This window comes from Ylistrum balloti, unplaced genomic scaffold, assembly GCF_031769215.1.
Source record: "Ylistrum balloti isolate Yb309-2 unplaced genomic scaffold, AGI_CSIRO_Ybal_v1 Utg369636, whole genome shotgun sequence".
NCBI classification, from domain to species: Eukaryota; Metazoa; Mollusca; class Bivalvia; order Pectinida; family Pectinidae; genus Ylistrum; species Ylistrum balloti.
The window spans coordinates 558,526-846,883 of record NW_026781899.1 but is presented as its reverse complement, the minus strand read 5'-3'; the positions used below and the strand labels follow the sequence as shown (position 1 = coordinate 846,883).

General features: G+C 35.1%; 13 protein-coding genes across 15 annotated transcripts in view; 6 read left to right on the top strand and 7 right to left on the bottom strand.

Annotated features, from left to right (window-relative positions):
• Positions 1 to 28,103, bottom strand: part of LOC132553531 (uncharacterized) — a 29,027-nt gene extending 924 nt beyond the window's left edge. Inside the window, exons 1-16 of the mRNA XM_060217782.1 lie at positions 27,900 to 28,103; positions 27,387 to 27,494; positions 26,371 to 26,469; positions 25,914 to 26,018; positions 23,777 to 23,875; positions 23,290 to 23,388; positions 22,068 to 22,172; positions 18,608 to 21,921; positions 16,478 to 16,625; positions 13,232 to 13,423; positions 13,028 to 13,139; positions 8,672 to 8,745; positions 6,326 to 6,519; positions 5,246 to 5,329; positions 4,040 to 4,121; positions 2,787 to 2,902 (exon numbers count right to left, since the gene is read on the bottom strand). Coding sequence (XP_060073765.1) covers positions 2,787 to 2,902; positions 4,040 to 4,121; positions 5,246 to 5,329; positions 6,326 to 6,519; positions 8,672 to 8,745; positions 13,028 to 13,139; positions 13,232 to 13,423; positions 16,478 to 16,625; positions 18,608 to 21,921; positions 22,068 to 22,172; positions 23,290 to 23,388; positions 23,777 to 23,875; positions 25,914 to 26,018; positions 26,371 to 26,469; positions 27,387 to 27,494; positions 27,900 to 28,103 — 5,135 coding nt within the window. The remainder of the gene's footprint in view (positions 1 to 2,786; positions 2,903 to 4,039; positions 4,122 to 5,245; positions 5,330 to 6,325; positions 6,520 to 8,671; positions 8,746 to 13,027; positions 13,140 to 13,231; positions 13,424 to 16,477; positions 16,626 to 18,607; positions 21,922 to 22,067; positions 22,173 to 23,289; positions 23,389 to 23,776; positions 23,876 to 25,913; positions 26,019 to 26,370; positions 26,470 to 27,386; positions 27,495 to 27,899) is intronic.
• Positions 28,104 to 43,846: 15,743 nt separating this feature from the next.
• Positions 43,847 to 64,727, bottom strand: LOC132553183 (engulfment and cell motility protein 1-like). Its single transcript, XM_060217413.1, has 21 exons — positions 64,459 to 64,727; positions 63,567 to 63,607; positions 62,924 to 62,999; positions 61,812 to 61,862; positions 61,372 to 61,541; positions 60,827 to 60,926; positions 60,295 to 60,380; positions 59,791 to 59,868; positions 59,268 to 59,340; positions 58,872 to 58,922; positions 56,790 to 56,912; positions 56,258 to 56,368; positions 55,573 to 55,680; positions 55,095 to 55,203; positions 54,064 to 54,200; positions 53,458 to 53,627; positions 50,696 to 50,811; positions 50,416 to 50,517; positions 49,127 to 49,203; positions 45,270 to 45,410; positions 43,847 to 44,325 (listed from the first exon to the last, which is right to left on the bottom strand). Exons 1-21 carry the CDS (start codon positions 64,579 to 64,581, stop codon positions 44,170 to 44,172), a joined length of 2,199 nt encoding a protein of 732 aa, XP_060073396.1. The 5' UTR covers positions 64,582 to 64,727; the 3' UTR covers positions 43,847 to 44,169.
• A 2,381-nt stretch (positions 64,728 to 67,108) lies between these two features.
• On the bottom strand, positions 67,109 to 75,041 carry LOC132553218 (uncharacterized). Of its 2 annotated transcripts, none has more exons than XM_060217459.1 (6): positions 75,015 to 75,041; positions 72,191 to 73,086; positions 70,730 to 70,831; positions 69,870 to 70,058; positions 68,193 to 68,379; positions 67,109 to 67,880 (listed from the first exon to the last, which is right to left on the bottom strand). In XM_060217459.1, exons 2-6 carry the CDS (start codon positions 73,062 to 73,064, stop codon positions 67,868 to 67,870), a joined length of 1,365 nt encoding a protein of 454 aa, XP_060073442.1. In that variant the 5' UTR covers positions 73,065 to 73,086; positions 75,015 to 75,041; the 3' UTR covers positions 67,109 to 67,867. The 2 variants fall into 2 exon arrangements, with proteins under 2 accessions (XP_060073442.1, XP_060073434.1); XM_060217451.1 differs by lacking the exon at positions 75,015 to 75,041 and adding an exon at positions 74,149 to 74,167.
• Positions 75,042 to 75,168: 127 nt separating this feature from the next.
• LOC132552945 (aspartate aminotransferase, mitochondrial-like) lies at positions 75,169 to 86,386 on the top strand. Its single transcript, XM_060217147.1, has 11 exons — positions 75,169 to 75,273; positions 76,577 to 76,733; positions 77,128 to 77,256; positions 79,452 to 79,511; positions 79,720 to 79,793; positions 79,982 to 80,069; positions 81,849 to 81,917; positions 82,333 to 82,519; positions 83,273 to 83,438; positions 84,552 to 84,702; positions 85,018 to 86,386. The coding sequence occupies exons 1-11, from the start codon at positions 75,197 to 75,199 to the stop codon at positions 85,138 to 85,140; spliced, it is 1,281 nt and encodes a 426-aa protein (XP_060073130.1). The 5' UTR covers positions 75,169 to 75,196; the 3' UTR covers positions 85,141 to 86,386.
• A 6,673-nt stretch (positions 86,387 to 93,059) lies between these two features.
• Positions 93,060 to 129,373, top strand: LOC132553201 (hepatocyte nuclear factor 4-gamma-like). Of its 2 annotated transcripts, none has more exons than XM_060217441.1 (7): positions 93,060 to 93,175; positions 125,276 to 125,569; positions 125,814 to 125,929; positions 126,227 to 126,376; positions 126,661 to 126,901; positions 127,524 to 127,760; positions 128,272 to 129,373. In XM_060217441.1, exons 1-7 carry the CDS (start codon positions 93,133 to 93,135, stop codon positions 128,667 to 128,669), a joined length of 1,479 nt encoding a protein of 492 aa, XP_060073424.1. In that variant the 5' UTR covers positions 93,060 to 93,132; the 3' UTR covers positions 128,670 to 129,373. The 2 variants fall into 2 exon arrangements, with proteins under 2 accessions (XP_060073424.1, XP_060073416.1); XM_060217433.1 differs by lacking the exon at positions 93,060 to 93,175 and adding an exon at positions 109,021 to 109,417.
• Positions 129,374 to 137,641: 8,268 nt separating this feature from the next.
• LOC132552993 (DDB1- and CUL4-associated factor 11-like) lies at positions 137,642 to 158,070 on the bottom strand. Its single transcript, XM_060217202.1, has 17 exons — positions 157,658 to 158,070; positions 155,756 to 155,853; positions 152,975 to 153,006; positions 152,628 to 152,723; positions 151,998 to 152,062; positions 151,386 to 151,486; positions 150,698 to 150,800; positions 148,956 to 148,999; positions 148,482 to 148,605; positions 147,945 to 148,002; positions 147,069 to 147,161; positions 146,608 to 146,700; positions 146,057 to 146,146; positions 144,383 to 144,446; positions 144,008 to 144,160; positions 143,277 to 143,383; positions 137,642 to 142,184 (listed from the first exon to the last, which is right to left on the bottom strand). The coding sequence occupies exons 1-17, from the start codon at positions 157,798 to 157,800 to the stop codon at positions 141,972 to 141,974; spliced, it is 1,677 nt and encodes a 558-aa protein (XP_060073185.1). The 5' UTR covers positions 157,801 to 158,070; the 3' UTR covers positions 137,642 to 141,971.
• Positions 158,071 to 162,022: 3,952 nt separating this feature from the next.
• LOC132553498 (N-acetylglucosamine-1-phosphodiester alpha-N-acetylglucosaminidase-like) lies at positions 162,023 to 172,349 on the top strand. The gene is made up of 11 exons (XM_060217752.1): positions 162,023 to 162,103; positions 164,263 to 164,732; positions 165,793 to 165,886; positions 166,772 to 166,905; positions 167,200 to 167,308; positions 167,895 to 168,023; positions 168,922 to 169,124; positions 170,414 to 170,590; positions 170,756 to 170,878; positions 171,586 to 171,655; positions 172,031 to 172,349. The coding sequence occupies exons 1-11, from the start codon at positions 162,051 to 162,053 to the stop codon at positions 172,320 to 172,322; spliced, it is 1,854 nt and encodes a 617-aa protein (XP_060073735.1). The 5' UTR covers positions 162,023 to 162,050; the 3' UTR covers positions 172,323 to 172,349.
• A 5,224-nt stretch (positions 172,350 to 177,573) lies between these two features.
• On the bottom strand, positions 177,574 to 206,946 carry LOC132553356 (uncharacterized). The gene is made up of 30 exons (XM_060217595.1): positions 206,866 to 206,946; positions 204,761 to 204,904; positions 203,966 to 204,121; positions 203,289 to 203,411; positions 201,897 to 202,076; positions 200,859 to 200,993; positions 200,486 to 200,632; positions 199,931 to 200,004; positions 199,489 to 199,645; positions 199,039 to 199,150; positions 198,375 to 198,584; positions 197,789 to 197,986; positions 197,327 to 197,524; positions 195,791 to 196,012; positions 194,716 to 194,881; positions 194,426 to 194,558; positions 193,369 to 193,479; positions 192,050 to 192,230; positions 191,460 to 191,691; positions 190,980 to 191,139; positions 190,464 to 190,566; positions 189,770 to 189,970; positions 189,532 to 189,651; positions 188,513 to 188,789; positions 188,108 to 188,198; positions 187,691 to 187,825; positions 186,833 to 186,933; positions 185,789 to 185,891; positions 180,805 to 180,891; positions 177,574 to 179,615 (listed from the first exon to the last, which is right to left on the bottom strand). The coding sequence occupies exons 1-30, from the start codon at positions 206,944 to 206,946 to the stop codon at positions 179,427 to 179,429; spliced, it is 4,527 nt and encodes a 1,508-aa protein (XP_060073578.1). The 3' UTR covers positions 177,574 to 179,426.
• Positions 206,947 to 207,713: 767 nt separating this feature from the next.
• On the top strand, positions 207,714 to 215,832 carry LOC132553174 (syntaxin-16-like). The gene is made up of 8 exons (XM_060217401.1): positions 207,714 to 207,796; positions 209,851 to 209,945; positions 210,664 to 210,716; positions 211,072 to 211,178; positions 212,061 to 212,226; positions 213,040 to 213,152; positions 213,556 to 213,699; positions 215,650 to 215,832. Exons 1-8 carry the CDS (start codon positions 207,716 to 207,718, stop codon positions 215,830 to 215,832), a joined length of 942 nt encoding a protein of 313 aa, XP_060073384.1. The 5' UTR covers positions 207,714 to 207,715.
• A 33,100-nt stretch (positions 215,833 to 248,932) lies between these two features.
• LOC132552983 (uncharacterized) lies at positions 248,933 to 250,343 on the top strand. The gene is made up of 3 exons (XM_060217192.1): positions 248,933 to 248,974; positions 249,262 to 249,332; positions 250,127 to 250,343. The coding sequence occupies exons 1-3, from the start codon at positions 248,933 to 248,935 to the stop codon at positions 250,341 to 250,343; spliced, it is 330 nt and encodes a 109-aa protein (XP_060073175.1).
• A 3,489-nt stretch (positions 250,344 to 253,832) lies between these two features.
• Positions 253,833 to 260,298, bottom strand: LOC132553164 (craniofacial development protein 1-like). The gene is made up of 8 exons (XM_060217392.1): positions 260,184 to 260,298; positions 259,363 to 259,507; positions 257,891 to 258,131; positions 256,982 to 257,091; positions 256,285 to 256,413; positions 255,892 to 255,973; positions 255,286 to 255,371; positions 253,833 to 254,844 (listed from the first exon to the last, which is right to left on the bottom strand). The coding sequence occupies exons 1-8, from the start codon at positions 260,236 to 260,238 to the stop codon at positions 254,754 to 254,756; spliced, it is 939 nt and encodes a 312-aa protein (XP_060073375.1). The 5' UTR covers positions 260,239 to 260,298; the 3' UTR covers positions 253,833 to 254,753.
• A 303-nt stretch (positions 260,299 to 260,601) lies between these two features.
• On the top strand, positions 260,602 to 265,825 carry LOC132553468 (transmembrane protein 170B-like). Its single transcript, XM_060217720.1, has 5 exons — positions 260,602 to 260,689; positions 261,468 to 261,574; positions 262,675 to 262,787; positions 263,518 to 263,688; positions 264,316 to 265,825. The coding sequence occupies exons 3-5, from the start codon at positions 262,688 to 262,690 to the stop codon at positions 264,444 to 264,446; spliced, it is 402 nt and encodes a 133-aa protein (XP_060073703.1). The 5' UTR covers positions 260,602 to 260,689; positions 261,468 to 261,574; positions 262,675 to 262,687; the 3' UTR covers positions 264,447 to 265,825.
• A 9,398-nt stretch (positions 265,826 to 275,223) lies between these two features.
• On the bottom strand, positions 275,224 to 284,896 carry LOC132553346 (N-acetylglucosamine-1-phosphodiester alpha-N-acetylglucosaminidase-like). Its single transcript, XM_060217583.1, has 11 exons — positions 284,892 to 284,896; positions 284,046 to 284,419; positions 283,626 to 283,719; positions 283,354 to 283,484; positions 282,667 to 282,781; positions 281,419 to 281,547; positions 280,599 to 280,801; positions 280,186 to 280,362; positions 279,847 to 279,969; positions 276,678 to 276,747; positions 275,224 to 275,356 (listed from the first exon to the last, which is right to left on the bottom strand). Exons 1-11 carry the CDS (start codon positions 284,894 to 284,896, stop codon positions 275,224 to 275,226), a joined length of 1,554 nt encoding a protein of 517 aa, XP_060073566.1.
• Between the last annotated feature and the right edge of the window lie 3,462 nt (positions 284,897 to 288,358).

Genomic DNA, 288,358 nt, shown 5'->3' with positions numbered 1-288,358 from the left:
AACGTTCTCCAAGATATTTAAATGCTTATAGTTCCAGTCATAGTATCAGAGACTTGTTCTTATACGAATAAATATAGCAACATCTAAGATCGATATAATGGAAAGTATTTCAGCAATAGAACGGTACTGTACTCTTTGACAACACACATCAGTGCACATTACACAACAATGAGATATTTCGTTTTGAAAACTGTCCCAAAATTACTTATACGACAAACATTGAAGGCTACAAAATACACCATGACTACAACGATTTCAATTGTTTATTAACGGAAAGGGGTCCGCAGAACACACTTAAACGCGAGAGGCTGTTTTTCCTAAACATGATAATTGCGTGTTCTCCAATTAAAGAAATTACAGAATGACATGTTGGTAATGAGATAATGTTCCAAGTATGTATCAAGATATTGCAATTTTCACTTTAGAATACACTCGGATACCAATACAACGTTGAAAAAATCAATTCTAATTTGAATCAAAGTACGTAGTTAAAGAATGATGCCTGTTCGTAATGATCAGTGTGTAGGGATCTGGTTTAACCATTTGTGGCACAGTTAGGTATCAAACATTGTTTAATTTACGGTTCTCAGTCACCGCAAATCGGGTTTAAAGACTAAACTCGGCCAATATGTGTATTTTAATTTATATTGATAATAGGCCGCAAACACTGCTGAGCACGGCCCCGCGAGGCAGTGGGCACAGTCATCGAGCTGTGTCATTATCTTGTCAAGATGTGTATTGTACTTGATTAAATTTGAAAGTTGAATTTCCATCGTTCATGCAAATCACGTGATAGAACATGGTATTATGGCAAAAAGTAAAATTTAGATCGCGTTTGGCTCTTCAGGTAATTACGAGGACATTCACAGGAAGAAACCTCAAACATACAATCTTTATAAATGAGATTGCCAACAGATATAAATTTGAAATTTGAATATTTTTAACAAATGATTGCCTCGTTAATTACACAATGTCACCAATTGTGACGTCTTGTTTAGATTATAAAATGACGTCACACATTCATATTATTGCAAATGACGTAACAATGGAGACGATAGATATACAGCCGAAATTGCCTCACGTGTGACTTTGCAATGTCCTTTTTCTGCAATATTTTCCTGAATTATCGATCAGGTGAAGTGAAGGATTTACTATCCGTTCCATCTGATGCGATTTATGAAGCGCGTCTGAGAATTTTTCATTTCAGATCGCCTTTGAAATGAACATTCTTGTACTCGCTTCATAAATCATATTCCTAATGGAACTCATCATATAGAATCCCATATTTATTAATTAGATTTTTTAAACAATCCAGTTGTTAAGACTGGTTAGAGGTAAGCAGTGGTTACTTGTATTAGAGCAATCGGAGCCAGGCCGACAAGACCACAGTTGAGAAACCTTTATTCTGTACAGTAATGCAAAAACAACATGGGCTCTCATTGGCATGAACGTTCACTAAAGCCCTTCGTTTCATGTTTTTTTCATTCCCTCGTTTATTAACATGATAATGCAATGAACACTATTGCCAACTGATTGGCGTTCTCAATTTAAAATAATCAAGCAGCAGTAGGCATTATTCGTTTTACAATGTATGTCGAGTAAACAAGGTAGATATGTTAAAATGTCTTGCAAAGTTTGACTTAGATATGAAATATCATTTCAAGAATACGTGTATGTACAAGTTTATTGGCGAGTTTTGTTCATTTGTTCAATTTCAAAATCACTCAGAAAATACCGACGTGCAAAAATATCTTAATTCAACGCCAAATTCAAAAGAAAAATACGAACAAAAGAAAGATTTACACGGACCCTGGCAAAAAAGTGCAAGGAAAATTAGATCTGGTGTTTCGGAAGGATATACGTCTTCTGCTTCATGGACGGCACCCACCATGTAAATGTCTGAAATAATTGTTGACATTGTAATACTGACGTCTATAACATCTACGTTGTAGATTGTAGGTTAAGATGGAAATCCGGTGTTTCGCAATTGCCGATTATCACGGGGTGTATGAGGAGAATCTGCTAATTCACAATTGCGGAATATCACGGTGGGTAAGATGGAAATCCTGTGTTTGCTATTGCGAAATATCACGGTGGGTAAGATGGAAATCCGGTGTTTGCTATAGCGGAATGTCACGGTGGGTAAGATGGAAATCTGGTGTGTGCTATTGCGAAATGTCACGGTGGGTAAGATGGAAATCCGGTGTTTGCTATTGCGGAATATCACGGTGGGTAAGATGGAAATCCGGTGTTTGCTATTGCGGAATATCACGGTGGGTAAGATGGAAATCCGGTGTTTGCTATTGCGGAATATCACGGTGGGTAAGATGGAAATCCGGTGTTTGCTATTGCGGAATGTCACGGTGGGTAAGATGGAAAACCGGTGTTTGCTATTGCGGAATGTCACGGTGGGTAAGATGGAAATCCGGTGTTTGCTATTGCGGAATGTCACGGTGGGTAAGATGGAAATCCGGTGTTTCGAAATTGCGGATTATCATGGGGTGTATGAGGAGAATCTGGTAATTCGCTATGGCGGAATATCACGTGGGTAAGATGAAAATCCGGTGTTTCGCAATTGCGGAATATCACGGTGGGTGAGATAGAAATCCGGTGTTTCGCAATTGCGGAATATCACGGTGTGTATGAGGAAAGCAAACTCGTCCGTTATCAAAAGAGGTAACCTCTTCCCTTTGTAAATGCGTCCTGTAACAATGCATTATTGTTATATTTAATATACGTCTTTTGTGGATGTTCTTTGCTTATGATACTTATATGGTCGAACTTACATTTTTTCGAAGTGAAGACAGCAGTTGTAAACAAAGAGTACCAATTCCACTAGAGTGTTTTTGTATTGACGGAATGACCTCATCTCCTTCATAATGACTGGATCAACCCGTGACATCTGTTGGAACAAATTTCGAATCGATAACAAAAATATATGCAGTATTTGCATAACTCTTCTTTCAACACCATTCCAAACAAATTCCAAATTCTACATCAAATATGTAAGACGCGAGATGTTTGATATGAAGGTTTGACAAAACTAAGGTAATAAACAACTCTAAATGCTTTTGCAATGTGACACATCAACTGATACTTGTATGAATATCAAGTTTAATACACGCCATGCATTAAGAGATCAGTGTTAAAAACCGTTTTCTAACATCTAATGATCTGCACACTGATTTCAGTAAATGGTGGTCTGTGTTTTTGATGTAATGAAGGAGAAAAAATGCGACTCCTGATGTAGAGTGGTAACTATAAATACAAACTCATTGACATTCAAATCATTGCCCATTGTTGTACACAACTTAGAGGCAGATGAATATGATATTTCTGTTTGTTCTTTGTACGTTTCATAGGTACGCATGAAACTCCCTGAATTTGTACTAAATTCCGTACAAGTTTTGAAACATATTATATATGTATATATTTTCAAATGAGTTTTTATTTCATGAGATTTTATGAAACAAGTCATAATGTTGAACTTCTGCGTGCCTTGACGAGGAAACTTGAATGAATATTTCAAAATTCCATATGAAGAATAAACAAAATACTTCTCTATCACAGGTCTCAGAAATTTTGTATTTTGACAAGTTTTAAAAACAAAACGTTTATAAAATGGAGGCAGCCATTTTGTTACGCCTTTTTCTCGTTATGAAGTAACGACATTGTCTATATTATAATTATATTATATTATATATTATATAAGATGTTTGACATTAGTTGCATATACAAAATATATTATATGGGCGAATTCACTGGATAATGGGCCGTACATAACAGTATATCTTGTAAATATCATAATAAGTCTAACACTGATAAAGGGACGAGTCTTCTTCTGGAAAAGTGATTCATTTAACCAAAAAACATTCAACGCAATTTTAGCATTAAAGTGAAATTTTGTAAACTGCAACGTTTTCATATTACCGGAAAATAACCAGCAGGGTGACAAATAGATCTAGAACAGACAAGGAGAGAAGTGCAAAGGTTGTTTCTGAGTAGCAAGCACGTGCCCAATAACTAGTCGAATACGTACCCAATCGTTAGCGAAAGTGTCACAACCAACTGCATTGATAATGTCGATCATAGTCCCCCCTGTCCCTCCAAAAGTTGGCACTCTGAAATACAAAGCATCCTTGATGTCTAAAAATTAATTGTTAAAAAAGTTAAGCTATCTTGATTTTCCAAAAGTACGAAATATTACAAAGCTTAGAAGGCTTGAAGTACCAAAATTAAAAATACTACAAACGTAAGCATTCTCGATAGTTAAAGATTTGAAATGATACAATGCTACGTGTTCTATATACTTTATTATACAACAAAAAGAGAAGATTTATCTAACATGCCGTGAAACGACCCTGGAATGTAAGCATTTACCTTCTAACGTTGAATTCTGTAAAGTAGAACACTACAGGAGTGTTTTAAAGCTACCGCGCAATTTTAACAAAAAATCGAACAAAAAAAATATGTATTTTCATATAGGTAGAATTATCCTATCTGAGAAATACTCAAGACGATACCGTTGTATGAAAAGCTATTGAGATCTAAGTTTTGTATTCACGTCGTCTTCGAACCGAAAGTCGGAAAATCCTTTCCGTGAGGGGTCGGTATTTAAACTCATATAGGTCCTATTCAGGCTTCACGTTCTAGCATAACTATACAGCTTTATTTTACCTGTGATATGGCGTCACGAAAGGCGAGCAGCACGTGTGACATCTAATCTTACCCTAATTAACACGTGGAAATTTTCCCAGATTTTTTTTTTAATCAGCGGCAGTAACTGTATATTTTTGCATATTATCATCATTAATTCCAATGGGAGCTCGTTTTATTATCAACTTGTTGGACTAATAACGAGAAACTATTCACCAATCAACCTTGTTGCTAGTTATTACTTCAGACAGACATTAAATTACTTTGCACATTACACGTCTAATTTGATGTAAAAATAATTTGTTTTGATTTTCCAGCTTTCCTCGTGTGCAAATCACACGCCTGGCTAAACAGAATCGATTTATTACATTGGATTTCATTATTTCGCTATAAAAGAGAAATGTCGATTCACAATGAAACCAAATGAATGAGGTAACTACTTTTATAAAGACATTTGCAAAACTGTTAATTTCATAGAGCCGTGATACGTCACTGGTTGTTTGAGATATCTGTGTATACCGTTATCTAAGGCAAGCCGCCGATAGCGTGATACTGATACAGTAACAGTATACGTTATCAGAACACTCACCCCAGCTTCATGTCCCGGAGGACGTCCGAACCAGCGATAAGGACAAATCGAAGTCGCTTCTCGTCAGCCCAGAAGTACGGATGCCTGAAACCAACGTCAAATAGTTTTATTTTTGATCTTTTTTCGGAGTAGCCTGAGTTCAATGGTTAGTTGAAGTCCGATTCCGATACCGCTTTAATTCACACTGCTATCTGGCACAAATTGAGATTACCTTTCCACCCGAGGATGTGACATTTTCATCAGCCTCGAAATCGAAACCACAAAAAGTAAAAGACTACATGATTTGTTATATATTGATGTTTTTGTCTCACGTGCGACGCAGTCGCATAGCGAGATATAGGCGTTACGTTTTCTCAAGGGGGGGGGGGGGCTTCGACAAACAAATACAAGTGCGATGATCGCCAAACCTTCTTAACGGTGATAAGCTAGCGAGATCATCTTAGTGCCTGCTTCAATTAGTTGACAATTAATCAGATTCTTGTTAATGCATTATACCATGCTTAGTGTTTGGTATTTAGCTTTATTTCTCCACAAGTACATATCCATTATAAAGAAACCCTTGAATCTATATATATATAACCATCAAAGTAGACATTTCAGATTTAGAATTTCTCCAACACATTTAATGTTAATTGAACCTTGCTAATAAATTTGACCATCATTTAAAAGTTTATATATACATGTTATCCAAACTCAAAGCTTAGATTCAGTTTTCACCTTTTCTTTGATGTTAATTGCAAATTGTTAGTTTATTGTCTTATATTAGAGTTTCTTAGGTTTTGTGTTGAACTTGATTTCTCTTTCTCATAATCCAACCCGAAATGTACCTAAATGTATATGTATGACCATCTCTCCTGAATTTCACCTTCAGTTTACCGTTAATTTGTCCAATTAAAGTGCCATATTTTAGTTTTTTTGTTAAGCTCTAATCGGATTTCTTTCTGCGTACATATCTGCTTTCTCCAGGTGATAATGAGAAGCGTGGTACTCGAGACGTATAATTAAGTGTAAGTCTTGGAATTTTTTGGTATCGTTTTCGAAACGATCCCACAGTTGATGTGCTAGATAGAAATGGCTTACTTCAGTAGATCGCCTATACATGGTCTGTTATCAGGTGGCATACATAACATGTTGGACAGCAAATCGTTGACTTCGTCGCCGAGGTACTTGATATCCGGCCAGTTTTGCTGGATGCTGACTTGTATTGCAAGGTTGTTATCTCCGTATGGGTGTTCCCCCCCGGTCAGTACGTAGTACAATAACATTCCTGTTACCTATAAAGAGACACACGAGCACAGCAGACGCACCATCGCGCCGATGTACGCGATCATTCATTATATAACTGGTTATTAAAATTAGAAAAAAATAAATAAAAAATTAATATTCAGACGATATCAGAATCTGTACCAAAAATACACGATAAAGTCACATTTGCACTCATAAGAGGGTATATTCCGCAAAACATCAATTAGCTTTCAATAAGTATTTAAGTATTTACATATTTATATTTTCTTTATTTGGATATTGTAGATGTGTTTATTTATGTATTTCTTATTGATACATAAAATTCTATGATATTTAACGAAACAAATAACATGGTCAGAATAGGTAAATATGAAATGTGTGTAATGCGTCAGATGAGTGACTTCGGTTTGGTTCGGTTGCCATGGATGGTTATCGGTAACTAATTATACATCCATACCCCTGGCGATCCACTACTTTCTCCAAGTCACAGCACAACTGCAACGAAATCAACTTGGAAAAGAAGACAATCAAAAGCGACAAAACAAATGCGTATTCTAATTTAATTATGATTTGGGATGTCTGTGTCCTCCGGAATAGAAGTCAATTAAGATCGAGAAGTAACCGCATTGATTTGGCATTTTATTGAATTACAGACGCTACTATTCGAGTCTGTTTACTCCACACCAATAAGAAGCATTAAAATGTATTCTGACAACATTTTTTGTCACGGGTACCCGCACTCTTTCATGTGAAAGACACATTATTGCTTCAACGTAAAATGAATAGCAATATTCTATACTCATTATGTGCCTAGTTGCATTAACAATATGAACGCTCTGCAGTGTTTGGTAAACACTCACTCAGATTTGGAATACTGGATGAGCGCCAATCAAAAACTTAACCTATGATTGGGTTCCTTTTTCAATACACTTCAAAGGATTATTCCTAACCTACTAGAGTTGGTTCCGCCTCGAGCACTAGCTAGCTAAAAGCTATATACGCTATGCGTTACAAACGATGAACATCGAATAGGCCGTCAGACATTACCGGTGCGATGTAATGACAACAACTAGAATTGAATTCAGATTGCGTGATAAGTAAGGCCTTAAAAGAACGCGTTGGGTGACGTGAAGATTGTATAATCATGTTACTGTAGTAATGGACTGACTTCGGTAGACATAAAGAATTGATTTCATCATATCCGTTCGTGAGTGAATATAGGATTAATCAACATCAGTTTAATGTTGATTAAGATCGCGTTAATAAGTGAAATGGATTACAACGTAGTCGTGGTGTTAGAATATACATTTAAAGTAAAACTTGTCAGATAACGATACTACACATTACAATGTCACTCCAAGTAAAAGGATCATTATTTTCTCGTTGTCTGGGGCAGATTACTTGTACACACTAATTGGTCCATCATAGATGCTTATGATTTTTCTATTGTTCAGATAACCGATTGTGCGATCTTGTGAGGAACATAGGCTGGAATCGTATTACGCAATATCAACAACAGAGGCAACTACCACCACATCTAACAAAGACTCTGTCAGCTGGAGACATCCGAATGTGGGCAGAGACACATCGACAGAAATAACACTTAGACTAACATGTAAGTGATTAAGGGTAAATCTGGAATATCAATTTCTGAAGGTTTGTCCTATTGTTTAATTTCTAGAGATAGATGTACTTTTCCTCTAAAATGTCAAGGCGACACTGATATCTGTCAATCTATTTTCTGCTACCTCCTTACAAGGACACTTAAGTCATCGACATAGCATTTGAGACTGAAATAATATAGTTGAAATTGAGACTAAAATTGACTCGTTCCTGGTATTTGGCGTTCGGCCATTCGAAATTTGACCGCAGGCTGGATAATGTCAGCATGCCATTAATAAAGAACACATTTGTTAAATTTGTCTTCAATAAAAACGACCACGGTCTCCTGATAAAGAAGTGTATGATAAATATGTTTACCTACGTTTACGAAATTCATAAAGGAATTTGATCATAAGTGCATTACACAAGTGAAGATGAAGATGAATTAAGATAAAAAGGCATATAGATTGGGCCATGTATGGAAATTATTTGTATGGAACATATTAATACAAATGAGGCTATACTGGGTTCATGTATATGATGAAGAAACGTAAATGTAAAGGAGCTAAGGTACTTTACCTGGATGTCTGACTGTTTGTTGTAGGTTCCAGATTCCGTCACGATCTCTGTCGGCATCCAGCAGTACCTGTCGGCTGAAATAAATGGTCCTCAGGTTTACTCGTTAATACAATGTACATTTTCATCTTCATTAAGTGACCTTCATGAAAATAATTGTGTCTTCATGTAGAAAATAACTATCTGTGTGAGGATAACAAGAACACAGAAAATGCTGATGAACACACAAAACTAAGTTTTAACTCGAATTCGAAAAAAAGTGAGCAAAGACTTTTCTATAAAATATTTTTTATCAGATTATGCAAACATTTTAAGTAACTAAGCTTATACAAATTGTCCATCTGTCCATCTAACAATATTCCTTATGTAGTGGTTATATTGTGTTACAATAAGTTTTGAGGGTATTTTCAATTGGATATATTCTGTTGCTCGTCCATCACACTCCATTCCCCACCTCCACTTCCACCCCCACCCAACCCCCTCATTCATTTTTGTCCGTAAAACGTCAAAAACCATTTTAACCATCTTTGCATTTGGCATTGAAATCTCCTAAAAGTTATTCTTATATTCAGAAATGACAACGCTTGCTTTTATTGACATTATGCCACCAAAATACATTACAAAGATTACACACGTGCTGCCCTATCCACTTAACCATGAACAACCTATAAATAGTGTCGTGACCTACAGGCTACACCTTCTTTATTGGTACCCTGTATGACCGCTTACTGTCGTAACTCTTTCGTGATTTTGATGACAAAACCATAACTCGGGTAACATGAAACGCCTATATCTTTTATGAAAGTGAGATAGCAGAACAATTTTATCGCAATACCCCATTCGTTACATTACAACGTGGTGACAGAACACAATCACTTTTGTTTCATAGTAAATTTGACCATAAAGCTACCCTGTTATCATTTCAATACCACACAATAAAGGATTTTTTATGAACAAACTTGTGTACGTAATTAGCGGAACTGTAATCAGCTGTGACATTATGGCTATCGTGTCTGCCTTTACAACCTAAATAACAACAGGCCCCGGTTGTTCAAAGGTGAGTTAAAGCTAACTAGTGGTTAGTGTAAAATTCAAACTGCTGCCACTGAAAAACCAATAGTGTTAAATGCAAAATTAACACTAAAAGATATCTATCTGACCTGCCTTAACAATCCTATTGCTGTAAAATGAAAATAGAACACGAGGAAAGGAGTCAAATTATTCTCAATAAATGTTCATCTCATAAACATCAAGTTCTGTTTCATATCAACTTTCCGAAACCTATAGTGATGTATTACTACTACGTCGACAGGTCGCGCTGAAATTAAGATCGCTTGATAAATCATTACAAAATCATGTTCATGAAGAACAACTAAAGGTACGACATACAAAGGAAGTAAAAGAAAGATGGCAATGTCAGTGTAAATCGGTGATGAACTTAAAACGTATGTAACACACAACAGTTCATCAAGCTCCAATGTAAAGAACGCATTCTAGATAACGATAACGCAAACATAACCATAAGATATTGAAGGAAAACAAGAGTAAAAGTGTGCTAATGAAGACATATTCGAATGACATTCCTTTCTAATGTTAGCAATACAGCTGTACTTTGATAAGTAGCAAAAACATCGATAAAATTCCAACATGTCTACATTATCATAATCCAAACTCAAATTCCATAAAACAAAGGCCAAATATAAACAAAAGACAGATTTACACGGAGTCTACTGAAAAAAATATTAGGAGAATTAAACCAGGTGTTCCGGAAGAGTAAGCGTCATCTGCTTCATCGACGACACCAGCCATGTAAACCTTGGTCAATCGGATTAATTGGTGTTACGTTCTCAAATGAGAAGCAAGGTATACAACAATGGAAACAACAGGCAACTAATGATCACAAAACACGTGCAAGCTTCATATCACACAAAGATATAGAATATTTCTCAGTGAGATCACTATGGCGACCATAGAAATAATTTTCACCAACCTGCATCTTTTGAACAAAACTTTGCAACACCATGGTCAGTCTCGTTTATCGACGGTTTTGATCTTTTTTTTTCAATGACTACCGTGTAATAATGCCATCAATTCAATTTCCATGGAATTACACACGTGTCGCGTATCCCCATTCAAGTATTTAAGTTCCTTTACATCGAGAAACACTATAAGAGCCGATATGCTTGAATTGCTCAACTGTTCTGCAGCCCATAAAGAAAAAAGTCTTCGAAGGATGACACAGATGTATGATGCAGTTTTATTCATTGTTTTGCTCTGCCGTATCCAACTCAAATTTCTATGAAAAAGCGTTATTCACTTGTATAACTATTCAGGACACGGAACTCAAAATTATTTCTTTGTCATGCCGCTAACATAATATCAGTACATTTGTCATTCAAAAGACGTCACGTAAACAATTTTAAACAACTGACCTGATGAATTGGAAAGTATGTCAAGGTCATTCATTTTAACTAGAGACCAAGGGCCTTATATGTCACGCTGATTTTTTGTTGTTGTAACGCAAGTCATAGAAATCAACTTGCTAACAAAGTAAGACGAACGAAGTTTGAATAATTTCTTTTAGAAATTCAAATAAATTAAACTCAAAAAGGTGACTTTCCTATGTAACCTGTAATTAACTTGATATATGACTGCTGGTAGCATTACAGCAACTCCCTCTACATTCAAGTGTAATAGCTCAGCAATCAGATCAGCGACTCTGTCTACATTCAAGTGTAATAGCTCAGCAATCAGATCAGCGACTCTGTCTACATTCAAGTGTAATAGCTCAGCAATCAGATCATCGCTTTCCCCAAATTAAATCATCTTTATCATCAACCATCTTTACCTCCAGATAGTAACAATCATAAGCAGATAAACAGTACGAAAAGAATATCAATATTGTCAGGGTTTTTTCAGCTGAAAACATTTGTAGCCGCGTCACGCACACGGAACAGAAAATCGCAACTCACGATGGTTTTAACAACATGTAATGTTAAAGAAAGTTTATATCAACAGTAGTTCATATGAAGAGGCCAATCTCTAGTAGTAAAAAATGCCGTCAGTCCGTCGGTTTGACTTTGGCAATGGTTGAGGTGACAGAAGCTCCATGTGAAGTCATGTAACAACATTCAAAACATATGTTAAATACCTTATTTCAATTTTTCTATTTTTTTGATCACGTTTTAATTGGTAAGATGACATAATAATATTCCTTAGTGTAGCATAATGGTTCGATTTACTGTCATTTTAGTCTCTTTTTCAAACAAATTGAAAAAAATCAAAACTTGAATCGGCAATACTATGCAAAGGCTACTAATTCCATGTAACAGGATACGCATGGCTCTTTAACGTTATTGTTACAGATGTTAACGAAACGACTTGTCACAAACGAAACGGCACAAGCAATGTAGCCATTATTTAGTGTATGTATAGGATCTCAAATGAGGCTTCCATTTCATGTGAGATTTTATGAAACTAGTCTAGAATATTTTATTTTTTTCGAGTCCAACGTTCACCTTCGAAAAAAGCATCAAGTGATTTGACATTCGGTACTTTTATGTTACGTAGACCAAAAAAAAATGACACCATTCTAAATAGACTCCACACGAGAAAGTTTATCATTTTATGCTGTAACCTGGTAAGATCTACTTAAAAAAATATTTTAAATACCAGAGTAGAGAAATAGGAAAATGCCTGTGACAAAAAAAAAATAAAGCAATTGTTTGATTGGTAAAAACTTTAAAAAAGAGATGTAATCGCATGACTACTGAGAATTTTCCTATATCCCATCACTCCAGTGATGATATATGATTTGATTAAATCGTTCGTAAATCTTAATGGCAAAAATTATTATTACTTTTTCTTTATCAAGTTACTAAATTGCTGAATTCCCAAATGTCAACCGACAAAATGTAATAGAAACATAGTACACAATGACCGGAAATTCCTTCCGACAGGTTTTCTTCATTATTGCAAGACTGCAAAGAAAGCTATTACATGGTATATGTGATAGTAATGAGGCGTTTATGTTGAGGAGTAAAACTTAATTAGGATGCTACAGAGCAGTTCGATTAGATTGAAAAAGAAGCAAAGATTTCAAACAGAAACCACGCGGCCAGTTTTATCATGGTTTTACATTTGCAGCTACCATTGATCTTTTCAATGCTAATGAAGTCTTAAAGATGAGACGGAAATCCATGGCTAGCTGTTCCGACGAGATTCAAACAATTCGGAAAGAATTGCAATAACTCCAAACGACTAAAATGCTTGATAAAAAACATATACAATAAAACATGAAATCATTACAAAACGCAATAACTATCCCTTCGTTAATTAGGTTCGGGACTGTAATCTTACCTGGCATCGGGGAAGTTGGGATCAGAGTGCGAACATTGCCACCGAGGGGAGGTGGCAGAGAGTACTCGCTCAAACGCAGCTTCTCTTCTACATCAACCAAAACGTTACTAGGCTGTAGAACAAAAGATGGAATAAATCAAAACTATGACATTAAGGCATTCACTTATTTAAAGTAATGCAACAGAAAAATGCATGCATTCTCACCATGATGTTTTCGTGTATTACGTCACAGCTGTCGTGTAGAGACGCCATGCCCTTCAGTATCTGCCATGCCATCTTGTTGATAGTCAATGGGTCATGGTTGATGTCAATCTGTTTCAGGGCTAAGTACTCGGAGAGGTTGTACTCATGAAGGTCCATCGCCAAAAAGCACATATTCGCCTCAATACTGAAGGCCTGTAATGATTTTGTCAGTGGTTAATGCAAGGTGATGCATGCGGAACACACAGACTTCTAGATGAGTTACTTAAATGTATTCTTTTCATATTTTATCATTTTGGTAATAACAAAAAAAATCGCAAATTTTCTCGACCTCATAGAGTCATGACAGTAAAATTTAAACAGATCACTTTTTTGACCATGTTCTAAACAAGCATTACTTATCTCTTCCAGTTATTAAGATTGTAGCTGCATGGAAAATACGTTCAAATAGGTGAAGGATGGCAGCCTTCTATTGGATTCCGGTGAAACATTAACCATCAAAGAAGGCTTCGTGAATACAAACGGCGTTGAGAAGATATTGTTAAAGAAATGTTTATAGGTAAGCATGATACTGCAGTAGTCTCAATTTGTATATTGGTTTATCGATTGAAGCAGGAGACGCTTACTCTTTCGGAACATCTGGACCCGTATTCATGAAACCAGTCTCATGCTCAATCATAGATTTTGTGCTCATGCAAACTTTTTTTATAATTCTCCTAAATCATATAAAATAATACAAATGTCAAATATAAACATTGAATATAACTTTGACTTGAAGTCCTTTCAAAATTGTTTTAAAATCTTTAGCATAATCAGCCTTATTTATTACATCAGGGTTGAGCACAAAATTCATGCTTGAGCATAAGAACGGTTTCATGAATACGGGCCATGGTCTTATTCTCCTCGTCCTTTTTCAGGATCTCGGTGTAAATCTTTTTTATTTTCATATTTTGCCGTCGTTTTATGGAATTTTATCTTGGATTATAATTATGTTGACATGTTGGTATTCTAATTCTTTTTTTATCTTTCTTTAGGGTCCCCCCTCCCCTCCCCCCTAATAACCTCTTAAAGAAATCTACTGCTACAGCCTAGATGTAATTAGTTATGCTGGCGTAAAAACAAGCATTTATTCCAAGAAACAGTGCAAGGTCTTAATGTGTTCCAATGAAATATTGATGTTTTTATACAGCGTTATACAGAATGATACTGCACAACGTAGAACGTATTTAACGATAACGCACTAATGAGGCTGTAGTTGCGATTCAATATAAGCACAATTAAAAGGTAACAATATTGACAAATCTCTTAACGGCACAAACGAGGCGAAATCAATACACCCCTTCAACGGAGCTACAACGTGGTACATATGAGACAAAGAGCCGAAAACGGCAAAACAGATCTCGCGCTTACACTTATCTAAACCTTTAGAAGAAATGTTGTAATTTGTATAACAAATATCACACAGGACAGAACATTGTTGGAATAACCACGCCGAATAAGAAATAAGTACCATCATGCGATAAAGATGGAACAGAACTAGAACAATAAATATTTATGAACGAGATATAAAAAGAAAATAATAAGGAAGGTGATGTTTGAGTCAGGATTCACGAATTTCCAATCTGTGAGTTGTTGTTGTAATTCTTGTAACATTTTGTTGACATATGTTGAAGACTTTCAAATTTATACTCGATATGAAATACCTCAGTAATTGAAAACGTTGAAATTACTGACGCTATTAACTTAACCAAAATGCCAACTACCCTGACACAAAGTACAGTCAACATACCGCTCTACAACCCTTCAAAACGTCATATGAAGAGATATATTTCTGGGCAAGTATGTTTTTATTCTAAAAACACTGGATCATGAATTATTGTCGTGTTAAAACGACAAAAATTAATATTTAATTCCCAGTACATGCATGATTTTTAAATTTTTAAAATAATTCGAATTGAAAAGTGATGTTAGTACCACAATATTAACAAAATTCAGTAAAAACTGCGATCTGCTCTGTCTTGTTACACAATGTCCTCACATGTTCTTAGCCTGTCAAAACTCAATCATTGATGACGTAAACGGGTCAGAATGTACGTCATGACAATATGAAAAGGCTTAATATGTTTCTCTGTGTGTATTAGCTGTTTAATTGTTGTTTATATTGATTCCCTGTTTACATATCGGAAATTCGTCATGGCTATCTGTGAAAGGCAAAGGTGTTTGTTCACCGAAGAGAAACGTGAAAAAAAAGACATCGTGGGGAAGTATCGACAAGTGAAAGTAGAATCATCAGATGTTGTCAATACGTTTTCTTTAGAATTGAGATTTTGATATATGTATCATTGTGTATTGAATCATCCAGTAAAGATATGAGACAATACCACGTGTCAGGGTTTTATTTAGTTTTGATTATATAAGTGAATTTGATCCCTGGATTGAGACCTAAAGTAACGGTTATCGTCTAGATCGACTTTCTGACATTACCGACAAACTCACTTGAACCGGTGAAAAAAGTTAATCGAAATTTGTAACAAAGATTGTCATAATCGTTCTCTCCACTTTACATTTCGATTACACATTTTATTCGACAGATAATCCACACAGAGAAACATTTTAAGCCTTTTCAAATTCCTCGACCTGAATCCTGATCTCAATCTCAATGACAGGAAAGTGGGCATAGCGTTTACATCCTCAATAACTGAAAGGAGCGTTTTCATTGGCTAAGAAATGTGTGAAGGACAAATTCGAACAAAATTACGCATTCTTAGTATTTGTTGAATTTTGTTGATATTGTGATAATAACATCACTTTTAGACGCAAATTGTGCTTTGACTAGACTAAGAACTAGACTTCGTCTCGTGTTAAAACCAAAATTATCTAATTTCCAGTATATGCAAAGAAACAAACATACTCTCTCCTAAAAATAAAAAAAATATTATCCCACAAAAGATTTAAGAATTTAGCATATAATGACAACCATAGATAACCAAGTATTTAAAAATGAAAAAAACTGAGAAGATTGAAGTGAATTTAAATGAAATAATGGCCAATATCCAGTTAAACCTGATTTTCATACAACTATCAGGTTGTTGAACTTGTTCATCTTTCTTTTTTTCGACATATTTTGTGTATAAAAATATTAACTACTCCGGTAACATGTTCAACCTTATAGGAGAAAATACCTATATTTCTCTTCTTTTCTGTTGGCTGGCTCGCTTACCTACAGATCTTACCCGATTATGTACGTACCCGATATTTCACAAGAAAATAATGAGAGATATCGTGTGACGTCAGTTTCTCTAGAACGGCCTCTGTGATTGGTCGACAAGACAACTCAATGACGTGCACTGCCACCTCCGTGCCGTCCACCAGGAGTCCAAGTACCGCCCGTCCGTCTCTGTAAATAATGCACGAGACTTTGCTCTAATAAGGGACACACATATATCCACATATGACACGTGTGTACGTCTTTTGCAAGACACGCATGACATGCCTATATAAACGATATAAGTATGCGTACATTAGTTTCAAATATGTACAAATTCCTCTTTCACGTATCATCGTAACACCAGACATTAAAATGAAAATAGCCCATACATACTAGTCACTCTCATGAATTAAAGATGACATATTAAGTTAAATTGCGTTGAAGGTGTGTCAGAATTACATCACCAAGCATAATATACAGATACAGATAACGAATATGTTAATTGAAATCAGGAGATGACTAATATAATGGACAATTGATACAGCAGCGTATAAATGGAATATTTCACACACCCCTTGTCTCACCCCAGGGTTGAAATAGATACACATGCTATTTTGCACGTCCGAAAACAATTTATGTGACGTCACTGACGTCACACGGAAGAGGAACTACTTTTTTGAGGTCATACACACACTAGTTCATCTGCTACAGAAATCTTGTGTTATCCTCAAAACAGAAAATTTTAATATTATCATCTTAATCCACAACTTATTAAAAATATTTAAACTATCAGGAGTGTAATTTTGTTTGACGTTTGATTGGTATGTACTCTAGAATTTTATTTTGTGTAAGATTAAATCCCAATGCGTGAAGCGTCTGAGACTCGGACTCGTCACTATTCATACGCCATCCATGTATTCGTCTTGCATTTGAACAAGAATAATGGCAAGCCTCGTGTTTGAAAACTTAATATTATTATCAACCACGTGTTGAGATTCACCTTTCTCATTCTAATGGAACTGGGATATTTAATCAACCTTAAGTGACCAGGAGCGTGACACTGTATTTAAAGTTCCACAAGCTTTCATCCACAATATAGTGGACAGTTTTGTTGTGAACTTTAGATATTGCGCAGCCTATGAAATGTGTGTGGATATATACCAAAATACCACTGCATCATGTTTACGCCGCTAAAGCGATTACGTCAGCTTTGCGCGTGGGAGATGTCTTGTCTCTAGGGGAAGGCAGAAATAGGTATCCATAGCAATCACGGGAACGCGCCCGAGAACTGTGACAGAAACAAATATGATTTTTGGCGCCATGTAGACTAAACTTATTGTAGTCTTTATGCACGAAGTCGCCCCCATGCACAATCGCCTGATATTGTACAATTTAATTACTTCGGTCGCACTGCTGGTAATATACTGAAATGGGTCAGGATTATTAAGAACTACGCAGTAATATCTCGCCATGTCGTGCAATCTAAATAGATATCGGAATCTAATCATATTTCTGTAGAAATATACAACACATACATTTAATCAGTCGTACGTTTGACGTGCTATTTGTTTGTGAGACCAGACATCTGAAGTCATGCCGAAAGCCCAACCAAATTAAGTCAATTTCTAAGTTATCTCGTTTATAACTTTTATTGCATGTATTAAATACTTCCATCGTTCTATGTCTCATATTTGGTGCAAAATGACGTCATCTACATTTGTCTTTCTAGTGCATAACTGACAATGGATTAACGCAAGTTCTTTCAAACTTAAGGTTTTTGAAAGAGAGAAAAAATAGTTTTATGTGATCTTGATCATTTCATCTCAGTTTCGAATTGGTTTTTTATCAAAGTGTGCCAGAAGGACAGCTATGTCATACATTTTAGTTCATTGCTAGGTTTAAGTGTTAGATATTGCTCACTTAGTATTGTGATGTTCTAGTTACGTATTGTTTGTTATCTTAAAGAAACTACCATCGTAAAAGGACGACTGTATAATGAAGTTTTACAGATTTTTCCTCAACTGAAGTATCTGCTACTAAATTATGTGGCCTTTGTTCAAGTCTTCTTACCTTTTTTCTCGAATATGGAACCAGATAAATTTCTCTCTAACACATAAGTCTTTATCAAGCCAGCAAAACTTTGGCATATTGAAAACCATCGATGTACTTACGAGTAAGGAATGGTATACCGCTCCATGTGTTCCCTAGGAATGATAATATCTCCAATCTGTCTCAGAAAGATCGAAGGCATTTTCGATATCTCAGATATCTGATCTTTCCATCGTTTACTCTTCTGTGTCCATTTGATGGTGTCAATTTTGGCGAATCGCTTTTCTCTTTCTTCATGGAATACAGTCCTCTGATGTTCAATATTAGTATTCTCACCGGATATGTTCGTTCTTGTTAAGCTTGTATCCTCTATTATGTCCATGGCTTGTTGAGGTATGTTGGTTTGTTTGTTGCGTGTTCTCTCACCCAGTGTTAGTATTATCGCAGGATCATGGTCGATATCGGCGTTCTTCCGTGACAGTACTTGGCCATTTACTGGTATAGTAGGGAGGGTATCCGGTTGTACCTGTTGTGTAACACATGCGTTGGCAACACTTGCTGGCATCAAACTGTCCATTGATTTAATCTTCTCTTCGGAAATACCCATTGCAGAACAATAATAGGAAAAGTCGTGGCCATAAACAGAACCTTTAATTCCCTGCTCCTTGCCATGGACTTGGTAATAGTTGAGGAGCTGCAATTGGAGGAGCAATTCCATGTTCAACTGCGAAGATAAACCTGGAGATGACGGTTTAGTGTCGTCATGGAAACCAGGGAAAAACGGTAGATCATTGTTCTGATCACTAGCGTTGATGCTGTAGTTATCTTGTTTCTCTGAACTATCATCTGCCAAGTCTGAAGGAGGAAGCCACGTGGAGTCGTGTTCTGTAGGAATTGTTGACACATTTCTCAGTAGATAATCTCCAAACGAAAGATTGCGTTGATCAGTTTTATCTGTTTCCTTAACGTGACTGTTGGAGACTTCTGTAGTCCGTTTCCTATTGGACCCGTGACCTATCGGTTGTATAACTGCAATGTTGTGCTTACTGTCTGCAATGATGTGCTTAGTTTCTTGTGGTTTCAATGGAAGTTGATTCACCGTCACCTGCTCTCGCCTACCTTCTGGCATCTTTGTATGTTGTATCTGCTGGAGCTCCTGAATCTGCTTCAACATCATGGTTGGAGTTTTCTGCGGATTATTTGAAAGGACTTTGTTTGTCTTGGCCTCTGAATTGAATGGTGTACACGAATTCTTCAGCCAGTCCTGCACGGCATCGGAAAACCCTCGTTTCTCCAGCTCCGGAAAGTATTCTTCTCTAGCATCTCCTTTTCCTTTCTCAAAATTTTCAGCATTCTGTTCGGCTACATTTGGTTGTTCATGACTCTGCGTTACTTCCTCAAAAACCCATTCATTTGGTGTCAATGTTTTGGCGGACGATAGAAACTCGAAATTATGCTCTTCGCTTCTTTTAGGTAAACCAAGGAAGTCTCTCTCCTTCGAATTGTTTGGATGTGGTTCTTTAGCATCTGGTCCTTTCTTTTCAAACAAGACGCTAGCTGCAATGTCAAACAGTTTAGTAGTTCGTTCGCATGCGATCTCTGTATCAGTCACATCTTTCTGTTGTGCGCAGGCTTCCCATCCACAATCCGAGCGATCCTCTTTTGCCGGTGAAATATAGATTTCGCCACTGTGAATTGATGAACAACAATCCGCTGCAGCCTTGTTGTCGAAGTATCCGGAAGATGGTGTTGTCCTGCCACAGTCTCCATCCGCGACACTTTCAGTTGACGTGAGATCTGAGCGAACATCTTCACTGTCTGTTGTAGTACTTTCGACAGCAGCAATAAAATTGCACACACGTTGCTGGGGGTCCGGTTGCTCTGGTGGCAATTGTTGTTCGCAATTACACTGTTCTTCTCTGACGTGTGAAACTCCACCTAGAGCAGGAAAGTTCTCCTCGTACGCCTTCCCTACAACTTTGTCGGCATACGTCTTTTGCACTTGCCTAGCTTGTTCTTGTTCCGTCTCAGTGATTCCGTTGCCTTTAACCATGTCGGCCCATCTAGGAACATTGTTTGCTTTATTTCCACGTCTTTGACGCTGGTTTGGACGCTTCTTTATGTCATCCTTTTTCATTTCGTCAATGTGGTGGTTTGTTTCCGACTCCAATTTTTGATCGAGACCAGACATAGACTCGAGAGCACCTTCAATGCTTTTGTTTGTCTTTGCTCGTTCCTTCTTTCCTTGCACGGTTACCCACTGATTTTCGTTGCATGCATCATAGAAATTATACAGACACTGTTCCGCTGCACCTGCTGGGGCCATCGTCTCCATTTCCGAAGGAAACGACCCGCCATCTTTGTTTTCACTATTTGGTAAATTTCCAAAAGTTATATCTCCTAATTCCCTCTTATTTGTTTCCTTCTCGCTCTTGAATTGAACAGGTGGTCGCTTAGAAATGATGATAACGTCATCCGGTATATTTTTTGATGGCATGGGGGGTTTCTTGGAGATCGTAATGACGTCATGATTCGTCTGCTTTACTGGAACATCGGGTTTCTTGGAAATAATGACGACGTCATCTTTCGTCCGGTTGTCTTTCATGTTTCTTATGTCTTTGCATGCAACCTGTGGTTTGGTAGACACTTCTATGTCGTTACCCGCATCCGTACTACCTACTGTTGTTTTTCCTTCAGAGTGGCAGTTTGTGGTCGGCGTACTCTCTTCACTTGGCTTTGTAACGGCAGTCTGTACTCCTTTCCGTTGCTGCCGTTTGGTCTGCCTCTTTTGTATTTTCTTTTCTCTTTTCTTTGTTTTCATCATTTTCTCGTGTTCCTCTTCCTCGAGAAGCTCCGCCATTTTTCTATCCATTTGGTACTGGGTCATCTTTTCAAAATACTCCCAGAAATTGGTCCAAATTGCGACTCCTTTGTCACCAAAACTCTCTGCAGCACTCTTTGAATTGTTATAATGTGGTTTGACATCTGTATGTTGTATAACCTTAGTGCTGTTCTTCTCCAGCCATTCCTTTCCATCTGATGTTTGACCCATGCAGGCTAGCGGGAAGAAACACGCTACCAGTGTTTCGGGTTCGGTTCTTGGAGTATCAGCGTAGCACTTTAGCGCCTTGATGAGGAATTCCGGTCCACGACAGCGGATGAACTGTATTACAACGGCCTCGTCAACAACGACAGCATGTTTAGTCATAGAGAGCGAGACGACAAAGCAAATACCGGTTATACATACAGGTTGTTTCATTAGCTTGGTAAACACGGCCACTGCACTTGGAATGAACTTTTGTTTTAAAATGGCGTCGCGGAACTCCTTCATAGTGGCAAGGCGTTTGAACATCGGAATTAGTATGTCCTCGTAAAAAGCCATTTCGTTCTCAATGTCGTGTTCACAAGAAGGAGTTTTCATCCTTTCTGTGCGACTCTAGAAAGAAGACATAAATATATCATTAAAACAAGTAAGTAATCACGGATTATATACTCATTAACGCTCGACTTTTAAGGCAAATTCTGAATCCTAAATCACGCAAATCTCATGTTTGCTCCATGTGTACACTTTGTATTAAATACCTTGATAAACTGTTCTTTATCCTTGGGTGACATCTTGCTGAGTATCAAATTGAACGAATCAAATTTCTGGGAGTCGAAAGCCCAGCAAACTGCCGTCATTCCAGCCTGTAAAGAAACAGTGTGTGATTGGTCACACATATCATGTGATTAAAATGAAACGTCATTTGCTTCAATAATTTAATCCTGCAAGAAACAAGCGATTTCACTGGATGAATTTTTTATGACATTAAACCTCTATTGAAAAAAATGTAGTATTTGTAGTGAAACTGTGTCTAAATTTTGCAAAGACAACTGTTCGTATAAAATGGATTGACTTACAAGCAACAATTTTATTCCCCTTTACTTACTGGCCACCTAGTATCATCCAAACTACTGGAGTCGGTGTATGCAGAGAGTGAACTGCGGCTGATATCTGTTTTGTGGATCCACAACTTCAGACACAGCTGACATATGTTTTGTGGATCTACAACTTGAGACACAGCTGACTTTTGTTCTGTGAATCCACAACTTAAGACGAAGTTGACATCTGTTTTGTGGATCCCCAACTTGAAACATCTGGTTTATGGATCCACAAATTTAGAGACATTTGACACTTGTTTTGCAAATCCGAATCTTAAGATATCAATTATGTTCAAAATTATTGTTGTCGATCATAAAACTACATGAAGTTTACACCAGTACAACGCTCGTGTATTTCGTGTTCTCGGATAAATAAGATGGTTTAACCTACAATGTGTCACCAAATTATCGCTTTATTCATTCCTAAATGATGAAGCGGTGGTTTAAATAATAGCATTTATATGTCTTCAATGACAGTATTTAGTGACAGAAACTAGTCAATACATGTACATCATCTATGGTGGTGGTAACGCGCTCGCCTTTCACTGAGACGTCCGGGGTTCGATTCTCCGGAACGGACGTGAAAAGGTATGGGATCTCCTTCCCGGCCACATGAATTTTCCCCGGGTACGCCGGTTTCCTCCAACCGTCAAACTCCTCACACTCTTCCATCCAGGCCAACAAGAATGATTTATATAAGTAGGCAAAACTTATTTCGCAACTGTTCTAAAAAAAATCAAGTTTACTTAACTTTTCATATGATGCATTTGAAAACATAAATTAGTCCCAGACCTTCCTATGATGTACTTGGTGACGCAATCAGTATCAATGGCCGCGTCCACGAGACGTTGTTGGTTAAAATGTCGTGCAAAAAGATACTCACATAATCTTCTAAGAGGTAGTCGGCACCTAATGACAGGAATTTTTCTACAGTTTTGGCATCGCCTTTCATTGCGGCGATCATCAGTGGTGTCAACCCTTCCTAAAAGGAACATAAACATAAAGATACTACAGATGTACCGTCGATATGAAAAAGTTCTAAAGCGCCATATAGACTTACTCATTAAACTCTTTTGTTTATAAAAATATACCGAAATCAACAAATGTCTCTTTAGATTAATGATTTGGTGAGTTAGTAAGTTTTGTCTATGATTGAGACGGTATCGCGACAGTCACGTTGTTCTGTCTATTGATGTTAACATTGAGAGGGAATCAAGACAGTTACGTTGTTCTGTCTATTTATGTTAACATTGAGACGGTATCACGCACTCACGTTGTTCTGTCTATTTATGTTAACATTGAGACGGTATCACGCACTCACGTTGTTCTGTCTATTTATGTTAACATTGAGACGGTATCACGATACTCACATTGTTCTGTCTATTGATCTGTGCTCCGTTAGTCAGTAGGAAGCCGACACAAGCTTCCCACAACTTTTCGGCAGCAAAGTGAAGGGCAGTTTGACCCTCCTGAAAGAGAAAATGCAACTTTAGTTCATAGACAAGCTCTTGATCCTTCAACTTACACTCGTAATGTATACCCGTGTCATTGAACAAACATGTCGGTTACTCAACAGTGTACATGGATGCATGTTTTTACAAATATGTCATAAATTGCCGAAAATTAAGGCATAATTCACTTTTAGTATTCGCATTTGCCTCTTGTTTTTTTCTGAGAGGTGTTTAAATAAGGTGTTATTAAATAAAGTATCATTGATACTCCAGGGGTTACGATCTCTTTTGCTCTCTGCATCCCTGGATCGTGTCATGGCAAAATTTAAGGCACAATCGGAGCTATTTGATGGATTCCAGGAGAGAAAAAAACTGACCAGTCTCTGGCTGATACGCTTCTTTTGAAGATTAGAAAGGAGTGACATCCAACTCAAAAGCCATCACAATATACCATTATGCAACCTCGACATTCGTTTCAGAGGATCAAACTAGTTTTTTCCCGTCTTTTCCACAAGGTTTCGCACATAGAACCTCCAATTTTACCATGACATGTCCCAGGGGTGCAGAGAACGAAAGCGATTGTAACCGCTGGAGTATCGAGGATTGTTGATAAAGTAAACTGTTACTCCTTTTTGGAGATTAAATAATGTTGAAGGTGATACACACAGTAGAGATTTAAAAGTTTCCCGTAGATTATCATAAACATCTCACGAGTATGACAGAATATCAATATTTTTCATGATTGCGAAACACAAAGGAAAAGTAACAGATACATTTTGTGAAAGAAGTGAACAGTGAGATTAAACGGGACACCACTGAATTTTCGTTTAATCACATTTTAACGGGAAAATTATAAAGATACCAAAAAAAATCATTTAAAAAAAACAAACAAACAAACAATCCAAACATAGAATAAAGCTTTGTTCAAACTAGAACTGTCGCCAGGATGGTTGTCTAATTCCCCTACTCCCCAATCAGCAATAGTTTTGGAGGGGTTGTCCCAACAAGATTCCTCCAAGAGGTCTTCGTTTGATCACTATTGCAAACAAATGGATTTTTTTCGAGAATGGTATCACCTTTCTTAACCTTTTTATTTTATACCAGTTTTCAACTTAATTAGACCAATCAGATGACTCCAAAGTGTTAGCATAGTAACGGTGTTGGAACACCTAATACATGTATGTCCAATGATAGGCTATAATTACCTGTAGCATTTGTTCATGTATGAATGAAAAGTGAGAGAGCACAGCTCTATACAAGTATCATAGGGATGTAATATGCCAAGTTCGAGAAATATTGCTTCAGTACTTTATAAGATGCACTTGACACAATATTCTAAAAAGAATATCTACAAAAAGGGGCATTACTCTAACAAATGTTGATGAAATTTTATGAAAAGCGAAAGGGCACAACCATATATTATAGGGATGTAATATGCCAAGTTAGCGAAATATTGCTTCAGTACTTGGTCAGATCTACTTGACGCAATATTCCATACAGAATATCTACAAGGGGCATAACTCTGCCAAATGTTGTCGAAATATTACGAAAAGCGAAAGACAACTTTATATCATAAGGATGTAGTTTGAGAAATCGACACAATATTCCGTACAGACGCACGGTCGAACGGACGGACGGACGGTTAGACAGGGTGATTTCAATATACCCCCAGAAATGTTCACGGGAATTGTGTGAAATCCATTTAAACTTCTTTTCGTTTTCGTCCGAAAAGAAAAATCGGCTAGTCATCCATATTCTCTCATTTCTACCTGTATAATATAGGTCTTCCAGACCAATACAACGAGGATGGCCGTTTTTGTATTGCACACTCAGCCAAGCAATACAGGTACGCGCCCGTAGAAATGTGACGTGTCCCTTCCCAATTGACGTCATCGCATGGTCATGGTCAGTGTCTTAAAATATAAGCTGTATTTTGGCGAGGACGAAGAAAGACAAAAAAGTATCGAGACACTGCCAATGTATTCTATTTATCCTGCAACATTGATTGAAATTAGACTATTGAAACTTCAACAGTTTTCTCGTGTCCAGTACTCACTGAGTTGGCGTGATTGATGTCCAGGCTCCCGCGGTAAGGCCAAAGAGCGTTCACAAGCTTGGCGTCTCCAGTCCTCACAGCTATGCAAAAGGAATTGTTCTTTTCCTGAAGCCAGGTTAAAAAAAACAGAAGATGTAGACATGCCAACAAAATCTACATTAAAAAATCGATAACAATGACGGGAAAACAGAAAGGCTTTTTTTTCAAACGGAGATCTATAAAGAGAACAAAAGTGTTCTGGGAAGGATTAAGTTTCTAGTAATTCATCGGCGACACCCGCCATGTAAAACTCTGCGTCAATCTGATTGATATCACATGTACTGCAGTATACAAGACCAGCGGAGAAATTAAAACAAAACATTCAAAAATTGTTTAAGAGCACTTCCTGACAGTTCATCCAAACAGTGTCATATTTAAGTGACCAAGATACATGTAGCCATGCGGTTAAATGCCTTACCATGTTGACCGCCGTGACGTCAGCACCGTGTTTGAGAAGGAGCTCGGCCATCTCTGTGTGTCGATTTTGAGCAGCCAACATCAGTGGGGTACTGGCATCCTACGAAAGACACACGGAATTTTCGTCCGAATATTTTAAAAATTAAAAATACCCAATGTTTTTGTTCTATATCCAATTGTTTAAAGTATTTTTTCAGAAGCCATCTTTTGGGTTTTCGTGACCACATCAATGTATATGTAGCATATCGGTTTTGGTTTTTACATTTACATAGTGCTATTACAGTCTCTATTACTCAGCTTACAGAATGTGCGTGTGTGAAAGAACAAGGGAAATACACATTCTGGTCGAGGAATCGAACCCGGGTCTCTGGTGTGATAATCGACCGGCTCTACCAACTGAGCCAAAGCAGCATGCACCGTCAGACAGAGTGACAGAGACCATATTTATCACTGTATACAAGTCACACCAACCCATTCCTTTTACACGTGATATAAAAGAAGAGGAAAAACACGAGCGTCCCGACAAGAATCGAACCCAGATCTCCGGTGTGATAATCCATATTTCTACCAACTGAGCCAAGGAAGCGTGCTCTGTCAGCTGGGCGACAGAGACTTTATCTAACAATATGTGCGAGTTATACCGAACCATTCCTTTTGCAGATAGTTATTGGAAGATTTTACCCAATGTTGGAACCAAATTTTGTCCAAGTTCAATCATGGGAAACATATTCATCGCTTGGTATGTTCTGATGTCGCCAAAGTGTTCTGAGAATTTACGATTTTATTGTTTGTCTGGTTTTTCGCATTTGCGGTCTATTCAGGCAAAGATAAAACAAAATTCCGAGTTGATACAGTCAGAATGCTGCGGAATACAATGTAGTTATGATGATGACGAAAAACTACCATAATTAATGTACAGCTGAAATGATGTGCGTTTTACGTGCAATCGCCAGAGGTAAATGGATCCACGACAGTGACTGTGCCATTAGACTTAGCATGGCAAAGTGTATCACTTACCGCTGATGACCTCACATTCACATTTGAACCTGCGTCCAGAAATCGACGCATCACGTCGACGTTGCCCATTGCAGCCACGAGACAAAGAGGATCCATCCCGATCTGAAACTGAACACAATTAACATTACTTAGTCGATTCTGTCTAGATCTATAGATAACTTATTTAAACATACTGATCATCCACCTAATCTCGCCATGACATTGGACAATGTTTGTTAATTTGTATGTGACAATGGTCATTATTTATTTCAATGCATCCGCTAAGATTCGAACCCGGAACCATTCGAAACGAAATATTCACTTTGTTGAAAAATCTGCGTTCGAAATGTCATGACTTTACCAACAAAACGTGGCTTTTTAATAATTTGTAAGCCTTAGCGAAGACAGGTCGACGATCAGCATTTTTTTTTTCAAATGAAACATTCCCCCCTCAATCTCTTCAGAGAACATCTTCGGGCCATCGTTATAAGAATTCAGAGTTTCCAAACTTATCAACTTTTATAACTGACGTACCAGCTGATCTTGTGTTGCCAGTTTCAGAATATCTTCCGGGGTTCCTTCTTTGTCCTTCAGTAGTTTGTCCAAAATGTCCATGCATTGCTCTGCTATGCTGGGTCCGAATGGCAGAGATTCCTTTTGTTTCGAAGTTTCATGAATGCAAATATCTCCTTTGCATTGTTTGCATTTCTTGGTCTTTTTACCAAACCGAGTCGCCATTTTCACACCAAAATATTGAACTTTGAGAAGTTCTATACTTGTGCAAAAAATGTGAATGTTATGAAACGTCTTCGTATATTGATGACGTCATTTCACCTATGACGTCACAATACCATTCATTTTCCGCGAAATGACGTTGTGCGACATGAATTCATTCAACGAGACGGGTTATCTGTCTGAATGACCTGAAAGACTAGAACTCAGCTATAAAAGTAAATTTTCGAAAAGGACGATGTGGAAAAGTACAAACACGGGTACAATTTCGACTGGAATTCAAATCTGAAACCTTCGGATCAACATACAAGATACATTCGCTTTAGTATGTAGATGTAAATGTGTTCTTGGTGAGTGTTATTTGAAACCTACTTTTGGACAGTATTACAGAAATTACACTTTCACAACAGCTAAGGGTGGTCGGGTGACGCATTCACCTCGCCGTCCGCGGTTCGATTCCCGGATCAGAAGTGAAAAGGCAAGGGGGTCACTTGCCCGGCCACGTGGGTTTTCCCTGTGTACTTCGGTTTCCTCTCGCATTAAGACCCCCGTGCGCTTCCATCCGGGCCACCAAGAGTGATTAAAATAAGCTGAAAGCTTGTTCTGCAATTGTTCTAAAAAAGATAAAGTTTATCTGTTACAGGACATAATATGTAACACGTCCTTGTCCTTGTCGCCGTTCATCTAAAACTAACAGTTAAAAACGGGGTCGTAAATTTAAAAACTTGGCTTCGTTTTAACACCCTCGGGCGGGTCTCCCTGGAGAGTGATATCAGCAGACAATGGGGACAGTTCTGAAAATAAAATATTTGATGAATCATAGAGCTAAACATTCATCTTATATTGTATGTCTTGAATCTCGTCTTGTTGATTCCGTCAGAAAAGAGTCTGTTTCTTTTTGTAAAGTAAGCCTGGATTCCATGTGTAAGCACTTACCTGATCATTTCGATATCGTGAACACGTACATTTCCATTCTGTACAAAATATAAACTTTATTTATCTTACAACAACAGCGAAACAAGTTATTTCAATTTTAACTAATCACTCCTGTTAGCCCGGATGTAAGCAAGCGAGGGATTTCACTGTGGGAGGAAACCGGAGTACCCGGGGGAAACCCACGAAGTCGGGCAGGTGACCCCTGACCTTTTCATGTCTGTTCTGGGAATCGAACCCCGGACATTGTCCTTCAACTCATCTGTTTTTTTGTCCGACACCTTAAGTTAATTATTGTGTATATGGGCCCTGAAGTTGTAACAGAATTGAAAGGTAACTTGCTCCGTCCGTCTGGAGAGCCATGTCATTTTTGCAGATAAGGTAGGTAACACTTGCATAAAGTTTGATTTTGAATGTCTCGAAATGGAATTCAAAATAATTTTATCCAAATGCCTAATCCAAGAAAAAGTTATAGTTGTCCAATCCTTTAACGGAATAAATATATTAAATCTCTCGCTTGTTTTATAAGATTTTAACAAATTCGGCACCCAAAAACGATACTTGAATATTAGCTCTACAGAATCTATGTGAAAACTTTCTCGTCCTTTGATGAACGTCCACAACAAAGTATTGAAAAGGAGTTCAGGGATTAACGTCAATAACAAAGTATTAGACAGGAGTTCAGGGATTAACGTCAACAACAATGTATTGGACAGGAGTTCAGGGATTTACGTCAACAACAAAGTACTGAAAAGGAGTTCAGGGATTAACGTCAACAACAAAGTATTGGAAAGGAGTTAGGGATTTACGTCAACAACAAAGTATTGGACAGGAGTTCAGGGATTAACGTCAACAACAAAGTATTGAAAAGGAGTTCAGGGATTTCCGTCAACAACAAAGTATTGGACAGGAGTTCAGTAATAACGTCAACAACAAAGTACTGAAAAGGAGTTCAGGGATTAACGTCAACAACAAAGTATTGGAAAGGAGTTCAGGGATTGACGTCAACAACAAAGTATTGAAAAGGAGTTCAGGGATTAACGTCAACAACAAAGTATTGGACAGGAGTTCAGTAATAACGTCAACAACAAAGTACTGAAAAGGAGTTCAGGGATTAACGTCAACAACAAAGTATTGAAAAGGAGTTAGGGATTGACGTCAACAACAAAGTATTGGACAGGAGTTCGGGGATTAACGTCAACAACAAAGTACTGAAAAGGAGTTCAGGGATTAACGTCAACAACAAAGTATTGAAAAGGAGTTCAGGGATTAACGTCAACAACAAAGTATTGAAAAGGAGTTCAGGGATTAACGTCAACAACAAAGTATTGAAAAGGAGTTCAGGGATTAACGTCAACAACAAAGTATTGAAAAGGAGTTCAGGGATTAACGTCAACAACAAAGTATTGAAAAGGAGTTCAGGGATTTACGTCAACAACAAAGTATTGGACAGGAGTTCAGGGATTTACGTCAACAACAAAGTACTGAAAAGGAGTTCAGGGATTAACGTCAACAACAAAGTACTGAAAAGGAGTTCAGGGATTAACATCAACAACAAAGTATTGAAAAGGAGTTCAGGGATTAACGTCAACAACAAAGTATTGAAAAGGAGTTCAGGGATTAACGTCAACAACAAAGTATTGAAAAGGAGTTCAGGGATTAACGTCAACAACAAAGTATTGAAAAGGAGTTCAGGGATTTACGTCAACAACAAAGTATTGGACAGGAGTTCAGGGATTTACGTCAACAACAAAGTACTGAAAAGGAGTTCAGGGATTAACATCAACAACAAAGTATTAGACAGGAGTTCAGGGATTAACGTCAACAACAAAGTATTGAAAAGGAGTTCAGGGATTAACGTCAACAACAAAGTATTGAAAAGGAGTTCAGGGATTAACGTCAACAACAAAGTATTGAAAAGGAGTTCAGGGATTAACGTCAACAACAAAGTATTGAAAAGGAGTTCAGGGATTAACGTCAACAACAAAGTACTGGACAGGAGTTCAGGGATTAACGTCAACAACAAAGTATTGAAAAGGAGTTCAGGGATTAACGTCAACAACAAAGTATTGGACAGGTGTTCAGGGACGTCAATAACACAGTATTGGACAGGAGTTCAGGGATTAACGTCAACAACAAAGTATTGGACAGGAGTTCAGGGATAAACGTCAACAACAATATATTGGACAGGAGTTCAGGGATTAACGTCAACAACAAAGTATTAGACAGGAGTTCAGGGATTAACGTCAACAACAAAGTATTGGACAGGTGTTCAGGGATTAACGTCAACAACAAAGTATTGAAAAGGAGTTCAGGGATTAACGTCAACAACAAAATATTGGACAAGAGTTCAGGGATTAACGTCAACAACAAAGTATTGAAAAGGAGTTCAGGGATTAACGTCAACAACAAAGTATTGAAAAGGAGTTCAGGGATTAACGTCAATAACAAAGTATTAGACAGGAGTTCAGGGATTAACGTCAACAACAATGTATTGGACAGGAGTTCAGGGATTTACGTCAACAACAATGTATTGGACAGGAGTTCAGGGATTAACGTCAACAACAAAGTATTGGAAAGGAGTTAGGGATTGACGTCAACAACAAAGTATTGGACAGGAGTTCAGGGATTAACGTCAACAACAAAGTATTGAAAAGGAGTTCAGGGATTAACGTCAACAACAAAGTATTGACAGGAGTTCAGTAATAACGTCAACAACAAAGTACTGAAAAGGAGTTCAGGGATTAACGTCAACAACAAAGTATTGGACAGGAGTTCAGGGATTAACGTCAACAACAAAGTACTGAAAAGGAGTTCAGGGATTAACGTCAACAACAAAGTACTGAAAAGGAGTTCAGGGATTAACGTCAACAACAAAGTATTGGAAAGGAGTTAGGGATTGGTCAACAACAAAGTTTGGACAGGGATTAACGTCAACAACAAAGTATTGAAAAGGAGTTCAGGGATTAACGTCAACAACAAAGTATTGAAAAGGAGTTCAGGGATTAACGTCAACAACAAAGTATTGAAAAGGAGTTCAGGGATTAACGTCAACAACAAAGTATTGAAAAGGAGTTCAGGGATTAACGTCAACAACAAAGTATTGAAAAGGAGTTCAGGGATTTACGTCAACAACAAAGTATTGGACAGGAGTTCAGGGATTTACGTCAACAACAAAGTATTGAAAAGGAGTTCAGGGATTAACGTCAACAACAAAGTATTGAAAAGGAGTTCAGGGATTAACGTCAACAACAAAGTATTGAAAAGGAGTTCAGGGATTTACGTCAACAACAAAGTATTGGACAGGAGTTCAAGGAGTTCAGGGATTAACGTCAACAACAAAGTATTAGACAGGAGTTCAGGGATTAACGTCAACAACAATGTATTGGACAGGAGTTCAGGGATTTACGTCAACAACAAAGTACTGAAAAGGAGTTCAGGGATTAACGTCAACAACAAAGTATTGGAAAGGAGTTAGGGATTGACGTCAACAACAAAGTATTGGACAGGAGTTCAGGGATTAACGTCAACAACAAAGTATTGAAAAGGAGTTCAGGGATTTACGTCAACAACAAAGTATTGGACAGGAGTTCAGTAATAACGTCAACAACAAAGTACTGAAAAGGAGTTCAGGGATTAACGTCAACAACAAAGTATTGGACAGGAGTTCAGGGATTAACGTCAACAACACAGTATTGAAAAGGAGTTCAGGGATTAACGTCAACAACAAAGTATTGGACAGGAGTTCAGTAATAACGTCAACAACAAAGTACTGAAAAGGAGTTCAGGGATTAACGTCAACAACAAAGTATTGGAAAGGAGTTAGGGATTGACGTCAACAACAAAGTATTGGACAGGAGTTCGGGGACTGATTAACGTCAAACGTCAACAACAAAGTACTGAAAAGGAGTTCAGGGATTAACGTCAACAACAAAGTATTGAAAAGGAGTTCAGGGATTAACGTCAACAACAAAGTATTGAAAAGGAGTTCAGGGATTAACGTCAACAACAAAGTATTGAAAAGGAGTTCAGGGATTAACGTCAACAACAAAGTATTGAAAAGGAGTATTAACGTCAACAACAAAGTATTGAAAAGGAGTTCAGGGATTTACGTCAACAACAAAGTATTGGACAGGAGTTCAGGGATTTACGTCAACAACAAAGTATTGAAAAGGAGTTCAGGGATTAACGTCAACAACAAAGTATTGAAAAGGAGTTCAGGGATTAACGTCAACAACAAAGTATTGAAAAGGAGTTCAGGGATTTACGTCAACAACAAAGTATTGGACAGGAGTTCAGGGATTTACGTCAACAACAAAGTACTGAAAAGGAGTTCAGGGATTAACGTACTGAAAAGGAGTTCAGGGGTATTGAAAAGGAGTTCAGGGATTAACGTCAACAACAAAGTATTGAAAAGGAGTTCAGGGATTAACGTCAACAACAAAGTATTGAAAAGGAGTTCAGGGATTTACGTCAACAACAAAGTATTGGACAGGAGTTCAGGGATTTACGTCAACAACAAAGTACTGAAAAGGAGTTCAGGGATTAACATCAACAACAAAGTATTAGACAGGAGTTCAGGGATTAACGTCAACAACAAAGTATTGAAAAGGAGTTCAGGGATTAACGTCAACAACAAAGTATTGAAAAGGAGTTCAGGGATTAACGTCAACAACAAAGTATTGAAAAGGAGTTCAGGGATTAACGTCAACAACAAAGTACTGGACAGGAGTTCAGGGATTAACGTCAACAACAAAGTATTGAAAAGGAGTTCAGGGATTAACGTCAACAACAAAGTATTGGATAGGTGTTCAGGGATTAACGTCAACAACAAAGTATTGAAAAGGAGTTCAGGGATTAACGTCAACAACAAAGTATTGGACAGGAGTTCAGTAATAACGTCAACAACAAAGCACTGAAAAGGAGTTCAGGGATTGACGTCAACAACAAAGTATTGGACAGGAGTTCAGTAATAACGTCGACAACAAAGTACTGAAAAGGTGTTCAGGGATTAACGTCAACAACAAAGTATTGAAAAGGAGTTCAGGGATTAACGTCAACAACAAAGTATTGGACAGGAGTTCAGGGATTAACGTCAACAACAAAGTATTGAAAAGGAGTTCAGGGATTAACGTCAACAACAAAGTATTGGACAGGAGTTCAGGGATTAACGTCAACAACAAAGTATTGAAAAGGAGTTCAGGGATTAACGTCAACAACAAAGTATTGGACAGGAGCCAGTATTGGTCGTCAACAACAAAGCACTGAAAAGGAGTTCAGGGATTGACGTCAACAACAAAGTATTGGACAGGAGTTCAGTAATAACGTCGACAACAAAGTACTGAAAAGGAGTTCAGGGATTAACGTCAACAACAAAGTATTGAAAAGGAGTTCAGGGATTAACGTCAACAACAAAGTACTGGACAGGAGTTCAGGGATAAACGTCAACAACAAAGTATTGAAAAGGAGTTCAGGGATTAACGTCAACAACAAAGTATTGAAAAGGAGTTCAGGGATTAACGTCAACAACAAAGTATTGAAAAGGAGTTCAGGGATTAACGTCAACAACAAAGTATTGGACAGTATTGAAAAGGAGTTCAGGGATTAACGTCAACAACAAAGTATTGGACAGGAGTTCAGGGATTAACGTCAACAACAAAGTATTGAAAAGGAGTTCAGGGATTAACGTCAACAACAAAGTATTGGACAGGTGTTCAGGGATTAACGTCAACAACAAAGTATTGAAAAGGAGTTCAGGGATTAACGTCAACAACACAGTATTGAAAAGGAGTTCAGGGATTAACGTCAACAACAAAGTATTGAAAAGGAGTTCAGGGATTAACGTCAACAACAAAGTATTGGACAGGAGTTCAGGGATTAACGTCAACAACAAAGTATTGAAAAGGAGTTCAGGGATTAACGTCAACAACAAAGTATTGAAAAGGAGTTCAGGGATTAACGTCAACAACAAAGTATTGAAAAGGAGTTCAGGGATTAACGTCAACAACAAAGTATTGGACAGGAGTTCAGGGATTAACGTCAACAACAAAGTATTGAAAAGGAGTTCAGGGATTAACGTCAACAACAAAGTATTGGACAGGAGTTCAGGGATTAACGTCAACAACAAAGTATTGAAAAGGAGTTCAGGGATTAACGTCAACAACAAAGTATTGAAAAGGAGTTCAGGGATTAACGTCAACAACAAAGTATTGAAAAGGAGTTCAGGGATTAAACGTATTGGACAACAACAAAACAAAGTATTGAAAAGGAGTTCAGGGATTAACGTCAACAACAAAGTATTGGACAGGAGTTCAGGGATTAACGTCAACAACAAAGTATTGGACAGGAGTTCAGGGATTAACGTCAACAACAAAGTATTGAAAAGGAGTTCAGGGATTAACGTCAACAACAAAGTATTGGACAGGAGTTCAGGGATTAACGTCAACAACAAAGTATTGGACAGGAGTTCAGGGATTAACGTCAACAACAAAGTATTGGACAGGAGTTCAGGGATTAACGTCAACAACAAAGTACTGAAAAGGAGTTCAGGGATTAACGTCAACAACAAAGTATTGGACAGGAGTTCATTAACGTCAACAACAAAGTATTGGACAGGAGTTCAGGGATTAACGTCAACAACAAAGTATTGAAAAGGAGTTCAGGGATTAACGTCAACAACAAAGTATTGGACAGGAGTTCAGGGATTAACGTCAACAACAAAGTATTGAAAAGGAGTTCAGGGATTAACGTCAACAACAAAGTATTGGACAGGAGTTCAGGGATTAACGTCAACAACAAAGTATTGGACTGGAGTTCAGTAATAACGTCAACAACAAAGTATTGGACAGGAGTTCAGGGATTAACGTCAACAACAAAGTATTAGACAGGAGTTCAGGGATTAACGTCAACAACAAAGTATTGAAAAGGAGTTCAGGGATTAACGTCAACAACAATGTATTGGACAGGAGTTCAGGGATTAACGTCAACAACAAAGTATTGATTAACGTCAACAACAAAGTATTGAAAAGGAGTTCAGGGATTAACGTCAACAACAAAGTATTGAAAAGGAGTTCAGGGATTAACGTCAACAACAAAGTATTGAAAAGGAGTTCAGGGATTAACGTCAACAACAAAGTATTGAAAAGGAGTTCAGGGATTAACGTCAACAACAAAGTATTGAAAAGGAGTTCAGGGATTAACGTCAACAACAAAGTATTGAAAAGGAGTTCAGGGATTTACGTCAACAACAAAGTATTGGATAGGAGTTCAGTAATAACGTCAACAACAAAGTATTGAAAAGGAGTTCAGGGATTAACGTCAACAACAAAGTATTGAAAAGGAGTTCAGGGATTAACGTCAACAACAAAGTATTGAAAAGGAGTTCAGGGATTAACGTCAACAACAAAGTATTGAAAAGGAGTTCAGGGATTAACGTCAACAACAAAGTATTGAAAAGGAGTTCAGGGATTTACGTCAACAACAAAGTATTGGACAGGAGTTCAGGGATTTACGTCAACAACAAAGTACTGAAAAGGAGTTCAGGGATTAACGTCAACAACAAAGTATTAGACAGGAGTTCAGGGATTAACGTCAACAACAAAGTATTGAAAAGGAGTTCAGGGATTAACGTCAACAACAAAGTATTGGACAGGAGTTCAGGGATTAAAGATAATAACAACAATATAAAACATACTGGTATTTATATTTATTTCATCAATATTTACAATGACTTTCTTGACTGGCGATAGTCTTTATTGTCTACATATATTGGCACATCTCCCATGTATAGCACAATGGATACTCTCCATATACATTATGGACTACACAATGTTGATTAAATTTATACATCTCTGGATAAAGCAAACTTGGTCAATGTTGTATGATACGTTCAAAAGCTTACTACAGTTTAAATAAAGGTAGTATAATCATACGCTGCTTATTTCATCCTAACTTTCTTTAAGTGTCATCAAAAACTGTAATTCTTTTTTCAAGCCTGACGGTCTTGTACTTAAGAAAAAGCTGTGCTGACAATATGAAAAAGCATCCGCTTCATTGAACTTCATGATAAGTTTAATTTTTTTCTATAACTTCAAGCCATATTAAATATATTCTAGTTTTAAGATATAAGCAAGATTGATTACACAAACAACATAACCTGACATGATATAGTGTCTTAACTGTTAAATCTATTACATCATTTCCAGGGAATGCTACAGGGGTAAAAACTCCTATTAGACAAAGCATAAGCAATATATAATTTCTCTAGAAGCTTAGTAACGCTTGTAAATTCCATCTCTAGCAAAGAAAAACCTGTTAACTGGAACTTTATCAGGTTACAAACTTTTCTAAATAAAACCTAAAACGGCCATGCTTCAAAGTCAATTCTTTTTAATTACTAACATAATTAAAAGAGTATCAGATTTATTTTTACCATCATCATTGCTTAAATTCTTTAAACAAACCAGACATAAGGGTTACCATAAGGTAGTTTAGAAAATGAGAGGTTGCAAATGTCATTTATTTCATATATTGAATGGATTATTTTCATGGGTATACATATGTACACACCAGAAGCTTTGTAGGAAAGTGCCCTGGTATATTTCCTAACATCAAAATATTTGATGGCAAAGCAGCTAATTGTAAAGATCTAGAAAGTTATGAAAGTCTATAGAGTAAAGGTTGTATTCTAGGTTGTAAAATATGTTTCTATTTTAAACTGGGGACATGTACCATCCAACTCTCTCGCTGAGGTCTCTGGGAGCAAGAAATGTAAACAAAAAACAACAGTCATTATTAAATTAGAAAATTAATTGGTCAAGAATACAAAATAAAAGGTGGAGAGAAAGTTTTGTTATAAAATATAATTACACAAGTCAATAACACATTGTAGCACACAGAACTGAACTATAAATTCAGAGTCTTCAGCCTCCAGAGATCAGTATCCTGTGTCAAGTTAAAGGATACCCACAGTATTAATTATCCTGATACAGTATCCAGTGTTTAGTACATGGATACCCACAGTATTAATTATCCCGATACATTATCCAGTTTCTACACATGGATACCCACAGTATTAATTATCCTGATACAGTATCCAATGTCTACACAAGCATACCCACAGTATTAAATATCCTGATACAGTATCCAGTGTCTACACAAGGATACCCACAGTATTAAATATCCTGATACAGTATCCAGTGTTTAGTACATGGATACCCACAGTATTAATTATCCCGATACATTATCCAGTTTCTACACAAGGATACCCACAGTATTAATTATCCTGATACAGTATCCAGTGTCTACACAAGGATACCCACAGTATTAAATATCCTGATACAGTATCCAGTGTCTACACAAGGATACCCACAGTATTAAATTTCCTGATACAGTATCCAGTGTCTACACAAGGATACCCTCAGTATTAATTATCCTGATACAGTATCCAGTGTCTACACAAGGATACCCACAGTATTAATTATCCTGATACAGTATCCAGTGTTTAGTACATGGATACCCACAGAAGTAATTATCCTGATACAGTATCCAGTGTTTAGTACATGGATACCCACAGTATTAATTATCCTGATACAGTATCCAGTGTCTACACAAGGATACCCACAGTAGTAATTATCCGGATACAGTATCCAGTGTTTAGTACATGGATACCCACAGTATTAATTATCCTGATACAGTATCCAGTGTCTACACAAGGATACCCTCAGTATTAATTATCCTGATACAGTATCCAGTGTCTACACAAGGATACCCACAGTATTAATTATCCTGATACAGTATCCAGTGTCTACACAAGGATACCCACAGTATTAAATATCCTGATACAGTATCCAGTGTCTACACAAGGATACCCACAGTATTAAATTTCCTGATACAGTATCCAGTGTCTACACAAGGATACCCACAGTATTAATTATCCTGATACAGTATCCAGTGTTTAGTACATGGATACCCACAGTATTAATTATCCTGATACAGTATCCAGTGTCTACACAAGGATACCCTCAGTATTAATTATCCTGATACAGTATCCAGTGTCTACACAAGGATACCCACAGTAGTAATTATCCGGATACAGTATCCAGTGTTTAGTACATGGATACCCACAGTATTAATTATCCTGATACAGTATCCAGTGTTTAGTACATGGATACCCACAGTATTAATTATCCTGATACAGTATCCAGTGTCTACACAAGGATACCCACAGTATTAATTATCTCTATACAGTACCCAGTGTCTGCACAAGGATACACATAGTATTAATTATCCTGATACAGTATCCAGTGTCTACACAAGGATACCCTCAGTATTAATTATCCTGATACAGTATCTAGTGTCTACACAAGGATACCCTCAGTATTAATTATCCTGATACAGTATCCAGTGTCTACACAAGGATACCCTCAGTATTAATTATCCTGATACAGTATTCAGTGTCTACACAAGGATACCCTCATTATTAATTATCCTGATACAGTATCCAGTGTCTACACAAGGATACCCACAGAAGTAATTATCCTGATACAGTATCCAGTGTTTAGTACATGGATACCCACAGTATTAATTATCCTGATACAGTATCCAGTGTCTACACAAGGATACCCACAGTATTAAATATCCTGATACAGTATCCAGTGTTTAGTACATGGATACACATAGTATTAATTATCCTGATACAGTATCCAGTGTCTACACAAGGATACCCTCAGTATTAATTATCCTGATACAGTATCTAGTGTCTACACAAGGATACCCACGGTATTAATTATCCTGATACAGTATCCAGTGTCTACACACGGATACCCACAGTATTAATTATCCTGATACAGTATCCAGTGTCTACACAAGGATACCCACAGTATTAATTATCTCTATACAGTACCCAGTGTCTGCACAAGGATACACATAGTATTAATTATCCTGATACAGTATCCAGTGTCTACACAAGGATACCCTCAGTATTAATTATCCTGATACAGTATCCAGTGTCTACACAAGGATACCCTCAGTATTAATTATCCTGATACAGTATCCAGTGTCTACACAAGGATACCCTCATTATTAATTATCCTGATACAGTATCCAGTGTCTACACAAGGATACCCACAGAAGTAATTATCCTGATACAGTATCCAGTGTTTAGTACATGGATACCCACAGTATTAATTATCCTGATACAGTATCCAGTGTCTACACAAGGATACCCACAGTATTAAATATCCTGATACAGTATCCAGTGTTTAGTACATGGATACACATAGTATTAATTATCCTGATACAGTATCCAGTGTCTACACAAGGATACCCACAGTATTAATTATCCTGATACAGTATCTAGTGTCTACACAAGGATACCCTCAGTATTAATTATCCTGATACAGTATCCAGTGTCTACACAAGGATACCCTCAGTATTAATTATCCTGATACAGTATCCAGTGTCTACACAAGGATACCCTCATTATTAATTATCCTGATACAGTATCCAGTGTCTACACAAGGATACCCACAGAAGTAATTATCCTGATACAGTATCCAGTGTTTAGTACATGGATACCCACAGTATTAATTATCCTGATACAGTATCCAGTGTCTACACACGGATACCCTCAGTATTAATTATCCTGATACAGTATCCAGTGTCTACACAAGGATACCCACGGTATTAATTATCCTGATACAGTATCCAGTGTCTACACACGGATACCCACAGTAGTAATTATCCTGATACAGTATCCAGTGTCTACACAAGGACACCCACAGTATTAATTATCCTGATACAGTATCCAGTGTCTACACAAGGATACCCACAGTATTAATTATCCTGATACAGTATCCAGTGTCTATACAAGGATACCCACAGTATTAATTATCCTGATACAGTATCCAGTGTCTATACAAGGATACCCACAGTATTAATTATCCTGATACAGTATCCAGTGTCTACACACGGATACCCACAGTATTAATTATCCTGATACAGTATCCAGTGTCTACACACGGATACCCACAGTATTAATTATCCTGATACAGTATCCAGTGTCTACACAAGGATACCCACAGTATTAATTATCCTGATACAGTATCCAGTGTCTACACAAGGATACCCTCAGTATTAATTATCTTAATGATGAATCAACATATTAATATCGCAGCACCACTTTAAATTTACAGCAGAGTATGATTTCAAATCTGACTTTTTTTTGTACATATTCATTTTGTTCTTGGTTTGTCTCGACTAGTGTTGAGGAAGATACAAATAAAATGAATAAATAACAAAATGATATTCTGGATATATAAACATTAATCACGTAAACAGTCATTTACATATAAACAGTTCCTGGAATAAAACGCTGGTCCCTCAGACACATGAAACTTTTTTTTCATACATCATGCACATTTTAATTGACAAAGACCATAATATTTATGACATCTTTTAAAACGTCTTTCAAACTATATTATTATGCTGAAAGAAATGAGCTACTTTTCTCATTTGAGTCCTTTTAAAGTCAAACCAGGTATGTATATTAAACTGCACATTTAACATTAATTCAGGTTAATTTCATCACACACATAGACTATGTGGCCCAAATCTGTAAAAGATTTGATGCAGTACTACTGGTACATACCAAACATTTTGAAAGTTATTAACAAAATATATCTATAACAGCAATACAAGCACTAATTACTTCTTATTAATAAACAAAAATGGAAGTTGTCAAGGTGGAAGCTACCTTACTTTGGTAAACAAGGTTTTCAGATTACTGACCAATCAAATATCAATGCTTAAGATCCTGACAGGTCTTGGCGAAGAAAATTTACTAACGTAAATGAATTAGCAAGACGTTTTACCTAACATAATCACAATTTTGCAGCAGTTATGAAAATGCTGAAAAGTCTTGGTTAGACTCCATCTTTTGTCACGTCCAATTAGTTGTATAAAAATTTGTGTTATTATCAAATTTATTTGATGTAACTTCCAGCCACAACACCAGATCAACTGGGTGATTACAATTAGTGATACATCACATATAGATGATAAACATCCACGCAATGTGTGATGAATGGTTAGAACTGCAACAATACATATCAAGTCATATCAAGTTATATAAAGTCATATCAAGTTTAACAAGTCATATCAAGTTTTATCAAGTCATATCAAGTTTAACAAATCATATCAAGTTTTATCAAGTAATATCAAGTTATATAAAGTCATATCAAGTTTAACAAGTCATATCAAGTTTTATCAAATCATATCAAGTCATATCAAGTTTTATGAAGTCATATCAAGTTTTATCAAATCATATCAAGTTTAACAAGTCATATCAAGTTTTATCAAGTCATATCAAGTTTTATCAAGTCATATCAAGTTTTATCAAGTCATATCAAGTTTTATCAAGTCATATCAAGTTTTATCAAATCATATCAAGTTTTATCAAGTCATATCAAGTTTTATCAAGTCATATCAAGTTTTAACAAGTCATATCAAGTTTTATCAAGTCATATCAAGTCAGATCAGGTCATATCAAGTTTTATCAAGTCATATCAAGTTTTATCAAGTCATATCAAGTTTTATCAAGTCATATCAAGTTTTATCAAATCATATAAGTTTTATCAAGTTATTTTTATCAAGTCATATCAAGTTTTATCAAGTCATATCAAGTTTTAACAAGTCTATCAAGTTTTAACAAGTCATATCAAGTTTTATCAAATCATATCAAGTCATAGCAATTCATATCCAGTCATATAAAGTAATCTCAAGTCATATTGAGTCAAAGTCTTCTTGTTTGTGAGCAATTTATGTATTTAACATTATGTTTGATAGAATCTCAATTAAAGACAGGAATCATACAAATATTAAAAGAATTTATGTTCAAAGTCCCTTAAGGTGTGAAAAAAGTGCTGCCATTTGCACAATGTGTATGTTGATAAATCTATCCTGTTGTGATTTTATCAATATATTCAACACTATGACTGAGAACATGATCCTACTTTTCAGTTGTGGCTTTTCTATGAAAAGGCACAAATTAGCTGTCTTTTCCCCCTACACTAGATAGGTGTCCTCACTCTTTACTTGTGAGAAATCTTTGTACAGATGGCGGGATTCCCTACCCATAACAATAGTATGACATCACAGCAACAACAAAGATGTCACGCCACTAATGCAAAACACAGAAGCAACGTCAACATTTACACGGTTACTTTAAATTACCAACAGGATGCTGTTTAAAAGGATTCTCAATTCTTGGGGTAAGATTCTTAAGTTGCCGATCATTTAGCCTCATGTTTACTAACTACATGAATCTTCCCGTTTAAGTTAAGATCCTTCTATCCCCTGCGAAATTGATGAAATATTATATAAAACATGTGAAGTGCTTGCCAAGTGATAAATCTACTCTGACAATTCATGAGACCAGCTCTTTTGTCAAACTTCAAACATTAGGATCCTCTGACCAAAATTTTACAAAAAATGTGGAGATATTTTTCTAATATTACAAGGACTGGTATAATCATTTATAATCAGTACAGTAAAATAATCTTTAAAATGAATTATGATGAAGAATATGAAATAAAAATATGTCCAGATAGGGCCCCAACTGTTTATTTGGTAGTAGTAATGTTTTAATATCAAAAATATATAAAGCAAACCAGGTGGTTTTTCTTGGGTAAATGAACTTTCAAACTGGTCTTGTTTTCCAGTGTCAAAAAATTTCTAATGAAGAAACCCACGTTCAATTTATGTTCAGTTATATAGAAATGGCAGTATTTAGAGAAAACATTCTCACTAATGCTGCTAAATCTATGGATCAGAGTCTGACATACAAAAAGGTTGTGGATTGACAGTACAGCCTGTCTGTGGATTGTTTTTAAAAACATATAATCTTGACAAGATTGCTAAAATGACCCAGTGCTAGCAATAATTCTGTACTACTATCTAGTACTTTACATCTGGAAACATAAACGCTTGTAATACTTTTAGTCAGCAGAAACACATTTGGAATCAGATCACCCTGCTGTTTGTGAGATACGCTGTTCTGGTAACAGGTCCATCCAGTATTAATTGCCCTCTAATGATCCACTACATCCATATCATAATATTGACTATAACTGATGTACAATCATAGATTAGGGTGTGCGAAGTCGTAGTTATCAGGTTCGGGGGGAATAGCTGGTGGTTCCGTTGGTATAGTTATTCCTTCTGCATCCAGCATCCGAATCTTAATCTCCATATTTAGAAGTAATTCTAAATCTTTCATCTTCTGCTGGCTCTTCATCTAAATATAAATGTAAAATAAAGACGTATGGACTTGCAATCCTTTCATTCTTTAAGTTATGAATTTAAGTCTCATATCTACTTACTATGAATTTTCAAAAGTCCTTTAAAAGATCTCTCATTTTGACCTTTGTCTAGTAGTTTATGTAGACATATCAGTTAATTGGCGAAGAGGGAGTAGAGGGGAGAGTGAGAGGGGCAATATATCAAAACTGTAAAGTATTTTTAGGCTGGAGGTATGGGGCTAGTAGGGACTAGAGGGCAGGGAGGGGGTTTGCTTTATTGATAATATAGTAATTTGACTGTTTTTCTGTTTGTAAAATGTTCAGACTAATGGGCAGAAGGAGGGAGTAGAGAGGGGGTTAAGAAGGGTGCTATATTAAAATTGTGAAGAAGGGATGAGGAGGATCTAGAAGAGAGGGGAGAGGGTTGCTGTATAAAAACTGTTGACAATTTTTAGGCCAAAGGGATGAGGAGGATGTAGAGGAGAGGGGAGAGGGTTGCTGTATAAAAACTGTTGACAATTTTTAGGGCAAAGGGATGAGGAGGATGTAGAGGAGAGGGGAGAGTGTTGCTTTATAAAAACTGTTGACAATTTTTTTCAGATCAAGGTGTGGACGAGGGGGGAGTACACAAAAGAGTGAAAGGAGGGTTATATTTTATTTAATACTATATAGTATTTCCTGGCCACTGGGAGAAGGGTGTAGAAATTTACCTCAGCAGCCTGTAAAATGTTCAGGGAGAAGGGTGTAGAAATTTACCTCAGCAGCCTGTAAAATGTTCAGGGAGAAGGGTGTAGAAATTTACCTCAGCAGCCTGTAAAATGTTCAGGGAGAAGGGTGTAGAAATTTACCTCAGCAGCCTGTAAAATGTTCAGGGAGAAGGGTGTAGAAATTTACCTCAGCAGCCTGTAAAATGTTCAGGGAGAAGGGTGTAGAAATTTACCTCAGCAGCCTGTAAAATGTTCAGGCCGTCCATCCACATGTCAAACTCACAATCATCTTTGGCCACAAAACAGAAGGACTCTGGGGAATCAGTGGTGGTAGAGGAAGGCTGGATAGCAAAAGCCAGATGGGTAGCAATTGTCTGTAATGGAAAGGAACACGGTAAATACTACCAATGTTTGATAATCTGGAAATAGGTTTTTATTTGTTTCTTTTGAGTATGCTCTAAAAGAAACTTAGAATATGACAAAACTGAAAACACTGAGAGTACAAGAAATCGCGGACTTCAAATTTTAAGACAAACCTTGGATAATCATTATACAAATGTTGATGTATTCTAGACCACACACCTGTATGATGATAATCACACAGCTGTATGTACATATGATGCACCTAGGACAAAACAGCTGTATGATGCATTCTAGGACCACACAGCTGTATGATGCATCCTAGGACCAAACAGCTGTATGATGCATCCTAGGACCAAACAGCTGTATGATGCATTCTAGGACCACACAGCTGTATGATGCATCCTAGGACCAAACAGCTGTATGATGCATTCTAGGACCAAACAGCTGTATGATGCATTCTAGGACCACACAGCTGTATGATGCACTCTATGACCAAACAGCAGTATGATGCATTCTAGGACCAAACAGCTGTATGATGCATTCTAGGACCAAACAGCTGTATGATGCATCCTAGGACCACACAGCTGTATGATGCATCCTAGGACCAAACAGCTGTATGATGCATCCTAGGACCACACAGCTGTATGATGCATCCTAGGACCAAACAGCTGTATGATGCATCCTAGGACCAAACAGCTGTATGATGCATCCTAGGACCAAACAGCTGTATGATGCATCCTAGGACCAAACAGCTGTATGATGCATCCTAGGTCCAAACAGCTGTATGATGCATCCTAGGACCACACAGCTGTAAGATGAATTCAAGGGCAAGACAGCTGTATGATGCATCCTAGGACCAAACAGCTGTATGATGCATCCTAGGACCAAACAGCTGTATGATGCATCCTAGGACCAAACAGCTGTATGATGCATCCTAGGACCAAACAGCTGTATGATGCATCCTAGGACCAAACAGCTGTATGATGCATCCTAGGACCACACAGCTGTAAGATGAATTCAAGGGCAAGACAGCTGTATGATGCATCCTAGGACCACACAGCTGTAAGATGAATTCAAGGGCAAGACAGCTGTATGATGCAGTTTAATTCATGATTTGGCTCTACTCAATCTAATTCTAAATATGTAAAAAAATGTTATTCTCTTGTGTGTTTTTAGTACAATCATTGAGGAGACTGTCAAGAAATAAAATTGCAAGAATGATTAAACTTAATCAAGAGATAGCGGGGCAGGATGACACATAAATGGGTAGCATTATGTATGCTTTCCCATAAAATGGCGGAAACTTAAAGAACCAGCATAACGTCTTATGTTAGCCCAAGAGCATGAAGTTTCAACAGGACATTCATAAAATGACACACATCCCTACATCTTTCTTGATCAAAATTAATTTCTAACACAAATAGTTCTTATATGTGGATATACATGCTATATAAATGTACATAAATGATTTTTGATTTCAATCCAAGATATACCACACATTACTTGATACAATGTATTTAGATATCAAGCAATCAAACAAGAATTAATATTCATAATTATACCACATAAATTTTTGCGAGGTTAACAACCCACATCATGCTATAATTTTTATACAGATTTTTAAAAATATTAACCAACAGGTAAGTAGAAATAAGTTGTGACCACTTCTGAAAGATTATTATATATCATACCATTGAAATCAAACATTCTCATTGTTAAATAACATACAGGTGTATAATGCACCACAATCAACATCACACATTTAATGCAAGTGACTTATCAGGGCTCTCACACCCAATTTTGGGACTGGGGCTCGGGGCCCTTAGAATTGGGAAAAATAATGGTGTTTTCCTTAGAATTTTGAAAACTTAGGGTCTAAATTGGGAAAAAAAGATACTATTTTGCATGGGGAATTCGGCCCCAAATCTGACAGATCGAGAGCCCTGGTTATACAAAATATTTTCAAGAAAATTTTTTTTTTCTATTCTTAATAATAAATTAACATTTGAGTACGTGGTAGTATATGGTTGTTAATCATATTGTTATCATAACTTAGCACAACTTGACATGGGACAAGTTTCATTAACGTGGCCATGCCCGGTATGTAGGTGACTACTATAAGAGGAAGATTTCAGAATGTTGTCCCATGTCAAAAGATGTGACACTGACTTACCTGTACTTTTGATTGCTGAAAGCATACATATTATATGAAGCCAAAATGTATGTAATATTAGAGGTTTATGTACACTGTTAATAAGAACAATCTAGAACTGTTGCCAAGATGGCCGACTAATTACCCCCACCCCCTCCACTCCCCAATCCACAATAATTTATAAAAAGTTGTTTAAAGGAAGATTCCTCCAAGAGGCCATCTTTGGTCACCATGGTAACCTAATGGCATCCTATTCTTTTTTTTCTCCCTCGAAAATGGTACGATTGTATATTGTCTAAACTTATTTATCAATTTTCAACTTAAATAATATCTTACTTTTGACATATCAGAATCCTCCAATGGTTTTGGAACACCTGCTATGTCAAATCATTGGCTAAAATGGTTGTGTGGGGATGGGTGGTGTGTGGGAGGGTGGGTGAAGGATAAACATTCAGGCAAGGCATATTTCTATCAAACAATATACACAAAATAAATTTTCTGCTTTTTGGGTATCAGGTATTTGTGAAATTATTTCATTAAATTCACTTTCCTAAACAAACTAATAAATATGTTTACATATTCAGACCAACACACTATGAAACATACTGTGAAGCAACATAATACATTTATATAGCTTTCATCATCACACTAATAAAACATTAAAAAATTAACATTTCTCCTTTGAATAAGTCTTATGTATTGGGATAAAAGAGCACAACCTGGTGACATTATTAAGGTTTTACTCTTTCTTGACAGGGTATGTACTCTAACTTTTCAGGAACATTCTCATCTTTTTTTCTACTCTGAATGTCCTGTCCGTTAAAGGAGCCCAATAATTCTTAGAGAGTATTCCATGAAATCAGTCGGCCATCTTTAATATATATTTTTTTTGCTCTTTTCTTCATGTGTCCTTTTTTTAATTGCATTTTATTGACTTGTTCGGAATTTTATTTACAGTGTTATATTTGGTTATTTCCAGTGCTAGTAATGCTACACCTTATGATCAACAGATAATTACATAAAACTTCAGTGTTTACAAATGCAGTTAAATTCAACAAAACTGCCCTCAAAAATATTCTTATAAGTATACACTTTATTTATTTTACAACAATTGCCAAACAACTTGTAGTAACTTATACTCATCACACTTGCTGACCCGGATGTAAGCGTGCAAGAGGTATTACTGCTATAATAGGAGGAACCACAGTACACATGGAAAACCCATATGGTCGGACAGGTCACCCTCTACATTTTCACATCCCTTTTGGTAATCAAACCTCGGACAGTTAGGTAAAAGGCAGGTGCATTACCACTTCACTATCTAACCACCTTAATCCTACATTCCTTGCTTGTTTACCTGTTGTTTTTTGTAATTACCGTTTTAGATACTGAAAATGTACATGCAAACATATGCTATTGTATTACACAGAACAATTGAAGCATTTTCTAGTTAATGTTGCTGTATCTATCAAAATACTACTGACATTGTACTTAACTGGCATGTTAGTGGCTTCTATATTTCTTATCAGCAAGCATTAATAGACATTTCACTTAAAATCGGTTCCTTATACTCACCGGCCGTGACCGAGTCTTCTCTCTGACGTGGGGGCACTCTTTTCCCTTAATGATGCTTTTGATTTCACTCACAGGCACTACATGATCACATAATTTTCATAATTAGAGAACAGAACATTTCTAATAAATCTACATCATTTTTTTTTAAATATTATTTTCATCTAAGAAAAAAATTTCAGTTAGACACCATATGTATTGTGATTTTAAATATTTAACTCGGATTTGTACGCTACAGTATAGTAATTCAGCGCTAATGAACATGGAAATTGTATGTTGACTTAAATGCCCAGTCATTGTCAATCAGATGAATGACGTCCGTATATTAACCAGTCGCTACCTCACAAAACATCATCAAAAGTCACCCATCACATGCTACCCATGGTAATATATATGGGCACAACCACAACATCAAACAATGTTCTATGATCGCAGCCTCCTGAGAAAAACTAGCCCTCCATGCAGGCATCAAACCACACACCCTGAATCTCTAAATCTGTATTCTACTGACTGAAATATTGCAGTCCTAACAAATGGAATGAAGATATATCTTACAACTGTTATGTATCTATTAAGACACAAAAACTTCAAATGCCAACAATAAAATTGTTTTAAGTGACAAATTTATAAGCCTTATTGGAGGTAAGAAAAGCCTAGAACATGTTGCAGGGTTTAATCTAGGATACAGGAGAAGGTACCCCCTTATGTGATAAGATGGTAATACCACACGTTCCAAATGGGCGAAAAGAAGGAAGTCTCCTGGGCTGAAAACAATTTTTTCAGTACTTTGTGATTGACTGTTCACACAACATTTGAATAATTTTTTTGATAAAAGAAGATATACAAAATCCCTCAAATTGTACTCAAAACAATAAAAAAAATCAAAGCGTAATATCTGTTGAAATAGAGGAAATAAGAAGAGAAAATGGAAATTGATGTTAAACAGGGTAACGTATTGCAAGATTCATGGGGAATATTCTATAGGAGGAGAATGTTAGCTGATAAGGGGAACCACCCAACACCGGTAGCAAAATCACCCTAGACTGATCCCTGTCTGAAGACTGAAGACTTTACAGTGCTTTAGGTAAATAGGATCTCTCAATAGCATTTCACAACATGCTGTAAAACAGCTAACTTCAACAACTGTCAATTAAATACTTAAACATTGAAAAAATAAATCCTTTAAAACCATTATTTCCTGAATTCTGGGACATATCTATATCTTCAACACATGATGTTTCATCTTGACTTAAAGATCAGTATAATTACAATAATTAGTTAAAAAGACTTACGTTTGTTTGGCATGTGGTCAAGGGTGGGAATCTCTCCCTCATTACAATCAGCATAGTGGAAACATTTATGATTGGGAGACAGACGCCAACACCACATCTTATCTGTAAATAATCAAAAGCTCGGCTAGTAATTATTTTTTCATATCAATGACAAGTGAGTTGTTAAAAACAGAAGATTTCAATGGTTATAACCAGCATGATAAAATTTTGTGTTAATTCATCCAGTAGACAACATTTTGGTGGACTACATTGAGTTCTCTCCCCTTGAACAGCTACTCACCTTTATTTTTACCCTTCATGTTGTACTTGTGGAATCTGGTACCCTCAATCAGGTAGTTTAGGCGTTGTTGTTTTATCAGATCCAGTATGCATGGAGTTAATTCCTGACGTAGTTCACTGTTGGAACACAACACGATAATACGATGCAATACATGAAATTTTGTGTTTAATTATTCACAGTCAATGATTTAAATATGTAACTTTGAAAAGCTGCAACTTAGCCTAATGATAACTGAAAGTGTCAGAAGGACATGAATGACCCTACCGACAAATCAGGAGAAGTTCGGAGCCTTTACATGTTATTGGTTTTCTAAAATGGAGTTCTGTCTGTAAAATTTTTATACTTTTGTGAAAATTCTTTTTTAAGTTTAACAGTCATAACATTTGAAAAAAAAAAAAATTAACCTTTACCAAATCAGAACTTGTATATCATTACTATACAATGATATTACATTTTTACTATACAGTAATATTATATATCAAATTACAGTTATAATTGTTTCTGAGGAAATGAACAGAAATGAAAGTATGACAGAATGATCGACGAGGATAGCACTATGTGCCCTGCCCACAGAATGGGAGTCAAAATAGATTGGATTGATAAACTGTGTTAGATCAGACCTGGGATGTATATAATTTGACTTTATGCTTGACTAACAGTATTAGACTCAAGGCCTGCTTACCTAAATGATTCTGAAATTTTAGACTCAAAGTCCAGGCAAGAACTTACAGCTTTAGACTAGGTTTCGTCTAGCTTAAGACTAACACTTTGAAAATCTTGGTAATTGGACTTACAGTATTTGACCATAGGCCTGTGGTTACAATATCTGCCTGACTTGATACTAACAATATCTGCCTGACTTGGTACTAACAATATCTGCCTGACTTGATACTAACAATATTGATTTGATACTAACAATATCTGCCTGACTTGGTACTAACAATATCTGCCTGACTTGGTACTAACAATATCTGCCTGACTTGATACTAACAATATTGATTTGATACTAACAATATCTGCCTGACTTGATACTAACAATATCTGACTGACTTGGTACTAACAATATCTGACTGACTTGGTACTAACAATATCTGCCTGACTTGGTACTAACAATATCTGCCTGACTTGGTACTAACAATATCTGCCTGACTTGGTACTAACAATATCTGCCTGACTTGGTACTAACAATATCTGCCTGCCTTGGTACTAAGAATATCTGCCTGACTTAATACTAACAATATCTGCCTGACTTGGTACTGACAATATCTGCCTGACTTGATACTGACAATATCTGCCTGACTTGGTACTGACAATATCTATCTGACTTGGTACTGACAATATCTGCCTGACTTGGTACTGACAATATCTGCCTGACTTGGTACTGACAATATCTGCCTGACTTGGTACTGACAATATCTGCTTGACTTGGTACTAACAATATCTGCCTGACTTGATACTGACAATATCTGACTGACTTGGTACTGACAATATCTGCCTGACTTGGTACTGACAATATCTGCCTGACTTGGTACTGACAATATCTGCCTGACTTGGTACTGACAATATCTGCCTGACTTGGTACTGACAATATCTGCCTGACTTGATACTAACAATATCTGCCTGACTTGGTACTGACAATATCTGCCTGACTTGGTACTAACAATATCTGCCTGACTTGGTACTGACAATATCTGCCTGACTTGGTACTAACAATATCTGCCTGACTTGGTACTAACAATATCTGCCTGACTTGGTACTGACAATATCTGCCTGACTTGGTACTGACAATATCTGCCTGACTTGGTACTGACAATATCTGCCTGACTTGGTACTGACAATATCTGCCTGACTTGGTACTGACAATATCTGCCTGACTTGGTACTGACAATATCTGCCTGACTTGGTACTGACAATATCTGCCTGACTTGGTACTGACAATATCTGCCTGACTTGGTACTGACAATATCTGCCTGACTTGGTACTGACAATATCTGACTGACTTGGTACTGACAATATCTGCCTGACTTGGTACTGACAATATCTGCCTGACTTGGTACTGACAATATCTGCCTGACTTGGTACTGACAATATCTGACTGACTTGGTACTGACAATATCTGCCTGACTTGGTACTGACAATATCTGCCTGACTTGGTACTGACAATATCTGCCTGACTTGGTACTGACAATATCTGCCTGACTTGGTACTAAATATCAATATCTGCCTGACTTGGTACTGACAATATCTGCCTGACTTGGTACTGACAATATCTGCCTGACTTGGTACTGACAATATCTGCCTGACTTGGTACTTACAATATCTGCCTGACTTGGTACTGACAATATCTGCCTGACTTGGTACTGACAATATCTGCCTGACTTGGTACTGACAATATCTGCCTGACTTGGTACTGACAATATCTGCCTGACTTGGTACTAACAATATCTGCCTGACTTGGTACTTACAATATCTGCCTGACTTGGTACTGACAATGTCTGCCTGACTTGGTACTAACAATATCTGCCTGACTTGGTACTAACAATATCTGCCTGACTTGGTACTGACAATATCTGCCTGACTTGGTACTAACAATATCTGCCTGACTTGGTACTGACAATATCTGCCTGACTTGGTACTAACAATATCTGCCTGACTTGCTTACAATATCTGCCTGACTTGGTACTGACAATATCTGCCTGACTTGGTACTGACAATGTCTGCCTGACTTGGTACTAACAATATCTGCCTGACTTGGTACTTACATTATTGGTTTGGCTTGGGATTCCCATTCTTCTTTTGATAGACGTTCTCTCTCCCACAAGTTAATGATCTCGTCATATGTGAGTTGATTGAGACGAGACCTGAATGTCTCCAATGAGGTGGGCTGCATGTCAAGGGCACGTCCAATCTGTTCCTTCACCACTCCTAACACCTACACATAATATAACAAAATCTGGTTGAATTTTTCCGTCCAAATGATGCTGATGATATCTAATGCAACATCCAATGCTGTGTCTATTATAGCTTTGATCTACAGTATGAAGAGCATGATTCAGTTCTGTAAAGGTAGAAATTGGTTTATCATTACTTAACGTCCAGCAACCAGAGTAATTTAAGGACATGCCAGGTTTGGATGGTAAAAGCCCAAGTTCCCCGAGAAAAACCAATGATCTGCCGCCAGTTCTTGGCAACTATCTCACATAGGCCTCAAATCTGTGACCCAGAGGTGAAGGGCTCGTAACAAAGATGGCCAGTCACCTTAACCACTCAACCTCCAAGGCCCCAAGTTGTAGAAATACAGCACGTTTGTCAACACATAATATGTCTAACTGTCCCTGAAATAACTCGATGACTGTATTCTGACTGACCTTCTGAAAGTCCTCAGTGGATGCCCTCATCTCACGCCAAGTCTTATTAAGCAGCTGGATACAAATACAGAAGAACTCCTGGAATGGCTCCTCATGACCAAAAAACATGGGATGGTATTTTTCTCCTTCCTCGCTTGCTGTGTATATACAAATAGAATAGGGGACAATAGCCTTGTTTGTATGTTTGTTTGTTTTCTGGGTTGTTGTCCTCTCAACAGCTTGGGTCAATCTGTGGAGGGGTGTTCTTGTAGTAGCTTGTGACTACTTCAATGGCTACCTCGCTGGACAATATACTGGACCCAACATAACTGGACTGGTACATTTCTCACTGGCTACCTCGCTGGACAATATACTAGACCCAACATAACACATGACTGGAACATTTCTCACCTTCCTGAGAACTACTTACTGTCATGGGAAGCTATCTTAACCTATACCTATCCTTGTTTTACTTTCTCAAAATAGTGACAATGGTACTGAAGCGTTGATAACAACAAATTTGTACCAGTTAGTACCATATATCAATTCTTACTTAGCTTGTAATATTTAATCAAGATTATAAGTCTATTGCAAAAATCCACATTTAGTTTTTGTCAATGTGCTCAAATTCTGTCATACAAGATACAAACATTCAAAAGTCTAGCACGAAAAAAAAAAAAACAGGATCAACCACAACCTCTAAAACCAAGAAACTCAAAGACATAACTGATGTCAGAAATGGTACAGAATTATTCCAGGAAATATCCTGATTTATTGAAACTATTACAAGTCTATAGGTCATGAAAGCCTTTCCTCTCAGCAAGTAAAATGTGATGTGAAACCTGATGTTATGATATGATTGGAGAAAACCTGAACCAAATCTGTTAAGAGGTTCTCAAGATACGACAATGATTAAGAAGGTCACATGATGGAATATGACAGGACGGGACATGACAGGATGCAAACAGAAATTTGTAACACTATATGGATTTCATAAAATCACAAATTGTCTGCGCTTACAATTAAGAATTGTATATAAACATTAAACTTACGTGGTTCTCCTATCTTCAGGATTTCACACAGAATTCTCGTCAGCATAATGCTAGCTTTTATAAACGGACAGTCATGTTCGTCAGAACGACTTGAGTTTTCAAGCACTACCTGTAACAGCCGTAATCATTAACTTTTAGAGTACAGCTAAATGTGTTTGAAATAACACTCAGGGTTCTCATACCCCATTTTGGGACGGGGCCCTTAGAATCTGGAAAAATAATGGTGTTTTCCTTAGAATTGGGAAAACTTTGGGTCTAAATTGGGAAAAAAGATACTATTTTGCATTGGGAATGGGGCCCAATATCGTCCCCAAATCTAGCAGATTGAGAGCCCTGACACTGATATTTTAATTCATTGTTAAACATACAACATCAAAACTTTTATAAGAAATGCACTGAAATAATTAAATTTCTGTAAAACTGTAAAATTTTGTAAGTTTTACTTTACGATATTCTTATTGATTATAAATCTAATGACCTTCACATAATTTTCTTGGTGTTTTTCAGCAAAATAGGCAACATTGTCCAGAGCTAAAATCCCTGGAGGTGTGTTTTTGGAAAAGTCCTGGGCAGGTGTTGTGAGATCCTGAAAACACATATCATATAAAAAAAAAGTCACAGACAATGATATGTCACTGAATGAAAGACAGTATTGACTTCATAAACTAGAAATCCACAGATGAGCATCAAACATTTAATGTGTTCAATCATTACAGCTGTATTCACCAAAGTGCCAGATATTACCAACTAAACACTAACTAGAAAGAAAAGATTTATGAAACTTAGAGTAGGACAGGCAAACAGACTGTCAATTTAGTACCTTGTTGATGGGCGATTTTTTAAGGTTCTGGTGTGATACAGCATCCTGATTCAGGTAATGGTTTCCAATATATAAATTTAAATTATTTATTGGTGTTTAACAAATTGTACCTTACAGGGGTTTCATTAATTGCATTTATAATCATACTGTTTTCAATTACATTTACTCTGGTGTGACATTATTGCACAACCTGAAAACTGATCAAACTTTGACAATGTTCTACAATCTGATTTTGCAACAGTATCTCATATAGTATCTATTCACTTCATTATCTAAACAAGAGATTAATTTTTCTACAGGTAAAACATACACTGCCAACTTCTGGGGTTATGTTTTATATTACCTCAAAGCCCAACTTTCGATACAGGTTTGACTTGCGTGTCCCTGGCTGGTTGGAGTCACTGTCTATGGCTATAGCTGTTGGTCGAAGTGTCTCAATATTCTTCATTACCACCTGCAAAAAAAACAATACAATTTACTAACAGTTTGATTATTAGATACAGTAGATATGGCCCATTATTATTTATGTAATTTTCTTGTAAAGAGTACCAGGGAAATGTCATAAATAACAATTCTAAAACAAGTATGCAGTGTTCATAACTATCCTGTCCTCTCCTCTCTCACAAAGGTAACATTGAAAATATTCAATCCTATATATTTTCTATATCCTAACAGCCATATTGTTACTCTTTAGTACAGATCTAATTAAAGTGTTATCTGGAGTAAAGATCTGAGTATAGCGTGATGAAGATTACAGATCTGAGTATAGTGTGGTTATAAGTACAGATCTGAGTATAGTGTGATGAAGATTACAGATCTGAGTATAGTGTGATGAAGATTATACATCTGAGCATATGCTGGTTATAATTACATACCGGGTCCTGTGGGTCAGCAGGAGTATTCATACGATCCTCAAACATACTCAGAGTCAAAGTCTGTAGTACGTACAGGTGATGGGCCATGTCACTGCCTGGGACACGCCCAGTCCCAATCACATACTAAAATTCAAAATAAACCATACATTCAAATATCTTTAAAATTCAACATTAAAATTTCACAAACACAACATTATCTTTCTGACTATATTTCTATGCTCAGATCAATACAAGACTTCATGTTCACTTCACTTCATAAATGTCCTAATTCATCAAGTATATAACTCATTTACATAAATTTTTATTTCTGATATATCATGAATTTGTGATACATGCAATGAAGATGACTTCATAATATCAGTGTGGCATCTGAGATACCTCTTTCCTATCATCCATGTTGGTCACAGATACAATATCCCTTCCTACCATCCATGTTGGTCACAGATACAATATCCCTTCCTATCATCCATGTTGGTCACTGATACAATATCCCTTCCTATCATCCATGTTGGTCACTGATACAATATCCCTTCCTATCGTCTATGTTGGTCACTGATACAATATCCCTTCCTATCATCCATGTTGGTCACGGATACAATATCCCTTCCTACCATCCATGTTGGTCACTGATACAATATCCCTTCCTACCATCCATGTTGGTCACGGTCACTGATACAATATCCCTTCCTATCATCCATGTTGGTCACTGATACAATATCCCTTCCTATCATCCATGTTGGTCACTGATACAATATCCCTTCCTACCATCCATGTTGGTCACGGTCACTGATACAATATCCCTTCCTATCGTCTATGTTGGTCACTGATACAATATCCGTTCCTACCATCCATGTTGGTCACGGTCACTGATACAATATCCCTTCCTATCATCCATGTTGGTCACTGATACAATATCCCTTCCTACCATCCATGTTGGTCACGGTCACTGATACAATATCCCTTCCTATCATCCATGTTGGTCACGGTCACTGATACAATATCCGTTCCTATCGTCTATGTTGGTCACTGATACAATATCCCTTCCTATCATCCATGTTGGTCACGGTCACTGATACAATATCCCTTCCTATCATCCATGTTGGTCACGGTCACTGATACAATATCCCTTCCTATCGTCTATGTTGGTCACTGATACAATATGTTACATACACATATATACAACTACCCATGTGACAATTATGGAGTATCTTTACTTCTGAGAATTACATGGTTTGTCCCACTAATTCAGGCACCACTGATATGTTTGTCCCACTACTCCAGTCACAACTAATCTGTTATGTGCCACTAATCCAGTCACTATTTATCTGTTTGTTCCACTAATCCAGTAACCATTTATCTGTTTGTCCCACTAATCCAGTCACCATCAATCTGTTTGTCCCACTAATCCAGTCACCATCAATCTGTTTGTCCCACTTTTCCAGTCACCATCAATCTGTTTGTTCCACTAATCCAGTCACTATTTATCTGTTTGTTCCACTAATCCAGTCACCATTTATCTGTTTGTCCCACTAATCCAGTCACCATCAATCTGTTTGTCCCACTAATCCAGTCACCATCAATCTGTTTGTCCCACTAATCCAGTCACTATTTATCTGTTTGTTCCACTAATCCAGTCACTATTTATCTGTTTATCCTACTAATCCAGTCACTATTTATCTGTTTGTTCCACTAATCCAGTCACCATTTATCTGTTTGTCCCACTAATCCAGTCACCATCAATCTGTTTGTCCCACTAATCCAGTCACCATCAATCTGTTTGTCCCACTAATCCAGTCACTATTTATCTGTTTGTCCCACTAATCCAGTCACTATTTATCTGTTTATCCTACTAATTCAGTCACTAATTATAATTTGGTTCTCTGACTATCATAACACCACTAATCAGTCTAATACAAACTTCCCTCCTCAGACAACTAGTTACTTGTTTGTTTGGATGATTAATTCATCAATAAAAAACAAATTCTAGTGAACTTTAAAAAGCTTTATGCTTGAATTAATAAAGAGTGCTAAGGTAGGGATACATTTTCTTTATAGATAGATATTTCAAACTAATTAACTTACCGTAGAAATTATATTCCTGAATCTCTTTGACTGCACCATTTTTGAGATTTCCTAAAAACACAAAATCCAGAACGCCATTAAAATACCATTTTTTTTCTCTTTCCCAAATATCAGAAATTGCAAAAAATAATTAAAGATTAAGCAAGAAATTTAGACTCAGTAGTTCATCATATAGTGACATCATTCAGAATTTCTAGCTTTTAAAAACATATAAATTATTTCATGGCTGATCCATCCTTATCGTTAGTATTTATGGCACTTACAGACTGTTGTAAATTTTAAATTCAAATTATCTGGAGGAAGCTGCTATTTATTTTAGTACTGATAAGAGCATTTGTAATTAACACTTGACATTGAAACAGCATTTGAGCACATAACCATAATCAAACCTGGTACCTTTTTCTTTGCGGGGTTGGCCTTTGAAAACAAAGCATTCAGCAGAGCCATGGAGTTTTTCTGCAGCTCAGGCCTAAAGGAAATACATGAAATCAAATTATTTCTTCTTTCCTGAAGAACAAATATGTAAATTTTCAGATTTTTATTCAATTTTACTATATAAACAGAGAAAGAAACTTTTCCTGTCATGTTTCTTCATCACCAAAGTCAATTGAAAGACATCAAAATCGAAATTTTGTGATTTGAAAAGACAACGCCCATTTATCAATATGAACAACACATGTGATCAAATAGTCATAACCAGAAATCAAATGACCGGAAAATGATTCACCTAATTTTGTAATCTTAAAAATATTCATTTTCCATTTAGCAAAATGAATACAATTATCAATTTATTTTTGCACAGCAGCAACAATCATACAAAATTGAACCAAAAGATCATAGGAAGAACCTAATGACATCTGAAACCCCTATAAAAGTTAATAAAAACAAAATGACAAAACAACAGGTCAGTCTAACTTACGTTTGTAGGTGACTGTGTACCTTTTCATGTTGACCTATGATGTAATGTTCCACAATATCCCTCTTATTAGCAGCGCTACTGTAAGACATAAAAAAAATCTCACTTAATATCAGTGCAACATAGAAAGTAAAAACCATCCATAGAAATGATGACGATTTATTTCTAATCATCAATTTTTGACATGACTGAACTTCTCTTACATTTCAAGATTAATAAACGCAGAGTCTGAATTACAGAGCATAAACTCAGGGCTTTCGCATCCAATTTTGGGACTGGGGCCCGGGGCCCAGGGCCCTTAGAATTGGGAAAAATAGCAGCGTTTTCCTTAGAATTGGGAAAACTTGGGGTCTGAATTGGGAAAAAAGATACTATTTTGTATTGGGAATGGGGCTGAATATCGGCCCCAAATCTGGCAGATAGAGAGCCTTGAAACTGCATCAGTACAGCCCTGATAAATTTTCCTGCAATGAATTGATAATAATCCACAAAAAACTATATCAATACCTGTGTAATACTATGCACTCCAGGATTTCCAGACCTGCCTGTATACAGCTGTTTCCTGACTTTGAACTCAGCACACATTCTGTCACCTACATACATAGCAATACGAAACAAATGGAAAACCTCATCTATCATGACATAGGGATAATGACCTAAAATCGTGAAAGTTCACAAGTAAGAACTAAGATTCATCTTTTAAAAACTGTGAAACCGTATATAAAACAGAATGTTTACTACCATTTTTATTTCATCTTTGAAAGATGATAATTTCTACACTGGTTAATATTTCATAATGAGAATTTTTTATATGCAAGAAGATAATATATCCTAATTTATGAAATTTGATTTAAAAAAAAACAAAACAAAGGAGAAGGTATGACGAGTAGTTTATAGTATAAAGTCTTTCAAATTGTGTCAATTCTTATTTTGAATTAAAATCTTTGTTTTATTACAATGCTACTGATTATAACAACAAGCCACAGTTCCATAAACCCTGCTACAGTAGGTGACATGCTGGAAGAAGGGACTGACATACCCTTTTTGTAAAGTCGACCTGGAGAATGTCCCAAGACACAACACCGTGATCCATCAGTGCCACAAATCCCTTCAGGATGTAGGACAAGGGCTCGCCATGGCTGTCAACATCAACATCATAAGTGTGTCATTGTATGTATATCTGGTAACATCAAAACTACTGGCAAAAATAACAAAAAAATCTGATACCATACATCACCATTCTGAAGATGATTGATCAAAGAAAGGGGTCACAAATCTATCATGATAGGGATCTTCTGATTAACTCCAATAAAGTATGATTTGCCATCACCATAAAAGAAGGCCAAGGTCATTAGTTTGAACAAACTTCAAAGTTCTCCTCTCTTGGTTCTCAAGAACAAATCATTTATAGAAATATACCAAAGTATTGAAATCAGACAGATGCAGAACTTTGACAAAACAGTACACAAGCTATATTTGAGCTAGTTTGCTTTTTCACTGCACACTTCTTGTGCTAGAGAAATTGAATAAGTTCAATGAAATGACATATCATTTTCTTAAGTTACAAGACCCAAAAAGACTCACTGTTTCCCGTCCACTACAAACTTGGTGATGAGCTGGTGGCCATCTTTGTTAATGAACTCCATTGCAAATGTGCTGTCTGATGACAAACTTGCCAATGTTTTGAGGGATTCGAGTCGCTCCTCGGGTTTTCCTTCCTTGAGCTTGGTATAAATACCAGAGGCTGTCTTTGCCTGGATAAGTTGTTGTAATCAACGACAATACGTTATAATTATATCTCTTACAAGGGAAAACATTTTTTTCATTTGTATCAACCATGAAGACAACAAGAACTATATCATGGTGATTTTGTTTGTTCTGAGATTTCTGCAAATCCAAAGTCCTTTAATTGAATATGGTTTATCGGAATTATTTGTTTTTAATTCTCTTCTAAATCTTCTCTCTTCTAATTCAGGCTTAAGTTGGTTTGAAACATTAATTTACAGCTCACAGATGGTACATACCGGTGAGGAGGTAAGCTGGAGCACATTGCCATTGGAAATTTCCGATCGATTCTGAAAATAAATAAAGACCATTTATTTTGTGACTTCATAACTACAAGACCCTTTTAAGATCACATGAAATCTTGGCAGTGTCTTTGGCTAAAAATTTAACCAAAAATTATGTACAAAGACAAAGAGGAAGTGATGGATTTTACATGTGTAAACAGAGGTCATTATTTATTTCAATGCCTCTGCTGGGAATCGCACCCGGGAACCCTGTCTTACAAGTCTGACACTCAAGCCAAGCAGTATATTGCATTAGTATTTACCAGGGCTACATTCTCCCCCTCCAGGAAATAACTCGCCCTCCAATATCCAAGGGTTTTAGTGATGCTATTGGGGCATGGCTAAGTATTATTCCCAAGTCCCTACATGGGAGTCAACGTAACAGAGATCACATGTGGTGTCAGACACATATCAGCAACATGACAGAATAGTATGTTCGAATTCAATTTACCTCATCATTCCATCAGCACAATATGTATGTAAGTTTGTAGACATTTATAAGTACTATAAACATGCAGTTATCCCATCGACCAATATCTTTCACTAAAATAAGGACTTAATGGGACATGTAAGAGCTCTACACTACAAAACCTGTAAAATAACTTAGGTCTTTATAATATATAGTTTCACAAATTTGCTCAAAAGAAGATACACTTGAAATAGGTGGTCGGGTGGCACAGTGGTAACACACTCGCCTTTCACCTAGCTGTCCGGGGTTTGATTCCCAGAATGGATATGAAAAGGTATGGGGTCACCTTCCCGACCATATGGGTTTTTTCCCTGGTACTCTGTTTCCTACCACAGTAAGGCCCCTTGGGCACTTCTATCTGGGCCAACAAGAGGGATTAATATAAGTCGGAAAAACTTGTTTCACAATTAATGTAAAATAAATAAAATTTATTATTATTGAAATGAGGAATGGCAACCATAAGTTTGGATGTTTACTCAGAACACACACTGCATTTATATACATACAAAATTCAAAGCAATAAGAAAAATTATTAGCATCTACCAGTATGTCAGGTAGCATGATATTCTTCAACTTAGAATGAAAATTAGAGTCATACCCTTTCTGTGATATACGTATGTCTGTTTGGTTCTGAAAACTGCAGGGCATAGTCATCAGGATTTGCCAAATTCCATCTGAGAAAAAAATCAAACACTTTAAATAAAATCGACATTCCAATAAATATTTGCCTAATTACTTCCATGTATTGGAAGATACAATGAAAAATTACTTTGAATTCATGAAAGCACTTCAGTGACATACAATGTAAATGTATATCAAAATTAGCAAACGCACTTCCCAAAATCTACTAGTAACATGTGTTAACTTCAAGTGAAAATGTATACTGTTAAGGAAAGCTTATCCAGTTACTGAATGCAGAAACTGTAACAATATTACAATCATGGGAAAATTTCTTTAATAAATATCTTCTATATGGTAGATTTGTTCATTCGCCTGCAATATGATAAGCATATATTATTCAAGTGTTTTATTTTTGTATAGTAAGCATTGTATGATAAAGATATACTTTGCTTGTCTAACAGTGTTAACGATTGAGAACCCACTTGCATGAGGACAAAATTTTATGAGGATACTGAACTCAAGGTCTTAACTATGGCATTGACTCAGAGACTCTCTCCCCTCTTAAATCTTTATTTTGATTTCAAAAGAACTTGAGATATATAATTTAAATTTGACTTTACCTTTCTGAAATGTCTTGTATAATTGCAGCAAGTGGTCTATTCTGAAATTTTGAAATAATATACAACAGTATTAATATGAATTTCAGGTTCTGTAATCTGTTCCAATGCAAATGAATTGGTAGAAATTTTTACCCAATTAAAACCAATGTAAATTAGTTATTATAGCAAGACAATAAAGATTTACAATCCTTCAATGATGTAACATTTAACTGTTGGCAATTTAAGCTTGCTTTAAATAATGGATGCCAACCTATTTTTCACAAATGAAGTATTAATTTTCGTTAGTCCTCAAATACATGGACTTTCTTGAACTCCATAAGATCACAATATTAGCGTGTGCAGATTTTTCATAACAATGCTTTAATTTAAAAAATTTCTGAAAAAAATATTGTCAAAATATGTGAAAATAACCATTTCCCTACGCAATGGCAAGAATTGGAACTTGGCAAGACGACCATTTTACTGAAGTAAAGTCTTGTGTACACTTATTTTTTCTAACTGGTCGATATCTGTTGAAAATATCAAATATTATCCTCAAAACATTTGCAGTTTTGCTATCTAGAATACCATTATATATATATTTCATAGCTTTCTCTCGTGGTATTAATAACGCCAGTTAACAAGATTAATTAATTCTGATCAGGTCATGAGGCAGAACAGACATTAGTCCGAGTGATTCGGACTTCTCTGTTATATTTCTATATCGACTGCTCAAAGATTAGAAAAGAATGGCAGTTGATTAATCATGATCAGATCCCTTTGGATAGATTTGACATTGAAAGCACTTGTAAATAAAATGGCAGAGTTTTGTGATTTTATATATGTGATATTGCTATGAAGCACGTTAAAAAAATATATAAGCAACAAATCGTCAGAAAACTAGACTACCCACTTGATCAAGCTCCAGAAACAGGGCCTGTTCTCCCGATCGTGTCACTGCTACTTTCTTTATGTTTTCCTGTTGGTTCTTGGCAGATATACGTGAATTGATGGGTAGAATTTTCGGAGTATCCATCTTGGTTATAAAATATAGATGTGTAGAGACCTCCCGAACCCAACTTCAGCAGGGTTTACATGAAAGTTAATAATTCGATAATCGAGATGCCGGAACTGAATAACCTGATTATTGAGAAGTTCTGTTAATGTTTAAATAGATATATCTGAGTGAATGTGTAACCAGTGTTAATTGAATAAGTCCATCTCGACGCTCCATTGCCTGTTAAAACATCATCTTTGGACCTTATCTGAAGTTGTTGCTTTTCTCTTCCCCTTTCCTCCTTTCAGCTTCCTGTTTTCATCTTCCTCATCTGTGTCACACAGACGCTTATGAAATGGGGCGCAGTTGGGATAATGTTCCACAAGCGGGAAACATGATTTCACAGACCGGAGAATTTAATGGGATGACTCATATCACACTTTTTAATTATATAGGGTATTATTTTTCAATCTTGAAAACAAAGCTTCCCTTTGTAAATTATTTTTCTGTCTTTATTTATCGACATCAAATAATCTATCATCCCTTTTCAATTTGTAAATTGAAATAACTCTTATGTAATTGAAGTTAGTAAGGCGACCTATGCTCTCAACTTCTACACTACTCCCTCATTCACAAAGTCTTTGACCTCTAAGACAACAACTACCCAGGTTCAATATCTTCAAGGGAGCATCTTCTGATGTCACAATAACCTTATCACTCACACAGGTCATAACAACCTAATCACTCACACAGAGGTTGTAATAACCTTATCACTCACACAGAGGTCATAACCTAATCACTTACACAGAGGTTGTAATAACCTTATCACTCACACAGAGGTCATAACCTAATCACTTACACAGAGGTTGTAATAACCTTATCACTCACACAGAGGTCATAACCTAATCACTTACACAGAGGTTGTAATAACCTTATCACTCACACAGAGGTCATAACCTAATCACTTACACAGAGGTTGTAATAACCTAATCACTCACACAGAGGTCATAACCTAATCACTTACACAGAGGTTGTAATAACCTTATCACTCACACAGACGTCATAACCTAATCACTTACACAGACGTCATAATGACCTAATCACTCGAACAGAGGTCGTCACAACCTAATTACTCACACAGAGGTCACACCCCTCACTCATCCAGATCTAAATGTCATCTGCTTAAACAAAACACAAAAATATGAACATTTATAATTTATTCTCAGAATGAATTAAAATTAATACTAGATTTAACCTATTTATTCACTTCTAAAAAAAACAGTCACCTAATCAGAGCACGTTGAAATGTTATTTCACTAATTTATCACAGTGAATATTAATCCTGTTTACTATGTGCTTCCTAAACTGTTACAATTATTCCTTATTCAATTTAATTTTAAAATTCTATCATATAGATAAAAGGCCCAGAAGGCCTGTATCTCTCACATTGCTTTGTTTGGCAGAAGTTGTTTCATCCAAACTAATGGAAATTGATTTCTAAATTCCCTGTCTCACAACACACACTATATGTCCCCATTTGGCCCCATTCTTCTGTCCTTAGGGAGTCAGCCAAACAATTGATGCTTCATACCGAGTTGGGATTGAATCTGACCATTCCTGAAAAAGAATTTTCAAGTGTTTGCTCTATTACCCCTCCAGTGGGTTCTGCCTCTCCCATTCAAAAGGGCCTAGACCCATTGTTTATACAAAACTGATTTCAATCTACTCAAGGATGTGTCAGACCAAATTGAGCAAAATTCCTTCAGAAGGAGTAGGATTTTAAAGAATTTGCTCTGTTTTCCTTGTTGGGCCCTGCCCTCCTCTCATCAAGACCCAGTGTTTACACAAGATGTACTCCCCTTTACCCAAAAATGCACCATGCAAAATCTAAGCAAAATTTCCCATTACCCAAGAAAGCTTCACACCAAATTTGGGCAAAATCCAATCATCCCTACAGGAGAAGTAAGATTTTAAGGAATTATTTCTATTTTCTCTATTAGCCCCACGTCGGGAGGCAAAGACCCAGCATTAAAGAAAATTTTCTCTGCTTCCCCAAAGGATGCATCTGACCAAATTTGGTCAAGATCTGCTCAGTTGTTCATGACTAGTAGTAATTTGTAGTAAAAGTTTGACATGTGAATGATACCTGGGGTATGGTATAAGGTTGGCAGTCCTTCAGGTGGGCTCAAACTGGATTGTAAAACAGACGGCTGTTATTTTCAGATCTGTGTATCATTATAGGAGTACAATATGTAAATATGGACACTTTAGGATTATCACTACTTATTCTTACTAAATCAATATGGCACTCACACTTTTTGAGATTCATCACATATTTATTTTGTTTGTGATTAAGTTATATATGTCCAGGTGGCAATTGTTGGGATTCCCCAACATGAGATTGTTGGTACTTGATAAACAAAACTTATTCTAGAGTTGAACAATACCAAATCACAACTTGTTCATAAATTAGATGATGAAAGGTACTGCTTCTGTGCCTAATAACCTTCAAAGAAACAAAGAAATCACATCAATTCAATTTTTTTCAATTTCCTTTTTATTTTTTTAATTTTCTGGTTTGCTTCATAGTCAAAATTGTGACAGATGGGATTTCAAAAATTGATGGTAAATCATTATTAAACTCTCATCAAATAATATAATATGTTTGTTTCCAAGAGTTTTACATTCAAAATGACGGATCCATAAATTGTACATCAATCACAATGAGTCCATAGACTATCCACCATCACAATGGGTCCATAGACTGTCCACCATCACAATGGGTCCATAGACTGTCCATCCATCACAATGGGTCCATAGACTGTCCATCCATCACAATGGGTCCATAGAGTGTCCATCACAATGGGTCCATAGACTGTCCATCCATCACAATGGGTCCATAGAGTGTCCATCACAATGGGTCCATAGACTGTCCATCCATCACAATGGGTCCATAGACTGTCCATCCATCACAATTGGTCCATAGACTGTCTATCACAATGGGTCCATAGACTGTCCATCCATCACAATGGGTCCATAGACTGTATCCATCACAATGGGTCCATAGACTGTCCATCCATCACAATTGGTCCATAGACTGTCTATCACAATGGTTTCATAGACTGTCCACCATCACAATGGGTCCATAGACTGTATCCATCACAATGGGTCCATAGACTGTCCACCATCACAATGGGTCACTGTCCATCCATCACAATGGGTTCATCAAACATGAAGGTGTTCATTCAATATGATGGGTTTGACAGGCTTGAATACTGTTCCTTTATGCCCAAGTGTTGAAAGTTCATCTTAAAAATGAAATAAATTATCTATCTTTTCTGCAACAAAAAAGAAAAGGACAATCATATTATGGTTGCCATGGTTACAAGAGTCAAGCATGGCAGGAGGAAAGACTATTAACATGTGTATTTAGATTGTCAATCAGTACATGCAGACTTATTTTTATTTGTAATGCAAAATAAAAACAAAATTGTCTGAACAGGAGAATGAATGAAATAATAATTTTGCATTAAATTGAATAAAGACAAAATCTAGCATCTAAACAGAATTTAAAATACAAAAATGGCCAAACAGAATTACTAACACTAAACCATCCCATTATGAGTACATAACAATATATAGAAATTCACCTTTTTTGAATAGCTTTGTTGCCCTTCTTTTCAATTTTGTTGCCTTTATTTTGAAGGTCAGAATTACGATGTCTTTTCTTTTGCTGCTTCATGTTGTCATAACTTTCCTCGGAGAAGATTGGCAGCCCAACCTTAACACATTTGCTCAGTGCTCTCTCCCAATCTTCACTGCTAACATACTGTACACCTGTATGAGATACAAATACAGAACATCTTGAACTGTAAATCACTTAGATTTTGCAAATACTTTATTTTGCGAACTAACCTCTTCAAACATATTCGTGAATACATGATTTCCAGAACAGTGATTTAGAAATTATTTTAAATTTGCGAACGATGGGCTGTTAGATGTATAACAGTAACCGAATCAGCATGGATGTCGTCAAGAGTTATTTTTGTAAAAATAATCAAAAGTGATTTGAATTAATGATTGACTCTTCTTGCGTATTAACGCGAAAATAAATCCCACACTTAATGTAATTGATTTGCAGTAAACTTTTATCATGTGTATCATGAAATTTGCGAAATTAAATTACTGGAACATAGAAATTATGATACATGTAAGTACATCGCACATATATAAGATAAAACAAGATAAAACTAAGAAATACTGATACCCAATAATTAGTTTGACAATCAATAACAACATTCCCCTTAATACAAATAGAAGAATGACGATATATCGTCTCACACCAATGTTCTGATGTATGTAACCATGATTTGTCTTATGTACTATAGTATAGTATAGTAGAAGCCCAGAGGAATAGTGCACTGAATGAGAGAAAAAGTACGAGGTGACGTTATTCCCAAATCAGCTCCCTGACATCAGAAAATCTCGACCAGCGGACCCACTGCCATGTGGTATTTTCATACCTAAAACTAACTGAAAATGACCCAGGACTAGACCTGATGTTTATATCATTGAATTAAAAGTAAACTTTAAATTAAGGTAATGTTTTATTTGGACCATCTTCTTTTTTTTGTTGGACAGTTTTGAACTCAAGGTGTGCAAAACTTATTTCCAAATTATAGTAACAATGACCTTGACCTTTGACCTCCAAACTTGGAAAACAATTCCAAGCCAGCAATTTGGTGCAAACAAGGAATTTTTGTAGTTTGAGAGGAGTTTGCCTGACAGACCTCAGCTTAAAGTGCAGAGGCCAATTTTCAATTTAAAGCAACAGTGTCCTTGACCTATGACCTTTAAACTTGAAATACCGTCTGGAGCAAGCACTTCCCACAAGGGAGGAGTTCATGAAATCTGAGGGAAATTGGTCCAACAGAACTTGAGACTGTGTGTGGAAACCAAGTAGACATTCGGGCAAACATTCTCTTCGGAAATCAGGGCTCTCACACCCCCTTTTGGGACTGGGGCCCGGGGCCCTTAGAATTGGGAAAAATAATGGTGTTTTCCTTATAATTGGGAGAACTTGGGGTCTAAATTGGGAAAAAAGATACTATTTTGCATTGGGAATGGGGCCGAATATCAGCCCCAAATCTGGCAGATCAAGAGCCCTGGAAATAGATCAAATACAATAGATAAAATCTGATAGGAAAAAGAGCTCGGTTAATTGTGCAGATAAAGAAGTATGACAGACTGACCGACCTCCAGAGAATGTTATTATTATCATTATCCTTTCCTATTATCCAATTGTAAGGATAATGATTAAATTTTACCTAGTTTATAAGCAAGCTTCTTAACATCGTCTTTCTGTGATGTGTCACACGTTCCATAAACAACAAAGTCTGTGGCACTGGACAACTTCCTATCTACAGAGCAGCCGTGCAATGTAGCTTTAGACATCATCTGATACAGCTTGTCCTGAGTCATTCCCGTAAACAGCACTCTACGATTATTCATATCAACTACAATGCAAAACAATAATTCAAGGCGAAAGCGGATTAATGTTACATGGAATTATATACATATTTTACCATAGGTAATGATACATAATTGGTGATATTGTAAATACTTGATGTAAACACAAAAAAAAAAACACAACAGTTTCTAACTGGAAAATAAAGTTCTTTTCAAGACATAATACTGAAGCAACCTCCATAGGTAGGTTTATCCAATGGCTAAACAATAACACTAAAGATATTTTAGCGAACACAGGAGAAAACTTATTTCTTTATCATCAATTCTTTCTCAACAAAGGCATAAACATGGATAACAGAATTCATCATAAAATATTATCAAATGTCAAGATTCCTTTCATAATGCAAGTGAATATCACCTTTTAATACAAATTTAGAGTTAGATACAGTAGTGCTAAACAGTGAATTAAACTTGCAGCCGTTTTGTCCTTCCAGGGCTTGTCAGTGATGCAAAGTTTTGAAGCCTAGGAGGCAACAGAGGAAAATCTTCAGTGATTGAAAGAAAGTCAAAATATAGACAGGGAGGTGCTGCAGCCCCATAATTAAGTAAATTTCGTAATTTTTTATATATCAGATAAATTTAAGAATAATATCAAGTACATGGATCTATTCTGAACCATGACTTTATTGAAATGAATTGAAACTTGGATGCTACTTACCAAAATCAACGTCGGTCTCCACTTCACTTAGGTTGCTTCTATTGTTCGCTTCTGCTGTCTTTTTCTGGCCTTTAGAATTTTTCATCAAGATGGCAAGCATCACTGGAAAGGTAGATTATCAATGTAAAATGTTACCTCTCAACATTCTCTAACAGAAATGAAGACAATAATTTTTTATTTTTTCTCTAAGAAATTATTAGAAAGTTATAAAGATCAGAAATGAATTAATAATCTCCGGTGAAAAATTATACAGAAAACCAATGTATCAGTAATCACATGCACAGTGGTCTTATCAATATCCAGTTGCTAATAAAAGTACCCTGTTAATAGCAACTTTTGACTATGTCCGAATTTCAATATGACTATATATGTTCTTTTTAAGTAAGTAATGTTTCCATATGTGTCCTACACAGATACAAAAAGTAGGTCGCAGTGACTGTTTTGGTACATGTGACAATAGCCGTACAATGTTATAGTTTTGTTTTTGTTGTGGATTAGCTGATATTTTGGTACCAAATTGTACTGATCTGGCAATAGGTTATGTCTGGTGCATCCTCAATACTCCAGGGGTTACACTCACTATTGCTCTCTGCATCCTTGGAACATATCATGACAAAAATTGAAGGTTCCATGTACGGCACATTGTGGATAAGGAGAGAAGACCAGTTTGATCATTTGATGTACATCAAAATAATATACAACATTTATATAGCACCCTATATAACTTCACAAATTACTCTAAGGCACTTTACAGTGCATGTAAAATTTCAGTCATGGTATCAATAACACATTATACATCTACATATATGTATGATATGCTGATCATTGTGTCCACATGATCACCAGAATAACACCACATGTATGTACCTGTAGCAAAACATTACAAGTCTAAGAAAAAGCACACCTGAACAGATGGGTCTTAACACCCTTTTTGAAAGTGGCAATTGTTGTTGCTTTCCTGGTTTGTGATGGTAGGTTATTCCACAGTGTGGCGGCAACCTTGAGGTCACATGAAACAGTATGTGAAATTGACTTTGAAGTTAGGTTTTACTACGTTGTAATCTTCAAAGAAGCATATCAGTCTGTGATCAGTCTTTTTTTTTCTCATTTAATTTTGTCGGGAAATGTTCCAAGTCTACAGAGAGCTAAAGTGATCGTAACCTCTAGAGAATCAAGGATGTGTCTGGTGATAAACCCATTCATATCTAACTGCCATTTTACAGGAACAAAATAAGCGATAAATGTTATTTAATTGTCTAGTAATAATCCGATACCCTGACAACAAGTCGGATATATTATCAGACCCCCGGGCTTATTGTATAGTAACTATGTAGTTCCATTCTTCATTGTATATATATATATATATATATATATATATATAATTTTGATCAGTCTTATTCAAGTAAGACTGAAACAAGCTATAAATAGTATATTCTAATTTACCGGTAGTTGTGTACAAACCATTTTCACTGTAATCTCTGCGACGTCCTTTAGATCCCGTTATAGTGGTATACTGTTTCATGGATCGCTGCACATCTCTTTCTGTGATGAGAGTTGACTCCAGTGGAAGACTGGTTGCCTTTTTAGCTGCCTGTAAGGCTAGCTTGTCAGCGAGGTCATTTCCATCCACTCCTGAATCTGATGGCACCCAGTCCATAGCTACACTTATACCTTCAGATACGATATCATCCCACTTCTTTCTTATACTTCTAACAACAGCTTGATGTTCCACATCATATATTTGATAAAAGCATCCTTTAATCACAGCTTGGTTATCACAAAATATCTGGATTTTGTCCACTTCTCGAAGATTGATATTTGAAATTATGTGAGACAAAGCTGTCTCCACCGCAGTGTATTCAGCTACATCCACTGAGGCTCGGGGGGACACAGGAACTGACAATTCTGCTTTAAAATTGTCACTTTGACGATAAATAACAACCCCAACTCCGCATGGCCCTACCCTATCTTCAGCGTCTAATACAGAACCATCTGTGTATACTACAAGCGTCCTTTCAGGTAAAGAAGTCAATATTTTCTCATACATTTTTTTAGCATATTCAACTTTCTCTTCTGATCTTACACCATGCCAATAACTTGGTACCAAATTTGCACATTGCCTCAATATCTGAAGTTTCTGGTTAGAAACTGAATGAGGCAAATACTTTGTACAGTTACAGTCACAAACACTGACAGAAGACAGGAGACTCCATCTGTAACTTTGACTTGAGAACCGCACATGGGAAGTTTTTGTTCTATTCAAAATCTGGTCAAGTATTCTACTTGTTGTCCATCTGAGTACTCTACTCGTTGTCCATCTTTGTAACACAAACATTGTCTTGACGTTATAATAAGGCCTGTTGGAAGAAATAATGCAAAAAAAATCACTTTGTAATTCAGAATTTCATTTTGCCTTATTAATTGTTCTTTAAACTAGTACACCTGCTATCAAAGAAAACAGCTAAAAATTTCTTAGGTAGGTATAAAATTATACAAACACTAACAAATAATTAAGTTTCAGTGTCTTATGGACTTTTTTAAGTTCTTGACAATCAGTTACAGAATTTTTTTCTAATTTTTGCTTTTCATTTTTTGGCCATCACGGCTACAAATAATGAGCTGAATTGCTGAATCGCTGGATATGGGATCGCATGTTACATGATGTGCAATGTGTGCACGATATATGCACAATGTCTGCATTATAGGAATCTGTGTGTATGTTGTACAGCTTTATCAGAAATGTTTGATTCTATCGAGGTAGAGGTAGATATAAATTTAGAAATGGCTAACAGATAGGTGTGGGGAAGGGTTTATCTATTTTCTAAATATATAAGATTAAAGTATACTCCCTAATTAAGCCATAAATCTTTAGGTTGGTATCAAGATCAAGTTGCGATACCTTTCCATAAAGTTGAGTATTTCACCTATTGGTGACATGATTTTGTTGCAATTAACTTTACCCTTTTAAATATATTTATATATTTAATTAATCATCCGGTATACCTTTCAGGTATCAAGTTCATATGGAGTGTGCATGCCTCAATGAAGAACATATCCACCTGGTATTACTGACCGTGTCTCTATATTCCACTTGTAAGTTATGGATGAGTTACATTTTCTGTTCCTTTTTCTTCTATATGTAACAGAGGTCATTATTTATTTATTTCCACTAGGAATCGAACCTGGAACCCCTGGCTTACTAGTCTGATGCTCAATCAATCCAGCTAAAGAAAAGTTCTCTCTAGCCAAGTAGTATATTGCAGCTAGTATTTTCCCAGGGTTACATATATATATTTACTCCAAGCATTCAATGTTGATATTTATATCTGGTGAAGATAGGTTTTGGTTATCACACATTTTATTAATTAGTTTGTAACTAACAATTATTGAGGCAAAATATATCTAGTTTTAATGTTTACCTTTTAATCAATACTACCATCTGGAAGTTTTCTTTCTCTCAAAGGGTGGTAAATGAGTGGAACTCTCTACCAGAAGATATAGTACAGGCACCAACTTTGAACTCATTTGAAAACAGGCTTGATGAATATTGGAAAAGTGTGGATAGAACATATAAAATCTTTATTCCAACCAGAAGTGACAACATTAAACCAATGGATTGTGACAAGGTTTCGGATTTGAACATAGAGGCATAAGGCCTGCGTTCAGTATCAACTAAGCTATACTAAGCTATTACAGAGCTCTCACACCCCATTTTGGGACTGGGGCCCGGGCCCCTTACAATTGGGAAAAATAATGGTGTTTTCCTTAGAATTTGGAAAACTTGGGGTCTAAATTGGGAAAAAAGATATTATTTTGCATTGGGAAATCTGGCAGATCTGGCTGTTACAGCAAATTTGCTACAAAGTAATTACATAATCCAAAGACGTATATATGTTATATATGTCTCTGCATAATCCAATGTTTCAACATTCTACTTTACTACAACAACTGGACAATATATGAATGTAGACTTTCCAAGGGCTGGTAGGGTAAGTTTATTTTACTATTAACTCAATATGCTAGATAACATAAATTTGATATTGATTGGCTTCTGACAGAATTTTATAGTATATTTTCTTGATTCCGCGCGATTCTAAGATTAAACCATGTTCTCTAACATTTTGAACTGGCGTTTCTGACTTTTATGTCAGCGACATCAATATCACACCATTTTGTAGGACATCTTTCTCGTGGATACTGCAAGAGACCTCAATATGATGTCTCTGGCACATCAAACAAAGAGTGTGCTCTCAAATTATAATAATAACAATAAGGAAATGCATACCCTGCATCAGCTACTACATATCTCTCGTCATATCTGTCGTTCCTCGTGTAGGTCTCTTTCCGAACAGGAGTTTCCCGTTCTATTTTTAGAAACATCATCGATTGGTTGTAACAGAAATAATATCCGTTCTTTTCCGTTTGACTTCGGAGTTGCTTCCCTTGCATACCGGCTGACCTTCAAGCATGGCTGTCAGACAATTGTCCAAGATTTCCAGACTGTTCCCACAAAATGCAACATTTGTTGCATCGACTAAGCTCAGGTAAATAATTGAACGTTAAATCCTCAGGAATACTGGTTGTCATGTTTTTCTTGAGATGAAATTTCCGCAATTGCACCTAACGGTTTTTGTCATCAGACCACGTTATTAAGTCGTGTTCACGGCTAAATATAGGTTATTGTGCTTAAAGTTAACACTTCCATTTCCCTGTTACATCATTTATCTATATTTTAGTTGTATAAAGTGATATATAGTTACATTCTGTTTGTTTCATGATTGCAGTATCTTATTGCATACTGTAAAAACATAACAGTTCTGGATTTACCAACTGAAAAACGGATATTTTTGATTACATAAGACTATATACACAGCTAACACAAGATCCATCTAACATTGATGTGAAGGTTACTTTTTAGAATTTTAAGTAATTTACTTTGTATTTTTCCGCAGGATTTATAAGGTAAAACAGATATTTCCTTCTTATTTATACAGTATTATGGTATTTCTAAGTTTTAAAATACAATCTGGATGTACATCAATATCAGATGAAATAGCTGGCTATCTGAATAAAATTATCTTTTAAAAACCACGAACAAAAAATTTGGCAATGTATGCAGTATCTGTCAACTCAAGGTCTCGTCACATGTATGTGGATATGCATATATCAAGTAAAAGTGACAAGTAAAGTGAGAGCTAGAAATGCGTTTTTAATTCTGACATATTTTGTTAATACAAGAAGGGATTCCTCTGTATAAGTATTTTGTGTATTTGAAATTTGATCATCAGTTTACGTATCAGATGCGTCAGGCAGTTAAAGATTATCATCACTATTTCTGAGAAGGGTAAATGCAGGGCTCTCACACCCCGTTTTGGGATTGGGGTCCTGGGCCCTTAAAATTGGGAAAAATAATGGTGTTTTCCTTAGAATTGGGAAAACTTGGGGTCTAAATTGGGAAAAATAGATACTATTTTGCATTGGGAATGGGGCCCAATATCGGCCCCAAATCTGACAGATCGAGAGCCCTGAAATGATCAAATTTCCTATCATTAAGAGCAAAAACAGTGAAGAGAAAATATCCAACATTCAAAGAACAAATAAAGATCAAACAATGGTGAGCTCCAAGATCCTGCTGGGATCTCTGGTCTATAGGAAAGCTTTCATTGACCTAGAAAGCAATTTCCCAAAAAATTCTATGATGTGTGATTTTAAAATTGCTTTTGCTTTTGATCATGGTAGGTTTGTGATTTTGTACAATGCATGCATGAAGCTATTAGCTCCAGAAAAACAATTTGAAGGTTTTTTTCTCACAGGTGATTAATTATCATCATTTTATTTCATTTATAGCTCAACATGGGCAAACGTAGAAATGGGTCCACCGGACGCCATTCTTGGTGTCACAGAGGCATACAAGCGTGACACCAACCCTAAAAAGATGAACCTGGGTGTTGGAGCTTACCGTGATGACAGTGGGAAACCTTTCATCCTGGAATGCGTCAAAGAGGTATTTTGGAATGTACATTGTGTCAGTGCTTTCTGTCAAAAGTGACAATGATTGATAGAATTATAGATTTCTTCTAGAAACTAAAAGTACAGACTGACCAAAGACAATGTAATAGCACTGTTTTGGGGAAGGCACTCTACCATAGTCCCACAGGATAGCATGTTGCAAGCCTCCATAATGGCCGTGTTCAGTATGGTGCCCACCAGCTTGTACAAGAAGATTATGCCTCAAATTCACCCAGACTGTTCAGGGGGTGATAAATCCCAGAAAACCAGCAAACTGTAGATATGAAGAATGACCAGTTAAAATGTTAAGATTTATTAAATGAAAAAACACTATATGAATGCTGTATATATTGTGTGTTTAAACACTTCTAATGTTTCTGAATTTTCAGGCCGAGCAGATGATGCTGAGGGAAGGCGTGGACCATGAGTATGCCCCCATCACTGGACCACCAGAGTTCTGTAAGGAGGCTGCAAAGTTAGCATTCGGGGATGACAGTCCAGTCATTAAAGAAGGCAGAGTAAGATTCACTAATTGCATTTCATAAGATCAAATGTCCGTTGTGCGTTGGAAACAATTTAAATTTTCAACTTCTTCTCAATAACAAAAAAGCACAGGGTCATGATATTGGGCTAGTAGCATGCTGGGATGAAGGGCTTCCAAGTTTGCTCAACTGAATGAACTTGACCCATTTTCAATGTCACAGGGGTCAAATGTGTTAGAATTTTTAAACAACTTCTCAATAAGAAATGACCAGGGTTATGATATTTGGCTAGTAGCATGCCCATTCATTGTTCAAATCCTTGACCTTCATTCAAGGTCACAGTGTTGTAATGTGCTAAACTGAAACTACAGACAGTCAGTTCCTTTTAATTGAAAATTAAGCCTTCAAAACTTAGCAACAATAAAAACTAAAAAAAAAAGTATGCATATATAATTTGTTTTGTCTGCCCCAATGATGGGATTGATGGACAGGTTCTAAAACTGTCCAGAGACCTGAAGAACTCAGTTGACCGTTAAGGCCCATGGGCCTCTTGTTTTTTCGTGGGTGTGTTACCTTTGTGTCTCTTCATACTAAATGGGAAGGCGGGTGGAATATTTAATCGGTCTTGGTATTTGATAACATTGAAGGTAAATCATCAACAAACTGTTATAAAATGTTATCATTTGTTTACCATAGATTGTCCCTTCTGAAACAAAATTAGTGAATAGTTTTTAGCATCGAAAGCGTTCAATCCAATTAGCTGTAGTGATCCTAATCATGTTTTAGGGAGAATCATCATATTTACTGATCTAATTGTAATCGTGTTTTAGGGAGAATCATCATATTTACTGATCTAATTGTAATCGTGTTTTAGGGAGAATCATCATATTTACTGATCTAATTGTAATCGTGTTTTAGGGAGAATCATCATATTTACTGATCTAATTGTAATCGTGTTTTAGGGAGAATCATCATATTTACTGATCTAATTGTAATCGTGTTTTAGGGAGAATCATCATATTTACTGATCTAATTGTAATCGTGTTTTAGGGAGAATCATCATATTTACTGATCTAATTGTAATCATGTTTTAGGGAGAATCATATTTACTGATCTAATTGTAATCGTTTTTAGGGAGAATTATCATATTTACTGATCTAATTGTAATCGTGTTTTAGGGAGAATTATCATATTTACTGATCTAATTGTAATCGTGTTTTAGGGAGAATCATATATTACTGATCTAATTGTAATCGTGTTTTAGGGAGAATCATATATTACTGATCTAATTGTAATCGTGTTTTAGGGAGAATCATATTTACTGATCTAATTGTAATCGTGTTTTAGGGAGAATCATATTTACTGATCTAATTGTAATCGTGTTTTAGGGAGAATCATATTTACTGATCTAATTGTAATCGTGTTTTAGGGAGAATCATCATATTTACTGATCTAATTGTAATCGTGTTTTAGGGAGAATCATCATATTTACTGATCTAATTGTAATCGTGTTTCAGGGAGAATTATCATATTTACTGATCTAAATGTAATCGTTTTTAGGGAGAATTATCATATTTACTGATCTAATTGTAATCGTGTTTTAGGGAGAATCATCATATTTACTGATCTAATTGTAATCGTGTTTTAGGGAGAATCATCATATTTACTGATCTAATTGTAATCGTGTTTTAGGGAGAATCATCATATTTACTGATCTAATTGTAATCGTGTTTTAGGGAGAATCATCATATTTACTGATCTAATTGTAATCGTGTTTTAATTGTCTAATTGTAATCGTGTTTTAGGGAGAATCATCATCATCATATTTACTGATCTAATTGTAATCGTGTTTTAGGGAGAATCATATTTACTGATCTAATTGTAATCGTGTTTTAGGGAGAATCATATTTACTGATCTAATTGTAATCGTGTTTTAGGGAGAATCATATTTACTGATCTAATTGTAATCGTGTTTTAGGGAGAATCATCATATTTACTGATCTAATTGTAATCGTGTTTTAGGGAGAATCATATTTTTACTGATCTAATTGTAATCGTGTAATCGTGTTTTAGGGAGAATCATCATATTTACTGATCTAATTGTAATCGTGTTTTAGGGAGAATCATATTTACTGATCTAATTGTAATCGTGTTTTAGGGAGAATCATATTTACTGATCTAAAGCATAAAGTTTTATGTATAATTGGATTGGATTTTCTTTTACTTTTCAGAATGTAACAGTCCAGGGTGTATCAGGAACAGGTTCCCTCAGGATAGGGGGTGCATTCTTCGTGAGTTCCTTTACTATTACTGCTTGTACGAGTATGGTCTTAACTTAACGAAAGTTGTGAATGTAAAGTTCATGAGGAAAACATAACATGTAAACGAGATATTCTTATTATTAAATTGAAATGCTTTATTTCACAGGTTGATTGGCCTGCAATATATGTATGATATAAACAATGCATTAATTTTGTATCATCTGTTATTGTCTTACAGTCAAAGTGGTACTCAAAAAGCAACGTGTTTTACCTTCCAAGTCCGTCCTGGGGAAACCATACACCTATTTTCAAGTATGTATTATGATAGATGAATATTACTAGAGCTAGCTTAGCTAATCAGAAACATTTTGTTTATACTGAAAAATCACTTAACTTTCATACAGATGAAATGAAAGCTTTGAATTAACAATATTGATCAATGTTTATACCCTATATTGTAGCAAGAAATTCTATGAGTATATCTTGATTTATTTGTTTAGACACTCAGGCCTGGAGGTCAAGTCTTACAAATACTATGACCCAAGCACCTGTGGGTATGATTTCAACGGAGCTATGGAGGATATATCGGTAAGCAAGATGTATCAGTAAGTTACCTCCCCTTATACATAGACTATATTATTAAAATAACTAACCCCAAATATGATGGATATAAGCAATAAGTATAAGTACCTCACCTAATAATGGGTGATATCCCCAGTGTGCTCCGTTGCCTCAGAATTGGTGAGATTCAAGTCTTTTTCCAGCTTTCAAGCAATATATAAATACATGCTAAAGGTACAGTGATTTAAAAACAGGATAAACTCTGCATCTGCGAAAGAAAGGGAATGTTAGGGATACATCAGTACATTAGGTCCTTAAAATTCCAAAGCAGAAATTAGGAGGTATATCAGCAATTATCTCTATTAGTGTATAACCAGTTGCTTTTGCGATGTCAAAATTCTCATGATTTTCATTTTCAACCTGAAATTAAAATTTTCATGATTTGAATATAAGAGGATACTAGTACATCTGTTTCAAATATGTGATTGTTGATTTAACTACTAAGCATCAGTATCATTAAAAATATTTTGTTAAATATTCTAGAATAATGAAATATATTATCTGTATTATGCACTGTTTAAAAGGATATTCAGCTCAAGTTAGGATTTCATATGATGTTGTTTATAAAAAAATATCACATATATGTTCTTATTGAAACTGTACTCCTCAATTGGCCATATTAACAAACATATGATATTTGATTTGTGGAATTTCTATTTAGATCTAGCTAGGTCAGTTTACAAACATTGGCTTGACCATGACTAAGCCTCATCAGGTTAGATTTTTTATTAACCAAACAGTGTGAAATATTTGTGTATATCTTGAAATTGACAAGAAAGAGTCCAAACAAGGCAGTGGAATTTTGATATCGCCAGACATTACAAGTGAACAGCACACATTGTGTATTAACCCAATACTTTGCATATAATATGTAATCCAGCCATTGTCTGAGTTTTGGCTTAGCAAGTGTGCTACTGTATATTTAGACAATCTATCAGTAATTTCATTTTGGAAGGGGGTACTTACACTAATTTCACTTGTTCAAAATGACCTTAGGATCTTGAGAAGATATTTTGATGCTATATGTAGTTTTACAAGTCGGTAAAAATAGTTCTAAAAGGGTACAAAATAGCTAGAAATTTGCAAACTTGTATAGTATAATCCCTGCATCAATCCATTCCTAATAAATTTATTATTTTCTCGAATTTCCAGCATAGATAATTTGAAAAATCTGAGTTAACTAGTGGCAGTACTAATATGACAACAGGATTTAATAGCACTTCATATTGCGGATGAAATTTACATGCGTATTGATTGTTCACAGATAAAATTTTTGTGACCACATCAATGCCTTGAAAATTAGCAACAGTGTAATTTTTGGATGATGTATTTACCTATTTTTAAAAAAGAATTTTCAATAATTTGAACTCATTTAGAAATCACCTCTTTCAATTTTTAACCTATGTCCTTATTACTTGGTATGCTTCAAAACATCGTCATGAAATTGTATTTTTCTGAAAACTGCTTTACCGTTCAACAATTATAGGAAGAGTTATTGTCCTTTAATGTTTTTATAAGCTTTTTGATCCTCACCCTTAATTTTCAAACCATTTCATTTAAATTTTATACACTTTTTTAAAATATCATAAAATTTTTTATTTCTCAGTTGTATTTTGATCAGACATTGTTTCAGTACAATAGTCATATGTGTTTTGATTTATTTTGAATTCTTTAAAATTCTGGCATTTTTCAGAATGTGCGGTTGTTTTAAATTCATTAATTAAAAAATCTTTTATTGGATTGCAGAAAATCCCAGAGGGAAGTACCATTGTATTACATGCATGTGCCCACAATCCTACTGGTGTAGACCCAAGGGTAAGTTTATTAGGTCTGTGTTATATGACCTATTAAAATCTACATAATAAAAAAAAAACGATACAAGGTACCTACCATGAGTAGTACATCATTTTTCTGTAATTCTCACGATGTGATTGCTAAGATATTGTTGCTTTTGGAATCGCTCTGCTGATACGTGTACAATATTAGATATATGTGTATAAATAGTTTTTAAAGAGAAATCGTTAGACATTCACAGTAGTTCTTGTTCAACATTTTTCAACTTCATCTTTCTTTAAGAATGAACTTGTAATATTTCTGTTACTTATTCAAACATTCAGTTAACACTTTTTTTTGTTAAAATGGATAGTTTATATTTCAGTACCTGTGCATAATTTGAATGTCAGCCATGTTGTTTTTTATTGTATTTAAAGTTGACTGTCTATGATTGTAGCCAGAACAATGGAAGGAGATGAGCGCTCTTATAAAGAAACAAAAACTCTTCCCCTTCTTTGACATGGCGTACCAAGGATTTGCCAGTGGAAACATTGATAATGACGCCTTTGCTGTTCGTCAGTTCCTGGAGGACGGACACCAGATTGCCTTGGCTCAGTCTTTTGCCAAGAACATGGGATTGTATGGTAAGGTTAAGATAAATCATGTTTAGAATAGGCTGGGCTGGGTCTTTAGACAGTGATTCAGTTGTCAGTGTTTGGAAATGAGGACTGTCTAGAAATAAGTTTTCAAGGTATCAAGCCTACACAGCCATGATACTGCCACATTTTACCCTTTATATTAGGCTCATAACAAATTTAAATCAGTTGATATCGGGGTGTTTTTTTTTTCAGGTTGCTTATCATTTTCCATATTTCTTGAAAAAGCAGCTGCATACATTTTCTGAACACTCTCAGTTCTAGTTTTTTACTCAAAAATAATTTTTCCTTGTATCATTTTCCATATTTCTTGAAAAAGCAGCTACATATATTTTCCCAACACTCTTAGTTCTAGCTTTGTACTCAAAAAATATTTTCCTTTGTAATCAAAACATCTTTTTTTTTTATTTCTTGAAAAAGCAGCTACATATGTTTTCCGAACACTCTCAGTTCTAGTTTTGTACTCAAAACTTATTTTTCCTTGTACTCAAAATATATTTTTCCTTGTACTCAAAACATATTTTTCCTTGTACTCAAAACGTATTTTTCCTTGTACTCAAAACATATTTTTCTTTGAGTGTGTTAACATGGTTGTGTTGACTTTCTTGGCATGAAGGAAATAAGCATATTTGATCTAATTATGTTTTATAAATAAGGCTTGAGAACATTTTCTGTGAATGATATTCAGTGTTTCTTAATGGGAGATAACTCCTGTCAACATATCTTGCATGTCCTTTGTAGGTGAGCGAGCTGGTGCCTTTAGTATTGTTTGTGGAACGAAGGAGGAGGCAGACAGAGTTATGTCCCAGGTCAAGATTCTCATCCGACCCATGTACTCTAATCCTCCCGTCCACGGATCCCGTATTGCTGCTCGAGTACTCTCCAACCCAGACCTGAGAACTATCTGGTTGGTATTATGTCCTATTGATAGTACAGTGAAACCTGACTCTATTTACAGCCATCCTGTCATATCTGACCAGAGGTCTTGGAACTAAATATTTAAACTATATTTATATATATAATTGTAACAACTGGACACGGCCATATTTTCTTGTTTTGTTGCTTAAATAAACATATATTCACACTGAGTTTAACAATAGTGACAAAGGTTCTAATCCCAACACCTGTGTATCAAAGATTCTGTGCCTATTCAATGGGAACACTCAGGCTACTTGATAAGTGTGTTTTTTATGTTGAGGTACTCACAGGGTAAACTACCGTTCCCTGTACTACATAGAAGTAATACCTGAAGGCAAAATTAACATATGCAACATCATTTTTCCTTATGTGAAATCATGTATAAAGAGATGAAAACAAAATACTACAACAACAGTAGTTCTCAATACATGATATTGTTAAACTCAATTTGTACTGTACATACGTTATTACTCAACACTTCAGACCATAGTGAAGATCATTAGTTTTATCAGGCATAGCTAACAAAGCATGTTTGTGGTTAAGAATTCATTGTTTTTGAATTGAGATAAGTCAAGATTAAAATTTTAAAATTTTAGAACATGTTTCAAATAGAAGCTATTGTTCCTGACCATTTTTTTTTTTTTTTTAATTTTGCAATAATTCAGTTGCTGATGAAAAAGTGTTTTGAGGTCTTTCAAATTAAGAATTTATTTTGACTTTACTTCATAAACTGTGTTTCATTAAGAATCTTAATTATTGTGATCATTAGGAATGGCACAGTAGTTATTTTCAATAAGTCAGTTGGTGAGATTACGTATACAAAAGACACTAAGATAGATACGTGTGGGAAAACTTGTCATGACAAATTCATTTATCAAATTTTCATTTTTCCGCATCCTGAGATACTGAGAAGTTTATCCAAGCAGCCACAGAACCACGTCATATTATCATCAATGTGTGACAAACTATTAATAAGTGTATCTTTACAATATAATTATAGTAATGAATAATTGTGTGAAGAGGATTGAGAATCCTAAAATGGATACATAACAGAAGAATAGATTCTCCCATTGGTTCTGTACCAGTACTTTGTGTTTGTCAGGCTCGGTGAGGTGAAGGGTATGGCTGACCGCATTATCAACATGAGGAACAGGTTGAGGGATGGTCTGGCCAGAGAAGGATCAAGTCACAACTGGCAGCATATCACAGACCAGATCGGCATGTTCTGTTTCACTGGACTGAAACCTGACCAGGTCAGTCAATTATTATCATTACATTCTTCTAAACAGAGGTTGATCTAGAGTATTTTCTTTCAGATTTAGCCTTGAAAACAGAATACTTGAGGATTATTATTGAAAAAGACAAATATATTAAAAAATGAATGAAGAAAAAACTGAAACCAGTGATGATGAATTTGGTATGAGTGTCAGTTATATTGTAGTGTTAAAGAGATAATTTAGTTGATTTGTGCCTTTGGTATTATCTAAGTACCCTGTATTTCTCCTAATTTTAGACTTACCATGGTAATTGATTACGTTACACTAACCTTTGTTCTGATTTGATATTAGGTGGAGAAACTCACAAAGGAATACTCTGTGTACCTAACAAAGGATGGGCGGATATCAGTGGCTGGAATTACCTCGGGCACAGTGGATTATCTAGCTCATGCTATGCACCAAGTCACAAAGTGAAAGTACAGCTAAATATAGAACACTGTACTGTAGGGGTGTGTTCAAAAGCAAAAACGTTTTGGAATATTTCAGAATATCTTACCAGTATTCTGTTTCTCTCACGTAAAACTAAGGATGGACATAATGTAAAGTATTACAGAACTTACTTTGGTTCTGAACATATCTCCAAACACAAAGTTAAGTGAAATTTCAGTTGGTGCAGGTGTTTAGAATGTTAATGAGACTCCGAAAGATATCACAATGATTCATAAAACTATAACAGAAAAAGAGGAGGATTTCATTTCCCCCCCCAAAAATGTTGGAAATCTTCAAAATCAACAATACTGGCACCCATGTTAGAGGGTTGGTTGAAACCATGTTAAAAGGATCTGATGAAAGTGCTATTATTTGTTTTGTTAGAATACTGCCAAAATACACTTTATATGTAAATGAAGATATTTAAGAGAATCTTTGAAGGTATCTATTTTTGTATGAGAAGCAAAATTTTTCGTGTATCATTCTCAGCGAGTTTTGCTCATTTTGACATTTTACCTTCTAGTGTGTGAAGCCCAGGCTGTTTTATGCTGTACTGGTTACAGCAATTGATGACAGCTGTCAGATGTTCAAACTACCGTAAACACTTTAAAAGATTGACTCTTATCTTATAGAAGAAATTTTTTTTTTTTTTTTTAGAAAATTTGATGTGGACTTTTGCATTTCTGTCTTGTACATACTGAATAGGGTATGTTTACAATAGAACTGTATTTGTATATGAACATTATTATTTGGTTTTTATGAAATACTATGATGTACCACAGTAAATTCTCTAGTGCTTGTTTGATTTTATCTGATTATGCAGAATATGTTACTGTCAATCAACAATACATGTACTAGGTACTGCTTAAATGGTTTATGTATATATTTTACACCTGTTCACATGAACAATTAAACAAAATAACATATTCAGACATATTAAAAGCATAATTTTTTATTTTCACAAAGTGAAATTGTTACTTAATATGTAAAAAGATGTAACTGACAATGATTTCAGACCGAATGGCCTCTTGCTGATTTGTAAAATTGGAGTGATATTTCATAATGATAGACTGTAATAAATATCCTCTAATCAGTTAAATGGAAGGATGTTATAAGGTGTGCATGTGGTTGTTAATTTCTATGGTTGAAATTTTATCCAGTGTAAGTTATTGTTTATAGATAAAACTCCCACTATGATAGGAATGAGACTTAATAAACAAAAGAACACCTATTTTGTCTTTGTTTTACACTTGACCTTTGTTCTAGGTCACAGAGTTCAAATATGCTAAAAACTTAATAATCTTCTTATCCAGTTCAGGAAAACCAATGCAAATGTATGCAGTACCTGGAATGAAATGCTTTAGTTTCCTCATATAAGTGACCTTGACCTTGAAAATAATTTCAACATTAAATGACAATGACTTTTTTAACATCACAATGATTACTTTTATATAAAATACTTAAACATCAACCTGGGGTCTAAATGAGGGTGATAATATAGTTTTCTACCATTCTTTGCTGTCAATGTGATTGTTCAGGTCCTCTTGGCCTTTTGTTAAATATCGGTCATGCTTCTGATAGGCCAATATACAGTGACTAAATATGTATATAGTTTTCGTGTCGAAGCACGTTTCAAAATATATAACCCTAGGAATCCAATTTGATTTTAAATGGAAACACATTTATTTCAACTTGGAATAAAGCTTACATTCAACACTGTGCAGGATACATGATAATTTCTGTGTGGTTGAAAGAACTATTAACTGATTTATTTGTCACAGAATAGTCTCAATTCAACACAAAGTAGAAAAAAGCTAAAGTATATCACATTAAGGGATGCCATGGTTACTAGGCACACTTTGTCTTTGGATGTACCTTGTACCAATGGTTTGTTTGGAAATCTTCCCAAAATTTAAACAATAGTTCAGGACCGATCTTATAGCTGTATCCCATTCTTATGAATGGAAAGTCTGCCTTTATATAATAATCAAGAGGTCCGTAGATCCTGTATAGGTTTGGTTTGTGTTCTATCCAATCTTAAGGAAGCTTAAAGCTGATCCTAAATTATCCACTTTGACCATGTCAGTCTGTTCCAACGGGACCAAACACTTGAATTGTTCAAACTTGGATCCCCTTAACCCAGTGAAACATAAGGCAAAATTTTGTCAATATTCCTTCATCTCAAAAGAAGAAATATTTTATTTCGCCTACTGGTACCCAGGACCTCTGACATCAAGTGGGGTGGGGCTCCATCAATTTTTATACAATATTCGTTGCCCCTTTACCATGTTTACTCAAGGATGCCTCTAACTTCTTACCAAATATGGGCAAAATATCCCCATCTCGAAAGAAGAAGACAGATTTTAAAGCATCACAACTAGTCCCTATACTTGGCCCCGACCCGCCCCCTGACCCTACACCAAAAATACTGCAGACCAGACTCGGATAGTTTATGTTTACTACTCGTTTTCAGATTTTGATGTGTTCGACGTCACGTCTTCTGAACGCTCCAATACATGTTATGTGAATTTAATGCAATAGATAAATAAATGTTATATGCATGTTAGATTTGTTCAAGAGAAATGTTTGCGAAGTCATGGCTTCTGGACGATATTATACAAAACATACAAGGCACACTTTGACAGATGAATGCGGAGACTCTTTTCTAAATGATTGTTACATGTTTACACAGAACGCTGTATATCAGATGCCTATTATTGTACCTATAGGGTTACAATGCCTCGATGTTATCTACACCGGGTAGTAATGAGTATGTGTTGGCAGCCTCGAGGAATGCTGTCCTATTTCGCCTATTATGGATTGTACGGCTGGCTAAAGGAAATACGTGGCCCTATAACCACTACACTTGTATTTAGAAACATATCACACCAGACTACTTCGCCAGATTGTAGAGTAGAATTCTGTCAAATTAACATTTGACATGAAACATCGGCTCCAATATCCACTACACAATTCTGGCGATCCTTTTTTTATTTTTTTTCCTTTTTACAAATAAATTGGTGCTACACTTGTAAAAATCAATGGTCATCTTGTAAGAATGATTTAAGACACAGCGATATACTTTTCACTGAAATTCAAGATGACCGCCTTGTGGCCATTTTGTTATTGGACTGCTATGCGAAAGAATACTTGATCAATTCGTTCTGGGGAAAAAATTACGCCGGCTATCTGAAATATATATGTCGGCTTCTAGACCATATACTACAGCACTTGTAGCTGTATTGCCAGCACAATTCACAAACCTTGCCATTCCAATGTGAACTTGACAGCATGTCAACATAATGCAAACTCAGATTCGATAAAACTAAGGCAAAATATGAACAAAAGAACGATTTACACAGAGACACCAGAATAAAGTACAAGGATAATAGGACCAGGTGTTCCGGAAGAGTAAGCTTCTTCCGCTTCATCGATGACACCCGCGATGTAAACCTTGATCAATCCAAGGAGGTAATGTCAAATTATCAAATGAGAACAAGGTATACAACAACAGAACCAACAGGCAAACTAACGAGCATCAGACATGCCCAGCTTCATAACGCACAAGCAAATAGAATATCTTTTAATGAGATCACTATGACGACCGGGAAAACTTCCCCAGAATTTTCATCAACCTGCATCTCCTAGAAAAAATTATTCTCGCCGATTTGTGTTTTCTTTTTTAAAATGACACTGATAGACTTCCGTGTTAGTTTGAAGAAGAGAAAATGATACACCGGATATACATGCGTGATACCTAGTAATGTAAATTATATATATTTAGGGTAGATGCTAACCTAACTTATTTCATTAAACTTTGCAGTTTCACGAGCTCCTATATTGCGTGTATACACAATAATCACCCCAGACATATGATGAAATGTGATTTTAAACTACTAGTAAATGTTATTTGAATATTATATATATATAATACTGGGTTTTCGTGTCTGGTGTTCAGCTTAAATCTGATACTACAAACTACCGATAAAGAAACCAAGTAAGCTAGATATACGATATGTTTGATTCATTTCATTTGTATGGAGAGTTGAGTTGAGAAGTCAGTCTGTACATCATAATTGTGTCGTGGCTAGCTATCTCTACTCTTAACATTGTCGGGAATGTTTTAACGTTTTGTCAAAATGAAGATAAAGTATATATATAAAATATATCATTGTTTTTTTTCTTTTCTTTTTTTGTGAAGGTGGACATAACCGAACTTACGAAAGCACCTCGAGTCCTGTATTTTATTGCTTTTAGTTAAAAAAAAACCACTTTCTGTCTGTCTGTCTGTCTGTCTGTCTGTCTGTCTCTCTCTCTCTCTCTCTCTCTCTCTCTCTCTCTCTCTCTCTCTCTCTCTCTCTCTCTCTCTCTCTCTCTCTCTCTCTCTCTCTCTCTCTCTCTCTCTCTCTCTCTCTCTCTCTCTCTCTCTCTCTCTCTCTCTCTCTGTCTCTCTCTCTGTCTTTCTCTGTCTTTGTGTCTGTCTGTCTGTCTCTCCCTGTCTCTCTCTGTCTCTTTCCCTGTCTCTCTCTTTCTCTTTCCCTATCTCTCTCTCTCTGTCTCTCTCTCTCTCTCTCTCTCTCTCTCTCTCTCTCTCTCTCTCTCTCTCTCTCTCTCTCTCTCTCTCTCTCTCTCTCTCTCTCTCTCTCTCTCTCTTAGTTTAAAAATATTTCGTGCACAAAACTGAAATGATAAATTAAAGTTGTAACAATGGTTTATGTAGATACAAGAGATTCCAGAGGATTTCGGTGTCCACTAGTGTATGATATTTATTGGTTCTATGTCAGTTAAATCTTGTCATACTTTGCTTCTTATTTGTTGTATTGACATGTGAATTTATTATATATACAGCAACATCTTTGTACATGGGAAACTGGCAATTAAAGTTTAAGAATGAGGGATTTCCTTCAGATCACTGCTAAAATCCACAATACATGAAAGCTACTATGGACCAACGGGAACCTCTATATAAAATCTAAGCATTATCCAGGCCGATATTAGGACACATTTCGATAGAAATTTGAGAAAGAGTCATCCAGTGTTTCTTTACAGGAGACCACAAAACAAACTGTCAAATTCCAAGATGGCTGCGTGTCAGCCATTTTGAGTTTCTGTTCAACCCCAAAATAGTCAATATGCAATTAGAGACCAACAGAATCCCACTCATGGAATTAAAAAAAACTAATTCAGTACTTTTTTTAATAAAAAGAAATATATGATAACTGTCAAAACCAAAGTTAGTCGTGTGTCGGTCATATTTGTTTTAATGGCCAGTCATGCACAAAAAGGGGCCATTGAGGGACCCTTTATTTGAAATTGGAGAATGGTCCATCCAGTACTTCTTTGGAAATAGCGATAAAAAATAAGCAATGCACAAATAGGGACTAACGGGGACCTACGTACAAACTTTGAGAATGTTCAATTGCTTCTGGTGTATCACCCCTTTACATTATAGTGGAATATATTTCGACCTGAGCCTCCTGAATCCAAACTTTTCATCGGGTTTTAATTAACAGGTTTTACGACCTTACGACCTTTCCGGGCCTTTCAGCGGACAAGTTTTCATCAGTATACCTCACCTGTACTCTGTATATGACTGGCATTGAGTATTGTAGATGTTTATCGCATTTTTTTTATTCGTACAAAGTAATGTAACAGTACCTAGGTAAACCACCATACATTTGAATATTATATAACAAAGATACAAGTATATATATACTTAGTGTAGTGTTTCGAACAGAATAACTTGAACGAGTGCCACTTCAAAACAATTTGAAAGATGTGTTGATAAATATCAGCTTTTCTTACACATGATATTTTAAGAGAAGCTAAAATAGGTCACACTTGGTGAGTTTATATAGGTGTGTACTGCTACGTAATTGATATATGTAAGTTTGTCGTATGCTGTTTACAGAGACCGGGGCAATGACCATTAAACGATCTTTTTATGTAGTGTTCGTAAACAATGTCACACCGTGAGACCCTATATTCCTCAAGCTCAACCCTGCCGAGTATGTGAGTTATAGGTTTTCGTCATCGTGTAATATACACCAAACAAGACGTGTTTATGAAACACTATGCCCTCTATTGCAACAGAATGTTGTGATGGCCAATGTCAAGGTCACAAGGTCAAAATTTTAGTACCACCGAAAAGGTTTGGTCACAAGGAACTCACATACGATGCAATAGATTGAAGTTGACAACAGACAAACAAACAAACAGACAGACAGACAAGACAAGACAAGACAAATATGCCCCTGATATTTCGGTCGGGGGGGGGGGCACAGAAAGAAATGCCCGTTCCAACAGAGAATAAAAAAGTGTAAATGAGAGCTCAAACTATTGTTGAGTTTATATTGATTTTTTCTGTCGGAATGAGTTCTGTAAACCACTTACTGGATTTTCATGTTCGGGATGTAATCTGTTTTCATCAGGTCACACTGTAACCATCAATGATAGACAGCGTGACGTCATAAGTGGCTATGTCGTCACTGACGTTATTTAAGGATTGGCTCTATTACTATTCTATATTAACGAGTCTTAAGACAAAATGACGGATAAAAATGTTCTAAAATATTCTCCTTAATACGTCTGCCTTATATACATGTAATGTCATTTGATAACAGAATAAAATAGTTTTGACATTTATAATAATCACTTTTCGTGTTTATTTCTACACCGCTGCATTGACCAATGGAATGAAACAAGCCATTTTTTTAATGGTATGTGATTATACACTAGGCCTATGAATTCGCTATTGAGAACGCCGCAAAAGACAATTTCGTTCCAATCATACTAAAGTTGTTATATATCACGTGCTCTGGATTGATAACCAGTTTTCTTGAAGAGTTACTTCTTTATGGTATAAATTACAACTTCAGCCGATTATCTTTATCTACATCGGGGTAGCTATGTACCTACACACTTCATTAAATCAGTAATAATCAGCTCATATAGCTGACAACGCAAACAGAAAAAAATTACAAGAGCAAGTTGTTCAATTGCTATTTTTTATCTATTTTGCATATATTATATCTAGATGCCTCTTCATATTTAAACCACATTTTCATAAAATTTAGGGAGGTAAGTTAACATCACGTTTTTCACGTGACAACCGGATATCGCCAAACATAAATACGTAAGTTTCATCTGAAGACAATGCTCAGTTTTCGGATTTTATGAATATATCAAAATTCTAAACATTTTCTTCGTTTTGGATGGAAAGTTCCTAGATAATACTAGGAGTTAAATGGTCGGTAATTGTAATATTGGGGTCTCAAGACTCGGCCGATTGTAGACATGCTATAATAATGTGCCTTCAGTTGAACAACACCATCTAATAATGAAGGTCTTACTACTTCAAAGAGGATTATATTCTTAAAGCAAGATCTATTTAGTGTCTGATATAAATAGCAGTAACTCCTGACTTTTAGAACAGTATATGGCAAGCCATCGTTTGTATTGGTGCAGTATTTGACCAAATTAAATAAAAGATATAATTTACTAAATAGAAATAACTTAACTATTTATCAAATTATTTATCTTATAAAGAAAATGAAATTAATTACCTCATTTATGAAAGCAGAAATATTTAATTGTCTAAATAAGATTTCTAGTTTAATAAGTAGATTATTTTTAATAAAAAATCATATTATATATCTCTTTTATTAAATAAGACATTTTATTTATTATATTTTTATAAAACGGTCTTATTAAAAAGGAAAATAACGAAAACCTTCGATTCGTGGCTCAGTGAAATAAATGTTGCCAAGTACGAGTGCCGATTTTACACATCAAATGAGTGTGTGTGTGTAATATGGTCACATGATCAGAGATAGGTAGTAAATCACGTGACCTAAAATGGTGGACGACTCGCCCCCGGCCCAAGGACGGGAATTCAGCAGCTGATAACACGGAGTTGAAGTTTGGACCCAGGGATTCCCTAGGAATACCCCTGTCAGATAAAAGTCTAGTGGACAGATGGACCAGTCCAATATGAGCGATACCTCGTCAACTAGTGAAGGTAAGACGAAATAAGAGAGTGTCAGAAAGTGTAACATCCGTGTGACGTAGAAGCTTGCATAGGCATCGCACTGGTACACATGTCAACAAACAACATCTCAGGACGTCAGGTTATAGATATTTATTTATCGTGGAATGATTTGAAAATAATAAAAACAGCCAACGAAAAGGGGTTATTGATTTAATTATTAATTTTCATACCGAGACATGTTTGTCCTTATTCACATGGAACCCTGGTTTAAAATAGCCACAAGAATATTACATCACCCTCACATATAATATTAACGTACGGTGTTTTGGAACGTTAAAGGAATAACAATTAATTTAGTATTAGAGTCGTCTGTGTCCATCTCGGGTCACGAGACCGAAAGTTGGAAATAACATTGTATAGGAGTCAAGTTCATAGAAGATTCAGATCTGTCAATCATCGCTTTAGGGGTCTTCAGGGGTATTTTGAATCATTCATCGTAATGTTCATATCGGAGTTAAAGCTCAGAAGCTGACTAATTAACTATATATCTATTCAAACGTAATTTTAATTGCTTCTGTTGTGGGTAGTGACAACACAGAATTTTTTTTAGATGTTACTGTAACCATAAAAAAGTGAACACCATTAAAAACCTTTTCTTACACACCTACTTCCTAGTCAGTTTCATTATTGATTGAGAAAAAAGGGAATTTTTTCCATGGCCATTACATATCAAGCTAAAATAAAAGCACAATCCTATGTACAGACAGTTTATGCTGAAATTAAAACCTTGCACACATCATTATTGTGAATTATCAGGACTGTCCATCCATAGTGTATGATCGTATAACTTGATTGAATGCCCAAAACGTGCATGGTCATGAAATATTATTATGAAAATACAATTATTGAAATTGCAAAAAAAAAAAAAAAAAAAATAATAAAATAAAATAAAGTAAGCACATGATCATGTAGGGTGAGGGAAAGTAACTATCAAAATATACCTGTACAAGTTATGTATATATATATATATAGTTTACAAGGAAAAAAACTTTATGCCTTGGCAATATATTTTTAGCATAGCAGCTTATATGTCCATCCTTAAGAAATAACATTGCAGGTAAAGGAAACCCAAACACTATGAATACTTATGAGGAAAACTTTTTCAGAACTGTTAACAATGTTCCTTTCTTCTGCTACCTTGTAGAGGCACTATTTCTACACTGTTGCTATTTGTTACTTCAACTTTATACTTGGTCTAAAGGTTCACAAAAGTAGGTTACTCTCACCTATATTTTGACCTACCTCAAAGAAAAAAGTGTCTAGGCTCATTCTCCTACACTACTAATCACTGGAACTTCTTTTTTTGGATATATGGGTTCACCTGGGTGTTGTGTATGTCAGAAGTAGGTAAATGATAATGTTTCTCACCTGAAATAGAAATAGTATGTTAAAATAATGACATGCAGTAGAAAAATTTGATTTTAATTTCAAAGTGTATGAAAAAATCAAAATGATGACTACACCAGATAATGTCGTCATATCTCTATAGTTAAAAAAATCTGTATAGTTTTTTTTTTTGTCCTGAAGACAGATCTGTCAAAAACATGCATTTAAATAAATCGAGGGCTATTGAAATCACAGGCAATTGTTATCATTTATTTTCCTCAAGGAGGAGAAATATGATATACGGAAAGAACCAACATCTGAAGTCGTAGATAGCAGCAATGATCCTGGATAGATACCATGCAGTATTCACTAGGGGTCCTTCGTATTTATCACACATATATTTATTGAATGAATTATTCAATGAATCTTTGTCAAATTTCAAATTAAGGTTTCCTTTGGTCCCTAGTTTTGCTCCTCGTTGTGGGACTGATCAGAAAAACAAAAATGGTTGACAGATGACAATCATGGATTTTGACTAAGAAAATTTGTTATCTCTGTTTCTTGAGAAGAATTGGATGGATCTTGCTTAAAATTGATCGGTTGCCCATGTTACCTTGTTAAGCCTTTTTGATTTTGGAATGATGAGGGGAAAAAAATGGCTGAAAAGCAGCCATCTTGGACTTTAACAATGAAAGATTGTTATTACTATTTCTCAAGAAGCACTGGATGGATCTTTCTCAAATCTTGTAGGCAAGTTTCCATTGGTCCCTCATTGAACATTTTAGGTTTTGGAACTAACCAGGAAAACAAAATAGAATATATCAGTTTAAGTTTGTTTAGGAACATGTCTGTTTCAAAATTAAGACAGTGTGTCATTATCATTGTTGAGAAGCTGTTCTTGGAATTCAAAGGACACAATCCATTTAGCTATTTGATTTTTGTTTAATGTGTTAATTATGCATGGTTCTATTTTTATAAAGTTTTGATTATACTGTGGTCTTATCTTTACATCTTATCTTCTCTTGTATTGTAACTGTCAGTGTTACAATAAAGGTAACGCAAGACGATTTTGTCGGTTTACTGACCAACATAATTTGAATGGAATGTTCACTGATGCAAATTAGATCTATTGTTCTCATTTACAAAGAAGAATTATGTTTCAAATCATGTGTATGATTTATATGTATATAATATTATTGTGACTATTGTGTACAGGTATTGTCATGTAAGCTGTATTACAAAGGTGTGCAGCCAAACAAATAGTGATTGCATGTACAAAATGTATATAAAAACCTTTCCTAATCTGGTAAATATGATACACACCTGTGTATTCATGTGGAAGATGCTATCTATCTCCAATACCAAAATGTCATAAAAAAAACACCCTTCCTTAAGATAGAGCATAATACTTCCTCTATACACATTCTCTAATGCTGAGACAACTTCCCCCAAAATTTCCTAACCTCTCCATTAATACTTAATCCTGTCACGTTGAAGAAAAAACAAAAATCTTACCCTAAAGACGTCATTTTTAGACCTTTGACAAGAAAAAGATGGTAGTTCCATAATTAGTCTATTGATAGGTCCATTTGTCTGGTAATTTTACCTTTTAATTTTTTTAATGGTATTTCCTTTTCGGATCGCTGTGTGTTTCGCCAGACGATGGCCCTAATGACCTTTTATGTGTTGATGGGCCGTTAAGATAGTTATAATAAATAAATAAATAAATTTGTGGTTATTATCTCAGCAATGTGTCACATTCTGTCTCATTAACTTATCCCACTGGATTATTACCGCTAACAAACCGAGTGAATGGAAAAAACATAACAAAACAAGTAAACTTCAGGTAAACACAACAAATTCTCAAAAAAAAATAATACTGCACTGAAATTGCTTCGTAATGGTTGTAGCTAAAAATATGTATGTTAATAAAAAATATGTAATTTGACTAGCTTAGACTCAGCTTGCTTACTGACTGATAGTCGAGAAAAAGGCTGAACACGAAAAAATGTTAGTGGATTGATTGAATATTTTCCCTTCAGAATTGATGAAATAGTAATAGCAATATATAATTGGTAAATATTAACATATCTACAATGTACGTACTGCTCATTAATTTATAACATACATTAATTAGATAAAACATTGTGAGATAAAGGGTATAAATTTAATACTTTCTTCAGGCTAACAAAAGTATTCAAATCTCAAGGTGACAATGCACAATTAAGTTATTTGAATCACAAACTTTTTACATTTTAAATTCATGACATTTATCTTAACATATATCGGTATTATCTGTAATGTACAAGATTTTTCACAAGATAAACTTGATACTTTAGTGATATAGGGTGTTAAACTACAGCTGTCCTTCGTTTTATGTAGGACATACAACAATGTGTAAACCAAATATATAAACATGAAATGTGTTTATTTGTACCCTACTTCACCACACCAGCTGGTAGTGATTATGTTGGTTTTTGTCTTATCAGAGACAGATATTGTAAGGAAAAGGATTTTTTTGTTGGTATGGAAATGTTGATGGAAATTTAATATTAATTGTACCACATTATATATCAGTGTGTGCCAATATGTCTGACCGCCAGATAGGTCTGGTAAAAATCTGTTTGGTCTTTAAAGAAATATCCCAAAGCTTTTTTGATAAGATTTAGAAAATATAAGAATATTCCTTTTAGTCTTAAAAATGTATCACAAAGTTTTGGTAATGCAAAGAAGTAGAACATATAAGAATATTTCTTTTCAGTTCTGGTAAGCCTTTAAACGTTTTGACATATAATGTACAGCAATTTTTTTTTTTTTTTCCTTACTTCTATATACTCCAGTACAGACAACATTTGTGATGTAATATTACCGATATGACGAGCTGTAGCAGTTTTGTTAAGGTCACAGATGTATGGAAGGGTGAGCAAGTTGGTTACCACATTGATCAAGGTTTCCTTGGTGATAACATCTCTTTACATTTAGCTCATGACTCTCAGTAAACTGTGATATCAAAAAGTCGCATAAAGTTTGAAAGAGGAACGCATAGAAATAACTTGGCAGTTTGCTAAACCAGTGCTTCCCTTAATCATGGTATTTTGATATAACCACATTACACCACTATGTTCAGAAGCACTCAGAAGTAATTAGGACAATGCTGATGTTGGAGAAAATATGTGGAAAGTTATTAGCTTATAACTCATTGTAACATCATGTAAAGTATGAAAATGTTGTGATGTAAACTTAATTATGAAAAAGCACAATGCTGACTGGGACCTCTTTGTAAAACATGATGCTGACAAAGATCTGTCTGTAAAAGATGAAATTGACCTTGACCTGTCTGTAGAACATGTTCTTGACCTTGACCTGTTTTTAGAACATGATACTGACCTTGTCCTGTCTGTTGAACATATTATTGACCTTGACCTATCTGTAGAACATGTTATTGACCTTGACCTGTTTTTAGAACATGATACTGACCTTGACCTGTCTGTTGAACATGTTATTGACCTTGACCTAACTGTAGAACATGTTATTGACCTTGACCTGTTTTTAGAACATGATACTGACCTTGTCCTGTCCATTGAACTTGATACTGACATTGAATTGTCTGTAGAATACGATACTGACCTTGACCTTCTTGAAAAACATGATAAACAGACCTGTTTGAAAAATTTCATTCTAACCTGAACCTGGGAATGAAGAAACACTTGCAGATATATGTAGATTGACGTTCCACTGTCCCCTAAGCCTATTGATAGTGGTGAATAGTGCTTGCCTCATCCACACAGAAGTCTTCTCTCTCTGCGTGGTCTTTTGAGGTTTGCCAGACCGGGAACACTCATCAACATGCCGAATTTGGAGCATATACTGCATTTACCAAGAAATAACAGAATGGCTGACATTAAAATGTGCAGCTACTTGCCTGTATGTCAAACCACCTCAAACCATTCCAGAAGCATTTGTCAATTTTCACCATGCCATTTTTTAAATTTATTATGAGCACATATCAGATTTACCAGTAATACATATATAAACACTGTAAATTGGTGTTTTGTTTGTTTGATTTTGGATATCATTAAGTTTGGTGTATCTCTTGTCGGCATATGACACTACACACAAAAGATGACACTACAAGGAGTATCAGTCTTGATTTTAATATTCAAACTGAAATTGATGGTCCCTAACTTAGGACTAAGTGAACACAATTACCAGGTACAGTGAAATATATAATTTACTATTGCCATTTAATAACACTATAGTAGCTTTAAGCTAATGCAAAGCTACCAAACTTTTTTGCTTGATTTTCTGCTTTCTGGTCAAAATACAGATTTCAACAGTTGTCTCCCCTAGCACACAATTACAATAATGCAGTGTATTAATACACATGTACATGAAGATCTTCTTGGTTTTGTAATAAGAGGTATGTTTCAACACATGCCTTGCATTCGTCACTGAATGCTGCTGTAAGTAAATTTGATGACCACTGAGTGAAGATGATAAAATTGAGCAAATTATTTTGAATGCTAGAAAAAAAAGACTTGCAGTAATGACCTCTTTTGAAGTTATTATTGGGGACATCTAAAGACGAGACAGCCTTAAGTTTTAAACAAAGGATGAACAAAATGTTGATGGAAAGGACTATTTTTTGTTAGTAGTAAGTGTGTTATGAAGTTTTCAGTCTTGTGATTTTAGCTCACCTGGTGCGAAGGACTGATGAGGTTATGCAATGGTGCGGCGTCTGGCATTCGTCAATGTTATCTAAAAATTGCTACTAGTCATGAACCGTTAAACAGATTTGTTAGAAGCATCAATGGGGGTAAGGGAACAAAGTTTGTATAAATATTGGTCCTTCGTCCCCTTGGGCCTGAGGGGCAGGACCCAAAAATTTTAATCTTGCAAGTTCTTAATCCTTCTTAATTCTCTAGTAACAAATAGATCTTACCCAGACTTGGTTTGAAGCATTGTTGGGTGGAGAGGAATCAATTTTGTATAGATAGTGGATCCAGACCCCCTTGGGAAAGAGATGTGGCTCTCTGTTTGAGAAATGGAGCAAATCCTTTAAAATTCTACATGTTCTGTAGGAATCATTGGCGTTTACCAAATTTGGTCAGAAGTTTCTTTAGGGGAAAGGAAATCAAATGTGTGTAAACATTGGTTCTTGGCTCCCTGGAGGGGCCTGATGGGTGAGACCCAAATGGTTAAATGTTGGAAGTTCATAAAAATCGTACTGTAGGAATGAAAAGGGTAGGGGGGTAATGGTTGAAATTCTTTTGAGAATAAATGAATAGCAGAATAAGCCAGGTGAGTGATGCAGGCCCCTTGGGCCCCTTGGTATAAAATTACCTAAGGATGTTGTCAAAATTATATAAGTATGTATAAAGTATTATAAATGCCATCAGGACAAGCCTTCATGACAAATTGCTAAAAACAGAAACAAGAATTCCATTGCTGTATCATTGAAGTATCAATTGATTTTGAAAGGATTAATATAGAAATGTGAGCTGGAAGTGATATGCCTGCCTGATGTGCAATTTTACACTGCCTGGTACATGTACTTATACCTGGCCACGACACAAGTGTTGATGAAGGGCAGGACTGTCAAAATATATTACCATAGCATTGATAATAAAAGCATGTAACGTAAAGTAATTCAAAACTCGATTTCCTGTTTTTACTTTCTTATGTCAGAGTCTGGTGATTGATCAGAATTTGATGTAAAACTTATAAGCTGTCGTTTATTTTAGTATAAATATTGCGTTCGCAGTGATTAATCTACAATTCATTAGAAAAAAGGAGAGAGGAAAGACGTACTTGATTTACAGAAAGTTTTACTTAAAAAGAGTAAACAGGATGGATTTTCGAAAAACGAGAGAGTGGAAATGTACTTGATTTACTTTCAGTTTTCCTTAACGAGACAGAAAAAAATTACTGAAAATGTGAAAGGATTAGGATTTGCTTATAATTAAAGAAGATAGACTTATTTTAATAAGGATATGATAGTTTAATTAAATTAGGTGAGTAAATGAAGTGATGATTTTACCAACAAACTAAATGGAGATAGATTTACTGATGAACGAGAGTAATTACACCTGAGTGCTGTCACCTTCCCTGTCCCTTCCGTCATTTGTCTTTTGGCATTTATACAGACCATGAATGCCACAATTCAGTTCCTTAATTATGCAAATTATGATCTGTTTAAAATAAATCATTCATCCATCTCTGCTAACCTCATGCCCTCAATATTGACATCATCATCGGTGTCATTTATTGTACTGTAAATGATACTTTCTCTCTGGTCAACATGTTCCCGGTAATTATAAATATTTGTGAAGTTTAACTGAATATGTATTTGAGTTGCATATTTTTTATTGATGGGCAAATTGGTAATTTTTTTCCTAATCAATAATTGAATCTACATCAGTACGTCTGATCGATTGATAATCAATTATAGTAGATGTCATGCATCAACTGCAAATAAATGTGTTTCTTTCATTGAAAATTGTTAACACATTGTTTGAAAATAAGACAAGAGGAAGGTATAGCCAGGTGATGTTACTGCAAGTAGATAAGAGGCAAATTTTTTGACAATCAAGAATCTTAACTTTGGGGTGAGATTTCTCTGTAACCCAACTCACCCTAAGGTTTTAGGTAAATGTGCCCTACAGAAACTTCTGCATTATCAGCACTCCTAAAACCACGGAGAAATCCTGATCACAAAAGGTTTTTAATTACATCCTTGGGCTTCAAAATATCTGCTCGAATAATAGATATAAGGAGAATTGATAAGTGGTGTCTTTTTTTTATAAACAATATCTTTCATTCAGATTATGAGCCTTTTTGAAAATATAATTTATTTTCTGTTCTGATCAAATTATTTTGATGTATTTGGTTTATTTGGCAATAAGCCCATGCCTGGTAATAATCCCAGCCATATTTATGTGTCATATCACTAAAACTACCCGTATCTTTTCCCTGATGCCCCTTTTGTCATTGCCTCACTTTTGTCTTCTGCAGTATATTTCAGTGTGGTAGCACTATAATGTCAGTTGCAGTTCCACACTATCATGAGGACACTTAATCCAACACATGCACTCACCTTGCACTTACCACAAGGCTGTCCTCAAATTACCATATCTGTTGATACATTATTAAGCAATTTTTAAGACCAAACCAAACCATTTTCCTGCCATCTTTCTCTTGGCTTCAAGTCAATATATGTATATTGGCCCATCGGGGTAATATACCATGATTGATATGGTAAGAATATTTGTATTGTGAATACTGTGGCAGGTTAGAGGCCAACATGGGGCAGTCTTCAGGTACTGGATGCAGGAAGGTAATTTTTCACCAGGAACTCCAGGTTTCTTCCACCATCCAAATCCGGCACATCCTTAAATGACCCTGTTTGTTAATAGGACGTAAAGCTACAACCAAACCAAACGAAAGTATTGTGAATTCAGAATTGTTTTCATGCAGAAACAATATTTGTATTGTGATGTAAACAGTTCTTTTGTAACGACTATGGTATACAACTTCAGGTATGTAATCCTACAACTTATAATAACAGCTGATGTGTGAATAGGCATTTAAGTGAGAGGGCGTTTAATTACCTGGTATGTATAATTAGTTTAAAGTTCTTAGAACAATATATTTTGGTGGGTGGGTGTTTCAGTGCACAGTACAAATGTAGTACATGGATTGAGTTGTCATTACAATGGCTATGATCATTGTTTCAGTGTATGTTTGTGCCAGGGAGGTTCATCGGAATAGCTACGGTCAGGTTTAAGTATATGTAAGCATTTTGTAGGAAGAGCTGTACAATGGGGGGAGAAATATACACTTGTTACTCCATAACAACAGTGTTGAGTTACACTACCACAAAGTGGGCCCAAGTGTTGACAGTCAAAGCAAAGGAAGATGACACTTGTTATTACACTTGTGACAGATAGTTATAATGAGCAGGATGGACAGATAAAAGAAGGGAAAGTATGAACGACAGGATAGACAGACAGAAAAAGGCAAATTATAATGAGAGGGTGTAACAAATAGAGAAAGGATAATAAGCTGAATGGAATGATGGAAGAAGGTAAATTATATAGCAGGATGGACAGATAGAAGAAGGGAAAGTATGAACGACAGGATAGACAGACAGAAAAAGGCAAATTATAATGAGAGGGTGGAACAAATAGAGAAAGGATAATAAGCTGAATGGAATGATGGAAGAAGATAAATGATATAGCAGGATGGACAGATAGAAGGAGAAAAATGAGCATGATAGAGAGATAGAAAAGAGGAAATTTCATAAACAGGAGCAACAGATAGAAAAATGGACCTTATAACAAGCAGTATGGACAAAGAAAGAAGGCAAGATGGATGAAGAAAAGGAGGGACAGTTGAAATGAACAATGTGGACAGAAGGAAGAAATAAACTATAGTGAGCATGTAGGAGCTTGAGGGGAATAAAAAAAAGAATATTATATCATGAAAATTACAAGTTGAAGAAAGAGTGGAATTTTGGGAAGACTTCAGAATTTATAGAATATATTGTACAACTAAAAATATCTATATTAAGTTATGATCTGTTTGAAATCATATTGTTACATTTGAATGGCGAGTGTTCTGTTTATTAACAGAAATGGGATTATTTTTTTTTTCTTTCTTTCTTTTTTTTTTTTTTTTGTAAACCGATATGGAAAAAAATTTTTGTCGCAGTTAGAGGTTGTGATGGAGGTCAGTTATTGACATAGAGATCTGTTTTCCTGTATGACACAAACAGTCATTATTACAGATGACCATGAATATGATGATGATCAATTGACAAGCAGTCAAGTGCAACATTTTTGTACATATATATGTATAATATAGGAAGTAATGGATGCAACACAGAGTACATTTAAATATTATACACATTTTCTCTCGGAGATCGCCATTGTTGGTTGTTGACATTGGGGTGGTGAGTTGGATTACTGTGTGGTTTGTGGTTCGGGTTGTTGATATATGCGCAGTAAGTTTGTACTGAATGTCGGACATGTGACTGTGACCAGGAAAATTAGGGAGATTTATAATGAATGAAGTTGTTATGACAAAGATGATTCATTTCCACCGGCTGTCTTGTAGTCATTTAGGTCAAGTCTCGGTGCATTGTAGTAGCAAGGGAGGATGGAGAGAGAGTGGGGGGAGGGAGGGGGGGGGGTGTTAGGTTTGCACACAATACATGTAAATTGATACAAGTATAATGACCTCTTGACAGTTTGGTGGTTGTTGTCCTCTGACACAACATCATAACTGTTGAATACAATACATCAAGTCATGTGAGTAAATTTGACATTATGATGTTGATCAGTGAGGTACATCCATATTTGGTATAAATGATTTAAATAATGATAAAACATATCTCCTTCAAATGACGTAACCACATCATGTATTTTACTGTTCACCATTAGTGGCAGAGATGGAGTGAACCAGCTCTCCTTAATTTGTTGGAAATTTTATAACATTCACTGCGACCCTTCAATAGATGTCATAAAAGATTACAAGATGAAATATTTTGTTAAAATAGCTATTATTATTTCTTGTCTACAGCTGCAGTAATCAGTCCTATGATATGTTTTAACATTTTGGGGACTGAGCTGGATTTGTAATTATTTGGGACTAAGATGGATTTGTAATTATTTGGGACTAAGATGGATTTGTAATTATTTGGGACTAAGATGGATTTGTAATTATTTGGGACTAAGATGGATTTGTAATTATTTGGGACTAAGATGGATTTGTAATTATTTGGGACTAAGATGGATTTGTAATTATTTGGGACTAAGCTGGATTTGTAATTACTTGGGACTAAGCTGGATTTGTAATTATTTGCATAAGTACCCATGAAGACCTGGTCAGACAGCTCAAGCTTTGTCCACAACACATTTTGAACATCATTCTGTATTCCAGTTGATTGCAAATAACAACATTAAATTAAATATTTGAAGTCTATACAAGTATTGTATACACTTTTGGATTGCTGTGTATTTTACCGGTTGATGACCCGAATGACCTTTTCTGTGTTGACAGGCCGTTAAGAATGTTATGATAGTAATAATGATATTGTAACTGGACATCACTATTTGATAGGTTTGTTAATGTTAAGACTAAGCATGATTTAAAAAAAAATCTCAATGTCAAAGAATCGTTCTTGTATATTGGTTGGAACATAGTAAACTTGTTTCAGTTAAGTTATAAACAGAAATTATCAGGACGATTAAAAAAAAATTAGCTCTGAAGTGACATTTTTTGGTTACACGGATACAATAGTTACATTATATAGTGTATTATCAAATAAAAAACATGACTTGGAAAATGTGATCAACACTGTGATCCGATACAGGTTCATTGCTAAAATGTTCAGGGTTCTCAACTAGACATGATATAGGAAATTTATGCATTGCATAATGATTGCAAAACAAGCTTGTAGCATATACATGTATCATTCACTCCTATTTGCCCAGATTAACACACATGAGAGGAGGTCTTACTATTTAAGGAACTTTATATAAAACAAAAAAAATCAAAAAGCTAAGGAAAAACCATAAGGTGCATCAGTCAAACAGTGAACTCAAATATTCCATTCGGGAGACTATTCAAAACTATTTATTTCATGCATATATATCTTGTAAGTAATGATAGTTTATATTTGTTAGACGGTTATTGTTTGCAGAAAATAAATTCCATTGTTTTATCAATCTTGTTTAAGGACAGTACACTATACAGGGTATTGTCCTAGTACACTTTCTGTTTATATATACTTAATATTGTAATATACCACTAATTGGTTGTACTTGTCACTTTTATATCAGTGGTCACTTAAAACTGCAGGTCACTGACCCTGTAGTGGTAACATTTACAAACTGGTCGGTCAGTAACAACGCTGAATCAGCAAAAACAAACATACCTCAGTGTTGTAGTCTGAGTCTGAAACAAGTTGTTCATATAATTTTTGCTCAAATTTATAAAAAAAAAAAATTTTTTTCAAACTTAAAATATTTTCTGAGAATTTATGACATATTTAACCATTAAATGCTGCTGTGTATGACTAATGTGACTGAATTACTGGTGAACAATTCTGTATACTGCCAATAGGTAAAACGTTCTATATCAGATTATCTGAGTACATTCAACTGTCGACATGGCTTGACAGATTATAGTATTTAAAAGATGTTTGTTGAGTCCGAGTGTAATCTCATGGTTTCCCAACAAAACCCCTGCTACATACTTCCTGTATATTTAAGTAATTACAGGAAAACTTTTAATATTGAAGATGGCACTGCTTATTATGATTCTTGTGGTGAAACCAGATTATTTTTGTGATACTAGTCATGTTGAAATCATGTATTTGTAACAATCACACTCTTCATTAAAACACAACAGTTCAAATACGTATGTTGTAACAACTTAATTGTCAATTGTCTTCGACTGAAGTGAAGAACACTTATATTTCTGTTGAGAACTGGCTTCCTTTACAGCTCGGGTGGTATTAGTAAGAGACACTAGACAATAATATCTAACAGAAAAAAGAAAAAAAGACTTAGCAATTTACATGTATTGTAAAAATTAATCTTTCCTTTTGTACCAGGCCCCTGGTCTCATGAATTGACCTGCCTTTACTTAAGGAGTTTTCTGTAATTTACGATTCCCCATAAAAAGCATTATAGAAGTTAAGAAAATTTCCTTTGATTTAAGTATTTCCTGAACTTTATGTGTATGTAATGCTTTTGTATGGTAGGGAATATTTGACCCAAGATTCAGGAATCTTTTCTGAACTATCATGGAAAAAGTATTACGTCAGTGATGGAAAAAACTTAAAGTAAAGGGGCTTTCCATAACTTGTGTAATGCATTCCTATGGGAAATTTTATATAAAGGAAAATTCCATAAGGTGAGGAAATTCATGAAACTGGAGACAGGGAAATATATGATCAGAGGCAATTAAAGCAGAAGAGTTATTGATGATAGTTAATATTATGGAACAATCTCCTTGATTTGTAAGTGTTAGGGAGTTTTGTAAAGTCGGAGGACAGTAAAGACTGGTGTCATCTCCTTGATTTATGACTGTTAGGGAGTTTTGTAAAGTCGGAGGACAGTAAAGACTGGTGTCATCTCCTTGATTTGTAACTGTTAGGGAGTTTTGTAAAGTCGGAGGACAGTGAAGACTGGTGTCATCTCCTTGATTTGTAAGTGTTAGGGAGTTTTGTAAAGTCGGAGGACAGTAAAGACTGGTGTCATCTCCTTGATTTGTAAGTGTTAGGGAGTTTTGTAAAGTCGGAGGACAGTAAAGACTGGTGTCATCTCCTTGATTTGTAAGTGTTAGGGAGTTTTGTAAAGTCGGAGGACAGTAAAGACTGGTGTCATCTCCTTGATTTGTAAGTGTTAGGGAGTCTTGTAAAGTCGGAGGACAGTAAAGACTGGTGTCATCTCCTTGATTTATGACTGTTAGGGAGCTTTGTAAAGTCGGAGGACAGTAAAGACTGGTGTCATCTCCTTGATTTGTAAGTGTTAGGGAGTTTTGTAACGTCGGAGGATAGTAAAGACTGGTGTCATCTCCTTGATTTATGACTGTTAGGGAGTTTTGTAAAGTCGGAGGACAGTAAAGACAGGTGTCAGTGAAGTCAGAGGATGATAAAGACAGGTGTCAGTGAAGTCAGAGGATGATAAAGACAGGTGTCAGTGAAGTCAGAGGATGATAAAGTGATAAAGACAGGTGTCAGTGAAGTCAGAGGATGATAAAGACAGGTGTCAGTGAAGTCAGAGGATGATAAAGTGATAAAGACAGGTGTCAGTGAAGTCAGAGGATGATAAAGTGATAAAGACAGGTGTCAGTAAAGTCAGAGGATGATAAAGACAGGTATCAGTGAAGTCAGAGGTTGATAAAGACAGGTCAGTAAAGTAAGGTGTCAGTAAAGTCAGAGGACACTAAAGACAGGTCAGTAAAGTAAGGTGTCAGTAAACTCAGGTTTAGGTATAACTTAGTAAGGGATATAAGGTGATGATGATATCATGTGTTGGTAAAGTCAGGTATCTGTAGTCAGGTGTCAATATGAAAGTCAGGTGTTTGTGTAGTCAGGTGTCAATATGAAAGTCAGGTGTTTGTGTAGTCAGGTGTCAATATAAAAGTCAGGTGTCTGTGTAGTCAGGTGTCAATATAAAAGTCAGGTGTTTGTGTAGTCAGGTGTCAATATAAAAGTCAGGTATCAGTGAAGTCAGTTGTAGATATATCAAATCAGATGTGAGTATAATAAGGTGACAGTAAAGTCACAGAAATCATATTTCATCTTACCATATTTTCAGTTTTTAAAACTGAATTATAGTCTTCTAGGTAACTCACCTATATATCTGGCAAAATAGCATCACTGAATACCAGTTATATTGTCATCAAAATCTTTGTTAGAATTTACTGCAGCTTATATCATTTCTTTCTTAAATGTTATATCAGCTTAATTTTGATGAATATTTTTTTTTTTGCAATATATTTTGTTTCCTTGAAAGCTTAAGTGTGACATTTTGTGCTTTGGGGCCTTGTGTGCTGTGGTGATTTGTTGGTATTAGAGATGTGATGACAACTAAGCCTTCCTGTGGCTGTCATCACCGACACTTGTATATTTTACAGATTTGAGGTGTTTGGTTTAAGGTTTGACGAGAGATCAAGTGCTGTAGTGGGATAGCTGGAACCATGCCACAAGTTTTCAGGAAACAATCAAATGTATTTAACTAGAAGTTATTACGTATTTTCTCTATCTAGGTGTCAGATGCGTTTGGATGTCCACAACTGTTGGAATAATTACAAAAAGTCTACTTTCAGAATAGGAATCATTACATAAAATCTGCTTTCAGAAAGTATAACATTTTAGTAAGAAAATGATGTAACCAGTATCCTGATCTGCGGTTTTCTCTGGTTTTGTGATGTGGTTATATGGACTTTCAGTGATATCCTGACTGCGGGGGAGACGGAGGGTGCATCAAACACTGGCCTTATTGTGTCCTCTAATACCTTTGATGTGATCATCTTTTAACAGCTCTGTACTCATTTCCCTTCGGAAATTATTCAAGTTCGCAGAGACACTGCAAGTGCATAACACTAAATAAAAGAATCAGGACTTTTTCATCACTAGGCACACACAGCCCTAGTAACCCACTTGTAACAGAGATTTTAATTCATGTACTGCATTTGTGTACTGGCTTCAAAAGCAGAAATACCATGATATATGAGATATAAGGTTAAGGACGGAAGAGTTGTTTTTTCTGTAGTCGACATTTTAGATTTGTTGGTATCTCGTGACCATTTGCCTTGGTGGTAGATGCGTCAGACACACATGAACTTTGCAGACTGAAGTGTCTCCGCAGTAACTGGGTCAATGATGTCACCCAAGCTGGAGAATTGACGACCGAGTCATTATAGTGTTTTCAATTGACAACTCTTAAGTACCATTCAAATCAGCTGATTCTAAGATGCTTGATAGGGGGTTGATGACGCCGAGCCCCGCGAATGCCTACACTCAAATCGGCCGGCAAGGAAACTCGGTGGAGCTTAAAACCATTTGTCACACGACCGAATTGTCATCCTGCAAGTTTGCAAAAGATGCTGGACAGCAGATAGCTTATCCTTATTCAGGCAAAATGAAGTGGATAAATTCAGCTTATGAAGGACAAACATTTCATAATGGTGATTATCATCATAACACCGCACAGGTGCCTGAAGCAAATCATCCATCTTATCATCGCTTCCCTCATCCTCATCACCAGATGTATGACCGTTATCATCAACATCATCATCCCCAACAACAACTCCTTGATGGAGAAAGAAGTCTTAGAGAGGAACTGCTCTCATTCTTTGAGGACAAGAAAGGTAAGGAGACTCCAAAATCTCTAGGAGGAGGTCGCTCTCCTTCTTAGAAAACAAGAAAAATCAGGGCAAAGACATGTTTATTTATTAATACTGTATCTCATATACAAGGAAATACAAGACCATATGGTTATAACACTTTTAAAATGAGATCTCTTTTTCATATTTCTAGTTTCTGTGTTAAAGTAGATGGCTGCAATGTAATGACGATTTTTTTAGTTTTATTTGGAAAATAGAATAGGATAACATGTGATGTGTCTTCCTAGCTATTGATAAAAAAGTTTGGAAACAGAAAGATCAGCTTAAAGAACGTACACAAGACACACAAGTGAATAGCACCTTTTCATAATTTATAGCTGAGGTTGAGTGAAATGACAAGTGGATTAATGGAAGGCATTTAATGGAAACAAGAGCATATGAGATAGATATGTTTAAACTTTGATAACGAGAGCATTAAATCACTATTTAAGATTCCAGGCCTCAGTTTTATAAATCTTCCTTAAGTTACCTATAGGAAGTATAACATATGTTCAAGAAATTTCTTTAAATTCAACTTTTTCCTTAACTTACGTAATACTTTTTTATGATAGTTACAGTTTCCTTAAGTTAAGGAAGATCAGTGAAACTGGTGCCAGAATAGGTTCTCCAGGCGACAGTACTGGAAAGTATTATAATCACTGTATTATATGGACCAGTATACGGACGAAACCATGAAAAAAATGTTTACATTTTAGCTTATATTACGACAGAACTTTCATTTTTTTCCCTTTATTTTTCTATCATGAAAAGACGATAGCAAAATGTTTCTAATTAGAAAATGGCGATATTAGATACAGAGACATATAGAATCTATCCTACATGAGTATATTGTTATGCATGACCATGTGAACTACTCTCTATTTCTCATGATGTGTTAGAAGTGAACGTTTGTAGACCAACACATTTCCAATGTACAGAGCTGATACTGTGATGAAATCACCCTTACCCCTGTCATTAGTATGTATATTTGATTGTGATGTTTTGTGCGTAAATTTTGGAATATTAAACTTCAAAAGGAGATGATGCAGTTTGAGTAAGATCATTTTACAAATTTATGTTACATATTGGAACACTTTTAATCAGGGATCTGCAGCTTAAGTTTTAAATTATCAACATTTTTTCATATAGATATCTAACAAATACAGTTTTTATCTGATACACCTTGTAATTTGCACAAAGCATAATATTTCAAACGAATAATTGAACTTATTGAAAGTATGAAGTGGAACATCTTCAATTAATATCCTTGATTATGAGAGCTTAGCAATTTTAATGCGTGGTTAGGTTCTCAAATTTTTTATGATGAATAAATTATAAGTCAAACATTCATGAATTTTTTTTTTTTGCATTTTAACAAAGTTTAAGTTAGTCTTTATTGAATTACCAGACAAGCTTCGATGGTCAGCTCTTGGAATTCATAATAGTATAAGGGAGGTAACTCTGAGTTCTGAAATTTATCTGGAAGGTCACACAAAACAGTTCCTTTATTTATCTTCAATTTTTTTTTAAAACAAACATTGCTGTATATATGGATTGAAGGGAGTTATTGTTATAGAATTATATTGCTAATCTGTTGATGGTTGTTTGATGGGGTGGGTTATTAACTTTGGCTCACACACAATAGATATACAGGTATCTTTGTACTTTATACCAGGACTGCTAATTGTGAAATTTGTACTGTTCGTACCTGGTGTACATGTCCAATGTACAAAGATATACAAGTATTATTAAACTTCAATACAACGATTGTTTCTCAGATTATATTTCACTCCAATAATACACACAAGTGATATTGGCCCGAAAAAGCACATTATTTTCAAAAATATTTTTTCTGTGTTTACATGAAAGTGGATCTGATGACAAACCATCTTGGGAAAATGATATTATCTTCAATTTTTGAAAATTTCTCTCTTCAAGAAATGGGATTATACACAAAAATGGTTAATTGTTCCTGCAGGTAAGACTTTTTGAATAGTAATATTATTTGGTATACCCCACTTGTATTTGAACTAGTATACTGTATTTGACAGATTAGCATTCATTGTCAGGTCATTTAATTCAAGTTAAACTTTTATCTTTAAATTTTTTTGTTTTAGGAAATATCACTTTCCTGTTTATACTTCTTTTCAATATTTTTTGGAGAAAAGGTCCTGATCATAGATGATGCTCTTTTTTCAAAGAAGGTAATTTTGTCTTCAAGTTCATCACTTAGCATCACCAGCAATGAATTTTAAGTACATAAATATACAATGTAGTTTTCCTGGAATATTTTTCCTTTAGCAACTGTTGGTAATTGTTGCATTCAAGGAAAATTGATCTGTTCAGGTTTTTTTTTTTCAATTAATTCAAAGCTCTGAAACTAATTTGGTTCCCAGGAGGAGATAACTACGCAGATGGTATATTTTGTAGTAATGTATCATAACTCCTTAACTGATCATGGAGTATTTTCTTTGTTACATTACTACATTTTAAATCCTTTTTTCTGTTTGTTTTTTTAGTTACATTTCCACAATTACTTGGCAGGAAGCTGGTGTTAAGACTATCTAGATTTCCTATTCTGTAGAAATTATTGAATTTCATTGTCTCCAGATCTTTTATTAAAAAAAATAAAACTGACACACAGTCAGAAGTTATGAGTTGCCTTTCCCCTCTCCCTGGTCTTCTGGTTTTGTAATAAGTCAGATATATCTGAATCAGATGTAATAATGGGCCTCTCTGGTCTTATTGTCCTGTAATGAATAAGCAAGACTCTAAGTCAGAAATAAAGTGTAAATGTCACCTCTTGGCTGAATTTGCTGGCCCCCAGATTGATTTGTAATAAGTCCATCCGAAATTCTGAGTCAGAGGTAATGTGTTGGCCCCCAGATTGATTTGTAATAAGTCCATCCGAAATTCTGAGTCAGAGGTAATGTGTTGGCCCCTGCATGTCTTATTGTCTTGTAATAAGTTCACAAAAGATTCTGACTCAGAATGTAATGAAGACTTATCTCGGCTTACTTGAAAAGTATAAAAGAGCGACTTTAACATAAAATTTCCAGTTCAGTCAGTATAATTTATGCTTGCTAAAATGTTTTATACCAGGTTGGCTGAGTTGTGGTGATAGACGGAATGAAATGTCTAGTGATTAGACAAATAGACAATTAAAGGTATTATCAAATTTTTCAGTATACTGGTGTATGTGATATTGTCAATGCTACCATGTTAAAACATGAAAAATAACTTTGAAAGCAGAACATCTTCATTCTTCAATAAATAATTTTCTGGCTGGGCACAAACTCTTTTTCTGATATATACTTTAGAATAATTAATTTTTGTGTTGGGTTTATTTTCGCTAATTGCATGATTACTCTTGATTAACAAAGTCAAATTTATAAACAGTTTGTAAATAACTTGAAATTTAGCAGAGTCAATCTGAGCTGCAGTGCCTGTTGAAGAAATATTATTTAATTTACAATAATGAAATTATAGGCCAATGAAAATATGTGATTTTACAATAGCACTTATCAAATTTGAGGATTGTCTACTTTAGAGTATAAGTGAGTTATCTCCCTTGAGATAAGTTAGGATGATGTTATCATGTGTAGGTACCTGTATATAGGTGTTTCTGATGAGCAGCCAGGTAGATACAGGTACACTGATAACTTATCTTAGAGACAATAACAACAACCTTTATCAGCTGCTGAACCTGTAGCTTACAATCCTTCGTCAAGCATACCTGTCAAAACCTGAACACTGATTAATCTCATAGCTAACATACTATCACAATTCATGAACATTTGACCCAAAATTATGTACTACGCTATCATAATACTATCTACAAATTTGTTGATTCAGTTTGAACTTTCAAGATGAAGTTTAAAATGAGATGGAAAAAAGATAGTAGTTTGCAATGGTAATCCTAATAATGATAACCTTGTATACCTACGTTATATATTTCAACTGTTTTTCTCCCTCAAAAGTACTTCAAAATTCTAGGCAGGTTTGATCATTGAGCTGCTCTGTAATTTAATAAAATACATGTCTGATATGTACATGGATTCTAACTAGAATATAGATATAATTCTTTATACGGACTTTCAAATTTTTATATTCCGTAGATTTTTCCATGAACTTTTTAACCTCATAGTGCTGTGACAATTTTTTTATGAAGCTGTCGTTACATTCATACCTGTGTAAATGTAAAAAAAAAAATTGTTACCTGTCTTAAAATAAATAGTTATGATGCATATTTTCCTAATAATCAATGTAAATGACATTCCTAGTGCAGATGTCCCTTGTATAGAGGAAGTATAAATTATATGGTGGTTTTCGACCTATTCTTGCCAAGTTCTGATTTCTCACTAAGGGTCGCAAATCTTGTGTAGTTTTCGAAAGATTACCTCATACCTATGTATTAATATGATGTGTGGATTAATAATAATGTCATATGATTATGCATTATGCTGACTGTTACCATAATTATCCTCAGATAATCCCTCTTACCTCATGTAAAAGTTTAGTATTAAAGTTTTAGGAGTTCTTAACAGTAAACTAATTTTTCAAATTGATGATTATGCAAAAATGAAGAAGCGGGCTTATATATAATTATATGTCTTCTATATATATATATAATTTGTGGGTAGGAGCTTATTAAGATAAATATGATACTACAGATATACTGAAATGGTTTCAGAATTTAAGTCAATAGATTAATATTTCAGGTCGAAGACCAGAAAATGTATGTAAAGCTGTACATATAATTAAAGTTATATCAATTTTGTTAGATCTTATCATAGTTTAGCATTATGCAAATACTTCTGCTGCCTTAAAGAACTTAAAATATAAAATATAAACCTAGAATTTAAATCCACCGTTCTTAAGTACAGAACATTGCTGATAATTTCTGTGTTTTAACTTTCAAGTTTTGCCATGCTTTTTTTGATAATTACACAAATGCTGTACAATGGCATTACAAATAAGGAAGAAAATAAACTAGATGTCCGTTACTTTGGATACAAAATGCTGTGAAAATGTTTATATGATATCAATTAATACACAAAAATACAAGGAAATATTTGTATTCAAAATGATATAATAAACAAAAAGATGCGACAAATGACGGATGTAATCCTGCTTGAAACATCTGGGCTGTTTAAGGGGCAACATATTATTATGCCAGGTATACATATAAATACTGGGTTTTTTTTAAAAATCATACACTTATATGTAATTGTATAATTACAAAGTGTATTGCCACCATAGTAATCAGACTTTAATCTGTTGTTGTAAATATTGTCTCCGGTAAATACCATAACAAACACTCCCATTTTATCTGAATTGTTTTTGAGGACATTGCTGGTGTCAAGGAGTTCGATATCCATCAAATTATTGATTACATTCTTCAGTAGGAAGACAAATTTGTCAAAAAGCCACAAAAATCTGTCAACCTGTGGGAATAAGTATACATATTGCTTGTGTGATAATTGGAAGTCCAGATAGTTATATCATAGTCACCCTTGGATAGCAGTGTAGTTTACAGTTCGGCTTATCGTCTTATACTTATCATACATTGAAATAACTATGATTTGATTGAGTGTTTCTTAAATATTGACCAGAAATTCACACCGTCCTATCAGTCAGGATTGTAGAGAGCTTACCACAAGTAGATAAGGAAGGAGGGCTTCTCTCTCAGTTAAGAGGATTTTAACTGTCTGCTGTATAGTTCCTGTTAATTGTCTTAGCTCAAAAATTTATTGTGTAACTCCCAGGGAGGTATATAAGATTATATCTCCTTGTATTATGTAATCTTCAATAGCGCCCGGTAGTCTGTATTACTGATGTAACAGGGATAAGTTTTCACTGGGAGATGTTTTACTGTTTATCAGTGTGGGCTCTGAGGCTGAAATCAAGGGGAGGGAATCCTTATCTGTCAGTGATAGTACTTTTATCACCTTCAATGGGATTTCATATCCTGTCCTGTAATCTTGATTATCAAAGCTATTTTTGATACCGGGCAATTTGATTGATATCGGGCAATTATATGAAAATTTTGACGTTTACAAAACATGAAGAATTTATGGCATAATTTTAAAGGTTTTGTTTCATTTGAAGACTTTCATTAATATCACCCAAATCAAATTTCTCAGATTGATATGAGAAAATTATGAAAAAAAAAGTTACAGAACGTTTAAAAGTAAATGAGTGATCTTTAAACAGACAAGGAATTCAATGTCTTACACAAGTAAAGTAATTTTATGTCTATCCGTTATCGTTAAACTATTTTTCTTCTGTTCATTTCAGAAGATAAGAATCTCATTTCAAACAATTTCAACCTGAAATAGATCTGTTGAGGAGAAATTTGTGTCCTCCTAGCATCTTATTACAATTTTGTGAGTTGAGGACATAGGAATTTGAACCAAAACCCTTCAGGGGTGACAGTTGCTTTATAACATTACAAATTTTCTTTTGAACACCAGATGACTAGCTAATTATCACCAGTTTAAATAACAAAAAAGTGGTAACCTGTAAACACTACAAAAACAAACCCTTAATAATTACACCTGGCGATTAAATGTAAGTACTACTTTATCGTCGCACGTGTTGTTTTTTTTTTGATAAAAAAGAGGTGGGGGGGGGGGGCTTAACTGCGAATACCCCCCTATTCCTGGCAAAAGTGGTTGGGGGGCTTATTTGCGGGAGGGGTCTAATTTGCGGTGAAATACGGTAATAAACAGCTGTTTATCTGAAATGATACTTATGTGAAACCTGATTACTAGTGTACACTTCTGGATTCATATAGCAAAGTTTCACTGAAGCTGTGTAAAAACAATCCTTTGTAGTTTTAGTTTGGGGACATAGGAATATCAACTCAATGAAAGTGGGGAAAAAAATCTCTTATTTGTTGCTTAATTGAATTGGAGGGGAGTGAAGTTTTCAATTTGCCTGATATTTGCAGATGGTAATAAAAAAATGTCAATTTATATGATATCAATATATGTACATATATATATAAATATTTGTGTTTTACAAAGGAAAATCTTTCAGAACATATAGCAAATATATAGATAATAATTTGTATGTAAGTTTGTCAATGGAAAGGAGTTCTTTCATTTCTATTGATAAAAAAAAGACAAAAAAAAACTTCCAAAACAGTCTTCAAAAGCAGAGAAGATGACATGTGGGCAATTATTGAAAAGTGAAAATTTTTTTGATTTAATAGTACAAATAGTAAAAAAAATTGAGTACTGCTGATACCTCAACATGAGAGATTGTATAGGATATAATGAGAACATGAATAAACATGTTGTGCTGATGTTTCTAAAAAAGTAACCTTGAACAAGTCGGTCAAGATTATCACATGTATGGTAATCTGTGGTTGGAAATGGGGACACCGTAACATTGGGTTTCGTAATAGGTCAGTAGGTGAAAGTAGGTTAGTCAAATTACACAGTTAGGGTAGCGAAAGACACTTATTTATCAAATAGTGTACCAAGTATCTTAGTTACGATTTAACTGATTATCTCATCTGTGCTATCTCTGTTCAGTAAAACAGCTTTGTAATGATGACTTCCAGTGTTAGTTTCATTTTTCAATGGCCTGAAATCTGACAATCATCAAACTTCAAATATGGATTTGTCTTAGGAAGTTTTTCATCATAACATCAAATATAGGTCACTGTGACTTATATTTTCTGACTTTGGTGAGGTCAATTCCATTTCCATCAAAAAAGTTCATATATATGTAAATATCGTGAGTGAACACTTCAGTAGTTGTGTTCCTGTTATCAAGAACTGATCTTCATTAATGCCGATTTTCAATGCATCTGAAAATCTAGTTTCATATTGAATATATTGATTCAGAAATCGAACAACGAGGTAATTTTGATAATGAGTGACACATACTTTAGTGTATTCTTGTAAACACACAGATATGTGTTTTATCTACAGGTAGATAAGATATCTGACATAATTTGAGGTGATGGAGATAGCATATCACAATACAAAGTTCCCTGATTGGTATATTGCTGATGATGGTTGTATCCTATCTGATGACACCATCGTATAACTGTTAAGGCGAGGACACAATTTCTCCCTCTCTGTCGACATGACTTGATGGGTGTTTATATAGATATGTAACCCTGACCTTGAAAATCTAATCATTTCTCACAGTCGAGAATTAATGCCTGGTAATTTCTGCTTCATCTCCAGTTATCTGAATGTGTGTATGGCGGAGCATTTATGTACATTTAAATTTACATAGAACTTCATGATAATAAATACGTTCTCAGGACATTTGTATAGAGATGTACACCCTCAAGTCGGAAATGGATGGTATAACCTTTGTCCATCTCGGTATGTATATTGACAAACTAGATAATGCTGTTTGCTTATTGTTGGATATCTAATTAAGATCTCTACTTACTTAATCACATTTCTAGTTTTCTCATCAATTTACTTGAAACTTTAAAACCACCTCAAGGTGAGATAATTTACCTACACTTACACGGTCAAGTTAGATGGAATGCAGTTTTGATACAGTACAAAGCTACTAAACCTATATGTGATCTTATTGATTAAATGTCTTCAAATGATTAACATTGAAGTGGTATATATCTCTTAGAAATAGTGTAACACAGGTGGCGCGTGAGGTCCTTGATGATGCTCCTGAATTTAGCTGTACTCTTCAGTCTTGAGATAATAGGGTTAGGATCCTCACTGGTCGGTTCTGTATTCATAGTCAGACTTTTCAGAAAGTTAAGTGTTAAATGTACAGGTTACTACAAGTGCCTTCTTTAGTTATGCCCAGTTATCTTAACATGCATCTGCTTAAATTGTTATAGATATTTAACTGATTTTTCAGTGTATGCCTTGGCCATTACATGTCGGCTTCATACATTTTATGATAACATTCATGCCTTCCTCTGTATACTTTCACTTTACACTAATAAATGTTTGATGTGCGTAATTTAAATCATAGATCAAATGACTTTTCAGGAAAAGAGGAAGATAGATATGATACTAAACAAGCTTTTTTTATTGATACTGTGTCAATTTACAACCTTAAGGAAAGTATTCCTTAACAAATCTAAAGTTATGTATAAAAGGTCGATTCTTTTTTAGACAAACTCTTATTCTGGAAATAATAATCTGCTATCATACAGCATTCAAATGTTGTCCAAAATAAACAATTTTTTTTATGGGTGGGTGGGGGTTTGGGGTGGGGGGGGTGTGTGTGTTTTGGGTGGGGACCAAGTAAGGAAATATAGATAGGTGTGGTAAGAAGGGGATCAGGTTAAAGTTTCAAGTTAGGTGAGGTTATGTTGGAAGTGGACCAGGTGTTAGGGTATAATGTTAGGTGTAGGCCTGTTGGGAGGGTGACTGGATAAGGTAATAGAGTTAGGTTTAGGTCTTTTCAAAGGGGACCAGGTTAAGGTATTAACTTAGGTTAGGGCCTGTTCCGAGGGGCACCAGGTTAGGGTACATAGATAGGTGCAGACCTGTTGGGAGGGGACCAGATTAGGGTATCAACTTAGGTTAGGGCCTGTTGAGGAAGACCAGGTTAGGGTATTAACTTAGGTTAGGGCCTGTTGAGATCGACCAGGTTAGGGTATTAACTTAGGTTAGGGCCTGTTGAGGAAGACCAGGTTAGGGTATTTACTTAGGTTAGGACCTGTTCCGAGGGGCACCAGGTTAGGGTACACAGATAGGTGTGGGCCTGTTGGGAGGGGCACCAGGTTAGGTTACATAGATAGGTGTGGGCCTGTTGGGAGGGGACCAGGTTAGGTTATAAAGGTAGGTGGAGGGGGACTGGGTTAGGGTATTAACTTTGGTGTGGGCCAGTGTATAGGGGGACCATGTTAGGGTATAAAGTCATAGAGTGGGAGTTCATGAAGGGAATCGTGATTGGTATAATGTGAGTGTGTGGGCTTGTGGGAAGGAGACTAAGGTAGGGTATCAAGACTTGAGCCTGTTTGGAGGAGACCAAGATAGGATATTAAGTCAGGGAATGGGCCTGTGGGGTCTTGTGGTGGAATCAAATTTTGGTATATTGGCAAGGTGTGGGCCTGTGGGAAGGGGATAGGGTCAGGGTATATTTGCAAGGTGTGGGCCTGTGAGAGGGGACCAAGCAAGGGTACAAACTCTTAGTGTGGGCCTATAAGGAGGGGACCTTATTAAGGTTTAAAGTCAAGGTGATTGCCTGTGGGTAGTGGATGGGACCCTGACCAAGATAAAGACATGGTTTCAGTCTGAGGGGACTGGAAAGTGATAGAATAGAAAGTCAGTATGAATCTGTGGAGAGAGATCGTGTAAGGTTGTGGGGTGGGGTTTATGTCATGGATAAAGGTGGAATTGTTGGAGGTTTAAAGTCAGGATGTGGGGAGGAGATCAGACCAAGGTCAAGGTCAGAATATCAGGGAGGATGAGCAAGTCAGGGTTAGAGGTCATTTATGTGTGGAGGGGATTAGATTTAGGTTAGATGAGCAGGTGGGATCAGTTCTGTGTGAGGTGGATATATGGCAAAGAGAGGAAATGTCAAGGATATGTCAATATAAGGGAGGGGACGAGGTGGGAATATGATAACAATTCCTAGAGGGGACATGGAGGGATACCAAGTCAGGGTTACCACATTTTTGTGTGGAAAAGATAGGATATGGGGATAGTAGGCCAAGGTGTGTTAGAGTGTAGAGTGTTATAAAGCAAGAGAGAGAAAGAGAGAGAGGCACAGAGAGAGGCAGACAGAGAGAGACAGAGACACAGAGAGAGAGAAAGAAAGAGAGACAGAGAGAGAGAGACAAACAGAGAGAGAGAGACACACACACACAAAGAGAGAGAGCGAGAAAGAGAGACAGAGACACAGAGAGACAGACAGAGAGAGAGAAAAAGAGGGACAGAGAGACAGACAGAGAAAGACAGAGAGAGAAAGAGAAAGAGAGAAAATACGAAGAATGTAAGGAGAGGTGTTAAGAGAATTGAACTAAGTTACCATCCCCACTGGTACCAGTTCTCCTATCCCCTGTTGAACACCTGGTGAGGAATGAGTGCGAAGATAATTTTTAAGTCCCAACGTTCACCTGGTGTTGGAATGTCCAGCAGAGTGGAGTGGTCATCTTCTGCCCATTACAAACAAACTGTGGATTAAATATACAGATAGATTACAGTTGACATCCAAAATAAACAGAACAATAGGATTACCCACCTAACAGGGGTCCTGTAGTTCTGACGGTCTGCAGGACATGGTTAAAGCCTTGTAAAAGCTGTGTACCTATTCATCTAATGTCAAGTAGTCCCTCCTGGACAAATATAGTCCCTCCTGAACTGTAGTAAATATCCACTGTTCTGTAGTATTTAATGCTTTTGCAATATCAATATTTCTTTGTCGGGTTTATTGTCATTGGTGAGGCTGGTCGCTTTCTCACTGAACACGATAAGGGAGGCCTGTTGCAGGCTTTTCAGAGCATTTTAGATAAAGTATCTTACCCAAGGACACAACTATGTCAATAAAGACTGGTTTATTTCTCAACTTTCCAAGAAACACAAACCACTGTAGATAGGGAGCATTGTACCATTCACCTTCTGATCTTTACCTGGGGTTATGTAAGCCAACAAATACGCTACAATTGGTGTTTATTGTAACCACAAATTATAAGTATTGAAATTTTGTAAAGAGATGAATAATATAGCTTATTATCATCTTACAGGTCACAATATGTCACTCATGTTTTTTTTTTATTCAATATTTAGATAAACGTCCCACCCCTAGTGGTCATTTTGCCATTTACAATGGGAGTATATTTTGCCTAAAGCTTTGTACTGATACCAAATCATCATCATAGATCTATCACACGCTTGGGATGAAATTATATGTATGTATGTATGTTTAATTTAATTATTACCTGTACAAATGACATGGATGACTGCACATATTGTGGTGACTGTCCTTCAGAATTCAGCTTTCTTCTGTTCTCTAAAATATTTGAGAAATCAAAGTAAGATTTCCATGCATCCATTGCGTATAATTTTAAAATCTTATACTCTCTGTGAAGTTTCTCGATATAAAATCCTCATTTCACAAATCTGTCAAAACTTTTTTAGAATTAACAATATTTCTTTTGATTTGCTTTATTTAAGAAATTGTTAAGTAGATGAGCAAAATCATTTGAAATTTGATTTAAAATAAAGTAATGAAGATTGATAAACTCATTTTAAAGAGTTGATCAATTAGGAATATTTGTATGTATCAGATATTTTCTGATACCAATTAACACAGAAATTTCACCAAATAAAATACTGTTAGCCTTAAGGGTTAGTGAATTTTAATATGCATATTTAAAACTAAATATTAGCCAGAAAATTTGAGGCTATCAAATGTAAAGGGTGTATGTGCCTGCTGCTCTGTTTGAATACATGTGATCCATATATATTCGATACTAAAGGGTGTGAACAGTCACAGGGTGACCTCTCCTTCAATCCTTAGAGATGTGTGGGTCGTTGAAAAATGTCTGGGGATGGGGTTGGACAAAAATCATTCACAGATTTGGACCGTCTTATCTTAATCGACATTGGAAATGGCCTTGGTCTGTGTGGAAATGTGCCTGACACTCGGCTCCATTGAGTGGTCATTTTATAAAACAAACAAACAACTTTTCTGAAATAATCATTTCGGGTGCGGATCATGTAAAATGGAATTTCCAGAAAAGTTGAAAAACTATGATTCATACTTGATAAAAAAAAAATCCGGAATATTTTAGATACTCACAGAGATTGTACACAAGTCACAAGTGAGTAGCACCTATTGATACAGTAAGATACAGTAGCACCTAAAAATGAATTAAACTGCATCGTACAGCTGTTTTGTCCTCTGAGGAGTCATCAGTGATGGTAAGGACCTAAATTTTTAAGCCTGGAAGGCGACTGAGGAAAATACAAAGTGTTTGAAAGAAAAGTCAAAATCTAGATTGGGAGGTGTGCTAAAAAAGAAATATTGTATCAAATGAATATTTACCTGCTATTGGAAGCAGCGGGTTTTAGTATTACGTAAGATATAGGTTAGTAGATATTCATTACAAACATTGATCAGGAAAAACAGTCAAAATTAAATAGTTCATCTTTATTATAAAAAAAACATTCTTGTTTGATTAATTTCTCTGTATATATTAACTTGGAAATGTTTTTTTTGTTAGATATTTGATATTTTTGAGGAAGTTTAAACAAATGATTTTTTTTTTTTCGAAATAAATATTGTTTTGGGATGGAAATCAAAGGCAATAGAAATTTTGGGCTTAAGTGATACAAATTGTATACATTTAGAATTACATGAGTAAACAAGTTGTCACATAGAAGGCCACTTAAGATTCGGCTATTGAGGATATCTAGGCAGAAATGAGAGGACCCTGGAATGTCCTTTTCCTTACAGCTCTTCTACATCACATGGTGTGAGTTGACTGATAAGGGGAGATAAACAGTGATTAACCAAGACTTACCTTGTAGAATACTTAATACAAAACAACCGCTAAGAAGACCCCCAGTCAAGATAAGGGATACTACAGGTAGCCGATCAGTAAAGGGGAGGGGCTGGGCTACACCTGTGTATTTCAGAAAGGGGAGGGGCTCTCCTCCTCCAGGGGAGGAATTTTTAATCATTGATAACAGTTCTGGTTGGCGATGTTCTATCTATCTGGCTATCAGAGGTGTATAGACTTGTCTTAAGTGGAACTGTCTGTAAAGTGCTAGCCCTCGCACCTCTTTATCTCATCATACCATATATGGATGTCAGCTTAAGTCTTCCATGTTATAAATTGATGGCTCGGGTACTCTCATGGTTACCATCATTTCTGTGAGCGAGGAAAGACAACATTCACCTTAGCTAAGCATTTTCTAGGCAACAGATATCATAGAATGATTTACTTTTATTAATTTCGGAAAAAAATTTATAAAAAAAATTTTCACTGGGTTATTAACGAAATATAGATATAAAAAAAAAACAATACGAAGTTAAAACTGATAGTTATTTAGTGACGGCTTTCGTTTGTGGCTGCCATGTTGTATTCGTATCTTCAGTCTCATGGTCACAGGGAATACTTCTATGATCCAGGTAAGACTATTAACAATACATGATTTGTATCTATAGTTTTTTTAATTGTTTTTGTGCAATATGATTAATTATGTTTATGTTTTGTTACATTGTTACCGAGAAAGCTTTTTTATGTGGTGAAGACAAAAAATTTTTAGACATCTTGTGAATAGAGTTATAACAATATTGCAAGAAACTTAAAACATTCATTGATTTAGTCGCACTGTGTGAAGATAGACAATATAATAATATATATGTACATCGTGAATCATATATTAAGATATTTAATCAACGAGGACCCTATTTATTCCTCAATTACAAAGATTTACACGATTTAGTCTCATTTCATTGGAGGATGGTTCAACAAAAGAAACGCAAGCTCGTTATGCCTGTCATAATTGTGATGTTGTAAATTTGAATTTTGCACTAAAATTATATTTGTATGGTTGATTTTCTGAAATCAACTATTACATCACCTCAGTCAATCCTTATAACATCGTTTTACAATTGCATAGAGATCTAAAATATTCGGAACGTATACCAAAATATTAGTTATCTCTGAATGTAATCTGTTCAGCTGGGCCACTCTTTCCATATTTTCGAATGTTTCTTGGGAACCACATCATGGGAAACCTAAAATCTTGAGTGATATGTACTGTATTACTGTATCCATTACTGCAAAAATTTCTTTTCGATGATTCAAATTTTTGCGGCGATGAAATTAACATTTTTTTTTCTAAAAAGTCTTGACATTACATATGGTTCTCGCAGTCAATTTCATTCGAAAAGTATTTGCATGAATGAAAAATAGCAAAAAAAAATTTTTTTTTTAAAATCCTAACATAAATTTATTTATTTGTAAAATAATTGTATATAAGACGTACTTGATGATGCACTCCTTATATCTAACACAGATAATCCACTCCAGGATGTAGTGCCATGATTGTACTGTATGTACAGCAGTTTTGTAATATTGTATTAATATGTTAAAGGAGATAATAGCACTGGTAAGGTTGAGGATTATGGTGACTATAAACTTCTTGAGACCTGTAAGTACTAGTATGGCGTGTGGAGGGTTGGTAGTATGATACGTTATCTGAAGATCCTCATTGTTCATACAAGTTATCGTTTGTCTAGAATAAGGCAAACAGTGACACTGCGACTTAAAACAAAGCCATGATACAGCTCCTCCAACAAATTGTTTCCAATCATAGTCATGTGAATGCTTCAGAAGTCATCGTGAGAAACATATTTTATATCAATAACAAACAACAGGAACATCTGTGGAGTTTTCAAGTGATTATTGATGCTGTTGGTGAGATGATGTTAAGATTTCTGTATAAGGCAGGTTATATCTTTAGTCCTCATGTACCTATTTACATCAATAAACACCGCAAAGCCTTGTCATGTTGACAGCTAACAAAACACTTTATATATCTACTAAGTCCAGATCACTTCCAGAGGGATTGGTCAACAGATCTTTTGAGAAGTGAATACTGTCTTCGCTTTCAGTTTTTTTATTTTTGCAAAAGGAATACAATTAAAGTGCAATGACAAATATTTCGAACAGAAATATGTTACATCTTGTGTATTTTGAACCATTGTAGTAAATATTGAGCATTTGAATCTTTTTTCAGTTTAGCCTTTTTCAAGTCGAGACAAACCATCCATGTTTGGAAACAGGTTAATTCTTCAGATAATGAAGATGTAGAATTTTTTATTTAACTAATTACGAAGACACAAATGAAATGATACTTCCGTTGTATGTTGTAGACTCCCCGGAGATGAGCATGGGTGCCCTGGGGCCTATGCCAGTAACCTCCAACCCATCCTCGCCCACCCATGGCATGAGCCAGTACTGTGCGATTTGTGGCGATCGCGCGACAGGTAAACATTATGGAGCCTCCAGCTGTGATGGCTGTAAGGGATTCTTCAGACGCAGTGTCAGGAAAAACCACGTTTACACATGCCGCTTTAGTCGGAACTGTGTGGTGGACAAAGACAAACGTAACCAATGCCGCTACTGTCGGCTACGTAAATGTTTCCGTGCCGGAATGAAGAAAGAAGGTAAGAATTTTGAAGATTCAACCACATGATGACAACAATATCTTTAAGATTTATATTTGAATATTTTATTAACTATATATCTACCTCTGTGATTTATCAGACCAATAACCTGTGTGGTAATAGAATATCTACCTCTGTATACACATATATGTATTATGTTGTGTCTGATACTCTGATAAGCTCTATGAAATATCATTAGAAATCATTGTTGACTTTTGAGTTTTGTTTTTTTTTTAATTTGAAGCTGTACAGAATGAGCGAGATAGGATAAGTGTGAGGCGAACCAGTTATGAAGATGTAGGACAGAACACAACCTTGTCAGTCAGCACATTGTTAAATGCAGAAATACTGTCGAGACAGGTATGTATGTTGTAAATCTAATCCTTCTCCACAGAGACCACTCATACATAGCCTCTCTGTTAGGATAACCTTATATTACCATTCTGTAAAGACCTCTCTTAAAAGAATAACCTCGGCGCTCTCTGATAATACAAAATTACTGACAGCCATACCATCCTGTAAATCTTGCCAAGATTTCATTAACGAATATTTAGAAATATGATGAAGGTCATAGATATTTGAGGCGACTTTTGTTAAGACAAAATTGTTTATTGTTAATTTGATTTCCAACAAGAAACTTTTCCTATTGTTTTGTAGATTACCTCCCCTGCTGTCCTGCTAGACTCGTCTCAGAGAAATGTGGCAACAACAGATGATGTAGCAGAATCTATGAAACAACAGCTCCTTGTACTAGTGGAGTGGGCTAAATATATTCCTTCCTTTTGTGAACTTCCATTAGATGACCAGGTAGGAATACATCAAGTGTTTACAGTAGGATTCTATGATGTGTCGGAGTGTAGGATAGAAATAATCCACCCAAGGTGTCACGAAATGTTTCCATTAATTTCCATATTAAATAAAGAAATATTCTCCTTATTTAGTAAAAACATGTATCAATCTACCCAGCTGTATAAAGATGCACCACTATGTTTCTGACTCCAGATAAATGCTAAAATAGTATTTGTCAGTCTGTTACTTTTGTTTCATCTTGTATGATAATGACAATGATATCATACTGTTCATCTTGCCAGGTTGCTCTTCTTCGCGCACATGCTGGGGAACATTTAGTTCTTGGTTGTGCTCGGCGATCCATGTCATCAAATGACATGCTGTTGCTTGGTAACGATGCCATTATTCCCCGCCATTGTCAAGATGCAGACATGGGTCGTGTAGCCTCCAGAATCCTCGATGAACTAACTGGGCCACTTCGGGAGGTACAAATTGATGACTCAGAGTTTGCTTGCTTGAAAGCTATCGTCTTTTTTGATCCAGGTAAGAAAAATGGTTAGGTTAACAGAATCAGTACTGGGCTACATTCACTCATCTGGTGCTAGGGTTTTGAAAAGCAGACATTAAACTTCTTAGATAAATAAAAGTGTTAGGCCTAGAGAAGAATGCCAAGTGTGAGTAAAACCCATTTTGCTGGGGAAGTTACTGTTAATATATATATTTCAGGGTGATCTTATTTTAGCACTTTTCGCGCTTAAGCTACAAGGCTAAAATATGCTTGAGCTGATCGCAGTTTGTGTATGTTGTCAATATAGCAATTATTGAGAAAGTGGGATTTCATCATTGTGGTTATTTGTCCAGAATTGATATTATGCTAAAATTTGTGTGTACCATAAATGTATGTTGACAGTATTTGAGTAGAAACCACCAAGATTAACTCTCTTTGAGTAGGGTGAGAATAAAAGTTTTGGTCTGAGCTCCAACAGGATTTGCCAAATGGCTAGGCAGACTTACTATAGATAGTTGATTTAGTTGCAGAGCAAGGTCTGGATCTCAAATTCTGAAAGGACTATCGTGAATTTTCTTTTCTATTATACACTGTAACAAAAATTGTATGTAGTATGGAGGTTTCAAGCCTCTTAAAGCTTCTCTCTATTTGTTGTAGATGCAAAGGGTTTGAGTGATCCCCAGAAAGTAAAAAACTTTCGTTACCAGATCCACGTTAATTTGGAGGATTATGTAAATGACCGACAGTACGACACTAGAGGGCGCTTTGGAGAAATACTTCTCCTTTTACCGCCCCTCCAGAGTATAACCTGGCAGATGATTGAACAGGTTCAGTTTGCGAAATTGTTTGGCATGGCACACATTGATAATCTGCTTCAGGAAATGCTTTTAGGAGGCAAGTAATTTTGTTGGATGTCCTTTGTTGTGTCTTTTCTGCCCACAGGAAGGAAATACATTTGTTTTCATTATTACTCAGTATTACAAACAGATACATCTTATATATGTTTGTGAAAATAGTTTATCTATTTTTGTTTATCAAAGAAAACATTACTGGAAAAAAGCAAATTTTATGACATTTTTGATGTTTGAACATAATTTTGTATGAGAAGGCTTTCAACAACTATTACACTGAGCAAAACGGTTTAGTTGAACCAAGACTTGATACAAAAAGAGTTTTGTGTGATATAAACAAACTGTAGTTTTACAGATATATTGTAAACAATATCTATTGTTTTAGTGAGGAAAGCATTATATTATAAACAATATCTATTGTTTTAGTGAGGAAAGCATTATATTATAAACAAGATCTATTGTTTTAGTGAGGAAAGCATTATATTATAAACAATATCTATTGTTTTAGTGAGGAAAGCATTATATTATAAACAATATCTATTGTTTTCCTGTAGGAGCTGCAGCAGCAGCCTCAGATCCCACTACAGCAACAAACACACCCACCTCACTCGAGCCGTCTCTGGACATGCCCAGTTTCCAAGATCCAATGACTGAACACCTGTCGATGCCCCAGGGGATGGAGCTGCCCCATATGTCCCCTACCTCCAGTCAGTCCCCACCCCTGGGGCTCTCCCTGCTACACAACTCAGCGATAGAGCATATTTCCACCCCATCTCTCACGGCAGACCACCTGTTGTGTAGTACGTCATTGCCTGGTGCCATGCTAGACCATGGAACTATTCACATTCCCAATGGACACAGCCCAGTGGCATCACCAACACTTCCAACCACCTCAGAATCTTACAAGGTTGCAATGACACCACAACAGAGGTTTAAACAGGAAGTGCTGTGATGGTTTAATTTTTTGGTTTTTTTTTCGTCATGATGAAATTACTCGTTTTAGCTCTTTTGTTATGACATTTTTAGTTTACGTATCAAAATAGGACAACATGGTGGTCGAGAGAAGATTTGAGATATTTTTTTTTATTGTTGTGTTTCACAATCTTCTACACCATTCATTCCTTCAAACAAGGGAGAAAACTCTCCCTGTGCTATTTTGATCTGAGATGGTCGCGAGTAATTTGAGGAAAGAATTGGTGTTGGACTTCCATTTGGCACTACTAATCATTGTTGACAATTTTGTTGCCTTTTGACTCGTAATCTGCAAAATAACGGACTCCGTGCTTCCATCTTATACATCCTGATGATGTTTACTCTGCTGATGATGTCAATATCTTGTGATTTTGTGATTTTTCGTTAAACGACTTTGAATTGCTGTAACAATATTACCCCCTCGTGTTTATTATCTGATAATGTCTTTTATCAGGGTTAGTCTCTAAATAGTTTTCCTGTATTGGTCTATCGTTTATTGTTTATAAATGTTTACTGATAAAATATGTAAATAAATAACAATTGCGTAATTGTTGATTTTAAAATTCAAAACAAAGTTTTAACAACAAACAACTTTATTAGATAAGGAAACATGGAATGAGAGAGAGAGAGAGAGAGAGAGAAGTATATATATATATATAGAGAGAGAGAGAGATAAATGATAAACAAAGCAACTGTTAATAATTAAATATTAAACAGTTTTTAAAACTTCATGTAAAATCATGTTAGTTTGTTAGACAAAAATTGTATCTAATATTTAATGGGCAATTATAGGAGAATCTGGTACTGTAATAAATGAAAAAACCTTTTCTATGCTGCAGTGCAAGGCTTCCTGGGATATACACCCATCTAACATCCAGAAACATGACAGATATGATGATTTTATTTTATACCAAAAAAACCTAACTCTGTCAGAAAAGTTGGATACTAATATTCCATATTTTCTCAAAGTTTGTTGATTTGTTTCTAGACTCATTTTGTTGTTGAAAAATTTTTGTTATTATTTGTGTTTTATGGTAAGCATATTTATTGATTTGTCAAATTGTTTGAATATGATAATGTGAATTAATGAGATAAGGGTATATTTTGCACTGATCATTACAGTCTAAAAGATGTGTTTCTGTTAGTGTTGCGGTGCCATTGCTGAGTAGAACTTGCCAGAAACCAATACACCATGTGGTGCTGATTGACGGATGTTTGATGTTGTTTCAGGGAAATTAGGGGATAGTATATATATATATATATATATACGGTTGAGATTTTAATTGTATTCATAGTCAACATATTATGAAGTGTTGATATGAAATTATAGCAAACAATATGCGCTGTCTATGATCACGAACATAGGCCCTTTCATGTATAGACAAACCTGTATGAAAAGGTTACAAAGTGATGGCATATAGCCTTTTAAATACAATGATGTGGTCTTTATAGGCTGGTTTTTGATATATAGAGGTGATCTTTATATACAGGTATTTGTTACATAGAGGTGATCTTTATATACAGGTATTTGTTACATAGAGGTGACCTTTATAGACAGGTATTTGTTATATAATGGTGGTCTTTATATACAGGTATTTGTTATGTAGTGGTGACATTTATAGACAGGTGTTTGTAACATAAAGGTGGCCTTATAGGCAGGTATTCGTTATATAGTGGTGGGTTATATGGCAGATTTGACTAAAACATCAAAACCTAATAACTCTGTCATGACTCATCAAAATTTTGGGACTTATACAAAAAAAATATTATAAAAAAGAAAAGGGGACCACGTAGGGTAAAATGTTGTGTGCGAGATGACAAATTTAAAATGAAGGGTGTTATGTATATATATATATGTCAGGTTTTGCTTTATATAAATTGAAATAATTAGATACTGCTATATTTAGTATTGGCTAATCAAGTATCTGTGCTATTGGGGCACTCCAAACAAAATCTGATATATATGGTGACTGTTGAAGAAAATCTTTCATATGTTACTACTTGAATAAACTATTCTGGTTTGGCTTTCTTTGAAAACCTGGAGTCTCCATATGGGGTAGATAGTTTGCTGGAATAGTTTGAATTAAGAGAGTTCAGTTATGACGATAGGAAAGTCATCGTCATATAACCAGCGAGAATTATCCGTAAAGAGTGTCTTCTAAACAGACCAATACCATGAAATTATCGCTGGAGAGATGAATATGTTTTTTTATATAGATTTAAACAGGTTGGTGCTTAGATGTTGTTGCATGCTATATTGAGTGAGGAAAAAAACGTAATCAATGCAATTTTAATTTTGTTGTACAATTTATGATGTAGAGTCATGTATTACGCACACATTCAAGTATCATACATTCAAATGTGTATTATTTTGTAAATTGTTAACATGCAATTGTGAATTTTTTTTTTCTAATCGAAATAGGAAAAAAAATTATTATGTATAAAGAGAAATGAATTAGACAATTTGAATTGCTCAACATATCGCCTAGTCAGTTTTGTTCACAGTGTATGAACTAGGAGTGAGGCTAATACTGTTTATTTAGTAATTGATGAGGTGGGAAGGGTGGGGGGGGGATGTGAAGAAAGAAAAATTTACCTTAGAATTATAGTTACAGGATGGTGTATTAAGTATAGGTTATCTTAACATTTCACAAATTTTTATAAATATAACTTATACGACATATGACCATGAAATATCGGTAATGTCAGAATATTATCGTCAGCCCTCTGAGAGGTCGGTTGGTATTTTGGTTCTAAGTTGAATATTAGAGATTTTTCATAAATATCTGTAAATTTTCTTATTCAAAGTATGATTTAATATAGGTGTTTTGATTTTGATTAGATTGATGAGCCAAATATAATACAGCTTTCACAACAATGAAAAAAAAATCATACTTTAGCAATGCTAATGATAAGCCTACCTTTCCAACGAGGAGAAAAAGCTTCACAGATTGAACAGTTTGTCAAATAGGCTAAATTAGAATGTAGCAGCATTTGCATCTTATTTTCCATATAACATTGCATTCCATGTAAATCCCCTAGAGTAATGTCCCTTTTTGTCGTTGATCTCAGTCTTTATCTGTCCTAGCTAGGTTTGCTCAATTCCTATAAACAGCTGCATTCAATTTCACAATTTTTTATCAATGTTTTTTCATACCTAAGCTTTAGATTTTCCAGAAATAGAGAATTTTCATCGCATGATTGGCACTCTGATGCTTAAATGTGACCACCATATAATGTACTTAGGTATATGTTTCTGAAATGCCTTATGAATGTAATCATTATGCTCCATCCATATTGAATCATTTGCAATGTTTTATTCAAGTCCCCTCATGAATCTGTTCTACTCTCTCAAATTTTGAGGTTGAAAAAAAAACCCAATGTTTACAATTTGAAAAACAATTTAAATTTTGAAAAGAATGTTTTTTTTTTCTAAATGAAAATAATATTGCCACTTTCAGTTATCTGAGTCACACATATCACTAATTCTTAATAAAACTATATTAGAATTATAAAAGTGATTTATGGTCTGAAACTACATGCGAAGTACTGAAGTAATTGTGAAAATAAAATTAGAAATCAATCTGTAAATATTTCTATTCTTTAAAAAATGGCTTTGAATATCAACCTGTTAAAATTTTTGTGAATTCATGTTAAAATTTTTGAATTCATGTTAAAATTTGTGAATATATGTCATTTATGTAGACTCAATATCAAAATCTGTTGAACATTTAAATGTTTTATTGATGAATCCTTAATACACATGTATAAAGAAGTTTGTACTTTAAGTGTAAGTCAGAAACTCTCTGATATTCTCGGTCTAACCAAGTATGCAGTGAATGTAGTGTTATAAGTAATACTGTTGATATAAGTGTGTTGTGTGTTTTGTAGCTGGGTAGGTATCTCGCATGTAATGTGAAACTGAGTCATTCAAATATGCAATTTGTGTTTAAGTTCTTGTACATAAAATGTGTATGAATAAAAATATATATATATAGATTTTTAATAAAAAAGAATACCTATATTTGAATGAAAAATTGTAACATTTATTTTATAAATATTTTATTTGCAAATTTAATTTCTGAATCATTATAAATATGATATCATACAAATGTTTGACAAAACAGACGTCGAAATTGGATTATATTGTTAATTTCTATTGACAATTTTGGCATCTGATTTACGTATTTAGTATTCCAGCAATTTTCACAAAACCATGCAAAATGTTTTCTCTGATTTTGTCAAACATTTGGAAAAGTTTCTTAATCTATTGTATATGTGGAAACTTTCATCACAGTTAAACTTAGTTTGTTTTCCGTTTTTTGCCGATAGAACGAAGATAAATGCTGACGTAGGTTTTTGTTATGTTGCAGCTAAAAATATGGTGATGTATTTTTGGGTGAATTAACTAAAGACTTTGCTAAAATGATCAGTTTCCTACAAAGGTTAATAAAAGATTTCTGAAAGGGAGAACAAAAAACAAAAATCTTGGGGGAGAATGTTTTTCCTTATTGTACACTATGTGCAGGGTTTATCCACCCCAGGAGAGCAAGAATCCCAGAAAGGGTACAAAACATATATAAACAGAATGTGCTTATCCTCAGATACAACATTCAAATTTCAAATTAATATTACAATTAACGGGCATACAATATAGAAATGACTTGGAACTCTTCATTCTTCGGTAAATCTTTATACCAGGATCAATATGGAGAGAAATTGGTGGCAGCTAATAGTCAGAGCCTTCATGTCTACATACTACACAAGGTCATACCAAAATGTTTGCAATGTCTATGTAATAATTTTTAACAAATTATATTAAATCCATTGAAGGGGATGAAATCATCTTTGTATTGTTCTTCATCAAATAACAATAAACCAACATCTTTGCAAAAGCTATTTCCATGTTTTATATTATTCTTATCTGCATTCAAAGAATTCATGTCAGTTTTCAGATTTCACTCTCCCACAACATTGATCTAATCAGTTCTCTGTTCACAAAATAGAAAAGCAAGTTTTGACAAGCTTTGATAAAAATATTGTATAAGGTGTAATTTTAAGAAAAAAAAAAGACTCATGTTGTCTCTTAATAAGACATTGAACACCCAAATGACCGTGATATAAAGGAATGTCAAAATTCAAAATGGCTGCTGGAGCCATCTTGAAGATTAAGTAATTCTCAAAATTTGATATACACCCAAAGCTCATATTGTTCATGTGATAAGAGCTGAATTAAAATACCTGTAGTAGTTACCAGGAAATTAGTAATCACAGGAAGGGAAATTATGGACTGATAGAAGGAGGTTGTTATTCAGTGATGTGAAGTACGACCAAATTTGTGTTGTGGCCACACCCCTCCAATCCTAGGAGTTATTCCTTTATGTTCTTTACCTTGATTTCCTTAGAAATCCTATGACTAGTAGCTTGATACTCTCTAGTGGTATGTGTTACTCAGTAAGAAACGGGGCAGTCTTTACTGTTTTGGTTGTGTCTTTAAGCACAAAGTTTTAACCAAATTGCTCTAGATGGCAGGTGACTGGCCTCCCATATGTTGTTCTCTAAGGAAATCACCAGCTACTACAAGGATACCCAGCCTAAAATGATTCTGTTCACAAGGTGATAAACCTAACAAGCCATCCACCAGCAGTATGGTGTTAGATAAACTCAAGATTTGACCCATCTTCTCCTCCTCCAATTATAAGGAAGATGGGGTGTGGTGTTCTGTGGAATTACCCCTTTGATATTTCAGTAATGTGTTTTTATAACCAAACTATGCTTCAAATTAAGTCTGATTTCCCCTCAGCTTTAACGTGCATTCGGGAGTACAACGCAGCAGTTGCCCGTCCATTGCTGAATTTCAGTACATTAGATAAGACCTTAAACATCACTGCTTCTAAAGCTAGCTGTTGGACTATGCAGCTGAACTCAATATGTTACTGAAATGTCACATTACCCCCATATGCTTAGTCGTGAAGTTCTCATAGGATCAACCTAGCATCCTTATATGATTAGCATACACAGCTGTCCTTGTTAATGTTGTTGTGGTGCAGCATCAGGACTAGAACCCCAAGTTCCCAACAAATCTCCAGGTGTATTATTGCTCACCATAATATCCAAGACCATCCCTAAGGATACCTCAGACTTGCTCCCCATCACCAAATGTTAACATGCATCAGGGTACAACGGAGTGGTCACCTACCCTAGTGCTGTCCACAGTTGATTTACATGAAAACGAACACGATTCACTTGAGACTGATGATCTTAAAACAAATTCTTTGTTCCTTTTAACTGCATTTTTTATTTCTTCTCATGAATTTTTCAAACGATACATATTTGATGACACATTCCATTATCTATATATACAAAATTTACAAACATTAACAATTAAATTTATCTGTAATTACACTTTATAAATATTGGGATAACTATCATGTTCCAGAATCAAATTTCGATATCATTAATCTGACAAAATAGTCTTGTCGTCACTGTTATTTCGTTTCTTGGCTAAATACATATACATGTAATGCTAAACCAACACTTATAACGTCCATATCTTGCTACACCTGACAATAATTGATCATGTCTTTAGAAACAATCATTCCTAATTATCTATATTCTTTTTTCTTCAAATGCATTTTTTATCTTGAGGGAAACACTGATTGGTAAAATTATATAAAGATGCAAGAACTCTTTTTATCATAATTTTGAGCATCTCTGAGTACACAAATCTCTTAGTCATGATCCTCTGATATCTCCGGGATGTCCCCAAGGAAGCAGGACAAAGGGAAATAACTGAGATGTCTCCGGGATGTCCCCAAGGAAGCAGGACAAAGGGAAATAACTGAGATGTCTCCAGGATGTCCCCAAGGAAGCAGGACAAAGGGAAATAACTGAGATGTCTCCGGGATGTCCCCAGGAAGCAGGACTAAGGGAAATAACTGAGATGTCTCCGGGATGTCCCCAGGAAGCAGGACTAAGGGAAATAACTACGATATCTCTGGGATGTCCCCAGGAAGCAGGACAAAGGGAAATAACTGAGATGTCTCCGGGATGTCCCCAAGGAAGCAGGACAAAGGGAAATAACTGAGATGTCCCCGGGATGTCCCCAGGAAGCAGGACTAAGGGAAATAACTGAGATGTCTCAGGGATGTCCCCAGGAAGCAGGACTAAGGGAAATAACTAAGATATCTCCGGGATGTCCCCAGGAAGCAGGACTAAGGGAAATAACTAAGATATCTCCGGGATGTCCCCAGGAAGCAGGACTAAGGGAAATAACTGAGATGTCTCAGGGATGTCCCCAGGAAGCAGGACTAAGGGAAATAACTAAGATGTCTCAGGGATGTCCCCAGGAAGCAGGACTAAGGGAAATAACTAAGGTATCTCTGGGATGTCCCCAGGAAGCAGGACAAAGGGAAATAACTAAGACATCTCCGGGATGTCCCAAAGGAGCAGGACAAAGAGAAATAACTAAGACATCTCCAGGATGTCCCAAAGGAGCAGGACAAAGGGAAATAACTAAGACATCTCCGGGATATCCCCTGTAAAAACTGAACTAAGGGAAATAACTCTAATATTTTTGGAGCATCTCCAGGAAGTAGGTTTATAATAATTAATGTATCCTGAGGGTATCAATTGAAAACAGGACCTGGAAAATGGAACCAACAAAAACAACTTCAAGTAAGATTGTTATGTTAACATGGGAATGTTGGACAAGAGTGGAAGTTTGTAACAGACCAGGAGACCCTGCAGAGATTTATAGGTACCTAATAGGTATGTTGTAAACTTAAAACATTAAAATTTTTTACAATTTTACTAAAAGATTGAAGGAAAAAATATCATTTTTTAAGAATCCTGAAAAAGACCATTGTTTTCTTTGTAAATATGACTTTCAATGTATTTTTTTTTCCGTTTTTCAAGATTTCAATCTATCCTTAAAAATAGGAAAAATAGAACTTGAAAATAACAAACATAACAGTGTATGTGGACAGAAAACAGAAAACACAAAGATAGCAATATACTCAAGCATCATACTTTTTCATTTCTTTCCAACAATAAATTGTTGGTTAGTAATTACATTCATTACTTTCCTTACCTGGAAACTATAGGGGAAATTGAATATCTGCTTGTTAAACTATAAATACTGGGATCTAAATCTAATTCAACAACCAAGATATATACAGTACTGTTATAACAAGCCTCACAGAAACCTGGTATATACAGTACTGTTATAACAAGCCTCACAGAAACCTGGTATATACGGTGCTGTTATAACAAGTCTCACAGAAACCTGGTATATACGGTACTGTTATAACAAGTCTCACAGAAACATGGTATATACAGTACTGTTATAACAAGCCTCACAGAAACCTGGTATATACATTACTGTAGTAACAAGCCTCACAGAAACCTGGTATATACGGTACTGTTATAACAAGCCTCACAGAAACCTGGTATATATATAGTACTATTATAACAAGCCTCACAGAAACCTGGTATATACAGTACTGTTATAACAAGTCTCACGGAAACCTGGTATATATATAGTACTATTATAACAAGCCTCACAGAAACCTGGTATATATAGTACTGTTATAACAAGCCTCACAGAAACCTGGTATATATATAGTACTATTATAACAAGCCTCACAGAAACCTGGTATATATAGTTCTGTTATAACAAGCCTCACAGAAACCAGGTCTAAACAGTACTGTTAAAGCAAGCCTCACAGAAACCAGATATATATAGTACTATTAAAACAAGCCTCACAGAAACCTGTGTTATAACCAGCCATTTGTATAATAACATTTTGTTTAACAATAAAATATGTATTAGTAATACTGTATTTTTTTACTAATAAAAGTAACACAATGTTAATACAGGTTTTTGAGATATATTAAAACGAAAACACTCAAACAATGAAGTTTTAACATTTTTTAAATAAAAATACTCAATTACTCTTCGGAAACATGTTAAAATTTTATATATAATTTGTTTAGTCAAAAACAACAAATTATGACAAAAATAAAGTTGAAAGGAAAATGGAAAATGCTTTTAGATGACTGCAGAATGCATTTTTACCCATGTAAAATGCTCTTTTGCCAAATACAAACTGTCTTTTGCTGAAAGTAAAATAGGTTTTACTTAATCCAAAACGTTTTTTGTTGGTACAGTTTTAAAAAAGCATAAATGTAAAGTTCCACAAAAATGATTTTGCATTAACCTTTGTGCACCGTCTTACTATTAAACCTTTGTGCACCGTCTTACTATTAAACCTTTGTGCATCGGCTTACCATCTAACTTTGTGCACTGGCTTACCATCTAACCTTTGTGCACTGGCTTACCATCTAACCTTAGTGCACTGGCTTACCGTTACTACAAGGAACTATTAAAAACATCTCATAGGAACAATAGATAAAAAGCAAGGAGATGATGGGGGAAGTAGTGATATCTTCATGTAGTAACGGCCACTAGAATATATCAACAGCATTTACTGAGAATTTGAAATTATGATGTAGTACATGTTGTCACATTAATTAACTATACAAGAAAATCCTGACCTGATTTTGCATATTTCCTGTCAGATATTTCTACAATTTGGAGTTTCCTAGACAAGTTTCAGCTACCTGTATTCATAAAACAGTACACCAACACCTGACCATAAATAATCACTCGCATTTACTGCCGTTAGTTCCATTATAAGTCTGTGCTCTATGTCTAGGACATTACATCTCGTAGACATTGGTCGTTGACTTGTGACCCCTGCTGCTCTCAAAGGTTAATGTTAACGAGTGGTTAAGCAAAAAATTCAAACAGCTTCCACTGAAAAAACGTAAGTGTTGATTGTAAAATTAACACTCAAAATATATCAGCCGAACTCGTCTCAGCAAATTTACTGCTAGGAAATTGTAGAGAATGTTTCCAGTTCCGTTCAATCAATGTCGTAAAATTTATATTAACAACTGATTGTCTGTAACCAGCCTTTGAACATGTGTACTAACCACTGGTTGTCTTTAACCAGCCTTTGAACATGTGTACTAAGCACTGGTTGTCTTTAACCAGCCTTTGAACATGTGTACTAAGCACTGGTTGTCTTTAACCAGCCTTTGAACATGTGTACTAACCACTGGTTGTCTTTAACCAGCCTTTGAACATGTGTACTAAGCACTGGTTGTCTTTAACCAGCCTTTGAACATGTGTACTAACCACTGGTTGTCTTTAACCAGCCTTTGAACATGTGTACTAACCACTGGTTGTCTTTAACCAGCCTTTGAGCATGTGTACTAACCACTGGTTGTCTTTAACCAGCCTTTGAACATGTGGGTCCTGGCAGTTTTGACAGTTCCAGATGTCATGTAGCTATCAAATTATATCATTTGAGGCCTTTGTCAGGTTCCTGTATGTCTCTATGAATCTAGACAGTCGTTCCTGCTTTAAAGTTGAAATAGCAAATGCTTTTTCACCTAAATACAAACTCACAACATATAGGGATTGATTTCATTACAAAGGTTCTTTATAGTCTTTAGAAGCTTTGTCTTAATCTGTGACAATTACAACCTGTCGTTCTGAAACACTGACCCTTTCTTGTAATCTGTGACATCATAATTACACCCGTCATTCAGAAACACTGACCCTTTGTCGTAATCTGGGACATCACAATTACGCCTCGTCGTTTCGAAACACTGACCCGAATCTTATTCTACGACAGACTCAAAGTATATAAACTGCACTACAAACTACCCTAAAAAATAATATAACAAGCAATCAGGAAGACATTGTGAATGATCTAAGTTAGTGTCCTGTAAATAATGGCATATAACTACCCAAATTTTAAATGTGTGCATCACAATGTCAAGTTAAATGCTTGATTGTCACCAATCGATGAATCATACAATGCGTGTATAGATGGGGGAAGGGGTGCTTAACAACTTAAGATAAGATAAACAGAGATATTTTACAAAAACTTGTATCTATCAGCTGTCTGATTCAATTTCTATCATTATCTATTCTAACACAAATTAGCAAATCTGTTGTCAAGAAAAGGGAGATGTACATGTTACTATGGCAACAAATTAAAACATTACCGTTAAATCATAAACATTTGTGGGTTTTTTTTTTTCTGTGTTGATGCAGTGAATATTTTAAATCCCTGAATTCATATATTAACAAAATAACAAATGACATCAAATCTAAACCTAATGTTCATTAGATATGTGCCGACATGTTTTTCGGGCTCATGGCTATTTGCTGTTGTTTCAGAAATCCCAACAATCCTAAAACTACTGTTTGTTGGTATTTCACTTTTGCGATATTTTTGTTATGTTGTATACTCAAAAAGCTATTACCAACATCATTATTCAAACAATTGCATAGAACAGCTCAACAAATCACAATACATTTACAATCATTACGATCAAATTTCTATGTACAAAATAAATACCATATATTGTACAATCACGCACAGTGTGTTGATATTTCAGGGTAAAAACATACCATAATGCTTCATATTTCCATCAATACAATTCTAGACACTTGGGAATTATCTCAAATCAGAAATCTTCACAGACATTTATATAATGACTTGTATAAAGAATTACTCTGGTGATTGTGTACGTCTGTACAAATAAGCATTAAAAACTAAAAAGCAATGAAGAAATTAGATTGCTTTTGCGTAAGCAGCTGAAACTTTTGGACCGGTCGAACCTGTATAAAAAACACCTGGTGCAGATCGGGGACTAATGCTGGACTACAGAATATTTGACATGTGCAGAGTGCAGGGTCTAGCCGTACCTGTCAGAAACTAACTTGCTGAATATTTTTTCGGGTGGCCGGGTGGTAACGCACTCGCCTTTCACCTAGCCGATTCCCGGAACGGACGTGAAAAGGTAAGGGGTCACCTGCCCGACCACGTGGGTTTTCCCCGGGTACTCCGGTTTCCTCCCACAATAAGACCCCTCGCGCGCTTACATCCAGGCCAACAAGAGTGATTAGTATAAGTTGACATAACTTGTTTTGCAATTGTTGTAATATAAATAAAGTTTATATATATATCATTAAATTTCAGAATTTCAATGTTAGTGTACTCACATATTTCTGGAAGCATTGCGTTTTAAATATGAGTGAAATGGAGGGTATTTTAATTTTAGTTCATTTTTTTATGCCGGACAGGAAATTTCCAAACATATATCAAGTCCAACATCCAGTACGTGGATGGAATAATTTCAGACCTCATAAACCTTTTCAACTGGGTTCTGCAAAAACAGCCTTAATTAACATATCCTGATATGTAGAATTTGTATATATATGTAGTATATTAAGCTGCTTTAAAAATACTGAAATATATTTTTAAGTATGGATGACACTTTCACAACATGATAATGTATAGAGATATGACTTGATTTGACCATGACCTTGTGAGCTCCATTAAACACTGCAGTGTAGACATATGTGGCTGGATTTGACCCTGACCTTGTAACTTGTCAAGTTTCCTATAGACAATGCAATGTATACAGATATGGCTTACTTTGACCTTGACCTTGTCTTGGGAAGCTACTATAAGCATGAAATGTACATAGATATGACCTTGACCTTGAGCCCCCTAACCATCACACTGATGATAATGTTTTGTTTTTTGAGAGAAAAAAATAAAACACAAAAAAACAAAATAAGAATTGGCATCATAAACAAATCATATAGAATACACAATGTATGTTTACAATTTTACATTAGCAAACAGCTGCATCTGCCAGCATGCTTTGGAATAATATTTCATAGTAATTTGGAAGATATACATAGTTTTAGCCATGAAAATAGTCCGCCTTTGGCTGCAAAATATGACAAAACATTGCTGGTTCTAAATTCAATAACTGCTATACTTAACACTTGTAATATTTATCTTGGTTTCATAGTATTGTAAAATCTTTGTGCTGGGATAACATATTGATACCCAGCACAAAACCCAATAACACAGACTTAAAACCAAAGTATAAAATCTTTACAGTGGCAGTAAAAATGAACCATTCCACTGGAACAGTTTGAGGATAGAGTGAAATATTCCACAGGAATAAATTGAAGATAGAAAACATCAAAATTTCTGTAATAATTTAGAAAAGTTTGAGGCGTGAAAGTGTGAAAATTTCCACAGAAATAATCTGAAGAGAGAAAATTTTCACATTCACACACAAATTTTTCCCCCGTAATTTGACACTTTCGTGATTATCAGACACTTATCACAATATACCAGATCAGTGTATACCAGCATCTGATTCACTGTTTTCTGATTATCTAATCCAGTAAGCCACATCTTTCCACACACACATTGGCTTTTCTTTTCCTTTTCTGCATCATTTTCAATCGTGCACTTCTCCTACGGTGTCGTAAATACGAGTCCTCATCAGAATCATTCTCATCATCTTCGTCCCAGCTTGACTCCTGTGTGACCTCTGCATCAGACGGATCCTCGTATTGGTATGTCCATTTAGCTACACAGCTGTCCCACTGAAACAGTATTTTGTTCGATTAACGTTTCATAGTTAAATATACTTCCCTAGGATTTAATTACAAATGAAGTCTGTGTGTTCTAAAGATCTGTTAATATCATGAGTATCAAACCATATTAACTAGGAATATTAGGCAGTCACTATATTAGGTGATTTCGCCCTGAAAAATATTGTTGAAATATTTGGCACCTCAAAAATTATGTGTTGTAAGTATTCTTTATCAAATATGTTGTATTTATCTGCCATTTCCAACAACCACTCAGCACTCTCTGGAGTTACCTAGTGATAGTAATTGTTGGAGTAGGAAATGGCTAACTCCCAACAACCACTCGACACTCTCTGGAGTTATCTAGTGATAGTAATTGTTGGAGTAGGAAATGGCTAACTCCCAACAACCACTCGACACTCTCTGGAGTTATCTAGTGATAGTTATTGTTGGAGTAGGAAATGGCTTACTCCCAATAACCACTCGACACTCTCTGGAGTTATCTAGTGATAGTTATTGTTGGAGTAGGAAATGGCTACCTCCCAATAACCACTCGACACTCTCTGGAGTTGTCTAGTGATAGTAATTGTTGGAGTTGGAAATGGCTGAAGATGGTAGATATTTTAGAAGAGACCCTCTTACCAACCAAATGTAACATCAGATAAGAGTTCAGATTGTGTTTTTTGGTAAAAATCCTTCTTCAGCAATGACTGAATTAGATGTCCTAGCAGGTTTATTACGTAATGTTGTAACATACATAAATCTGTAAACCAAACAGGGGCTACTGCATTTCACCAAGGTTTGCAACATTTAAAATTCATCTTAATGTTCACTGGCACTTTGTAAATCATGCTTCAAAATGGCTTGCTAATCTTACATGTAGAGAGTATGCTTAACACAAAACTAGAGTAAGGTGCACTTTAATTTTTTTGATAAACGAAGGGTATAAGAATAGGTCCCCATGAAACTTTGTCTCAGGTGACCTGAAAAGTAGGAAATCCCTTACAACACAGGTCAGTCAATTCCTAACTTTACAAATAACACCTTAGAAGTGCACAGCATCAGTTAGTTCCACTTGGAAAGGACTAGTCCCAGTCTACTTACTGAGGTACTCATAATGATATTCTCGTACGGGTGCCACGACACGTCCCTCACACAGGTGTTGTGTCCTGACAGCTTGGCTACAATCTTTCCCGTCAACAGGTCATACACTGAAACAGTCATTATATATTAATACTCTATACTTTTTCAGACAGAATACAACTCAACAAAAATTTACAAGTGAGTATCACATCTGGCCAAACACGATACTGACATTCAAAATGAGAATCTAATTTTTCATGTACAAAAATAACAAAATTGGACTATATGTGGTTAGATTATATAGTTAATAATAGGCTTTTACAAATTGAAAGTGATTGCAGAAAGTTTAAGATATACCAAAATTTTACTCGATCATAAACAGTAACAGAAGAGTGACCTATGGTCAGTTTATCTGAGTCTATTTGGGTGTAGAAATTCAAATACTGAAAAAGTCCGAACAGAAAATAAAAATCTGACAGGGTACATCATCCAACAATTATCAGGCAGATTTAACAATATTGTAAATTTCAGCCAATAAAGCTAAAAATAATATTCAAATTGAAATAAATGAAGTGAAAATTGAGAATGAAAAGAAAAAGAAACATATTTGTAATCAAAGAAAGAAAGCTTTATAACATGTGCATTGATTATGGTCTTCCAAGTCAAATGCCAATTTGTAACATCACATCATTACTTCCCATTGATGTGAAAACCATTTGTACATCTGTGTGGACTGATATCCCTCAACTTACCTACAACAGTTCCACTAGCACAACCGGAGTACACATATCTCTGACCGGTGGTCATCTCCGGTGAAAAATGACATCGAATCAGTGTATTCAGAACAGAGTGACCTCTGTAGGTCATGATAGAGGAGTCCCCAGCCAAAATCTTCTTCTTAGAGGCTGTAAACAAAAGAAACAAGATCCTTTATCTGTAGCTGTGAATTCCTTCTAACAGTATTCAATATAATGTACCACATTTCTACATGTATTCAAGTAATTTTAAACTATTAACATGTGATAAAAACAAATTTCACTAAGAATTAATGTTCAAAACATACAGTTATATTGTCATTGTTAATTGCCTCATATCATCTACAACATTCAAACAACACAGACATTTACCTCTTTTCGGAAACTGTTGCCACCTGTAGTCCCATCTCTGTTTGGCTACTGCTTTCTTTGTAGACTTTACATACAGGAGAAAAGTATCTGGTTTCAGTATAATTATCTGTACAACTCACTATCAACAGTGCTGGAGAATAGCTCTAAAGTACCTGTCTCTAATTCTATCACATACAGTGCTGGAGACTAGCTTCAAAGCACCAGTCTCTAATTCTATTACATACAGTGCTGGAGACTAGCTTCAAAGCACCAGTCTCTAATTCTATTACATACAGTGCTGGAGACTAGCTTCAAAGCACCTGTCTCTAATTCTATCACATACAGTGCTAAAGACCAGCTCTAAAGCACCTGTCTCTGATTCTATTACATACAGTGCTGGAGACTAGCTTCAAAGCACCTGTCTCTAATTCCATCACATACAATGATGGAGATTAGCTCCATAGTACCTGTCTCTATTTCTATCACATACAATGATGGAGATTAGCTCCATAGTACCTGTCTCTATTTCTATCACATACAATGATGGAGATTAGCTCCATAGTGCCTGTCTCTATTTCTATCACATACAATGATGGAGATTAGCTCCATAGTACCTGTCTCTATTTCTATCACATACAATGATGGAGATTAGCTCCATAGTACCGGTCTCTAATTCTATCACATACAATGATGGAGATTAGCTCCATAGTACCTGTCTCTATTTCTATCACATACAATGATGGAGATTAGCTCCATAGTACCGGTCTCTAATTCCATCACATACAATGATGGAGATTAGCTCCATAGTACCTGTCTCTATTTCTATCACATACAATGATGGAGATTAGCTCCATAGTACCGGTCTCTAATTCTATCACATACAATGATGGAGATTAGCTCCATAGTACCTGTCTCTATTTCTATCACATACAATGATGGAGATTAGCTCCATAATACCGGTCTCTAATTCTATCACATACAATGATGGAGACCAGCTCCAAAGCACCTGTCTCTAATTCTATCACATACAGTGATGGAGACTAGCTTTATAGTGCCTGTCTCTAATTCTATCACATACAGTGCTGGAGACCAACTCTAAAGCACCTGTCTCTAATTCTATCACATACAGTGCTGGAGACTAGCTCTAAAGCATCTGTCTCTAATTCTATCACATACAGTGCTGGAGACTAGCTTTATAGTACCTGTCTCTATTTCTATCACATACAGTAATGGAGACGAGCTCCAAAGCACCCGTCACTAATTCTATCACATACTTGGTTCCAATATGTATACATGGTTAATATCTGTGATGCAGATCGGATCTGCTGACTTCAAACGTTTTTTTACATTGTTGCTACCTGGTAGATCTCAACATATGAAATTTTGCTTTGTGTCTTGGACTTCATTCAGCACACTTCAAGTACAGGTATATACCTCTTTTATATGATTCAAACACCAGTCTTATCAGGACTGAATAACTGACACACGAGTGAATAAATGAAGTTTGCAAATGTTTCATTCAAACTTAAGAGTGATAATTTTTTGTCAATAATGCTTTCTGTCAATACATTCCACAGAAGATTATTACCAAATATATCATAATACCAATTATATAACTTTCTAAATTTCATCAATGTTCTGTAGATAGTGTACAAGGTTGCCACACTGATGTGAGTGATGCTCCCCTCTACGTACCTGAATGCCTTCCTCGGATGAGAACATACGGACATCCCATAGCTTCATGGACTGATCTTTACAGTTAGACAAGAGGAACCGTGCATCTCCCTGAGAGAATAATACACAGGACTCAGTTTCACAAAACCTGGTGTTTTATTAACATCAGAACCCTAATCACTGGAAAGTTTATAAGTGGTAAGTGTTCACTGATCAACTTGAATTTTCCTCGTAAGAAATAACTACAGAATTTTACAGTCAGTTTGACCGATATGAAATCTACCAGAACAACAAGTTGTAGCACCTAGAATTGTGATGACTGACACCCATAACAACAAATTTTAGGACCTTATATCTTGATGTCTGACATATACCCATAGCAACAATTTTAAACATGTAATATTTTGGTGACTGACAGATACCAATAGTAATAAGTTTTAGGAACTGGTATTTTGATGACTGACAGATATCCATAGCAATAAGTTTTAGGACTGGTATTTTGATGACACCAAACTTGTACAACAGTACAATACAGACTAAGATCTATGTAGACAGTCGGGTTTGAACAATACCTTGGAGTCTATGTAGGTGACACCGTCGGAGTGACCTGCCAATATGCCAACAGGGACCGGATTCTCCTCACGCAGGGTTCGTCTGTCCCAAACCTATATACCAAGTAACAATGTATCATTGTTCATCACACAGAAGACATGGCTAACCATGAATAAAACTGTGGAATAACATCTTATCAATTCTACAACAGAAAGTTGAAAAATAAAATTCTGAATTATTCACAAACTTCAACTCTCTTGATGATCTCATATATGATCTTGTACACTGAACATTCCCTAAAAATAACTAGAACACAAGAATTTAATATCAGGAATAATGAGGTTTTGTCTAAAACTGTTGGTTCTTAGATAGTTATCTGTAAGGAAATGCTGATGTTAATGGATCATTGTGACTAGATTTACAAAACGTAGGACAACACTGCGACGAATGTTGATCAAGAGGAAATCTGTTTGTGGTTTACCTTTAACAAACCATCATCCCCTCCACTAAATAAAATCTGTGAGGAACTGTCAGCAAAGGCCACGGCATTCACATCATCTTCATGGGCATCAATCTGGTAAAGATATAAGACAATGCTACATGGTTACTAAGCAGTAGGCATATTATTAAAGGGAGATAACTATAAAAAGTGAACATGTAATTTTAGGAAATCAACTACCATATTTTCTGGGTTATAAGCTGCAGTTTTTTTCCTCAGAGGGCGGGCTTGCAGCTTATATACCGGTAAAACAAATTCAGAAAAATGGTAAAACAAATGAAGAGTATGGGTATTGTTTGGACATTGGTTATGGACCGTTACGGTACGGCCATTTGTCGAGGTGTATCACATGTACTATTAACCTGCGTGACCTCGCACCCAGATAATTTTGGTTGCTGTAACATGTGATGCTCCCAGAGAGAATAAAGAATAGTGATTTAAACCAAGGATTCCAGTACATCAGTACGAGACGTCAAATACAAAAAATACAAGTTTCAGAATACCAGGTAAGTTTACTCTGATAGATTTTAGATAGCTGTATAGTATATAAAAAAATAAAGAATTTTTCAGCAAATGTTCTTAGAGTTAAAGTTTGTGATAATGAAACCAGATTTTAGTATACTCAAAATCTTACAGACTGTTCCTGACTTCCAATAGACAAGGTTTACCCGCATGACACGTGCTTCACATGTCCTATTATCTTAGGTTCTTTTTAAGCTTCAACGACTCAAAATATCCATATAATTTAACCATTAAGACTATATTATATAATTATTACACTATATAGTATGAAAATAATGCATATGAAAGTTATTTGAGTCACAAAATCCTGTGTCTCATGCAGTACACATTACTCACCCGAAGTGTCCTTTGGTTACTCTCTCTATCATACACATATAGGCAACCATCATTAGCACTGTAATAAAAAATCATCACCAATTTTACTGTCTACTGTTTCAGTGAATACTATCTTACTGCAGATACCTAAAACTAGTTTGCATTCAGTTATATTTTTATTCAAATTTATCAAAACTGACTAGTCAAAAAGGGACATTTTGAAACTCAATCCATTCCTAGTCACTTTCAAGACTTTCATGACTTTCTGAATCACAATATAAACTGCTTCAATATGCCTTGCAGTTTTTGTCAATAATCAATTATCATAAATTATGTAATCATTTCATCAAGTTCAAAAACATTTTTTGTTGTTGTGTCATTCAACACTGCACTGACTTATGGAAATATTTGTTACTTTGGTTACATCATAGGATTAATCATTCATTGTCTACATTCTAGACAAAACAGTAGTATGTGACCTTCATCATCCAAAGTCATGTAATTATACCAAACATGAAAGCAAAGACAGAGAAAAAAGACAATAAGAGAAAATCTTACCCTCCAAGAATTTCTCGATTATCATAGGAAAAGGTAAGTGAAAATATACAAAAGCTGTGTTCCCCTGGAAACAGGTGCAAGGCATTGTGGGTGTCATATTCTCCATGAATATTGCATAGATGAACTGAAAAATTAGATGTACAATGAATAACACAACTAGGTAAAGCAAAAAAAAGGGATCAAAATCTTGATTCTGAACAAATCATATCATTTACGCTTACCACAGAGTCTGATTTTTTCCATTTTATGGTCTAAAACTAAATCATTGCTCATTTTCTCCAAAAGGTATAGAATAATAGCAGTCTTGCACAAATTAAATCATGTTTGTTTTGAAACAAAAAACAAAAAAAGTTTTTCTGACACCCACCCCCCATAATATATAAAAAAATAAATAAAATGCAGTTATTCACAGAAATTTCTATTTTTTAAATTTTTTTCCCCCACCATCTTTATTTGTATTAGTGTGGTACTTACTGCAGTCAGACCAGCTGGAGTAGATGACATAGTTACCATCTGGGCTGAAAACCATCACAACTCAGCATTAAATTTACAGTACTCTTAAAATCATAACGAAACATGAGATAAAACCAGTAACAGAGATACTGGAATGATATTGGTGCCCACCATTATATAATCTTTATCATCAATTTTTTATCAGTTGAATTGTCTCCCTTCTCTTCTTTCTAACTGGTTCCAAAACACAATATTTACGTCTAAGAATCAACAGGAACCTACATACTAAATCTGAGAGAACGATTCAAACAGTTTCTCTCAAGAAATGGTAAAAATGAAATTAAATTATCAATATCCAAGATGGCCACCTGTCTTCCATTTTCGTTTTCATATCACAACAAGGGTCTAATGAGAACCTAGATGTGAAATGTGAGCATGATCCATATACATGCAGTAGTAACAACCATTGTTTAAAGACAGACAATGGAAAAGAACAAAGGTCGATTTGAACAGCCAAACATCAGATGGGCTAAAACAAACCATGCTTTGACAATAAAAATGCTTGAAGATGTTGACTCCATTTATAAACCTATCTAAACATATCAACTCCCCATCCAATATTCACCCTTTACCAAGTTGTTAAAGAGTCCTTGGTTTTTGCTTGCTCATTATTTGCTTTTTGAATGATGGACTATTTCCCTTCTTTTCTCCAAGAAGGCCACCTGTCAGCCATTTTGTTTTTCTGATCAGTCCTAAAATCAAAGGGGCACAACTCAGGACCAAGGGGAACCTACATATGCAATTTGAGAAAGATCCTTCTAGTACTACTCAAGGAATAGCAATAACAAAAATTGTTTACGGACAGTTGGACGGACCACGGATGTAGGGCAATTTGGATAGTATTATAATGATGATGGGCTAAAAACTTAGAGCAATGAAATGAGAAGCTGTTATCTATAATTGTGTTCAAAGATATCAGCTTGTGAAATAAAAGTTGGACAACTTGCAGTGGAATGGAAGTAGACCATTAATTGTTATCACCAGGCATGAATAATACTTATAAACAATATTATATAGACAAAATAACACTTTAGGAGAACATATGGATTGCTGTTTCATAAATCTAATTTATTGGAGATAAAATTGACTTAATTTAATTTTTCATAATCAGATATCAACTACCGACACTGTACATTCTTATTTCAGTAGAAATCCATTACCAATACTATCTTACTTCAGACAAGTTTGAACTTTTAGTCTGTACTATGAATCACTGTAATGCTATCTTACTTCAGTTTGAACTTTTAGTCTGTACTATGAACCACTGTAATGCTATCTTACTTCAGTTTGAACTTTTAGTCTGTACTATGAACCACTGTAATGCTATCTTACTTCAGACAAGTCTGAACCTTTAGTCTGTACTATGAATAATGGTAATATGCTTGTGTTGTCTGCCAAAATATACATTTACAGGAAAGTAGTCTTTCATATCATGGAGAAATTTATAATTCATAATAAAATAACTTTTTAACTAAAATGCAAAACCTTTAACAGAATAATTTTATATATATATGCTTTAATCATGTTCAGATACCAACATCATCTCCAACAATGTCAATTTAAAATCAAAAGTTTTGGCCATGACAGAACAGTGGAACCCCCTTAATATCATGTTACATTTGATAATAAGCAGAAAGTGACATTAACCAATGTTATATTAAGTGATTTCCACTGTACATCCAGAATAAACTTGACTTCAATACCTGAAAGCTGTATCAAGTATACTCCATCCAACATCTTTGGCTCGAATTGTCTTGAGCAAGTTAAAATTACCCCTGGTTGTGTCATATATTCGTATATGTTGGTCTGAAATTAAAACATACTTTTTACACATAGCCTGGTAACATCAAGACGTCTAAACCAAATCTGGTTAGGACAGGAATTTCAAAGACCACAGCCACATATCATTATAAGACCTGTCATTCTGTTCTTCTCTGATTTCCATGAAGTACAAAATATACAAAATTTTGCACAAATGCAACATCGCCGAAAGAAATTGTCACCTGCATGCTAGGTTATAAAAATGAATTGGTTAAAATGCTGCCAGTCGGTTAACCCTGATCTAAAATTAGAATCAGTTTGCTACCATTTATGATTAAGGGAATCAGAAGAGTCTTAAAACATGTGGGCATAAATTGATATTCACCTCAGCCTTAACCTTGCTTTGATACGACTTCCTTTAGGTAGATAAATCCTTGTTATTAACCTTAATAATGTGTCAACTGGGTAAGTCAGTTTAAAAAAGTAGCTGTGTCATGAATTAATTGCCTGACTGTTCATTTCCTTGACATTGGTGCACTTGTACATATATTCAACATATTGAACTTGTTAAGTCTACCAAATCAAATGTATACAAAACGGCTCATATCAACCATTCAATAGGAAGGGTACCTTGACATGCTGTGAGGAATATGTTGCCATCTTTAGAGTAGGTTCCACAGAAAACTTTGTGATGATATCTAGCCACTTCTTCCTTGTGGTTGGGAAGAAACCTATGGAAAAAAGGGGACATAACTCTATTTGAAATTTGTCAAATATGAAATAGTAGTCTTGACATATGCAGGGGGATTTTTTTCTTTTTGAAGACCTGTCAAGCACTACTGATGTTGTGTACATCTCACAAACTCTGATTACCTCGGACTAAGTTTTGGTTCAAAGAAGCAGGTTTACCAAATTTTCTTCTGTCATCATCTAATATATTTAATGTGCTAAGGAGAGCTATAATTCAAATTTACTAGCAGTACAGTGTCCTTCCATTGACTTGATTTTAAAACTAGTATATGTATTATTAAATCTCAATGCATTTCAATTTTTTTAAGTACATAGTAAAATCTAAATACAACAAAAATTCATGTGATAAAAAATACTATATACTCATTTTGTGATATTTGTCAAAATAACATAAATTTTAAAACAAAAATCTTAAGATCAATGAATATTTCCCTATCATCAGAGAAAAAAATAAAGAATTTCTAATTTCCTGCAATTGAATTAATTACTTACTGACATCCAAGGATTCTTTGATCCCCTACTGTAAATTGCTGACTTCTGTTGGCTCCGACTTCTCTCTGAAAATACACATATAATTTCATACCATACAATCTGCAGCATGATATGCACTGTGTATGAACCAATATGGTAAACAGGAGCTCTGACAACACCAAAGTCACCAAATTACCAGGGCATTAATTTGGAAAATGCTTCTTAAAAGTGTGTTTTTCATAGTTTTAAGACAATTTTTTTAACAATCACACAAATACTTCTATTATTTTCGTCTTTCAATTAATTGAAAAATATGACAGAAATAAGAGATAAGCTATTCCTTTGCATTCCCAATGGGAGAAGGTTCAAGTATCAGCTTGTACAGTGAAACCCGCTTAATATCATGTTCCATTTATCAGAGGGAAATGTGATGATAAAATCAAGTGATATTAAGCATTGCCCACATGAAAATAAGTGACATCATCAGATGTTGGATAACAAAGAATATGTAGGGCAAAAAAACTTGATATTAACAGGAAAGTGACATTAACAGATGTGACATTTTTCTTTCTGGTTATTGTAAAATAAAAAAGAACTTGAAAAAAAACCTGCAAGACTTGCCCCTGCCCCTAAATAAAAAAAATCATGTACATTCTGGATCATATGTGGTAGTGTAGGGATAGACATCCGAGATCGCTTCTGTGTCCGTCCAGATTTGTCAAGTATCACCTGCTTCAGGTCATTTTTCTACAACATAAAGGAATATTCTTCAAAACTCATATAACAAAGGAATGTTTTATATCATAAGAATTATTAAAATTATATCATAGCAAACGTTTTTAAAATTGAAACTGCTTCCTTATCATGAGTATGGACTCCAAAAGGTGAATGTATATTATATATATATATATATATATATATATAAATAAAATATCTGTAACAAGAGCTGATATACTTTACATTGTCAGATCAAAACTGGTATATATAGCTATTCTTACCTCCAATAAACTTGTGTCTGGGTTTTGATCAGCTACAAAACAAAGTTTTTACAAATTATGAAAAGACAATGCAAGATTTAAGACCAAAAATTCTCAGGGGACTTACAAATTATATAATGAAGTAAGATGCCAAAATTAGCTGCTGAGCCAAGTGCCTAAACACTAACTCCCTTCAAAGAAAGGGGAAGGTACAATTTATTCATGCTCAGGACCAGCTGGCAAGTGTTACTCACTTAAAATGCCTTATGAATTTAGAAGCCGTTATAGTCACAAGGCATCACTTGGTATGGTCGAGTGGTGGGATGGTGGCGGACAAAAACACTATTGGTGCTAAATAAACTACTGTTGTTGATGCTGCTGAAGGCTGACCTGCGAAACTTGACCAGTCATGTGACAGGACTGACCAATGACGATGAACTTATCACATGTAAAGAACATGTTCACTAACTTGTAGCCTTATGTTATGTGTTTATATATTCTCTGCATAAGCTGTTAACAAATTGTTACTTAAAAAACATCTAGACAAGTTTGTATTTGTTTAGCTGAAATACCCCCAAGAATGTAGAAAGAGTTTAAAACTTATAAAATAGATACATACATATATACCATCCGATACCTGTGGCTTGCAGTTAACACATCTCTTCTAACTAACCCATCTACTAGTGCCAATTATCAACACCGAGGCCACAACAGACGATGCAAAATACAGAAATTATGTATACATATAGAAGCATGTTGACCTGGTACATTTATAAACTAAGGATATATTTACATACAAGTGTCTTGTTTCTTGTTCCACAACCAGAATTACACAGGCATAAAAAGCTACTATATTTGCATATGTCAACTATAAACCATATTACATTTATACAACAATTGCTACCAAAACTATTCCTAACTTCCTAACAAGAAATAAGCAGTAACTATGGTTACCTGAGAAGAGGAAGAGGAAGAGGTAAGTGTGGTTACCTGGGTACGCTACTACTAAGAAACATAAAAACAACTCTGTGGGTCTAAACTAAAAATCGGTAACTGCGTTTACCTGCAAGTGTTTAGTGTGGCAGAGGTAAAAGTAGTTATGGTTGAAAACTCAGTTTAAAAAATCATACCGTTAATCATTTTCAGAAGTAACTAGGTGTACATCAGTATGTAGAGGTACAAGTTACTAGGTGTACATCTACATGTACAGGTTACTAGGTGTACATCTACATGTACAGGTACAAGTTACTAGGTGTACATCTACATGTACAGGTACAAGTTACTAGGTGTACATCTACATGTACAGGTACAAGTTACTAGGTGTACATCAACATGTACAGGTACAAGTTACTAGGTGTACATCAACATGTACAGGTACAAGTTACTAGGTGTACATCAACATGTACAGGTACAAGTTACTAGGTGTACATCTACATGTACAGGTTACTAGGTGTACATCTACATGTACAGGTTACTAGGTGTACATCAACATGTACAGGTACAAGTTACTAGGTGTACATCTACATGTATAGGTTACTAGGTGTACATCTACATGTATAGGTACAAGTTACTAGTTGTACATCAACATGTATAGGTACAAGTTACTAGGTATACATCTACATGTACAGGTACAAGTTACTAGGTGTACATCAACATGTACAGGTACAAGTTACTAGGTGTACATCAACATGTACAGGTACAAGTTACTAGGTGTACATCAACATGTACAGGTACAAGTTACTAGGTGTACAGCTACATGTACAGGTTACTAGGTGTACATCAACATGTACAAGTACAAGTTACTAGGTGTACATCTACATGTATAGGTTACTAGGTGTACATCTACATGTATAGGTACAAGTTACTAGTTGTACATCAACATGTATAGGTACAAGTTACTAGGTATACATCTACATGTACAGGTACAAGTTACTAGTTGTACATCAACATGTATAGGTACAAGTTACTAGGTGTACATCTACATGTAGAGGTACAAGTTACTAGGTGTACATCTACATGTTCAGGTACAAGTTACTAGGTGTACATCTACATGTAGAGGTACAAGTTACTAGGTGTACATCTACATGTATAGGTACAAGTTACTAGGTGTACATCTACATGTAAGGTACAAGTTACTAGGTGTACATCTACATGTATAGGTACAAGTTAGTAGGTGTACATCTACATGTTTGGTACAAGTTACTAGGTGTACATCTACATGTAGAGGAACAAGTTCTAGGTGTACATCTACATGTAGAGGTACAAGTTACTAGGTGTACATCTACATGTATAGGTACAAGTTACTAGGTGTACATCTACATGCATAGGTACAAGTTACTAGGTGTACATCTGCATGTATAGGTACAAGTTACTAGGTGTACATCTACATGTAGAGGTACAAGTTACTAGGTGTACATCAACATGTACAGGTACAAGTTACTAGGTGTACATCTACATGTATAGGTTACTAGGTGTACATCTACATGTATAGGTACAAGTTACTAGTTGTACATCAACATGTATAGGTACAAGTTACTAGGTATACATCTACATGTACAGGTACAAGTTACTAGTTGTACATCAACATGTAGAGGTACAAGTTACTAGGTGTACATCTACATGTATAGGTACAGGTTACTAGGTGTACATCAACATGTAGAGGTACAAGTTACTAGGTATACATCTACATGTACAGGTTATTAGGTGTACATCAACATGTATAGGTACAAGTTACTAGGTATACATCTACATGTACAGGTACAAGTTACTAGGTGTACATCAACATGTACAGGTACAAGTTACCTTTTGGAGGGTTAGCTGGTCCATAAAATTCGTTGTCATCTTCATCATCATCTTCGTTACTGTCATCTTCTTCATGCCTAAGGATTCTAACTTGTCCACTGTAACCACATCAGAGATGAAAAGTCAGAACCATTGTACATATATCAATAGATATAAATCGTAGCTAAAAATAGGGGTTTTTTTATGCAATGAACTGTACAGTCCAAACAAAGATCAGTATCCTCCAAGCTTTCGAAAATCTCAATATCTTTCGAACATGTAATAATTAAAGCTGCATGAATCATGCTATAAGCTTGTTCCAGACAGAATTGAAGAAAGTGTTTCCAATCTGACAAAATATTTAGTGTGCAAGTATCTTCACTCTCAGATGTACTACACTGTTTTGTGTTTATCATATGGGTTTTATCCCTAAACCCGAGTGTAATTTAATCAAATTTCCATTTATAACTAAAGATTCACAGTATGTTACCTAGTTGCACAAGATACATGTATTACCTTGTGCAAGTCTCTGGTGATACTTTTTCATCAACTATGCATGAAACTGCAATTTTGTTAGGACAGTGCATACCTGCCAACTTTCCCCTATTCAGTCAGAAGTTTCCCGTTTTTTACTCTACATCCATCCCCACCTTCTGATTGTTTGGTTCAAAATTGGGGTAATCTCCAGGTTTCAGAGATCATGCTAGGTAGGTCATAAATAACCTTTCTATATTCATCAAATTGGTAAGGTTCACTACCTGCGAACATAATCAAGGCCTAGCTATGTGAGCATACTGCCCAATTATCTAATTAGTGGCACCCACTTCCAGTTAAACGCTTGGGAGCACACTTGTACATGGCCACTTGCTCCCTACCCAATTATTGGTAGACAATTGGTCAGGACTCAGGGGTTGGTCCTAGTAAACGTCTGGTTGAGATGAGGTCATTTTAAAGATAAATAGTTATTACCATGTTTATACTCTATCTATTTAGTCAAATAACAAATTCAACCAGAAAATGGTTTGAAAAATTATCTTTATGATGTAAAAATGTGTAAGCATTCCTCAATCTTTAAACACATCTCTCCTTAAAAATAACCAAGTTGGCATCATGAGTAAAAATTCAGAAAAAAAAAAAAAAAAATTTCACTCGCTGAAAGTCCACTATAGTGTAACTCTAATAAAATACTAGCTGCAATATACTACTCAGCTAGAGAAAACTCTTTAGCTCTATTGGTTGAGTGTCACACTAGTAAGCCAGGGGTCCTGGGTTCGATTCCTAGCGGAAGCATTGAAATAAATAATGACCTCTGTTACAGTGATTTGAAAACATGTTTGGTTCTCAACATAGACGTGATAATGGTTAAATATAGAGTGGGTACTCTTATGCAAATTAGGAATGGGTCAGGACCAAATATCTAGATTAGTATCTGTCTACAGTTATTTTCTAAATATATCATGGACCATGATAGCTAGATTAAAGAATTTTGAATTTTATGAAAGAATTTACATCATTTATCTTTTTTTTTTTTTTTTGCCTCTTTCTATTTTAATAAAATGACAGCATAAAAATTCATATGATGATTAATATTACTTTTTCCATATTTCAATTAAATAAATTCTTTCAGAAGCATTTGGAAATACATATCCTTACTAGCAACCAGATAATCGCTAATCTTAATAACTGTTATGTTATGCGAGTTCAATGAATACTGAGAATTTAAATGAATATTAATTCCAACTTGAACTTGTAACTTTAAACTGGTAGAGTGCATGCTTAACTATACTATAACAATGAAAAAGCTGACATTTTTTCATTGTTATAGTATAGTTAAGCATGTAATTTACCAATTTAAAGTTAAAAATGTCGTTCACGCACTTTTGAGAATTTTGAAGGTATGACAATGGAGTACATCATAATCACCTTCGTATAAGATAAGCTATGATGGCCTGCATATCTGTCTGATCTTCGTCGGCTTCTGTTCCTGCTCCAGCTGCGCCCGTTTCTGCAGGTTCCGTCATCCTCTGACTTTGATTCTGTCTGTTAGAGGAGTTGCTAGAACCCATCAGTCAAGTGACATGGGATTTGTGGTCTGCGGGACACATTGTTGAGAAGAAAATTTATCGTCGTTTTGGTCGTTGCGTCCGTCTCCTGGCTAAAATCCAAGGACTTCCACTTACTTTATATCCCAAAACCAGAGCGTGATCAGCTGATCGCAACGCAATGTTTACTAACTCGGTTATGCAACTGTCAAACCACACATTCACTGTCCATATTGCAACTCTGACTAACTTGACAAATTATACAATATGCAACAGAACTTTGACGTTGAACTTTGTCTACAATTTACTACAAACCTAACATTGTGTATATTGTTACGCACTTTTGAGGAAATTGTCATCGAAATAGTTCAACAGTGCGATGAAGTGTGCAGTTCTATTTTTTGACGTTTCCGGTGTTTGAATAACGTTATAAATTTAGACTCTGACACCGGTAAAACTAACCCGGAATGCATGACATGCAATCGATCCAGATGTTTACTTTCAAAAATGCATTTTTAAAGACAACTCCGCGAATTGCTGTCTTTTGGGCTTTGTAATTAAGTATATAAAATGTCATATAAAAATTCATCATCATCATTCTTTATTACCCCTTTTCGGAGATATGAAAATTTACATTAGAAAATGAACAATTGTGATAAAATTGATGAATGTTCAATATTTAAAAAAAACTGGTTATGAAAAAGGTATAATTAATAGGACATACGCAAAATTTTCTAATTGAAAAATTTGCATTCAACATGGGAAACAAGGAGGAATTCTTTAAAAAGTAATGCACAGCTCAGAAGAAATTTGTTTCTACTGAAGAGGCTGAAAATTGGTACCGGCTGGCCCCTATAACAGTCTCCAGGAACAACTCACTGTCCATATTAATCAAGGCCGTGTAACACTCTATTCCGTTGTTAGAAATCACATTGCACAGGAAATCTGACCGTGACCGCATGGCTACAAGATGTGAGTGCGCATCATCACTGCCCTGCGGGCAATGATGATATGGAGTTACATTAGGAATAGTATTCAAGTATTTGATAACGAGGTACACAGCTTCAGAGACGTATATATATGATATATACGTCTCTTACAGCTTGTAGTTGCTGTGCATTTGCAGGGATCTTTAAAAGTTCCATGGTCCGGTAGCTACAATGGATGCGCGGAAATCGACAAAAGGTCCGAGTCACCATTTAGTCTATCTCTCAGGAACTTATTGTTAATGGAAAATATAACATGATTGATTATTCTGTTCCAGTTCTATTTTGTTGGAAAACACTGGACTTTGTGGTAAATATTCATATAAGCCCGTATTTAGACGCTATGTCGGGAATGAATTCTCTCTGTACCATCGCGTTAGAATTTTCTGGCGAAAAGAAATCATTTTACATTCGTTCGAGAAAAAACATTTTCACATTTTCACATTATATTTCCTGCCGAGTGAAACAATCTTTTGTAGGAGCACAAGTTTCCTCCTGGAAATTTCAGCGTCTATTCTGATGATTCCAATAATGTTTTCCACCATTTCTGATCTCGTGGACTTCGAGATATTTAACACGTGCTTCTCCGCGTAGTGTTAAATTGTCGTAGTAATCTGACATCTGAGATTGTCAGGTGTCACCAGAGCTCACATCCATAAAGAATAGAGAATATCACACAGACATCGCAGTGGTTAAAAGCTTACGATCGCGTGCAGTAAACTTCTACCCTTTTCACATACGCTTGTGAGTCCAGAATAGGGAAGCACTCTTCGCCTAGAAGCCATCTGAATTCGGTAGTTCTTGGCACAAAGTTTCCAAATATCAAAAAAGAGGATTTCGAGTTATTAAACGAGAATTTCCATGCTTTGCTATACTCATAGCAAATGTTAAGCATACGTTGAAGTTCTGTCGGAGAGACCGAAGTCAGGCCAATGTCATCAGCTAAGGTCGGGTAACCCAACCATATTTATAATCTGTGAACAGGGACGTATGATATAGAGCAGGGACACATATCATAGAGATAAGAACATGATGATGATGACGATGATGATGATGATGATGATGATGATGATGATGATGATGATGATGATGACGACGACTACGACGATCGGATGATTGGTCTGCAATTTGGAGACGACTTCCTGGCCTAATGATTGATCTTGTTGAGCTGTGTCTGAACTTCCGGTGGTGGAGGGGGTCCTTGTCTTCTGTATCCTGCCCAACATCTGGGCTTATATGGGCTCATGGACGACAATAAGCGCCTACTATTATTATCGAGAACCGCAAGAGGATTTTTTCGTGCGAGGTTGGACAATCCTCACACAGGCCACCGTTTAAAGTCCCGTCCGCCGGACTATGGTTAATTGTTAATTTGGTGATGGTGTGAAATCTACGATTTTGTGTCCCATCTAGAGATAAGAACCTCTGTCTAGTGTTTACTTATTTCTTGTGTCAGCTTCTGTGGTTGTTCACTGAGCCGTGAAGTCATCGAATTCCCTTCTTCTTACTGTAGTTATCAAATTTTATTTACTTGTACCGTAGTAAGTGACCGTACTGACCAGAGCCATTTTATAGGCCGGTGAGAAATGGATAGAATTTAAAAAAAAAATGATTCAAATAAATTAAAGTGACGTATCACAATACTTACAAGAGTCAATCGAACAATTACTAATCCACTGCCACCCCCCCCCCCACCCCTCCCCCCCCCCCCCCCCCCCTTTCTATTTTATTTATACCAACTAAAGCTGATTTTCTTCATATTTCGGACTGAAAGTGGTATACAATATTGGGAAGTAATTCAGTTGTAAATAGCTGAAACATGCATTTTGTTTTTAAAACATAAAATATTGTCACAAAAGTTTAGCACAATCCATTCAAAAATCAGTATGCTCTGTACATCTGTTTATTTTGAAAAGATAAGATATGGACGATTTTTAGAAACAGTTTATAAACACAGCAAGACTATTTTTCATTTTTTTCATGAATGCGTTACAAGAATATCTAGCTTCTTGTGTCTTTGTATTATACGGCCATGGACAGACGGAGCATAAACTGGGAGTTTCTTAAACGTCTAAGGATTATGTCTTTATAAACAGCTACATGACATCTTACATTTATACAGAGAAAGCAGAAGTGAAGCAAAGGCAAGCGGTTGTCCGCTTTCTACACAAACATATTGTTTTTGTTATTTCCATTGGCTAAATTTCTTTGTAAGCAAAGCACTCATAACCATCTGGATCCCACAGCATAAAACAGAAAAAATAAATAAAAGTTATGAAGATATGTAAAGTAACAAATAGAATCTAAATCCCTTAATCTCGATACCTTAAGTTCCTGAGATAAGAAAATTGGTGTTTTACTTGCGCATAAACCTATACCAGAAGAATCTCAAAAAAAAAATAATAATAAGAGATTTGCCTTCGAAATCTATAGGTGAAATCTGAGATAGAGTTCTGCTAGCAGAATCTATGGTTAGAGGCTGAGAACAGATGTATCAGTTAGAATAATAGATACAGAGATCACAATTCCCTTACCATGACCAACGTGAACACACAAGAGTCACAAAACGAGGACTGGGACAATATACATGAACAAAATTTCATTTATATTTCATGAACTTCCACTGCAGCAGACAAGGCTCTCCAATTTTGGTCATACTTTTTTTGTAATTTAATGAATTTATTGATAAAGATTTATTTTTAATAATTGTTAACAATCTTAAAACGAAACTTGTAGGAAACATATTTCCTCTTTCTTGGTTTTGCCATTATGTTAGTTTGTTATAATTTTTGGAGAGGGTTAAAATATTTTTTTGTAGTAACTTGTGCCCAGTCCATTTATTTGTTTTAAATCAACTACTCGCCTGCAATATTTACCTTATCTTTATTTATCTTTTAAAACAAAAAATAATAACGATGACTCGTTTTGAAAAAGAAAATCGATAAAGTGACTGACATTAAAAAGAAGATATTTTTTATGATTTAACATTTGTAACTGTAAGTTACTAAGACTGATTTACAAATACATGTTTTAACGTTACCTTCGCTATTTTACTTAAGTTCAAGTTGGAATTGAAGAAGAATAATAATAAGGAGAATGTATGAAGGTTGTGCCATTCCGTCACCAGTGCAATTTTTTAGACTCAATATCGGGGTGCCGAAAGTGTTTTATCGGCCGTGCTTTTTACAGCAAACGTTTACTTGACATTGATCAATTGTCAGGAAGCAGACAGCAATTGTGCACAGTTGTCATTCTGCTTTAGGCCTTGTTGAACCATGGTTTCCAGTCATGACCAACCGAAAACTTCATGAAGCAATTCTTTTCATCTCATCATTCCTTAGGTAAACGTTATTACATTGCACCATTTATTTACTTTTCTTATTTCAGTTGTTATAGATTCAGAATTTGCTTTTGTTTTGGAAATGACCAGAGAAAAGAACTCAATTGGTGTTATCTATAGAAAGCTTGTATGCAGTGAGAATTCGAATGCGAATTGCTAATTGCAAATTACTGATGTTATATGCTTAATGCTAATATCTAGATATATCAAAAGCACGTGCGAATTTATTGGTTACGATTCGATGTCGCTGGAAAATAGAAATAGTTTTGCATTAATTGTGGCTGTAAGGAAAACTTTAAATAGACATGTATGGATTTATGTCCATTGGGTAAAGGTTCTATTCAATGTTTTCATTGACAAAAAAAAAACAAAAAAACAAAAAAAAAAACATCAACAAAAAACCCAACATACACAAACACTCAAAATAAGAGAATACACATGTGGCCGGTTGTGTACATACCCACCTGCACAACCTATGAACTATACAGCTTTTGTGGTTTTGGTGAAGAAATGTGTACATACCCACCTGCACAACCTGTGAACTATACAGCTTTTGTGGTTTTGGTGAAGAAATGTGTACATACCCACCTGCACAACCTGTGAACTATACAGCTTTTGTGGTTATGGTGAAGAAATATGTAAATAAAATGTTTTGTAAAAGTTTTCAGGGAGTTTTAACAAAATACTGCAATGAAGCAATGCTGATCTTATACTTAATCAAATATGATTGATTAAATGAGATATCTTATTTTCAGTGTAAGATATCTTATTTACTAAACTAAGTATCTGATTCAATTTTCTTTATAGAATATCTTATTTACTAGACTAAATTAATTATATGTTAATATCTTATTTAGTAAATTAGATATCTCAGAAGCTTGAAATAAAATGTCTTATAAACAAACAAGATATCTTATAAAAAAATAAGACATTATGTAAACAAGCAAGATATCTTGATATTTCAATTTGATTTTGCCAGGTACTGAATCAACATTGCTCAATGAATAGATAACATCTTGGCTTGTCATACACAAGCAGTTACTTTATAGAACATACATAACTGTTTAAAACTCACATTTCATACCATACTTACAGTTGCCAGAGTTATTCTGCGTGAAATGGTCTGCCATATTTAGCAATCAGCATTTCGCTTTGAATATATGCAGGTATAGGAAGTTGCATAGCATATACATAAATTTGCAATTAGCATGTGATACCATCAATTAGCAATTCACATGCATTATGTGCTGGCTTTCCATAGTTATCTTTTTTGTTTGTTCGCTGAACCATGAAGGAAGCCCTTTATCTTTACATTTGTGATCATATCCGCTTTTCTGATTGGTTCAGACTATCTCTTTTTGATTGATCATGACCAAAACAAAAACAAAGCTGAGGCAAGATAGTCAGAACTTTTGGAACAACTTACCGGTACCTAGCTGTGCCATAATCTGCAAAAAGTAGCTATAATTGTAGTCTTGATAATTATGGTCAGTGTTATTGTCAACTATCCACCACTAACAAAAACTATAGGATTACAGTCCAAATCTGGCTACAGTTATTGTGGAAGGTTTAGATGTGAAATGATGGGGGAGGGGTTAGCTACATACTCACTTTACTACATATCATATGTGAACTTGTTAATTATGGATGCTATATATAGTTTAATTCTGTCAAAATTTCATCAACTGCTTATATGAATGGTCATTTTACATAAGAGGAGAGCACTACCCAGCAGTTATTTTTTTGTTTTCAATGTCCCTTGGTAAAACAAACAGGAGATACCCCCCAAATTTCCAATAGGCCTGCTTTAAGTCACCTTCCACACACATGCAGTGGAATACAACGGACCATATTCTATAGAGGTACTCATTGTGTACAGTCAAAGTTTCAGGCATCAGGACTGTACATGTATAGTTATCAGTCTAGACATTGGCAACTGCTAACATCTGTTTAGAATCTAAGCAAACAGAAAGATCAGCTTAGTATATGAAGTTAGTCATAAGTAGTTTAAAAGGTGGCCAACCAGCATTATAGAGCTTGTTGTAATGGTCAGTTTTAACAGCCTAAATCTCCCTCATGAAAATTCCAAAAAGTTAACATGTACGTGTTTATATGAAAATAATGCTATCATTGATTCTGAAATCTCCTGTTTTCTTTCAGTTTATCATGTACACAAAATGCCCAACAAGACTTTCATGTCAAGACAGCAGATGTAGACATGATGGACACCATTTTAGAAACTTACTGGGCATCACACTACCTTCAAAGAGATGGATACGATCACCATAGAAACACACGAGAATGTCAGCAAGTCAAATATGGTAATATGACATCATCAACAGTGGTAGCGAGAGATTTTCATGACAAGGATCTCCAACTTCCTCTGATGGAGTCACGTTATACATTTGAAGACATTGGACCTTTCTATAACAGAAAAACTGTGTTTATCCATTACACAGTGGTAAATAACCCCTTCAGGACTCTCTCTGTTCTGGAGCCATTAAAACAAGGAGGTTGTCAGGATGGTAAAACAGGTGATAGAGCTACTGTGGTGAAGAGTGCAGAACAGATGAAATGTATGGTAGCAATTAATGCGGGGCTGTTTAATACAACTTCAGGATCATGTCTTGGTAGGTTTTTTTGAGTGTATGTGTATTTTCTTGTATGTAAATGTGTTATACATGTACTGGTAATACATGTGTATATTCCTGGTACAAACTTGTGTATCGGTCGATTGTAGACTAATTATTGTGCTGATAGTGTTGACTTTGTAGTGTCAAAGTTTTAGTTACCTGTATGTCTTTTCCATTTAGAAGGCTTGATATATGTATAGATTGATCATATGAAAAATTTACCACCATAAGGATGTTTTTTGTGTACACATTAATATTTCACCTTGACGAAAATGAATGATGAAAAAAAGTCCATGGAAGCAAATGTTTTGCCTACTAACAAATTAATGCAGATCTGTGAATAACAAAAAAACAGAACTTTTTCATTTGAATACCCAGTCTGAAGGGTTCTATTTATCAGCAATTTTATTTTTGTCTCGGTTAATCTAAAAGAAGATTGGTGGTCGAGTGACACAGTTTTAACATACATTTCTTTAAGAAATGCAGGGTCTATTTATTGAATTAAATGGCTGACAGGCGACTATCTTGTATTTTGACAATGAAAGATTGTTATCACTGTTTGTCAATAAGTACAATATGGATCTTTCTCAAATTTTATATGAAAGTTCCCGTTAGTCTGTAGTTTTGCAATTTTGATTTTGGGACAGACCAGAAAAACAAAATGACTGACAGATGGCCATCTTGAATTTGACAGTTAAAGCTTGATGTCACTATTTCTTGAGAAGTACTGGATGGATCTTTCTCAAATTTTATATGTAGGTTCCCCTTAGTCCATAGCTGTACTTTTTTATCTTGAAAGTGATAAGAAATGACAAAACTGATGAAAGGCAACAAATCCTTTGAAAATTGCATATTATGCTTGGTATTTCGTAAGAGCAATTTTCAAATTTCATTTAATTAAATAAAAGAGGAAAGGAGAGAAAAGATTGAATAAGATCAAACTTTTAAATGAAGATCAAACAATGGTGGACATTTAGATCCTTCTTGGATCTCTTATCAATCTAAATTTACCTGTTTTAATTATCTGTAATGAAATTGAAATTAATGTTTATTTTAGGTAACGTTGTTAGCAATGGAAGGTTGGTTCAGGACTCTGGGGGAATACAAAATGCTCATTTTGGAATAAAGGCAAATGGTGAATTATTCTTTGGGTAAGTACACTGTAAATCAAATAGAAAAATTTTAGCCCACCATCATCAGATGGTGGACTGTTCAGATCACCCTTCGTCTGTGGTCTCTCGTCTGTGAACATTCCTTGTTATCTCTATTTCATGAGAACTACAGGACAGATCTCTTCCAAATTTCTTATGTAGGTTCCCCTTGGTGTTAGCTGTGGCGTTTTGATTTTGGGACTGATCAGAAAAACGTTATGAATGTCAAGCAACTATCTTGGATTTAAAAATTAAAGGTCATTATGCTAGAAGTATTTCTTCAAATATTCAAATTTCTTCAAAAATGAAGAAAAAAATAAAGAAAAGAAGGAAAAAGATCTAACTTTTAAAGACCAAATAAAGATAAAAAAATATTGGATTGCATGTTTGGGTAAGATCGCTTGCTTTAAACATAGAAGGGGTTTGTAGTAGATATTTGTTGTAGATAGCACTACAAGACTAACTAGATTTTTTTCTGTGTATCTGTGGGGCCAACTTTGGGTCCCATTCCAAATGGAGTTTGTTTTATAATATAGCCAAATTCTTAAATGATAGTGTACTGCTTAAATTTCCTTCACAATTGATCATTTTTCTAAGCATCTGAAAATGAAATAAAAAGTCTATTTCTGATATGAGGGGGAAAAACATTTAATGTTTTACAGTGTATAATATGCATGATTCTTGTATATCTTGTAGCTTGTATAAGAGAATTATCATTTTCAAGACAAAAAAATCTATTCACGTCTTGTTTGCTTTCAAGTTTGGTTACCCGTAACTTAACTTGGTTACGGGTAACCAAGTTAAGTTAGGGATAACCAAGTTAAGTTACAGGTAACAGGAATCCGATGGACACAATTCCATTACTCAGTATTTTTGTTGTTAAAGGTACTTGTCGGAGATTGACCTGATTGCCGACGATTTTCTACAGTTGGTTGGAGGTGTAATCTGGCTTGTCCGCAATGGAGAAGTATACGTCTCCGATAGTCTAAAGATAGAATGTGCGGATATGCAGGAAACAGGTAATGGTAAAACAGTGTCTCTTCAGTATAATTCAGTGTTTTTGTTGTTAATGTGAAAAACTGATTCATTTTACTGCATTCCTTTTTTTATATGTAGTAATTTTACAAATAACATTAGACTTGCTACATAAACATTCATTAGAACTTTTAGTTCAATTTACACATAGAACAATAACTCTTTAAGCTTATATAGATATTTTGTAAAATCTGAGATAGGTTTTTGTACAAGCACTGTTATTTATGCTAATTTCATATAATAATTGGACTGGAAATGTCTCTCTTTGTTGTTTGTAGGGTCTCTGGAGACATTCACAAACATTGTATCGGCAAGAACTGCTGTGGGTGTAGACAAGGAAGGACGAGTTTTGTTGATACAAGTGGATGGCAAGTCCTTCAGCAGGGGGTCAGTTTTCTCTACTTCTTTCAGCCAAAAAATCACCAGATACTTGTGCAGCACTTAAATTATTAGCTCACCTGCCCAATGGGAAAGTGTTCAAATAAATAACCTTGACCCACTTTCAACATCACAGGGAGATGTGTTGAAATCTTTTAATTTTTCATAGATTAAATAACTAAGCAATTCTGTGTATTGATGTTTGGCCTGAAGCATGCTAGGATGAAAGGGTACAAAGATTTTGACTCATTGACAAGGTCATAGAGGTCAAATACATAAATTCTTCAAGAAACTTATTCTCAATAACAAGAAGAGTTTACCCACCTGTGGATAATTTACACATTTCAGTATATTCTGAGTGTATATTTTTCAGTGTCAGCCTAGAAGAGTTTGCCTACCTGTGGATAATTCACACATTTCAGTATATTCTGAGTGTATATTTTTCACTGTCAGTCTAGAAGACTTTACCCACCTGTAGATAATTTACACATTTCAGTATACTCTGAGTGTATATTTTTCAGTGTCAGCCTAGAAGAGTTTGCCCACCTGTGGATAATTAACACATTTCAGTATATTCCAAGTATGTATTTTTCAGTGTCAGCCTAGAAGAGTTTGCCCACCTTCTGTTGACATATGACATAGTTGATGCTATCAATCTTGATGGTGGAGGATCATCAACATACGTCATCAATGGGACAGTTGTTAACTTCCCTTCTGACAAGTGGTAGGTATCTAGTGGGACGTATCACTGACCCTTCTGACAAGTGGTAGGTATCTAGTGGGACCTATCACTGACCCTTCTGACAAGTGGTAAGTATCTAGTGGGACCTGTCACTGACCCTTCTGACAAGTGGTAGGTATCTAGTGGGGTCTATCACTGACCCTTCTGACAAGTGGTAGGTATCTAGTGGGACCTATCACTGATCCTTCTGACAAGTGGTAGGTATCTAGTGGGATGTATCACTGACCTTCTGACAAATGGTAGGTATCTAGTGGGGTCTATCACTGACCTTCTGACAAGTGGTGGGTACCTAGTGGGGTCTATCACTGACCTTCTGACAAGTGGTAGGTATCTAGTGGGACGTATCACTGTCCCTTCTGACAAGTGATAGGTATCTAGTTGGATGTATCGCTGTCCCTTCTGACAGGTGGTAGGTATCTAGTGGGACCTATCACTGATCCTTCTGACAAGTGGAAGGTATCTAGTGGGACCTCTTAGCTGATCTGAACACTTCACTTTAATATCAAGGTTACATTTAACATGCTTTCCCGATTTATTAAACAGATTGAAAACAATTCAGTGTTTAATTTCAATGTCTTCAGGCTGTTTTTCTAGCTTAAAAATTGAAAAGGATGTAGTTATGAAAATCAGGGGAAATGTTAATAATTTATACATCAGATCTATACAATTAATAAGTTCAGTCCATCTCCCCGCAAAAGTACTACAAAATGTTGTGATTTGTCTTGTTCAACACTAAAATTTGATGTAAAATCAATTCTATAAAATATTTTTTTTGTCCTTACGCTTGAGTAAATGCTGATTATAAAAGAGCTGTCCAGCTGTGAGAGTTGATTTTTAAGACGAATTGTAGGCTTGACAGTTTTATTTCATCTGATTGCAGTTCAGATGATTCCAGGTTCCACTGCGGTAGAAAAGTGTCAACCATTTTATGTGTCCATGATGTGGAGTGTGTTCCCACAGACTGTTCAGGCCATGGACAATGTAAAATGGGGAGATGTGAGTGTGACGCTCCGTGGATCGGTACTGCATGTGACACCCTCCAGTGTATCAACAACTGTTCATCTCAAGGAAGCTGTACCTCAGGTGATTGCTGTCTCTTTCTGAGTTTATATTAACAGTTTCTGAGATATATGTACAGTATTCAGCAATTTAAAGATTTTGGACGTAAAGTTTTCCTGATAACTTTTAGAGTATTATTAGGTACAAGAATTTCAGGACACAGTTACTCAAATCTTGGTTAGATTTAACCAGTGATTAGTGAACAATTTGAAATATGAATCATACAAAAATTAGAAGATTCTTTAATAATTCACAGCTGTAGGTTTGTTATTACAAATCAGATTTCAATTTTACTTTGAATACCAACGTTTTTTCAGAAACAAAAATGAATTTTTTCACTTGGCGCTGGTTGATTCTAACCAACCTTTGAGCAACTCTGGCAAGTTTTCCTGACAGATTAACCACTGGATTTATTGATACACAGCATGTCCTTTGTCTCAATTTAGATGGCAGCATCTTTACTTATATGTTTATGATATCCTAAATCCAAACATTATAAAGAACAAAATGATGTATTTTGAGGCTCTGAACTAGGGAGATTAGATTGCAAGGTAAATCAATTTAAAAAGTTCCTTAATAGATAAATTAAAAGATAGATGGTTGTGGTCTATTTATCCTAGTTACCCTCTCCTGTTACAGTGGTGCTAAAACCAGGGCAATTTAATTTCTCTTGGTTTATTAAGTGATTTACATTGTTACCTACTTACACATGTCAAAGAGAATGGAGACCCAGTTTAGAATTCACACAATCATGCTTTATAACAATTAGAGTAAACTTAGTTTACTCATTTTTTTCATTTAATATATCATCCTCGATACTCCAGGAGATTACGATCACTTCCACTCTATGCACCCCTGGAACATTTCTTGGCAAAATTGAAGGTTCTATATGGAACACCTTGTGGACAAGGCAAAAGCACTAGTTCCATTTTTGATGTACATCAAAAAGAGACTTGAGGTCCATAATGGTATATTGGCTTTGAAGTTGGGTGTTGCTCTTTTGCTATCTTCAAAAGGAGTGTGTCAGCCTGTGATTGGTCAATTTTTTCTCCTTTAACCAATCAAATTACTTCCCTTGTGCCTTCAATTTTGTCATGACATGTTCCAGGGGTGCAGAGAGCAAAAGTGATTGTAACCACTGGAGTATTGAGGATGTTAACATCTTCAAAAATATTACACTTTATAAATATACATCTGGGATAGGAAACAAGCTTAAAGCTTATTTCAATTCCTTTATCTGAAAACCAGGGTTGATATGGACTAATATGTACTTTGGCCTTCCTCATATCTAATTTGACAGTTACATATCTTAGATGGCTGTGACTGTGACGCTGGTTGGCATGGTGATGACTGCAACCAATCCTGTTCATCTGGGCAATATGGGAAAGGATGTATCCATGAGTGTGTTTGTCTCCATGGAGCCAGTTGTAACCCTGTAGATGGTACATGTGACTGTCCGATAGGGAAAACTGGTGCAGCATGTGACCAAGGTAGGGGCAGATAACTCTTCATTTATCAATTAAGTGCATGTTTGGATCATTTTGGAAGTATTACCATTTGCGTGAAACTATTTCAGAATACACAGAAATCTTTTTTTTTCAGAAATATTTAACTTTAACAATACTACTAATAATTCATTTTCTACATTTGTTTAGCCTGCCCATTTGGTTATTATGGTGAACACTGTAAACAACTGTGCTTGTGCCAAGATGGCTGCCCATGCCATGCAGTAACAGGAAGTTGTAACTTTACTGATCTTGACCAGGATCTATTTCTAGGTTCGTATAAGTGTTGCTCTTGAAATTCAGCTTCTTCAATATTTTTCAAATTTTAATATTTAAGAAAACTTTAGGTTATTATTTGAAATATCTTGGCTAAAAAAAATCAGCTGTATTGAAACTAAGCTAAAATGTAGATTTCTTGGCCTTGCCAACTTATGCCATGAAGTGTTTCCCAGTATTAATGCTAGGAAGTGTTTGTAAGATATGAAGGTGGCGCTAACTCCGAATGTTTGACAATTTTCACAATTTAGACAATTGACAAATAGTATATGTGACCTTGACCTCAGTTCCCTGTAACCTTGAATTATCCAGGGTATTTTTGGGATTGGATCATGTGTCCATGAAAAATGAACTCTTCCAAGGTATTGTTGGGATTGGATCAAGTGTCCATGAAAAATGAACTCTTCCAAGGTATTGTAAGATTTGGATCAGTATGGGTCTATATCACAACTACAGCTGACCTCGGATGAGTCCATGTTAAAGGATTATAGGGTCAAGATTACATTTACCAAATAAGAAAATTTTCAAACATGTATACTATTTAACAGTTATCACGGCTTTTATATCTTACAGACATATTTAGTTGGTAGTTGTAAAAACATGATCATTATTGATAGATGTAACAGTAAGCAATTATTACCTAGTATCTTAGGGCAGTAAGGAGTTTGAATAACAATTTTTATATCTACATGGTATCATTCCAGCTGGACAGTGTTATGCCAAAGCTACCATCAAACAAAGACAGCTAGTTCCTGATCAGTCTGAGGACTACAGGTACATATATCAATCTTTCTTTATGGGAAGCGTAGAATTCATTATGCAATTTAAAATGTGCAGGTGTAATACTAAAAATATACACACGACCTGGTGCAAATTTGCGCCACATATCTTTACTGTTAGACAGAAATCAGTGATAAACAGTACAGCATAAGTACTTGAAATACATATTTTGGCATTTATCAATTTTTACTCAATACATGTATTTATTTCTAATGCTATAAGTAGATTTCAATATCTTTATCCAAGAGGGATAAGTAACATTTAAAAAATTGGTATTAATCTTCAAATTCTGAAGCCCTTTTAATTTCTTAAGACTTAGTGATGAACATATATTTATTTTCTTTACAGTTGTTCTATGTTTTGTTTCAGACTGATGCAGATGGGCTTTGCAGTTCTAGGTCTCGTAGCTTCCATAAGTGCCGTGTTGAATATAATATTAGCATACAAACTATTCACCAAACCAAAGCAACGAATGAAGTACAGACCGCCACAGTCGTCTAACTCCAGTCACATGTTCATGTTCCAGGGCGTATCTACCTCGGATGATGAACTCTCGTCACTCAGCGAATACTCTAAGGCCGAAACAACTTTCACTCAAAGTGAAAGATTAAAAGATAAAAACACAAAAGATTTAGATTTATTTTCTAAGGACAATACATAGCTTTCTTATCATTAAGTTTGAATTATATTTTTGGGAACTAGATAACACATTATAAGCTAAAATATTAAAGTATTAATATCATATGTATAGTTCTAGTTGGAAGCTTTATGGAGACTGGTATTTCCAGATTAAGGATATATGTCCTTTTAACAGGTTATGGAATTATGGATAAATACACAATGTTTATCTTAATTTGGGAACAAAATTTTTTTTTCCTCCTGTAAAGGGAGGGTTAGCAGGAATGCTGTTTGTATCCCCTGCAATATATTGTCTAAATCCCTTAAAGGGATATTCTGCCCAAGTTGCAAAATCCTTGCTACTCTGTACCTTTTAAGACCTCATTTTTATGACTTGTAAAACTATTTTTAGCATCAAAACATCTATCCTGTGGTTAGATTGGACAGACAAAGTTGATAGGAATACTTCCAGCCAAACTATCTAATTATAGTGCATTGGGAAATCAGAAATGTCTAATTATAGCGCATTGGGAAATCAGGAACTGAAAATCGCTGGATCATAGATTTTATGCAGAGTATTGGGTAAATACGCAAGTGTGTATGCTGTTCACTAAAATTTCTGCTGGGGTTATAATTTGATAACCTCATTAGCCTTATTTTTCTGGTTTATTTTAGAATTTACACAGACGTTTCATTCTGTTCCATTTATAACAATGCGAACCAGTTATGACAATCAGGGTCGTGTAAATGTTTGTAAATCAATCTCACTAGATCTATATAGAATTTCCGAAAATTTAATATCATATATTTGTTAAAATGATAAATTGAGGTGTTTGATTTCCTTAAGAACATAAGTCGACGACTTTGTATCATTTTCATCAAAAGTATCCTGTGAAATCGTAACTTGTGCAGAATATTCCTTTAATTAGACTATGTACATTGTGCTACTGGTTATATATAGTAAACAGCTGGGTTGGAGTATATAATACTACATACATAATACACTGTTATTTATTATAAATTGTTGTTGATGTAAATACACTACCTCAGGTAGTTCATGAATCATTCATACTGTTGAAAATAAGTCCTGTCTCAGGTCATATGAAACATATTAACGAATGTGCTAATTTGTGCAATACTGTCATCGTAATAGAAATGATCTTTTGAAATCTTTTGTCAGAGATATATCAGAAGTCAGTTGATACTTCGAACTGAAGGCAATTTCATCTTTTTTTTTTTTGTCCTGTTGAAAAGACATTAAAAATAGTATTTTTTAAGTTTAACCATCAATTGAAAATTTAATGACCTACTGTATATATATCCTCCCTCATACTTACTGTTTATTTTTATTAAATTAGTAAATTTCTCCAGATATACATTTTATTATTGCTCAATATGAAAAGTGCTAAAAGGAGCAAAAATTTAAACTGCAGACAAAAGTTTGACTGCTGTGCAAGTTTCCACGTCAACAGAAGTCAGTTTAAAGACTTCGTAGGAAGTTTTCAGAGTTCATCTATTTACACTTAGTTTCTATCCACAAATATGACAAAGAGTTTGATTGCGATAGGATCATTGTGGGAAATTTTCTATGAAACTGTTTATCAACTCACATACTCTGTGACAACATACTGGTTTTCATTGTCATGAGCCATGTGATCAATATCTATATCTTTACTTTTTAAAAATAATCCTGTTAGTCAGCATTTTTGCAAATCTCATCTTTGATATCTAGATCCTGATATATAACTACTGAACCTGACATTGTGACAAGATGTTGACCTTCAGTGTACAGATCCTGACATTGTGACAAGATGTTGACCTTCAGTGTACAGATCCTGACATTGTGACAAGATGCTGACCTTCAGTGTACAGATCCTGACATTGTGACAAGATGTTGACCTTCAGTGTACAGATCCTGACAATGTGACAAGATGTTGACCTTCAGTGTACAGATCCTGACATTGTGACAAGATGTTGACCTTCAGTGTACAGATCCTGACATTGTGACAAGATGTTGACCTTCAGTGTACAGATCCTGACAATGTGACAAGATGCTGACCTAGAGTGTACAGATCCTGACATTGTGACAAGATGTTGACCTTCAGTGTACAGATCCTGACATTGTGACAAGATGTTGACCTTCAGTGTACAGATCCTGACATTGTGACAAGATGTTGACCTTCAGTGTACAGATCCTGACATTGTGACAAGATGTTGACCTTCAGTGTACAGATCCTGACAATGTGACAAGATGCTGACCTTCAGTGTATAGATCCTGACAATGTGACAAGATGTTGACCTTCAGTGTACAGATCCTGACATTGTGACAAGATGTTGACCTTCAGTGTACAGATCCTGACATTGTGACAAGATGTTGACCTTCAGTGTACAGATCCTGACAATGTGACAAGATGCTGACCTTCAGTGTACAGATCCTGACAATGTGACAAGATGCTGACCTTCAGTGTACAGATCCTGACATTGTGACAAGATGTTGACCTTCAGTGTACAGATCCTGACATTGTGACAAGATGCTGACCTAGAGTGTCCAGACACTGACAATGTGACAAGATGCTGACCTTCAGTGTACAGATCCTGACATTGTGACAAGATGTTGACCTTCAGTGTACAGATCCTGACATTGTGACAAGATGTTGACCTTCAGTGTACAGATCCTGACAATGTGACAAGATGCTGACCTTCAGAGTACAGATCCTGACATTGTGACAAGGTCTGACCTTCAGAGTACGGATCCTGACATTGTGACAAGATGCTGACCTTCATTGTACAGATCCTGACAGTGTGACAAGTTAACCTTGGTCTCTTGTTATGCCTATCTGGTTTTAAGACTGATCAGAAAAAACAGAATGACTTGTAGACAACCATCTAGAATTTTGAAAAAAGAAAGTTTGTTATAGCTATTTCTTGAGAAGAACAGGATGGATCTCAAATGTTAAGTGCAGATTCCCCCTGGTCCCTTTTTGTGCCCGTTTGATTTTGAGGCTGATGTAAAAAAACGGTATGGCTGACAGGGGGCCATCTTGTTTTTGTCACCATTTCTTGAGAAGTAGTGGAAAGATCTCTCTAAAATTTTGTGTTTAGGTTCCCCTTGGTCCATCATCATGCCTCTTTGATTTTAAGACTGATCAGAATATGAATATGGCCAACAGGTAGCCATCTTGGAATTTTATAATGAAAGTTTTTTATCATTATTTTGTAAAGAGTACTGAATGGAATGTTAATTTTCAAATTTCATAGAGAGATTCACCTTGGTCCCTAGTTGTGCCAGTTTGATTTTAGGTTGGATCAGAAGAAGAAAATTGAAAACAGGTGGCCATCTTAGATTTCATCAATGAAAGTTTTTATTGCTATTTCTTCAGATGAATGTTCAAATTTTGTATAATTAAAAAAAAAAACAGGAGAAAAGAAAAAAAAGGGGAAAATAATCCAATGGTGGGTGCCAAAATCCCTCTGTGATCTCTTGTTGAAGTATCCAATACAGGAACAGTATTATAACTATTGTCATATATGATGTTATATATGACTGTTTTGTAGAATTATTGTCATATTATCTACAAGTTAACAATCCTATGTCATTTGTTTGTTGATCAATGTAAATGAAATCCATATTTGTAAACGGTGGAAATGGAGTACATTCCAGATCAAAATATCTGTGATATTCGTATATTGACCTTGTCATCCTACTATGTGTAATATATTCACAACTAAATCAATTCCTACTATGCAGACACTTCAAAAACTTTTCATACTATACTTGGTCTCGGTTCCAGGAGGCATGTAACTAGAATAAATCATCTTGTGAATTTGTTTTTGTATATGGAGTATGGAGGCATTCAACGGGATAAAGGTTACAGCTGTGGGCGGTTACATCTGATCATCATCTATGTTATAACTATAAAATGTAATTTTCATTACAAGCTGAATTTAGCTCATAGATTTGTACCTCATCTTTCTTTTTGTATTTTCATCAACATGTAAAAGGGGTGTGGCAGGAAAGGGGCATGATGTAAAATGTCTCGTTTTATTTAAAGTTATGGAATAAAAATCACTATGTTATGGATATCTGTTTATTCTTTCTTTTTTTACTCAGATTTTGTTACGTTAAATTTCAAAGACGAATATTTTGCTGTTTTTCTGATGTCCTTTTTCTGATGTCCTTGGCTGAGAAAATGTTAATTTGATAAATATAGAGACAAATATTTAGTCCTTTTTCTGATGTCCTCGGCTACGGAAAGTTAATGTTATATTATGGGACATAAACTAACCTCTAAGTCAGTGTTATCTTACAATAATAGTTTACATAAAAAACCGAGTAAGAACAGAAAATTGTACCCAATTTTCCAGGGATTGAAGCTATACGTATGGGATACATTGCTCATTATTATTCCTGAGTCCCTACATGGGTGCCAGTGAATATCAATACTCTGCTAGGATTCGAACCCGAGACACCTGCCTTACTAGTCTATTGCTTAACTGAACAAGCTGAAGAGAAGTTCTCTCCAGCCAAGCGCTATATTGCGGGTGGTATTTTCCAGGGTAATATTTGTTTTTCCATTATACAAACATTTAGAGCACACATCTTCCTTTTTTCTCACGCTAACTCAGAGGTAAAATGTTGGTAACTTGTTCTTGCTCCACATTTAACCCGCCACATCACCAAAGACAATATATTGTCCAAAATTTGAGGTGATTTGTGAGTCATACTCTAGAAATTAAAAATATGGACTTATGATAAATAGATTTAATAACGTATTTCACCATGGAATGTTTTAATAATCAACAAAAATCAACACAATCAAGATTTAAATTTTATTCATCTTCGGTTACATTTTAACATTTCAAATTAGTACTTAGGATACATTATTTTAAAATTAAACCATCTAGACTAGCTAAGACCATTATAAAAAAAAATTGTAAACAAAATACACCCATATACCCAATAATTCCTTAAATCTTTCGTATACATTAACAAACACATACTTTTAGAATTACACATGGGAAATTGCATAGTTTAAAATAAAAAAAGCACCTGTCCAGCTAAAAAGGGAAAAAAATAAGCTGTGAGTTGTAAAATTTTAGAAAAAGAATTTATAAATGACAAGAAAAGCTTGCAATATTAGAGATTGGAGTAGATCAATATTATAGAATGTTATAGATATATCATAGAATGTAATAGATCCAACATTGTAGAATGTAATAGATCAATATTATAGAGTATTATGGATCTATATTATACACAATTATAAATCAATATTATTGGCATGCAATAAAATTTTCTGTGTAAATGACAATGATATGAAACACAACACAATATAAAAAAACATAACTTTATAATTATGAATACAGGTCTTAGTGATGTCACATGTACAAAATGAGTAGCATATATCATGGACTGAATAGATATGATATTATAACAATACTTATGGTCCATAACAGTAAGAGAACATTAAACTTGGGTTTTTTTAGCTGCTAATTGAGAGTTTGTTGGGACTAAATGTATTGACTTTTAACATTGCTTCACAGGATTCAAGCTTATACATGGAAGGGTTAAGGCCCTGTAACGATCAAGCATGATGATTAGGGCGTCGAGATACAAAGTAGGATAAATTTAATTTAATATTACAGACACAAACACATGTAAAACTGGGGCACATTTGAAGTCCCGAATTAAAAACACTGTAAACAAGAGAAGTGTATTGAATTTTATGTACATAAACATGTAAACAAATATTATTGCGTATATTACCATACACAACATCCGTACCCGTAATTCGCTTCAAGTCAGTTGACAGCAGTAACGATAACTAAGTAGATGACTAGAAACTGGGTACACTTTTTTTTTTATCTTATTTTCCTGTAAACATTTTGAAATTCCAGAAAACACCTTATTAAAACCTTGTTAAAATTTCTCTTTTACTAATTTAACATTTCTGTTAAAATCTTGATTCACACAGTCAACTATGATATTACATAATATATCTCTACCAATAAAACTGTATCTGGTGACAAGCTTACCCACATCTATTGCAGTTTCAGTAGAGATTCCATCAAATACTTTATGAAAGTTCTGTAATTAGCCCACCTCTCAACTTTGATTTAGAAATTCTAGTGTTGGCCCTGTGAAGCATGAATAAAATTTCACACACTACAACTGTCTACCGTCTTAGAAAATGTTCAAGATGCAAATATCCCTGTCAAGTTTTCAAATATGATATTCACATTTACATCTACCGGGTATTTGTAGTTAAGGAAATTCACATTTCTCAGAGGTCTGAGACATGTGTTAAAACAGGACATTTTAACATTTCCTGTGTATAAATGTATCCATCACCTCCACACCATGACTTACTTATCGACTTCACACTATCATTTCTGCATCCAACCAATCACCCAAAAAACGAGTACTCATGACTTTCATTTCTGAAAGACGACAACTTCTGAAAGCTTTAGATATCTCGAGAGTTGAATTGATTACTTGTGCTAGGCTATATCCAAACAAAATCAAGGAAAATGGACGTTGAAAATTTAAGATCTGATATCTATGGGCGGATATGGATGGGTAAGGGCATTAAAATAGGCCCCCAACCATGTCTTAACCAATCAAACAATAGTACAACTAAAAATATCATTTAAAATTTTGTAAAAGGAATAAATGTGACTTTTAAAATAAAGCTTCCTAGGAAATAATGGATACAAATATGACAAACCAGCTGTATTTAGAAAGGTATGATCATTGAAGATATCAGTGTTAAAAAAGATATACAAATTTCAGGCTTCATGCCATGATAACATGTTTAAACACATCCCAATATTGACTGATCAGTGTGAGCTCAACAAATATGTGTTGTTGTAAGAGATTTTGAAATGCTGAAGGGAAAGGTTTAAAAACTAATTTGCATTTCCTTGGACAAGTATTTAACTAAAGCATTAGTTTAACAATAACTGATCAGATTTCATAGGAAAGAATATTATCTGATTGACTGATTGACGAGTGTAGGGTTATCATAAGCTGCAGTGTTTTTCACAACCAAAGACCTGTATCGGCACTAGAGGTTTGTGTTCCTCTTCCCCGTAACTTTCTCAGCATCATTTTGTTGTCAGATGATCGTGATTATGAGGGAACATGTTAATAGGTACTAAAAATCTGTGTCAGTGCCGGGGGTTTGTGTTCTTCTATTCTGCGGAGACCTAACGTATCCTTCTGTGCTTCATCGGCCTCTCTCTGTAGATGTCGAACAAACTTGCGTCGCCATTGTGTTGCAAGAATAATAGCACTGATGTCGTCTTCAGATCCATCCTCTGGCATCACCAGACCCTGGTAATATAGATATAAAACTAATGACACTAGTTATGAAAATATAGAATATGCCACAAAGGGCTGGTACTAAACAGGGACAAGGGGGCCCATAGACTCTTGCACATTAAGGACCATATTTTAAACACAGCATAGCCGAATTGACTTACCTGGTTCATGCGGTAGCACAATAAAAAAAATCATATTCATTTTACAAAAATAGATAAACAAGTTAATATGTTAATCACCCTTGTTGGCATGAAAGAAGCAGGCAAGGAGTCTTACTGAGGTAGGAAAGCTGAGAACCTGGGAAGAACCCGGGAGGTCAGACAGGCAACCCCTAACTTTCACACCCTTATAAGGAATCAAACCCCAGATATCTAGATGAAAGAGACGTGCATTACCACTGTGTCCCCTGACCATCCATCTATTTTACATAAGTAAGATCACCATTAAATCTGCTGTCACTGCAATCTTATCACCTTCTCATCACACTAATTCCAACTTCCTGTACTTTCAATTATACTACAACGGAAAAGTCACATGATTTCATTACCATATCATACGTGTAAACCTTGGTGAAAATACGCTTCACACTGGTCATTTGTCTACTGAAAATAACAGTGTTGTACTTGAGGCATTACATTTAAATTTTCTATCTGGATATTTGAACATATATATTACCAACTTGAAGAAAGTGTTTCGATATACTGAGCGTTACTTGAGGTATCAATGAGATTAACACCATTTATAAGGATATGTAATCTACATTTTCATATAGATACAAAATGTACTGACCAACAAATACAGCTGAACTTCATTATTTTGAAGTCGGCGGGTCCGTTGGAAAACTTGAAGTTATCTGAGTATTTGTGAGATCGACTATTTGGTGAAAAATTTGGTTGGGACATATGAAATATTTCAAATTAAGCGGGGTCTTCCAGTTAAGCAAGTTCGAGATAATAAGGTTTAACGTTGTATTCAAAAAGTACATCATTGTAATTTGATGATGCAGTCTAAGGTAAATCATCCCAAAATTTTATCTTAAAACTGCCATGGACAATACTGTTACCTCGGTTTCCAATCACACATAATAAATGTTACTATAACCCTCCCACCCACCCCTCCACCCCATCCCAAAAAAAAAAAAAAATTCATGGAACATAAAAATATCTTTTATAATAAATGACATGAAATGAAGCACACAAACCTTGACACACACAGTCTCAGCAGCTTTGATGGTCTGGGTGACCACCTTCATCAGGTTTTGGGCATTCTGTATCAGAATCTTCTCTGCCTGTAAGTCATTTAAATCACAATAAATAGCTGTTTACAGTAGCTGTGAAGTCCAACAGTGAGAAAAACAATCTTTAAAGTTTCTTGTCAAATCCATTTGAGTTTTTATGAAATACTTTATTTTATCAAGGAAATAAATTGCATGATTGAGAAGGTAACATCTTTCTACAGTGATAAAAAAACATGTTTGTTGTTATGTCTTCACTACAACAATTCATTGAAAATAGGGTTTGGTGTTAAACAATAAGCATTGCTGTCCTTTGCGATACTATATCACAATTTTTCATGCTGTTTCATCACTGTAAAACATTTCATGTCTCGGCCATGTTAAAGGGACACAGAAGCTTATACTTATGTTTTTACTAAGGAAAATGATGAGAGAATTGTTTGTTTGGTGACTGGGTTTATCATCCCCTCAACAGCAAGGGTTATTTTGAGGCAGGGTCTGTCGTATTTTGAATAAAATGTTTGCCCAAAGATACAACCGCGTATTTCCTAGCTTCCCTAAAATCACAATCGCCCCAAGTAGGGATCATCAAACCATATCCCTCTGATCATTACCAGAGGTTGTCCAGTCCAAACATTTCCTTATTTGGTAATTGTGACTCCTACAGTAGAATACAACACTGTGTATATATGTATTGCTAATTTCTAATAAATCACTGCCATATTTCACTAAGGAACAGGACACTTCCATGGTTTTTTCACCAATACAAAAAATGTGTCAACTGTTAATGTCAAATTCAAGTTATTATCACATTTCCCCCTGACAATTGGAACATGATATTAAGCAGTTTTCACTTATTATCACATTCTCCATTGACAATTCGAACATGATATTCAGCAGTTTTCACTTATTATCACATTCTCCATTGACAATTGGAACATGATATTAAGCAGTTTTCACTTATTATCACATTTTCCCTGACAAATGGAACATGATATTAAGCAGTTTTCACTGTAGTTCTGGTAAAAAAAAAAAAAGATCAAAATATTTACCAACGTCATGAAAAGTATCAACAGTTGTGGGAAACAGAATATCCTTTAGATATCTTACATGAGCATATATACAACTGACAACCTGAGAAAGTACACACAAAGCACACACTCTACCAACTGTTACACTTACCAATTAACAGTATAAGTGAAAAAAAACTCACATGTGAGTGCAAGGAACAACAACTCTGGTACAGACTAGAGCATTTGTCCACCGAACAAATCCTTGAACTTTTCACATCATGAAATTATAAGTTCTTTACAGTACTCAAAATATACCATAGAACCCCAATGTTTTGATATCAACTTAACATATGTAGCAAGGACAGTGACTCACTAAACATTGGAAAAGTTACTCGGCTAAAACTTTACCAAAACAAGGAGATAACTTTTAATACTACTGTATATTTCTAACATAGTAGAACGGCTGTAAAGAGATAATTTTGAATTCTACTGTATATTTCTAACATAGTAGAACGGCTGTAAAGAGATAATTTTTAATTCTACTGTATATTTCTAACATAGTAGAACGGCTGTAAAGAGATAATTTTTAATTCTACTGTATATTTCTAACATAGTAGAATGGCTGTAAAGAGATAATTTTGAATTCTACTGTATATTTCTAACATAGTAGAACGGCTGTAAGGAGATAATTTTGAATTCTACTGTATATTTCTAACATAGTAGAACGGCTGTAAAGAGATAATTTTGAATTCTACTGTATATTTCTAACATAGTAGAACGGCTGTAAGGAGATAATTTTGAATTCTACTGTATATTTCTAATGTAGTAGAACGGCTGTAAGGAGATAATTTTGAATTCTACTGTATATTTCTAACATAGTAGAAAGTCTGTAAAGAGATAACTCTTAATTCTACTGTATATTTCTAACAATTCAAAAGCATTATAAGGAATGTTTTCTATGTCAATATTACCACTGGTATTTGTCTACAATCATTGTTTTATAGAGTTAAATATTAGTACTGATCTACTGAAAAAGTAAAAGAAGCAAAACAGATATTAAATGAGTAATACAAACAACAGATCTAGAAACCAATTTTCCTTAACAACAGACAAGAACCCACCCCCCCCCCCCCAATCACCTTAACAACAAAACCAGAAAGTCCCTACCCTTAACAAAAAATCTAGAAATTCATTTCCCTTAACAAAAATAGAAACCCTTTTCCCTTAACACCAGATGTAGAAACCCTTTTCCCTTACCACCAGATATAGAAACCCTTGTGTAGAAACCCTTGTCCCTTAACACCAGATGTAGAAACCCTTGTCTCTTAACACCAGATGTAGAAACCCTTTTCCCTTAACACCAGATGTAGAAACCCTTGTCCCTTAACACCAGATGTAGAAACCCTTGTCCCTTAACACCAGATGTAGAAACCCTTGTCCCTTAACACCAGATGTAGAAACCCACTCCACCAACACTAGATGCAGAAACCCCACTCCCTTAACACAAGATCCTGAACATATATAGTTACGGAGAATTAAGACTGAAAAAATAAGTCCATGATATATAATATTGTGGTTCAAAATTACGTCAATGAAACAATCTGATTTTTAACATTTGATTCAGACAAAAACAAGATCAGTATCTCTTGACATACAGAAGGTTAGTCTGATTTCTGCAGTTCTGCAACAGACGTAAGACATTTTGACATACTCTTGTCTGGTATGGATCCAGAGGAAACTCCAGCCAATAGACAGTCAAAATGACTTACTCTGTGAAGAAAATCATGCAAACCATAGATATTACTATCTTACAATCAAGATACATGTATTACAAGATCAGAAATGGGATTATCTATAAATTATTACCATCTCGGGGCAAATATTGAAACTAAAATTCAATATGAAATATAAGGGACAACACACAAAAGCACATGATCGAACGAGCAACACATCTAGCAGAGATTCAGATAATTAAGAGTGATTCAACAGCCCACAGCCAAAAAATGTGTCGTAATCTAAGTGCAAATCTAAACTGCACAAGGGACGAAACATATTGAAAATTGACTTTCAAAAACATAGTCAAGTTTTTCCACACAGGAGCGTACCACACCACACTACTATAGAACTCTAAAACGGTGCACGAGTCAAATCACAGAATGAAAAGCAGCACCTGCTGAAAGTGTTTTTTGTTTTATTTTAGATCAATATATTAGTTTACCCAAATCCTTACAGTTAAACAAGCAGCCAACAGCGAGCAAAAATTCAGCCTACATCAAGACAAGGCTGTCTTCTACACATAAGAAATGCTTAGAAACACACATAAAATCACAGCTTAAATTAGATCCTGTACCTGTTCAGCAGAGACTGGAGGACAGTCGACAATTACCTTTAATTAAATTAAGTTATTTTAGTGTAAATTGTACTTAATGACGCATCAGATTTTAAAGACTATGTACAAAGTTTGTTAAAGAGAAAGAAAAAAAAGAAAATTGTAGAACCACACTGCAGTATTACATGTTTTTCAAGGATTTCAATTTTTGAGTAATTGATTTTTGTAAGTTACCATTCTCATTATAAAAACACATTTTTAAGAACTGAAATACTCATTAAGCTCTTTAGGCATGACAATTATAATCTAGTATTTTTATAACCTGATGTAGTAGACATGCAATTTGAAAATGTTTTCACAACAGGAAAAGTTCTGGTTTTATAAAGAATATTCACTACCCAGATCCAAGTGAGAGTTCTCATAAACTGATAATGATATATATATATATATATATATACTAGTATATAATTCTATCTCAAATATACAAATACACCATATCACATATATTGTCTCTGTCAAAATTCAGATTAGTCTGCGAGTCAATTTTCGAATATTGGCTAACATATCAAACGAACAATTTAGTCCATCCCGTGATTTTTACGTAACACGCTGATGTAGTAATTAACACTTGCTGATAAAAAAATATGTATCCTTTTGTCCATAAAGTATTGCTTACATAGTAAATATATATTTTCATGAGATGAAATAATAAAGTGTGAATCTGGACTCATAATACTACAATGATATTTTCTATGAGAATCAATGAGTATCATTTATCACAGTCGGGCTCTTACACAATATAAACACAGGTAACAGAGCATAAGGTAGGTCATTCTTTTAAATAATCTACAAATATAAAGAGGGTTTTCATAGTGTTAATATGTGTATATCTGTTGTATAATGTTCAGTTATATGATAGAATATAGTGATATAAATATATATATATATAGAAGTCACAGCCTACAATACATGATAGAGAATCATTTGGTATGAGATTTTAAGTAATGAGTGTTGGTTTTTATTTTTGAAAACCTTGAAAAGTTTCATAAAATGAAATGAAAAAAAAAATTAAGGCATTTTTCATAACATATCTCAGAAAAGTTATATTCTACATGTGGAAAGCAATATCAAAAGGAGGCAGTCATTTTTCTTGTGCCAGTTTTTAATTCATGACGTAACATCATTGTCTATACTATGACATCACAATGGATTTCTGGCTGGCACAGCCAATGAAAAACACTCCAGGGTGTCTTCCACCAGTGACATATTCACAAAAATTTTACATTGGGAAGTTTTACTGGATAATAGACGGACTATGTGATAAATTTTTTTCTCAGTTTATTCACAAGCACAAATATAGACCTGATAAATGCACATGTTGTTAAACCTTATTACTGAGCAGTTACATTAGGAACACGTAATGATGATGTTCCACCAAAGAGTTTTGTGCCACGTTCATGATGAAATTGATTCTTGGGGAAAATAATTGCTAAAAGAGCATACAGTAAGAAAGTAATGTGAACATTTGTACTTGTGACAATGAAATGATACCTAACAGAGATGTTTTGTAATACATCATGAGCTGACCAACAGGTTCTGAAGTACTTACATTGCTGTTTCCTGGCGAGGACATCTGGACACTGGAAATGATACTAAGCTGGGTACTGACCGTGGGGATCTGATCAGCATAGAACATCAGGTCTTTGGCAAATCTGGAATCAACATATTTTCTTTAAATTACATACAAATTTATATTACACCAGAGGCATAAAATTATTAACAAGAGGTCAACAGGGCCTGTTTCACCTACCCGGTATGGTTGGAATGAAACTGGTTCAAACAAACAAAAGGAAGAGCAACTTAAAGAAGATTAATATTTGTTATAATTAGATGCTTCCCCTCTGCACCAAGGAATTCAGAGTATTAACTCAACAAAAGTAAGTCCTATGCACCAAGGATGTTCTACAATTTAAAAGAATTTACTGTGATTCTAGCACCTTGGATATGGTGTGTGTATCATTTCTATCATTTATTCCAAATTGAACCTTATTCATCCAAGGATGCTTCAGACCAAATATGACCAACATTCTGTCATTCCTTCAGCAAAGGATGCTTCAGACCAAATTTGGACAATATGGAAGATATCCTTTTCTTCCTTTAGAAAAAGGATTATAAATAGTAAAAGAAGGATTTTAAAGAATTTTTTTACATTTTCAAATTGAGTCCCATTCTTCCAAGGATGCTTCTTACCAGATTAGGATATTAACCTAAGTATGCTTCCACGCAAATTATGTTAAATTTGAATCAGTGGTTAAGAAGAAGTTGTGGAGGCAAAAAATAAACAAATCCAGGTTTCAGTAAGATCTTATCTAATAAATCATCGAGCATAAGGACTATTTCTTTCTATAAAAATGATGACAAATAGAGAGCTCATGTAATTGTATTTTTCCTAACAATGATTTTGTGCTTTCATCAAATAAGTCCAAAGTTAATGTGAAACATATTTTGTACTTTGAGCAAATTTCTCAAGAATAATTGCTGCTAGATTGATTGAAAGTTGTGTAATGGAGAGACCGATGAATTTTAAGAAGATGTTCAAAAGAAAAACTAACAACAGGTGACATCACTGTAAGAAGGCATGTCCTATACCAACCTTTTCTCTGTACAATATTTAGCCAAAATCTTTGCAAATTTCCTCATTTTTTGTCCGTTCTCTGCTACTGCTTTCGCTGTCTGTGTCATTTCCATGTGAGACTGAAATAAGAAAGGAATCAATATCAAAGTCTACAAGTATCATCAGTGTGTTTCATATACAGATTACATGTATGATTTCATTAGACCACTGTGATTGGTCTCCCTCTCCTTTCATTAAACCCACCGTGATTGGTCTCCCTCTCCTTTCATTAACACCTACTGTGATTGGTCTCCCTCTGATTTCATTAACAGCCACTGAGATTGGTCTCCCTCTGATTTCATTAACAGCCACTGTGATTGGTCTCCCTCTGATTTCATTAAACCCACTGTGATTGGTCTCCCTCTCCTATCATTAACACCCACAGTGATTGGTTCCTCTCCTATCACTATCACCCAATCTGATTGGTTCCTCTCCTTTCATTAACACCCACTGTGATTCGTTCCTCTCCTATCACTAACACACACTGTGATCGGTCTCCCTCTCCTATCACTAATACCCACTCTGTTTGGTCTCCCTCTCCTATCACTAACACACACTCTGGTTGGTCTCCCTCTCCTATCACAAACACCCACTGTGATTGGTCTCTCTCCTTTCACTAACACTCACTGTGATTGGTCTCCCTCTCCTATCACTAATACCCACTCTGTTTGGTCTCCCTCTCCTATCACTAACACACACTCTGGTTGGTCTCCCTCTCCTATCACAAACACCCACTGTGATTGGTCTCTCTCCTTTCACTAACACTCACTGTTATTGGTCCCTCTCCTATCACTAACACCCAGTGTGATTAGTCCCTCTCCTATCACTAACACTCACTGTGATTGGTCCTTCTCCTTGACTGTACTCCATCATGTTTTGCAGCTGTTGGGACATCTCCTTGGCAACCTGAACAATTGGATTGTCTTCATCCTCCCATTTTTCTGCCTCTCTCTGAAGATACTTAGCAGCAGCCTTCAAAAATTATTTAATGCAATAACTGTTTTGTGGTTTACTTAATTTGTTCCACCATCTTACCTAAACATACTGTTTCATCCTTTTCTGAAATTTTTCAGAATTTCTTTAAAAAATCAACTGCAAGTTAAGATAAGAATTTTCTATCCATCCACCATGATGAATTTTTTTAAACATAACAATTTAAAATCTAAACAATTTCTGTAATATTGATAAACAGGAAAAAAAATCACTTAACGAAAAGATGAACTATATACAGTTTTGTTTTGATCGTTTCCATACCAGAATTGCATTTGATGGTTTATAAGGTGATGATCTTTGCCTGGCCCTTGGCTTTGGCAACTGGCCAAGAGTTTCCTCATCTCTTCTATCACTGTATCAGAGAAAGTTAACGTTAACTAGTGCACAAAGGTCATTAATACTGATCTCAGTTTGCGATAGAGAATCTTACATCCCTCATAATGCACAAAATTGGTAGAAATGATTCTGTATCATTATGTATAGAAAAACATGATGATATCAAAATATCTTAAAGTACAATACACATTCATTTCCTTCTCGAAAACTCTATTTTATAATTAGTTTGATCGATAAAGGAGGATTAACACAGACTGATAATTTGTTTTCCAAAATTTTTCCAGATTTTCAAAAACTTATGTAATATTCAAAGTAACCTAAAACTCATACCTTGTGACTCGAAGCAGTTCTTCATGAACGTTTTGGAATGTGACCTTGGCTGGTTTAAAATCATCCTGTTTTTGTGTTTCTGTGACCTCTATGATCCCTGAAGGTCGAGCACTTGCAGCTGTAACACTAAGCAGTGATTGGCTATTGGTTGTAATTTTTTCGTTGACTTCACTTTCAGCTTCTTCGGGATGTGGAGTAATAGTAATAGTGGCAGTGAAGTCTGGAGCACAGGCAGTGACTCCACCAATCTCCTCTACACTCAGGAGTCTACACACTTCTGTTAAATAAAAAACATAGGATCCAAAATAAATATATTTGACCATTGCTGGCAGTATAGAACCTATGTTGGACCAGGGCTGGTTGTATAGAACCTACGTTGGACCAGGGCTGGCTGTATAGAACCTACGTTGGACCAGGGCTAGCTGTATAGAACCTACATTGGACCAGGGCTGGCTGTATAGAACCTACGTTGGACCAGGATTGGCAATAACACACATATCTTTGACCAGTGTTGGACCAGGCCTGGCTGTATAAACATGTCTTTGACCTGGGTTTAACCAGAGCTGGCTATATAACACCATTCTTTGACCTGGGTTTAACCACGCTGGCTGTATAACACCATTCTTTGACCTGGGTTTAACCACGCTGGCTGTATAACACCAGTCTTTGACCTGGCTTTAACCACGCTGGCTGTATAACACCAGTCTTTGACCTGGGTTTAACCATAGCTGGCTGTATGACACTATTCTTTGACCTGGGTTTAACCAGCGCTGGCTGTATAACACCATTCTTTGACCTAGGTTGGACCAGAGCAGGCTGTATGACATCATTTTTTGACCTGGGTTTAACCAGAGCTGGCTGTATAACACCAATCTTTGACCTGGGTTGGACCAGAGCTGTCTGTATAACACCAATCTTTGACTTAGGTTTAACCAGAGCTGGCTGTATGACACCAGTCTCTCATCTAGGCTGGCAGTATTACACTGAATTTTGACTGGGTATCACTGTATAACATGTACCTTTGACCACGGCTGGCTGTAAATCAGAGACCTGCTGTAGTAGAACCATCAGCTGTCTGACCTTGGCCGCCCATATGAGTCGCTGCCTGGAAAGTTCCTTCAGATCAACACTACCACTGCCTACAAACATACAATGCACATTATGCATGAATAAACAAAATCACTGTAAAAAAAACACAAATCATATCCCTAATGAATGTAGACAATATCAATATAGTAATAGTATACGCTTTCTTACCTGTAAGATTTTTAAGCGTATTTATGAGCCCAGGAGCTATGCCAGTGATATCATCAAGAGATTTGCGGACAGCTGACCGCTTGCAGACATCTGTGGACAGCTGAAGACCATGCAGTATTTTCTGACGAAGTGTGACCATCCCTCGACTGAAGGAGCTTATCTGGTCCAGACAGTCAGCCATACTTCGTTGTCTCTGGGCTTCTGAAATTTAACAACAGAGAAATATTTATGTAACTAATCTGAATAATGGCGAATTGAGACTCAATATCCTGCATCTTTTAAAGCCCCTTAATCCAATTAGTAATCAACCAATCAAACATGAGGGAAATCTTCATCTCATTGGTTTAAGAATGTCATGTGTTTTTGTACCATATGACACAACCTATCAGTAGTAGTGAATGAATTAGATACCAGCACTAATAGTAACATACAATTATAAAGTCAGATCAACAACACTGACTTGGCATCAGTTCTGAATTTTTTTTTTTTTCCCTTTGAGTGAATAATCTAAAAGAATCTATCATTTTTAAAATCATCAAACTACATTTACCAAAATTATCACCTGCTTTAGACATAATCTGCACTTTCAACATCAAACAAAATATAACAATATAATATAATTATATTGTTTACAAATATTTTCCACACAGAGTTAAAAATCAATTTATCTTTGTGAAACTTCTGTAAACATTACCTGTCTTAGAGATTTTGGCTGCAAACACAGCATCCACAAGTTTGTTAATTCCTGTGGCAGTAAGCGTTGTCTGTGTCTGTATCAGCTCCATACACTTTAAAGCCTGTAAAACGATAACATACAAATGTCACAGTAAAACATGCTAATCATATAGGTCTGTTTTGGTATCGTCTCAGTCATCCAACATGTTCATTTATGCAGACAAACCAGACTGTTGATACTGTAAATGTGACATTTCAGGCATTAACCAGTACACCATGCAAATATCAATACAGGGTTCAAAAGGCTCAGTCAAAGTTCATCAGAAAGCATATTAATATAAACAATTGTGTTTACATTGCTTACATGAACAACCCTTGTCCAACTATTAAAATAGATAAACAAAAATGGCCCTAATCCTTATAACAGTTCTTGACAGAATGAATTTTTTTCATAAAATTTCGTGTTAAATGTACTCTGTGCGATTATATTAAAAATTCTTTTACATCTTAACCAAGTGCTGTAGAAGAATCCTACCTTGGCAACCCACTGTGCAGACAGAATCCTTATTTTCTGTGAAGAGAAAGAGACAAGAGTGGTGCTAGCAGCAGGCTGAGAGGAAACAAGCCGAGCCTCCTCGTATATTACTCTCAGATGTTGATACAGGACAGTAGCTTCTTGGGACCTTCTTGTGTCACTGACAAGTAGAATCCGTCATGTCTCATATCAACATTTTTTCTATAATTTCTTTTGAATCAAAATGATGTTTAAATGAAGAGAAAAATTTTTTTTTCAATATTTTTCTTTTAATATAATTTAACTTTTTTTGTCAAATCTGTTGAATTGAAAATGTTACCTCAGTGTCTATAGCTGTAAGTATTGTTTTACTAACTTTATTTATTTTACAACAAATGAAAAATTTGAGAAGGAAGGAAAATTATTGTATTCATATTGTGTCTATGGTCTGTCATTCTAAAATAAACACATCTTTGAACATTTAAGATAATGTGTATTTACCCTAAAGCGACACAATTTAAGAGATCTTTCAGAGTGTCATTCTCCACCTTCAGGTGATTGACAATTTCTATGTCTTTAGTGGGCGTGGCATCAAGGGAAGGCCACACCCCTGCCTCTCGCCCTAGCTGGTGCAAGTCAGTGACCAGGCTGTCCAGTCCAGCCAACACGCTATACATTCTTACAGCCCAGTCGCGACCTAATTCTGCTACCTGGTTCTTCTCTTCTCGTGTAGCTGAAAAACAAGCCAGATAACTCCATAAATCTGCATAAAAGGCAGAAATCAAATATGACATTGGAGCAATGTTCAACAGTTATCATTTTATTATCAGGCTTTGCTGTGCAAATAAATTAAAATGAAGACAACTTTATCATTTTACTGACACTTTAATTATAATCGTTATGCCATGATGAAACCAGATTGTGATCACAACCAGCCCTATTTTTAATTCATAATGATAGTTAGGTCAATGTTACATATCACCACATAGGGAAGGAAAGATTGCTGATCAATTTCATGTTATGTAATGTCAACTGAGCTTTTCCAGGGAACAACATTTTAACATCTATTTCATAAATCCGATCACACTTACCTGCAAATGACAGCATCTCTGCAGTAGTTGCCATAGTTACTGTAAGATTCTCAATCTCATCTTTGTCTTCTAAAAGCTTTGAGATCCTATTTTGATCCTTTACATGTGGATCCTGTCCAAACATTGAGACGAGCTCCAGGACATCTGACATAGCTTTCTGGTGACTATATAGCACTGCTGCCTACAACAAGGTATCAAACTTCTATTTAACATGAACTCACAATGAGTGCTGTATCTTCAATACCATATGTACCATACTTAGTTTCCTCAATTCAGAAAAGGCGATACAAATATCCAATAATTTCAATGATTTATTCAAAGTAAAGAGCTTATGTAAAAATGATTTTCGATTTCATTAATTAAACAATATGTTTGGCTAATCTGTTTATATGCCACAAAAAGGAAAGTACCATTCAGCAGTGGTAATTTTGAAATCATTCTCCTAACACAAAGTATTATGAAGGTGTAATTTAAACATATATGTTACTATCTACTTTTATTCTTTAAAAATTTGACCACTGTCCACAGGAACTCTAATCATGTGATGAACAACTTGGTCAAGCAATATACATTCATTCACCTGTTTACCAGGACATATGAGAAAACTCTCGCCACAGTTTAACTTTTGCCCATTTTTTCCAGTTGTCATTAGGGGCAAAAGAAGAAAAGGCTTAAATTTCATATTAAGGTCCAAATGTATGTTTTGATATTGAAGGTGAATTTAAAACTGGGCAAAATTTATTTATTTTTGCAGTCTAAATGACCCGTCAATACATAAAAGGTCATTAGGGTCATCAACCGGTGAACAACACAGCGATCAAAATGGAAATAACACCAAACGGACTTAAAGGTACCAGACAAATGTTGAAAATCTTATATAGCTATATCTTACAAAAGATCAAAATGGTAAATTATATCCTATATATACAATATTATCTTTCAGATAACCTAGAATTTTATAAATCTGAACAGTTACAAACAGGGTGTTTAGACTAAAAACATACAATAAACAGGTCAATGCAGTCCAATAAAAAATGTTAACTGTAAATGGCTCATCACATCCTATGCACCGAGGATAATCTTCGCCTTTCAACATATATGAAAGTGTAAGGTAAGTATGGCCCATCTGAAGACGGGCAAAAACTGGGCAGGAATGAATGTTTTTCCTTGAAGGTGATGAAAACCCCACATGATTGTTTTCCTGTGTACATATTTGCACAACTGTTACCATTCTAACTGCTTCTTGTGTATATCATAAACTTCCCCATTCCACTGGCCAGGAACCGGGTTGACACTGCATGAAATCAAGTTAAATTTACCTCCTTATTGAGAAGGTCAGTATTTCTGTCTACCATAGCCTTGTGGACCTTGTCCGTTATCATCTTCCAACGCTCCACCGTCACATCCACAAATATCCTCAGCTTTTCCACCTTCAAAATAAATAACAGGAATTAAAACAACTTGTAGAAATTCAAAGCTGATCTCAGTACTCCTGAAGGTATGGACATTTGTATTCATAAAAGAATACAAACTTTCATCATTCTTCCACACTGTTAATGAAATAAAAATAATTTCAAAACACAATTCCTTAATATCTAAACTATAAACCATAAATCCAGGGGTAGAGCCAACGCCGTAAATTCTAACTGAGATTCCGTTGGTTCTTTATATCCCTTGTCCAGATACCACCTGGTATGCAGGGCGTTTGAAGAATAGGGGAAACTAAGTATATAAGTCAATCGCAACAGGTTCGGGATAAGTTGATTTCTTATTAGTGTGAAACCTCTACCGGTTTTGCCCGAATAGTGGGCTTCTTCAGGATTATTGTGAAACGTCTACCGTCCTGAAGAAGCCCACTGTTCGGACGAAACCGGTAGATAATAAAAAACCAACTTATCCCGAACCTGTTGCGATTGACTTATCTACTTAAACTATAACTAAATGGCATTTTACATTGAGATATTTGTTTCCCTGCCATTGATTTTTAAAGCACTTTCAGTTATTTAAGACATTTAATCATAAATGTTGTGAACCTATTTTATTTCATAATCTATAAGAATACTGAGACATTTCAATATTGGCTACACCAATACATCATCTACTTGTTCCTTGGTCACTTTTGTTCATGATTCCGTTTCCTACCTTGTACTTCTAAGCAAAATATCAATTAAATTCTATGGGTGATACCCAAAACAAAACCTGGAGTCCTAGAATTATAGCCCATTTATAATTCCAAGCGTGGTAAGTGTCACAGCTAAAGGTTTGGGCAATAAGCTGCTGTGGAAAGTACTGTGTGTACAGCAACTTCTTGAATATTCCTGGTCAGTTTGCTAACCTTTGTTTACCATTTCTTGTTAACTGTAGTCAATAACTCACCTTACTTGACCATTCCTCAACAAGACTGGTCAGTTTTGCAGCCTCGTCTTTGTCACCATGAGCCACAAGTTTGGCCTTGTCCAGAATTTTAGGAGTCAGCGTGTCCACCTCAAAGGCCAGAGCTTTGTTTACTCTGTGTCAACAGAAAATGATCAGAAATAAAGTGACAAGATTTTGTTCTTAAGTCTGGCATGAACATTACATTTTCGTGACTGACGGAATAATTCCTTGCACGTGACAGACAAAATGTGATTAACTGGCACTAACCACACAGATCCTGTTCTACTTACCGCTTTGATTCCAAATCTTCACAATGAATCAACACTTCATTTGCAGCATCTACAATATGATTGGTCCAGCCAAGAACCTCTCCCTCAATCACTGCCTCTCTTTGTGTGTTTCCCCGAACTGCCTCCATACATAGTTCTCGCCCCAAGAGACGTGCGTGAGGATACTCTACAAACACAACCAATATAATCGTTACGATTATGTAAGAATAAAGTGTCCTTTTCCCTGGACAGGTAAATCCATGCTCTTTTTTCAACGTGAGATATGCTGGTGTCACTTTAGGGTAACTGACGTCACCAACATGATCCAGAAGTGAAACCACTTTTATGAGGTCACACACATACATTGGTTCGTCTGCAACTGAAATCTTGTGTTATCGTCAAAACTGAAAATCTTGTGTTATCCTCAAAACTGAAAATCCTGTGTTATCCTCAAGATTGAAAATCCTGTGTTGTCATCAAGATTGAAACTCATTTTAATCCACAACTTCTTGGACAACTTGATAATTGTCCCCTTGGGGGGAGATCCCCCTTGTCTCACCCTAAATGGGATGAAAGATTCTATTAATCAGCCAAGCATTGGCTCAAAAAAACTCTAATTTTCTTTTTTCCTACCATCCTTTTGTTTTTGTCTTTCATCCTTCTAAATGTTATTCCACTTTATGATATCATTGTAAATAGCAAGACAGATTGAACAAAATTGGTTCCTCATTTTTCACATCTTTTTAGACAGATTCCTCGGCTGTAATCATATACCACAGATACTGATCAATGATCTCAGTTAACCATTACAATTTTTGGCCAGGTTGCACATAGTGCAAATCCGGGTTATAGTATGGTGTATGTCGGGTGGGCGGGCGGGGAAAAGGGGTACCAGTTTTGTAGAATCAATTCCTCCTTGAGTTTTTGACGTAGAAGCTTGAAACTTTGTAGGATGTTTATATATATGTTGAAGATGTGCACCTCCTATTATGGATTCATTCTGGATATTTTTCTGGATTTTCGGGGCTTTGGAACTTAGTCATTTTCTGCAGTTTGGCAGGGAAAAGGTGCCACATTATATTGATACTTGACTTACCTGTATAAGACCCAGAAGTTGGGGCCACATGTTGATGTAACCTGCTGTTGACTGTCTTTATTTCCCCTTCATGAACTGGTACCATGCCCTCTGACCTCTGCACTGACCTTATAACCTCAGGTTCATACGATGAGGTTGTAGAAGTAAATCTGAGTTTTCCAGTTAACCCCATAGTGCCATACCCACTTTCGGATTGTCTGTTTCTTCTTAGAAAACCTTTATCTATAAAAATCAAGAACAAATGAAATAGAATTGTGATAACAATCAATTTGTATACTGTAGGGAAAACTCTCACAGCCATCAGATTGTATACTGTAGGGAAAACTCTCACAGCCATCAGTTTGTTTACTGTAGGGAAAACTCTCACAGCCATCAGATTGTGTACTGTTAGGAAAACTCTCACAGCCATCAGTTTGTGTACTGTTGGGAAAACTCTCACAGCCATCAGTTTGTATCCTGTCGGGAAAACTCTCACAGCCATCAGTTTGTATACTGTTGGGAAAACTCTCACAGCCATCAGTTTGTGTACTGTAGGGAAACTCTTACACCTATCAGTTTGTATACTGTTGGGAAAACTCTCACAGTCATCAGTTTGTGCACTGTTGGGAAAACTCTCACAGCCATCAGATTATATACTGTAGGGAAAACTCTCACAGCCATCAGTTTGTATACTGTAGAGAAAACTCTCACAGCCATCAGATTGTATACTGTAGGGAAAACTCTCACAGCCATCAGTTTGTATACTGTAGTGAAAACTCTCACAGCCATCAGTTTGTATACTGTAGAGAAAACTCTCACAGCCATCAGTTTGTATACTGTAGAGAAAACTCTCACAGCCATCAGTTTGTATACTGTAGAGAAAACTCTCACAGCCATCAGTTTGTATACTGTAGAGAAAACTCTCACAGCCATCAGATTGTATACTGTAGAGAAAACTCTCACAGCCATCAGATTGTATACTGTAGGGAAAACTCTCACAGCCATCAGATTGTATACTGTAGGGAAAACTCTCACAGCCATCAGTTTGTATACTGTAGAGAAAACTCTCACAACCATCAGTTTGTATACTGTAGGGAAAACTCTCACAGCCATCAGTTTGTATACTGTAGAGAAAACTCTCACAGCCATCAGTTTGTATACTATAGGGAAAACTCTCACAGCCATCAGTTTGTATACTGTAGAGAAAACTCTCACAGCCATCAGATTGTATACTGTAGAGAAAACTCTCACAGCCATCAGTTTGTATACTGTAGAGAAAACTCTCACAGCCATCAGTTTGTATACTGTAGAGAAAACTCTCACAGCCATCAGTTTGTATACTGTAGAGAAAACTCTCACAGCCATCAGTTTGTATACTGTAGAGAAAACTCTCACAGCCATCAGTTTGTATACTGTAGGGAAAACTCTCACAGCCCTCAGTTTGTATACTTCCCTATCCATCCATTAGTACAATCAGTCAGCAAATAACCTTTTTTACATAAAGTTACTATAAGTGTTAGAGATGTTGTGATAGATTATTGAAAGTAAGCTACTCACCATGTTCTGTATCATGTTGCCGAGCCTGATGTCGGACAGGACTAAGAATATCAGGATGATTGTCATCTGTAAGTCCTGCCCTCACCTGCTTTACACAGTCTACCAACAGTTTGAAACGTCTCTTCAGTGTGTCCACAGAAGAGGGATTAGATGGGGTGGTTGTGATGTTACCTCCCGCTGCACGCACACCTTTAATGGCTAAAAGATGAAGATAAAACTTTGTAGATTATTCTATTGTGAAACACAACACTGGTAATTACTGGAACAAAAGGAGTAGTTTCTCGAAAATGCTCTTGAATGACTTGAACACCAAACAAGTCACATTGATAGGAGGGCTCACAAAGCTTCACTGGACATTTTCTGACATTTTATTTTGTGCAAATTCACAAACAGATTAATCATTATCGGCCATGTTTTGTAAAGAAGATTTTAAACGCTGGTATACAGTTATGGTATACATACCTCTCTGTAACTGTTTGATGTAAGACTGTAGACCATTCCTATACAATGGGTCCCGGCTATGATCAACAATACGTTCTGCAAACTGGGCGACACGGCGAGACCGCCCAACCACCCCCCTCAATGTCTTGGCAACGCCCACCAAATCCTCCTCTGCTATAAACCCTAAACAGACACTGACATCCTCTTCTATTTTTGACTCTGAAAAACAATAACTTCTGAAAAACTAGCTGTAACAATATAACCTACAAACACAAACGTAACAAACAGATATTGGTGACTGTAACCTGTGTTCGGGTACGATATTTACATTAAGAATCAGGGAGAAAAACGCCTCTAATGTACCAATATATAAATCTGTCATGGCAGATGCAATTTAAGAAATGATGACCATTGCTTTTCCCATCAAAACAACATTTTGATTATTTTTCTACAAAGCTTAAAGGTCAATAATTTTTTTTTCTAAAGATAAAACAAAACTACTTTTCATATTAAACATGATAAGTAATTACAAAATGGTTCCCATTACATGGAAATCCATTTAAATATTTTTGTCTTTCTATAAAGAATCATTTATTCAATGTCTTACCAGAGACCTGGAGAAATATGGCCGGGACAGTCATTTCATCCAGGACTTCCACCAAGTTTTTGACCTCAAATGACCACTCCTTCATCAACAATTTGAGATGCTTAATGGCCATTTTATCACAAGAAGTCTTCGCTATGGTTACTGCTCCCGGAACCATTTCTGGATCTAAGCGTTCAAGTCTACACACACACGTCCTCAAAACACGCACTCCTGAAAACGAAACAATCAGGTTTGATAAAATATAATGACAAAATTACACCATGAAAAAAATAAGAAATGTTTAAACTGATCATCATTTGCTAAAGTTTGTACCCTTTGTTTACACCAGACAAATGTGTCATGCTTTCTTTATGATAAATTATTTGTCATTACTCTGCCTATGTGGTGTTACAGGAGAAAAACATTTTCATAGGAAATGTATTTCATGTACTTAAGTTACAATCAAACAAACACCAAATATATCTGCCATAGATTAAATTATCACAGACCAGGCATACAGTACATGTACTTTGAATTTTTTGGTGGTATCAAATTTAAATGAATTTTCAATATTTCAATGAGAACAGTGTACAGAAAATGCAATCAACACAGCTAAACTATAGTGTCAATTTTTTCAGTGCAAAATAAAATTACTGCTGAAATATATATATTTACAATAACCTACTTCTTTTGTCTGAAGAACTCGCGGCCACACATCTTGCCGTCTGACACATCTTATCTGCATGATTTTCAAAGTCTTGTATGTACTCCTCACTGAGGTCCTGGAGACTTTGTGCCTACAACAGAATACATAGACATTTTACTTTGTATTACATTGTAATAACTAGCAACTACCTCAATGAACAACATATGGAAGGCACATCTTATGCTATCAAGAGCAATGGGAGTAAAGAGTTTTGCTGAAGGACAAAACTACTACAGTCTGTAACGCTTTGAGCAAGAGCTATTCAAACCATGCCTCTTTGATCCTGACCTTAGGATAGAAGGTGTTTGAATTTCTACAGACTAAGCTATCATGGCACCTAAGGATGAGAATAAGATTATCATCTTTAACGGTAAAATACACCACAGAGCCTTATCAAGCATAAGATAGCCTCTATGAACTATAACACACCTCACTGGAGTACATTGCAGACTTGACAAGCCTTTCCAATGGTTCAGTTGTCTCCTGGAATATGTCAATCACCAAATGCAGCAGAGCCAAATTCACATTCCTCTCAAGTTCATAAAACTCATCCATGAGGTTTTCACAAATGTCATTGAAGTCGTCTCTAGATAAAGAAACAAAGCGACAAGGAAACATTTCACTTCATAAAGAAAATAACGACAACAAGAATATTTTGCCATTTCTTTAAATTACTGTTTTCATATGACTTTGAAGACCACAAAAAAAGAGCATATTGAGAGTCTGATTTTAAATATAGAAGGAAACTATATAACTTATCATCAAACTTTTAAAGCTTGAAGAACCAGAAATTTTACTAAGTAATGAGTTTCCTAAAAATATAACCTAATAATGTGTTTTAATTTAGCGTCTAAAACGAAAGTAAACTTACTGCATCGCTTTTATATCTGGATTGTCTTTAATACTGCCATGTAGCTGGAAGACCCGAGACTTCAGCTGTAAAATCTGTTTAAAAAAAACGTTCAGAATTACTGAATATCAACGTGAAAATTATCCAAAGGCGTATGTATATACAAAGGGCAGAGGTCACACAGGTAGTGTGGGGGTCATAAAAGTGGTAACTGTAAAAATTACAATGATCATACAGAGTGGATTCACAAAGCCTAAGATCAGAAAAATTTAAACAAATTTTTCTTGTGTCATCACATGGACTTTAAGATTACCACTTCCAACAGACATCTTTATCTTTTTAACAGTTATTTTTTTATGTTTTGTTTGTCTCATTTTTGCCTCTCGATATTTCCTCAACAGTTTATTTTAATTTTCCAAATCTGTTCCTTTAGATTGTAGTAAACAATACACAGGTTTAATTATGTTAATTTTTCATGACATGTTTCACAATAATTACACTAAATAGATACATCATGTATAGATAAAATATAAAGCAGTAGAAGTTATTAAAAAAATAGCCTAGCTGTGATGTTACCCGCTGGCAAGTCCTGATGATTGTATCACGATAACTGTCTGTACACATGTGAGCCACCAGCATGCTGTGTCGAACGATGATCTCTGTCCAACTTTCCAGGTCAGTGTGTAGTTCTGTACGATTATCTTCAGACAGTACCTCAAGTATCTGGAAACAAAAATCAACACAATTAGAAGAGTAGTGAAAATATTATTTCACCAACAATGTTTCAAATAAATGGTAGTCACATACAAATACTTACTTCTGGAATAATAATAAACTATAAGTCGTTTTCTAGAAAATTGGAATTTTTCTTGGTTAATTTTAAAAACACTTCTCAAATAATGAGAGTCACTGGGTTCTGTTTTTTTTTTTTTTTGGAAGACCTATCTACCTGATCCACTTTGGCTATAAAGAAGCCGGATTCCTCTACATTGAGGTATTCCTCGTCTGTAAACTTATTCTCCAGAGCTTCTACAATGTCTCGTACAGCAGCAAGCACCTGGTTCATTACACAAGTTTTACTCATCTGAAAAGAAACCAATTAAGTTAAGAAAAACAATATTCCTAATGTAAAAGTCACAGCAATCATACTGGATGGATACCGAGAGGTATTCAATAGAAATCATCACCATCGTTTAGCTAGTTATTTACACAGGGGTAACAATTTCGCGTTACAGTAATGTGATCAGGAAAATAAAATCTGTGACGTAATGAGACGTGTGTATTACGCATCCTTTCACATATAGATCGAGAAATTTTAATTCATCAAAATATAGTTTCTTTGTTTTAAAGGAAAAATATCGAAAATTTTGACCTATGAAAATTATCAGCTATACAGCATTTGTAAATATAATACATTGAATAAAAAGTCCTCCTTAATATCTGTTACAGTTGTTTTTTATCACAATTTAGACAATGTCATGTTTCCATCGTCATCATCCTGATGATGGCCGCCTACCAGCCAATCATGTTGGAAATGTCTGAATAGAAATAAGGATTTTTTTTTCATGATATCATTTGTGATAACCTCTCTCAATAAAAAAAATTTTACTCTATACTGAAAATACAGTAACACTGAATATTGAAACAGTAGATAGGTAAGTATTACTGATATATGAATATGTTCTATTAGGTTCCAGCTTTTGTATAATACTCTTTGGTACAATAAAACAGTTCAATCAAATACTTACCTAATATCTATGTTAAGGACATAAACATTCTGAGAGAGAGGTAAGATGTTCAAGAATATATCAAATATGTATATATGAAAACATTCAATGAACATGAATTTTTTAGTATTCACTTCTGGGTCATAAACAACTATAGCTTTGGGAATTGTTTCCATACATTTCAAGGAAGACAGTTAGAAAGGTATGACGGTGTTTATACAATATACAATCCTAGTAATTATGTTTTGTTTCAGTCTTACCTGTGCCTGTGGGTTTTGCGGGTACTTCACAAAGCTCTGCAGAGCTACGCTCATTGAAGGTATAGACTTTTTCAACAAAGCCATCGATGTAATCACTTTTTCTCGCTGTCTGTCATGACACAAGTCTTTCTGTCGTTTGTTAGCAAGTGTACATAACTGGGCTGCAGCATCAGTAAAACTCTGTAATGCAAGTTAAATCCATGTATGGTTGTATATTTGGAAGTTTTCACCTTTCACCATTCAAATTTGTATCTGATCAATGCTGATGTCTCATTTCATATGTAACATCTAGACATTGCATAATAATAAAATAACTCTCAATATAAACACATTTTCATGAAAGGATTTTGTATACAATTATTTATGACTTAAAATATTCCTCTTTAATGGTATAATAGTATGTGAATTAAATGAAATCCAGGCCTTTCAGCACCGTTATAAAGGACAGATCAAGTGCATCCTTTAGGCTTGTACTGTTGGGTTTATTGCCTCATGATTGACAGGGTCATTTTAAGGTGGTGTCCAATTGTGGTTGCTAGTGGTTACCTCCCTGAACAACAACATACAGTATGTCAGTTACATGACATCAAAAGCGATTTGGGTAAAGTCTCCTACCCACTGACTTAACCACATCAACACAGATTAGTCTGTTTCTCAGCTTCTTGAGAAAAATAAATCATCCCTGGTAAGAACCACACATCTTAGATCTACTTGTAAAGTACAATGATCTACCATCTGAGCTAAATGTATTGCAGTTTCCTCTGAATGAGGGAAAAAGTGACAATTGATTAAGCTCATTTAGCAGCTAATTTACTTGTCAGGTTATCAGAACTTCAGGCCCCAGTGCCACAAATCTTCCTTAACTTGTGGAATTTTCTAACTTAAAATTATCCATAGGAAAACATTACATAAGTTAAGGAAATATCGTTAAATTTAAGATTTTCCTTAACTTCCTCAATGCTTTTCTTTGGTGGTTAAGATTTCCTTAAGTTAAGGAAGATTTGTGAAAATAAATCCTGAGTTTATACTTTACTTTCATTTTTGTATTTCTTCTAGTATTGCAACACATTCATGGACGGATGAATGACAAATGGATGCTGTAACACCTCACCAGTTTACTTGCTGTTTGAATACAAGTAGGCGAGCTATGAAGCAGTCACTGTCATGGTAGCTGATGCATTGATCATACTTACTGCTTGTATGTATAGGTGTTTTTGTGAAAATACAAAATTTTCCAAATAGTAGCACTTCCCTGAAATGTTCCATATTAAGCAAATATACAGCTACAGGCAAACAAATTCTGGGTCTCTTCAGAATTACACTGTGTATTACTGTGTTTATGTCGCAAATCAGTAGAATTGCATATTCGGACATTCTGTAGCTACTACGTACCTTAAAACAGGTGAGCAGGTCTGCCATGGTCTGTACTAGTCCTAGACGACTGATATTTTCTGACACCAGGTGGGCAGCTGAAACAATTCTGCGAACTTCTGCATCATCAGACACCAGTAATACCTGAATCAGAGATCAAACCACTGTAACACTTAGTCCTATACATATCTGATTTAATTTTGTATTAAAAATGCCAACAAAAAAACATTGGATCCATATAATTTTAAGTAATAGTGTACGTAAAATATTTTGTGAAAGACGTAATTGAGTTGGTATACCAGCATTTATTGAAATGTAACTATGCACTATAGTAAACCAGTACAGATAAGAGTCCAGTTTTCATATGAAAATTTATCATAATGACTTGTATTTTACAAATCTGTAAATAGGCTACAACTCCTCAAGATATATAAGAAGTTTGAAGACAGATGGTTTTCTAGTATAATGATAATGAAGCTACAGGCATATACAAAAGGTACAATGAAAAATATTACAGTTAACAAGACTAAAGATACAGAAATTTATATAAAGCACATATGAAAAAGATAAAGGTTTTTTGAAGCAGGACCTGCTTTCATCCCAGAAACTAATTGTGTTTGCAAAGTAAACAATGAGAATATTTGAATTAATTTTACAATGTACTTTTACATATATCATCCTAGTTTTATAATATGAACCTTCATAGTGCCCTGAAGAACATCTTTAGCAGCTGTCACAAGTTTCGACCATTCTTCCCTGACACTGTTTCCTTCAAGTCTCTGCGTGGCAAGGTAAAGATCGCTGGAAGCTAGGTCTAGAGTTTCACAGGCACTCAGCATTCGCTGACTGTACTCCTGCAAACATATATACACGCATCATATTGTTAAAAAAATTCCCTCTAAAGATAGCCTTAAGGCCTGAAAATGTCAGTGATAATCAAATGATTTTGTTGTGAGGAATGATCTACCAGTGTGCATCATTTACAGTGACAAAATTCTTTGTATTACTACTATAGGTACTATGTATGTCATGTTCTTTTGAAAACAAAGGTAACCATGTACATATGTAAATGATATGAATATGCTGAAACTCAATATTATAAAATTGTTTGATAATGTTTGCAGAGTTTTTTTGCATCTAAGGTAACATTCAGTGGTAATAACATAGAACAAACACCTGCAGCCATTTATATACTTTGAGTTGTTGGTTGGCAAAGTAGCATGGCACTCAATTTTACACCAGATCAGTATGCAACTGAATGTGAACAGGTATAGAGTCACCAGCTCAACCACATAGATATTGCTCAAGTAATTCAGTTTTCTCTCAAAGTACACGACAGTTTTTGCCTATAAAAGTGTGTATTTTACGCACAAATTTACTGTAAAATCCCTCTCACATTCCATTCAGCAAATAAAATAAATCATTGATTTAACTTGTTTTGCAACTCTTCCAAATAGATAATATCACTTTATTAATCTAACTGGCAGACTTACCTGATCTGTGCCACTTTGTGCCTTTGCCTTTCCTACTGATATCAAGTGTTCTGCTGCTTTCATCATTGCAGAAGCACATGGTCCTATATCATTTGGTATTGACACATCAGCCTTAGTTTCTCCAAGGATAATAAGCAAGGATATCTGTGGAGAGAAGTCAAAGATTTTAAAAGTGATGAAACCAGACATCAAAAATAAACAAAGTAAGATCTACAATGCAAGCTATCTTGACATAGCCAACATTCCTTTTTTTGGGAATTTTTACCGTAAATACATCAGTATTGTTGTTACAATTAGAAAACTGAACACCCCTGTTGTGTACTGTTTCATCACAATCAGTCACTCTTCAATCACAGACACTCATTATTAAATATTCATTTTTATAAATGCATGAAAATGAAGTACATACCACTTCCAAAAAGGGGAATATAATAATATGACGGGCTCATTTGAGAGCAGAAAGGGACAAACAATATCCAACTCAAAGATAAAATCTTTAAAACCTTTTGAAATGGTACATACTGACACAAATTTCATTCATCCTTCCCATTGTAATTATGTCTCTAAAAACTGTATATTTTTTTCACTTTTGAACCGTGTGTTTCTGTGATGCAGTGGTGTTTCTAGAAATGGAGGTTCAGTCACATTTCTAAACACACACTCTTAATATCAGACTATCCAGTAAAAACAAATCAGACAAGATGGTGCTACAACTTTGGTAAAGAATTCATAGTGATTACAGTCACATTTCCCCTAGTTAGTGTGTTGATTGTCTACAAGTGGAAATACTGTTTGATTCATCAAACCTATTGTGTTCTATATTTTGAAATCTTTGATCTAATCAGCCCTTATGCCTCCTATATTCTAATGTTGGTATTATTTCAAATTGTTTATTCATTTGGAGTATGAAAGGTCATGTAATGATGAGAATAGTTTGGTGGCACATTTTCTGGACCTAATCTGCAGAAATGCTGTCTTTTATGAGCATAGGTCACTGGGACTACTGTATATGATGTAAAATATGGGCACATTCAGAATTGGTGCCATGCTAAACACGAAAAAATACTTATTGGAATGATATGATGATCCGATAGTGGCATGGATGAGAATAATAGACTCACTTAGTAATTATGGAGGATTTAAACTATCTGAATATCAACTGGGAGACATGGAATTCAAATCAAAGCAAATCAAATTTTCAGATTGTTAAGAAGAACATTTCAGTTTATGAATTCCAAAAATTTTCTTCCGCTGTACAAAAGCTTGGTGATATCACAACTGGATTACGCAAGTTCTGTTTGGTCACCAGTAAAAGTGAAAGATATAGATAAGCTGAGTCTGTTCAATGAAGGGCCACAAAAAAGTTTCCTTGAATGAAGGATATGTTATACCAGGACAGGCTACAGAAGCTAATTCTTCCAACTTTAACATACAGAAGGCTTAGGGTGGATATGATAGAACTCTATAAAATCACAAATGGTATATATGATAAGGATTCATGCAATTTTGTAAAGCTTAAAATGGATGTAGGAATAAGAAGTGGTTGAGGACACTCTAAAACACTTTTTCTTCAACAACACAGGACCAACAGAAGAGGAAATAGCTTTGCTATAAGAACTGTAAAAACATGGAATAATCCTACAGAAGACGTTGTATCTGCTCCAAATATAAATACTTTTAAAAACAAACTGGATAAGTCTTGGAAAAATCAAGATATTGTATATAATGACAGAGCTACTGTAAACTAACTGAAAAATCCATATTCTAATATGGTATAAAAAAACAAGTTCTGATATGAATGATAAATGTTGAACATCCTCTTTCTAATCTTCAACCCTTCGGTACTCCCAAAATAAATCGTTTCGGTACTCTTAGAAATGTTTTATGTTTTATAGGTGTTGTTTTGGTATTAATAAATATTAGAAACTCTGTTACTGAAAACACGTTCACTGAAAATGATACTCTAGATGTGTAAAGCATTTTGCAAGTATTGAAACGACTGGGTGCCTCAACAACTTGGTACTGCAATGACTTGAATTCGTAAATCCCCTCCCCCCCCACCTAAAAAAAACAATCTCTCTAAATTTTAAATTTTACCAACGTACCTGTGATGATATTGGTGCCAAAATCCTTTCAATAGACTTGGTCTGGACAAAACTTGTCAATAAACCGTTTGTCACTTCCATAATTGCAACAGTGTAGAATACTCCTCAATTATCAACATCACATCATTTAAATTATGTTGTGCTTCGTGTTCAAACTGGATCAAAGCATCTGTTTGATTTGGATTATTGTCATAATCACCGAAATGTTTTTGATATTTTATAATATTAAAAACAGAAATATTCCGGATAAAGATATTGAAAACCACTCGGTGAATAACACCTTTCAACACAAAATTTGAATTTAATAAGTAGAACAAAATAATTAACCATTACAAAGCTGATTCGTCTTTCTAGGATTCATTAGCAAGGGTCTACGGTTCCTCTCTTAATAAGCAAAGAATTACACGAAAGTATCATCAACTATTTAGATAGGCACGCATGCCGAGTCTGTATGATTATCTAAAAAATAAGACAGATCGATAAGGTAGAAAATGACGATATACGATCAACATAATGGGACTTTAAAGATTATCCGGAGATAAAAACTGACGGTTGTTTTAGTGATGATAGTTTCCAGAAGAAAGAGAATATATATACGTAGCATGAAAGGGATGGGTTGCAAAACATTTAATAAAGAATTGTCATTGTACAAATTTGACTACATCATACCAGGGACGTTTAATACGTCCCTAATCATACCTAATTATTTTAATCATTATTTACCTAATTGATTATTCACTGCGGACCTGATAAATATGACGTGAAGAAAAACATGGCGGACAAAGCAGTCGACTAAGCCCCGGCAAAAATCAAAACCTAGTTTTTTGTTAACAGTGGTTAATTGTTAAAGATGGCAACACGCAGCCTTACCGAGGTGTTCATTCTGATGAGAAACAATGCGCTTCAAAGTCGCAACATGTTCTCAGAACAGGTAAGATGAGAAAAACAGGCTTACAAAACGTTAGAATATTAAAAATTTCTTTCTGCAATTCATCACTTAGGAACTGTCACATTTAAATGTTGTACATGTCACAGTCATGTTGATGAGATCACGTTTTTTCACTCATTATAAAAGCAAAACATTTCCCTAGACACACTCTCATTATACATGTAACGCATTGATCCTATGGCTGATTCTCAACAAGTTTAGCTGCAGTTTCATCCAAAGTCCAAGATGTGGTAGATACATGCACGGGACACTGCTTGTCAATTCCAATCGTTAAAACTCGTTTTGTAACTTATTGTTATTTTCATGAAATTTTACACTATTTTTAGTTGTTAAGGTGATACTAAAGTTTTTCATACCAAAGCTTATTATAGTAACTTATTGTCTCCTTTTTGTCAGATAGCTAATGACGTTCTGAAAAAAACACCGTTTAAATGTTTGATCTGTGCATTTTTGGAGGATATGATAAATTTTCTCCACTTTTATATATATGTTATCCTTTCTCCCACATGGCGTCCTGATAATTCTAAAATCCAGAAAACAAAATGACTGAAGAGCAGCTACTGGTATATTGGAATTTCAATTTCGTTTCTAGACTCTGCGTGGTCCCAAGTGGTACCTTTACAATTTCCAACTGACCACAAAAAACAAAGTGGCTGACATGCAGACATCTTTGATTTTGAGAATTTGATATTGCTTTTCCTATTTACTGAATGGATATTTACATATTTTGAGTCTTGGATGTGCTTGCTAAATGCAGAGACTAATCAGAAAAACAAAATGGCCGATCGTGACCATCTTGGATGTTAAATGTTAAAACTATTGTTATTATCAACATGGCTATTTCTTTGGAATTAACCTCGTACAATGTATTGGATTGGTAATTCTGAAATTTCAAAAGTAGGTTCCACTTTGTCTGGAAAGCAGAAAAAATCAAAAGCTCAGACTTATGAAGATCAATGTCCCTCCAGGATCTTTTGTTGAATTTGTCATTCTTAAGAGTTGTCAACACTCTGTGTGTCAATCAGAAATCCAAGATGACAAATTAGATTCCTACCCTAACGTACAAAAGTTTCATTTTTACACATGTCTAAATGCACTGAAATTGGTACCTGGAGGGAAGTATATCAGGCTCATGATTATTCCAGTTTCCACCTTGTGTTTGTTATGTTCCATGTACACACTACCCTGTATATCTTACAAGAACCTACTGCCTCACAGTGAAAATACAGTTTCAGTAATTATTGCTAGAGAAAGTCATTTTGTGTTCTTTGCAGTACTTTAATCTAACAAAGCATACACATAACCATGTTCATTTTCATGTTGTACTGTAGTGCTCTGTTTGAAATAAGATTAGTTTTAGTGAATTGTGTCAAAGTCATACTCATTAGTAGTGTTGTATTATAATAACTGAACATGTAAATATATACAGGGCTCTCACACCCCATTTTGAGACTGGGTCCCGAGGCCCTTAGAAATGGGAAAAATAATGGCGTTTTCCTTAGAAATGGGAAAACTTCGGGTCTAAATTGGGAAAAAAAGATACTATTTTGCATTGGGGTATTCGACCCCAAATCTGGCAGATCGAGAGCCCTGATATAGCTCTGTAATTTCATATCTTGGTTCAAGCCGTTTGTCACCACATTACTTATCTAATGTGCAGTATTCTTTTAATGTTTCACTTTGTTTGAAAAATACTGGTTTGATGTTTTACTCATAAAACTACTCCCTCAGATGGAAAAAAATTGTACCCTGCAGAGATCATTCAACAATTTATTTTCACGAGTCCTTAACGGCTTTATTGCTAAAAAACAATGAGTTCCACAATGTAAAATTTAAAGTATTTCCAGAAATTCTACAAGTCCCATCAAAGTTCTATAAGTGCAGGACTCTGCACTCAAATGTAGATTGATCACTTATCATGTAATTTTACAAAGCATCACTTTAAAAGTACAAGTGCAGATTTATCTATTTATTTACATTTAAACATTAAAACAAAATCAATTTGAAATTTAACATGATCTGTTTTTCATTGAAAGATGGCTGATGACCGAATGGCCTTAGTGTCCAATTGCCAGGTTGATCCAGAATTGGGTATAGCTAGTACAAAGGCTTCTAGACTACCTCCAGAATGGTAAGAAAAATTGGGGAACAAGAACTTTGAGTCCATTACTTGAAGTAGAATATTGTAACGCTATCTCAAACCAAAATTTTGTATTTGCATTAAGAATTTAAGAAGATTCATATTTAGTATCTATTGAAAGAATGGTTAAGGACAGAAAACGACCAAATTCTGAATAAAGAATATGATTTGTGAGCCAGAAACATACTCTGAGGTATGTTTCAGGTTATACATAGTTGTTTATTAAAAGGAGGTCTATATAATAAGTGTACATGATACTTTTCTCTGAATGTTGAACAACTTATGTGCATTAATCTTCTCTCATTGAAATGATTAATCATAGGAAGTTAAAGAAGTGTTTTTATTATTAGATTTCTCATTTATTTAAATGTAACTTCATGACTTTTAAATGTTTATGAGTTTTTAATTATATATAATTGATAATGAACCATACCAGTTGTTTTATTCTTTATCATAGATCAGTTAAATTACATATCATCAATCATTTCTATTTTTTTTATCTAAATTATCACTTTTTAGCTTCGGAGTCAATGGTATCCTGAAAAGGGGTACAATTTAACCTTAGCAATGTATTTATATTGGAGAGTGCTTGCAAGTTGTGGGTAAAGGTCTTGAATTTCAATAATGTTTTGGATTTTGTACCATCATTATTATCAAGGCTAACAGGGAACACTGAGTATTGCCAAACATAAGATATATTTTCTTTCAGGGTTGATAATGTGGAAGAAGTGCAATATGAAATTACAAGAATTAAGCAGAAAAGTAAGTATTCACTGTATGTGTACACTGTTTTAATAAAAACAGATGGGAAAGGAATTTAGAATAATTAAATAATATATAAATAAATATTTCTGCTAAATAAACAACATTAAATGTATTAATTCAATGATATTATTTTGAGGAGCTGTTTTAATGTTTTGACATCCACATCAGTTATATGTATCTTAAACAGTAAGATATGATCGATACATAGAGGTCACTAATTAGTTACTTTTAGTTACCTTCTGAAGTTAAGATCTTTATCAAGATATTTTTTGCAGTAAGATACACTTTGCTCTACTTTGCAGATAATGAATTAATTTGCAGTGGTGAATGATGCAATTTTTTTCAATTGTAGTGAAAGAACTTGCTACATTACATGACAAACACTTAAATCGACCAACGTTAGATGACAGTATCCAGGAGGAACATGCAATAGAAATACAGACTCAGGAGATAACCCAGGTATGCAGTGTTTAATCACATGTAGTCTACAGCAGGTACACCAGGTACACAGGTTTTAATCACTTGTAGTCTACAGCAGGTACACCCAGGTACACAGTGTTTAATCACATGTAGTCTACAGCAGGTACACTCAGGTACACAGGTTTTAATCACTTGTAGTCTACAGCAGGTACACTCAGGTACACAGGTTTTAATCACTTGTAGTCTACAGCAGGTACACCAGGTACACAGGTTTGAGTCACTTGTACTCTACACCAGGTACACAGGTTTTAATCACTTGTAGTATACAGCAGGTACACTCAGGTACACAGTGTTTAATCATTGTAGTCTACAACAGGTACACCAGGTACACAGGTTTTAGTCACTTGTAGTATACAGCAGGTACACTCAGGTACACAGTGTTTAATCACATGTAGTCTACAGCAGGTACACCAGGTACACAGGTTTTAATCACTTGTAGTATACAGCAGGTACACTCAGGTACACAGTGTTTAATCACATGTAGTCTACAGCAGGTACACCAGGTACACAGGTTTTAATCACTTGTAGTCTACAGCAGGTACACCAGTGTTTAATCATTGTAATCTACAGCAGGTACACCAGGTACACAGGTTTTAGTCACTTGTAGTCTACAGCAGGTACACAGGTTTTAATCACTTGTAGTCTACAGCAGGTACACCCAGGTACACAGGTTTTAATCACTTGTAGTCTACAGCAGGTATACCCAGGTACACAGGTTTTCATTTCTGTGAAAGTAGCTGGTAAATATCTGTGATAAGAGAATACCTACACAGGCTATCGTTAACTTGTAAAAATTCCTGAATGTGTCACAATGTTGTTATATAACCTGTGATAACCAACAGATCAAATATTTGTTTGTAGATGTTTTCAAGATGCCAAAGGATTGTTCACCAAATCAACTCTCGGAGTAGTCACAGTGGTACAAAGCATGAGAAACAGTTGTCTACCAATATCATCTCATCTCTGATCAGGACACTCCAGGATATGTCCACTAACTTCCGCAAAAGCCAATCAGCATATCTACGCAGTAAGTGGTATTATTAGTCAACACATAAATTCATCTTACATTGACAGAGTATAGACAGACTTAAAGACTTACCTGGTCAGATTGTGAAACTGATCAGAAAAAGAAATTGACAGATACTGGTACATTAAAGCAGATGACATAAAACTAGAGTTGGAGAAATTTTCCAAGAATCAACGTCCTGCTAGTGTGTTGCGGTTTATCTACTAGATTTCAGGAGGATGCCTAGTAAAACAGAAGGGGAGCATTGTATGATGCCAGGCATCCTCGATACTCCAGGGGCTACAATCATTATTGCTCTGTTCTCCTCTGGAAGATGTCATGGCAAAATTGAAGGTTCCATGTGTAACACCTTGTGGACAAGACAAAGAATCTAATTTGATCCTATAATGTACATCAAATGAATATTTGGATCGCATTAACAAGATGATGACTTTGAAGTTGGGTGTCACTCCTTTGCAATCTTTAAAAGGAGTATATCAGCCTGTGACTGGTCAGTCTTTTATTTCTCTTGAAACCAATTAAATTACTTTGCTTGTGTCTTCAATTTTGCCATGACCTGCTCTGGGAATGCAGAGAGCATATGTGATTGTAACTCCTGGAATATCGAGGATGGGAGACAGGTTTCCAAACAGGAATATTCTACTTTAAATTGGAGAAGATTGCTAACATGTTTTGGCTTTAGGTGGGCCGTCATCACGGCATACGTAGCTTACTGCGGTACATGATATACAATTAGGAGTGACACATGTTCTCTATTGATATACACTTTAAAACTTCTTTATTCTTTAAGTATTTTTTTATGATATATTGCAGAAATAAAGAGCAGAGAAGAAAGGTCTAGAGAGTTTTTTGACACAAATCTTGGACCAGATTCAGCATTAATGTCAGAGGAACCGGATTTAATGTTAGAGGATGGTTTTGACAAGGTAAGATCTTTTTAAAATATATGTTTCTGAAATGTTTGTGTAGTGTCTTCAAAAATATGAACTTGTGGTTTTAAGTACCATTCAAAAGAAACCATATTCAAAAATACATGTAGAAATACAAGATAATGGTTTAGTTGATTATAAATCTCTACCAAAATGCATTAAGATCCCATTTCAACAGTCAAAAACCTCAATTATAAAGTATAAACACAGACTATGACTACATGTATTCTCTGTAGTAACCTGCTGATATCAAGCTGTTTGTAGAAATAGGGATGTATGTGTTCAGTAATATCTAGGGTATGCTTACTACAGGCATGACAGTTTGTGTAGAAATCAACATAAAAATCTATTGCAACATTGCTATGATTTGTTTATGTGTTTGTTTTGTCACATCAAATAGGGATTTACAACCACACAACTACAAATGGTTGACAGTAACTCTGCAGTGGTGAAACAAAGAGAAAAAGAAATAACACAAGTTGTCAGGTCTATACAAGATCTCAATGAAATATTTCGTGACCTCTCCCATATGGTGGTAGAGCAGGTAAGTAACAATTTGGTTTACAACCTTGTATGACATTCTTTGTAGTATTCAACTTAATTAACCCATCCTGTGGTGCTTTCTGTTTAATTTTGGATTATTTGGGCTTTATTATTATTTAGTTTTGATAAGTCTGCTATTTGATATTAGATATATCTTCTATCTATTCTATGAATTATAGAATTGCTTAGAAAATAAAATTTATAGTGATATAGTGATTACAGTTGATTTACCTGATGAATTTTTCTATGCTGCTTAAAAAGTACAAGTTAATACTGTAAATTTACACTATTAATAAACTAAAATTTAATGCTCTATAATTTATTGTCGTGTTTTGACTGTCCCTTGGCAAAATTTGTGTTCATGAAATGTCTTGAGGTTTTTAAAACTTAAGAGATCAGCTTATGTAGAAATAAATCATGTTATTGGGATACTTCCTTAAAGGTATGCTGGAATTTTCATTTCAAATCTAGCCTGTTCTGTCATGTGATATCATTGTTTATTATATGTATATTATATGATATGTTTTAACACATGAAAATCTCATAAACAAACATGAGGCAACTTAATATAACATCAACTTTCATTGAAGATCGTCCCATCTTAATTCAGTATGTAACAGGGCTCTTCTCATCCTAATTGTAGAAATTTTCCTTCAGTGTGTAACATGGCTCCTCTCACCATAATAGTAGAAATTTTCCTTCAGTGTGTAACATGGCTTCTCTCACCATAATGGTAGAAATTTTACTTCAGTGTGTAACATGGCTCCTCTCACCATAATGGTAGAAATTTTCCTTCAGTGTGTAACATGGCTCCTCTCACCCTAATAGTAGAAATTTTCCTTCAGTGTGTAACATGGCTCCTCTCACCCTAATAGTAGAAATTTTCCTTCAGTGTGTAACATGGCTCCTCTCACCATAATAGTAGAAATTTTACTTCAGTGTGTAACATGGCTCCTCTCACCATAATAGTAGAAATTTTCCTTCAGTGTGTAACATGGCTCCTCTCACCCTAATAGTAGAAATTTTCCTTCAGTGTGTAACATGGCTCCTCTCACCCTAATAGTAGAAATTTTCCTTCAGTGTGTAACATGGCTCCTCTCACCATAATAGTAGAAATTTTCCTTCAGTGTGTAACATGGCTCCTCTCACCATAATAGTAGAAATTTTCCTTCAGTGTGTAACATGGCTCCTCTCACCATAATGGTAGAAATTTTCCTTCAGTGTGTAACATGGCTCCTCTCACCATAATGGTAGAAATTTTACTTCAGTGTGTAACATGGCTCCTCTCACCATAATGGTAGAAATTTTCCTTCAGTGTGTAACATGGCTTCTCTCATCCTAATTGTAGAAATTTTCCTTCAGTATGTAACGGGGCACCTCTCACCCTAATAGTAGAAATTTTCCTTCAGTGTGTAACATGGCTTCTCTCACCATAATAGTAGAAATTTTCCTTCAGTGTGTAACATGGCTCCTCTCACCATAATAGTAGAAATTTTCCTTCAGTGTGTAACATGGCTTCTCTCACCATAATAGTAGAAATTTTCCTTCAGTGTGTAACATGGCTCCTCTCACCCTAATAGTAGAAATTTTCCTTCAGTGTGTAACATGGCTCCTCTCACCCTAATAATAGAAATTTTCCTTCAGTGTGTAACATGGCTCCTCTCACCATAATAGTAGAAATTTTTCTTCAGTGTGTAACATGGCTCCTCTCACCATAATAGTAGAAATTTTCCTTCAGTGTGTAACATGGCTTCTCTCACCATAATGGTAGAAATTTTACTACAGTATGTAACGGGGCACCTCTCACCCTAATAGTAGAAATTTTCCTTCAGTGTGTAACATGGCTTCTCTCATCCTAATTGTAGAAATTTTCCCTTATTGTAGCATATTTTCCTTCAGCATGTAACAGGTATATAACAATTAAGATCATGACACCTCGACTTTGTTTCAGGGTACAGTTTTGGATCGTATAGATTATAATGTGGAACATGCCAGTGTACAAGTGGAGAAGGGACTTCAACAATTACAAAAAGCTGAGAAGTATCAGAAGAAAAACCGCAAGATGTTGTGTATTGTGATACTGGCTGTTTTAATTATCATATTAATCATTGTTCTAATTGGCGTGAAGAGCTAGCATCCGTAGAAATACACTAGTTCTTTTTTCATTCTGAGAGAAACACTTGATAAAAATCCTTTCTACAATGTCACAAAAAATCTAAATACATACTTCAATATATGGTGATAGAGACTGGAAGTTTTCCAGATTTGGGAAAAAAAGATGGAAGTTTTCATTTATAATCAAGATATTAGAATATTTTTTTATCAAGTGTTGATCCGGCAATATTGTGATACTTTTATTTGAACAACTTCCACAGTGTGATTTTGATGGATGGAATCTCTACTCCTTGAATGTCTGCTGTAAAAAATATCATACTGATATATATGTATTTACCAAATGAAGTGTGCAAATTTGTGCTCTTCATTTCCAAGGATGTGAAATTTCTTTCTTGGTGGTTATGTTAATAATTATCAACAGTGTTTTAAAGCATGAAAGCAAATCTTATTTAATTGTGCCTATTGAAATCATTTAGTTCACAGATAAGATTCTTATCATCAATGAGAATTTTTGTTGTAGAAAAATTAAGATGCCTTGAAAAAGTAAAAATGAAAATTTGAAATTTCACATGAATTTTGCAAATGCAATATGTAGATACTGAGCAGGATATGAAATACTAGTTTTGTTAGAATAATTTTTGATCATTTTCAAACGTGAACATTGATTAATCTTACAGTGATAGCTTTCGAAAATGTATTTTTAAGGCAAATAGTGCACATAATTGTTGTCTTGAGTGTTGAAAACAGTTTATTTCATCATCCTATAAGGGAAGGGGGCGATATGGTAACTATAGTAACTGTCTGACTGAGTGAAAAGAACATTCTGTCAGGGCCATTCTGTCATGCTTGTGAAGTGAATTCTGTATCAAGGATTATGGAATAGTGATAAATGTCATTGGCCTGCAAAGTTGTACTTGACAGTACATTGTAACACTACACATCATTAATAGTGGGTCATAATTTAACAATGGTCTGTTATTTTCAATCAGGATTTGCTTTCAAATTGTTCATTGAATAGCAATACCTGGTAAATACATAGGAATCTTGGTGTATATGGAAAAGTGATAACATATTCAAATTTCACTTAATCTTCATCTTAAGAGAAAATAAACAACACAGTGTCAAAGTAGAAAGCATCATACTTGTTGTCTGTGACAAAACTTTTCATTATTTTTTTTCTTTCATTTTCTTTTTCAAGCATGAATCAGTCATCATTAAGGACTGTGGTAAAATTTATTTTAATGAGAAAAATATTGGCTCCGTCAAAATGACAAATAAACAATATATCTATTTTTTCAGGGTCTTAGATTGAAAAAAAGAATGATTTAATGAACACAAGAGTCAGGTAATGAAGGGATGCGATTATAAAGAACAGCACAACACTAGATATTGTTATTGTTGTCAGGTGATTGTTCATGGAGTAGAGATTTTCTTGGGATGTCTTTTACTGAAAATATATTTAATCATGAAAGAATGAAGCCTTTGGAAGAATCTGTATACAATTTTATACTTGTAGAATGTTGTTGATCATGGATTCTAATTGTGGTGTGTATGGTATTGTGTTTAGATCAGGTCTGATCTATGCCAGGGTTTGAATGTGATTACATACATATTTTTTCGTTTTTTTGTTTTTGTATTAAACAACCTCTCCATAAAAGAAACTATTTAATGAATTATGCTTTTTTTTACCATGAAAAAATAATCTCTTTATTTAACTTTGTTCAAATTTAAGTTTACTAAAACATATTTCTGTAATATTTCATCTAAGTTTCCCTGTCATTTAACTAAAAAAAAACCAGAAGTATTCTAAGTGTATTTATGTTTACCTGTGGCTCTAGATGAAACTTTTATTAAACTCATCCAACGTGTAAGGCTTCTTTATTACATGGCAATGATAGTTTGATGAAATCAAATCTGATTGATAGCTAGGAGGGTTAAAGTGGTTAAGTTCGATGAAATCAAATCTGATTGATAGCTAGGAGGGTTAAAGTGGTTAAGTTTGATGAAATCTTACCTGATTGATAGCAAGTATGGTTGAAGTGGGTAAGAAATGTTGTTTATAGTTTCAATATTGTGATATTGAGTTATAAATATTTGTAAATGTCAGTGTACCTTGTCTTTTTTTTTTTGGGGGGGGGGGGGGGGGTTCGAGGGGGAGTGATCCAGTTTTTGCCGTCATCATTGATGTGTTGCCAGTATTTAGATGCCCAGGATGCAATCTGATAGAAATATAGATCTTAATTTACTTCTCCAATTAATTTCATGAAATAAGCAGTAAATATTGGAGTGATAAATTAAGATCTCTATTTCAATCAGTTTGTTCAAGAGGGTTTGCAAAAATAATATTTCTGTGATACAGATTTGAAACAGTTTGACAAACCAGACTCCTCACTCAGTTTTGGTCCCACAAAATGTGGTCACATGATCAAGTAAACCAACACATCACATGACCACAGTCTGTGTTGACTGAAATATTAAAAACAGATTTACTATATCTGAAACGACATCGATTATAATCATGATCCTGTTATTAATTTAAAATATCTGGGGAGATTTGAATTAATGTAATGTTTGTTATATGTCAATCAGTAAGTTTTTGTTTTAGTTTTGAAAATAACCCTGACAATATTTGATAGATATAATTTTCGTAAGAAGGCTATTTGCTCCTATACAAAAGTCATCAGTATGAACAGGAACAGTTCCCATCCCTACATAAAATTTTATGATGTTATAAACAGTGTTTAACAGTAGATGAAGATAAAGAGAGCTATTATGTAAGAGATGTACATGCACAACTTTAAACTAATTCATGTTTGCTAAAAGCCCACCCTTAGTACACAAACAATCAAAAATGGAAGACCTAGATTGATAAAACAAGGAATATGTTACATCTGATGGCAAATGTTTAACAACAGTGATACATGTAATAGCTTGAGAGACAGGTAGAGCAACTTATTATTATCTTTAAGTTAAAATATATGTTTTATTTAATTTTAAAAGCTTCTATAATTTTGGCTTGGAGACAAATGTTATAAATCACTTAATCTTGTGAACAAAATTTCCTGTTTGAATGAGTTTTTAGGATTTAAAGGATAGTAAGTTAATTACATTTGCTCATTTATTCCAGTGTGTTGTTAGGGAAAAGGTTTTGATTTTGTGGTTAACAATGAGAATGCTTAAAATTATTTTAAAACGACATGCATGTAAAGAGAATGTGCCACATTGTACATGAGATAAATGAAATCTATAGTCTGTTGGGATATCACATGATACCTAGTCTAGTCATTACTGTGGGACATTCTGGATGCTTATAGAGGGTCACTTACACAGTAGAGACTAAGAAGAACAATCAATGTATCAAATTGTGATTCGCTGATGAATGAGTTGCTGGGAAGTTGTTAATGGTAAACTAATAGATGTATATTTTGTTAGAGTTTTGTTCATACTTATGTATAATTATTTACCATGTTTGAAGAGAATGACTTTACATCTTAAATGTAGGTGTATCATAGGATTTAGAACAATTTTAAAGGTGAACATTGTGCTGTGCAAGTCTTCATGACAGAAATACCTGCCATTCCATAAAAGATCTTTATTAAATCTAACTGCTTCGTGAATTCAGCATTCTTAAATTTCAACATTCCTATACTCAACATTTAGAATTTGCTATGCATCCAAACAGGATCATGAGAAATGAAAATGTACCTAGTACTTAATAAGCTCTTGCTGTTGTGATAATTTTCTCTCATAAAATTGTTCAACTTAAACTTCCAAAACTTTCATTCTGTACCTGTTACTAAATTTCATGATTGTTTGTTTGGTGTTTTGAGTTTCCTATCTTTAGCTCACTTGATTTCAGGATAGTTTAACCTTAGCAGAAGTCCGGCATCCATTATTCCTCTGACATCCGTTGTCCGTCCAGCAAAAACTTTTTTGTTTAAACAACTTCTTCTCAATAACCAACAGGTCAAAAATCATGATAACTGGTGAGTTGCTGGGTTGTAGCCTGATAAATAATGTGAAAAGAAATTACCTTGACCCTTATTCAAGGCTACAGGGGTCAAACAAAACGACTTTATTAACCAAAAGGTGCAGAAGCATGATATTTAACTAATAGGTTCCTAGCATGAATCCTGACAAAATTTGCAAAAAGAAATTATCTTGATCTATAATTAAGGTCACAGGATGGAATTTGTTAAAACATTAGCACAACTTCTGATTACCATAAGACAGAGAAGCATGATATTTGGCTGGTGGATTCTGGGATGAGGCTGATAATGTTTACAAAAAGAAATGAACTTGACCAAATTCAAAGTCAAAGGATCATAGTTGTTACAAGTTGTAAACCTTCTGGCAAACCAAAAGTCGGAAAAGCAGGATATCTCGTTGAAAGGTAAATTCTATGGCAAAGCTTAGCAAATTTTGAGAGGGAGAGAAAAGGAAATGGCTTTTACCTATAATCAAGGTCAAATCTGTCACATTTTAGTGCTGAGTGTTAGGAGCTTAAGTTTGTTGTGGAAATTTGTCAAAATTGACAGGATGTGCCCACTTTGAATGAAAACAGTGTAGGTGTCAGTATACTTGTGGTGAACATCGATCGTGTTTTTGATGGACATTGTATACCAGATGAGCAGTGTAGGCCCCTTGAGCCTCTTGTTTTCGAAACTATTTTGAATATGAGAACATTTTTATCAAACTTTTCAGCGTCTGGTACTGACTTAATCCTATTAAAGTTACATGTTCTTTGCTACTGTACAATTTATTTAAATATTTAAGCTAACACCTTTCAGATTTTTTCAGTTTTCACCTGTTAGACAATGTCACTGTATCCAACGGCTGATGTCTCTGATAACTTCACTTTTTATCTGTAATTCATAATTAAAATTTTTCCGACCATATAGGGAAAATCACATTTCCTTTTACTGGAACAAACTCTCATAACAACATTATTTTCCAAGACATTTTGCAAATATCTTTCCAACACCCTTATATGTGATTCAAGCAATTCTAAACTATTGCTAATGTATCATCTTTAATGTTATGATGGATTGTTTCTGAGGTTTAATATTCGTCACATACAATTAAAACCATACAACATTCCATTGTTACTGATGAATTGATTTATAATTACTTTTTTTTTTTTTTTTGATTTATTGGAGAGCACATGTAAATTTTGTTTTCTATTGACAGTTAAGGAGTATTTCAGTTCGAAGTCTTATTGATATGCAAGAATCCAAAAAGAGGAGGAATCATAGGTGAGATAATGGTGTTGTTCTTTTTTTTTTTAAATATTTGTATGAATCAGAAGTTTCAGACCTTTTAATTCACTTGACATCCATCTAGTAAAAATATATTTGTTCTATGGATATTTAGCTGAAAACACTCAGGGAAGTTTAGGAAGAAGATGATAATGCCAAATAGTGGCACATCTATGAAAGTGATAGGAAGAAAAAAGGGGGGGCAATTGGCAACCATCTTGGATTTGATGCAGATGTTTTTGATTGATCTTTCCCAAATTCTCTATGAAGGTTGTCCACGATCAAGTTAATTTTGAAACAGGAAAAACAAAATGGCCGACGTTAGTCCATCTTGGAAGTGAAAGTTATTTTTATTTGTCAGAAAATATTGGATACTAAACTTTTTAACAATTTCCTTTGTATACCATGAACTTGAATTTTAAGAATTTAAATATTGTACTTTAGGTGAAATGAAGAAAGAATATTCTGTCTTATAAAAGAATACTCATGTTTGTATTGCTGTTATAATTATGTGTATATATTTAACAGTTATTTTGGTTGTCATTCCAAGGTTGGCAAATAATTATTTCTAGCTTGCTCTGCTGTTAGTTGGAAAGTCATAGACTATCAAAAACTTCATTTAATATATTATATAGAAATGACAGAACAATACTGTACTCCTCTGACTCATTGCAGCCTAACAAGATGGTACAGTGGGTAGATGTACACTTCAAAATATCAAAACTGAGACAATATTTAACAAAGTTGCATCATTCTGCCGAGGAAAAAAAAGGATTTCCAAAAAAAATTCTGCTTTATTGATAATGATGTTTTTACTATCAAAGACATGTAATTATAAAGAAATTTTGTTAAGATGTTAATTGGTAAGAAAAAATCCTTCATTTTTGTTCAACTTAATTTATCGTTAAATATTGAAGCTAGATACAGAGGGGATGTATTAACTAGAAGGTTTAATATGTGTATGTCCATCGTACTCAGTATACAGTATGTTTAATTATTATATGAGAAAACAAACAAAAAAAAAACATAAAATAAAAATCACAATTCCATGTTAATCCTTTGTCTTTTTTCATCAGGATATCAGAACAGATTTATACACAGTGAATCACAGGACACTTGAACCCAGTCAGAAGTACCATGAAAATTAATAATATCAGTATATTTAGTTATACAGTGGTAAAAAAAAAAGTAATTTTTAGTTTAACAGCTTCTATTTATTTTACAGATCAAGAAAAAAACATTATCTTTGAATAATAAGCAAATGCAATGCCTCACTATATTGAATATTTAATCATTCTGGATAAATGGCTCGTGTACATTTAACAAAACATGTAAAGAGAATGATATAGAAACATGCTTTAGTATTCTTATGCACTGTCCATCTCATCAGACGTAACAGTCTGCTGTGACATACACACCAACAACTTCATATGTATATAGATATATTATGTATATAGATATATTAAGGGATTAAAAATGACATTTTTCAAACTCGGCAGACAGTTTGATAATAATCCATCAAAGAAGAGCTGGTGAAGTGATGACGATGATTTTCTAAAAATAGTAACAGTGATGTTATCATTGACCTATTAATCCTCCATTTTGATCTCTCGGAGTTACTTCCAACTGTTTTACTCTGTCAGAAGGTTCAGCAATAAGCTTGATTGTAGCTGAGAATGATAACCCTGAAATTCCTGTTCATATACTACAGTCCTTTAGAAGTGTATGGTTTTTGATCCTAACTCAATGAATGAAACATCTAGAGCACTTTCTTAAAATAGTAATGATGACCTTGGCATTGACCCTACAACTCTGTCACTTGAACTTGTCCCAGATATTATGGTCCTAGGTTTAAAGTGCTATCAAGAGAGGAAGTCAATAGAGCACTGCAAAGGGTTTTTAAAAATAGGAACACTGACCTTGACCTTACAACCTTAGATCTTGAACTTGTCCGAGATATTAGGAGCTTAACCCCACAGGTGAAGTTTGAAATTGGTGTTGTGAAGAAAACCCATGATTGCGCAATCATGTTACAAAATGGCTTGCCTGGCTGCCATGTCGAAGTTTTGACAAGGTCGAAAATATTTACATTTGCTGGCTACCTTTCTTTAACATTCCTGCCAATGTTTAGTTCAATGGCATCAGTGGAACTGGAGAGGAAGTTTTAAATGTTTTTCGAAATGGCGGTCATCTTAGAATTTAAGACAGACCTAAAAATAACAGCACTTGGCCAGAAACATTTCAGGATCATTTCATGCTAGTTTGAGCTCAATTCCACTGTTAGAACTTTAGAAGAAGTTTGAAATGTCAAAAGTTTACACACGACGGACGACGGGCGAAGCCTTCGGGTCAGATGACCTCAAACTATTACTAATGAATGAAAGTGACGTATCAGCAAACAACACATAAGACAATCGGAAAATTTCTCACCTTTTTGATGTCATCTTTTTAAAGATGATTCCCTTCATATTTCGGACTGAGAGTGGAATACAATAACAGAATGGTTTTCAGTTGTAAAAATCTTAAACATGCATTTTATTTAACAAAAAAACCCCCAAAAATTGACATAGATAATATGTAACAAAAGTCAACACAATAAATTTGGGAAAGTTACTATGCTTTTTACTACTGTTTATTTTGAAAAAGGAAATGTTTATAGAAAGTGTGAAGTGTTATCACATCTCCCGCCAGTACCGCCCTTAGCAATTCAGCAGCGCCGTTTTATCAAAGTCTGTCCTATGCAATGATCGGGATCAGGTCATCCCTTTAACACGTCTTCGTTGCAGTCAATTAGAAATCGTCAGCTTATTTTGTTTTAAGTGTTTGGTGTTGATAAGGATATTTCTCCGAATATTCTTCTTACTATATAACTTCCGGACAAGATTAACATTATGAAAACAAGAAGGGGGTGTAACTCTTCCAGATACGGTCGAAAATGTCTGCTGTTCAGTTAAACACTACCTTCTGTCGTGGTGATTCAGCCTACCGCGCTTGAAAGATATCGTGTGGAAACTGAGAGATGTGATATCTGAACAAGAATAAACATTGTGAAAATAACAAGGGCAGTAACTCTTCTAATTACGGTAGAATCAAAATGCCATGTAGGAAAGCCTGCCAAGTTTGAAATAAAAAGATCTCCGGACAAACGAAAGTTTACGACAGACGGACAGATAACGCAATACCATTTCAATACCATTTTACCTCTCGTCTATTTGACCGGCGTATAAAAAGCAACGAAGAAAGACACGGAAGAAACTAACGACTCTGCAAGGGAGCCCATTTTTAGTCGTCTGTTGCCTGCTGTCTTAAAGATTGTACGAAAGACACACAAGTGAAAAGCAACTTTTGATGAATAAGAGCGGGATACAGTGGATATAAACAATGAATTAAACTGCATCATACAGCTGTTTCGTCCTTCTGGGACTCGTCAGTGATGTTACATCATATAGCTGTTTCGTCCTTCTGGGACTCGTCAGTGATGCTACATCATACAGCTGTTTCGTCCTTCTAGGACTCGTCAGTGATGTTGCATCATACAGCTGTTTCGTCATTCTGGGACTCTTCAGTGATGTTACATCATATAGTTGTTCCGTCCTTCTAGGACTCGTCAGTGATGCTACATCATACATCTGTTTCGTCCGTCTGGGACTCGTCACTTATGTTACATCATATAGCTGTTTCGTCCTTCTGGGACTCGTCAGTGATGTTACATCATACAGCTGTTTCGTCCTTCTGGAACTCGTCAATGATACTACATCATACAGCTGTTTCGTCCTTCTGGAAGTCGTCAGTGATACTACACCATACAGCTGTTCCGTCCTTATAGGACTCGTCAGTAATGCTACATCACACAGCTGTTTCGTCCTTCTGGAACTCGTCAGTGATACTACACCATACAGCTGTTCCGTCCTTATAGGACTCGTCAGTAATGCTACATCATACAGCTGTTTCGTCCTTCTGGAACTCGTCAGTGATGCTACAACATTTATGTTCTATTTCCTTGTGAAAAAAACATAAGGTTGATGCTATCTTACGCCAGCCAAGTCGTCATCTATTAATCGTATACATAACATAGCATAACATAATATAGATAACAAGACGTAACATAAAATATTCGGTTAAGTGCAGGATCAACATAGCGCTATGAACAACTTGGCTTGCTATAGCTGTCACCCTTGTGAAAGCAAGTTCTTTGTTGAAAATTTAGTTTATAGAACAATCTACTTGCTTTATCGTTTAGCCTTCTCAATCCGCCAAACAGTTGAAATGAAATTCAGTTTAAAAGGCATTTTGGGGTTAAAAGCCCAAACTCAATTTTAAGTAATGTCCATAGAGATATGGATGGGTTGTCCTCTTTTAGGTTCAAACAGGGTTTACCTTTATATCTAAATAAGTGTTTTGATATAGAAACTATCTTATGGGGCGACAATAATGTTTACTTATAAGAAACTATTTGTAATATTGTTAGATCTTTTCAAAAGCTACCTGATTCTGAATTGTTTATAGTCGGCACTGAATTGGTATCAAATCTATATAATCTCTTTTTCTCTTCTGTTAGTTCTATCTTCTCATCTTTTTCTCCTTTTGATAAAAAATATGTTTATAGTATAAATATCGTACACGTGCAATATATTGATTATTCAGGCTCAGCATTTTATCAAATGCACTTGCATTGCATGCTTAATGCGTTTCCACACCTGCTTACGTCACGCCTCTTCTGGCTTTCGGTCTCTCCAGCTACTCGTTCTGTTGCTGGGCGTCGGCGCAAGCGGGTGTACGTATTTACTGTTGTCAAATAGAAACTGGGTAGGTTGACAATGGTGCAGTAGTGATGTTGTATATTTTTCGTATGCGCATGTGCGACTGTTTTCCTTGACTCTGTAGGATTTCGCGTCGGCGCATTAAAACTAATATAATTATGAACTTTGTCCCGAGTTTTATTTCCTCGCCACACCGACATGTAAATTAACAAAGAAGTTGTATCATCTTACAATAAATTAAACCGAACATTGAAAAGTATATACATGAACAATGAATTACCTTTAATCTGCATTCATGAGCAATTGAATGCTAACTGTGAAATTCAATTTGAAGATTTATCATTTATCTATGAGGGATACATATAATGATGGTTGTCAGAAAAATATCTAGGGGAACGAGGTTTATATCTAACAATATATAGCAATAACGGACATCAAGAGATAAAGACAGTAATGATATAAGAATTTACCCATTATTTTTGCCCCATCAAAGAGCTTAAGTGACAGAGCTTTAATTTGGAAATATTTAAAAAATATCCAACCTATAGGCATGTATGACATTGGTGGGTTTTCAGATCCAGAGCGTTACAGACCTTATTGGCCTCTTGTTTTTGTACACATTCTATAAAGCTGATGCTTTCTGCTACATGTGACATAATAAATGAAATGATAGAGCGACTGATTTTTTTCTTCTTGTTTTGTATTCTAATGAGCCAAAGACTGGTTCCTGAAATAATGTTGAGACAAACTTGTATGCATTGTAATTGTTATCAGTAAACTGTCCAGGATTCAAGGCTTCTAGGATGATGGATTCTGACCAGTTGCATTTCTGAGTAATCATTTATGAGAGGGAACCTATATGGTCTTTGGCCTTTTACATAAAGTGTAAAGGGAGGTACGTGTGTGGTACAAAGTATGGGTACTACTGAATTTGACTTCCAAAAAAGATGCAGAACATTTTAAAGTAAAAGAACACACAGTATAGAATTATTATATGCCCCTATTCATAATATTTTGGAATAAAATTCCTCCTACATTATTCTAATGACTTTCATAAATGTATCTCCTTCCTAATATTTCAGATACTTGTTCTCTAGATACTATTCTGATAACCGTCATGGATGTATCCCCCTCCTAGTATAGGGGGAATACATTTCTGATGGACAAAAAAGTATTCCCGGATACTTTAGGATGGGGGATACAAATATGATATGACACCGGGTGTCCCTGATATTATTTGTTATTTTGATATTGTTAGATATCATGTGGGACGTATGGTAGGGCGTTCCTGATATCATTGTGTTATTTTGATTTCATATTGTTAGATATATCAATATCAGTTCAATTTTGAACCTCGCATGATTCAACTTTATAGAAATGGTCGAACCTCTTTATGTAAATTTAGAACCCCAAATCAAAAACTTTCCTTAGGGACATTTTATTTAATAATTTTAAGTTTCGTTTAAGCCATAAAAGCAAATTTGGTGGTTTAAACCAGAATTTTTGACGCACTTTATTTGGTAACTATTTTACAACAGTGTGAATGCGCGACACTGGAAGCGTATGAAATTTAGTCACATGATCACATTGACGAATGAAAATCGTCATAGATAATAATAATAGGTAATGAAAAAAGCGTTTTCGCGGGAGGGTGTACACGGTCATTAAGAAGACAAAGACTGGCCATGTCAGAGGTGTAAGTAAATGCTCCACTGTTTTATATCCGATGCTAAGTAAAACTATAGGTGTTTAGTCTCGTGCACATGTACCGACTATTTATCGTTGTTAATGCTGATATGTTAACTTTTTATTGAAAATATAAGTTGAACTAAAGTTAATTATACTTGGAAGCCCTATTCCTCAGTCCCCAATAGTCAGACCCTTAAGACTCTATTCCTCGGTCCCCTTTTGTCTAACCCGTTAGATCCTACTTCCTCAGTCTCCTAAAATAGGACCATTTAGACCCTATTCCTCAGTCCCCAATTGTCAGACCCTTTAGACTCTATTCAGCAGTCCCCAATAGTCCAACCGTTTAGACCCTACTCCTTTGTCCCATAGAGTCGGACCCTTTAGACCCTATTCCTCAGTCCCCTAGAATATAACCTTTTAGACCCTACTCCTTTGTCCCCTAGAATCGGACCCTTTAGACCCTATTCCTCGGTCCCCTTTTGTCCAACCCTTTAGATCCTACTTCCTCAGTCTCCTAGAATAGGACCATTTAGACCCTACTCCTTTGTCCCCTAGAGTCCGACCCTTTAGACCCTATTCCTCAGTCCCCAATAGTCAGACCCTTTAGACTCTATTCGGCAGTCCCCAATAGTCAGACTGTTTAGACCCTACTCCTTTGTCCCCTTGAGTCTGAATTTGGCCAAATTTTAGATATTGTCCAATTTTTGTGAAAATTGGTTTGTATGTATTGCGTAACAATCGTAGCAAAAAGGCGTAGTCCATTTTTAGGTCGCCATCATGATTTGTCTGTCGTCGTGCGCCGTGCGTCGTTAACTTTTCACATATTCGGCTTCTTCTCAAGAACCACTGAATAGATTTTGACCAAACTTGGCAAAAAGCATCCCCATGGGAAGCCGCTTCAAGTTTGCAAAGAAAAAGGGCATGGCCCCAATAGGGACCCAGGAAGGGGAAAAAGGGTGTAAAATTAGATAAATCTTTAAAAATCTTCTCATGAACCAACAGTCAGATTAAGTTCATACTTGATATTTAGGGTCCTTATGGCATGGTCTACAAAGTTTGCGGATGAAAAAAAATGGGTCAAAAATGGCCCCACTAGGGGGCACTCAAAAGGGTCAAAAAATCAACTTTGACCGATTTCAACTAAATTTGGTAGAAAGCATTTGTTAGTGAAGGACACATGAAATTGTGTTGAAAAAAGTGATTATGTCCCCTTTTTGGCCCATAAGGGGTGTAAAAGTTGCCATATGTAAAAACCTTTAAAAAATGACTTCTTCTCAAGAACCATTGGCTGGATATTGATTAAACTTGGCACAAAGCATCCCCATGGGAAGCCGCTTCAAGTTTGCAAAGAAAAAGGGTGTGGCCCCAATAGGGACCTCAGGAGGGGGGAAAAGGGGGTAAAATTAGGTAAAACTTTAAAAATCTTCTTCTCATGAACCAACCGTCAGATTAAGTTCATATTTGATATTTAAGGTCCTTATGGCATGGTTAACAAAGTTTGCGAATGGGAAAAAAAATGGGTCAAAAACGGCCCCACTAGGGGGCGCTCAAAAGGATAAAAAAATCAACTTTGACCGATTTCAACCAAATTTGGTAGAAAGCATTTGTTAGTGAAGGACATATGAAATTATGTTGAAAAGTGATTATGGCCCCTTTGGGGCCCATAAGTGGTTTAAAAGGGGCCATATGTAAAAACCTTCTTTAAATGACTTCTCAAAAACCATTGGATGGATTTTAACCAAACTTGGCAAAAAGCATCCCCATGGGAAGTCGCTTCAAGTTTGCGAAGAAAAAAGGTGTGGCCCCAGTAGGGACCTCAGGAGGGGGGAAAAGGGGGTAAGATTAGGTAAATCTTTAAAAATCTTCTTCTCATGAACCAACAGTCAGATTAAATTTAAATTTGATATTTAGGTTCCTTATGGCCAGGTCTACAAAGATTGCGAATGAAAAAAAAATCGGGGCGCCAGGAGGGGGAAATTTGATATGAAAGTTCTACACAAGGTCCTGGCAAGTGTTTTAACTTTTTGGGGCGATTCAAAATCCAAGATGGCTACACTGGCCTCTGTTTGGCTAAGACATTATGGACTTCCTCTCAAGAACCATTGGGTGGGTCATGTTCAAACTTGGTACAGATGTTTTACACATGGTCCTGCACAAGTGTTGTTACATTTTTGCAACATTTTAAAATCCCCAGATTATTGACATATATTCCTCAGGTGACCGTTAAGGCCCCTTGGGCCTCTTGTTCATTAGGGCCTCGATTGGTCATCTGAGCAGTCAGCTGTGGTCTAAATTTCACCAAATTTTAGATATTGTCCGATTTTCATGAAAATTGGTATATATGTATTAGGTGGCGCTATAGGAGCAAAATGGCATAGTCCATGTTTGGCATGACTGTAGGTCTGATTATTGTGATCATTTACTGCTGAAGGGGTCGTTTGGGGGACATTTGTAATGGTCCCCATTACAGTTAGTACTTGTTATTTAATTTGTTATATCCGAATTGTTGGAATGAATGGTGCATTGGTTAAACCTTTTATTAGGCACAAAGCATTACATCAAATTGAAACTATTGTACCACACTAATAAGGCCTGTGCATATAGTTTTTAGAGGATGTTTGATTACATAATTATCCAGACGGTGTCTGTGGCAACCAACAAATTTATAGTATGACAATGCAAGTTTTTGCATGACGAACGCCATCATGATGCCAAAATAAACATTATAATACATAAAAATTTAAAAAAACAGAAACATGTTCAGTGCCATTGACCTCAAGGGTTCATGGAACACATACTTTTCCCCCAAACCTTTACATACCTTGTATACAACACAAGTTAATGACTGCAAAATGCAATATGTTTGAATGTGATGTCTGATTAAATATATACTATTTATTTTGCTTAATCCAATATTAGGAAAATGTTTGTACGTGAAACTCTCATTCATTGGTTACTGAATAAAAAAACGTTCCCTCTTTTTCCCTCTTTTCAGACAAGAGGAGGAGTAAAATTCCAGCAGACGCTGGAAACCGACTGACTACCTCACGAAGGAAGGGGATCCTGGAAAAGAATACTTTGATGTTTGCCTGAAAAGGTATAATCCACTTTCTTAAAAATTTCCTTGATGATTTTACAGTATGTCTATCATTTGTTTAAATGCTGCAGCTGTGCTAGATTTCTGTGTGGTCTCTGTTGCAGGGGAAGGGGTTGCCTGTGCATGTGATTGCCATGGTTACCTACTGAAAAAATGCTAAAAATTCAAAAATACTACTAATTCCAACCTAACATTACAATTCTTATAGAAGAAATTTGTTGCAAAACACCTGTCTTAAAATCAACAACACTATCATGGTAACAAACCACTTGCATCTCAGCAAATTCTAACTCGGAAACCCTTCATAATATGACCTTATGTAAACACTATGAAATTTTACTCCCTGTAAAGCTGAATTTTGGTGTGTAGACACAGATTCTAAACTGCTCAAATAGTAATCTCCAACACAAAGCTAAAGTATTACTCTGAAAAAAATGAAACCCCACATTGTCCACTTCAATATGACGAGGCCAATTTTAACAAGGATTTTTCAAATTTTAATTAAAACCTTTATGATGGGGTGATCTAATGAACAAAAATATCACCCATGGCCATACCCTGGAAATAACTACATAAGAATAATCAATATATGATGACAGTTTTGATGTCACAATTTCCTTTTTTATGACACTTGATAACTATCCTTTAACCTTCATTGCTTATCTTAGGTGACCATCAAAGCCACTAGGCCTCTTGTTCGACTTTATTTATCAACCTATAACATCTTCTCTCATAAACCATTTGTCAATTGCTATGAAACTTGGCATAAATGGATCAGTAACATTGATATTGGATTTTGAAAATCTGCTTCCATTTTCAGCAGAATTTTTGTGAATGTTTTGCAGCCAAAAAAAGGTTGTTTCCTCTAGCCAAAATGTGAGTTTTTGTCCCAAAATGATGCAAAATCCTAGAACATTTTCCCAATTTTTCATAAAACACAATTTTATTTTATTAAGGGATAGGCTGCTGTTAAATCAAGGTGGAAAAAATGCAATGTTTTGTATACATGTATTTAAGACTGATGTAAGAACTTGAAATGAAAAATAGCCAGTTACAATTTTATGGTCAGAGGTTAAAGTTGGGGGCAGAGAAATTTCAAAGTCAAAGGTCAAGAAACACAGACAAATTGAAAAACTAGATTACTGTATTTTCAGGACTGAATTTCAAAAGTATGGATAGAAAATATCATTTAGGATGCAAACTGGCATTGCTTCACTAGCTTTTCACCTTCTAGGTATGAGTTGGAATCCCATTGGTTGCAAGGATTTTTCTAGGTCAAATGTTTGAAAATTACTTTAGAAAATTTTGATTGCTGACATATCATCTGCCAGCAGTGTTTACACATTTAGTAGGGTTTGTGCAGAACCTGAAAATCCCTTGAATTGAGAATTAATCCTGAAACTCCTTGAAAATCTTGATATGTCTTGAAAACATTGATTTAGCCGAGTAATTTTAATTCTGTATTTGTGTAAGGAAACAAAACTAAATTGCCCATATAAATAGAAGTCAGAAGGAGTCACCTTACTTATTCAAATGCTCTGTTTTTGTTTCAGGTCTTTGACCAAAAAAAACAAATGAAATGGAATGGGTTATCAATCATATGGGCCACTCACTTGACAATCATTAGATACAATACAGGTAACTTGAAATACAGAATAAGATGCTCACACATCCAATATACCAAGACTGTGATCCATTTAAACATTGTCCATTTTGTTTTTGAAATCTCACCATTATGCAGAGTAGTGGAAATGTCATACTCCAGGTTTCCAATGGGAAATTTTGGTTCAGTCATACGAAATGTTTTAGTGTGAGGTGATCTGGTCAAATTAAGTGACACAGGTTTTCATTCTATTTTGTTCTACTGCTTCTTCATGGGCCTGATTTATACCTTGTTTTGTAGATTTTCTCATAGATAGTGATATTAGTTCTTGTTAAATGCATGGGATTTACATTATTTCCCTACAAAAACAGGCTTCAAATTATGTTACTTTTTCTTATGTGATATAAATTAGGTATTTTAATTTTTTGATAAAATGCAATACTTTTGTCCAAGAAAAATTGGTGGCAATATTTGTCACTTCAACAAAAAAAAATCTTTTTTTTTTTTTAATTAGTGAAACTCCACCGATACAAATTTCATTTAAAACCATCGCGAAAAAGTTGGCTAGTTACAAAAATATCAGGTGAAAACAAATGCATTAATTTATTCAGCCATAGATATTTTTCAGGAAGACTTTTGAAACTGATGTTAAATATTGTTAGATAAATAATACATAAACTTTTATTTTCTTTGAAAAAAATTCCCATAATTCTTCTACTTGTGACAATATAAAGTGCTGTGCTACCAATCATAGGGATTATATTTTAAATATGATTTTTATAAATATGTGTAACATTGTTATGCTAAAGGTGCACAGATGATGTCTTAGAAAAAAAACAAATAGCCCAGATACTACTACAAGACTGTGGGGGAGAGTTTCGGACAAATCCCTACAAGACATCCAAATAGAAGGTTTGTTTCCTTTGAATCAGGTTTATGGTGCTTCAATTCAACTTATAAATGAAAAATTTTTCTAATCCAAAGAATATTTCAAAAACTTTTTTTTTATGTGTACATCAATCTTGAGTCCTAGTATTGTTTGCTGCTCTGACACACCAGAGAATCATTACTACTATACTAAAAGTGTGAATTAAAATATTTTAGTAATGAAAAGTGCATCAGTTCTAATGAAAACAGATTCTTTCTTGGACCACCATCGTCTTTTCTGAATAACCTTAAAACACTATTTTGTTATCACCAGGCTTAGTAATTGCCTCTTACCTTCATGACCTAGCCCCAGTATCTTTTTTTATATATTTTCACATTGCTAAAGGACTGTAAATGACTATCTGAACAATATGGGTTTAAAACAATTAAGTAGAAATAAAATGACTGAAGTGGCCATTATTATATGAAGATATCTTTATTACAGGCCTTATTCAGGAGTCATCATTCCCTGAACTGGATGAATATGAGGATTTACACGATATGACATCACCTGACATTGTAGGTGCCATTGAGCCATGTGATTTTTCTGTGTTAGATATGCCGAAAAATTTGATGATGAATACATATCGAAGCCCATAAAAAAACGAAAGTCTGCTGCTCTTCAAGAACAGAGAAATACGACCAACACCACATCAATGTGGGAAAGCAATTGACCTAAGCAGGGTTAATGATGGAAAAATTTGGAAAAGAAAGAAATTGAAGATGTACTGGGAAAAAAAACTCTTCAGAATTGTGGATAAACTGAATGCGGTGCGGAAACCTAAAACTGTTTGACGCTATTTCTGCTGTTCAAATTTGTAGAAAAGCTGATTGTGGGTCAGAAACCTACAATAAATAGATGTTCTTTTCATCATTGGGGAGCAGTTTGTAGACAATGGATTGATCTAAGTTCTAATGTGAAATCATTTATTACCAACTTTTTATTAACTTTGTCAAACATGACACAGGCATTAAACATGGCTGTTGAAAAGCATGCCTCTTTATGTGGTTAATACTTAATTTTGACCACTTGTCTTATATCATAATTTTTTAACATCTTGTGCATCCGTTGTCATTCCTTCATGCAACAGTCTTGAATAAACTAGGGTCAAGGTGTGTGTATATATATATCATAGTACAGTTTTGTGTAGAAATTCTGGATTAGTGTTTTGTATATATTTATAATGTACAGCACCATTTTGTGGAGAACTTTTATACACAAAAAAAAAAACAACATTCAATGGAGTTACTTTTATTTTTCAAGTTGTTGATACCAAAAATATAAATGATTAAAGTATTTTTAAACAGCAAGAAATAGCAAATGCAGATGGTATCTTGCATGAATTTAGTCTCTGATGAAAAAGCACTTGCAAGCATTGAAACAGTGATTAGTTTTTAATCAAAAGGAAGAAAAATGTGCCAATACTATTTATAGATAACAAGTATGATATTTCCATTGACTTGACCAAGGATGGATGAATTCCTAAGTTTGCAGTATTTCAATATGCTCAGTATGTAAAATTCCAGTCAATAATGTTTGATAAAATGAATGACCTTGACCCATTTTCAAGGTCACAGGGACAAATGTTTAATAATCTTTAAATGATTTCTTCTCCATATCCAAAAAGTTCTGATAACCGGCCCGTAGTATGTTGAAATGGATTACCAATTATGTTCATGTTATTTATATTTTCACTTTTTAAAGTTCACAAGGGTCAAATTTGTTAAAATCTATAATGACTTTTTGTCAATAACAAAAAGGTCAAGGCTGTTGAAATTGGTTTTTCAATTTTAGTGGATGAAGGACAATCGTTTTCAAATAATTGACCTTGACCTATGTTAAAGATCTCTTTGGCTAAGTCAGTTGAGATTTAAATTTTTTTCAATAAGCAATAGGTTTGGAATAATGGCATTTGTGTAGTAGCATGTATAAAGAATATGATTTTAAGTTTGCAGAAAATGTTTTTATGACCAAACAGTATCTTCTTTGTATGCTGTAGAGTAGTTGAGCAGTTTATCTTAAGCTTATTTGTCCTCTTTCATATATATGTCTTTATATTCAGATGACTTAATGCCCATGGGCCTTATTACTTAAATTAAACAGCATTTCATACTAGATAGTAAAGAGTTGTAAAGAATTTCTTGCATTTTGCCCATCTATTGTAAAACAATATACATTTTTTACTTCTTTTGAAAACCCTTGAGCCAATTTTAATGGACTTTGGTAGATATTTTCATGGCCAATGGAATGAAGTACAATGTCTCCGACCTAGGGGACTTTGGCAGTGACGAATTGCATCAAATTTTCAAAAATCTCCACAACACTCAAATATGGAAGAATCAAATACTTTTCATAGGTGGAAGGGTTTTTGCGATGCTTTAAACCAAATTATGAATTTCATGATCCTTGCATTTTCCCCTGGGGAGGGGTATTAAGTCAGAAGCTTATATAGAATTTTTTTCTCTCTAATTCAAAATCTATTAGAATCCATAATATAGGATGACAGTTAACTATGTTAACAAGATGTTTTATGTGATATATTTATAACACAACACAACAATGTTTATGGAATTCGGATGACTGTTTAGAGCATTGGGCCTTTTTCTTTTATCATGCAGTGTTGAAATTTTGGTTGAAGATTTAGAAGATTTGATATATGAGTTAGGTTGCTACCAAATAGTTCTACCTTTTTTGAAATTCTTTTATGGTGTCCAGATCTGGAAAAGTAAGTTATCAATTTTTGTCATTTTTAGATCATCTGACCGTGGGTAAGGTTTTGTAGTCAGATGACCGTTAAGGCCCATGAAAAACGTCAGTTATCATTTATTGGAAGCAGTATTCGTGCATGATATATTTTATTATTTGTTCCATATATTGACGCGGTGTATTTTCCTTTTTCTTTTTTTTTTCATATTAACAAAAGTGATACGGGCGCACCTCGTATGTTTGGATTAATATCCACACATATACAGTTTTAAAAGGTGCACCACAAAAGTGCTCTTTGTACTTTTTGCAGCTCATATGTCGAAATATGCACAACTACCTCTCCAACCGTACGTACATGTGTACAGTGAGCTGCTCGGTCAAAAAGTACTCATGTATAGCTCTTCCATGCTGTGAGTGTGATGTGAACTGGTCTACACACTTCCCTGTAACTCTAGGCAATGTGAATATGCAGTGAGCTGCTCATCCAAAAAAGAGCTAACGGACATTTTTGTGCAAATAATCAATTTAATACATCTAGATTTTAAACATTTTTTTCAAAATACCTTAAGCTTTCAGAGTTATATTGCTTGAGGAAAGCAAAAGCAAAAATGTGTTTTACCTTTTTATAATTTCATGAAGCGAGAGAAAAGGGGACTTTTCTAAATAAATTATCACAATATTATGAACCATAACTGTGTATACTGGTAAATAATCATCTATTGGATATATAATGCTTTTTGAATGGATATTTCAATTACATGTATACACCAACAATATTTATATGTGCATTATACAATTAATGCAATTCAAATCGGATTATCCAATCAATATCTAGAAAGCAATACCATTTTGAATGGATATCTATATCTTATGTAAAATACCATTATGAAAGGAGATGCACCATGTAAATTACCCGCCTAGAACCAGATTCACAATGCAGGTTTTGGAGTTATGGTCAGTGGCCATACATTTCTGACACATTCTTCTCTCCTTTACTCTCTTTTTATGTGAGAGAACTGTGAGTCTTTTTTTGCTTTTCTAACACTTGTTTAAGTGCACATGTACCTTTGTGAGAAGTGCCTCTGAAAAACTGCTTTGTTACAATGTCGCTGAGCTTTTCTAAGCGACATCTTTGGCTTGATAACACTTTATGTACGAGTCACACCACAACTTTGCTTTGTAGTCTATGTCATCAGCATCTGGGGTGTCAGATTTAATACACATGTTCAGCTCTCCAAACCCATCCCACAACTTCTGAATCTGAACAGCTTTATTTCGGTCATCAAAAAACTCAGCAACATCAAAACGTTCAAGCAGCAAGAGTTTCTCTGGACCAGTGAGCTCACGATACTCTTAACATTTTACTGTCAACATTTACACCTAGTTCAAAATGTATTCCCAACATTTGCAACACATTTTCGAGCTTCAAGACCGTCTTTAACTTATCTTTATCTTGCACTGTAGAGATGAAAGTTGAATTTTCTGTTATGTTTTCCATGCACCCAAGATCAGCAACAAGAAATTTAAATAATTTGCCAGCAATGCATAAAAATGTGAAGGTGATCAATCACAACACGGTGGGGTGAAATTATAGAGAATAAAGGTTTGTTTGACACAGAGAAACAATTATTGGCATTTTTTCTCCTTTTTCCCTTGGACATATTTTGCCCTTGTACCTCATTGTACTTGTATTCAAGCCTAGCCCCTTGTGAAGTATTGTCCATAGACCTAATTTTTTGACAGATCTGATTTCTCAGTTTTGCTACATTTGCAGTAAAGGCAAAAGTATTGGCAAGCAATTGAAGGTATTCCACAAACTACTAAAAGAAATTTGTAATCACCCCCAAACATTATTTCAACTTTGAAATTTCTTTCATTGACTGTCAGTGTAGTTCCCTGTAACTGGCCTTCATCTTTTCTGAGGTCATCTAGACCAATTTCAAGGTCTTGATATTTTTCTTTTGTTCTAATAATAGCTAATGGGTAGTTACCCTGCGCAGAAGCACTCTTTTTCTCATTGATAATGGTAGAAGTCGCATTTACATGAACTCTCCTTCCCACATTAGTGCCATCCCCAGAAATTTTAATTCTGATGTCTCCATCTGGTGCAAAATTTTTGTTCATATCTAATATATTACACAACACATTTACCAAGTGTTTTTTCAGAGATTGTTGAACACCAAGACCATCTTGAGTAATTTCAATATTGGACTTAGAATTTTTCAGCCACAATCTTACTGATAGAATAGCTTCTTGGAAGTGCTTTAAATAACATACTCAATTCATGGTATGCTTCATTACTAATACTGAAAGTATCCAAGATGTATATGAGGGTATTTATGTCATCAACATTTTGATGCAACTCTGAATTTTCTTTAGACTTGTAATCAAAAAGTTTCAAAACCTCTTTGTTATTTCTCATAACTAACTGAAAAAGGAGAAACCCCTGTTTTCTGTCAGAAAACTCAATGCTGTTCTACACTTATCTGTCTCGTTTCCTAAGTTTTGATTGATACCCAGGCGTACATTCTTTGAATGGTTTGCGCTTCATTGTTTTTTTCATTTCTTGAGTTTCTGTTGCTAAACTAAACTTACATAACGTTTTTCTTAAGTCAGTTTTCTTTTTCCTTTTCTTCTAACAGCCTCTGACTGACTGCCTTTATTGTCTCAACCATTAACTGTGTCTCTTCCTTGTCAACCATGACATCCCAACTATATTTTGAAAATCCAAGTCCCTCCTTAAACTTCTTGATCTGATTCCCACCCTTTACTTAAGTTTTCAAAGCCTTTGTCTTTAATCTGAAAAACTCTGCTCTTAAATATTTAAGACTAAGGTCATTTGGCAAAAGTTTAAGTGTACAATGCTCTTGCACAGCTAAGAAATTTGTTCCACTGTTTTTAGATCTAAAGCTTTCTTCCAAAACTGATCTGATGATAAAATCTCATACAAAATTTCTCTAGAAATTACAACCATTTTCTATGATAGTATAACTAAGATTTCTAACCAACAAAGTCATAAAAACAGAAGTCTTTTGATTATTTAAAGTAAGGGGTCATTAAGGAGATGTGGCAACATTCTGTGGTTGCCGGCACATTTAACAAAAGTAAACACTAGCTGTGTTCCTCTAGAATTTGAACAAGCTTTCAATTCCAGTTGATCACTCTCGGGTTGCTTCTTGATTTCATATTCTCTCAAATCTCTTCATACTCTTAAATAGAATTTCAAAGTGGCAGTGTCCCCTTCTGCATTCAACATACGGTAGTCCCAAGTTTTCCCAAAATTCTGGTCAACACAAATCTGGATGAAATAGTATATGTGGTCCTAGATCTTGTCACTTTGTGGACAACAGCAATATCTCTTAAGATTTCAGAATTTTTTTTTAACTAATGGAATCCTTAGGCATACGAAACTGTCAATCTTGTTACCAACGGTAAGGTGTTCTTGATAAAGACACCTAGATCCTCTAGAGCCTGAGGGTTGCTTTCAGTTTCAATAAATGGTTCCAATTTATCTTTTCTATGAGTTGATCATAATTTTTACTCCAACCTGTAACAGAAATGGAATTATATTTATATGATATAGAACTATCAAAATGTCTCTGCTATCTTATAATCAGTGGATCGCTATATATATTGATTTGGGACAGGGCACAATGTGGCAGACAGATGGACATGGGTGCGACGCTTGACACCCCCTATTTAATGGCGAAGGCATCAAATAAAACTAGCAAATTATAAATACGTGCTTATATACTTATTGTGTATATATGATTTAGAGGGAATTTCCAAAATCATTCAAAGTTCTGTCTACAGATCTCGAAAGCAGTATGATTGAAAGTATAAGGTTATAATGATGCAGTGAAAAACACTGTTAAATATTTCATTGATATAAACATTATATTTACCCAATGTTATTCTCGGGGCTTTATATAGATATTGTTAATTCCGATTTAACTCTGACTTAAGACTAGAGTTTCAACTGGAATTAATAAATTGAAAACATTTATTTGATAGTTACCAATAAAATGGATTTTCACATAGCCATCGTTAGTTTCTGTGTCGTTTAATGTCCGGACAGGATATATTCCAGGAGTCCATGTAGGCCTATCATCTGCCCAGAGACACTTTCCCCTCGCAGGTCCAATATCAACAGAATTCAGTTCTCTGAACTCATAATAAATTAATGAATTTCATTTCGACACTACCAGTTATATAATTATATATAGGCATAGGTTGGTTAGGAATGGGATTGGGGTTATGACGTGGAGATGGGATTGGGATGTCGGTTGTAGTTTGATCCATTAGGCGTAATGTCCTACAATTTTCACGCACAAATTCCCCCCGACACCGGATTGCAAAACTAATAACTCCCGTATCACTTCAGTCTAAAATCAGAAACTATTATTTTAACACTCACTTCAACTATAAGTTAACATTGATATCATACTCACTTATGAGAAGCTACCGGGTCTCCAGTAGCCCCAGCTTTGCGATTTGTAATTCTCCGCCTTCGTGCTGTTGTCATTTTTTTCTTTTCTCCCGGATTCAGGATAACAAGGGCAGGTAACTCTAATTAGTTGTGCAAAATAAAGTTGATATGTGTAATTTTATTTATGGAGAAGAGTTCCCAAGTTGCTAGAACTTGTCTCTTATCCATTTATTTACTTCTGATAATAATATATCATGTTTAAATCAAAGAAGAGATTAAACTTCCCTCAGCAGCTCAGAAAGCCGATTTTATATCTTGTGAACATTGAACATTTATTAACTAGTAGGAAATCAACGTGGAACTTTTATGGGAGAAGGCGGAGTTATGGGGGTGTTTTATTTATGTTTGGGGAAAGGGGGATATGGGGTGTTCAATGTCCACTTTTGGGCACGATATTAATGTAAACCTGTTTTAGAACTAAAAGTGAAGGTAAAGTTAGCCCAAATCAATCACTTTAGAGGGAAAATCACGCGTAGGTCATGAGAGGGACGTCACCACTACCACACCATCTGAAAGAAATTATATTGGGCCTAAATCAAGAACCTTTCAAATTACTATGACTTATCACATCATGATTCAGTTATATATTGTTCGTAGTTACATCGCAAATTAAACGTTATTTCAAACAAACAAAAAATTACCTGCAAAATCATTCGCTGTAAATTTGCTAAATATTTCAAGATTTTTTTTTCTAACCTTCTTCAATGCCAATCAAAATTTGACACCTCCCAACTTTAAAGCGTCTCGGCCAATCAGCGTCGTGAGAAACATTGGCCGTCACTTGAAGACCCAAGAAAGCTGTAACCATTGCTGCGGAAGAAAATGGCCGAAAGAGAAGAGCTAAGGTAAGTTCGAACAGTTTTGATATATTTTAACGTATCTTGTGCATGCTAACATTATCAGATGTGTAGAATATTTTCAACATCAAAATGATGGCTCAATCATTTCAAAAGTTTTAGAGCAAACGCGGGAAACATCAGTGTTGACAATGGCGGTCTGATCGCAAGGAAAGAATATGCAGAATCTGCCCTAGACCTGTTTATGAGCTATGAAGACTATTGTAAGGAATTCAGTCGGTTTTCGTCATTTCAGTATTTTTTCTATAACAACAGTAGACCATTCAATTTTAGCTCACAACCTAGGTTCCTCTCTTCTCACGTTCTCGTTCGTCAGATTCAGAGATTGTTTGGATTTCTTCAATTTAGCTTTTCACTTGTAACGTGCGCCTTTTGCAATGGCATATCATGAATAGAACAATTCAACTCGTCTGAAGACCAATAAAATGTTCTGTTACAAATCGTTAGTAAACCATGCCCTCAGGCTTGTCAGTCCGTTACGTTGATTCACTGGATCAAATGGCTGATCTTACCACGTGCGTGAAAAGTTTGCGAATAACAGTATTTGAATCTACGATAAAAACTTATCAAATATTAAGTTGAAAGTTTGTGTGTAATGTATTTGTGAACAGACACTGCTGATGGACACCTGCACTTGACACTTGTTGACACCAGTCAACAGTCAAACAAAGTATAACATTCTTGTACTTTGGGTTTTACAACTGTTGAGATGGGGTATGTGGCCTATAGATGTGTATGGTGATAATGAACAATCGGATTTTACAAATATTTTATTTTTCTTATCAAATATAAGTGCTACTGAAAAAGGCTCTTAACTACCACCTAACAGAATTTCTTATGATTGCTTAATTCATACAATTCAATTTCATTTTCATCCAATCCATTAGAGATTGATTCTTGATCATGTTAGTGTCTTTTCAGTCATGTTTGGTTTAGCTTATGCACTCATTGACCCTATTCCAGCCATGCCTTGCATTGCCTTCCAGCCCCTTCCCATCACTCCCAGGGGATTGATCACTTGTTAATTTTCAAGTTTAGATTTACATTTCAGAGGATATTTCAATGACTTGGCAAAAGCTTAGCAAACCTTTCCCTTCTGAGAACAAGTTGATTGAATGAAGCTATGCTTTCTGTGACCCATTTTTTGTACCCCTCCACACCCCCTCCCCCTCCATTTGCAGAGATTTTCAATTCTTTATGGTAAATGAAGTTGGTTCAAATGCTGAGGTTGTAATCCATTGATCCTCTTTGTTTCAAGTCCTGCAGTCCCCAAGTGTCAGCCACCTGTGCAGGTTATTTTTTACACTATATCAGGTCATTCAGCATTGTTACATTTACTTCAGAGAAGTCAACTAAAGCCTAAATATGCATAAAGTGACCTGGTTTTCATCCTCTAGACCCTGGCATAAATCCTGGTATTTCATTTTGTAATGAAGTATTGGTAAAAAGTAAGATGCAATGGTTAAAATGAGATAAGAAAATTCCTGTGTTTAGTAATTTTAGTAATTAATGCAGCTAAAGTTGATCAATGACAAAAGTGGTTTGCTTGATAATTTGGTAACCCTTTGTTAAGTATTGATCCTGATTTTGTAAAAGGTCATTTCAGCTAAAATGTATATAAGACCAATGGTTAAAGTTTACATTAAATTAATCTATTCAGTCTGGTGATATACTCTGTGAGAGTCAGCCACTTGTTTAGTGTTATACTCTTGATTCATACTGGGTGTGCATCTCTGTTGCTATAAAAAAAAATTCAGAACCATTTCAAGGGACCAGGAAATGTTCATTTTTAATACATTACAGACAATACAAAGCAAAAAAGATGTCAGATGATACTAAAATTGATACTGATAATTGAAAAACTTTTCTTTTGATTTCAGTGATGCAGACTCACCATGTACCTTAATCAAAGAACTGACTGAAAATCAAAACTCAAATATAGGTGAGCTCATAGCATTATAATTTTGGTTAAAGATAATAAGAACACTATAAGGTTCAGTGATGTGCTAATAGGTCAAAGTTCAAATCAGAGTATTGTCTTTCAGACCAGGAACCAACCACTGAATCTGAATTTAAATGAAAACCTGATTATTGTAACCATGTTGTGTGTCACTGTTTAAACTAGAAAGGTGAGATAGTACAAAAGGGTAGAGGAGTTCAACATCCTGTTGGTAGTACTGGTTGGTAGGTGTATTGGTGGAGGAGTCCAACATCCTGTTGGTGATACTGGTCGGTAGGTGTATTGGTGGAGGAGTCCAACATCCTGTTGGTGGTACTGGTCGGTAGGTGTGTCAGTAGAGGAGTCCAACATCCAGTTGGTGGTACTGGTTGGTAGGTGTATCAGTAGAGGTATCCAACATTGTGTTGGTGATACTGGTTGGTAGGTGTATTGGTGGAGGAGTCCAACATCCTGTTGGTGGTACTAGTTGGTAGGTGTGTCAGTAGAGGAGTCCAACATCCTGTTGGTGATACTGGTTGGTAGGTGTATTGGTGGAGGAGTCCAACATCCTGTTGGTGGTACTGGTTGGTAGGTGTATTGGTGGAGGAGTCCAACATCCTGTTGGTGGTACTGGTTGGTAGGTGTGTCTGTAGAGGTATCCAATATCCTGTTGGTGATACTGGTTGGTAGGTGTATCAGTAGAGGTATCCAACATCCTGTTGGTGATACTGGTTGGTAGGTGTATTGGTGGAGGAGTCCAACATCCTGTTGGTGGTACTGGTTGGTAGGTCTATCAGTAGAGGTATCCAACATCCTGTTGGTGATACTGGTTGGTAGGTGTATTGGTGGAGGAGTCCAACATCCTGTTGGTGGTACTGGTCGGTAGGTGTATTGGTGGAGGAGTCTAACATCCTGTTGGTGGTACTGGTCGGTAGGTGTGTCAGTAGAGGAGTCCAACATCCTGTTGGTGGTACTAGTTGGTAGGTCTGTCAGTAGAGGAGTCCAACATCCTGTTGGTGGTACTGGTTGGTAGGTGTATTGGTGGAGGAGTCCAACATCCTGTTGGTGGTACTGGTTGGTAGGTATGTCAGTAGAGGCATCCTACAGGAGTATTCAAGTAGAGCTCCATAGGTTCTGAAGACGGTTGGCCTAGCCAATAGAAATATGTCAAAGAATAAAAATTTAAGTTACAGAATCCCTGGTGTTGATGCTCCATCCTATATCTACTTTAGAAAGGTGAGAGTTTAAAATCAGAAAGGTGAGAGTTTTTGTTGTAGTAAATTATCCCTCAGTTTTGTGTCTTTCACGGAAATATTTTGAGAAAATCCTGTACTCCAAGCATCAGTCCTTTGTGAAATTATCTGATAAGTTATGTATAAAATGAGGTATACCTTTGTGAACTAATTTGTTTCTCTTTATGGTACAGATGGAGAGAGGCAAGCCCTTTGGGATGCTTATCTGGACTTTGACCTTCCATATCCTGTGTCAGGCCCTTACTGTATTCCTGATGGTGTTGGAGAATCACCCTCAATGGCTGAGGGGCAAACACCTTCCTTCATTCAGGTAAACCTTTGTGTAATAAAATCTGATTCGCAATCAGTTATTATTGATATAGAATAAAAACTTCTTTTGCAGTTTTCTGATTAAGTGTTCACATCACAGCTGATCCATTCATCTGGAACAAAACCAGTCATGCTCTGGGGAGAAGTGGCATCTGGTATATTGGTAAGATGGAAGTTTGGTAGATTATCATTTAATACAGTATGTAGACACTGATTGATATTCTAGAATCAAAATATGTTGAATAGGAGCCATAATCCAGTTTATATTTAGGGATCAAGTCTTGTTAATGACTTGAAAACTCGATTCGGATTAGTACTATCAGTTTCAGTATCTGTGATGATGAGAGAGCTCCATGGTTTTTGGGGCTAGAGGGGCAGGGTCAAATAGGGGAAATTAAGGAATAACATAAAAATCTTATTTTTGTTGGGAAAAAAGTTTTTGTCCAAATGCAATCTGGAGCATCTTTGAGTGAAGATAATTTTCGTCAGATGTTAGCTGTATAAAGGATTGAAACCAAATACAAGAAGTAGAAGAACATCTTTAAATCCTTATTCATCTGTTAGGATGAAGGCATGTCCAAAGTTGGTCTGAAGCATCCTTGAGTGAAGAATTTCTGTGTAAATGATGGGTTTTGGCCCCAAGGGGCAGAGGGGAGGGGTCTAGTACTGGGAAATAGAGGTAAATGCTTCAATTATTTTTCCTATTTGAAAAAAAGGCATTTTGACCATTTTTGGTTTGGAACTTTGAAATTCCTCATCTCAAATTTTGGATAAAACTTGACCATAATTGTAAATAAAAAAAAGTTTAGATGTGAAAGCTGAAATATCCAGGTGAGTGATACAAGTTCCATGTGCCTCTTGTTACATTAAAAAATAAAAAAAAAAGCTCTGCAGTAGTAAGTCCATATTCCTAGATGTTGTTTTATCTTTATTTGTCCATTTTCCATTTTTATAACATGCACCTGTGTATTTCAAATATCAGTAACAGAAATCAAAATGTAACTGTCAAAACATGTTATTCAGAATTGATTCAGAATATATTTTATAGGATACCAGTTCTGAGGAGATGGCTAATGATTACAACACCTGCCTGACTCAGTTATCTAGAACCATAGCCAGTGGCTTCCTCAGACACCCACAGTCCGAGGTAAGTTGGCCAAACACCCAGTCCGAGGTAAGTTGGCCAAACACCCACAGTCGAAGACTTGTGTTGTGTGTTCATATTGTGTGTTTGGTAACAAATCTGACTCATTTGTTACCTGAACCGATCAATGGAAATACTTAAAATCACTACGTTCGACCAGTTAATTTATCAGCTGTAAAGAGCATTAAGATGTTTGCATTAAGGTTGTTGTTGTTTGGGTAACAATGATATCACAATGATTGAGCTTGGGCTGTTTTTGAAGAGAATGTTGCACTTTATATATATATATTCATTTCATTTTGTAAAAATTTAATCTGCACTTTTTGAAAACATAATCAAGACAATAATATGTCTTCAACGCTAATGTCTTGGCTGAGATGCAAACCTTTCTTCTTTTAAGCTCTCCATAGTGAATGATGCTATTTCCTATATCCGGCATCTTGTCTCCCTTCTGAAGAAAGACTTCATGGGTTTGCGGGACCACTCCTCTGTTGACCATTTCAGCGATGGATCATCTACACGCTCATCAGACAGTCCACCACACTTTCATCTTGCCCACAATAATGTATTCCACTTTTCCCCAGAGCCTGACTCATCTAGTTGGTTACCTGATGTACATTCGTTGCTTTCAAGATCTCCAAGTCCAGATGGAATGATGGCAGTCCGGACTCTACATCCGTTGCTTTTACAGGCCAACCATGAATCTACAGATACCACAACTCAGTCAATTCTCCATTTCTCATCAGACACTCAAAACTTGATTAATGAATCTGAAACAGTCAGTCAAAGTATGTTTGATGCTTGGACAAGTCTGAAGCTGCGACAAAAAACATCTGATTGCAGCACATCCACTGAGGGCAAGGATGAAAGTTTCAGTCACATCTCCTCTATTCCCCACAATTTTGGGAAAAATGTTCTCAGTGATATCAATGGAATTCAGGATGATCTGAGCAAATCAAGAAAAATGGCATCATTGGATGATAGTTTTGGTCCAGTGCAAAGAAATACAGTTGACAATTTAAGTTCAGCCCTAGATGGCAATGCTAGCTTTTTCGGGCAAAGACTTACAAATTGTCCAAATGATTTTGGTCACATACTTGACAGCGGAAATGATGATGTGGGCAATCCAAATTTTAGTGCTAGCCTAGACAGTTGTGATGGGTTTGAGGAAGAACTCAGATTTCAGCTGAATAGCCAAGAAACATTTACTGATAATCCAGAAAATGACGAGTCCTGCATGATGGAACAGTTTTCCCGGGAGTATTCAGCTTTAGCCTCAGTTCTCCTAGAACAGTCTAAGAAAGGTTTAGGATCTCACTGGAGAGAGGCCAACACAGAGTTCAATGTGGCAACACAAACACAGGAGGCAGATTCAACCACCACCAACAGCTTTGCCAGATCTAAAACTTGTACCAAAATTTGCCGGACAGCACAGGGTAACACAGTCAGAGGTACTAGGGATATGATTGTAGGGGAAAGGCTTTGTTAAAAATCAAACTTCACAGGCACAAAACATTTCTTATCAAACCAAAAATCCAGAAAACTTCAGCTGTTATAATTCTTGTATCTGAATGAATCTTATTAGTTATACATTTTGTAAATAATAGATCATTGCTGATATTTGTGCAATTTAAATTAATATATTTCTTTAATGATTGAATCTCCTCCAGGTACTTGTGGCACCTACTGTATGTGTGTTTGAATCAGCACACACTTGAATATTTCAGCACTGCGGAGGGGTAGACTTTTTAGTGCAATCAGAAATTCATGGCTAGAATAATTTTCAAATTAGCTGTGATTTGTTAATTATGAAACATGCTTTGTAATTTTGTTAAGGTGATCCTTCTAATTGACCAGTAGAACTGCATAGTGTTTAACAGTGTTCAACATTGCATTTGTTGTATGCTCCGTGACAGGATGGAGAAATATTATCATTGCGCTCAAATTACTGTAATTGACATGAACTTGAAAGGCATTCTTCTAAAACAAGTACACATACAGTGTTTTATTTCTCTTTAAGATAGATATTAGTTTGTAACTCAAAAAATGTTTGCAAAGAAAAGTACAAAGGTCATTTGCAAATTAATTTCTTTACAAATGATGATGGGAAAATACCATTTTGTCTTCATAAATTGAAATATGCCTCTATGATTTAAATGAAGTTTAAACATTTAAGCATAATGTGACATCAGTTTTAGTTTTTGTGGCCCTAATGTATTGATTTATAAAAGTTAATGCTGCCTACCTCTTTAGATGAATGGCATGAAGGAACAGAAGTTAACCACTATGACTCGTTTATGTTGAGTTTCTGAAAGATGTACAAGCCATGTTTTAAATCAACACTGATACTTACAATGTTTTATACCTTTATTAGTTTCAAAGAAGAGTACGAAAGGACCAAAACGACCAAAGAATGGATTTATTCGGTTTTCCGTTGAACAGAGACGATTGATGGCAGATGAACATCCACGCTTAGATAACAGAGAGGTTTCTCGTATGCTGGGAGCAAAGTGGAGGAAGATGTCCTATGATGAACGGCAACCATACGAGTAAAATTATTTCTCTTTTGAAATAAATATTGATCAAACTTCAGGTTATGGTAAAGAAAAAATATTAGGTTTTTGATTATTGTGTTTTGTTAAGATTTTAAATTTGGTTAAACATGTAAATCTTGTTTTATTTAACACCAAAAATAAAATTTAATGAAATTTGGCAGAAATATTAAATTCATGGTAGAAAAAAATTTTCATGTGTTAATTTGCATGAATTATTATTTATAATGAAAATAAAATGTAGAAATAATGAGATACAGGTAAAATGGTCTGTAACAATCCTCACACATCCTCAGACTGCTTATAATGTTGATGAAGAATGAAGTAAGATAAAAAGGCTTCATTTTAAAAGCATTCAAGTTTCAATGAACCTGTTGTTCTTATATCTATCGTCTGAAACACGTGTAGCTGAAGGAATTTAATTGTTCATATTTTAAGGTTAGAATTTAAGAAAGACATAGAGGACTTGAGAACTAGAAATCCACAATGGCGTTATGCTCCATTAAAGAGGCTCAGCCATGATCAGATTGAGCCAATGCCTAGTAGACTACGACCTCGTGAAACCCTCAAGAGGAAGGTTAGTTGGTGATCACAAAAGAGCACTTCATAAAAGACAACAGGTTTCGTATATCCCTGTCAAAAATTTTGTCTGGACATATTAAGGTTTGCTGAACAATTGCATTCACTATTACATGGTAAGATGTACAAGGAAATGAAATGTAGTTTTATTGGACTTCAGATTGTATAGGGCCATTTTTAAGAGATTGGCAAAATGTGAAAAATGTCAAATGATTAACATTATTTTTGGTTTGTGTATTTTATTAACAATCCTTGTAAAGCATTTTTTTTTTTTTTAAATTCCAGTTCCAACCACTGAAAAGAGGGTCAGGGAAGAAGAGAGTCAAACGGACAAGCTCAGTAGCACAGAAGTTATGGTTGGTACAATAACACACATATAGAAGAATTTCCATTTTTATTAGAATCAAAACTGCAATATTATATTACATAATTATACAAATATATCTAGGTAAATAAGCATAAGATCATTACAGTACTTGAGATAAATCACATATTGGTGAACATTCAAATTTTATTTACACTAGTATTACAGGGACTTAATGGTAAGATTTCATCATTTTTCCCCATGCATTTGATTTTGGCCTGGCATTGAAATACTTAAAATTAGACTCTTCACAAAATTTTCACACTTTCTGAGAGAAATTGATAAAGATTATTAGCTTTAAACTAACTCTAGTCGACACTCGCTGTTGTGTCTAATACTCATTGCTGTTTTGATCGGAGTTAATCGAGTTCATCATGTGATGCTTTTGGAGCCCCATTTTAAATCTGCCATTTTATATGATTAGCCAAAACTTAATTTGCCAGCCATGTTTCAACTCTTACTTTATAAAATGACCTCGTTTCACACTACGTGTGACAGAGTGAACTAATTTGAATTCAAATTGCATGCACAGACATTGTTTACACTCTCTGAATAATAATGATATGAACTAGTGAGGGGTTGCTCCTATTTTATTTGTGAATTTTTGAGGTGGTTAATGAAACGGTTGTGCAAACTTTGATATATTATAATTAACAGAAAGGACACAATTTTAAATGTTTGAAAGCTTTTTATCAGTTATAAAATTAATATCTAACTATTTATCCCCTTTAAATTTACACTTTGAAATCTGAGCTTCACGTTGTACTTTTATCATTTTGATTATAGCTTTCCATTTCGACTGTATCCAGACAAAGTGGAAGGCCATTACCGATACTTGGCTGATGTGACAGAGGATTGCTCTAAATCTGATGTACCTGCTATTAAACCGGCCCCGACTCCAATCCCCACTCCAGACACACACCTACGCATGCCCGCTGTTCGCATCACTGAGGAAATCACAACACCAACACAATACATATTGTACCGGGCACCATCCTGGTGACTTTGTGATAGAAAATTGGATAAGTTCTCTAATATGATGAGGGACAGTTGTGGTGAAGGAATGTTTTTACATGCCTTTATAATTCTAACCACCTCTGGTGTTTTAAGTGCTTAATTCTGTCAACCTATGATTTTAAGGTTTTAAATTCAATCCACATTTGGTGCTGGAGGTGTTTAATTCTATTCACCTCAGATGCTATAGGTGTTAAATTCAATTCTGTCAAGTTATGATGATACAGATGTCTGATTCTATCCACCACAGGTGCTATGAGTGTTCAATTCTATCCACTTCTGGTGCTTTAGGTGTTCGATAATATCCACGCTCAGGTGCTACATGTGTCTAATTCTATCCATCTCTGGTGCTACATGTGTCTAATTCTATCCATCCCTGGTACTACAGGTGTCTAATTCTACCCATCTCTGGTGCTACATGTGTCTAATTCTATCCATCCCTGGTACTTAAGGTGTCTAATTCTATCCATTCCTGGTGCTAAATGTGTCTAATTCTATCCATCCCTAGTGCTACTTGTGTCTAATTCTATCCATCCCTAGTGCTACTTGTATCTAATTCTATCCATTTCTGGTGCTACTTGTGTCTAATTCTATCCATCCCTGGTGCTACAGGTGTCTAATGCTATACATCTCTTGTGCCTCATGCATCTAATTCTATCCATCTCTGGTGCTACAGGTGTCTAATTCTATCCACTCCTGGTGCTACAGGTGTCTAATTCTATCCATCTCTGGTGATACAGGTGTCTAATTCTATCCATCTCTGGTGCAACATGTGTCCATTTCTATCCACCCCTGTGCTACAGGTGTCTAATTCTATCCACTCCCATGCTACAGGTGTCTAATTTTATCCACCCCCGTGCTACAGGTGTCCAATTCTATCCATCTCTGGTGCAACACGTGTCCAATTCTATCCATCCCTGGTACTAAAGGTGTCTAATTCTATTTCTTGTGTGCACGTATATTTTGTAGTTTATCCAATACCAGTTTATTCAGTTGCAGTGCCATGGTCATTGATTGGTTGTTTTTTAGTCAGTCGATCTCTTGATGAATTTTGTAAAGGCAACAACAATTGTTTTGACTTATTTTTTTCTCTCAACTCAAGTTATGGTGTAAATAGTATTATTTCTGATATCTATCTGTTATTTTTGTTATGCTTTTCAGTTATGATAATGAATTAAATATAAAAGTGCTTCACTTCAAATAACAATTTCTCACTGTTTTAATGGTATATATATCAGACTTAAATAACTTTTATATATTTTTCATATTAAAAATATTGAATATAGTTATTGAAGTTTGGTTTATATTTTTGGTTTATATTTCATCGTAAAGTTTCCTAGCAACCTTCCAAAAACCAACCATTACGATGTTCAGGACATTTTAAGGTATTACATGTATAGTGGAAACTTGTGTATGATCCAGAGATTCTAACCCCTATCCAAAATACTAGGAATAAATCAACTATTTTTAGCATGGTAGTAATATTTTATAACATCAGGAAGTGGAAAAATATTGTGATAAAAGTTTAATTTAATTGCAAGGTGATATTTCCCTCACTCATGCTTGAAAACGTACAACAGAAAAACGATAGATATGGTGTGTCTACTAAAACTCTCTAGTAATCATTTAATGTAGTATTAAAGTTTCAGAGCTTTGCATTAACTTGTCTAACAACTACATATACTACACCTGCCTCCAATATGGCAAACTCTCCAATTGCATGACAGGTCAAAAGTCAAGTTGGTAACCAATCCTCACCAATATTCAATATATTTTGGTTGCACATATTGTTGAATGACAGACATATGCCAATGGTTAGTTTATTGGTCACAAGTCCAATAATTCATCAATATTATACAATTTTCATTTGTACACCTTATTCCCTTGTAAAGCTATGTCAAAGGTCAATATATGGGACACAAAAATTTATAGGTCGAACAAGTCATTGATATCAATCAATGTTGCATTTCCCCATCTTCATTATAATGCAAAGGCCTAAAGTCTATATAGATAACCAAAGGTCACATGTCAGATAAGTCGTCAATTTCAATCAATATCAGATAAAACTGATATCAACTGATTGATTGCATCACTCATTCATTTTTTAATATCAATATCAGGGTTTTCCATACGAGCTGGTCGCCGGCCAATTTGACTGGCTACTTTGATCATTTGGCCGCCTACACCAATCCAGTTCCATAATAATGTTCCATACACGGCAGGCCAGCCTCCTACTTTCACTACACAGCCTGCTACTAACAAAATTATGGAAAACCCTGCAATATACAATTTCAAGTCAAGTTATAGTTCTTCCACTTAAGCTTTCCATACACAACACTAGTTTGTAGTTTCTGATTGAGAAATACAAATTGAGATGGATTTTGTCTCATGTAGCCTCTCACAGCAAATTCCAACATCAAGCCCTATACTCAAAATAGTTTAAATGGTACAATCATTATCAACAGAACTCCCATTGGTATAGCCCCTATCAGCAAATTCTAGCTGTAACTGAATTACAATTTAATCAAAATCTCTCATGAAAACAAGTACTAATTGTAATGGGAACCATTACAAATGTCCCCCAAACGACCCCTTCAGCAGTAAATGATTACAATAATATATATACCAATTTTCACGAAAATCTGACAATATCTAAAATTTGTACAAATTTTGACCACAGATGACCAATTGGAAAATTCAAGTGGCCTGCAGTCCGCCTCGCATATATGAATATGTGTGTAAAGTTTTGTTAAATTCCATGGAATAGTTTTTGAGAAACACGGCGGCGGAAGAAAGTGCAAACACAATATGTCTCCCAACTTCGTTTGGGGGACATAATTATCCTAAATTTTATATCTTGACCTCAATAATGTGTATATCTGACTACAAACCAAAACTAAATGATTTTTCAGTCTCTGGCGATCTTGTTCACAAACAGAAATTGGAGTCATTTTTTCATGACTCTTTTAACAATTGTTATTCTGGTGGCCATATTATGCTTGTGTCAATATGAAGCTTGTACCATGTGTACAAAATCATCTGATCATTCCTTCAATATCTTTCAAATACACATAGTTCTCGAGTTATTATTATATTATTAAAATTGCAATAATGGTGCCCATCTCGAATTTCATTTTCACTTAAAAACATGATTCAAGTGAAATTTTCATGTAAAACTTTATTCAAATGAAATTTTTACATAAAACTTCATTCAAACGAAATTTTCACTTAAAACATGATTTAAAAAAAAAAGTTATAGATGACAGATTAAGCACTAGCGATAGCTCACTTTAGCCAAAGGCTCAAATGCTCTAGAAAGCAAAAAATTTAATTGCAAACGGGACAGACCAGGAAAAGTCCACAATAACACATCAACTATGTGGTAAATAGTGATGTACTCTGAAGATTTCAATATATCACAAGAAAAAAAAACAACTAAATGTAAACTTTTATAGATAAACTACAAAACACTGTTAAATTATGTACAAAAATTTAATAATGGAACCTGCGAAACGGACCTATTCACAGTATCACAACATGAAAGTCACAACATTTTTGAAATCAAACACTTCACATCCTTTTTGCTCTATCACTTGACAGTTACCTAGGATCAATGTTTAATTCAAATTTACAATCTGAACTATTGATTATTAACCTCTTTTACAAGCTGAACAACTTTGTAATCAAACTTTGTTCTTTGTCCTGTGTGGTCAAAATTCTAACCTGGTAACAAAATTGTGGAGTGATGATTTTGCACAATGAAGTTAGTTCTCCCGACTGATATTTCATCAACTGCGTCTATATTCATGGCAAAACCTTTATCAGAAGCAGGTACAAAAATTGTGCTATCTATCATGAAAATCGGGAAAAGGTCCAGTGTTAAGATTGTCCTTTCAATCTAGTATGCTTGGATGGAATCTTTACTTTGTAATAACCTGGTTTATCTGAAATATTTAATCTATACAGATGCAGAAATCTAGAATGTAGTGCCTAAAACCACTTGATTGAATTAACAAAAAATCTTGTATAACACAAACCAGGTATCTTCAAGTAATATGTTTTTAAAGCTGCACACTTTGTATATCATCTTTCAGTTTCACGATCACTTACTTGATACGTCAGAAATACATGGTCCATTGCACAAACCTGGTATAACTAACTGATTTAAAACGAACATTTCGGTAACCTTGACAAACATCTTGGTCTAAGATTTCTTTTTCACATCCATATTAGTTTCCAATCAGATTTTAAATGTAATGTTGACCAAGTACACACTGATACATATTATGGTTGCTTCAATTTGAAATAGAAGACTGTCGATATAGATTTGGCTGTATGACAATAAAGTTCTGTTCTTGATTGGTTGTCTCCCCGTAGCGTTTCTACTGACATCGAGTTGTCATCTTTTGCTGTTGCTCTGTCTAAGACCCTTTTCAATTTCAAACTGTCGATGATCTGTACGTTCCAAAAATGCCATTCTTTCCAGGTACCTAATTAATAACAAAAGTTTGAGAATTTTCTTTCTAGTACAGTAATTCTCAAAGAGTAATAGTGATAACAAATTTCAACTGTCAAAATCCAAGATGGCCACCTTTTCACAATTTTATTTCACTGATCAGTCTCATAATTTCTTATGCACAAAAATAAACCATGGGAATATACACATAAAGTTTAAGAAATTTTTTCTTGTATTTGATAACTTGATTGTACCAAAGGTACTTAAGAATTAATATTGATAACAAGCTTCAACTGTCAAAAAAATTCAATTATAGAATAAATTCAGATAAAATGCTTCAACTTCCAAAATCCAATGAAATCGGTACAACAATGGACCATGGGAAACACACATCAAGTTTGAAGAATATCCCTTCCCTACTTCTTAAAAAATACCTTTCAACATCAGTCGTAGACTGGACAACAAAAAATCTTACCCCGATTTTCCTCTGTTATGGATCTTTAGTTCTTCAGATATTCCTTCTTGTTCTTTGAAACTGTTCCAGTCAAGCTTTGATTTTTCCTTTAAAACCACAAAAATATAACATTTTGAACCTAAAACAGATTTTAGAATATCAAAAAGAATCAACAGAGACATGCAAAATTAACTACCATTTATTTATATGGGATATATCATGAGGTAAGAATATGTTGAGCACACATAAATACTGAAGGCTAGACACCAGATTGTATATCTCATTCTGTCTGATGTGCAAAAATTTGCTTAGTTATACTGTAACATGTTTTCTATAATCCCTCTGTCTGGCTGTCAGTCAATAAGTTTACAAAAGTTTCGAATATGAAAAAGTGACATAAATTCCTTTGAAATGTACATCATTATGCATCATTTTTTGCCAATTATGACATGATTAATTTGATGCACAAAGTGATAGTTTTGATGCACAAAGTGATAGTTCAACCCTTTTGAGAGTTCATCTGTCTTTTTCCTCACATATTTAAATTGTATGAGATTGAACACTTTACAAAGAGCCAATGTTCTCCGTGTTTATCTTGATTATCATTAACTTCAGTGCATTATGTACCAGTGTTCCCATTTTAGGTTTCTTGTTGATACTGTTTAGTACTCCTCCAAGTCCTCCGCCTGGTCGCTTGATCCCTGGCCCCCTGCAATAACAGATATCAAAGTTTTGACAGATGAATAGGCAACATTTGATGGTTGATAGGCCTCATAGCTTAATTTTGATTTAAGTTTGTACTACCTACTGGTATCATGTTCAAAATCTCTCTATTGCACTTTTCAGTTTAATGATACATAGGCAAACACCGTATTTTACGTAACAAAAACACCCATGTGTATGTCATATACTTGTATATCAATACAATACACAGCTTTCTCATAATGCTAACCTTATACACAGCCACTGATAAGTATGTCTAAAGTTTTTCAGATTCAAATAAACTTTTCTATTACTCACTTCCCAGAAAATGCTGATGTGGCTGTTGTAGCGACAGGTGATGGAGATTCTTCCGGCTTGTCTGCTGTCTCTTTTTCTTTTAGAGCAGCTTTTGCTTCTTTGGAATTCACATCAACTTCTTTAGTAACTCTTAAACATATAAAATGTAGACCACACTTTCAATATGTCAGTAATTCAAATCATATAGTTTATTTACCAACAAAAGCATCAGTGAAACTGATGAATGCTATCCCAAAACAACTTTAAAGGATACAAAATCTTAACAAAGGGCAATAACTCTGCAATTAAGGGGTTTTGGGCTCTGAATTTCATACACTGCACATCATATCAATATGACCAATGTATATGTGTAATTGTGGGCAAAGTTGTGCTCCAGACATCAAAGGACAAACAGACAGCAGGACAAAGCATCAACTATATGCTACCCCCTAAATTTTTGGGGAGCAAAACTATATTCATATCACTAAATTCACTATTGTACAACTTTATAAACTGTCAAGTTGTTCTTATAAATAAAACATATCATTGCTCTCCTCACAAATATTGATTAATAAATACCTTAATCATGAAAGTATCCATTATCTTGTCACTGTTACTTTTTACAACAGATGCTACCACAATGGGATGGATTTTTCACGTTATATGTTTGATGAATTTTGTACACACAAACTACTGAAATTTAAACATGATTACTTACTCAACAGCTTCTCCTGCAAAATCATAAACTTTTGTAACTTTGACCTTTCCTGTGGCATTTACTGGTGTTGAAGTGGGTGTAACTGACTTAGGTGACGATGAGGTACATGGCTGAGAATGAGAAAAATCAATATTTCAGATTAATTCCATCTTTCTACATGTACCAATAAAGTGTGGGACACCACTTCAACTTCTTGTCCTATCTATGGTATAGGATGAAGGTAAACACTTGAATAAATATTACTACATGCTTTAAAAATATCCAATGGCTTTATATAAACAAGAGGCCCTGAGGGCATGTACCACTCATCTGGCTTTGGCCGAAATTGATAAATCCAAAATTAAAAGAAAAAGATTTCTAGAGGCTTACATCCATTTTCCCATTGGCCCCCACTTCTCTGCCCTTAATGAGTCGGTACACCATTTAAACAAAAGTTGCCTTTACCCAAAAATGTTTCAGGCCAAATTGGGACAAAAGGATTCTCAGGAAAAGACCTACTGTTTATACAAAACCTAAGGATGCTTCAGACCAAATGTAGGCATATTCCTATAGGAGGAGTAGGATTTTAAAAATATTGCAAAATTTTCCCTTTTGTCTCTGCCCCGCAGGACTCTAAGGACCAAGATCCATTATTATGTAAATTAGTTCCCACTTCCCAAAAGGATTATTGGTCAACATCTGCTATGTCATTTACAACTAATAGCAGGCATAGGAGAAATGTTGACCAACATCAGATGCACCAGTGTGGTATAAAAACACTCTTCAAATACTGCAGTGAATGAAAATCATCTTAACCATGACACTTTATAGGATTTTAAACTTAAATGGAGGATTACATGTAGCACACATGTTCATATATAAGGCTGTAATCATGTCTGTTGATTAGATCTTGATAACTTTGCTTATTACCTTTGAGAGATTGCCTAGAGCCCCTAAACCTGATGAAGGAGCTGGTTTGGGTTTGGGCCTTCCACCAACATCAGACAGGAAACTGGCCCATAAATTTTCCGTTCGTTTCTTCTCTTGCTCTTCTTTCTTTTCCATTTTCTCTTTTTCTATCTGTTCTGACAGCTCCTTTTTGTGTTTGTCATCTTCTGTTTCTTCTGTCTCATTTGTATCATCATCTAGCTTTATTCCACCTTTTCTTTTCCTTCAATGACACCAAACAGACTAAACAAATAACATTTTCACAAAATTAAATGACAAGCAACATCAATTTGGATTTTCCATCTCAGCCTTAATTACCAAGTTACAAGGTACATATTTATGCTGTAGATTCCATTTACAAAAACATTTTGTTTGTTGTATTTCATAATGTAACAGAGGTCATAATTCTTTTCAATGCCTCCACTAGGATTCGAACCTGGGACCTATGGCTTACTAGTCTAACTCTCAACTGATTGAGCTAAAGTTAAGTTCTCTCTAGCGGAGCTGTATACTGAAGCTAGAATTTACCATAGTAACATACTCATCCTCAAGGAAATAACTCGTCTTCGAGTTTCCAGGGGTTACAGTGATGCTAGTTAGGCATGACTAAGTATTATTCCCGAGTCTCTACATCGGCACCAATGTAACAGACATCATAATTCATTTCAATGCCTCTGCTAGGATTCGAACCAGGGACCTCTGGTTTACTAGTCTGACACTCAACCCATCAAGCTAAAGAGAAGTTCTCTCTAAACGAGCGGTATATTGCCGCTAGTTCTTACCAGGGCTACAATAATACATAAAAAAAAAAAAATACTCCCATGTTAAATAATGTTGAATTTCAATGAAGTTTTGGTGATATGGATGTTGTATTCAATTATATATCTATTCTATATAAATAAGTCAGACATTTTTTCAAGGCTCAAATAGCATCCATGTAAAAAATACACACTATACAAAGTGAGTAAATATACTTTGGTTACCTTCATCTCTTTATTTATACCTAAGTATTTCCTAACTGCCTGCCTCCCTGAATTCCCCCTCTCTTGTCCGAAGAGAAGGCCACACCCTATGTATATATAACATTAAAATGCTTCTGATGATGACAATGTTCCATGACAAACTTGTTTACTATTCTTTCATTCCTACAGGAAGAGTATTTCAAAATATTTACCAGGTATTCTATTAATCCTTTTGTCCTCTGTTCATCTGCCACTAGGATGGAACCTCCCTGTTGCCAATAATGGGGCTTACAAATTAATTTTTATAAAAGAAATTATCTGTAAGAAACAAGCTTGAATCTAAAGCTCTACCTCAATTTTACCAATCAGACTCCACCCTTCTCTACAGCCTCAATTTTAACATTTCGTCTAGCTAGCATGTGAGTCATTGAATCCTCTTTGGCCTGTTCATGTACCATATTACTCTATAGTTAGTCTAGATCCTCCAAATACCTTGCTGCAAGATCTGAAGATTTCTTCTTTGATTTTTTGCGTTTGCCACGCCCTCCTTTGGCTTCAGTCTCATCTTGATCCTCTTTCAGTACACTTAGATCCTCTTCATCTCCAGAGTTCTCCTCCTCACTCACAATCTCCCCATCTAAGTCAATACAAATGTCAGCGTTATTACTTTCACCTATGATAAGGTGATAATTAAAAAATCACCATTTTCCCAATGTAATGTAGGCCTGGCCTATTATTAATGGTCTAATTTTATTAACTTGGCAGATGACAACAAATCATTGACATCCAAGGATGAATTTATTGGTTATATCATCATATCTGGGAGGATGTTTGACATGTAAAATTGTGTATTAAGAAAAAATACATAAATTTGCCAATGAAATATTAACACACATTTTTTATGGTGAATGATTTTTATCACTATTTTCTTTCTGGAAGCATGGCATGTTACAGCAACCAAAATAATCTTTGTTGTGATATCACGCAGGCCAATATTGCATGTGATACGCCTCGACAAAATGGTCGTTCCGAAATCCATAACGTTCTGGAACCGAAGTCCTGACGATATCATTATCAACGCCACACGACCCCTACTTATTATTTGCTTTATCAACAAAAGGTACATAAAACAGGTATTCATGCCTTTTTGCAGTCAAATTAATTATAAAGCTACGCTCTTTTTAAGCTTTTACCTTTTTCAGACATGTTATATTTAAATTTGTAGTAAACCATCTGATCATTGTTGAAAATATAGCACCATTTTCCAGCAATTATTTAGTAAATTAAATATATGCAATTCAAAACGTGTTTACCATCAGGAACATAATCCTCATCGTCAGAAGAGCTGTAATCCTCGTCGTCATACATTCTTCTTAGAGTGAGGAAAAATCTATAAAATTACTTCGGTATGTTAAGTCAGATGGCAGGTGCTTTTTGTTAAATGAGGAAGTCGAGATAAATAGTTAAAAGCAAAAACAAAAAAGGAGAGAACATCCGGAAATCTGAAACGACCTTAGAATGTCCAAAGATGTATCTTTGGTTGATAATAAACGTATGGAATCACATAAAATTGAAAATTGTATCACAGTTTCTGAAAAATCAAATGTGAGTTTAGCTCTTACCCGACACAAAAACATGATTTAAATTTAAAGCTAATAATTCCGGAAGTTACTGGTCGTCTTTATTTTTATAACGTTTCCCTGAATTTCCGGTTACTGAAAACTCAGGTTTTCGGAAGAAAAAATGCATTTAAACGGACTGATAACGTTTTTGCTGTCCGGTTTGTGAACGATTTTCTGGAAGCTTCAAAACCACACAGGTAATCCGTAATTACAATGCGTCCATTATACACTGACATGGACTTGGCTACAGATCGATCGATTTCTAAATCCGTGATGGGCCTATAGCTAGCTACCAATGATGTCGAGAATTTTTGTTCTTTTCTGCATTGACATTCTACATGTTTTTGATTATATCCTAAATTTAGTGATATTATGAGAAAGTAGCAACAAATCAAGTGATAATAGATTAAGAGTAGTTTTATTTCACATACCGTAATGCTAGCGTGAATGACCGATGATTAAAACATTCGAAATTTATTTCATTTTATTTATTTTTTGTTGTTTTTATCTCAAACTATCATATATGACCGACGACTTTTACATATAACTATGTGAAGGGAGGTAATCCAATATGGCGGACGCAGAACTCGGGAAAGATAACCCCAAGAATGGCATGTTCCTGCGTATAATGCGCACCCCCTTTTTCACACGACAATTTTAGCTTGAAAAAGTGCGCACTATACGCGAAAATTTTTATGGTAGTTGTAAAATTAAAACATGACATTAACCGAAAAGTTGCATTAGAGTTCGCTATACTGTAAAACCTCCTTTGGATAATTCTTATGCATATATTAGTGTTATAAAATAATTACTGTAATCATTACATTAACATTTTAATAACCAAACCACATAGTAAAACTCCTGCATGGTTCTATCAATAACTAAATATTTAATCAAAGATAAATAAAAAACAAACAAACAAAAAAACAAAAAATAAAAAACAAAAAAAATTAATAACATGTTCCTTATATACAGGTTAGAAAATACTCAGATCTGAGAAGATGCATAGAAACTCCAAATCATCCAGGAATGCTCTCAACTTGATATAATAATCCTTGCAACTGAGAAACTTTGGTGTGCAGGTAAGTCACCCCTTTAAGTATCTTTTTTATGAACTGACAAGACATTTCACAAGTCCATATTTCTGCAACATAAGTATACAAATAGTTCAAAAACTGTTTTCCAAAATTCAAATATTACCTGCATTTGATAGATCACATATTGAAGATAAGAATATTATTCAAAATGGCTAAAACATATTATGCCAAGTTCTTGTATATTTGGCAAAAGCCTGGGTGTCAAAAAGTTTAAAATTCACGATCTTTTCCCTTAACTATCTGTATACCAATATACCAATGTAATTTTCTTGAAGAAATAAATGAATAATGTTTCAGGAAGGTAAGAAAATAATAATTTATGAAAAAGATGGTACAAAAACATGTCATGGACACATATATGTTTTGACATAGTCAGTTCAATGAACACATCTTTATAATCATTCAAGTGCATATTTTGTATTGCTAGTTATGGTACTGCAAAGTTTGAAAGAAATCTGATTGGGTGGTTTCTTTAGGAAATTTAATGTTAGATGGAACCCCACCTTTGTCAAAAACTCTTAAGGGTTGACTAAAAACATAGGATGGGTCAGGGTGACAGAAACACTGGTACAGCTAATGTTTTTGTAGATATGTAAATACGATGTGTATATCTGATTTTAAGCATCCTTGGGAGAAGGGGAAACAACTTTGTACAAATGGTGGGTTGAGGCCACTTAGGGGTGGGGAGAAGGGGGGAAGGGTCCAATAGGAAAAATTAACGAAAGCAAATTATTTCAAATCCTTCTCATGGAGGAATGTCTGAATTTTGTCCAAATTTTCATCTGAAGCATGCTTGGGTTAAATGAAGATCAATTTTCTACAATGGGTCTCAGACTCCAGGGGCAGGCCACACTAAAGGAAAAGGTGCAAATTATTGAATATTCTTCTTCTTGTTAAGGAATGCTTAGATTCTGTACCAATTTGATTCATAACATTTTTGGATAAAGGGGAATCAATTTTGAATAAATGGTAGGTCTAGTTCCTGTGGGTCGGCAGTGCAGTGCATTTCGTTTATTCTAGATGACTAGTAAACCAAGTAAGCAATACAGTCCTTGTTATATATGCATTTTATCTTATTTGGTAAGGTTTTCCATAAAGATGGCATCAGAAGGTGGTGACTTCAATGCAGACACAAGTCTCGATTCCATCATTAATGTGTTCGGGCTTACATCCAGTGAAACTCTCAATGGATTTGCTGGTGAGTTCATAATTGGTGTCCAAGCTTTATATTGTACTGACACCTATGTCATAGTCTGTGTATTGTGTTGATGGATGTGCTCTGCATTAAATATACATATACTTTTGTCTTTCTGTCCCAGTTAAAAATTCAGATTATCAAAACTTCAGTAGTTTTTCATTTAAAAGTGAGTTTACCAGATGCTGACATAATACTGTGTCAGAGCTTATGACATACACCAAAATGATTTCTCAGTGTCAAAAAAAAGTTACAAACTTCAAAAACAAATTGAAGTAATTTTGTGACTTTCCCGAAAGTAAACATGTTCAATGCAACAATCAATATAATTCTTGGGATTTGGTGCACATGATTAAATACAGCTCTTTGCTGTCACTGCATGTGGCAGTTGTATCCCAGGTATAAGTATGAATAAATAAAATGACGGCTTCATTACGTGCAGATTTGAATAACCCAATATGTAACGATGCTGTAAAATCTACATTTGTAGATAACTAATGAGTCACATTACAATTTTATGGATATCTTTTGCTAGGCTTTCCTAGCACTTTAAATCTTTGTTTTTGACTGCGAAAATTAGTTTTAACTCATGACCTTTGTAAGGCTTGTCTATATTACTTTGGCCTCTTTACATTTCAAACAAGAGGTGAGAATGCTCTTGTATTTCATAGTCAAAGGTCACATTGCAACCCAGTTATTTACCTAAAGTGACAAGAATTAGATTTTTTTACAGAAATGTGGTACCAGGTTTTCCTATGGGCTCTCTTCTCATCCATTTTTGCCCATGTGGTGGCAGCTTTGATAGCATTCTGTCGACTACGGAAACATCGATATGGACGTTGGATTCCTGCTGTTTTACTAGGCATGGGTGTTCTCTCCCCTCTCACTGGTGGTGTGATCACAAGTACGTACATATAAAGCAGTGTTACAAATAACTCACACACAATTGTTTCTTTGAATAAATGTAGATTTGGAGTTTTTTAGAATCAAAAAAAAATTGTGTTCAACTCTTATATCTTGAGTTGAGATTTGTTAAAATGACTGCAGGTTTTGTAGGAAAAAAATAAAACAAAAATCAAGGCTAACACTAGAAGAGGATAAATATAAATTATTGATTAAAATGCATATTGTAGATGTGCCATATGCATTCATATTGTTGGTGGATTTCAAATATTCAAATGAATTAAGCTGTCATTTATTATCATGACCCTGGATGAAGCTATGTAATATTTGTTCATTTAAGCTACAACAGACATCAAAATAACCATTCTGGTCATTATTGAGTGACGCTAAATTGTGTATTAATCATGGTGTTGGGTTTTAAGTATTCTCAGTCCCCATTTGCTGTCAGGCTTATTGCTTTACTGACAAAGTGAAACAAAGGGCAGTAACTCTGGGAGATCAGAATGAGGTGTCAGTTGATGTGTTATAACAGCTTTTTATTGATATTCTATAAATGTTTGAATATTTATAGAAAAAAATAGAAAAGAAACTTGAATGCTAAACTTTTGAAATTTATAATTTGTTGCAGGTGCAGCCATCGCCGGGTTTTACCGAGGGTCAGATTTTGTGATGAAACCATTCTATGCTTTGTGTTGGGGATTTGCACAAACTCTTTTTGTGATTATTGTGTCATTTACAAGAATTTTATCAACTTTATGATGATGCAGCTTAAGACTGATATTTTAATAAAAGTTGTTGTTTACAATGATTTAAAATGGACAGCATCACCATTTCCTATTTATCTTTTGTGGAAGAAACCAGTGAGGACAACAAAAAGAAAATTTCAGTTTTTCTGTCAGTGAAATGTAATACATATTTATATTTCAAAAACAAGTGTGTGTCATATCCTGAAATACAGATGTGTAGTAATTGTTCACTTCACTGCCTCCCGAGGGATCAAACCTGGGACCACTAGCGTACTAGTCTGATGATTGTGTGATCAAGCTAAAGACAGGATCTCTTTAGTAGAACGGTATATTACAGCTAGTATTTACCAGTGTTCTTAAAAGGACCCATTAAAGTGTTAACGATGGATAAAGTTGATAGGATAGAGGGGATTTGTCTAACAACTTTCCTATATGTGGAAATGTGAGATTAATTTCTAAGTATGATGTCAGTCTTCATTAAAATTTGATCTGGAGCATCTTTAGATGAAGGGAACAGAGTGTTGTGTCAGTGATGATGAGTTTGACCTTCTTTGTAGGGCAAGCTAAGTTGCCATTTATTCCTGGAGCGATGTTAATCTTGTTCTTAACCAAATCGTATATGACATCTAATTTAGTAAACAAGATATCTAATTATCTTTTTTGATGAAAGAAAATGTATTAAGATGTATTTGATAATATTAAATTTAATATGTCCTTCACTGGGAGCCAGGAAGGACTATAGTTTTGCATATTGTCTCTCTTTCTGTCAGCTACTTTGTCCAGGATGTATCTCTTACACTACTTGTCGGTGGAGTTTCATACTTGATGGAAAGGTTTGCGTTGGTAAGGTGGTGTGTTGGCCATTTATGTCAAATTGTGTTTTTACCTTTATATCTAATTCACTATATTAGACATCTTGTGTAAACAAGTTAGATGTAATATTTGATAAATTAGGTATTGTATTTAATTAAGTTCAGGCACTGAATCAATATTGCTCCATAAATATATGACAACTTAACTTGGTTGCAATACTTCTGTTCTTGAGAAGCAAATGGCAGAACAGGGCATATTTGTAACAGGATAGCTTGTCATACGTTAAACAGAAATCTATCAAGGGTTCCAAGTAGTTTAAATTAAATCTTCTTTCGATTTTTACACATCCAAGGACTCAAGTTTTTAAGTTTTCTTTGAATTCCTTGAAGCTGTTTCTGTAAATTTTCTGCTTTGTTGACCTGTTAAAGCGTTTCAATTTCATTCTGTCAATTATACATATAACTGGTAATTTGTATCTATTTCAGTCTACTAATGTGTTTACATAAAAAAAGTCTTAAAGAGATCTTGCAGTAATTTAATATTTAACATAATGAGTTACAGGCTGATGGTGTGTGGATATGTGATGGTTTTCTGTCATGTACTCAATTTATTCAATTTTGTTAAATTTTATTTTGTTGAATAAAAATTGACTTCATTATGGTTTTGGTTCTTAATGTAAGACAATGTGAAATAGAACTTGTTAAGTACCTGTTAAGTTTATAGTTTTCACTATTTACAGAATGCTTAAAGAAAACAGCCAAACATCCAGTGAAATATCATGTGTTTAGGATGAGAGTGAGGTAGATTCAGACAAAATTTGAATCAAACATTCATTTTTGTCGCCCCTTACAGCATGCAATGTTAAGAGAATGTTAAGAGGCTATGAATGTAAGACAGACAATCATCATCCTACCTTGATGTAAATCATTTCTGAATGAATATTTTTTGTTTGGCATGATAAACCTGTTGTAACACACATCACATTTACACTAGACCTGGTGATGTTGTAACACACGACACATTTACACTAGACCTGGTGATGTTGTAACACACGACACATTTACACTAGACCTGGTGATACACACGACACATTTACACTAGACCTGGTGATGTTGTAACACACAACACATTTACACTAGACTTGATACACACGACACATTTACACTAGACCTGGTGACACACAACACATTTACACTAGACCTGGTGATGTTGTAACACACAACACATTTACACTAGACTTGGTGATACACACGACACATTTACACTAGACCTGGTGATACACACAACACATTTACACTAGACCTGGTGATGTTGTAACACACAACACATTTACACTAGACTTGGTGATACACACGACACATTTACACTAGACCTGGTGATACACACAACACATTTACACTAGACCTGGTGATGTTGTAACACACAACACATTTACACTAGACTTGGTGATACACACGACACATTTACACTAGACCTGGTGATACACACAACACATTTACACTAGACCTGGTGATGTTGTAACACACAACACATTTACACTAGACTTTGTGATACACATGACACATTTACACTAGGCCTTGTGATACACACAACACATTTACACTAGACCTGGTGATACACACGACATATTTACACTAGACTTGGTGATACACACGACATATTTACAATAGACTTGGTGATACACACGACACATTTACACTAGACCTGGTGATACACACGACACATTTACACTAGACCTGGTGATACACACGACACATTTACACTAGACCTGGTGATGTTGTAACACACGACACATTTACACTAGACCTGGTGATACACACGACACATTTACACTAGACCTGGTGATGTTGTAATGCACAACACATTAACACTAGACCTGGTGATGTTGTAACACATATCACATTTACACTAGACCTTGTGATACACACAACACATTTACACTAGACCTTGTGATACACACAACACATTTACACTAGACCTGGTGATACACACGACACATTTACACTAGACTTGGTGATGTTGTACCACACATCACATTTACACGAGACCTTTTGATACACACAACACATTTACACTAGACCTGGTGATACACACGACACATTTACACTAGACTTGGTGATACACACGACACATTTACACTAGACCTGGTGATGTAACACACATCACATTTACACGAGACCTTTTGATACACACAACACATTTACACTAGACCTGGTGATGTTGTAATACACATCACATTTACACTAGACCTGGTGATACACACAACACATTTACACTAGACCTTGTGATACACACAACACATTTACACTAGACCTGGTGATGTTGTAACACACGACACATTTACACTAGACCTGGTGATGTTGTAACACACGACACATTTACACTAGACCTGGTGATACACACGACACATTTACACTAAACCTGGTGATGTTGTAACACACGAAACATTTACACTAGACCTGGTGATACACACGACACATTTACACTAGACCTGGTGATACACACGACACATTTACACTAGACCTGGTGATGTTGTAACACACATCACATTTACACGAGACCTTTTGATACACACAACACATTTACACTAGACCTGGTGATACACACGACACATTTACACTAGACTTGGTGATACACACGACACATTTACACTAGACCTGGTGATGTTGTAACACACATCACATTTACACGAGACCTTTTGATACACACAACACATTTACACTAGACCTGGTGATGTTGTAATACACATCACATTTACACTAGACCTGGTGATACACACAACACATTTACACTAGACCTTGTGATACACACAACACATTTACACTAGACCTGGTGATGTTGTAACACACGACACATTTACACTAGACCTGGTGATACACACGACACATTTACACTAGACCTGGTGATGTTGTAACACACGAAACATTTACACTAGACCTGGTGATACACACGACACATTTACACTAGACCTGGTGATACACACGACACATTTACACTAGACCTGGTGATACACACGATACATTTACACTAGACCTGGTGATGTTGTAACACACGACACATTTACGCTAGACCTGGTGATACACACGACACAGTCTCGATTACTGTTTAAAAAAAGGACTATTTCTGGTCCGTGTGGTACTTCTCACATTACGTATTGTAACCCAATGTATGTAGGCATTATTTATTTCGCAACAATTTAAACTTATTTAAACTTATACCAATTATTCAATTTGATTTAAACTTGCGAGGAGCCTTACTGTGGAAGGAAACTGGAGGCTTCGTGAAAAACCAACGTGGTCTGTAAAGTGACCGGAACTTATTCACGTCCATTTGTGAACTATTTAAAGTTAATATGTAAGATTAAATTATTCAAACTTGTGCTAGACATAAGTCAGATGTTTCATCATAGTGCATCTGCCTGTGTTAATATAGTACTGACATCTACTGTGAACAATTATGTATTGACCAGTGGCCAGAGGTATTCTGTCGTTACTGTCATTACCTGAAGCCTATCGCAGCAGTCTGTATGATGGTCAGTGTAACCTTATCTTGTTGTAAACAGCCGAATCTATTGCCATTTATGTGTGCAATACCATGTCGATAACTCACGTATACTTCAATCCATGTTTACCTGTTTCCTAATGTGTATTAGTTCTTCATCAGTTAATTAACATGGCTGGTATAAATACAACCACCGTTCTATCCAGTATGCACGTCGCCAGAGAATCGACGTACGTCGATTGGATTCCGCCCGGCGAATCACGGAGACGAAAAACTGCCAACAACAACAAATATCCAGTATGTATTGGTTCCTGACGGCCAGACAGGGGAGAGACTAGTCTCCGCTGGCGGGAACCCCGCTCGCACTCTAGTCTCAACTTATGAAATATAACAAGTTTTCATTTTACTGGCGCCGTGACCTCGGACACCACTGTAATACAATTACTGGTCATTCATTATCAACTCTACGATTACTACATTGGAAGAAACATTTAACAAGTTTTTCATTTTATTTGAAAAAACAGATACGGTACCACTGCAGCACCCGACTCTTCAATAGTGGCAGGAGCCTGCATACTTTAAAATTTTAGAGAATTTTTTAAGCAAGACGTATTATCATAATGTTCTTAAATGTTATCATAAGATTTCAGAGAGTTCTCTTTGAATGGTACTAAGGAACATATCACCTTACTTTCAACATGTTTAACAATAAATGGGGTTATTTCAAGAACAAAAGAGCAAAGCAAACAACAAAAGAATATAAACAAACAATTTGCTTTCGTTATTGACAATTGTGAGCTGGATGGTAAAATTAATTAACAGAATAAATAAATTACCGAATGGCGGAATTAATCGATTATGACTTGTCAGTTATTAATATTTCTAAAAATAATATCAACCCCGTCTCTTTGTAGTGTATAAGATTTCAAAATTCATACCCTTTTAATTTCCCCTCCTCCTCAACCCCTTTTCACGTAAAAAGATGATACTAATTCTATCAATCGATATTATTCAATCACTCCGTGTGTAAAATAAAAACCCTTTAAATAAACAATAACATATTTGTTTCGAATAGATATGTAAAAGTTGGAATAATTTAATTGAAAGAAAACATAAAAGAACTTGCTTATTTGTTTGGGTCTATGAAACAAAGGCTTTTACACACACATACACACTGCTGATGAAAGAATCTGGATTAATCCTTTCTCTCTGTAGAATAGAAGTTTAAACATTACTCCTCAACCCCTTTCCATTTAAACGAATGATGCTATTTGCATTCATCATTAGTATTTGATCACGCCATGTGTGTAAGGAATTATTCTAAGTCCAGATTTCCAGCTATCTGACAATTGGACAATTAATTGACGGTGTTAGACATATTGTGTTGAGATTCTATAACAAACGATTAAATTCCACTTGACTGAGTAATTTGTTTTTCGTCGGATTTCGAACTAATATCTTTTCTCAAGTCTGTTATAAACTTTGCTCGAATCGTGATGGTCAAATAACTAAAGTATGTTTCGGGTGGACTTTTGTATATACTTCCAAGCGGAATATACTTTTCCGATGGAATTCCATGTTCAGTAATCAAACACCATAATATCGATTTCTGATTTTTTGATTGCTCTTTAGAAATACAAATCGGAGATGGCTTCCTCGATAAGGAATTGATGCGTCAGTCTGTTTGTAGTACTGTTTGATATAACGGCCCTTGTGCTAAAGCCATGCAGAAATTCACATAGATTAGTAATAGGTCAATATTTTGTTTAATATTACTGATGTTATAGTGAATCCCTTGGTAAAAGTATCAAAACAGTTTAGATACAACTATAACAGTTCATTACTTGATTCATGATCAGTTATAAATTGAAAACTACCACTAGGGAAATATGAAAAAAGAGAACAAACAACATGCTATTGATAACTGATGTTTGTTACAGATGTCCATTACAGCTCGCGACCGTATATACTAATAAAGTTTATCAAAATTTACTGATGACATATCGTTAAAGGTTTAAACACCGTATAAAAACTTGATGTCTATTTCAAGCATTACCCTAGCAACATACCACCAACTCTTTACTCTGCTACTTCTGGCTTTGCATAGTGTGTTCAATTTGGATACTAGCCTCCATCCACCAGGCATCGCTAACAAGCAAATATGTCATTGAAATCGGTACTACTATGTCTGTTACTCAGCCTTGGAAATACAGAATGTAAGTAAACATTTCTTCATCTGAAAAAATGCTATTTTTGTCCTTTCATTCATTTTTTGTATTTTTTTGTTTGTTTTTTTTTTTTTTTTTTTTTGTTTTTGTTTTTTTTTTTTTTTTTTTTTTTTTGTTTTTTTTTTTTTTTTTTTTTTTTTTTTTTTTTTTGTTTTTTGTTTTTTTTTTTATTTGTTTCTTTTTTTTTTGTTTTGTTTGGTTTTGTTTTGTCGTTGTTGTTTTTTGGTACATTTTCATTTTATACATATATTATATTTTCTTTTCATTGTTTTTATTTATTAATTAATCTGTTTTGGGACACGTTACATAATTTTTTGTCTAAAAAGGAGAAATTCATTAATGCTGATACTGAAGCTTGTGTAATAGACATACCTGATTTGCATCATTAAATACAAATTTAGTTGTGAGATAATGCAGAGTCAATTAATAATTATCTGCACTATACAGCTTTGTTGTGGTACAATTTTCTTTGTGTTGGTAATCTCAATAGAATAAAAGTTCTTATAACACAACCAGTAGCAGATTTGAGTGTGACTTTTCGATGACTACACAGTCACCTTCATCAGCTACCATTTTTGTCTGATGAAGGTGACCATTGAGTAATGGAAACATCACACTCAAATCTTTGACTTGATCTGTTAAAAGAACTTATATTTTATTGTATCATACAGCTGTTAAGTGATTTTTACTCGTCACTGATGCCAAGGGCATAAGACGCTCTGTTAAACATAGGAGGCGACACGGGGAAATCGAAAGTGATCGCAAAAGTCTAAGTTTAGAGGGAAAGGCGCATTATTCGTAATCATCATATTTGTTCCGTGTTAAGATTGTTGATAACCCATCGTGTGCTTGTGGACATTACTGTGGCGATGTTGGTCATTTTTCCCTATAATGTAAGTTTATGATAGAGTAAAAATAACGCTTTTTCAAAGTATAAACATGTTGAATATAGATCAAGTGAATTTACATCTATCTTTATTTGGAAATGAAAATCTGTCCCTAACTACCAATACAGAAGTATTCAGACACGTGCAATTTTTTTTATCAAATCCAGCAACAGATTTTAAGTAAAATGTACTAACTGTTAAATATATTATGTATGCCTTGTTAATGTTATCATGTAAATATTATCGTGTATTGTATTAGAAGAAAAGGCGGTCATCAGTTGAAATAACTTGTGCCTAATCCTCTGCTCAATTTTGGGGCAATAAATATGTTTGAATCAAACCAAATCAATCACCATACAAATGATAACCTTAGAAAAAAACATCATGTGGAGTAATCTGGGTCATGTATTTGAAACATATTTTATATCAAGAGTTATTTAAATTAATGTCCATTTCATATTCAAATGTATTGTAATTTTACCCAGAAAGCTTAAGAGCAAGATATTTGTTCTAGTCTGCTGAAAGACCAATCCTTGTTTATTAATTTGGTTTCAGGTATCGTCTTTGAAACAAAGGCTTCTAGACATACATACACACTACTGACCAAAGACTTTGGCACAGCATCAACCGAAAACACCTTTACGTCGTTTTCCTTTCGTGTCAGAGTGTGTGATGACGTGTACGTCGGACTTCTGACGATGAATGACAACAACTTCCAACAAACGGATATGACGTATGTGCTTTTTGACAAAAACTCGTCACAAATCGTAATCTCTAACCAAACAAGTCCGATCTACTACCGGCGAGTGTATCATTGTGAGGTAACCGAAGGATTCCAGATGAAATGGAATGCTACTGGAATATCTTTGTTCACATTTAACACTACGGGCTTCGAAAAATTCGGTGATTGGTACATAAGTTACACACCAACTTTATTAAATGTTAAATATATTGGAATACTCGCTCACGATGACGCTCTTTGGAAAATACCGCAAGGTAACTATTATATCAATTGATTTCCATTTTGCACAATTTATTAAAGTAAACTTTCAGATGTGTGCATTTCTCTGAATTCAAATTATCACGTTTGGAATTTTTTTCTAAAACAGACGTAATACAAGTAGAATATGCTATTATTGTAACGATACTTGTATAGCTTAACCACATCTGTAGGCGTTAAGGATGCTCATAGAATTTACAATTGTATATAAATGTCATGATATACCCGCATAAAATTATTGAAATCAGACAATACTTGATTTCGACCAATCAGATGGCTTCATTTGGTTTCTGTGATAACCGATGAAAATCAAAAACATCATCGGAACTCAGCCTTGTGTTTATTCACAATCACGTAAATTTTCAAGTTTAATAAAATAATTCCATCTTCTAGTTTTTGAAAATATTAGTGAAAGCTTTCGTAGCCGAAATAATTAGAGGAAATGAATTTATAAGTTATTGATAAAAGATATGATTTTCTCATACTTCCTTTTTTCAGGACGGGCTAAGAACTTTTCATGCCAAAAATAAATTAGCAGAAAATCGCAATTCCTAAAGTAGAAAAACTACTTAAAGTCACTTATATTTCGCGTGGGTTTTTTTCGCAATGAGTCAAATTTTTCCATGAAGTCAAGTCGCCACGAAATAAAAGTTTTTTTGCCGAAAACAAAATGTAAATGGAGTCCTGTAAAAAAAATGATTTCAATCATTTGGATAAGCTGTTATGTAATGTCTGTTATGTTCTTACTTTAATCACACGGAACTAAAAATAACGTTTTGAACGCCGTTCTATTAAAAATAAAAATGATTTGGTTTAAATATATTTAATTTAAAAACGACAAATGGTGGAGTTCTAATCATGGATGTACTTTTTTCCACAACATACCTGAATACACAATCAAGCCTAGAAAATGATATTCTTCAATATTTATTGAACAAGGAATCATGAAGATTTTCCCCCCAAACACATATGTTTTTAAATGAACCACATGTCTCTAAAATATGAAAAAAGAATTCTGATATCTTTATTAGATCTGTAAACAGTAATTTTCATTCAAAATTGTGAGCGTTATCACAAGTTGTCGATTTCTAATAAATGCCAAGTTTGCTGCTCTCTCTTTTTTTTTCAATACGCAGAGGACATAAAGCTAATATTAGACACAGCAGACACAACAGAGAGCGCTTCAACAACAACAGACCGTGTCCAGACAACAACAGACCGTGTCCTGACAACCACAAATAGCGCCCAGACAACAACAGACCGTGTCCTGACAACCACAGACCGTGTCCAGACAACAACAGGCCGTGTCCTGACAACCACAAACAGCGCCCAGACAACAACAGACCGTGTCCTGACAACAACAGACCGTGTCCAGACAACAACAGACCGTGTCCTGACAACCACAGACAGCGCCCAGACGACATCAATAGAATCTATCACCAACGCATCCACCGCTAATACGAACACTTCGACGGTCATTCAAACGTGCAGTTGTTTATGTTTCAACTTCACGCCACCTTACTTGTCTACGTGCACCTCTTTCGATATTAGGTGTCTTGTAAAGGAACTCAAAGTGAAACTGAAAGTAGATAAATCCGCGTTGTCCTCTACCATACGTAAGAAGATAAGTGTCGAAGACGACAGGCCGTCTGCGCAGGCACTAGGTGTAATCGGTGTATTGATCATCGTAATAAGTATATCGTTAATTGTGGTCCCGGATGTAGCACAGTTGGTCAAGTACCTGTATCAAGGTAAAGATTCGCCAGTCACAAACTTTACAAAGAAACCAAAGGTTCACATGCGTACCAGTAGCAAAAGGGCGAACTGACGTTCGACAAATTTACAGCACGACTAGGTCGGGTAATTGCCGAAAATACGGAGATTCTTATTTAATGCTGTCGTCTGTAGCTTGCTGGTCCAGGTCCTGCTGTAGTTGGTTTTTTTCCCTTTTAACCTGCTGTTACGGTTGTGTCGTTGAACAAAGATCCCACTTTAAGTATTTTGGTCAGGTAACATTCCGGAAGAAATATGAGCCATTGGATGGTGTGGCTGACAAACGTTACAAACATCAAACAGCAGCGGAGTTGGAACAGGTCGTACAGATATACAGATGATATTTATTTATAAACACAAACTGTAATATATCCACAACACATCCCTTATTCCTAATGTAGTTCAATTCATGATTGGAAACATTTTCAGAGCTCTTTCAACTTCAGTTTTAACATTTACTCCTGTATATTCTTCGGTCGAAGTAATCGTTTTTGTCCGTGTATCTTTGTCAATAAACGTGTTGTGGTTGTAGAGATTTGCTTTCAGCGTTTGGCAAGTGCAGCAATAGCAACGTGAACGTTCGTTTGATTACGGCTGTTTATATCGTTCAATGGCTGCTGTGTGATGGTTTGAGAGAAATTGTTTATAGAGAAGGAGTATATTGAGGATGGTGCTGATGGATGCTTCCAAGCTTACCACCAAAAGGGCTAATGTCATCATTCTGGAAAAAAAGGAAACACATTCTGAAATATGTAAAGATGTCATTTTCCTGTAGCAAAATAAGCACATGCTACAGTGGGGTACTTCAGATCATGTTTGTGTAAGCCTGTAAAAGACCGATACAAGCGGCATCAAATATTTGAAATCCTCTTGTAAAAAAAAGTTCAGTTGCCATCATTGTAAGAATAAAGAAATGCTAGTGTGTACCATGTTCATATCCTAAGCAAGCAGATCACCAAGTTATCTTAATGTAACATTTGAAATAACATCAGATTAATATTTTATTCCTCGTCTGAAAACCAAAACTATTTCGTATTTTGTAACTTTGTAAATTCAGAAAACATTATGTTTGATAGATTCTGCTGTTTAACACATACATGGACATGATGATATCAACACAACAACTGACATATTCAGTATAACTATTATTACAGTAATGATTCTGATGAACAATAGATAAGTCGAAAGTTTTTGAAAAGTGTGTAGTGTCAACTTCTATCGTCGTTGTCGGAGAGGGACTGTCCTTATTCTAAGTATAAGTATGTATATTTGTATATCTTAAAAAGTAGTTTTGTATGTATTCAATTACCCCCTCCCCTTCTCTGTCTGTCCCTGACCCCCACCCCCACCACCACCACCACCTCTCTCACACTCTCCCTCTCTCATGTATATATGTATATGTAACATGCCATCTTGTAAATATGTGTATTGTTTTATTTTTTTGGGTGGTTAGGGCTTAATATAAGTTAACAAACTTGTGCCGAATCCCATTTGTACTTATTTGACAAAATGAATATGTTTTCCTTTATTAATTTTTGTTTTTATACCGCCTATCAATCGACAACTTTGACCTTTTTCTTATAGCCATTTTCAATTTTTTATGAGTCCTATCTATAAATCTAACAGCTAACGAAGTGCTACTGAAAGAAGCGTACAGTAATACTTTCAAAGAAAATATCCCAATTTCCTGTTCTCATTTAAGAACGTAAGATTTCATGAATTGACCAAGATTAGAATGACACAAGTTGTCGATAAAGCAAAAGACGCTTACCTCTTCGGAACACCTGTTCTTATCTTACTTGTACCTTTCAGGATTCTCCATGTAAATATTGCTTTTGTTCATAATTCTAGTTTTATAGAATTTGAGTTTGAATTATGATTATATCGACATGTTGATATTTTCTGGTTTATTTGCAGTAGGTATCATATTCGAAATGAATTTATGTTGACGCATGCGCAAATAGATTCATCGAATAAGTCTGTGATTTATTTGCTTTTATAGAACTAAGTTCAACACACTCTTATTTTTTATCAATACTTACCTATAATGCACTAGTTGTTCGGTCTGTATTTGTGTGTCATCTAGAAGACCATTCGCAACACAATTATACACTGAAAAAGTGAAACGGTAATCATATTAATCAGTTAAGCAAAGAAAATTGTTGTACAAAAAACATTTAGTTGTAGATTTCACAGAAAGACAAATTTAATCTTAGATAAACTCTCTGTATAGTTACAGTGTATATAGCTGCGTCTGTATATCAAAGCCAGTGCATTTATTGTTGAAATAAAGTTATTTCAACATCTTTTCATGAATCCATTCATGTCGGGCGTTTTCGCATTGTAAACTCATACCTATTGTGACGTCACACAAATAAAGATTATCACGCAATATCAACATGAAGACAGCATAGAGCTGGTAAGATCTACTCCTTAATGACAGCAGATGGCCGTAAATATGGTAAAAAAAAACCCAGCAACCTCCGGCAAAATAGAAATCCATTCACAGCAATGTATTGCAAAACTTGAAAACTCCACATCCGGTCAATCTATTGTACCACCCGACCATCAACCCCAGATTCTCCCGACTGCACATTTGTAACTTTTGCTAATGAAACATTAATTAAATAATGTCTATACATACGATGTATTATATTATAACCCATGTTTTTACTTGTGTTCATCCACATTTTTTGAAGTGTTGTAGTGGTCGTTCTTTTTAATTGAACAACCATGCTTATACATACTCACCATTGTTTGAATAATCATTTGTGGTTAAATGAATGTCTTCATTTTCTATGTGGTTATAAACAATCGGTCATGTCTGTACGAAATTCCTTTCATACACACCTAGCTATCTCATTCACGGTCCGGCTAACTATCGCTGTCCGAAACCGTTTCTAGTCTTAGACTCCGAGTTCGGACGTACAGTTACATCCATACAAGTAGTGTATTAAATCGGAAATTATTCATCCTGACCGCTTTCTTGTCCGTCGCCGTTTTCAGTCTTTCCGTCCGCGTCTGGTGTACAAAACCATATTTATATAACACGTGAAATGGAAATCCGTTATACTTACCACATTCATGTCCGTTGTCGTTCTTTCCTTAGAAAAACTTAGAAAAAATATATCAGACCACTTTTTGAATAAGCCTGCGAAGTTTGGAACAATTGCAATACCACTCTTTCAAATAAATTAGAAAATATTCAGTATGAAGCAGGTCGCATAATTACAGGATTACCAGTATTTACTAAAACAGAATTTATTTACAAGGAGCTAGGCTGGCAATCATTGGCGGACAGACGTAAAAATAGGAAGTTATCTATGTTTTATAATATTTATCACAATAATGCTCCTTCATATATAAAACTTATTTTGTCAAATTCTACAAATTACAATCTTAGAAACAGAAATAACATTCAAATTCCACTCTATATTCTACAACTTACAAAGTCATCCTTTATACCAAGCACTTCTGGAATACTCTACCAATCGAAACTAAGTCATCTGATTCTATCAAACAATTGAAAACTCTTCTACCTCATCTTACTATCCCTACAAATATTAAATCATTTCTTGAGTACGGGCCTAGAAAAGTAAATATAATAAATTGCCAACTCCGCAACCGCAGCAGCTCTCTAAATTATGATCTTTACAAAGCACGTCTTCGACCCAATTCTTCTTGCAGTTACGGACATTATTCTGAAGACTCTAGTCATTACTTGCTTTTCTGTAACAACTTTGATCAATTACGTAATAGAATGCTTCAGTCTCTTTACTGGTACAGCGAAATAACTGTGGAACACCTTCTATTTCTAAATCTCGATACTGATAAAGATATTGTCATCTGTAGGTCTGTACAATCATTTTTTTCTAGTTCAAAACGTTTTAACATTTCATCATCGATAACCAGGACACCTAGTATGTCTATACTACCCCTTCCCCACATCCCTTCCATTCATCCAGTTTCATCCTTTCCTCCCAACACCGACGGGTATTGTTTTATTTATATAATTATACTGTTTATTTAGTACATACTTCGTAAAATATTCATACTTTACCAAAACCATATACTAAGATCATGGCTGTGGTTTCCTAATCTTGTCGGCAAAGCAGGTAGAGCACGACATCGTAGAAGGACAAAGTGTGATCCAGGAGAACGACAACTAAAGCACGGGATGTGACTGAACATTTTAGATAAGTAGAACGCAATGTGTGTACAGTAAAGAGTCAGTTCTTTGCCGACTGGATTAGGAAATGACTGTCACCAAATCCACAGAATTACTCGTCGGTGCCCCCCACCCCTTACTCCAATTTTGTTTTCTCTTTCTCATTGTCTAAGCCTATCTTTAACTAAAAAATATGAGAAGTTCTAAGGCTATTGCGTGACTATTTTAATTTGTATGTTTTTACTTCAGAGTGAAAGTACTGTTCATTTGAATTCTTCTGTACAATCTCTGAGATTTCAGATGGTAGCCACTGCTGGTTGACCGGTAAGCCACATTTTATTTCATACACATGTAAGTGACATTCGTTTTAAATGATCAGAAGTATGGATGTAACGAAATTATTTAATACAAATTCCCATATAATTTTTAACATTTTTTATGATCCCTTTGGATTTCTCCGAGTCGCGTCCTAGATTTTAAAATATAGATCCCTAGCATCATGAATCTTGGAAGGACAAATCAGCTGTTTGATGTATTTTTTCTCTCCCTTTTTAGGTGCTATTCAATTTGCTCATTCTTCAATAGTATCCTTAGATTTATCCGATCGCGTAATGAAATAAGAAATTTGAACTCATTTAGTCTTAATAGAAAATTAAGGATACACAAACAAAATTATATCTTTTCCTTCTTTTTTAAAATATTTTTTTACTATCCTGTTTCATTTAGAAATGATATATCTATTTGTGACGTTGGACAAGTTTGATGCTCGTGTGTATAATTGGAGGTCCCATTATTGGACTGACCACGATTAACATAGCGGGTTCCATTGAAAAAGGTGAATACGCTTTCTCTTCCGGAACACGTTGTCATAATCCCCGTGTACTTTTAACGACGTCTCCGTTTAATTTCTTTCTTTTGTTCATACTCTACTATTGTGTGATTAAATTTGAGTTTGAATTAAGATTCTGGTTAATACTTTATATTTCACATGAAATGGAAAAACAGGATTTAAGTGTATATGTGGATTAGTGTCTTAAGATTACCTCGTAGTACGTCTGTGTTCCTCTCGTTTCCATTGCAACTGCCGGTCACGTGATGACAGGGACATCCATCTTTACACTGACATTTTTTATTGCATCCTTTACCATAATATCCGATATCACAAACTATAAATAAATACGAGAGATATATTCACAGCTTGATCTATATATAAGAAAGATATTGGATATGTTAATTCACGCGCAACTGTTGTATACATATTTATTTGAGAAAGCAAACAGCAAAGCCAACCGAGTCAATGATTCATATAAATTTCCTAACCAAAAGAATTCACGTGACTGAAAAAATCAAAACCATAATTTTAGTAATTATACACTATGTACCTTCTGCGCAAGCGCGTCCTCTGTATCCCGCGGCACAGTCACATGATCCATTCCTAACGTTACACGTGGCACCATTCAAGCATAGACAGACTCCGGTACAACTTATCCCATAATACCCTTCTGAACACGGTACATTGCAGTCTAACGTATGAAACCCAGCATTGCATAAACAGCCGCCTAATCAAATGAATAAAACAAGATGTTATTAACTTATGATTAATACGTGTACGTCTGAATGAGAACATAGATCTGTTTAAATTCCCATTTTTTGCCGTGTTATTTTGATTTTTTTCCTCTGGAAGGGATCTAGTTGGATAAATGAGAATGAGTCTAGATTTTTCCAAGTGGTAATAAAAATAATTAATGATGTTATCTTATTTTCACAATTAATGAATTTAAAGGAAGATTCATACGTGGAGTGCATTTCCCGTTGAATGAGCAGTCTTTATAGCACTTAAGATTAGTACAACCCCTTCCAGTCCATGGGTAGTAGCAATCACACCTTCCCATAATGCAACGGCCGTGTCCTGAACAATCTTTAGGTTCACAGGCCGGTTCGTGCACGCAGAGAATCGTAGACACAGGCCGTGGACACCGAAACCTGGCATCGTCTTTACTGAAATACAAAAATCACTGAAATTGATACAGTACTGAATGAGACAACATAAACCTTTAGATTCTTCTCTGAGGTACAAGAATAACACACCTGTATGGTGAATTAACGACCCACAAATTATGTCACGTAAAGCTTATCACTAAAACTTTCAACAAGGAATGAAAGAAGTTCAATATTTACTTAACAAATCATTTATGAATACTACAAAGCGCATTTAGAACAATTCCAGACGATCTTATAAAACAAAATTTCATTCGGGAACACCTGATCTTGTCTCACTGTATTTTTTTCAGGGGTCGATAAATCTTTCTTTTGATCATATTTTGCCTTAATGTCATCAAATCTGAAATCGAACCAAGCTACCATTTCGACAAAAGTCAAATGTAAGAGATTGCAAGGGCACAAAATAAAACATAAATCACAGTGTGGACAATAAAATTTATCTTAATTAACCTGGTAGAACGATTATTTTCTATAGTTCAGAATATTAACACAAAGAGGGACGTGTTAACTCTAAACAAACTTCAGGTTCCTGTCTCATGAGTGGTATTACCCTGCTTTTTGCAGAATGTTATGTCCCGTATATGTTTTTATGGATGACACATCTCCAACCTTACCATATATCCGGTGGTTGGTTTATCATTGTGTTGTTGATCAATAAAGACGATGAGCCTCCCCCGTCTAAGTTCACAGCCTGAACAACACCAAACTTTAAAAGGATATCTGCAAACTCGTACAGGTTGACGCTACAAGGAAATGCAGTCATATATCATTAACTGCAATTGCATAAGATGACACTATGATCTGCGATGTGGAACAACTCGAATAACAATATTTTAATGCAAATACTAAACTCATAGAATGTTTAATTTTCTAGGATAAGATTTCAGCTTTTGATTTATGTAGAGTCCTCAGACTATAAAGGCTAGCAATGACTTCAAATAGGGCTATACTATTTAAGAGCAATAATATCCTGAGCATAAAAAGAGCTAAAATAAATTTTCTCAAATATGTACGTTTAGATAACAAAATTGAAATATTATGTAATGATACTAATTTCTTTTGCTGTCGTGTTTCATTTTACTGTAGTCATATTTTATTCCTTTGTTCATTTTTAGCTTGTTTAAAAGTAGTCTGACGCAGAAACAATAATAACTCATTACTGAACACATCTGTCTATTTAGATACAAATAGGGCATGTATGAGATCATTATTACCAGGCGATTCCAGGAATGATAATGCGTCCTTTTACAATTCTAATTTAAGAATGGTGCTTATAATTTTTTTGGCCATGTAATACATTGCAACACTAAAAAGTTCTTGTCTGTGTTTCAAAGGATGTTTGGTGAGAACGACACGTGTTCATAATACATCCTGGCAGTCCCAGAGTGTTGTAACTGGTCCGTAACTATAACCTGTCGTGGTGTGGAGAAATTTCTTCGGTAAGATGTTCACTTCTAAAACGACACATATTTCATACAGAAACCTCCGACTTTCCTGCCACTGGTGTCGGAGATCTGCAGACGGAGATCAAATTAAACAATATGTGCTTCATATGAAAGGTACAATAGAAATCAATATATTTCTTCACCAAAAACAAGTTTTCTAAATAACAGTGTTCTAATGTGAACAAGACGAAGACCACTTGTCCAAAACATGGTTAATGAAGTATTTTTTTGGTCTTGGCCTTGGTTATTATATTTTTTTGGATAGACGCCAAATTTGCAGAAATATACACTACGACGAATACCGAGTTCTAAATTATTCAAAAGTTTCAGTACAGAAAGAAAACCTATTGTGCAAAGCAATCTTCTTAATACGTTTTATTTCTATGAATACTTCAACGACATATGAAAATTTAGTACCCTCTTTGATGTGTATTTCCATCCACTTGCATCAATATGACCCTGCCTTCCCTGTCCACAGCCACCGCAGACCTCGCCGATAGTGTGCTGGAGAAATTTTGCATCGTCATCGCCACTTTTGCAATGAAAAAAAATTTTTTTCTTTTAATCATCTTTTTCATTTGTTATTTCACATCATTCAGCCAATAAATCAATATTTTTAGTTTGTAACTATATCTGATATTTCACAAGCATATTAATTTGATGATTTCGGTAGGTTATTGACCAATCCTTGATGGATATTGATGAGTTAGGACGAGAATGTCATGGTTCCATTAAACTCTTCATTCTGTTTAAGTCGAAAATGAATCATTTTGAGAAATACAGATGTGTTGTCTTAGAAAACAGCAAGTAGGAAAACATTCTGAATATTTTCGTAGAAACAACATGTTTGTGATTCTATGTTAGCAAATAGTATTTAATGCCTTACACGGACCTTTTCAACCAATATATCTCCAAGAATTATACAGAAACATCCCTCAGAAATCCGTGAAAACCTTATTTTTTCTACCCTCCATATTTTTATATTAGTTTGAAGTCTTATTTTAGTTTGATCCGCTTATTTCGTTTTTTTTTTAGTTTTGATTTCTCTAGATTTTTAATAATAGTAGAATCCCTTCAATTAGAAATATGGAACAGCCTTTATACCTGGTAATGGTGCAGAACATTCGTAATCTATGCTTTCATTGATGTTCACTTCACCATTCCGTATCAGCCAGATAACTCCACCCACCAGCTGAATGAATTTCTCTTTCGCCATGTCCGCCTCTGTCAGATACCTTAAAATAGGTTTTCCTTGTGATGATACGTTCAGCTATTAAAAACATCGATGTACGCCATTGCAAAATATGTAAATATAATTACATTTTGTACCAACAAATTTGGAGAATTTATCGAGGAATAAAAATGATGATACTTACCCGGTAAATATATCCCCATTTTCTTTAATTCCAAAATATACATTTTGTATTCCGCCAGAATCGCGGACAATTCTTCCATTACTAACAATACTACCTGTGGATGATGAAATCGAAATTATTATCAACCTGCTAAAGATAAACATAATCTCTACAAATAACGATAAATTTATTTCAGATTTTTATTTTCTAAAAGCTTCATAGAATTTACATAGAACTGTTGTATTTTTATCATATGCGTATGTTGGCTTGACATTGTTAGAATACAAAATCCGAGATTCTTTATAATGTTTAAATACTTCTCATTTAGGAGCTACACCATACCAATACATCCAACTTTCCCCAAAATTCAACTAGTACTGGGAAAAAGGATATCTTCAGGTTATGTGATGATGTACTTTTGATCAAGACTGAAACACATACCAAAGCATCCTGCTCCTGTTCCATTTTCGTAGAAAAACCCTGCGTTCATTGCAACCATGCAGGATTCATGTTCGATAGTTTTGGCTACAAACGAGCGATTTATTTGGCAGCCGCCAGGCATCCATGGTTCATGAACGGACAACGTATGGTATGGATACTTTACGTGGACATGACGTAAAACCAAATGACGCTGTCCGAGATTTTCGAATGTGTAACGGTAATCCACGAGAGGAGGTTGAAGCGTCGTGGTCTGGAATCCGTTTGATCTGATGACAGAGTATGCTACTTTTCCTGACTTAACTTTTGGACATTTTGACTTGATTCCGTTGGCTTGAACCGTATTAACGATCCAGATCGTTGACAAATATAGCAATCTACAAAAATACATATATACGTTTTCAATATCATAGATTTGCGACTTGAGGGATTATTCATTTAGTGGTATCTGCTGATTCACTAATAAGCTATACTTTATCTTACTATCAATTTTATAGTAAAAAGTACTAGTTCATTATGTGTTTTTGTACAATCATTTTGATAATTAACAATGCAGTTTGCCGTTTTCCCTACGTTACAGTTTAATGAAAAGAAATAGCGCAATGACCCAAAATAAACACATTTATTTAAAGATTTTTGAAATCAGATAACATCTAAAAAACAAAATTCATTCCGAGTTGTGGAGGGGTCATTTTCTTATGTGTGTTTCGACACAAAATAGAATATTCCTTTAAAATAATGTAGCAGTTACAGGCCTGACACCATAATGCATCAAAACTATGGGGAAAGTGTCCTGAAATGCCATAACGTCTTGTCAAAATTGGATTAATTTTTAATTTGACCCTAAACCCCATGTTGGCCCTTTACAAATATACAAATCTTATCAGTGGGGAAGAAGGCCGTATCTGGTACCCACCCTTTGTGTTAAAAAGGTGTTATTTACTCGTTTGGTACGCTCTTTAGTTTTCATAAACACTTCTGATTCATTCCCTGCACGATGTATTACATCAGAATAATCCTACAACTGAAAAGATTTTCGCAGCCATAACGAATACACAGTAAATTTCTTTTTTCGAACCTTTTCCATTACATTGCACAATCTAATGACGATTATTACCAAGATTAATTTACCTGTCATGACAAATGAAATAATACATTAAAATCACAAAGAAAGATTACATTCGGCCAAGTCACATGTGACGAAAAACCATAAAAGAGAGAGAGAAAGAGAGAGAGGGAAGAAAGAGAAAGAGAGAGAGAGAGAGAGAGAGAGAGAGAGAGAGAGAGAGAGAGAGAGAGAGAGAGAGAGAGAGAGAGAGAGAGAGAGAGAGAGAGAGAGAGAGAGAGAGAGAGAGAGAGAGAGAGAGAGAGAGAGAGAGAGAGAGAGAGGAGAGGGAGGGAGAGAAAGAGTCACATTCAATCAAATTCCTATTTAACGTTTTTTGCAATTAAGAGATATTGTCATTTTTGCTTAATTTCGGATCCTCATATATGAGTTAATCTAAATTAAATTCTCAAAGAGAGGTTGTAACTGTCTAATTAATAGATTTCGATTCTGAATATTTAGGGGATAAACACAAAATAGTTATAAAAGTCATCATATGGGTTGCTGCATCTACATTCAAGCTGTAATCAAGAGATCCGGCACGCGTAAGAATTAAACTGAAGTTCTGGTGATTGGAAACCACGTGAGAATTAAAACATTTATGTTGAGATTAAATTTCACATCTCAAACAATCATCGATTAAATTGTTTCATTATTTTTCAACGATCTCTAACGAAACAAAATAGATAAAAATGAGTTTCGTGTTATTTCCCTTTTTCAGCTGGAAAAAAGGTAAATTGAGGTTTCGATCCAAGGACCTTTGGAGACGAGAGCGGAGAGCTAACTACTGTGCTATCGTTACGTTACACATGATGAAGTGAAAATCTAGAAATCTTAACAAATATGTAGTTTTCTCCAACTATTGAACATATTGTGTGTTGGTATTTGTGTGGAATGCAAAAGATGAGTCAAGTTATACAAAGATGACAATGATGTGGTCAGTACATTTAAGACTGATTATGCTAAAATGCCAAAGATTCAAATATCTCCATATCATCAAGCTCTGCACCCCTACACTTACACTAAAAATTACCCAAATAATATAAAAGTCTGAGTTTTATTGAGAAAATAAAGTATCTATTCGCTATTTTTTTTTTCTGTAAGTGTACGTTAAATGTCGTACGACAGATAGCCTGTTTTACAATGTAAGTTTAAGCTTGCAGTATGTGTTTCACATTTTTTATGAATTATGTATAATCGTTACAAAAGCTCATCTTGTAATCAAACAATGATTACTGGTAAGTCATGCATCATTCAATGAAAAATAAACAAGTTCATTGCAATATTTACTGCGTTGCGATGATAAAATCTTGAACGAAAAGTGAAAAGGTAATAACTAAGTGTGCTTTTCTCGATATTCAAATCACCAGCAAATTAAAATCGAATTCATCTAGTCCGTGTTGTTTATTTACATAATAAGTAGATCTTGATCAAGCGTAAATCGGAAAAATCCAATTTGCATATTTAAATAGCTCAATCCTCTTATTTCGTTTTTGTTTTTTTTTAATCCATCTACAAAATTGTCGACGCACTGTATCTCAATCCCTTATTTTATACATAAATTAGAAATTGGTGTTAATATCAAACATCTATTGCTCTCTTTAGGCACAATTCATTTGCATGCTAATAAATTGTTTGAAAGCTAAACAAAGAAAATGGGATAGGAAAACATGTCAGAATAGCTCCATTTGCTCCACATGCGGAGAGCATACGTATGCTATATTGTTTTGTACATCGCTAAGAGCTACTCCGGTAAACAATTGACAATGAAGATCACTTTTCCAAAAATATACCAGGAAACAACGATAAAAGTTTTGCATGACCTGCATGAACACAATATTCAACCAGAATCAATATATATGTACATACCTAATTATAAGTGGCATAGGTCCAGTTAAAATCTGTCCCACTCTCAGGATCATGGTAGATATCATACACCACTGGTGAATGGGACGCCTCAGATCTGTATGTATACAAGCAGTTGTGCGTAAAGAGTCTCGCTTGGTTTAGTAAGTTTTAAATAAATAATTTTACTTTTATCACGGGTTTGTTTACATGGGAAAATACAAAGGTTTATTTGTTAAGAAACCCTTTGCTGAAAAATAAAGGCTACAGAGATAGATTATATATAGAATACCTCATAACGAAAAGTTTGTACATTCCATAGCTATCAGTGTCTGAGGGGCTGCATATGACCAGAGTAAAGTATTCAGATAAATGTAAACTCTAATAGCCATAAAATGAATCACACCAGCAGAATATTCTCTTATTCATACGATACCTGAATACCTTCATTACACAGTGTTTCATTCGATAAGCATGTACTTTTATCAATCACATTTACGAACTCCCTAACCCACTCTGTTGGATCCAAAATATGGCCATTTAGTCATACATGATTGACCATTTTCTGTCCAGAGATTTAACGGTCCCGTAATCAGGCCCAATGCTGTAAGTAAAAAGATATCACTGAAACATGCACACGTTATGATATTGCTGTTTTGCTATTTTGTGGCGATGTACGTGGTAATGGAAATGTGCTCTTGTTTCAGGGATGATATATTTAACACTTCTTTTCTAATTATCTGTTTCATTTGATTTTAATACTACATGTAATTTGATTACAAAGAAAGAAAAACACGAAGAAAAACATGTTTAGACAAATCTAGAAATAGAATGTATCTTTCCATGTTCTACAACCAAGACACTTGGTCAGTGTATTAAAATATAAGGTGGATTTTGCGAGGGTGAAGAAAGACAAAAGAGGCGAGCCTCCAGCGCTTTTGTCTTTCTGTCCTGAACGCAATTGGAGAGACTTTCTACTTGATGTTCGACGGACAGGCAATTGGTAAACACATTACAAGTATTGATGTGATTGAAACGGTTGACTTGGTACTAATTGAGTTATAAAGTATTAAAGTATATCGAATTTTTTTCTGGATGATAAAGATTATTTTCATTATCCAAGTGGTCGTTTTAAAATAGCAAGAAAATAAAAACGAAACCAAGTGAAAATAAAACTGGAATCTATTTTTGTTTTTTTCGTTTCATTTGATTTCGTTAGGAAATGCAAAACGTTATATCTGTTTCTCAGTTTAGAAATATTGATAGATTCTTGTATCTTTATAAAATGAAATAAAGGATTAACCAAAAATTTATTTAATCGATAAAATATTACTGGTGTGGGGACGGAAGAATGGAGTTATCACAT

Coding starts and splice junctions, on each gene's coding strand:
- LOC132553356 (XM_060217595.1), bottom strand. CDS start 206,946: ATGGAAGTGACAAACGGTTTATTGACAAGTTTTGTCCAGACCAAGTCT. Junction 203,412..203,965: donor TTCTTCAGGGCACTATGAAG/GTTCATATTATA, acceptor TCTCTGATTCAG/GTATTACTGGTGTCTGATGA. Junction 191,140..191,459: donor TTAAATTGTGTCGCTTTAGG/GTAAATACACAT, acceptor TCTACTTGTCAG/TGACACAAGAAGGTCCCAAG.
- LOC132553498 (XM_060217752.1), top strand. CDS start 162,051: ATGACCAACCGAAAACTTCATGAAGCAATTCTTTTCATCTCATCATTC. Junction 168,024..168,921: donor AACTTCCCTTCTGACAAGTG/GTAGGTATCTAG, acceptor ATCTGATTGCAG/TTCAGATGATTCCAGGTTCC. Junction 169,125..170,413: donor TCAAGGAAGCTGTACCTCAG/GTGATTGCTGTC, acceptor TACATATCTTAG/ATGGCTGTGACTGTGACGCT.
- LOC132552983 (XM_060217192.1), top strand. CDS start 248,933: ATGCCTAGTAGACTACGACCTCGTGAAACCCTCAAGAGGAAG. Junction 248,975..249,261: donor GTGAAACCCTCAAGAGGAAG/GTTAGTTGGTGA, acceptor TTTAAATTCCAG/TTCCAACCACTGAAAAGAGG. Junction 249,333..250,126: donor TCAGTAGCACAGAAGTTATG/GTTGGTACAATA, acceptor TTTTGATTATAG/CTTTCCATTTCGACTGTATC.
- LOC132553346 (XM_060217583.1), bottom strand. Junction 279,970..280,185: donor AGGACGCGCTTGCGCAGAAG/GTACATAGTGTA, acceptor ATTTATTTATAG/TTTGTGATATCGGATATTAT. Junction 276,748..279,846: donor GAACACAGACGTACTACGAG/GTAATCTTAAGA, acceptor TCACTTTTTCAG/TGTATAATTGTGTTGCGAAT.
- LOC132553183 (XM_060217413.1), bottom strand. CDS start 64,581: ATGGATACTCCGAAAATTCTACCCATCAATTCACGTATATCTGCCAAG. Junction 54,201..55,094: donor CCTGAAGATAGGAGAACCAC/GTAAGTTTAATG, acceptor GTATATACACAG/CAAGCGAGGAAGGAGAAAAA. Junction 49,204..50,415: donor TGACCACATGCCAAACAAAC/GTAAGTCTTTTT, acceptor GTGATCATGTAG/TGCCTGTGAGTGAAATCAAA.
- LOC132553174 (XM_060217401.1), top strand. CDS start 207,716: ATGGCAACACGCAGCCTTACCGAGGTGTTCATTCTGATGAGAAACAAT. Junction 211,179..212,060: donor AGACTCAGGAGATAACCCAG/GTATGCAGTGTT, acceptor ATTTGTTTGTAG/ATGTTTTCAAGATGCCAAAG. Junction 213,153..213,555: donor TAGAGGATGGTTTTGACAAG/GTAAGATCTTTT, acceptor CACATCAAATAG/GGATTTACAACCACACAACT.
- LOC132553218 (XM_060217459.1), bottom strand. CDS start 73,064: ATGTTTGTGTTACAAAGATGGACAACGAGTAGAGTACTCAGATGGACA. Junction 70,832..72,190: donor CAGAGATTACAGTGAAAATG/GTTTGTACACAA, acceptor CTACCTTTCCAG/TGATGCTTGCCATCTTGATG. Junction 70,059..70,729: donor GGAGACCGACGTTGATTTTG/GTAAGTAGCATC, acceptor TTTGCATTGTAG/TTGATATGAATAATCGTAGA.
- LOC132553164 (XM_060217392.1), bottom strand. CDS start 260,238: ATGTATGACGACGAGGATTACAGCTCTTCTGACGATGAGGATTATGTT. Junction 256,414..256,981: donor TTTGCAGGAGAAGCTGTTGA/GTAAGTAATCAT, acceptor TATATGTTTAAG/AGTTACTAAAGAAGTTGATG. Junction 255,974..256,284: donor ACATCAGCATTTTCTGGGAA/GTGAGTAATAGA, acceptor CTGTTATTGCAG/GGGGCCAGGGATCAAGCGAC.
- LOC132553201 (XM_060217433.1), top strand. CDS start 109,021: ATGCTTGATAGGGGGTTGATGACGCCGAGCCCCGCGAATGCCTACACT. Junction 126,902..127,523: donor TATCGTCTTTTTTGATCCAG/GTAAGAAAAATG, acceptor TATTTGTTGTAG/ATGCAAAGGGTTTGAGTGAT. Junction 127,761..128,271: donor TCAGGAAATGCTTTTAGGAG/GCAAGTAATTTT, acceptor GTTTTCCTGTAG/GAGCTGCAGCAGCAGCCTCA.
- LOC132552945 (XM_060217147.1), top strand. CDS start 75,197: ATGGCTGTCAGACAATTGTCCAAGATTTCCAGACTGTTCCCACAAAAT. Junction 79,794..79,981: donor AACCATACACCTATTTTCAA/GTATGTATTATG, acceptor TTATTTGTTTAG/ACACTCAGGCCTGGAGGTCA. Junction 83,439..84,551: donor CCAGACCTGAGAACTATCTG/GTTGGTATTATG, acceptor TGTGTTTGTCAG/GCTCGGTGAGGTGAAGGGTA.
- LOC132552993 (XM_060217202.1), bottom strand. CDS start 157,800: ATGGGTTCTAGCAACTCCTCTAACAGACAGAATCAAAGTCAGAGGATG. Junction 153,007..155,755: donor ACCAGCTAACCCTCCAAAAG/GTAACTTGTACC, acceptor TTTGTTTTGTAG/CTGATCAAAACCCAGACACA. Junction 148,606..148,955: donor CTCCAGCTGGTCTGACTGCA/GTAAGTACCACA, acceptor CTAATTTTTCAG/TTCATCTATGCAATATTCAT.
- LOC132553468 (XM_060217720.1), top strand. CDS start 262,688: ATGGCATCAGAAGGTGGTGACTTCAATGCAGACACAAGTCTCGATTCC. Junction 262,788..263,517: donor AACTCTCAATGGATTTGCTG/GTGAGTTCATAA, acceptor ATTTTTTTACAG/AAATGTGGTACCAGGTTTTC. Junction 263,689..264,315: donor CACTGGTGGTGTGATCACAA/GTACGTACATAT, acceptor AATTTGTTGCAG/GTGCAGCCATCGCCGGGTTT.